The sequence below is a fragment of the Rhamphochromis sp. 'chilingali' genome (assembly GCF_963969265.1).
Source record: "Rhamphochromis sp. 'chilingali' genome assembly, chromosome: 8".
Taxonomy (NCBI): Eukaryota; Metazoa; Chordata; class Actinopteri; order Cichliformes; family Cichlidae; genus Rhamphochromis; species Rhamphochromis sp. 'chilingali'.
In genome coordinates, this window is record NC_137935.1 from 7,616,197 (window position 1) to 7,847,513 (window position 231,317).

General features: G+C 39.2%; 8 protein-coding genes across 15 annotated transcripts; 3 read left to right on the forward strand and 5 right to left on the reverse strand.

Annotated features, from left to right (window-relative positions):
- The first annotated feature begins 12,652 nt into the window (after nt 1–12,652).
- On the forward strand, nt 12,653–99,214 carry arhgap42b (Rho GTPase activating protein 42b). 4 transcript variants are annotated; one of them, XM_080888960.1, is made up of 25 exons: nt 12,653–12,937; nt 41,795–41,890; nt 46,264–46,325; nt 63,881–63,952; nt 75,980–76,081; nt 76,308–76,418; nt 77,782–77,886; nt 78,515–78,644; nt 79,000–79,100; nt 80,750–80,859; nt 81,348–81,404; nt 83,012–83,090; nt 83,428–83,467; nt 83,780–83,842; nt 84,027–84,101; nt 84,591–84,675; nt 84,872–84,930; nt 86,010–86,115; nt 86,314–86,473; nt 94,459–94,609; nt 94,837–95,232; nt 95,521–95,677; nt 96,441–96,503; nt 96,607–96,686; nt 97,501–99,214. In XM_080888960.1, exons 1-25 carry the CDS (start codon nt 12,784–12,786, stop codon nt 97,587–97,589), a joined length of 2,703 nt encoding a protein of 900 aa, XP_080745086.1. In that variant the 5' UTR covers nt 12,653–12,783; the 3' UTR covers nt 97,590–99,214. The 4 variants fall into 4 exon arrangements, with proteins under 4 accessions (XP_080745086.1, XP_080745085.1, XP_080745088.1 ...); XM_080888959.1 differs by having other exon boundaries at nt 94,825–95,232; nt 97,501–99,213; XM_080888962.1 differs by lacking the exon at nt 81,348–81,404 and having other exon boundaries at nt 97,501–99,212.
- A 321-nt stretch (nt 99,215–99,535) lies between these two features.
- Nucleotides 99,536–103,999, reverse strand: pgr (progesterone receptor; the record flags this gene model as incomplete). The annotated part of the gene is made up of 8 exons (XM_080889372.1): nt 99,536–99,890; nt 99,984–100,141; nt 100,762–100,892; nt 101,041–101,185; nt 101,460–101,765; nt 101,974–102,090; nt 102,822–102,931; nt 103,236–103,999. 8 exons carry the CDS (start codon nt 103,997–103,999, stop codon nt 99,735–99,737), a joined length of 1,887 nt encoding a protein of 628 aa, XP_080745498.1. The 3' UTR covers nt 99,536–99,734.
- Nucleotides 104,000–106,136: 2,137 nt separating this feature from the next.
- Nucleotides 106,137–112,103, reverse strand: trpc6b (transient receptor potential cation channel, subfamily C, member 6b). The gene is made up of 12 exons (XM_080889328.1): nt 112,001–112,103; nt 110,050–110,818; nt 109,759–109,944; nt 109,400–109,564; nt 108,889–109,105; nt 108,288–108,515; nt 107,699–107,963; nt 107,368–107,563; nt 107,034–107,240; nt 106,786–106,842; nt 106,406–106,481; nt 106,137–106,326 (listed from the first exon to the last, which is right to left on the reverse strand). The coding sequence occupies exons 1-12, from the start codon at nt 112,018–112,020 to the stop codon at nt 106,160–106,162; spliced, it is 2,553 nt and encodes an 850-aa protein (XP_080745454.1). The 5' UTR covers nt 112,021–112,103; the 3' UTR covers nt 106,137–106,159.
- Nucleotides 112,104–112,775: 672 nt separating this feature from the next.
- On the forward strand, nt 112,776–122,734 carry cep126 (centrosomal protein 126). 4 transcript variants are annotated; one of them, XM_080888777.1, is made up of 11 exons: nt 112,776–113,105; nt 113,327–113,446; nt 114,507–114,652; nt 114,922–115,033; nt 115,130–115,265; nt 116,010–117,951; nt 118,381–118,499; nt 118,901–118,970; nt 119,231–119,440; nt 119,560–119,624; nt 119,718–122,734. In XM_080888777.1, the coding sequence occupies exons 1-11, from the start codon at nt 113,071–113,073 to the stop codon at nt 119,799–119,801; spliced, it is 3,039 nt and encodes a 1,012-aa protein (XP_080744903.1). In that variant the 5' UTR covers nt 112,776–113,070; the 3' UTR covers nt 119,802–122,734. The 4 variants fall into 4 exon arrangements, with proteins under 4 accessions (XP_080744903.1, XP_080744904.1, XP_080744905.1 ...); XM_080888778.1 differs by having other exon boundaries at nt 115,133–115,265; XM_080888779.1 differs by lacking the exon at nt 119,560–119,624.
- An 807-nt stretch (nt 122,735–123,541) lies between these two features.
- yap1 (Yes1 associated transcriptional regulator) lies at nt 123,542–147,936 on the forward strand. Its single transcript, XM_080888982.1, has 8 exons — nt 123,542–124,242; nt 125,404–125,639; nt 135,023–135,141; nt 136,048–136,161; nt 140,788–140,951; nt 143,016–143,143; nt 144,158–144,270; nt 145,081–147,936. Exons 1-8 carry the CDS (start codon nt 124,042–124,044, stop codon nt 145,314–145,316), a joined length of 1,311 nt encoding a protein of 436 aa, XP_080745108.1. The 5' UTR covers nt 123,542–124,041; the 3' UTR covers nt 145,317–147,936.
- Nucleotides 147,937–150,677: 2,741 nt separating this feature from the next.
- On the reverse strand, nt 150,678–184,533 carry maml2 (mastermind like transcriptional coactivator 2). Its single transcript, XM_080888760.1, has 5 exons — nt 183,187–184,533; nt 157,384–158,553; nt 152,360–152,524; nt 152,164–152,272; nt 150,678–152,068 (listed from the first exon to the last, which is right to left on the reverse strand). Exons 1-5 carry the CDS (start codon nt 183,595–183,597, stop codon nt 151,236–151,238), a joined length of 2,688 nt encoding a protein of 895 aa, XP_080744886.1. The 5' UTR covers nt 183,598–184,533; the 3' UTR covers nt 150,678–151,235.
- Nucleotides 184,534–186,462: 1,929 nt separating this feature from the next.
- gab2 (GRB2-associated binding protein 2) lies at nt 186,463–221,488 on the reverse strand. Of its 2 annotated transcripts, none has more exons than XM_080889347.1 (10): nt 221,142–221,488; nt 206,695–206,995; nt 195,605–195,833; nt 192,063–192,589; nt 191,393–191,490; nt 190,936–191,212; nt 190,719–190,809; nt 190,513–190,615; nt 190,258–190,377; nt 186,463–190,181 (listed from the first exon to the last, which is right to left on the reverse strand). In XM_080889347.1, exons 1-10 carry the CDS (start codon nt 221,211–221,213, stop codon nt 190,038–190,040), a joined length of 1,962 nt encoding a protein of 653 aa, XP_080745473.1. In that variant the 5' UTR covers nt 221,214–221,488; the 3' UTR covers nt 186,463–190,037. The 2 variants fall into 2 exon arrangements, with proteins under 2 accessions (XP_080745473.1, XP_080745472.1); XM_080889346.1 differs by having other exon boundaries at nt 190,258–190,380.
- A 644-nt stretch (nt 221,489–222,132) lies between these two features.
- nars2 (asparaginyl-tRNA synthetase 2, mitochondrial) lies at nt 222,133–227,733 on the reverse strand. Its single transcript, XM_080889652.1, has 14 exons — nt 227,406–227,733; nt 226,377–226,486; nt 226,153–226,273; nt 225,914–226,054; nt 225,745–225,825; nt 225,534–225,628; nt 225,180–225,312; nt 224,560–224,658; nt 224,413–224,450; nt 224,249–224,315; nt 224,002–224,139; nt 223,784–223,881; nt 222,440–222,466; nt 222,133–222,351 (listed from the first exon to the last, which is right to left on the reverse strand). Exons 1-14 carry the CDS (start codon nt 227,565–227,567, stop codon nt 222,207–222,209), a joined length of 1,455 nt encoding a protein of 484 aa, XP_080745778.1. The 5' UTR covers nt 227,568–227,733; the 3' UTR covers nt 222,133–222,206.
- Between the last annotated feature and the right edge of the window lie 3,584 nt (nt 227,734–231,317).

A 231,317-nucleotide genomic window follows, 5' to 3' on the forward strand; every position in this document is an offset into this window, starting at 1 on the left:
TGAGTGACTGTTAATTTCATCTGGATATTTGAAAAATGAAAACCCACTACCCCTTGACTGCACCTAGAAATTCTGTCCATAAAAAAAATCAGAGTTGTGGCAGAGTTCAACACCCACCAGGAACCAGCCTGACTTGTTGTTGGAAATGTGAACTAGCATCTCGATGTTATATGGGGACTGCATAGCCCATAACAATAGCCCATACTCTGAAAGCAACTCCTCAGGACACAGGTCAAATGCCTCCTGCATTCAAGCTTGGACTCTCCAGGTGGACTCTCCTCGTCTGTTCCCTGGCATAGACCTTCACATGGAGGCTGAGGAGTGTGAACTGCTAGAAGTTGGAACACATCCACCAGTCCCCATTCTTAAGGTGAGAACCAATACCGTGGTCCAAATTTCCATGCAATGTTATAGAGGTGTGTCACAAAAAGAGGGCACATCATCCATCCCGTGGGCTCTGCCACCATGGAGTTCTTTAACTACCTCAGGGACTCTTCCCACATCCCCAGAGTCTGCTTCCTGAAAGTGTAAGTGGATTTGAGGAGAACCTCAAAATATTCTTTCTAATTCCTAACTTTCCTTTTAATTGCAGACAACAGCACATCATCCCAAATGAATATAGTGTGAGTACAGCATAGCTTCACCCTTCTGAATCACCTGACAGTTTCAGAGTCACTACTAGGCTAACCAAAAGTTTTGCTCCACGGCCTCAATGAACTGCTCCCACAACAACGTTTTCAGGTTTTGTTTTTTCCTGTTTGCAAGAGTGCTAACCACTCTGCCACACTTGGCCTGCAGGTACCCACTACCTGACTCTGAAATCCCACAAGCCAACCGATTAAAAAAAAAAAAAAAAGACTTCCTCTTCAGCTTAACAGCTCAATTTACTTCTGGTGGGTGTGTCCACCATCTAGTTATTGCCAGGCAGAAAAATTACAGTCACAGCTCAGTGCATCATCCTCAGCAACGGAGGTTCAGAACATGGTTCACTCAGACTGAACATCCACAGCCTCCCTCAGAGTGCTGTCCCTCAGATTTCTGCCAGAGGTTGAAGTTGAAGATATCTTGGACTGGAGTCTCTGCCAGACACTCTGAGTCTCACTGTATATGTGGGCACACCAGGTCTGTCCAGCATCCTCCCCCACCAGCTGATCCAACTCACCACCAGGTGAGTCAGCGCCTCTTTTCACCCGAGTGTCCAAGACAGAGAGTGAGAAAAATCATTTATTAGTTTAAAGTAGGTTTAAGTTCACACTTTCTATGCAGGACTTTTGTGATATCCCCCTCTGATAATTCTGCTTCCACCCAAATGAATTGGATGTTAATACATTTTGTTTGTGGTACTTGCAGTATTAAAAATCTCAGCATCGGTGCTTTAATGACAACAATGTCATGTGCTCTGGATATTTTACAGGTTTTTATGTGAAACAGTGTCTACTAAGAAAAGGGCACGCGGTCTAGTGGACCAGAGCTGGCCAGCCAAAGCAACAAATCTGACCCCACTTGATGGTTTTCCAAAGAGTGTTTTTTTTTTTGTCATAAAAATGAGCTGCTGTTTCTATTTTAATGATACCAGCTTTACTTCAAAGTAAACATCTAAATGTCCACAAGTTGAATAAATTTCAGTTCAATAAAGTAAAACACTATTGTTTACTTTCAGAGTACCCTACATGCGAATACTTGTGCTGTTGTAGATTCACTGTGATCTAAAATGTACATTTTTATCTGCAGGTAGTATCTGATCTTTATAGCAGCAAAAATTAAATTAAACTAATATAACTACAGCAGTGCGAGAGTTTATTTTAATTTAGTCTACTCTGCAGAATAAAATAGCTATTGACAATCGCTGGTCATTTTGGTGTATACTTCATATGGCCTGCAGGCAATCAACATCTAAAGGGTGGCTACAACAATGATACTTGTAGAATCAATACCTGGATCAATACTGTACATAGTGTCAATACGCTCAGGGCTTTAATCATTCATCTCTGATGTCTTGCACAAGGTTCTGTCAATGCGTCTTTCCGGTATAACAGCTTCACATCCTCAAAGCCCAACAGTAACCTGAGGTATAGTCCAACATGAGCGTTGGCATCCTCCTAGATTTTTGAGTGAAACCAGACATACACATATGCTACAGAATCAATATACAGGGAGTGCAGCTGTTGTAAGGCCATGATAAATGGGACAGACTTGAGGTGATTGAGCATGTCTGCTCCGATGGTGGTGCATTTAAATTGGGCTGTGCGTGTAAATGTTTTCCCTTAATTGGTAGCCAGAAGAGGTTTATCACCCGAGGTGAATACAGATTTGCATCATGGCAACTGAAAAGAAATTCAATTCAGATTTAATGAGCTTAAGACTGGATATCTAAGTTCACATTGATAGGCTGAGGAGAAAGAAACTTCTTGTTTTACTGACAGTTATATATATACCTTTTCTTCTTAGTTTTTTAACTGTGATTAATTTTCTAGGTTTGACCAATTGACTTTAAGCTGAAATGAAGAAATTGCTCTTTACCCTTCATCGTGCTACGTGTTTCCCTGTGTGGTAGGTTTAGCAGACTGATTTTATTTTCCCTTTCTTTAAAAAAAAGGGCCAAGTTTAATTCTAAAAATGTCCTAAAAGCAGCTGTGGTGGACCATAGATCACAGCAATCGCCGTTCAGGTGAACTAGACACAAAGTCTGTAGTGCTGAGGAGTTTTCTTGATTAACGTGTCCTCTCAGACAAATAGGTGCATTAGACAGCTTAGGGACTTTGGTGAGGGAAAAGAAAAATAAACTAAAGGAAACAGCTGCAGGAATCTAGAAAGACAAAGCAGAGACAAGAATTACAAGAAGCCATCAAATAATAGCGGGAGCTAAGATCTTTGCACATGGCAACAGGAAAACTTCTCACAGTAAATGATTTTTTAAAAATGGCCATGCACAGAATGTCGATACTGCTCATGAGAAGATATTGTTGAGAGAGCATTTGACAGTTTTAACAACTGAAAATTCTTGTCAAGATTAGAAAAACAATTTTACTGCTCAAAGAAAAACGATTCAAGGAATTTCTCGTTATGTTAGAAAAATCGAAATAATCTGATGCTGTGGTGAAATTATTGGGAAGGCACTGCATGGAAGCACCGACATCAAGCTCGTGTACTGATAGATGGCTGCAATAAAGTGCAGCTATCATTGCATTTTTCAGCCTATGTTGATGATTCTGGGGGTAATGGGTAAAAAGGAGATTTTACATGAATGTACTTGGTATCAAGAACGCCATTGATAGAAAAAACATCCACTGAAATCAATTGAGTCACTGATGTGTTTGCGGTAGTGCATACTGGCATCAAATCAATATAATATGGGCTTCAGAACATCCTGCTGGACGTCTTAACTGGTGCAATTGGTGGATAATCTTCTGAGATTTCCTCTGGGTTTCTGTTTCAGCAGCTGCACAGTTTGTTTTAAAGGGTTCAGTTTCGGGGTTTTCCATGCCACCAGAGCAACTGCGTGATTACTGTGTTTTCTTCAGAGGCTCCATGTATAGCCTCCTTGCCTGCTGGAGCTAATCTCAGTTTAGCATTTCCAAACAAAAGCTGCCTTTGTGGTTACTCAAACAATTGTAGACCACTAGAAGCCTCTGATCACGCCGTTTGTGAAAACAAAGACATGCAGTTTTCTGTTTGACTCTTTCTCAAATGGTAGTTTATACATGTAAGCCACATCTCCCACGTGGTCACCGGCTGGCCTGTCCCTAAGACCTAGGAACCTTTGGCATTAACACTTCTGTCTTTATGAGGCAAATGTCTCGCAGACATGCGTTAGAATATGCAAAAGAATGTAAAACTTTGAAGTGTTATTAGTGCATTTTAACAAAAACAACAACAAAATCTAAAGGAACATTTAATAAAATTCAAGCATACAGAAACTGTTCCCTGACCTCTCTGTCTCTGTCTTCATATTACTACTGGATCAGTCTGTCTGTCTCTTATGATATTATATATAAACATATTATGAAAGATTTTTCTTTTACATGTAGTCTGGTCTATCTACGAAAACCTAAACTGATTAAATATATTTTCACCAAAATTATATTCTAATATTACATACATCGTTACTAGAATTTATTTATAGATTTTAATAACATTTTAAATGTTTTATTTAAAATTATGAATAAAATATTTAACACATAAACTACAAGCTAATTTACCCATTCTCTGAGAAAGACAAAACGTAGAAGCCGCTTTTTAAAATTCTTTTTAAGGTTGTTTATGATGTCCTAAGAAGGTAAAAAATAATAATAATTTAGATCTAAATAACTTTATTGCTTTGTGACATTGAGCAATGTCACATCACAGCCTGTTTACAATCTGCAGATGTTTTATGACAGAGGGATTTGTTACAGCTGAGCATCCAAATATCAGATGTCCCTTTTCCCCTCCTTCCTATAATACCTTGCATTTAACAGGCAGAGATGTTTGGCAAATCACATTGCACATGAAAGCTATGGGTATAATCTGCTTTCAAGAAAAAAAGATAAGTGAGATTAAACCAGGCATACATGAGCTGAAAGTTTGGGCTGTGTTGATAGTGTGGTAACTCTGATGCCTTATCTGTGTGCAATATATATAAACATCCAAGTGTTGAAAACAGAAGTTATACCTACCCTTTCTTCTTCGGGGTAGCAATTTTTTTTTTTATCTTACTGTAAATAAATTTTCTTGTATAGAACTTGACACTATAACAGCAGAATACCTGAAGGCAACCATTTAGAATTAGAATAAATCTTTAAAGTGGAAGCTGTCACTCACTTGGTTTGACTGACATAACTTCTGATGTGAGGCAAACGGAAAGTGGTTAGATAAGCCTTTTGTCTTTGTCTGTTAAATGCCTCGACCTTGGATTATTGAGCTTCTGTCAGCTGCAGTCTCCAATCCATGTTGCTTATTTGCCACCATTGTGCTTGTGTAAGGACATTCTGCAGAGGAGATAGATGGCACTTTTAAAAGTGTCTTTACAGACACTCAAGACAGTCATTAGTTGTGACCTCACCTGGCACGCAGGCGTAGGCTGGGAGGCTTATTTTGTGATGTTTAGCGTTATGTTTGTGAGTGTGAAAATAATAACTTGACATTTGCAAGCAGCATCTGCTGCACAGTGAGTGCTGTGATGAAAAATGTGGGAATGTGGTCTTACTCATCCATTTTGGGAAAGTGTTTTGGACACATTGAGAAATGACTCAGTCCAAATGTCACTATGGGTAGTTTACTAAAGTTATGCCTGCTTGGATACCAAACTAATTTAACTAATGTACCAAAACATGACTGTGTGCTCATAAATCTGGGGATTGTTGCAGCAGCCTGTTGGTTTCCAAAGCTGTGGAAACAGTCCATAATCTCCAAATATTAAACACTTCATTTGCACATTGTTATAAATGGCACTACATGAAGTTTGTGTTTTAAATGTTCATTTAGATCATTTCTGCCTGGTAATGAGTGGGCAATTTCTGCTTACATATTAGGCATTTTATTGTGTTTTACAATTTTGTGTGCGTGCGTGTTTGCTTTTCATTGTGCGTTATAAAAAGATGATGTATATTAAGTAAAGTATATTAATCGCAATAACTCATTGTCAACTATTTTAGGTATGCCGTGTCCAACTCGCTGCCAGACAAAACCTTTCATCTTGAGTGACACGGGGCAATAACCCTTTGAATTAGCAGGGCATTAAGGCCAGACTGTTTAACTTTTGAGAATACACACATCCATTCAGTTTCCTAACTGCTCACCCAACTTAGCAGGACACACACATTACATTTGAATCAATAAGTAACAAAGCATTTTAGCTCAATTATGTGCACTTAGTAATTTGGCCACTGGTGGGTAAACAGAGCAGGCTTGACATAGACATTGCTTAGTTTGCTGCGTGTATTATTTGTGCTGCTGTTACACGGCATGCTTACTAATCCAGATTGTCTAATAATGACTTTTCAAAGCAACAGAATCTTTGCTATTCTTGTGTAATTAATTACCATATTTGGCCGGTATTACTGCTATTCTGTAAAGGTTACCTAATCTTTATCTTTATTTATTTTATTTTTATTTTCCATTTTTCGTTATGAGCATCTCAGTCTCATGTGGCCTTTGTGGCTGTACAGAATATGTTGATTTTGCATCAACACAAACATGTAATAATGGCAGACAAAAGTACAATTCCTTGAAAAGGAATTTCAGTTAGAAGCAGTATAAAGTAGTATAAGCCGTTGTTGTTGACTGCTTGGACAGCATATCTGTCTGCAATTATTTTTTTTCTTTCTGGGCCTCATAAAATGTCCGGAGAAGCTTGATTGAAAGGCGCAGCTGTGATGCAGCATGGCATATTGAATATGGTCTGTGAGGCATGAGTCTATGAGCCCTTGCTGAATTATATAATGGTTGATGAGGCTGGTACTGTTTTGGATGTGTTGTCTCTCATGTGTGCCAGTGCTCAGGATTTGGCTTTTCTCTGTGCTCTGTGGCAGCATTTAACCTGTCAAATGATATTCTATGCATCATGCTGATGGACTGTGAAAATCTTAACTTAATCTTAATCCATTATAACCATGGAAACGTGGGCTATACTGATATCGTTGCCGAACATAAAAACAGCAATGACTGAACCACTCAACCATACAGTGCTTTTAGTAGTGTGGGATCTTTTTAGGTATGACCCACATAAAGACCCTTTTTTCCCTTTTCAATTACCTGGCACAAAGCTTTAAGGATCCCAGAGAGAGCAAACAAAGCTTCTATCACTCAATCACTGTGTGCTTTTAAAATGGAAAGCCACGCAGTTATTAAGCCTTTCCTTCAAAACACATTCCTCTTCGAGAAAAGTGATTTCTTCTGAGAAAGCTTTCTTCAACTCACTGGTATTTTCCAAACATGAAATTGCCCCAATAACAGTTATTCAGCCTGAACTCTACAGATATTTTTGTTTCATCTCCAATAGACAAAGATTGCCTTTATGCCTTTATAGTGAATGTGACATACACTTAGAATGTGTTGTTCGCATTTATATAGAAAATGCCTGACAACTTGGACATCTTAAACAGTGTGTTTCTATGAGGTTACCGAAGTAGTTTATCTTATGGGGAAGAAAATAAATACTCAGCAGCTCAGTGACACTCAGTGTCACCAGTTGTAACTTCTCACTTATATTTACTCACTTATATACAGTATATTGGTTCACCAAAGAACATAATACTCCTTCTTTGCCTCTGGGATATTGCCATATCACAGTGAGGCAATTTAAAAATTTCAAAGAATTGTTTGTGTGATTTCTCCTTTATAATACGCTCTGGGAGTTAATCTCTTTGGCCACTTTCTCCGTGTCAGCAGAAGAAATATTGGCTAGATTGAATAGAGAAACTTCAGGTGACATCGGACTAATGGGCTTTAAATTTAACCATGAGAAGTGAAGATGATTGGAAAAGTTTTTGAAGGAGGTAAAATTATAATACAGCCTCCCTGAGGATGAGTCAAAAGCATCGGAAGACCTGTGTAATTCTCTCTCTGATGGCAACCCTTAATACTGATTTATCTGATCAAGAATGTCTCAACAGCTTTCTCAGTTCTGCTCATGGAATACTAATAAACCATTTAATGAAGGCTAAGTACAGCAAGAACTGAACACGACTGGGGCCTTACATACAGCTGTGACCTCTTTTCATTTTTTTCTCTGCTAAAAATGTGCTTATTTTGTAGTAACTTTAAGCCATAATTATTTCTATTAAAATAATACATACTGTGGGAAATGGTAATACCACCGCTCACATTGCAAACCTTACTTAAATTCCCTCAATCCACAAAACTTACTAAAGCCTGGTGTTTGATGAAAAACATATAAGCAGTGGCACCATTTCCAACCAAAGTGGCAATCAAACAGGATGTCTGGTCAAAAGCATTGGGTCCAGATGGAATAAGCTACAAAGAGAAAATTATCCAGTTTTACATGCAATCTGTTGTTTTCTGGTGGGACTAGAATATTGATGGGATCCTATGCTGTTTACTCCCAGATGGTTGAAACGAATTGTCTAATAAATTACACCAGTTAGTAGATATGTCTCAGAATTTAACCATAGTTCCTTGAAAGTGCCATTTTTTAAAAGTAATGAACAAGTATTTGTGATACGGGGTTTCATGTTTTGCTACAGAAAAAATGCAGTGGAAGAGTGTGTTTTCATATTGTACCATTATAAAAGCTTCCTCTCATTTTGACTTTAGATTTTTTCCTTCCTACAAATAGATTTGGAGTTTTCCTGGTCAAAGGGTACGTGATAAGAATATAAAGAGCAGCGGATCCTTCATTTTTCAGTGACATATTAGATGCGAACTATTCTTCTTTGAGCTAAAATAGAATCAAAGTCTTTTCTCAGATATGGAGGAAATCAAAAGCAGCTGCCAGCAGTTGAAGCTCTAACCTGCATATATCTGGTTTTAAAAATAAGAACAAAGGTTTCTCTTTAGTGTAGTAACACTAAAATCTTTTAAGTACTATTCTCTGCTCCAAAGTTTAGCCACAGATTTTCACATCCACAGTAGTGATTGTCGATGTACCAAAACATCTTCACAGTGTGGGGGCAAGATGAAAATTTTCAAAGGGTAGTTTATTTGGCTCGATGGAGGCATGCTGCGGCTGAGAGGCTTGTTTTTTTGAATATCTGCTGTTCCAAATTAAAGCCAAAGTCCCAGTGAAGCACACAAACTGTTTGCTTACAAAGCTGGTGGAGCAGCTCTTGTAATTTATCACCCAGACTTAAATTTGTGCCTGGGGTCTACCTGGACAAGTGTGACCTTATGAAGGTCAATGAGGTAAAAAATAAAACCGCTTTGCTCCCGAGAACAACCCTTCTTATGTATACTGAGAAGATTTGTAAGTCAAAAGCTACACATGCAGAGACACAAGGCAGCTTTCATGTGCGCTGGACTGTATTTACTCTTTGGATCTAACATTTTCCAGAAGATGTGTCCTTTACCTGACACCGGATTCAACTCATATGTGACCGTGGCATTTCAAAGTTTAAAAAAAAGAAAAAAAAGCTTACCATCCTAGTTTTCACTGTGCAGAGAAAAGCAATAAATTGAATCCCTGTGGACACTCCATGCTTTAGAGATGTCTCTTTCTGTAAAGAGGAGGTAATCACGCATAACTGCTCAAACATCATATGGACACAGGAGTCATAAATGAGAGAATGGCACTTGCCACTTTGGCAGATTGCATTGTCAGGAGGTAAACAATGGAAAGAATGAGGAAGGACTCATCTGATAGGAAATGTCAGAGCATGATTGGATTAAAAAAAACCTTCTAAATTAGGCTCATTAATCACGAGCTAGGAAAACAGTGACAGGTCTTGTTCTCAAAAGCTCTCCTCTGGAACTAAGCTGAGTGCCACCCGGAAATTGCGCAATTACCTTAATACCTGATTTAAATGAAGAGTATGCATGGTGGTGTCAATTGTTAATTGGGGAAAACAGCTCATATTATTTAGAGGTAATTGCCATCACAAGAAGTCTAGTTATCTAATCCTATCTTTTTTTGCATAATTAACAAGACAGCATTGCCTTGAATTCACTCAGATCTGATGGTTCCCTTTTGTGCAGGAATGTGACTGAATGCTTTCTATAGCATAGTCATAAATGTAAGCTGCATCCCGACCAGTAATACATGTCAAGTGTGACATCTTAAACTCTATCATCTCTGCACTTTCAGACGGAAAATTGAGAGCTGTGTATTGAGCAGATTTTTTTTTCATAGTCCTTCTCAGTTATCATATTTCACCCAATAACCCAGTTCAGTACTGCAGAGTGCACACAGCAATTAACTTGAAGCAACAGGGTTTCCACTAATGTATCACATCTCTCTGCTCACTGTGTCAATGTAACAAACTGCACCCCCGAGGGCTGCTGCTGCAGAATGATGGCACAAGAGCTGGAATTGACGGGAGCATGTTAGGACCCAAAAACACCCCCCACCTCTCCCACCACAATGAGACCAGACAACTTCTCACAGCAACTGACTATCCCGCTGTGCGATGCAGCAATATTAGAGGAAATCTAATCAGAAGACCCCTGACTTGTGCATAATTTATTGCAGAGCTAATTCACGCTTATTCTGCATGGATTAATGATATTTGTTGTGAAATCCAAGTCTTTTTTTTCCCCATTTGAGCTGCCCATTCTCAATCAGGCAACATCATTGTAGCCCTGTTTAATGCAGTGAGAAAAAGGATGAGGATGTGGGAAAAGAGTGTCTCACATATAAATTATTTCCCCACTTGTATGATAATGCGAAAGATGTCTCACTCACTAGTGTGTGCAACAAGCTTGTATTGCTCAAGCATGACTGGCTTGTATATGCGTGTGCAAATGCTCCAAGACTGTCCTTTAATGGGTCATAGTTGGTCTCCTTAGGTGAATTCACGGAAAACGATATGTGCACCGCCTCTCAATAGACTCATGTTGGCATGACTAATATGAATGTGCGAATGCCTTCATGAGTGAGGAGTACAGGGGCACAGTTCTCTATTGAGTCTCATCTTAATTAAACCAAATTTACCTCAAAGACTCTACAGGCGGCTATTTTAGATTGCAATTAGCCATGCTTCATACAGCTAACCACTCGTCCTCAAGTCTCCACTGGTGTGTTGTTAAGGCGGTATTTTTGACCACTTTTTTTTTGCAAGATTTCTACAAATGTAGCATATGGCTGGAAACCAGCACATATTTATCTTTATTTTTGTGGAATTACTTGTTCATTGAACCACTTGCTTTTCTACAACAATATACCAGAAAACATTATTATAGCTAATCACATATCCCCAGGGAAACTGGGCTCTCTAGACTTTTTTATCACATGCAAATGAAATATTTTAATGTTGGCCACAATGAGTGTTACACCTCTAAATGAATCCCTCCAGGATCCTGTTGAGTTTCATTCCCAGACTTGAGATTTCATCACCGTAAATGCACACGTGTAAGGACACACATGCGCCCACTGTTTTTGATTCCTCAGGTGCAGCCAGAGGCCAGTCCTTGTTCCGGTTCCACATGCTTGCAGCTGTTTGAGTGTAACTCACTTCTGCTATAAGTGAGGCATTTTCATCTGTGAGTTGCAGTCAGAGGAAAGTTAACTGTCAACCCTACAGATAATCACAGCTGAAAGAGTAACCCACAGAGGGTAATAGGGATGGATCTTTTTCAGGTGGTAAAAGCTTGAACTTATATCGCTCACCTATGGATTGCAGTGCATTGTGCACTTTAGTTTTATGGTTCTCAGTGAAAAACTTTTACATTGCTCACATCTCAGAAACACTCATATGTATCATTTTGATATTGAGATTAATTATTATTATTTTTTTATCTTACTGTATTTGAAAATATAGTTTGACTACAGACCTACTGGCCATTGCTGGAATCTGATGGTAACACACAGTAACAATTCAGCTGCAGTCACATGACTTTGCCTGTAAAGGTTATCTGTCTCTGCTGATTTACCTCACTGCTACCTAGAGTAAGATCAGGTTTGTTGTTAGGAACGGTTGCTAGTTAGTTACCAAGGCAGAAATGTACAAGGCCACAGGGTGAAACTTAGAAAAAGCTTGTCTCTACTTACAGAGCTCCAGTCTGCTCTTAATTTTGAAGCATTAGGTTGTTATTGCTTTTTCATTTGTGTGTTTTGATTATAGTCATTGCTGCAGTATCTGCATCTTCGTGTAGTTATTACTTTAATCTTTGCTCAGAGATAAAGCCTCTTTCTCTCCCTCTGGCACTGTAAAGCATCAAAGGTAAAAACAGTCATCCAAAGGATTTAGTGTGACTGGTGACAAAGCCTGTGCTTCACACCTACCAAGATATTTACCTGGAGTGTAAAATCATTACTAACCTTTAGCATGAAGAGAATGTGACAAATCCCTGCCTCCAACTAGGCTCTAGCTTAATTACTTCCATTTACCAAGGTATTAGTTTAGATCCCTCTTCTTAAGCTCTCGATGATGCCAGTGAGATGCCATGGACATCTGCAGAGTTTACAGTTCACAATATTAGAAAGCAGCACCACTGGCATAAATTGACCAAAAAACAGTATATTTGGTGCAGTAGACGCTTTAAGTGTGTGCTAAGATATCGTAAAATAACAAAAGTGAAAGAGGTCATTTAAGAAATAAATGGATTTTTTTTAATGCAAAAGATTTCTATAGCATTGCATACTGTGGTTGTATCTGAGGCAAAACAAAAATTAGTTCCAAAATCCTTGCAATTGGCAATTCTTGTTTGTATTTCCACAGAAACTGAATTCAAATTTTAATCTCTCTATATATTTTCTCTTTTCAGTCATTTGTAGTTGATATAGAGATAAGTAGGTTGATTTTTTTTTGTTTTTCGCTTCTTATTCTTCTTATTCATTATTATTATTATCATTATTATTATTAACGTAATTAGGAGGTTTAGTGTGAAACGCAGAAATCAGCTCAATTTTTCAAAATAACTTTTTTCGTTGCTTAAGTTAATGATGGACCTACCACATTTGTTGTAATCTGTCCAAAACTAACCAGCAGGAGTCATACGACCACTGTTTTTTAAGGTAGCCGACAAAAAAAGCGAAGAAAATCAAAGCGGAAGTGAGGAACTAAGCGGAGCAGGAAAAGTTTTTAGGGGGAACTTAGAAGTGGCTATTACATCGGAACTACGTGATGAAAAGTAAAAACCTTTGTATGCCTAGTTACAGAGTTTAAAAGCCAGCGTTGCCGTTGAGGGACAATGGGACTCCCCACTTTGGAGTTCAGTGACTCTTTCCTGGACAGTCCGGACTTCAGAGAGCGTCTGAAATGCCATGAAATAGAACTGGAGCGGACAAATAAATTCATCAAAGACCTCATTAAGGATGGGAATATGCTAATCACTGCGCTCAAGAGTAAGTAGCCCAGCGTGGCCTTTTTTTTTATTCTTTCAGTCCACAAATAAAACTACGTAAAACCTAGAGGCGACTTTCAATTAGCGGACACATTCATTATATTTATTTTAAGACTTTTGTGCTAGTGTTTGAATGGTCCAGTCTCTCTTTGAACTGAAGCCACCGGGAGCTGAATAATTGTTGTCCTACTGGGAAACATTTATATTACTAGGAAAAAGCTTAAATCTATACAAAAGCCACATAATTCATTATTAAGGTTGTTGCAATGCAAGGGATTTGTTTGCTTTGTGTCTGCTTCCCTGGCTTCAATGCATGCATGCAGAGGCTTGTCTAACAAATCCCAGTGTCAGAACTGTTAGTGTCATATAAGTGGGTTTCCTCTGCTTTAATATTCAATCATAAAGCCACTTTCTGACATATGGATAACAATACTGGGGGTTAATTCATTGATAGAAAACGTTTTTTCTCTGAAGAGTCACCGCTCAAAAGTAAGGAAAATACATATTGTGGGCTTTAATGTCTGCATGAGGATGTCAGTGAGGATGCCAGCATTCAATTTGAGAGGTCATTGTCCTCTCAAATTCCAAGTTAGGTCTCAGATTCCACCGTGCTGATTAAAGTCGACTTCCTGCTCTTTCCCTGTGGGGAAGGAGTTTGGTCTGTTAACGTCAGAAGTGTGTCTGTGAAATGGAGAAAGATTAGAAATATAGGTCTAATAAAAATGGAAAACAGCTGGGTTGAAATAGAATGGGAAGGGCACAGCATTGTGCCACACTGCGCACACTAACCCATCACTCACCACTGTATTTTTTTTTTCCACAGTTAAACTCAACATGGGTCTGTCAGACTTTGCTGTGAGACGGCATCATTCTTGTCACGCTCTTGCCTTTTTAATCACCATTCCTGTATGTTTTGCTTTTTGCTGCTCTTGTGCTTGAGGCAGCGAAGCTGAAATTGCTCCTTAAGCAGGGAGTAAGGTTGCAATATCCAACAATTTACACATTTAAGCGGATCTATTATGCAATTTAACAATTTTTTTGTGTATTTCTTCTTGGACTCTGTTAGAGTCCAAGTGTGATTCACAGTTCAGAGTTATCTTGTACTACTTGGTGCAGACCCCAAATTCATAGGGTTTTTTTGAGACAAGATTTTCACCCTTCCTTTTAGCAAACTTTCTTCTGACTGGGTGGCCCTGACAAGCCAAAGGTTTCAATGGCAAGTGAGCGGTGCTCCTGTGCTCACAGCCATTGACTGTTAATATACCATACCATGGGATAGTAAGTAAAACTAGGCTTGTGTCTGCTGTGTATTGAGCACTGAACTGAATTTTAATAAAGCACAGTCATGGCCTAAATTATAATAGTCCAAAACAAATTAATTTGATCTCACAAATGACACGTCTTGACTTAATTAACTCTTCTGGACTAATCAGCCAATTTGAAAAACAGGACACTGATGCTTATAATAACCACATCTTTGTTTTTTCAGTATCTAGTCTGGCAGAATGAGTTTAATGGAAATTTATATTGATAAATGAACACAAAGGCATACAGTGTTTAACAAAGTAACTTTTAAGTTTAAGCTCTTTGCGGTGTTGTGCTGTATTTCTTGCTTCTGGTTTCAGTTCCACATATTTGTACTAAGCGTACATCAGATCAACAAAAGTGAGGAGCACTTAGTATTTGTATCACCCTACCATACCGTTGTATTGCTGACTCTAGTATTTCTCAGGGCAGCTGAAGGCCAAACCTATTTCATACCTTTTTTGCAGGAAAACTGTTCCGTCAGTGGACAGGGCATCATAGGTGGACAGTAACACCCTTCTCAATGTTTTATTCACAACAGGGAGGATATGTCAAAGGCCTGCGCAAATTGTTTAATACCAAATAAGACATTAAGACTTCAAGATAGACTATGCAGTGGCAAGACAGTGGCAAGTGGTTTGAGACTTTGATTGCCTTTGATGGTTTTATTGATGTAGAAACACTGCATAGTTAAGGTTTTAATAGATCCCAACCTACACACCCCTCCATCTAGCTGATCTGTTGCTATATTGAAGTTTGAAATGAGAAATTCTTATTAACCAGTGTTTCGTGTTAGTGCGTCATCTTCCACAGTAAATAATCCTTAAACATGACCACAACATTACCAGTGTTTGAGCTACTTGGAAGGAATTTTCCATTGTGTTTGTCTTTCCTTTGTAGTCATGAGTGTCTCAGTCCTTTAACTGAATGCCCAGTTTCAGTCAGGAGTAGGGAGAGAGTGCAGGAAGTGAAGAGACGGAAGTAAATTATTGATGGTCTTTAACTTGGGACGCCGTAGAGGTTTATGACCCTTTATGACCTGTCATCAGCGGTGACATTACTGGAAGATATTTAATGGATCTTTTTTCCTGTTATCATCTCATGTTTCACAGCTGTAAAGTATCCTATAATGTATTTTTCTTTAAATGCTGTCTGAGTGAATGAGGTCTGTTGAGCCAGGTTGTTAATGTATTACCTGCAAAGTGGTTTGACATGTGCTGAAACTGCACTAACTGGCTCCATATAAAGTCAGGCATATGTTTGTTATGGGTAACTAAAGAGGGTGATTTTCTGGCTTTTAGAATTAGTAAAGAAATTTTGTGACTACCATTGTTGCAGTAGTGAAGGAAACACTTTCGTCTGGAGTCTGTGACGTTTTCACATTTTAGATGCACTCTATTAGTTGGGCCAAAGTTTAAGTCATTTTAAATGTTTAAATACTTACCTCACACAATATCTTTAACTTTCTGTCATCAGCTGAAAATTAATTCTGTAATCTGGTAACAACCCCAAACATCCAGCCAAAGTCGTAAAAAACGATTTCTAGTCATATGTAGAACAAGAAGACTAACAGATGGTATGGCCCCCTCAGAGCTCTGGTCTCAACACGGAGGTGGTCTGGGATTACATAAAGAAACAGAAAACAGTGAGACAGAAGGACTTTGACTAGTATTTAGTATTAGTATTTAGTATTTATTTATTTATTGTCATTGTCAAGAACAATGAAATTGCGTTTGGGGCTTCCATACAACCCAAAAAAAAAAAAAAAAAAAAAAGATACTTTAAAGAAAATACCAGCCAAATACCTTGAACTGCTCCACTTGCTACATCTTAATCTCTGTGATGACTGTTAAAATATACCTGTAATGTGCATATGAATGTGCAAATGTTTCCGTATGCTCACGAACCAGCCTTGATCGTGCAGTTACTTTATGCAAATACACAGATAAAAGAAACTGTAGCTTTTCATGAATCAATCACCATTTAGATATTACAAATCTCTGTACCTTTGGTACTTTATATAGGCTCAGTTTCATGAAGATTGGAAAGGCTGTCTAAGCTGAGGTCAGGAACAAACATGACACGTATATATTACGATCATTATGTTATGATATGCAAGATACAATCAAAAGGTTCTTTGACTGTGAATATACAACTCAAAGACCTTACCAATCATCTCTAACTAGTGACTTGTTGCAGGGATACACAGCTCCCAGCACTCCAGCCACTTTTGAAGCTATTCTTGAGGTCCTGTTCGTTAAGCTCATCAAGGACAATTCGTCATAAACCCTGGATCACTTCCAATCTGACAAAATGGCAATACTTCAGCATAAATGTTTTGGGGCAGTCGCTGAAATCTGATGGGATATAACTGCATTGTAGTAGTCAAAAGGTTGCCATCTCACCACAATTCAGATACCTTTAGGTAGAGCAGGGCGATATGACCAAAAATATTTATCACGATATACATTTGAAAATTTGTGATAACGATATAACTGACGATATAATTTACACTAGACAAAATACTTTACAACTCCACAACTTTATTAGTGCAAAAAAAACCCCATCAATGTATTTTCATTTAATAAACAAGCAGCTGTTTTTTTATGTGCATTAAAGTTATATAAAAATGTAACAGTTCAAATGCAAATTCCTTGCTGACAGTTTAACCAAAAGGCATTTCCAGTGGAAATTGGCCGACATATCCTCAGCATAACCATGTATAATATCCAACGACGGCCCGCTAGCATGCGCTACCAAAAGTAGTGCTTTGTTGTGTATCTGACGGACGAAAGCTAACCCAGTTCCACACTACTGAAGTTGCAGCATTTTTACAAACCAATTCTGGTTCATCCGTTTCATTCAACGATCCGCTTTCGCCGCCATGCTTTTTCCGACGTGTGCGTATGAAAACAAAGGCACTGCGCATGCGCGTTTTACCCATATTCTATCACGATATTTAATTTTTCCCAAAATTATACCGGTATTGCCGTGAACGGTATGATATGGCCCAGCTCTACCTTTAGGAGCCTGAGGACATTACAGTAAAACTTGCTATTGATAGTTTAACTTTGTAAAACCCTGCTAATGTCCAAGAAAACAGAGTAGATTCTCATCCTACTCCTAAGGTAATGTGCCTTCAGTTTTAGAGATTGTGACTTCGTCTATTTTTAAGCCCAACTCTCCTCACTAGGAATGATTCTTGACGTCAAGGTTGTCTGAGAATCCATGCTCTATTGTGAAAAATCTGTGTTACACAAGTGGTGACATTACATAGAATACATACTGACACATGTTGCTCGCATGTGTCAGTGCTATTCCCAATTTATCACTAAGAGAAAAAAATGTAAACTTCTTTGTCCCTCTTCATATTAATACTAATGATGAAGGTTGTGGTTTAAAGATTTCTGAAACACGCTGTTTAAACAGTGTTATGTATCAACAGTGATTTGGTCAGGCGGATGTAAGTTGCACGGTTTACACCTGTTGTAAATTACTAGTATTTATTATACCCTATACTTAACTGTATTAATTCACTAATTATCACTTTGGGAGAAGGGTGGGAGAACCACAGATACGAGGTAAATTATCATACATTTAACATGTGGTTGGCAAGTTTATTTTAAGAGTATAAGAGCAGAAAGCCACAGAATTGGAGGCTAGTGTCTCTTATATGAAATCTATTTGGTACCTTCTGTAACTTATGTGATGACAGTGTCTTTACTATGCAGCAAATTGTTTGATTAACATTACAGGTTCTACAACATCCTTTAAGAAATTTGGACACAGATACTCTTGCTGTATTTTCTATAGAATGAGTTAAACCATGCTGCAGTAACAGAAAAAAAGTGAATAGTTACAGTTACAGAGAATATACTCATGGTTGACAGGCTAGTGACATTTATAAATATGTATGAAGAACATGAAAAATGATGAGCCATAGCTGGTCTTACTTTGGCAAGGGGATCTCTAAAGACCTACGTAGACACACATTCTTTTGGGTGACAGCTTGTATCCGTCATACATAATTTGTACGTATTTGTAACACAGTGAACAAACAGTTTGTTCCTTGCACTTAGTGTCATCAGAATGTACTTTGGTTAATTGTGCATCACCACACATCCTCCAGATATCCACTGTTCTGGCCCGGAGCTTGGGGTTCCCAAAAAATTCAATCCAAAATTCCAGGTGTTCCAGATGCTGTCTAATGTTATCTTCCTGCAAGATAACAAGTTCTAATTGAAAGAAAAAAAGATTTCTAGATCTTAAGTATTAACTTTTGTGACATCTAATGCGTTTCAGTGAGTGGAGACAGATGAGCTTAGTATAAAGTGGAAGACATGGTTTTATTATGCTACCTGATAATATATCTCTGCCACCGCCCCATATCCATGCCTTTCAGCAGTGACGGAGTGATGCTTCCTCCTTAGGATATACAATAATGAATGGCTGACACGCACGGGGACTGTTATTAAAAGAAATCTGTATTTAAAAAATATGTAAACAGCAATTCTTCCAACTGTGCTTAAATAATTTAATGCTTTTATGTAACTCAATATAGTTATAATTAGTTGCTGCTATTTTATTAAATAAAAAGATGACTTGTAGGCTTTTGTCAAAAGTGATTTCACAATAGCTTTCAGCTTTGGGAACTCTAAGTGTTTGTTTGTCTGAGGACAGATGATGCTCCCAAGGCTCAGCCACAGGAAATGTCCTGTAAACATGCTTGTATAACCATCCCCCATCCGCCCTCAGATAGCATTTGGCCTGACATCATTCTGCTTTACTGTGTGGGTGTGTGTATCTGCTTTCTTAGTGTCTGTGTCTGTTGGACTGTGACTAAGGCAGACTGTGTGTTGCCGGATTATGCCATTTATAATATATTGGTGCTACTTTGACTACATTGATGAATTTTAACTCATGTAATGGAAATGAAATGTAGAGGTAAATTATGCGACTTGTTTAGCAATAAAGCTGAGAGAAGCGGTAAGCATAGCTGCTGGAGACGTGGATAATATGTGAACAGATTTTGATAAAAGGATTAGACGTTGTATTCCTAAAAGCTGCTTCCCTTCAGACTGTGCAAGAAAATGTGTTAGACTTCATATTGAGGTCTGTTCTGAAGCACTCTGTTGTTAGTCTGTCAGTCAAACTGATTGTCACAAAGAGTACACCGTTCTCAAGCTCACAGTTAGCTGACTTACACTGAATGCCAGGTATTGTGGTTCATATGTATTTCACCTCCATAACATTCAAAATTCAATAATTAATCATTCAATATTTTTTTGTGTGTGTCATCCTGAATACAAACTGAAATATATAAATGTATATATAATACTGTGTAAAATGTTTCCGAATCCCCAGGCAAGTTAAGATTTTGCTTGGAAAATTTGAAAGTAGGTGCAGTGATTTATTCAAATGTGTAATACATGGAAATACAGTATAATACAGTGAAAACGGAGTTTGTACAATTCTAGTGAGCTTGAAAGTCAATATTTGGTAGGGCAACCTTCCCTCCTCAACTCAGCCTGAACTCTCATAAACAAGGTTTCTAATAATTTCTTTAAGAGCATTCAGGAAGTGTTCTCAAGGATTCTTGAGGAAATTCAAAGCTTTTCTTTGGATGCTGGCTGCCTTTTGTTCCATTCTGTCAAGAAGGACCCACACTGCTTCCATAATTTTGTGGTTGGGGCTCTTAAAAGGCCAAGAGGCAGTCATGACTAAGTGTTCCATTGGATGGTTTTCCTATAGCAAGTGCTTTTAATGCATTAGAAGTGTGTTTGAGATCATTGTCACATTTGGTCATAATTTTGTCATTCACACTGTGTCAACTGAATAGCTGGTTTAGGGTTGAAATTAGAGCTGGGCGACAGAACGATAACGATATGTATCGCGATATAACTTTTACTCGATAGAGAAATTAAACTATCGCGTTAGACCTCGCCGCTCTTGTCCTCTTAAAGAAAAAAAAAAAAAAAAGCAGAGCCGAACCAATCACAGCCGCAGTGTCACGTCACGTGACTTGTTACGTACAGCACAAGTGCCAAGCCGCACATGTGTATTTGTTTGTGAAGCAGCCAGCGGGTAATGGAGGAAATGAGTGTGCCGACTAGAAAAATCAACCGAGCGTGACCGAAGGTTACCGAAGAGAAAACAGATGACGGTTCCAACGCCGGAGAGATTGTCGAACGGAAGAGCCATAGAAGTTCCGTAGTGTGAAGGTATTTCGGCTATTTCAAGTCTGACAAAAACAGAGTAGCGTGCACTGTAAATTGTGCCGAAAGCAAGTCTGGAAATACAATAAACTGGTGCATGCGTTACACTGTGCGCCACGTTATTGTTTCGGTGAAATGGATTTCTACAATACTGTTACTGTTAATTCTACTCTCTGCAGTGTTTAAATGCTTACATATACACACAGTTACTGTCCCTCCACACATACGACTGGGTTCTGCTTCTATGCCCCAGCTTTGTTTACTTTTTCCCACCGAGGCTTCTAGACTTCTGATTGGCCAACATTTCTGCACGGTTAGGAATCTAGCGCCACCTGCTGCTTTGGCATGTTCATAGCAGCGTTTTCCTTCATTTCTGCCTTTATGTGTGGACGGGATTATTTTTTAAAACGAAAACGGAAAATCTCCGTTTTCAAAAATACCCGTGTACATGTGGACGTAGCCTCAGTCTCTGACTGGAAGCGCTAATTCGTCATTCGGCTTTTGTCAGACTAAAGTAACTGTTAAAACTGTTTGAAAAGCTCAGCTATACAACAAGGAGAGATTGAGAATTTCCTTTTAGTTCTCAGTTTATTTGATATTGACAAAAGTTAGTCAGTTTTGTCTGTTCTTCTGTAAAACAAACTAAGATTTATTTTTAGAATTAATATTTTGTTTCTAAGTGGAATTGACAATTTAGTCGTCTGTTTCGTTTGTTCTATTTTGAAACTTAAACGCTTTAGCGGCTGCCTTTTGTGTAGTTTGCAATATTTGCCTTTATTTATCTGAAAAAGTCTCATGTTCCTTAAGTACATCTACCCTGTTGAACTTCATCCATCCATTCGCGTCCGCTTAATGGATGAACTTATTATGGGAAATAAATATTTAAATAAAAACAAGCTGCTGATTATTTCACATTTTACTTGTGAGCAACGGCACATTTAAATCTTACAAATATAGTTATTTGGCTTATATCGTGATAGATATCGTTATCGCCTGAAATGAAAAAAACATATTGTGATATGAAAAAATCTTATATCGCCCAGCTCTAGTTGAAATGCAGCCCTATTACAAAAACCACCATGATTTACAGATGGCTCTAGATACACACTGTGGTACCGCTTTTATTGGTGACATTTTGAACCAAAAATGTCATCACATCATAAGACATTTTGCCACGTATTGTCGTATGTAGTTTGGTATTCTTCAGCCTTTTACCTCTTCCTTTTCTTAAGACTGGGTTCTTGACCGCCACACTTCAAGTGAGGCTGCTTCTGGGGCTTTGGTGAACAGTAGATCAGCTGAAGAGAGGGGTACATCTCTTGGGGCCTGTGTCAGATATTTGCTGGGGGATTTTTTCTTAAGGATTTGACTTTCAGATACTGTTCATCTGTTGTAGATAGTTTTTTAGACCTGACATTTCATTTTCTGTCCTCTACTTGTCCAGTTTTCTCAAACTGTTTTGTCATGTTTTGAATGACTAACTGTTCACCGTGCTGAAATATGCCACTCTTTTGAAACCACCTTGTTGGTGGTCCTTTTCGTTGTCCTTTTTCATAGATTGAGCTAAACAAATGGGAACAAATTGTGTTTTTGGAATAGGCTGCATTTAACAATTTTTAAAAAAATATAATTTAAAATTGGTGCCTGTTGTGCGTTGACATAACACTGGTTCATCCTTGGAGTAAGGTGTCTTTTATCCGCTTGAATCGTTCATAGGTCAGTGTTTAGTGACAAGGCCTAAACTGTAAAAAAGCTAAAAGGCTAAAAAGCTAAATGTCCTTCGGAAAACTTGGAGGACAACTCAAGACCGCTTTAGAAAAATGACAAGAAAGTCTGACTCCTTGGAAGCAAAATGTAAAGAAATGATGGGTGGACTTTTTCACAGCAAATGTATACTAAATGTGTACCAGTATATACTGACTAAAAAGATTTGTCCTTTATATTTATCCTCAGTGGGTTGAAATAAAAAAAAAAAAGTGATATTTTTGCAAACTGAATTATCTTTCTTTAAAGTCTGTACCAGATGTGTTCTCGATGTGTCTTCTGAAAGAAAATCTCTCAACTCAGTCTAAAGGCAGTAGACCTGGTGATAAATGGTAGGTGCTGGCCTGTCTGCCTTTCTTTTTTTTTCAGTCCCGCAGAATTGCAGGGGTAATAACTCTGATCTTTTTCTTTCGCGCTAAAGAATAGGCTGTAGCATTGCATCAGCCTCACATCAAAGACTCAGTGTCAGTATCTTCCATCTTCTAAGTTGTTTTCAGCAATTTAGATAGCTGAAAATGATGTAGATGTGTATTCTGCATGAATATGTGGGGAAAGATGGTGTTTTTCCTCTTTCATTCTGTGAACTCTAACAAATTTGTTGAAAGAATTAATTAGCCAATACTTAATAGGCATAAAAGCAGATTTTTGGATATAAGTCATTGTAAATGACAAATTCACTTTAGTGCATAAAATAATTGAGACATACCTAGCTTCACAATAATGACGTGCAGTTCTTCTAAAAAATACTAAATTGCTGGATTAACTTTCTTTGTTTTGAAATGAGAAAACAACTGTTGTAATTGGAACATGGGGGACTACCACGTAGGATTTTAACTGTGAAGTATTTTGTAGATATGCTGTGGTTTCTAAACCCAAGATTTCAAACTGAATCTCTTCCATTAGTGCTTAATACATTCATATTAAGACCTCTCATGAGTTGCCAATTTATTATCCCATCTTAAACCACATTAGGGGGTTGAATCTGCTAAAAATACTAGAGTTACTGTGTGACTACTACAAATGCAAGTTACAGTCATTGCTATGTATCGCTGACAATGCCATTAATGGCACATGATGTCAACATTTGAGAGCTATGTTTTTCACCATTCACCAGTAACAACAGACTATCCATGAATCCCATTTATCTCTAATGAACACGTAAAAGTAAACAACAATCTGCTGGAAATTGTAATTACATAGCCATGTGTTTGTGGAAATCCTAAGCTCTCTATTAGTGTGGGGAGTTTTGTTACATAAATAAACTATTACATTTTGGTTACAAAGCTATATTGTTAGGCAGGGTTTATTCTAAGTAGGCTAAGATACAGCTGATTACCATGCCATGTTAATGACCTGATCCAAAAAGGCCTGAACAAAAACTAGTAGTAAACACTTTAACTGCCGAACTCCAGAATTGAGTAAAACTGCCTGTTAAAGGTGTTGCTTGATGCTACAGCTGGATATATTAGATGAGGCTTTGTTTCGAACAACAGCTTGCGGTGGGAAAGTTTCGGTATGCTCCGTGAGTGCAAAGGACTGTCTGCTGGCTCTGATGCACTATCTCCCCTGCTGGGTGACTGACAGGCAAACGTAATAGTAAGCAGGTGGAAGAGGCCTTACCTGAAGGGCCGCTCTTCCATTACAATCCCTCCAAATGGAATCAAAGTGGCACAATGCACCCCACTGTTGCATCAAATAGATCTCCCCATCTCTCATTAAGCTTGGTGTGCAAAAGCTTTCCCCTTTGAAGACCTTCTCATCTGAAATCAGCAGTGTCTCACTGACAAGATAAAGTAGCTACGGTGTTTCTCATTGCAATGTTGATATATAGGCAAAGAGTGAGCTGTCTCTACAAAAAAAGAACATTATTGCAGATTGCTTTTTTTTTGTATATGTGCCTCAAGGAAGGCAAAGATGTATAGCAAAGTCAAGGAATGTAGCTTGTAAATGTGACACAGAATATCTTAAACTCACTGTGAGTCATTTGGGGGAAGTGAAAACTTGTAGCTATTTAGCACAAACTGGAGACGAGTGCATAGTAAAGCTTTTTAATGGAACACATTTATTCCTGCGACTTAAGGTTTTAAAAGCTTTTCTGCATTAACACTAGGAGTCCCAGGCTTCTACCTTTCTACCTTTAAAACCCACCACCAGCCAAATGGCTGGTAGGCTTTTAGCTAGGCTTTAGCTTCAGCCAAGTGGAAGCTAAATTGGCTAGTCATTCATATGTAAATTAGGTTGTTAGCTGGGAATTCTGGAGGGAGGGGAGTGGGGGTGTGTGGATGAGGGGGTGGGGGAGCTGCTAAAAGCTGTGAACTTCCTTTTGTGTTTCATCTTGATGCATTCTCAATCATCCAGGGAAATAAATCTCCAAAAGTCACCAACTTGGAGTGTTTCAGTTTGCCATCTTAGGGAGAAATCAACACACATGGGTGTAGGTCCTTTGTTGCTGAGATTTATTGATAAAAACAGTACAAAAAACCAACCATTTGTACACATATTTACAAATAATAATAAAAAGTGAGTGAGTACATTTCAACATTTTCAGCAATCACTCACAATCCTGGCACTGCCATGGTATCTGTAGTCTGCATTTACCACATGTGTATCTGTAGCAGTGAACACATCGCACAGTGGCATGATTGTTCTTGCATTTGTGTTTGACCTGACACATGGCTCTTTTTCCAGGACTAGGTGTGGAGGGTTGTGTCCGAAGCAACTGTTCTTTTCTTGCCTTCTTCTCAGCTACATGAGAGTGAGCCAACTCTCTTGCAAGCTCCACCACATTTACATATGAATGACTAGCCAATCCACTAGTGGATTGAGGAATTTCCCTGCGAATCTTGTTGACTGTGCCGAGGATGGTGGTTTTCAGTCTAAGAAGTTTTTGCGCAAGTGAAAGCGATGTGAAAAAATTGTCCGTGGTAACATTTCTGCCCTTGTCTAGGAATGGTTCCATCAGCCTCATTACTACATTTTCAGAAAGTCTCTCCCCAGTGGGACGATTGGGGTCCTTGCCAAGATATGGGAAGACATTGCAAATGTACTTGGATTTTAGGTCGCAAGCCACCCAAAACTTGATCCCAAACTTGTCAGGTTTACTTGCAATATACTGCAGGAAACAGCACCGAGTCTTTGATGGGAAAAGCTGTTCATCAACGGTGATATATAGACCAGGGTTGTAGCACGTGATGCAGTTGGTGACCAATGATCCCCACACACTGGAAATTGCAGCGAACTTATCAGTCTTTGCTCGATTTGCTCCATTGTGGCATCAATCAGACCACTGGTATAATGTTGAAATGTACTCACTCACTTTTTATTATTATTTGTAAATATGTGTACAAATGGTTGGTTTTTTGTACTGTTTTTATCAATAAATCTCAGCAACAAAGGACCTACACCCATGTGTGTTGATTTCTCCCTAAGACGGCAAACTGAAACACTCCAAGTTGGTGACTTTTGGAGATTTATTTCCCTGGATGATTGAGAATGCATCAAGATGAAACACAAAAGGAAGTTCACAGCTTTTAGCAGCTCCCCCACCCCCTCATCCACACACCCCCACTCCCCTCCCTCCAGAATTCCCAGCTAACAACCTAATATACATATGAATGACTAGCCAATTTAGCTTCCACTTGGCTGAAGCTAAAGCTTAGCTAAAAGCCATTTGGCTGCTCTCCGGGTTTTAAAGGTAGAAAAAGCCAAATGGCAGTCCGTGGTGATGTAAGTGTTAATTTGTGTTAAGGTACTTCATTATAACCCCAAAGAATTATTTAGAGGAGTGAAAGCACAACAAGGATGCTGCTGTGTAATTAGTGTTATAATGAGTATGTCAGTCACATTGTACGGTGAACCGGGAGTGCTGCAGACAGATGTTGTAATATGCCTGAAATTTAGCAGGTCAATTGGATAGTTTCTAAGATTCTTTTGAGATATGTTTCTTGAGTTTGCAGGGATTTTTGTGTAGAGGAAGTCTGTCAACTTTAAAACTTATTTTGAACTTAGTGAGGGTTTCAGAAATGTAATTGTTTCATAACCACCATCTTTGCGACTTGGGTTTAAAAGCTTGACATACTAGGAGGAAGTTTCTTGTATTAAACTGAAGCCTGGATCAACTAGAAATTGCTTAATGGATTTTAACATAGTATCAGTGCGTTTTACAGAAAATGAAGTAATAATGTTTGATTTCCTGCTGGGGAAATTGTTTCTTTTTCATGCTTTGGATACTAAAACCCAGGAGGGTGTTAATTTGGTACCTTACATATAAAAGTACCATAATCATGATTATGTGGTTCAACCAGACATAGAAACTATATGTTTTATTGACTGAGATATAGTTGCCACCCCAAAACTAAAAATAACTGAATTGCTCTTGTAGAGTGTATGACTGCTATGACTATCCGTATTAGTCAAGTCCTAATAGTGAAATAAGTATGCAGTGTTTGCAGGAAGACTTTCAGGTTCAAATGTAGTGTTGTCTGTGCTTTGTCAGGCGCTGTCAGCAGATGGAATTTGGTAGTATGAGGTTGCCCTGGAGATGAGATAAAGGTTGTACCCAGGGGGTTTTGTTGTGCGATGACTGACAGCCATAGTCCTTTCTCATATCTCTCACACTGGGCACTAACTGGCGTAGCTTTTCCATCCAGTAACGTCTTGCCTGGGTGGTCAGACTTCTGCTCTTTGATTAAAACCTATACAGGAGGATGGTACACAATACTATTGTTCCTTCAGTTACCTCTTACTGCATTCTCACTCTGAGAAGAATCATTGCTGCAAGTTAAATACTCTAATAGGAAAATTCAGTGCAGTGCAGACTGAGCCAGCTCTGTTCTAGGATGCCCTCTGGACCCAGTGAAGGTGGTGAGTGACAGGAGAACGGCGGCTAAGCTGTCATCCCTGTTGGACAACATCTCCCACCCCATGCAGCAGACTGCGACAGCACTGAGCAGCTCCTTCAGTGGGAGACTGCGGCACCCACGGTGTGGGACGGAGAGATTTCGCAGGTCTTTCCTCCCCACTGCTGTCAGACTCCATAATAAAGACTTTAACTGATCAAGCACACACATCCATACATATGCAATAATACTAAGTGCAATAATCCTTTCTGTCATCGTTGTATTTTTACTCAGTTGTATATAGTATTTGTATTCTATTTTTATCTTATTGTATATTTATTTTATTTTATTCTACTGTATATAGTATTTCATTTTATTCTATTCTGTACAGTTGTGTACTGTATTTATTCTTATTGTATTCTAATTTTTGCCTCATAACTTTTGCACTGTCCACTTCCTGCTGTGACAAAACAAATTTCCCACGTGTGGGACTAATAAAGGTTATCTTATCTTATCTTATCTTATCTTAAAATGTGTGCTGAGTATATAATTAGACAACAATATTTTAAGGTGTTTAATGTAATGAGTAAAATCAGAAGTGGGTTGCTTCCTTTTTTCACCTCCCTTACTCAGGCATCAGTATTTTTTTCTTATACCAGTGTTTCACTTCATGTGGTAACATTTTCAGATTCACGCCTTATACGAGTTAGGCTTGTTCCTCTCATTACTTCTGTGAAAAACATAGCACCATTTCGCTACACAAATTGAAAGCAGAATGCACCAAATTCTTGTTCCTGACAGAATAGGTGTATAAGAATAAGATGAAATATTCAGGGAACCACAGAGACTATAGTTCCTATATACAATGTGTCCTTTGTTCCATATTTTCTTCCTTTCTTACAGAATGAACTACTGATGTTTGGTAACAGTGTTACATGTGATGCATATTATTATATTTTCTTGATATGACCAATACAGAAACTGAATTGCTTTTTGAAGTTGTGAAGACTTTGCATTTATTGTATTTAGTGACAGTCCATTATGCATTGGAGGCTACAACTGCCTTAATTATTCATAGCATACATTCAACAAAGTGCTGGTAGCATTCCTTAGAGTTTTTGATACTTATTGATATATGATAGCTTCACAAAATTGTTACAGATTTGTAACCAACACCTTCATGATGGATCTTGAAATATATGGTACATGGTTGCTTTTCTACTCTACCTGAGTACTCAAAGTACTTTTTACAACTTGTCTCATTCAGCCAAGCACTTCTTTCTGTGCTTTCTAGTACTTTCTATCTAACATTCACACACATTCATACTCAGAGAGCAGCTTGAGGTTAGTATTATGCCAAAGGCATGCAAAGTGGAGCAGCTGAGGATCGGACCACCAACCTTCTGATTAGTATATGACATGCCCTACCTCCTGAGCTACATTCACCCTAATCTAGTGACTGTGGAAGACATTTAAGTTGCAAACTCTGTTTAAGACTATATGAGTTATGTGACACAGCACATTATCCTGCTGAAAGTGCCCATTAGAACATAACAACACTGTAGGTATAAAGGGATGGACACAGTCAGCAACTGCCCAGTTAGGCTGCTGTGTGTAAATGATGTTCAAATTGGCCCAAGAGGCTTAAAGTGGACCAGAAAGCAGCCCTTGTCATTATACCACTAGGAGCAGCTCAAACTGTTCAAGGTACATGTTAGGAGAGATTCGTGCTTTCTACCTCCACCATATGAATGTTACAGCACAAATCAACACCGATGTCATTACCCATATTACAAATTAACATGTTTCCAATGTTCTAATACTATATATATATATATATATATATATATATATATTATATATATATATATTATATATATATATATAAAAAAACACCCAGCACGCCCCTGCGGGCGGTTTATCCTTCAAGCTCGGGTCCTCTACCAGAGGCCTGGGAGCTTGAGGGTCCTGCGCAGTATCTTAGCTGTTCCCAGGACTGCGCTCTTCTGGACAGAGATCTCCGATGTTGTTCCCGGGATCTGCTGGAGCCACTCGCCTAGCTTGGGAGTCACCGCACCTAGTGCTCCAATTACCACGGGGACCACCGTTACCTTCACCCTCCACATCCTCTCGAGCTCTTCTCTGAGCCCTTGGTATTTCTCCAGCTTCTCGTGTTCCTTCTTCCTGATATTGCTGTCATTCGGAACCGCTACATCGATCACTACGGCCGTCTTCTTCTGTTTGTCTACCACCACTATGTCCGGTTGGTTAGCCACCACCATTTTGTCCGTCTGTATCTGGAAATCCCACAGGATCTTAGCTCGGTCATTCTCCACCACCCTTGGGGGCATCTCCCATTTTGACCTCGGGACTTCCAGGTTATACTCGGCACAGATGTTCCTGTACACTATGCCGGCCACTTGGTTATGGCGTTCCATGTATGCCTTGCCTGCTAGCATCTTGCACCCTGCTGTTATGTGCTGGATTGTCTCTGGGGCATCTTTACACAGCCTGCACCTGGGGTCTTGCCTGGTGTGATAGACCCCAGCCTCTATGGATCTTGTGCTCAGAGCTTGTTCTTGTGCTGCCATGATTAGTGCCTCTGTGCTGTCTTTCAGTCCAGCTTTGTCCAGCCACTGGTAGGATTTCTGGATATCAGCCACCTCCTCTATCTGCCGGTGGTACATACCGTGCAGGGCTCTGTCCTTCCATGATGGTTCCTCGTCTCCCTCCTCTTTCTTGGGTTTCTGCTGCCTGAGGTATTCACTGAGCACTCGGTCAGTTGGGGCCATCTTCCCAATGTATTCTTGGATGTTCGTTGTCTCATCCTGGACTGTGGTGCTGACACTCACCAGTCCCCGGCCCCCTTCCTTCCGCTTAGCGTACAGCCTCAGGGTGCTGGACTTGGGGTGAAACCCTCCATGCATGGTAAGGAGCTTTCTTGTCTTTATGTCAGTGGCTTCTATCTCCTCCTTTGGCCAGCCTATTACCCCAGCAGGGTACCTGATCACGGGCAGGGCGTACGTGTTGATGGCCCGGATCTTGTTCTTACCATTCAGCTGACTCCTCAGGACTTGCCTGACCCTCTGCAGGTACTTGGTGGTTGCAGCCTTTCTAGCAGCCTCTTCATGGTTCCCATTCGCCTGCGGGATCCCCAAGTACTTGTAACTGTCCTCTATGTCTGCAATGTTTCCTTCTGGTAGTTCAATCCCCTCAGTTCTGACTACCTTCCCTCTCTTTGTTACCATCCGACTACACTTCTCCAGTCCGAACGACATTCCAATGTCATTGCTGTATAGCCTGGTAGTGTGGATCAGTGAATCGATGTCTCGTTCACTCTTGGCATACAGCTTGATGTCATCCATGTACAGGAGGTGGCTGACAACTGCTCCGTTCCGTAGTTGGTATCCGCAGCCAGTCTTGTTAATGATCTCACTGAGGGGGTTCAGGCCTATGCAGAACAGCAGTGGGGACAGAGCATCTCCTTGGTAGATCCCGCACTTGATGGTGACTTGTGCTATGGGCTTGGAGTTGGCCTCTAGTGTTGTACGCCACATCCCCATTGAGTTCCTGATGAAGGCTCTTAGCGTCCCATTGATGTTGTACAATTCTAGGCATTCCAGTATCCAGCTGTGGGGCATTGAGTCATAGGCCTTCTTGTAATCAATCCAGGCAGTGCACAGGTTGGTCAGTCTGGTCTTGCAGTCTCGGCTGACTGTTCTGTCTACCAGTAGCTGGTGTTTTGCGCCTCTGGTATTCTTGCCAATCCCTTTCTGTGTCCCGCTCATGTATTGACCCATGTGCCTGTTCATCTTAGCCGATATGATGCCTGACAGGAGCTTCCATGTAGTACTGAGGCAGGTTATTGGTCGGTAGTTGGAGGGGACCGGTCCCTTCTTGGGGTCCTTGGGGATCAGGACCGTCCGACCTTCGGTTAGCCATTCCGGGTGTCTCTCGTTAACTAGCAGCTGGTTCATTTGTGCTGCCAGACGCTCGTGGAGTGCAGTCAGCTTCTTTAGCCAGTAGGCGTGAACCATGTCGGGCCCTGGTGCTGTCCAACTCTTCATACTGGAGACCCTTTCTTGGATATCTGCCACTGTGATGGTTACTGGACCCTGTTCAGGGAGGTCGCTGTGGTCTGCCCTCAGATCCACTAGCCACTGAGCATTGCCGTTATGGGTTGCGTCCTTCTCCCATATGCCCTTCCAGTATTGCGCCGTCTCCAGCCTTGGTGGTGCTGTTCTCTTATTGTTCCCTTGCCACTGAGAGTACACCTTTGCTGGTTCATTCTCCTGCCTTCTATCTCTCTGGTGTACCTCCTCAAGCGGCTGGCCAAGGCTGTGAGTCTTTGCTTGGCAGTTTCCAAGGCCTCAGGTATGGACAGCTTGCTGTATTTCTTATGCACCTTCTTTGTCGCACCTTTCTGCAACTCCGTTAGTTGGCTAACCTCCCTCCGTGCTACTTTGATCTTGCCCTCTAGCCTCCTTCTCCATGGAGGGTACTGCCCCTTGTCGCTGTTCAACTTGTAGCCAGGCATCTCACTGATCACTGCTGCCGTATTGTAGATCAGCTTGTTAGTGTCGGTAATCGTGGTTGTAGGTATTGTCCGTAGTGCTGCATTAACATCATCTAGCAGACCTTCTGAGGGTACTTCACGTAATCTTGGTAACCGGCTACGGGGGATCCAGGTTTCAAGCTTGGCCATGATCCTATTTTTCAGGTCAATTCCTCTCGCACTCAACGGTCCTTCTCCTATCGCACTTGGGGCTACGTACCCAATCTCGGGTGGGGGTGATGAAATCGCCCCCCTGACCTGGCGTCCTGACTCCTCCTTGCCGTAGCATTTGTGTTGTACCTCGTCAATCTCTAGCTGTATATATATATATATATATATATATATATATATATATATATATATATATATATATATATATATATATATATATATATATATATCCTGGCCAAAATAGACTGTCTATTTACCAGAATGCCTTACCACTACCCAGTGGTACTACCCTGCCAATTTTGTGAGCCTGTGCCCACTGTAACCTCAATTTTTCTAATCTTAGGTGACAGCAGCCTATTGGGCACCAGTAGCAATGGAGTGTTCATGAAGTCTCTTGACTGGTCTTTTAATTCTTTAGCAGAGTAGATTTTCTTAGCCATGTCTGCATGCCAGATGCATTGAGTTTGCACAGGTGTAACAAATAAACTGTCCAGTGAGTCTGTGCATTTAGATGCAGATTTCCAACAGTAAACATTCATGTTCAAACCAATAAAGCCTGGAATATGTTATGCTGATTACACCTTTACTGTTTCCCTGGGGATAAAACAATTAAGCTGTTCATTTATCTTCCTTTATACTGATCCCCCTGCCATTTATCTTTGCTGCTGCTAGTTTCAGTGGGATGGTTTCTTTGTAAGTGGTTGTGCTATATTTTCTGGAATATACATAGTTATTTGTGCTAATTCCTGATCTTAGTAAATAATGCATTTAAATAGAAAATAAATACATAATTGTTGCGCTAGCTCTCGTTTAAACATTGCCCAAAGTAAAATGTGGTACATTTGTTTTCCCATTGAGGTATAGTTATAAGCAAATCTTACCAGAAAGACTCAAAAGACTCAAATCTTGTTCTTCTACTTCTTTGAGCTGCTTCCTTTAGCGGTTGCCACAGTGGATCAATTGCCTCCATCTCACCCTATGCCTATCATCCACCTCTGTCACACCAACCCTCTGCATGTTCTGCTTGTCTATATCCATGAACCTCCTCAGTGGTCTTCTTCTTTTCCTCCTGCCCGGCAGTTCCTTATTCTATATTCTTTGTTCAATATATCACAATTCCCTCCCCTGCACATGTCTAAACCATCTCAGCCTTGCCTCTCTCTTTGTCTCCAAACCACTCAACCTCAGCTGTCCTTCTGATATACTCATTTCTAACCCTGTCCGTTCTGGTCATTCCTAGTAAAAACCTTAACTTCTTCAAACCTGCTACCTCTCTGCTAGCTCAGCTTCCTGTCTTTTTGTTAGTGCTACTGAATCCAAACCATAAATCATAGCAGGCCTCACTACCATCTAGTAAGCCTTCCCTTTCACATGTGCTGCTATCCCTTAACCACAAATCACCCCTGACACTCATCTCCACCTTGCGCTCTCTTCTTCCATTCTCTTGTGCACTGTCCATCTCCACACCTTGTACCTTCATGGTTACAATTACTCATTCACACACACGTATGTATATTAAAATCTATTTTCACAAGCACATTTATACAAATATCTAATTTATTATAAGATCTAAAGTGTAAATCAATCAATCTTCAAATGAATGTTCATTATATGTGGGTATAAAAAACTGTCAGTCACCTCACCTATAAATATTATACTGAAATACACACAATCACACATATTACACTCTGGTTTCAAAAAGAGCAGTGAAATCAGGTTTATTATATAGACCTTATATTGTTTCCCTAGTCTTTACTTTCTTTGTGCCCACGTAATTCATAACACAGCTGCAGAAACTGAATTGCGAGTTTGACTGCTTTGCGAGTAATAACAATACACACTTTTTAGAGGATATTATTGGTTCACCAGTGGTTTCTTTTTCAGTACTAATTAGAGTGAGTGAGTGAGTAACGAACAAAAGTATTGTAATTTTTATTAGCTATTCAAGCTATTCAGGAAAAGCGCTAAAGTATTGACCAACTTCTGAACTAGTTTGTGCCCAACTACTATGCTTATTATGGGTAATCTAGTAGTTTGAAAAAGGTTGAAATGAAGGACATTTTTTTACCTTTAAGAAAAACCTTAAAAATTGGGAGCTGCTTTATTTATTTACATTGCTGCTCATTTGCTGAGGTATAGTTTTGAGGAGATGCATAACTTGAATGCTAATGCTGAAAATATCCCTTTTTGTTTCAGTTTCATAATTATATATTTTTTTCTACAAAGCTCATTCAAAACCCTTCTTTTTAAGAAGAGCACCCAATCTTTTTTAACAGTTTAATGTTTCCCATGAGCAGCCCATACCTCTGTGATTAAAGAATAGGAAATCAATACAAACTGACTCCATCACATTTACTTTTGATAATATAAAGATTTCAAGTCTGTGTCGACTCTTTCATTTGTTATTAAGCTGAAGTCTGTGAAGTCAGCTCAAGTCAATTTATTTGTACAGGCCAAAATTACATGCAATGGTTTACAGAGATATGAAACATAAAAACACATTAAAAACACGAAATGAAACAGAATCATCAACATGTCAAAGAGACAAAAATGAAAAGAGAAAAAAAATGAAGTACAATGAGCTAAATAAAACCCGTTAAACAGAGACACAGAGAACAAGAGAGAGAGATGGAATGAGAAAACATGCTTGCAAATAATAGTCACTGCAGCTGCATAATTAACATTTCTCTCCCCCATTATGAAACCATTGGACTGAGTAACTGAACATTACCTTTCTGAGCGACAGAAACGCCACCATTTCCTAAACCTTGAGCTCTTCTGAACCTATATTATTTGTAAATTCAGTTATTTTGAGGAGAGAGGAGATTTAGTATTGTTCAAATAAAAGTACATTTGTTCTATAACTATTAAGATTACTCAAGATGTGCCGTATAGTACTAAGGCATCAATCAATGTCAATTACCTGTGCAAATATTATTCAGCTATCAATATTAAGCAAAATGTTTAAAGAAGAACCTCTCTGAAAGTTTCTTGAAAGTATCCACTGACTTTGCTTCCTTAATATTTTGAGGTAGACTGAGTTTGGGGGCAGATTTAATGGATGTCTACAAATTTGGCAGTGGAATATCTAAGAGTGCAGATAAGGTGATATTTTGGTAATATTGCTGAGATGAAAGGCACACTTAATGCGCAGCTTTATGCTCAGTCACTCCTAAATAAGCATGACTCTTAACGTCTGGTTTTATCCTGTATGTTTACTTGCCAAATGAGCGCCTTCAATTTCATTGAGGTAAAATAATTTCCTTTTATCTTCATTAACTTTTATTTATTTATTTATTAATGCCAGTTAAATCCAGGGCTAGAGTTCAGCATATATAGTTGTGTGTCATTGCGTTACAGCAATGGCAACGTTATGGCAATGAATATCGCAGTAGCAGACCAACACACCTGAATTTTTCATCACCCCAAGAAGTGCCATTGGATTCCTGATCTCCACAGCTGAAAAAGAATTTCCTACTGGAGATATTTAATCCGATTCAGGAAATAGCATCATATTAGGAAAAACCTACAAGTAGTCATGATGGTGAATAAAGTAATCAAATTTGCCAAAAGCTAATCATAAATTAAAAACAGCCTTAGCATCATAGTTGGGTGTTAAATCTCTAATTATTATTTTGTTTTATTTATTTTTGTGTGAGGACAGGCTTGAATGCCTTCTGTTTAATGATTGTTGAGACAAAGAAAATAAATACAGTTAAAAAATATACTTTAACCTGGAGAGTGAAGGTTTGCGTTTTATTTCAGCCACACAATTATATTAAAAACAGGAGTGAAATTTGAGAATTGTCTTTAGTGCAGATGAAGAATGTGGTAGGTTAATTTTTTTTTTCTGATATACATATATATATATATATATATATATATATATATATATATATATATATATATATATATATATATATATATATATATATATTCCTCACATTTTCCAGAGGTGTGATGTTCCTCATCTCAAGAGAACAATAGTCTAGGGTTGCCTTCATTATCAGCAGTAATTTTTCAGAAATAATTTCCTCTGGCTTTTCTGACAGCTTTGTTATAAGATGCAACACTTTCTTTACAAGCTAGTAGATGGACTTCTAATTGAGTTTTTCTCCATCTCCTCTAAGCTACTCTGCAGACCCTTTTGAGCTCCTAGATAGCGGTGGTCAACCATGGGGATGATTTAACAGAGCACTTTTTTCCTACTTTGATTGGCATAATTAAATCTAGTAAATTAATTAAAGTGCTATTTCTTGTTAGTCATATCATCAACTGAAGAGTTAGTATTAATTTTGATGTCTGAGAAAATGAGTTCAGATATATTAAGTTCGGTGCTGCTATAAAAGACCCTTTACTTGATACTTTTATGGGTTTTTGACCACAAGGAAAAATAGCACCAAAACACTGTAGAGCAGTATCAGAGAGTGGAATGTTGTAGATATGTACAGCACATATTAAAAACAGAACTGTGTGACCAGGCTCATTAACCAAAATATCCCATGACGTTTTGGCCATTGCTGTTGCCATAGATATAAAGCAATATCAAAAATAATTTTGTCGAGGATTTAAATTCTATTATTTCAGAGTATTCTGATAAGCAGTGAGTAGCTTTTTGAATTGTGGTTTGTGGTTTATTAATTTTAGAAATGAGAACATTGGTTTTGCAAATGAACCAAGAGTAACAACATTGATGTTGAAGCTGAAGAATTAAGACAAAAGGCAAAGACCATATCCTGTAATACCAAAACTTTTGTTGTAATTTTAATGTTGCATTTTCCTGGGTTTTGATAAAGGCTGTTAGGAAACATTACATTCAGGTGACTGTAACATTGGTAGGTTTGGTAAAGGTTGGGTTAATCTGAGCATCAGAGTTAAAAGATCATCCATTATTGATGGTCCTGTGAGCACACCCAGACAACTGCAGCAGGGCATCGATCTGAAATCTGCATTTTTAGAGTCAAAGTGGGAACGATAGTAGCGCATCAATGGCACAATACATTTTCTGAGTTCCTCTCAGTGCTGTTCAGTGCAGCCTCTGCAATATTTACAAGTGGTCGGTCAAACTTAAAACAACATATTTTTATGAACACTTCAGTGTGTGGTCTATTCGAGAAGAGAAGCCTTGCAGTTGTCTTTCTTAAATAGATTGAAATTGAATGACTCAGTGCTGACTGTTAGGGTTAGAATAATATCAGACCTGTCAAGCAATTTCTGTTCCTGTGAAGTTTAGACCCTTTTAGTGAGGATACGCTATTTTGTTCTGGGTAGCCACTATATCTTTTATAAACTGTCAAGCATCCTCTTACAGGCAATTTGCAGCAGAAGATGAAACTCAAAGGTTTGCAACTTTGTAACTTGATGGTTGCTCTTAAACTTTTTTTATTGTATTAAAGATAATTTGGATCCTTCTTAACGAGCAAAATTCAAAGCTTTTTCAAGTATAAGAACAAACTGTATGCAAGCATGTAACCATAAACCTACGTGTGCCATTTACACTTGAGACCTGTAAAACCGCTGGTACTTAATAGTACTTAATGAGTCTTTTATATTTTTAATGAGTCTATTACATAAACACAGTTACTGTATCTGTGTCAAATTTATTTTTCTTTTAACTTTTGAGGGGTTTTTTTTAGGTAAAGACTGTTGAAGAGAGAATAATTAAGGTAAGAAGCAATTAGTGAGTCATTGTCAACAATAGATATGAGAACACTGCATACATTTGAACTGAGTGGGCTGGCAAATAAAAGGCAAAAGGCATTTTAGAATCTTTGCCTTGTTTTGTTTTTAATTATAAATCCAAAAGAAAGTTGAAATGTTGAAATATTCCCTCACGTGCCCGATCTTCACTCATTATTAAAATTTCACCTCAGCAGGCCCACACGTTAACCTTTACGTAACTGAGATATGAAACATATTAGCTTCAGTTGCACAATTAAAAACAGAGTAAAAATAACAACTGCAAGCAGGAATGAGGGAGCCAAGTACTTCCCAATAACAACTTCATGTGATCATGTCAAAAGTAAGGCTTTTTCAATTGGCTACATAATGCTTCTAAGGCTTAACCTGAAGATTATCAGGACTAGTTATGATGGCAAGTCAATTAGGCTGACATGACTAGTTGACATATCTTGACCTTGACACCCCCGCACTTTTACCAGATGCAAGCGCTACTAATTATAAGCAGAAATGTTGAACATTATTTAGCAATACCTTTTTCTTCTAAAATGTATAATATGATCACTTTCAATTTTCTTTGTGCTGTTTCTGCTGCTTGTTAATGTTGGTGACAGGGCTGCAGTTTACCGGATTTCCTTAAAAGCTTGACTTGTATGGTACTTGTTCTGGTGAGGAGCAGAGCCAAAGTTTAACAATATAATGGGTAAAGTAGATTAGATGAAAAGTTGTTGAAAAATGCAATAAACACTGCCACATATATACAGATATACGCAGCAGTGTTCATTGCCATATATGGCATACATGAGATTGCATCTAATTATAACATGACTGTGCAGTTTAGCACAGCTACCAGGTTCCTCCACAATCACTAATCCAACGACACGAGGGAGTGACTGAAGTCGTTCTTTACAGAGCATATTCCAATACAAAATATTGTATTCACGTCTTTTGATTTATTTGTTCCTGTTTCATTTAGGCATTCAGTCTGAGAATTTCTTCACTTTTTTCCTGCTTTTTATGGATGCACTTCCTTTTATTCTGTCTCCACTGCCTGTGTCAACCCGTCTGTAATTCCCTCCTCCACAGAAAGCGCAGAGTGGAGGAGTACTGGTAAATGAAAGATTTTTACCAGAAATACTTTTTATACTTAAAAGTCGACTGACTTGGGTCCACAGGAATTTCCTCAGTCTGAAGATCAGATGAATGATTATTAAGTAAACCACCGAACACACAGATAGAAGTTACTGAATTCATTGAAAAGTTAAGTTTGACGCATCGTGGCATGCTCAAGAAGTAGACATTAAAATGAAGTGACTGCCCCCAGTTGGTGTTCAGAGCTACAAACCAGTCAATTTGATTGGTTGGCATAGATTCTTACAGCAAAGAGACAAATAAGAAGATGGATAAGAACTCTTCTGGTGTCTATGCAGCTTCATTACTTGGCCCACAATTATAAGTGAGTCATGCGCTCGGTTAGCTTTATAGACGTCATCACTGTAGTTACTCTGACCCTTTCATTAAATGCAAAAAAACTGCTGCATTTCTTTCCTCCTTGTGATTTCAGTTGTAACTGTAATTAGATCTTCTCTTGAATCAACGCCCTGATTTCTACCATACATATCATTGGTTTATAGTGTACATCTGTGTGTAAGATGGAAACCAGATTTTAACTGAGTACTGTTTATTTTTGTTTCGTCCAACAGTTTAAAACTCCCTGGTGTAAATGTGAAGGTGTGTATGTCTTTTAATGTGTGAAAATATGGAGAATTTTTGTGTAGCTCTCATCCAAGCTGTTATTTGAGGGAGGAGAAAAATGAAACAATAGTAAGTTGCAAGTTGATGTAGCCTAATTGGGGAAATTAAGTACATTTTTTAATATCCCACATAAACTTTTGAAAACTGTTGACAAGGCAGGCAGAAAAATGTAGATATAAAAAAAACATTAATCAGCTATTAAATCGTTTCGTGCAACTTTTTTTAAGCAGCAACAGAAGTTAAACTCATGGTGAGGTGTCTGTCTGTTCCCATTTAGTTCTTTTCTTTATTCCATGGATCAAAGAGAAAGTGGGAGGTTTTATATAAGGCAGGTAGGGTTCAGGAAATGATAACCTAGTCTTTTTTTCCCATTGAGAGCATTAGATCAGAGACTGTTGAAGCACCTCTAATTCTTGACTGGACATGTTACACTCTGGTTGACTCATCAATCCAAACAAAGAGAAATTGCTCTTGGCTACTTCTGGCTCATTGCTATTAAGTCAAAGGTATAATACTTTGTATGAAGTAAACTTGTTCATAAACTTGTAGTTTTATGCATACAAATTTTAGAGACAAAGAGCTTACAACTGTGCTGCCTGCAGCTCTAACAATGATTGCAGGACGTCAGCCTTGTAACTTTCTGACCGCAGCTTGAATCAATTTTCTTTGTTATTGGATCATATTTGGACCAGTTCACGTGCTAAGCTGCGGTGTTTTGTTTCTCATTGCCACATTTGTAAATATGCCTCCAATCTTTATTGGACTTTAGCTTGCTTCTATTCATCAGCAGTTATTACTAAGGCTTATAGATACTGTTGTCATATAAAAAAATACTATGAAATTCTCCTGCTGTATTGTTAAATTCTTGTGGCTCATTTAAATATTTTAAAAAATTTCCACTGGCAGTCACACGCACTTGTGTTTTCATAGCTGGAAGGTTTTGGAGTACAAAAAATGACAGTACTCTCTGGAGGTTGTCAAAAAAGACATTTGATCAAGTTAAACTGTAGAATACAATAAAATCATAGATTTATACCTAGCAGTGGGGAGTATCCAAGGGTGGAATTGTTCTATTGATTTGTATTTTCTGTGTGGGCTTTATCATTTTTGAGACAAAGGTTAGGCAGTTCATCTGGGCTTATTTTTTCAGATCCAGGTATTATGATCAGGCACCAGTAAATATTGCAAATGTGTGACTGTCAGTGGGCGTGTACATGGACAGACAGCAGTTCATAAAAGTCCATTATTTGGTTATCTGCTGTTATGAATTGTCAAGCTTTATGCTATTGTCAGTTTATATCTGTAGAAGTAGTAGGGCTGCAGTGATTTATCGAATAACTTGAATAACTCAATTAAAAAATATCCTTGACGCAGAGTCCTTCCTTTGATGACTTGGAGACTTGCAGTAGAAATGAATTTAGAGGCCTTTTTTTGCATGCCAGTAAAAATGTACATGGGTCAGTAAAACTCTGAGCCACTGACCTGGGCTGTTAGGCTGGACACTGAATTATTATTATTAATATGTACAGTATGAGAACACCTCTTTTCAGTAACAGGAAACGTTGCATCAAAGCACAGGTCAATCCTCAGTTCTCAGAATGTTAAGATGCTCACTTTTCTTAATTGAAGGCACCACATGCTATTTTAAAGGCTTACAGACCACACTTACTCATTCACTAGCACACTTCAGCGTGCAGGCAAACACAAAGACACATACACATGAACAAACCATTGATCTATCTCATCCATACGATACTTTTAGAAGCATTTTTTGCCTCCTACTAATGTAAGAAAGCCTTTCAAAAAACTGAATAAAGGCTGTTTAATGAATGTTTTCATTTAGTTTGTGTTCAAAAGAGCAGTTGATTTTAAAAGACTTGACTTTTGTCTGTTTTGAATATTAATTGTTGCCCATTAATAAGATAAAAACTAGGCCTATTTATATGCTGATCTTTTATGATGCAGCTGTGGTGCCCGGGGAAATAATTCCTTGCAACTTTACAATAATTAAAGCAATGCTATTGGATGTGGTGGTTATCTTGATATGGTATAACCATATGAAATTTCTGTCATTTGACTATCCACACGTCAGTACAACTTATAGAACTTGTAGCTGTTGTCCTGGGTTCTGCTTTGTTTCCGCTTTGACAACAAGTTCTGGGAGCAAAATTTTGGCACCCTTTACCAGGTGTTGCAAAATCTATTTCCAGTTATTGTGTGGGAAGGGATGGGGCACACGGCTTTTGCTCATAATTGGCAAAAAGATCTGTTATATGAACTGAAATAAACAGCAGAATATGTTTTGCCCGAAGTGTGTCTTGTTTTCAGCAATATGCATCTGCTTGTTCCCATTTTGTGAAAGTGGAAAAGCAAAATAAAGTAAAATCTAGTGCAAAAGCAAAGTCTGCGAATTTTAAATGGTTATTGTGTATAGTCCAAGGAGGTTACATTAAATTTGCATTAAATTACATTACATTTTTCTTTATAATGTACAATAAAATTTGATTCATGTGTCTTCAGTGTGCTTTTCATCTGTGGTATGCCTCATCTGATGCTCAGCCCATCTGATTTTCCAGATCTTTCTGCTGCCGTCCAGAAGTTCTCCCAGTCTCTGCAGGAGTTCCAGTTTGAGTGCATAGGAGATGCAGAGACAGATGATGAGGTGAACATCGGTGAGTCCAGTTTAACAAGGCACAGAGTATTCATCTCCTGCTAAGGTTTCATCTCTTGCATCACATCAATCAGATTTTTTTTTATCTGATTTTTCTTTTATGTTTTAGTTTCTCGTGGGAAAACAGTTGCTGCGCCCCCACATGTATCATGCGGGCACTTGTCTTGTAAAGGTCACATGCTCAAACGATTCGTTTATAGTTAACCTGTATATTAGTAAAAGTAATTAACGAAGAAAGAAAATGCTGTAACACTAATGCTGTTCATTTTTTCAAATATAATCCAGCGTGATCTTAGAATGGGGTTTGGCTTTGTGTATGGATGTTAAGCTTGTCTGCTGTGCATGTATAATTAACACTTACATCACCACGGACTGCCATTTGGCTTTTTCTACCTTTAAAACCCGGAGAGCAGCCAAATGGCTTTTAGCTAAGCTTTAGCTTCAGCCAAGTGGAAGCTAAATTGGCCAGTCATTCATATGTAAATTAGGTTGTTAGCTGGGAATTCTGGAGGGAGGGGAGTGGGGGTGTGTGGATGAGGGGGTGGGGGAGCTGCTAAAAGCTGTGAACTTCCTTTTGTGTTTCATCTTGATGCATTCTCAATCATCCAGGGAAATAAATCTCCAAAAGTCACCAACTTGGAGTGTTTCAGTTTGCCGTCTTAGGGAGAAATCAACACACATGGGTGTAGGTCCTTTGTTGCTGAGATTTATTGATAAAAACAGTACAAAAAACCAACCATTTGTACACATATTTACAAATAATAATAAAAAGTGAGTGAGTACATTTCAACATTATACCAGTGGTCTGATTGATGCCACAATGGAGCAAATCGAGCAAAGACTGATAAGTTCGCTGCAATTTCCAGTGTGTGGGGATCATTGGTCACCAACTGCATCACGTGCTACAACCCTGGTCTACATATCACCGTTGATGAACAGCTTTTCCCATCAAAGACTCGGTGCTGTTTCCTGCAGTATATTGCAAGTAAACCTGACGAGTTTGGGATCAAGTTTTGGGTGGCTTGCGACCTAAAATCCAAGTACATTTGCAATGTCTTCCCATATCTTGGCAAGGACCCCAATCGTCCCACTGGGGAGAGACTTTCTGAAAATGTAGTAATGAGGCTGATGGAACCATTCCTAGACAAGGGCAGAAATGTTACCACGGACAATTTTTTCACATCGCTTTCACTTGCGCAAAAACTTCTTAGACTGAAAACCACCATCCTCGGCACAGTCAACAAGATTCGCAGGGAAATTCCTCAATCCACTAGTGGATTGGCTAGTCATTCATATGTAAATGTGGTGGAGCTTGCAAGAGAGTTGGCTCACTCTCATGTAGCTGAGAAGAAGGCAAGAAAAGAACAGTTGCTTCGGACACAACCCTCCACACCTAGTCCTGGAAAAAGAGCCATGTGTCAGGTCAAACACAAATGCAAGAACAATCATGCCACTGTGCGATGTGTTCACTGCTACAGATACACATGTGGTAAATGCAGACTACAGATACCATGGCAGTGCCAGGATTGTGAGTGATTGCTGAAAATGTTGAAATGTACTCACTCACTTTTTATTATTATTTGTAAATATGTGTACAAATGGTTGGTTTTTTGTACTGTTTTTATCAATAAATCTCAGCAACAAAGGACATACACCCATGTGTGTTGATTTCTCCCTAAGATGGCAAACTGAAACACTCCAAGTTGGTGACTTTTGGAGATTTATTTCCCTGGATGATTGAGAATGCATCAAGATGAAACACAAAAGGAAGTTCACAGCTTTTAGCAGCTCCCCCACCCCCTCATCCACACACCCCCACTCCCCTCCCTCCAGAATTCCCAGCTAACAACCTAATTTACATATGAATGACTAGCCAATTTAGCTTCCACTTGGCTGAAGCTAAAGCCTAGCTAAAAGCCTACCAGCCATTTGGCTGGTGGTGGGTTTTAAAGGTAGAAAGGTAGAAGCCTGGGACTCCTAGTGTTAATGCTATTGATTTGCTTATGATGCTTTTCCTGTATCTTTTCAAGCCTATATGAGATCAAAGGGACTAATTGTGATCAGTGTCAGAGATTAATGAAGGTGCAAACCTCCTAGCCTCCAAGAGGAATATGAAAGCAGCTGTGCAGAGGGCCTCGTTGGCTCTAATGGGCATGACTCCCAGTTTGGCCTCCTCTTCGTCTCCGTTTTTTGCACTGCTCATTATCCCCAGCTTGAGTCTTTCGCTCTGTGGAGCTGTAGACTGCTGAATTACTGTCCATCTGTGAGGGCTAGACTAGATATCGACCTCCTCTACAGGCTGTAATGTTCATCTGAATGCAAAATGAATAGTCCTTTTTTCCCCTCACAAAGCTGTTGTTACTGTGTGATGGCCATGGGTGCAGGAGACCAATTATATTTATTGGAAAAATCCACATCCAAATCTAAACCTCATTAGAATCAAGCACACTTTAATTAGAGACCCTTCCCTTGACTTCCCTTGTAATTAAGAATCTGATCATCTTAGACTCAACAATGGATGTTTTAGCAGCGCACCTGTAACTGAACCTTTTTGGCGATGCATGAAACTGGCACAGGAGAAATGGTTCTGATGACAGTTTCATGCCACGTGTTGGGAAGAATTTGTGTACTGTGTTATTTATAGACGTTGGCAAATTTGTTTGGGCAGCCTTTAATCAGGATCAAAGTAAAAATGAAAATGCAAAATAGTGTTTGTGTGATTTTGTGTCCACGTCTTCAGTATCCTTCCTGCAATACTACTCGGTTCATTCACCATGTCAGGGAGAAAAGGCCACGATTACTATTTGAGGAAAAAAACAGCCTGTTGAAATCAATCTAGTCATCAATGAAACTGAACTTTCTGACTGACATACCTAGACCCTTGTGTGAATGCCAGCCATGATCTTGATGCAGTATTGGTATAGTTCACTTTGATGCTCCTTACTTCCCCACATAACATTGGGATCCTGTATGTGCTGCCAGACAGGTTCATCTGACCTTCTATTGATTTCAGTCTATGACTTCCTGCAGTGACATTCACATTCCAAGCCAGAATGGGGCGAAAAGATTGATGTGGCTATAGAAATTTAAATCTTTAGAAAAGTTACAGCCCCAACTCATAGAAGGTCAATCCTTTAGTCGACAAGAACTGTTCAAATGTGGAATAAGTGAGATGAGCAAAAATCCAGCTCTGAAATGTTAAATATGGAACAGAAAAAGCATCATTTTAAGCACATAAAGTTGATTGTAAACATACAGCTCTTGTTGTTGTCTAGCTACAGTGTGCAGAAAAATGTACATTTAAAAAGCTTATCTTCCCAATTCATCCGTTCCTAAGGTACTAAACTTTATTTAATTTAGTGATTCATCGGGTTTATTGCCTTCCCTCCACTTAGCAGTGAATGATATGCAAGTTATAACCCCACTTTGACTCCCATTTCCTTTCTTCACAGTCTAATCTTGTCCCATCAGTGGCTCCAGCTGTGCCCTTTACCCCCTGAGAGGTTTTCACCGTTGATAGAGGAACTGGTAGCATTAATAGGAGGCCAGCCTGCCTGCAGGATCACTGGCACAAAATCATTGCTCCCCGGTCTTTAAAAGCTTTGGTGTGTAAATGGACCAAAGTGTCTAAGATGATGCATGGGTCCCTATGCCAGGCTGTCGGGGTTGATAATGATGTTACTGTGTTGGCAAGCAGAGCAGCTCGACCGCTGCTAAATGGCTAGACATAGGGTGACACAGGGGCTGACCAAGACAGGCCACGTTGTATCTGGCCTTCTATTTAATGAAGCTGTAAAGCTATCAAGGCACAGTTCTGTGTCAGATAAGCCTCGATGCATTGTATGCTGAATTCATCTGGCCCTGCAAAATGTAATATAAGCCACTGAAGTATAACCCTGATGGCAGGAACATATCTCTATCACATCAGTCTCTCCTGTATTGTGACACTATATTGCAAACCCTAGCTGTGGGAGAAAATAAAGGGAAGCAATCAGTGGGTTCAATTGAAGTATTGTTTTTTGTTGGTTTATTATTCCTTTCTTTTTACTGCTGGTCTTGGCTTAAATTGGACAGCTGCATGCTTTTATTAGGTTCTAAAATGTACTGCACTGAAAGGTCTGAAGCTGCAGTGCAAATAAACATTTTAGCATCACGCCTCTCCAGTGCTCGTAGGGTGCCAGGACCAGCTGACGTTTAACGGCTATGCTTTTTTTTCTGCTTACGTATTTTTTTAATCATGTGACTGTGTCAACAGCCCAGTTCACTGTGTGTACTCTCTCAGCTGTGAATATATTGTGAAATGGGGACTCATACATACTGATATATATATTGACCAAACATTTTAATATGCCGATATGTCTTATTCTGTTTCAGCCCAGTCATTCAAAGAGTTCTCGCAGCTGTTGAACACCGTTGAAGAGGAAAGAAGACGCTTGGTAAGAATCCAATTTTAGACACCAAACAAAACCATAATTAAGATTTCAAACAGAAGCGCTGCAGTCTTTATTGCATCCGGTGATTGACAGCGATTTTTATAACTTGATATACAACAATAAAACAAAATCACATTCACTAAAGCAAATATTGCCAATTATCTAGTTAATAGTTTCCTCTTATTTTATTTTGCGTGCTGAAAGTACGTTCACTTTTAATCTGTTTGCTTTGCTAAATCCAAACATTCGATTTTAAACATGGATTTTGTATCTGGAATTTATAGTAGTCAATCAAGACGATAGAAATATCAGTGAGTTTGTGGTTGCAGTGGGTGGTCATATAAAGTTTTGCCGCAATGCTAATGATTAGTTGATGTAGTTGCAGCTCACAAAAAGCAAAATGGAACAGTAGCTGTTTATTTTACCATAATGAAATCAATTTGATTTGTTACTTATACTGAGTACTTAGTAGATCTGCATTAACCTGTTGACCAGAGCATCACAGTCTCTAGTTACACAGCTTTACTTACTTAGTTTATAAGAACATAAGCTATTACTGAATTATAGGAACTGACATTCTTTAGAGGTTTTTATTCTTGGAAGAAACATTTTTCCTATGGGTTTCAGATGACTGGAAGTCAACAGAGCATAACATAATGATTGATACAGGTAGTAATATGAAAATACATTAAAACGGCAACGGAATGGAGAAACTTTGGCAAAACAATTTAAAGCCCCACATTTTCTTTGATGGATTTTTGAACTAAGATCGTTGGCTTTTTTTTTTTTTAGCATGGTACAAAAAGTGGCAGTTATGGCTCCGGATGGCTGGTCTAAAGGTCAGAAAAAAAGGCTTCCAACTCCGCTGAATGCCTGCAGACAAACCAGGCATGACATAAAGGGCAAGGGCATTGGAAGGGGCCAGAGGGAGGGGCTTATGCCCCACCTGGTGTGAGAATGTTGCAGAACTGAGCCCACACACATACACACACACACACCTCAACCAACAGTATGGCTTTTTTTTTCTTGGAGGATAAGCAGTTGACAGCAGACACGTTTTTTTGTGTGTTTGTCATAATTTAATTTTTTGGCTAATGACAGTATAGAGATATCTGTTGAAAGGAACAGAGTATTTGTCTGTGCACACCTCCACGTCATCTTATCCATGCATGGTTTTTCTAGTGTGGATTAGACGGTTAGAAAGCACAGTTGTAGAGTATAAACAGTACAGTGAAACATAAAATGCTTGGTAGTATTTTTGCTTTTACTTTATTTGTTTTAAAGTTGCACATCTTTAAAGTTTAAGTTTTACAACTTTGTTAGTTCCCCTGAGTCGATGTTTTCATGCAGAAAAAGAACATATCCCGTGTCTAGCATTTAAAGGTAAAAGTAGCTGTTTATGAAAGTGGCACTAAGAGATGTCTCAAGGCAGCAATTACATTAGTCTACATACTTCAGCTGTACATCTGATTTAAGAGGTCTGATATGCAAATGTGACCAGCTGTAGGTTAGCAGTTACAGGTTTTGCAATTACCTCAGACATTTTCATTAGAACTGTGTTCACCGTGACGGAGGAATCTACAAACTTTATACTGCCACGTTTTTTAGACTGCAGAGAGTAAATGTTTGATACCATAACTTTTATTTGAGATAGCTCGCTGAAGTTTAAGGTACAGATCTCACATAAGTTTGCATGTCTACAATATGTGGTTATTGTGGTTACATATATACAGCTATACTGACAAGCATTCACCCTCACATTCACACCCCACTTCTCACGCTAGGTAGCTGGGATGGGCTACAAGCTACCATATCAGATAAGTGTTAGACGATGGATGGATGGATGGATGGATGGACATGGCTATACTGTACCCATGCTTCTATGTTCTTGGATAGGCTTGCAATATATTTCTAAAATTATGTAGAGTTTCAGTGAATGTGAATGCGAATCTCACAGCTGACACTCAAAGCACAACTCAATTTTATGATGGAAAGAGTTGCACTTAAAGAAATGGGTCATCTCTCGTTAGACTACATACCTTTAAGGAATATTGTGTCATCCTAATCATTTTACAAGAATAAAGGTAACATTAATAAATGTATGTCACCTGTGAAACATGTTTCTTTTCTTTTTTTTCCAAAGCTCAGATGCTTACAAATGCATTAGATCATGCATCTTCTTCGCAGTTAGTCAATTATTGCCAATCTATTTCACTGGCATCGGAAATTTTAACCAAGGTTAACCTTTTGTTTAACCAGGAAGTGAGTTCTTGAGATAAATAAGCTGTTTTGCAAGCCTGTCCTGGGTTGATAATGGCAACATTAAGCTAGCATGTTTTTTTTGTTTGGCTTGTTTTTGGGGTGGTTTCACTAATCTGAGCTCCCAGAGAAAAACCTGCACAAGGGCTAAGGGCTTCTTGCTGTGAGTCATTAGCAAAGCAACAATTGATAAATCATTATTCCATGTGCTCTTTGGATGTTGCATTGATGCAACATCCAAAGAGCATTTTCTATACATAAACATAATTATCATCTAATAAAGAGCAGCAGGCCTTTCATTAGTGAGGTTGCCAGGCAGGCCCTGAGTCAGAAGGAGACTGTTTAAGAGCTTTGTATTTGAATAGTGATCGTGGAGATTTCGTCTGCTTTCACACCACATCAAAATTCTTACAAAGTTAATTTTCACTGTCTGGGCCCAGAATATGCTCATAGAAGTGATTCTTAATCTGGCGAGATTAGCTGCCTGGATAAATAAAACAAATAAGCTGCTGATTCTTTTCACATTTCTAAGTACTTTGTTAGATTTGGGGGAAAATGTGTTAAGAAACCCACATGCTGAAGAGGGATGCTTATCTAGTGCATTCAAATGTTGGGAGTGCCTGACTTTTCTCACTATTGCCTTAATTGGTGTGTCATGACCTTGTGCTTGAATAAGAGAAAGCAGCAGCTCTGACACCTGTGTTGCTCTGAGCTAGGAAGTAGTTCAGGAAGTGATGCAGAGCTTTCTAATTAAGACACCTGCATATACAGAGCATTAATGCAACGAAGAAAGTGCCAAAGTCTTCTGTATCTTAATTTAAATTCATATACCACGGGTAGTCATAATTGCTTGTTTGTGTGCCTGCAGCACCACTTCTAACAAACTTGATACTGAGTATGGGTGCATAGGTGGTAGCATGAAATACAGCAAAATGTGTGTGTACGGTATATTAACTTGTGGGTGTGAAACACCAGTGTAACCTTAGAAATGAAACTCTTGGGCTATGATGGAATCAGTGGTGGGCATAAATGCTTCTTGCATGATTAGTTAGAAATATCAAAGGAAATAAATGTGTTTTGGATGCACTGAGAGTCTAAGGTTTGTACAGGTTATATATACAGGTTTGTCCTCTCCTGAATAAGCATGCACTGTTGTTGTTTGTTTATTGCTTTTTGTATCTTTGTGTGTAATTCTCTTCCTCTGGGATGCTGGTGGTCATCTGGGGGCTGACAAAGAGGGTATAATTTATCTGTGCATTTATTAGGATTCAACACAAATACTAGGAAGCTGACACTAGTGCTACTGTAGACATAAAATTAAAAATTGACAGGACAGATACATATTAAAGCACGTTTGCATGTGCATTAATATGTAAATATTATGTAGTCGTGTCATTTCAAAATGGTGAAAAAAACAAAAACAAGTCAAAATGACAAGCAGAGACAAGCTGAACTGGATAAGAGAATTTAAATGACGGCACAGCTGAGAATCCAAAGTCATAGAAGTAAATTTAATAAATCAAAGCGGCTATGGCTAGGCAAAGAAGCTATGGGATGCAGCACTTCATTCATCTTTGATAGATTTAATAAGTAAAAACATATTCATAGCACGCACACACACACACACACACACACTTCCCCCCCTACTTGCTTGAAAAGTATCCTCTTTGCATCATCTTGCCTCTCTTCACCTAGCAGTCTTCTGTCTCCTCAGATCTCTGGAATATGCAAGAAACAGGGTTCTGATCTCTGCACTTTGAGCTGATTGTAATGTGATGCAGGAAGAAACGCTTTTTCTTATGGTTTTCTTTCTTTCTTGTTTTTTACCTGTGTGCATTCTAAATCTCTTGGGACACAGGTGCAATGTAACTAATGCCTTAGATAAACTTTGTATTTTTTAAATCCCCGTGGTGTGCAAAAGTGACTTTTTGGTATCATTTTCCAAGAAGATTATTCAAGGATTTTGTTTACTTTGAACTGAATGCTGCCTTATTTTTTTCTCCATTGCTCCTATATATGAAATGGAAACTTTAAATGACTCACATGACTTGGGGCATAAAACTGTGAATGATGCTCCTCAGTAAGCTACAACAAGTACTTTGCTCATTTTTATAGAGCCAAACTGGTTATACCAAGTTCACTGATTGATATATACGTCCTAGTTTCCACTACAATAGCGTCTTGATTTGATTTGAATGACCATTCAAATGCTTTCGGAAAGCTTTGATGAGTCCAAGAATGTCATATTTGTCTTTTAATCACTCTTTTTTTGTAGCAGATCAAATAAAAAACAAACTGCCCTCAAACTGTTAGCATACATCATTTTTGTACAGAGAAGGTCAAACATCCATAGATGACCACAAAACAAAAAATGAATGCTGTAGCACCCAGAATGTAAACACCTTTCAAGTCAAGTATAAAAGCTGATGAAAAAAGGTTAATGACACCACAGAGCTTATAGAGCTATTAAATTACTTGTTTTGCTATAAACAACATATTGGTGGCAACAAGCCAGTTATGTAGGAATAAAAGAAAAAGGGTTTAATATCAAACCCTTTAGATTATCTAAACTTGCAGTCAGTTTAGGTCTCAGCTAAAAATTAATAATGAATTCATTTTTATTTGAAATGATTAAATGAATATAAAATAAAGTCGAGTTTCTACCATGTTTTTATGCTGATATCACAGCTATATAATTTTCTTGTTAGTCTCGATATGACAACTCCACAGTATTTTTTTTTTAAACAGCTGGAGGGTTTTGTAAGGCTATACTCAAAAGACTGAAATAACCCATTTACATAAGCAGTCAGACCCTTCACTTCATACTTGGTTGATTCACCTTTGGCAGCAATCGCAAACTCTAGTCTTCCTTGGAATGAGCCACAAGCTTGGAACAGCTTTCTTCTGGTTTCTCCTATTCTTGGCAGAATTCTTTTAGCTTACCTAGTTTGATGGAAAGTGTTGGTGGATAACAACCTTGAGGCCTCTCCAGAGATTCTCCTGACTCTGGCTGAGATACTCCAGGACTTTTACAGAGTTTTCGAAAAGCTGGTCCTGTGATTTCTTCCTGGTATGCTTATTGTTGTCAAAATGTAAAACGTGTCTGACTTGCCAAACATTGGCACCGTTTTGATACTGCCTCTAAGACTATGCTTGACTATGGGGACGACTGCGAATTGCGGCCAGATTGTGAAATTATATTTTCAGCATATACGCGCTTTTCTTTTCATGGTCTGAGAGTTTGTCATGTGCCTTTTGGCAAACTTCCAGCACGCTGTCATGTGCCTTTTTGTGATGAATGGCTTCCGCCTGGCCATTATACCAGAAGGCCTGATTGATGGAGTGCTGCTCTAATGGTTGTCCTTCTGTAAGTTTCTCCCATTTTCCCAAAGGAAATTTTGATCTCATTTATAGCGACCATTCGGTTAATCTAGTCTGACCAAGGCCCTTTTTCCTCAGTTACTCAGTCTGGCTGCTGATCAGATCTAGTAAGTCCTTAGGTGCTTTCAAACTTCTAACATTTAAAAATAATGCGCCATGTTGTTCTTTGTAGCATTTATAGTCCTCTTGAATTTTCCCTATAGCCTTTTATGGATGTTCAGGGAGATTATATCCCTCTGTCTCATTGTTTGGCTTCCCCAGCTGTGAGACCTTAAATAAACAGTTACATGACTTTCCATTTAATTAAATTAGGTAAAAGTTGACCACAGTGAAAATCACCGATAGAAGCAGAATAAACCAGAGCCTAACTGCAATTCTAATAAAGTCTATTGTAGTCGAAGTCTAAATAGCAGACAGGTATCTCACACTGAACTACAAAGATGCAACAAAAAGTACTTCACAGCTTTTAATTCACAGTCAACTTTTCACTGTTACTGTGTGGCAATGCACAAAAAGGAAACTCCCTGAATCTCTTCCAGATCCACTGTCACAGTTTATGCATCTGACTGAGACAAACCAGGAGAAAAGTACAGATAACCAGAAAGTTTCATCTCAGTCTTTACAGCAGTTGGTCTTCAGAACTTAATTAGCACATCTCAAGCCAACACATGTTCACCAAATGTATGAAACATTTCCTAACAAGGAGACTATCCTATGCTCAAACCATGAAATATTGTGAGATATATCAGCTGAGACTTGACTCTCTGCTATTGTTAAACCACAATCACTGCCAGATGGTGTTTCTATTTTGCAGGTTTGTTTCCCCTAATAGATTACAGCAGACAGATGTGCTTGCAGCCACACATTAGTAAAAAGAATAGAAAAAAACTTGTCATGCTCAGACAGAGCAGTTGAAAACTTTCAGAAGCTGGCTGTGGGGGGAAAAAAGGAAGAACCCCTCCATCTAGTACCGTTTCACATCTGGACTGAATCTGTAAGAAAAGCACAGACTGATGAGAGTGACTAAAAATGTAGATATTTCAGACTGGATATAGAGGAAATATGCATGTCTCAAATCAAGGTCCCTGTCATTTCTGGAGTATTACCTAGCGTGCTTTAAATCTAAGTTGCCTCTGGTGCTTGGACAAAACTCTTACCAGTAGCACAATTTCTGCAGGGTTTGCCAAGCATGAAGCTTTATATTGTCTGTTGGCTCAGCAGGCAGCCAGGCCTAAAATCTTTTTGCTTTGTGGCTTGTGATTGGCTTGTCAACTACCCAAGTGTGTTATTCCTCTTAAAAACTTCCCAAATTCTATCCTGGTAAAAAGATTTTTGCTATTATTCCCCAGTTGATTCCCCTGAATTCCCCTCCAACCATCAGAGAAATAGTGAAAATGGTTAAAGTTCTGCATGGTTTGAGAAGGTTCAGCATTGTTGAGCATGGATGGCATTAAGGAGAAGAAGGGCAGTGCCCTGATGTTGGGGCTCTTGGAGTGATATCCATGTCCCCTGGGATAAGGCTGCGCTGAAAAACACATTGAGTTTTCATGGTGTTGTTGCTTCTTTTTTTATATTTTGGTTACCTTAAGAGCAGCATAATATATTTGGGGGTTGGGAACAACTGAATTGCAGTTACTTTAAAGAACAGGCATGCATAAACACATCAGTAGATAAATAGCCCAAATATTTTAGTCACCTTTTGCACAAATGTTCGCTTTGATTGCAGTTTGCCTTTATATTCGAAATGAAAACAGTAACTCAAGCAGCGCAGTAGCTCAGTGTCTGCTGTCACTGCTGTGTGGAGTTTCCATGTGCTTAAGTAGTTTTCCTTTGGAAGCCTGCGTTTCTTCCACTATCAAGAACTTCCAAGGTTTATTGTTCTGTCATTGTGCCCTTTATGAAGACACTAATCTGGAGATGGAAGAATAGCAGCCAACAGACATTCACAGAAGAAGACGGGTATGTTGTGGGCAGCATAATTGCCCAACTTCCCACTGCAAGACTGGAGCTGGAGTCTATTCTTAAATTTTCCAGACTGCAACTACTCCTCCACAGTTATTTAAAGGAGTATCACCCATATGGAAAAGATATATATAAATCTTATAAAGTTTGTATCTGTCTTGTGTGAAACTTGTATGAAAAGCATATAAGAGTGAAAACAGATATAAGATCCCTTGAAAAATTATATAATGAAACTTGTATGTTTTGGATACTTACTAAAACAATGTATGAAAGTAATGCGAAAGTGGCCACTTTCATGAGTAAATCATGTAAGCCTTATATGATTTACTCATGAAAGTGGCCACTTTCATGAGTAATCACATATAAGTTTTTACTATTTCTTTTCCGTATGGGTCAAGAGCATTAAAATGCAATGTATACAATGTCAATATATATATATTTGTGTGTGTGTGAGAGAGAGAGGGAAATACACTTCTCAAATTCATTTCCCCCTTTATTAAAGAAAAGCATTCCCTAATAGTCCCTCAGCTGCATGTGATGCATTTATTCCCCATATTGAATTTCCTTTGGTTTACAAGTCATTCACAGACATGCAATTATACATATTTTGTGTCTTTGCCTGACATTAAATGCAAAAAGTGTGTCTGTGGTGAGCAATATGCTGCTGCTGTTTTCCCAGGATTTAACAGTACAGTAATTCTGCTATGTGGGTAGCTTGTGTGCTGGCCTGTGAACTGAGGAATGTCCCGTTGACCCTGAAACAACACAGTGAAATAAAGGCAGTCATTGTTCTGAGGCACATTCATGGTGGCTTGTTTAATGAAAGTCTGAAAAGTATTTGGAGTGAACATCATCAAACCGTTGTGCTACACGCCCCAAAGCTAAAGTAAACCTCAGTTAGTATGAGCAAAAATTTCTCTGGTTATCACCCACTCTGGTTAATACATGCCGGCATGCTATGGCTATGTTATTTGTTTAAGAAATCCTCCACATGCAGTGTTTGACTGAAATTCTTTATTGCAATAGATAAATGTCATTTTAATTTTAGATGTTTTCCTTAAATCTACTGAGGTTTATATCAAGACTTTGTAATAATAATGGATTGCATTTTATATAGCGATTTTCGGGGCCCTCAAAGCGCTGTACAATTCCACTATTCATTCACTCACTGGTGGAGGCAAGCTACAGTTGTAGCCACAGCTGCCCTGGGGCAGACTGACAGAAGCGAGACTGCCATATCGCCCCTCTGGCCATCACCAGCAGGCGGTAGGTGAAGTGTCTTGCCCAAGGACACAACGACCAAGACTGTCCAAGCCGGGGCTCGAACCGGCAACCTTCCGGTTACAAGACGAACTGCCAACTCTTTAAGCCACGATCGCCCTACGAGTAGCCCAGATCCCCACTTTGGGATACTTTTAGGATATTTTCTTGGAAAAGAAAATATGTTCAAAGTAAAGAATCTGTCCTATTTCATGATTCATTTTCCTTCTTGTGACAGTTACTTTTTACTTCCAAATAATGTGCTAAGTAATGATAATGCTTTAACAGCATAGCCCCCCCCCCCTCCCAAAACCAATTTTCTCATCAAAGCAGGCCATGTTGATTGGTACTGGTGCATGGAAGTTGTGACTTCCGATCATGCAGTGAGTGATAGAAACCAGAGAAATAACCTGAAAGAGTTGAAGATTGTCACTGTTTTGAAACCAGTTCATAACACACTAGTGTGATTTCTTTCCTCTTCATTGCTCTTGTTATCTTTATGCTTTCTGCTTGTTACTGTATGTTACACTTGAGTAAAACAAGGTCACTGATTCATCTGATGGAGAGCATTTTCTCAGTGTCTGGAGACAGCTGCTTCTCCAAAAGTGTGGAAACTGAGGCAACCACCAGAAGAGCTGTTTACTGATATGATGTATTTTTCTGTTGCTGTTGTCTTTTAAGGAGACATTGAGCCTTAAATGCTTAAATGCTTCACCGTGGAAAGGAGTTTTGAGAGTGCAACATGCATGCAAGAGTTAATGCAGAATATGTTTAAAAGCTAAATGTCTGCATGTTATTTCATTAGAAGAGTGATTTCACTGGTAAAGTATGTAATAGACACGCCAGTCCAACGTGTCAGTTTGCCTCTCCAAAGCGTGAAATGGACACACATGCAGCACCAGCAGGGCGAGATAAGATATTAAAAGCCAAGAAGTCGGTAGTGAGCAAAAAAGTGGGAAGTACATTTCAGGCTCCTTAGTTGCCAGAAACGATTAAGCTAGGCAGCTAATATGTTTTTACATGAAAATATGTTAATAAGGTCTGTTTAAACACTTTCCTGTTGGCATGAAATAAAATATCTCCCTCTGCAGATTACTGCAACTTCTGCATGCGTGTACATTTCACACTTTGGAGAGACAAAGCGTGAAATGGCAAAGTGTGAAATGCACACGTGTCTGTTAAATGTTTTGCCGTGATACTGAGGCTACGTCCACACGTACACGGGTATTTTTGAAAACTGAGATTTTCCGTTTTCGTTTTAAAAAATAATCCCGTCCACACGTAAACGCAGAAATGAAGAAAAGCGCTGCTAGGAACATGCCAAAGCAACAGGTGGCGATATATTCCTAACCGTGTAGAAATGTTGGCCAATCAGAAGTCTAGAAGCCTCGGTGGGAAAAAGTAAACAAAGCTGGGGCATAGAAGCAGAACCCAGTGGTATGTGTGGAGGGACAGTAACTGTGTGTGTATATGTAAGCATTTAAACACTGCAGAGAGTACAAGTAACAGTACTGTAGAAATTAATTTCACCAAAACAATAACGTGGCGCACAGTGTGACGTCAAAAAAGGCGCACACCTTTGACGCTGCGCTTTCTCCGTTTTTCTCGTCCACACGTATATGCAAAAATGGAGTTTTTGAAAATATCCACCCTGGCAGGCGTTTTTAGAAATCTCAGTTTTCAGTGACTGAAAACGCCGTTTACGTGTGGACGAAAGGTGCAAACGCATAGAAAAATCTGCGTTTTCAAAAATACCTGGGTACGTGTGGACGTAGCCTAAAATTCATCGTCATCGTTTTAGAAAGTCTCCGTTTTGAAATGTCTGCGTTTTCAAAAGAGCGTTTTCAAACCGCTGCGTTTTTCCTTGAGGAAAACGCCGTCTCAGTGTGGACGGAAGGCCAAAACGGAGAGAAAACGATGCGCTTTCAAACGAAAACGCATTAGTGTGGACGTAGTCTGAGGCTACATCCCGGGTATTTTTGAAAACGCAGATTTTTCTATGTGTTTGCACCTTTCGTCCACACGTAAACGGCGTTTTTGGTCACTGAAAACACAGATTTTTAAAAACTCCTGCCAGGGTGGATATTTTTTGAAAACTCAGTTTTTGCGTTTACGTGTGGACGCAGCATCAAAGGTGTGCACATTTTTTGACGTCACACTGTGTGTCAGGTTATTGTTTCGGTGAATTGAATTTCTACAATGGCGGACGAAGACAAAATACTGTTACTGTTAATTTTACTTTCTGCAGTGTTTAAATGCTTACATATACACACACAGTTACTGTCCCTCCACACATAGGACTCAGTTCTGCTTCTATGCGCCATCTTTTTTTACTCTTTCCCACGCAGGCTGACTTCTGATTGGCCAACATTTCTACACAGATAGGAATATAGCGCCACCTGCTGCTTTGGCATGTTCCTAGCAGCGTTTTCCTTCGTTTTTGGCTTTTACGTGTGGACGGGATTTTTAAAAAAACGAAAACGGAAAATCTCCGTTTTCAAAAATACCCATGTACGTGTGGGAGTAGCCTGAGATGCTCACTCACTCATTGCCAGGTGTACTAACTTTTACGGTCTTTTAAGATTTAGTATGCTAGTTAGGCTTCGACACACGGTTATTATGACGAATAAATATTACTGCTTTTTAATTACCAAGTAGCAATTTCTAAATTAATTTACAATAATGTATAAATAACCTTGTAAGATTTGCCAAAGTGTTATAGATTTTATTATTGTTTTGAGTTCCAGGTATTGCTCATATTTTAAGGTACTGGTAAGGCCCAAATGTTACTCAGGAAAACTAGGTAAGAATATCTGTTTATCACCACTTTATAAAAATCTAAAAACCTTTTCCATTTTGTGGCTCTTTTAATATTGCAGCTCTTTACCTGCAGACTGTTTGATACATAGGGATAAATGTGTGCAGAGAGCAATCACAGCAGCCTCAAACTCTGGTAGCAAGAAAGGTCAAGCAGTCTCTAACTGTGCTTAAAACAAACAACAGAAAATCCTCATGGGACCCACAAACCAGCTACTATCTCCATTTCAGCAGTTTCTTTATATCCTTGCTTAACAGCTTACTCGCCAATCACATTTGTGTAGGGCAAACGTGTCACATCTATTCTCACACTGTTGTGTTACTTTGTCTGCAGTAGGTTTGCTTTTATTTCATAGCTCATAAAAGTTAGGGAAGAATAGCTTTGCAGCTTGCTGCAGGTGCCACTGCTGCACTAGATAAAGATTTAGCTCAACGAGATTGTTATCCCCCTGACACACACGCACACCTTCTCTGCAAAACAATCTGCAGAGAGAATGACAGACACGCATATCTATTGCAGTCCCTCTTCTAATAAAGGTTGTATCCCATTGTCAGCATGAAATAGAAAGTTTTATTTTGTCATGATGATACGGACGATAATGTTTATTATGCATTTAACGCACTGTATTAATTAGGTTTTGGGGGCTTTGCTTCCGCATCTTTAATAAGTTTGACTAATTCCTTTTTGGTTGCTGCTGCTATCACTGTGGTTATTGGTGTGGTGTTATTGTTGCTGATATTTTTATTTGATGCCACCGGGTGTTACTAGGTGTAATACAATTCAGGACAAAGAAGTACAGACGTCTAGCACGCAGTCTTTTTTCATGTAAGGCACACCCACTCATGTTATTGCATTTAAAGGCTGCGCCAGCAGTGCTTGTTAACATTCCTCAGATAGTCATCAGCAGTATTTCTCTACTGGTTTTTACGCTTAATAAATTTGCACAATTATACATTCAAATTAGCTTCATTTCAGCCCCAAAGGCTTTAGATGACCATTTATAACTGACAGCTAAACAAAGGTGGGAACCTAAATGGGAAAATTAAATCACCTCCAAGAACGAAAGCCACTGTAAGCATGCTTAGTTAAGCCAATAACTTAATATTTATCACCAGGAGACTTATTCGTGCTGCAAAGGAAGAAGGACTGCTATTCTAGCAGATAACTAGAATCTGCTAGAATATATAGTATCTATTTGTTATATTATAACAAATAGATACTGACCAAAATCTGCTGATTGATATGATTCTTTCTTATAATATATAATAAACAAATCAAACAGATTAAAATTAGGAAGTTTTTTGTATTTTTCTCGTTAGATGTTAACCATTCTGGAAAATTGTGACCTGTTTCTGTCACAGGATTTTACTAAATTGTCACAGTTGACAGATTTTCACTTGCAAGCACCCACCGATAAAACACCTTCTTGTCAGGGCCCAGTTGGCTTTTTACAGAACTGTTTTTTCCGCCTGGAGCCACATTTTCTTGGAAAGTGTGCGTGAGGGTGAAACTGCTACAACAACAACAAACAGAAATATGCTTTTTCATTTGAAAGATAGTGCAGCACGGTGGCCGAGCGGGCTTTTATGACGCCTCTTCAGCCAGAGAAAAATGGCAAGCCCGGTGTGTATGCATGTGGGTGAGTTTGTGTGTATTCAAAAACCAAGCGATTCAGTTGATTTGCAATGAAGAAGCACGGCTGTAGGTGTATTAAGTTGGAGTTTCATTGTGAGGACGCTGTCAAAACGGAACGGGCAAAAAGCCTATAAAAGTTATTTACTGCCCTGTTATAGACTTACATACTGAAACCGGTGAGACGGCACAATATACAGTTTAATGCTAGAGTGATTATAAACTGCAAGTGAAATGCACCAACACAACCAAGGAACCACGGCCACGAGATATGCACTTTAAGCCATTCTAGACGATCTGAAACATAATAAATAATATAAATATTTGCATAGAATATGAAATGGTTTTACCCAAAATGTGTTTTAGCAGCAGTTGTAAGTCATAGAGGTGAACATGAGAGGTGCTCTTCTAATAAAAGCTGGCCTAAGTAATGATTATTTACAGGCTTTCTCTGCAGTAAACATAGATTAAAGAGGAAACTTAAAAAAAGTCTGATATCCAGCAGAATATTTTTATTAAGGGAAAGATGAATGATACATGATGTTTCCAAAGGGTTTAAAGTTGATATTCACATTTAAATCGGTTCTAAAGATGTGTTTGAAAGGGGAAAATTTGAATTGGTACACTTCACAGTATTCAATTTGAGCTGGCCTTGGTGGCATTCTGGTCGGCCTCTGCAAATTAACCTCAGAGTAACACTTTTGATCTGCTTGATGTTTAGACTGGTAAAAGCAGGAGCATGGGAAAAACAGCACATTGACATTCCTCTCCCTATCTGATAATGAAATTGCTTAGCGCTATTGCATCCTTTCAAGCATCACACTGTGCTCGCTCATATGGATTTAATCCTGTTGAGAGAGGCTGTTGCTGAGGGCATTCGGCACAATGCCAGTTTGAAAGTAATCCATTGAGTCTTAAATAAGATGGCCTCTTTCAAGTTTAACTGTCTGAATCAGCTTATTGGAAGATAATAATCAAAAGTGATCGGAAATCTTGAACATTTTAAATGTATTTTCCATTGCTTTGAATGTAATATGCATTAACTGACACAAGAAGTAATCACGCTCCTATTATATCTAAATCCTGTCAGATTTCAGGTAGCAGTCGCCTTCAAGGACAATTAAACTCAACAGTCATCGACTCAGAAATCCAGAGAAGAACAAACTTGGTATTTTTATCTTGCTTTCAGTCGCTTTCAAATATTAGATCATAATCTCAAAAGCCTGGAGTGCTGTGTATTTAATTGTCCTGTCTATTTAGCTGAACATGAAAAAAGTGTCGTTCTTGCTGTTGAGACGGTAGATAACACAACGACTTCAATACGACTGAAGGATTCTAACAGCTAAGAGATTATTTTTTTATATAACAGATCTGATGACCATCAAATGTCCTCTGTGCTTCTGGTGGAGTACTACTTGTAACCAAAGAGACTTGATTTATCTTACAGAGCTCCATCATGCTTTTAAACCCCATCTGGTGATGAATCATTTTGCAGGTTGCGAGATGATATTTTATATGTAAAGCACTTCCTACTTCAAATTTCCATCAAGCACCTGATTTTAGATGAAGGTTAAAGACTAAATAATAGGTTAAAATGTTCAATTTTGTTTTAATATAACCTGAAATTATTTCAAATTCCCCCAAATGTTATTTGAGTCAAAAAGAGTAGTTAAAAAAACACACAAGCTCAAGATTACTGAACATTAGATTCTCAAGGTGCCCTGTGGTATCTGGCATGAAAACCTTTGCAGCAGAGACCTTAAATCTGGGCAGATGCTAGCTTGAGCCACCACAATCAGACTTATTACAGTACATCCCCCAACTCCCTTACCAGTTCATGGTTTGTCTTTCCTCCTATTTTTAGTTGTCTTGACAAAATAATTTGGCTTACCTACTCATCCTCATCTGTTCCCTTCATGTTTAATATATGAGAGAGGGACAAGCTGTTATTCATTTATGTTTGAGTAATCACAACATTTTGCTGGAATGCTGTATGTTGTATGAGTAATTGATTATAGTATTAAACAGTAGAAGTTTCGAGATGTTGTGGTTTTGAAGTTACTGTACTTTGCAAAAGTCTTGAGCTACTCCTCATTTGTTTTATATGTTATTGGTTTCTGATTTTATGTTTTGAAGTCTGTTCTGTTTTTGTTCTGTTTTTTAGTGTTGTTACTATTAGGGCTGTTCAATATAACCATATATATCAGATGACGATATAAAAACGTCTATCGTTGCATTTTACGCTATCGTTTGTTTCGTGGTGTCACAAAATGAACTGTTTATTGCAATATTTTTTCATTATTTTGATGGTCACTGTAGTGGCTATATTAATTTCTTAAAGTTCTCGCTCTCTCTTATATTTAATATAACCACACTACAGACAGATAAGCGCTTGTTTTTATGCGTTGTCGTTATTTCCACATAAACCTTTCACAATAAAGCTCAAGATCCTGTTGAGACTTTTCAAAATAAACTGAATCACGTGAAAGATCTAGAGTATTTACAGATGAGAAGCAAAAAAGAGCCGCCAGGTGCTAAAAAATAAACCTTAGACTCAAACAGAATAGGCTTTTCCCCGCAGCACGCCGTGTAATAAATACTCACAAAGAAAACGGCGGCTGTTACAACCTATGTCTAAAAATGTATAGTTTCATGCATCGGTTAAAACACTCGACTCCAGGTACACGACGCCCAGCTGGAAACACTTCACGCAAGACGAGCTGCCCGAGATTCACAGAATTTACAGAAAATGTTACATTTTTGTGATTTATATCGTTATCGGACGATAGATGTCTTAATATCGGGATATGAGATTTTGGTCATATCGCACAGCCCTAGTTACTGTCACCATCTTTGTTATTTAAGCCAAAGGGGGCTGTATTTTAACAAGAGTGCTAAGTTATCAGCTAATGCTGGCAAGCTAGGTTAGAAAGCTACATCCATAAACATATACAAAGAGAGATTTCTGCTAATTACTTGTAACACAATAACACGATAATTTCATTCAATTATTTTCAAATTAAAACACAGTTTTCTTCTCTCGTTTCTTGACATTTACTACAGGGGCTAACTTAAAAAAAAAAATCAGCTCTAAAGCTTAACATGGGTTTCATTTGAAGCCCTTTTGAACAGCTGCAAAATTTGTGACTGTAGTGTAATCATAGTGCATTATTACAACAAGTAAAAGTTACATATTTACTCTACAAGATTTTAACATCCACATCATAAAGGGAAAATGAAAACACTGCAGGCTAAAGAGATTGCATCTTCCTTTTCAAGTCACTCATTCTGGTTGGGTTTGGAGCTGACAGGGTTATTTTTAGACAGTGAAAATATGCTATGATTAATGGTTCAAAACAAAGACTCCATCTCGAGAAAGTCTGTGTTCAGAGGACTGTAGCTGGGAAGCTGATAGTCATTCTGAGCTGACACCACTAAATTAGTGCTGTTATCATAGATGTATCATAGAGCCCAGCCCTTAGTTTATCACTGGACAGAATAACACCTTAAATCAACCTTAGAGGCATGTCATTTATGGCAGTGCTTCCTGTGCTCCACCAGTGGTGGGTGAAAGCTCATACACAGAAAATTCAGAAGCACCTTAATGGCACCTTTTTGAACTGCTCACCTGCAGTTCAACATAGACAGTAATTGACACAGTGTATCTCAGCTTTTCAGTTTCTGTCTGGAATAAAAGCGGAGTGACTCCTCCAGAGACCTTTTTTCCGGTCACAGAAGAGGTCACCAGTATGTAGAGACATACTTCAAAAATTTAAATGCATTGCCAATTGAACTTGTAGAGCTGTGCTGCTGCACTGTGTTATAACTCACCAAGATTTGACAATACTGGTGCATCAAAGCTCATATAAAAAGGCTCCGTTTTTGTCTGCCTTGCAAGACTATTGTTGAGTGCTTTATCTCATAGATCTGCTGCACTCATTTCGGTTCCGTGCAGTCACACATTGTTCATTGTCGCTGGCTTAAGAAATATTATTAAATGTGATTGCTCCATCTTCCACGTGTATTTTCAACTGTGTTCGACTTAAGCTGAATGATTCCATAATTTCCTGTGGGGCACATTTGTAGACCAAGCTTATTGTTAAAAAAGTGAATGCCTGCCAGATTACATTTTTGTGATATTTTCTTTCTAATAATTCTTTTTGAAATAGTCTGAAGACTCGGGTTCTATCTTTCAGTCAAACTGACGTCTGTCTGTATCACTGCTTTCTTATGATTTTCATTTCAGATTCAGAATGCAGATGATGTGTTGATTACTCCTTTGGAAAAATTTCGTAAGGAGCAAATCGGCGCTGCGAAGGTAAGAGACCACCTACATGTGCAATTAGTAGCTGAACAGCGCAGGATATTTCATGTATTCTGACACGCTCACCTCCTCTCCTAAGCCCCTTCATTTTCACTACAGTATGTAAATCATTAATTAAAAGTAAAATGTGACACTACCAAGAGAAGTGCCCTGCCCCTAATTAATGAGGCTAGTAGGGGGTATAAACAAATGTGTTGCTCTGCAATTGTGATCTTAAATGGTATTAACTCTTTTTAGTTTTCTATAGTAGTTAGTTTATATTCATTAAAACAAGACATATTGGACATTTACTATTTCTGTATCCAACTATGTTAATTAACACAAACTACATTTGACAGATTCCCCGTTTTGAAAACCACATTAATAATACAATACTTTATCCCATGCCATATTTCACTTCATTTTAATATAAAAATAAACTTTTTTGTGCTGTGAAAAGGGCACTGCACGATAAAATTCTAGCTGCAAACTTTCAGCATCTAATATATTTCACCTTCACCCATTTTATAATCAGATTACTTTAAACCTGATACGTATAATGCAGTCCTCACTAACCTATTGCATACAGGCTTTTGATATCAGTAGGGGTGTTGCTTGAAGGCATCCTGGTTCCACAGTGGACATGTTGTTGAGGCTGAAGCTGACTGCAAAGAACAGTGTGGGTTTGTTGCCACAAGCCATGCTTTCATTCCTGGCCAACGCAAAGGCATAAAATGAAAGTACAGCAGCTTGTTTGTGGTTATTCCCTTGGTGAGATCACACATGAACACGCTTGTAGAATGCAAGCCTTTGCACTGCTCTCTCACACAGTTTGCAAGTTCATTCCTAACTTTATATTGAACTATGAATCATTTGCACATCTTTACACAACCCTGACCCCTGTGATGGTCAACCTAGCCTCAAAGTTAGACTCGCACATTTTGATTTATTTCACATGACTTGACAGCCACTGGTCTGTAAAAGCAGTCACCTTACTGTACGTCCAAAATAATGGAACAATCTCTCTTCACAGCGCTGAGGTGTGAACATAAATCATCTCCTTCTTCTGTCCAGGCCAAATAACCGATGTCACTTCATGTCTTAGGCATCACATGTATCTACCATAATGAAAAAGCACATTTTGCTTCCATTTCTTTCTCTCACTTCCCCATCACAGTGTTCAGTGCAATTGCATTGACTGACTATGTTTATAAAATAGTTCCTTAAAAGCCACAGCCCCTGTCACTCCCACTGCTGCTTATTTCCTCCGACCACTTTCTCCTAATGGCTCTCTCCTCCTACGGCCTATCCCCCGCTAAACATTAGCCCAACTAGAGTGAGATAAAAGGCTGACATCATGAGTGGCTGAGCAACTTTCCACTGTTCCGAGAATCTGGAGAGATCTGCAGGCTGTCTGACCCTTCCAGTTACTGCATTTCATGTCTGAGAACATAAGGTGGACAAATTGGGAACTCTTGCCTTATATGGGTGTGCTTCGAGTAATCCCAAAGAGGTTACGTACCACTGTATCAGCTTCTTAGGCACAAGCACAACACTTCCATAGCAGCAACTCACTAGCAGATTGACTGCAGCACTATAGGACATATTAGGCACGGTCTGCTTAGCACAAGGCTGATCCAAATGTTTGGAATGAACCCCCTCAAACTTCAGTGCAGTCTACTGTAAATACACATGCTTCCAGAACTCAAACAATCACATATTTTCACCGGAGCACCATATGCACTGGCTGCCAGACTGTGATGTAGAACTGAAATTGTTGTTACACTTCTTCTTTTTACTCTCAGGTATATGTTTCTGTTGCTTTCCCAGGTAACACAAACAATACTTTCAGAACTGAAATAAGAATCGAGAATGATCCTAGTTTCTGTTTATTTATACTGCTACAGTGACCACAGTTTACTTAATGGAGAGTAAATATGATGAACAGTTTGCTTTGTTCACCATGTTTAGTGTTCAACTTCTAAAACATCTGTAATATTCATTTGTGTTTAATGAATATTCATTAATATTTTATGATTTATTTATTTTTTCAAAAGTGGGCCTGAAGTGTCACATAGAGCTGATGTTAAATTAGTACTAGAAAGCTTTGTGCACATTTAGGGGGGCAATGTGTGTGTATTTAGTGGTTGTCAGACCTTGAAATTTAAATAGGCCCCAGGAACACTTTGTCAAGGAAATACCAGGGGGTGTCTGACTGTGGGTGGCATTCTTCCTGTCGGAAGTTTTGACACTATTATATTTCCTTCAAAGATCGTCTTCAACATTAGGGGCACTGTGGGGGTCCCACACTTACTGAGTGTGAGGAATTAGTGCAAATAGACCCAATTGGGATACAGATGGCCACCAATGATTTGCAAGGTCCTACTGTACAAAGCGTGGTTAGACATCAGATGATTCTTAACTAGATTAGATATGACTTTTCCATCTATGCTGCATAATCCTAAAATATGCTGCTGAGTCAAGGGATCAATTAAAGTGGCCTGGGGATACACCTGCCAGCTGTGGCCAAAACCTTTGCAATCACACAGATAGGAACAGTATATTTTTATACCTTCATTAACCTTGGAATTTTTCAATCAGTCACTAGATGTAGGTAAGTGCCTCTTTGCGTGCACATGACTGAGAACTTTTACTTGTATCCAATATACTTTAAATTGTATTAAAATACTGGAAAACAGGGCTGGCCCACAGACAGTATAAAAGATGATTATAGCTACAGTGATGTCAACTGCTGATTTCTAAAGTCCTGTTTTTGAGCCTGAAGATAAGCGTTTTCATCGTTAGCATCTCGGTTTCAAAGAACAGGATGTAACAAAGAGGAATGGACTGACTGTAAAGCTGCTTGCTCATTGGCTAATGACTCGTCAATCATAAGTAGTTAGCTAATCAGCATACCATAGACAAGTCTAAACATAGTGTGGCCAAGATTTACAAAGAAGTTCTACTGAGAGCATAAACTCATCAGATCAGTCTTCAGATCCCTTCTAGTGTAATGCAGTGTAGGATGACTTTGTGTAACGCCATAGAGTAGCCAATTATGAAGTGTTTTTTACACTAAAAAATAAATGACATTTCATTTAGAGAGTTTCAAAAAAGTTCAACTTATCCATAATTATATTAGGGATTTTTGAGCTATTTAAAAGCGAGAAATAACTAGATCCTTCCGTTAGCCATTGCTAGCAACAAGCCAACAATTAGCTTTCCGTAAAAGCATGGGTTATGGCAGTGGGAAAAGATGGTGAATTCTCCTGTCAGCTCATAGTTTTGGTCCTGTCTGCCTGATTTAATCTGGCTTGCTCACCTGGCACTGGATCCCAGAATTGACAATGGAATGTTCCATGCAGTACAATCCACGGAGGTGGACTTAACATGTTTTTATATTACAGACTAGACACTGTCTGGCCTTACAAGAGCCAAAGAAGACAAACTGCCTTTACTACCCTGCTCTTTTAGCTCTCATCGCAGCCCTGAAAATGTGAAGTGAGCATACCTCCCCCACCAGCAGAACTTTTGAAACACTTCATTTTGAAAAGAAAAAAAAACAAAAAACCCTGGGCAACATAGAGTTGTACACGTTTATGTGTCACTACTTCATTAACTATTCACAACAATCAATTAGTTGAAGCACAGACAAGCTGGTCGGGCGTCAGGAGCTGTCAAACACACAAACAGATTCACACTTTTACTGTGAAATAATTTGTTACGCAGCAGCTGTCTGATCAGACAAGTCTGAATATTTTTATGTTAAAAGTCTGATCCATTTATTAAAGTTAAAAATATTTGTTTCAGGTTCCCCCTTAAATTCAAAGTCAGTAACAGCAGTTGTGGTTATGTGGTTATATTATTGCACAGATGTTAACCATAAAAAGTGGGACCTCTCAGAATATTAGTACTTATAAAAACATGGGAGCAGGCAGTCTGATAATGAACTAGTTAGGGTGTTATTATTGTCTTGTTAAACTTCACAGAAGAGATGTTTCCTCTCAAACATATAGTGTTATCGTTCTATCTGATTTATTTCAAGGGCCAGTTAATCCAAATTACCAAAGCAGAGTTGACAAGCTTCAAATATCATCATCATATCATTTCCCTCCACAGCCCACAAGAATTGTTTTTAAGTATTCTTGTAAGCCATTGTTTACTGCTTAAGATTACACTGACCATGATAGAGAACAGACTATAGAAAAGAGTAGCAAACTAATATGAGATAAACTGGTGCCATGCGTTGGTTTTCCTTCTCTCCTTAATTTTTCTGAGCCACCAGGTGCCCTTGAACCAAAGTGTGATAAAATATTTTTTATCATTTTCCAAAATTCTCAGGATGTTGAAGATCCCCTCCAGACTCCTTTGTTGATATTCACTTTGAATATTAATTTATGTCTGATATACTTTTTTTTCAAATAAAAAAAAAAAAATAAGATATGCAGACTCAGGTTTCCACATAGTCCCCTGGCTCTGCAAGAGTTCCCAGATCTGAATATCAGATAAGCCTGCACTTTTGTTACAGCTTGCCTGGTAAGGAAGCACATTTTGTAGCGGTTTAACTAGCAAATTTAATAAAACGTATTAAACAAGATAACGTAATTTTAATAGATGACAAAAATATAAAAATGATTGAATGTGAAAGGCAGTAGAATCTTTTGTATTGGATGTATTTGAGAGTGGATATAGTTTGTCTGAGTTGCACAAAAACAACATGAAGGAGCTAAAAAGAAAGTGAGAGGGTAAATATAGGGCAGCCAGGCGAGCCGACTACCAGCACCGGTTTTATAGCCTGCCCACCTAGGTATCTAAAACACATGCCGAGGAAAGGAATGTTGAGAGTAAAAACTAGGGGTCATCACAGCCTCGCACTTGTCATACTAGGACTGGACTGCAAAAGAATTTTAATGGCAGAAAGTCCTGTTTACTGGCAGAGAATTTCAGCACATCTGAGTTTCCCATTGTCAATAGAAGATTTTAAAAAGGACTTTGGGTTTGACACAAAGTTAAACTCCAGATTCCAACCAAGTAGAGGTTGCTCTGTTCTGGGAAACTGCATAATTAAACACCCCGAACTTACTGATGAGTATACTTTTTAATATTTATTGAAAATGTATATTATGATAGGCCGGGTACATCAAAAGCAAGAAAACTTCAAATAACAGTGACTGCAACTGATTGTTAAAGTTATAGCCAATATATTAGTTGTTGACAGATTAATTAATTATGCTTTGACCTTTTCACTACATTGTGCTTATAGACTGTGGTTGTGTTTGTTCGCTATACGAGAACGACACATCCCAGCTGTATTAACATAAAAATCCATTGTATAATCAATGAAGGAAGTGCTGTCCTAGATACTATGCATTGCATAAAAAGGTTAGCAGCCTGTCAGTTATTAGTGTCGTAGTGATTTATCAAAAAATGCACAAGGCGATAAGGTAAGAAGAACAAAACGAGCTTTGAAAACATTTCTCCTAAGAACTTGAGATGACAGCACCGCAGATGATGCAGAGACTCAAACTTTGTGGTGCAAAAACAACAAAACGCATGAATAATGCGATGCAGATTGAATACATTTCTTTTTGTTATTCTCGTATCTGTTCCATCACTTCCCACTGTGCCCTACCCAATAAAGCAGAAACACTATTAAAACAATCTTTCTGAAAGTAATTACTTTTTCTCCTGATCATCAGAATTTCACAAGGCAGTAGACCTTGAGAGGTCGGTCTTTACCTGTTTTAAGGCAGCAGCCGTTCGCTGTAAATATATAAGATATTGCCTTTCGCAAAAGAAGTATATTAAATCAGATTATGCGCAAACAGTGAAATCATCCCGAAAAAGAAGAAGGATGCCTACAAGCATAAAGAAAAATTTAACATGAAAGATGGCGCTGAGTGCAGCTGCTGTGATAGCTTTGTCCCAGCTCATTGATAAGAAAGGCAGTAAGAGTTTGGTAATATTTTGCCCTGTTATCCTGAAATAGATCAAACCATCTGAGACGGTTGGCTTTGTGAAATCAACTATGTTCTTCAGTCTGAAATATTTGTAGGAGGTAACATTATATAAACTAGCAAGGCCAGGCCTGCAGTGCTTGTTTATTCTTCATTATATCATTTTATATAGTGTGACAGTAAACACAGCTGAAAGTGTTTGTTACATTAATAACTTCTTAAAATGCTAATTTGTCTAGTTTCTTCAGATTTCGATGAAACAACACCAAACAACAATCTATGGCAGAAAAAAACAGTTTGGCATCAGCAGAGAAGATTTTGCCGAAAAGAGACGTTTTTCTTCCCGTAACCCACTTACTCAACTCTGCTGCTCAACCCACAAATGCAATTTCCTTACACATTTGGCAGCATTTAGGGGGGGGAAAAAAGCTTCCAACAGTACCCTGCGATAATACATGATTCCCAACATTTCTTTCAACCGTTGCATTGAATAGGGGTATTGGGCTGTGAGGGCTGTGAATTTCTTTTTTTTTTTTCTTTCTTTTTTTTGCCTGTCCCGTTTGGCTCTTTTGCCATCAGAATTGTTGTCTAAAGGCAAAGAAAGATGCCCAACGGATTTACTTTACCAAATTGACCATCCCAGCCTTGCCGTAATGGTCCATTTGAGTCACCTTTTATTGTTTATTTTATTTTCACTTACTGAATATGGGACAGACTTGACTGGGGGAAAGAAGGGGAGAAAGAAAGAGGGAAAGAGAAACAGCTGAGAAGAGGGACGGGGGAGAAGGGCAAAAACCAAAAACCAACAGAATGAGCAGAAAAAGAAAAAAAAGAAGAAAAAAAGAAAAAAAATGCATATATCAATCACCTGGGTCACCTGCTGAGAAAGAAAAAAGAAAACAAGCAGAAGAGAACAAGAGTAATAGAATAAACAACATCACAATGATATATGGGAATATGACAGTAAATACTAAATATTAAACATTATTGTGCAGCACATAAGATCAACAGAACACAGTGTGCTTTGAGGTAGGAGCCAAAAAGGGTGTAGTTTGTGGGTGTGATCACCCGTGTGTACACCTGTGAGCATGGATGCGTTTGTTTTTTGTTTTTTAAAAGGTTCCTTCATGTAATGATCTGCTAGAGGGTGTGGGGGGGCCACAGCCCCGTCCTCCAGGGCATGAAGCAGGTATGGAGGAGATCAAAACTCCAGACATCCAGAGGCCCCCAGAACACAAGAGACCAAGGAAGACCAACAGAGGGGCAGCCGCGCCACTGTCCCAGAAAGAGCTGAGGAGAGTCCCAGATGAGGGCTCACTCAGCAGCCGCGGAGCAGAAGCCAGGGGGAGTTGCAGTGACGCGCCCGTGAGCTCCGCCGGCAGCCAGCCGTGCCTGAGTGACCGAGCCCCAGGCCGGGAGGCCGGGGGCACCCCACCTCCGAAGTGGCCCGAGCAAGCCCCAGGCTCCAGGCCCCGATAAGCGGCCGCCAAGGAGTGAGCCGGTGTGTACCTGGACGCCCATCCCCGGACACAAAGAACCACCAACGCACCGATGTCTGAGGGAGTCCGCCACTGGCAGGGGAAGTGGTGGTAGGGGGAGATAGGCCTCCAAACCTTGGAGGGCCTGAGATGTCCCCAGAGAGGTGGCGCCTGACACCCAACCTGACATATAGACACAGAAATACAGGCACACACATATACAAACATCCATCCCACCCTCATGCTCTCATATGCACTTACTCCACACTCAACCAACGTGGAGACAGACATAAAGAGACGCTGTACACACGATCACACTCCCCAAGCGTACTCTAAGCCCCGGGTCTAGGTACCCTTGCCCCTGGAGGGGGGGAACTGCACCCAGACCCAGGTGGTGTTACCCTTTTCCCTGCGGTGGGGGGAGGCAGACCGCCCCGACTCCGCAGCAGCAGGGAGGCCCCACACTCCAGACCGCAGTCGGACCGCCAACTCCTCCTCCTAGCCCCCCCGCTCCAGCAGGTCGCAGAGAATGGGGGTGAGAGAAGACTCCAAACCTCCCTCCACCCGCTCATTGTAGTGTTGATGCATGTGTGTTCTAAGGTGCATTTAAAACCCAGGAGGGCATGGAGCTACCTGCCAGAGAGCAGCAGGTAAGCGCATGGTCCCTCCTGCTGGCCCTCAATGTCTACGTGTATTTAACATTGAGAGGTGGGCAACGACGCCAGGGGTGAGGTGTACACCCTGATGGTACTTTGGATTCCGTGTATCGTGCCCACCCCCAAGATCCTATATGTATGTGTAATGGGAGCGTGAGTAATGTGAATGTCTAAGTTGTGGGATAAAATTGAGGCAGAGGCAGCCAGAAGGGGACAGGGGGGGGGCCTCCTCTGCACCCTGGTGACACACCCCTACTCCAAGGTCCTGCATGTGTGGGTGGTTGTGGTGGAGCGGGAAGAGGGAGGCAGCTGGAGATGGGGAGGGAAGGAAGGGAGGGGCAAGTGACCCCTCCCTGGGGCCAGCTCCCCCGCTGACCCCAGTAGGCACCCCCATACTCCGCGACCCACCAGGGAAAGGGGGCCCAGGCCAATCCTGGGCTGTGAATTTCTAATGGTACTGGTACCAACTGCTAAATTTCTGGAATCAACACAAAGCTGACTGGAATCAAATTTATAACATATCAATTTTAACTGTGATTTTTTTAAAATATTCATTACTTAGATGCAAAACCCTGCTAAAGATACTGAATAACTTGCTTGTTACCTTAAAAGTAATTTGCGTGGCCTGAGAGAACTTCTTAGTCACAGACTTAGTCATGAGCCAAGCTGACCTATGATATAATCCAAAACAAATAATCATCAAATCTGTCATCTTATTAGGAAGTTCCAAATGTCCAAATGATTCAAGTTGTTTTTCCCTATTTCTTATCTCTAGATTAGGTGGTAAGATGGTAAGAGGAAAGCTTCGCTTGACCTTGATGGGAGAGATGCCTAAGGGATCCTTACAATACAGACCTACTGCATATTCAAGGAAAGCTTGTCAAAAGATTTTCTTTTCCAGAGTATAATAAGAAAAAGCATATTTGGAGATATAAAGATACCAGCGTTTTTCTTGCTGCATCTTTATTCAGCCTTTAAAAGTTGGTCTGTGATATACCAAGAAAATCCCACTGTGAAATGGAAAGGCATGCATACTATATTGCGGACTCTTATCTTTATCACTTTAAAGCCAGAAAACAAAGGGACTGATGAATATTGTTTAGACTAAAGCTTTGCGTTTTGCCTCACACACGAAGGATATTTTCTCTGTTTTTTTTTAAACTGCAGAAGCAGATGTTGTAATTATTTCATACTAATTGGCCAACTTCTTGTCTTCTCAGCAGGTGGGATATCAGGTAAAGATGGAGACAATTATTTATTTATTTATTTATTTATTTATGTGGACCACATCCAGCTCCTGTGTGGTGAAATCACACATCAAAATAACCCAGCTATTGCTATTTAATCACCATTCTGGACCCCTGGTCCAATTAGCCGCCTCTAGTGAGCTCATAGAGATTTGTTTTAAAGTTTTCCCTTTCATGTCACTGCTCAGAGAATCCGTTTAAAATGAACAAGCGAAGAGATATCCCGCATGTGATTCCTCGCTAGACATTGATGTTTGTGTTCTTCTAGGATGGACAGAAATGAGGAAGTGTAGTGTGATAGCTGGGGTTCTTTCCTCTGCATACACGTGCACAGAAACGTTCGACCTCCCTTGCCGCTTGCATCTGTTACCATGGCGATGAGAGGCGTAGAAATGATGGCCCTGAGGCTCGTTAGGGCCACTGTCAAAACTAGCGATGTGCAGCTAGTGTCCAAATATTCCTCCTGCAGTCTTCATATCTGTTCTCAGCATCCTTTCTATAGCAAACTGAGAAGTCCTGATGACCAAAAAAAAAGCCGCCTGCAGTTTTTCCTCATCGCTTTCCTCCCTGCAATGTTACATTAGCAATTAGCAAAGTTACCCATACTACAGCTGCCATCAAAGCGCTCTTAACAGCAACATTAGACTTTTCTAGTTAGAAATTCCACTACAGAGCAATCTGCATCAGAATATTCTCTTCCTGCATCTGATTTATTCATGAGAGCGAACAAAGCAATCAGATCAGGAAATCTCCCAAGTGATAGGTTCATGTGTGTTTTGTGCACCACAGAGTGTCGGGAAGTGCTTTGACTTTATTCATTCCCAGCTAGATGATTACTCTCCAACGCTGGCATTAGTTTGTGTTAGAAACTCCCACTTTGCATGTGCTTGAGGGTATACATATATATATATATCCACCCCAATGTCTTATGTCCCCACATGTTGGGCTTCAAAGCCTTTTGCTTGCACTGCAACTACCTTCTCTTGAAGACTTTTTGCAATTTAAATGCTCATATTCCACTCTGATTGCACAGACATATCCAGGGGCTGGGGGGTATGATCAACACATGGACAAACCAAGAAACACCTGGTGTTCTGCTAGGGTATCATTATGGTAGCACCAGTTTATACACGTCCTGCTTGGATCAAAACAAAGCAGTGCACTTTGGTGACTTAATCAGGCTGGCTATGCCTCACATATTCACTGTAACTCTGAGTCACTGCCTGCACTTTGTAAGTGTGAAAGAGTTAGGCCAGACAGACAGAGAGAGGTTTGTTTTTGGGTGGGTTTTTTTTGTGAGGACTTTTCTGGTGTGCTCACACTGGTCAGCAGCGCTGGGAGATTCCTGCTGTGACTGTGGGGCTCAGCTAAACCTAAAGCTCTTAATTTAATGTGATCTCCAGTGTGTGTGTGTGCATGTGCGTCCGTGCGTTTGTGTGCATGTTTGTGTTTTCCCCAGGGCTTCTGCTGTATGCGTGCTCACAGAATAATGTCACATCACAGTGGCAGAGAAGACAGTCAGCTACCTTTTGTTCTCTAATAAAAAAAAAACCTTAAGGGAAATTTATTTCCTGTCAGCTGACATCATTTTTAATCATATATTTATTTTCTCATCCACCTGTGTATTTCTTTTTCTTTGTTTCAGGAAAGAGTGCTTATATACAACAGATTTTGTTTCCCCTCCCTCATTGCAGAAGAGATTATTTATGAGTAGACGTGATAAGAAAGATGAAAATGAGATGCTACTACATTAAATTATCTATTGATTTGATTTTATTCTTGTTGTATGTTGAAATGTTACCATGTCTTACTGTGAATTCCTCCACAGTTTTATTTCTGAGGTTTGCTGGGGCTGAACGCTGTTCTAGGTCATATCAGTAGCTAGCCGATTAGACTTGCTAAATTTCAGGGCCATGGGAATGAAAATAAACAAGAAGGATCTGGTTACAGTGGCCGTTTCCTCACACTTTCCCCAGCCCCCGCTTATTCTGCCTCTCCGCTCCTCTTTATGAATGTTTGCATTGCGAGATGAGCTTTAAGTAGGCAAAGCTTGGTTTAGAGGTCAGACTTGCAGATGAGGCATTTGAATGTCCTCACTGAGACAGGTTTTCACTGCTTGGGCATTTTGATTAAGTACTATAAAAAGGATCTTCTGGGGGGCAAAATGTTTAATTTCTTTGTTCGTGTACTTTACGGATCGGCATCTCACATGAAAAGCCCATTTCCTGCGCCTTCTTCAGAGTCTTCTGAAACATGCTGACTGAATTCTGGGACTTGTAACTGTTGAGACTGACTTGTGTCTGTCAGTGGATAGCAAAGCAGAACAAGAAAAGAGATGCTAACATCAACTGGTCAGCTATGTGACAGTGCCAGAAGCATTATGCTATGTGTGATTTACAGTGCTGTGGGTTTCACTGTGAAGTTATGTACCTGCCTGTGAATAACAGAATAACAGTGCATTATTCTCACATGACCCATCGATATGCCGACATTGTCTGCTCCTCTGTGCGTTTGTTATAAGCCACTTTCAAGACATGCAATAATCTAGTGTCAGAAATTTTTAATTACATGTGGCAAATGGCATGAGAAACTGTAGTTAGACCTCCACCTAGTGGCAATCCATTCCCACACCCCCAGATCGGGGAATAAGTGACACATTTCTGGTAATGTTTAAGCCTTTCATGTGTCTTGTGAACCTTTTTAGGAGGGGAAGAAAAAGTTCGATAAAGAAACAGAGAAATACTACTCTACACTTGAGAGACACCTCAGCTTGTCATCCAAAAAGAAGGAAGCATATCTGCAGGAGGTAAAAAGAAAAACAAATTTTCTCATCCTGCAAACGTGTCTTTGAATAATGCAGTTTTATGGTCAGCCGAGTGTCTTTGGAAAATAAGCTGTTTGTGTGCTTTGCTGTGCTCCTTACCCCTCTCTCTAACAACAGACTGTTTCCACGTGGTGATACAGACATTAACTCCTAGGTTGACGCTTGTCGTCGTTGTGGCACTAACCCTGGTTTGTTTGCTCGTTCTCAGGCTGACATGCAGATTGACAAGGAGAGACAACTCTTTTATGATGCGTCCCTTGAGTATGTCTTCAAAATACAAGAAGTGCAAGAAAAGAAGAAATTTGAGTTTGTCGAGCCAGTAAGTGAAGTGCCAGTTTTATATATTTCTCTGCTAAATTAGTTTTGCATTTTAAAGATGAAGGAGTACATTTTCATGCTTTGATATATTTTATTTGTAGTCAAAATACCACCAGATCTCTGTAACTACTACTACATTTCTTTTTTTTTTTAATGTCTATCATCCTGGAGTGAAGGCAGGTGCATTTATACAACACTCACAGGAACATAACCACACTTGTATATCCCACGCATTTGTCATCTTCATCACAAATTCTTTGTAATGTAGTTGATCCATTTGGGGAAGCTTGTGGGTAAAATTAGATGAAGTATCGGCTGTCAAACAAAAGAAGACAGAGTGCTAGTGCAAATCAAAGGCTTTATGAAAGCCCCTGCTTTATAGATATGTAGAGTCGATTTTAACATCTTTAGTGCAGATGCTACCAGGAAACATTAAATTTGCTTCCTATTAAATGTCTGGGAATGTGAGATGGGTGCAAAGTAGCTGTTTCAGACGTCCTACTCCCATTTGTTTACATCCACTGACAACTTACCCACAACCCTGGCCCAAAAATGTAAATCTCCGGGCCCCAGGTAGTGCTCAAAATATGACAAGGCTCAACCTTGTGTGTGATGAATCTGGGCAAAGAAAAGATGGTTCATCCTTGAACATTTGATATACCAAGCCTCAGCCCAGAAATCAAATCAGTGGTTGTGTCTGAAGGTTTTACTGAAAGCAACTCCATGTTTGTGGACCACACTTGTTCACGCAAGAGATGGCATCAGTTTGTTTCTCTGTAACAGTAGATCTTTATGCTTTATTTATGTGTGTATTTATTTATTAATATATTTAGATGTATCCACAATGGCCATGGATGTTTGTGTGTTCTACAAAAAACAAGATCAATATCTGTCTGCCATAAAAGCCGAAAACTTTTTTTAAATTTGGGGTTTTTTTCCACTAATATACTTTTTTCAGTTTTCTGCTTGTCAGTACAAAAATGTTCAATAAATTATCGATTTAAAATGAATGAGACTCAAATTCCTTCAACATGAGATTTAAAAGTGAACATCAACAATGTAACAAAAAATTCTGACAAAATGATTGGTAGAATAGAAAACAATGTACATATCATTGAGATGACATTATCATAATAAGTGCATCGTTATCAAATAATAATAACAATAGAAAAACGTCCGGATTACTTATATATTATAGGTAGGATATTCTATTATATGCTATTATAAATGTTTTCGGTGTGTTGAATGGATGTTCTGTTTTACAAGATGCCTTTAAAAAAACACTTGCCCATGTAAATAGGCAATCAAGTTCTTGTAATGTTTATTAACTCGATAATTCACCAATTAATATTGTTCCATTCCAGCTCCTGGCCTTTCTTCAGGGTTTGTTTACATTCTACCATGAAGGATATGAGCTGGCTCACGAATTTGAGCCGTATAAACAGCAGCTCCAGTTCAACCTACAAAACGTAAGTCTCAACACCTCAGGGGTTGTACACAAAGGCAACCAGCCACGTAATCAGATTCTGCAGCTTATCACACCCTGATATAACAAGCGGAGTTTTCACAAATGGATAGCTGTGTGATTAAATGAAATTCTTTGCTGCGCCGAGGATCGATATTTTCAGTGTTGCATTGCAGGCAGTAACTGTAGGCCATTTTATGGTGTGTCAAAAAAGACTTGGGAGTAAAAGTCTAGTTGCTGCAGTGCCGCCTTGTTCCATCACTATGTCCTCTCTACTTAGGTCCTGATGGTTCAAACATCTCTCTGACCCAATATGTCAGTTCTGTTGCCCTTACAGTTTCCACTCGGTAACCCTCTCTCGGATGCAAAGATTTCTGATGGTTACTGGATGAATGGAGGCTGCTTCACCACTCTCTGAGATATTAAATGGCCTGATATTGACCTTTATGACTCCAAATAAGAGGCTGACATCTTCAAGATCGTGTTCTAATTTTAAATGACCTAAAAAGTATTATTTAAAAAGTCTAATGATAGTTTTTATTTATTTGTTCTTTGAGAAAAAATAGATGTGTTTTTATTTTGAGAGATCAGAGATAACACAATGATAACATAACCCTAAATTTCCCACACAGACACGAAACAACTTTGTGAGCACCAAGCAGGAAGTGGAGAAGCTGATGAAGAGGATAAGGTCGGCAGATCAGGACTATAAACCACCCGGGCAGTGGACGATGGAAGGCTTCTTGTATGTCCAGGAGAAACGTGAGTCTTCCTAGCTGTGCTCCCAGCCATCCAGGCCATCTCACTCCCCTTCACTTTCAAGTGAATGGTTTTACATCCATCACCATAAACATGTCTCGAGTTCTCCCAGGCCTCTGCCGAAGAGATCCACTCACACAGAACTCATAATTCATCCTGTTTACGGATTCACTTTGATGTGCTCTCAAATGGGGGAGTTACCACAAATGGTAGATTATTATCAGCAGCAATAAACAACTTTTGATTTATCACACTAAAATTGCAAATTGATTTTCAGAAGTCTTTCCAGAAGCCTGTGATTCAGTGAAAAATTATTTTGCCTCAACTAGTGTTTTCTTCTGCATTTGTTCTGTCCTAGGTCCTCTGGGATGCACTTGGACACGTCACTACTGCACTTATGAGAAAAGCAGCAAAACATTCACCATGAGCAACACTGAAAACAAGTCAGCTGGGAAACAGGTACTTTACATTCACTTTATTTTGTTTAGTTTAACATTTGCACGATAAAAAGCTAAGAAAAGAAGGAGCAGAGTGTAATCTGTGTGAAAAAAAGAGGCTTAAAGGCATGGTTTGTCCCGGGAGGAGAAAACGGAAAATGCCAGATTGACAAAACTGCAAATTAGGCGTAGAAGACAAAAGACTCGTTACGTCAAGGCAAACAAACATGTTTTATTTTTAAATAACAAAATGAACAAACAACACCGCAGGGGAATTCAAGGAATGAAAATAGTCCGTTAAACTAAACAGTTATAGTATCTTGCTTTCTAAGTGATCTGATGAATGTTTACTTCCTTTGTAGGAATTTATCGCTATGACTTAATGACACTTCATGTAGATCAAATGATAACTGATAATTATTTCACATTTTATGTATTAGATGAAAAAAAGCTTCCAATCAATCCTTTTTTTGTATGTAGTAATTGGATGATGATATGGAGTAACTTCCACAGGGAATACTGCTTAGCGCTGCTGCGTCAGGTGCAAACCGACTGAAAATGTCAGCATGGTTTTGAAGTGTTTAGCTATCGCAGTTTAACCTTTTGTTATTTTTCACAAAAAAGTATTTGTAGAAATACAGGTTCCAGTGACGATAACAAAAAATATGTGCACTTCAGTGCCACACAGATTAAAAAATTATGAAAACATACTTTTAAAGAACTCCAGTAAACTTCAAGGGAGAAATTATATAAAAAAAATATCCACATAACTGTGGTTTCCATGCATTTTTCTGCACATGTTACAGATATGGCTACATTCTGATTTACTAATGATCTCGGTTTCTTTTTATTTTTAAATAAAATCGAATAAAACACAGAAACCCACACACAGATGGAGAGGGAGAATATAAAGCCCAAAGCCAATGCAGGTGCAGGCGTATTTTTATCCACATATCTGGTTTGTTGCAGTTGGCTACAGTCAGTCTTACTGGCGTGCACAGGGGAGGATGTGCTGTATGTGAGATATGGCTAATTCTCAGAAAGAAAGAACAAAACCCGTTCAGGAGGTAATTGAATTGATACTTTCAGCTGACACTGAAGGCCTCTAATGGGAAATGAAAAACAAGGTCAATGATATAATGTAATTTTAAAACTATATTTTCGCGTGTTTAAAATCAAGATAATTGAAATAAAAGCTCTGCTTCTTGATAAGTGGATGATATGAATGCGTGCAATCAAGTAGCTTTGTTTGGGCTGACAGCCCAAATCAATTTTTAGGCATATGAAGATTGCATTGAGCTTGAGTTTAGAAAGTCTGAACCACCAAAAAGAAAAAACTAGCCAAACAAAAAGAAGAAGAATTTTGCAAATCCAAACCACAATGGTAAATGTTCTGTTTTTGTTGTTGTCGATGATTACGTTTTTTTTTCATTCGTTTTTCTCTTTTTTCTGTATTTCCAATCATATTTTCACAAAAGCACTGGACGCTCCGGATACATAAATCTTCTGGTTTCAAAGTACCTTCTGTGTCTCTCACAACAAACACACAGCATACATATTAGTCATTTCAGACTTGCAGAGCATTTGCAATTGTAAATATATTCATTTTCATTCCATAATCATTTTTCATTGTATTTTTAACTAATTAATGACGAGTGTGTTTATTTTTAGAATGGTCTTGTCGTAAATCAGCCAGAGGTGTTCAAGCTCAAGTCCTGCATTCGGAGAAAAACGGACTCCATCGACAAGCGTTTCTGCTTTGATGTTGAAGTGGCAGAGAGGTCTGTGATGTGTATCCCTGAAAATGTCTAATAGCTTTCATAGGCTGAAAACACATGCATGTATTATGTATTGCCTTAATCACCACCGAGAGCCAAAAAGAAAAAAGAAAGTCATTGCACATCACCTGCTGAATACTCATATTAGTAAGATAGCAGTTGCACACACTTTTTTCTTGTTAAAACTAACTTAATATAAGAACGTCGAACTGCACGTGACATTTTGTGCTATGTTGAACTCACCAATACTGGAAATTAACCCAGATTCCCCCTGGAGTACACAACGTTTGAACATGCGAGAGCTGTTCAGGTTTGATTAACATCTTCAAAGACTCGGTTTAACAGTGTTAGACGTAATCAGCTCTGTTTGTGTCCTGCATGTTTCTCGAGTCCTCTCCCCCCGCTCCGTTTGCTGTATGTCTACATTATCATTATTTTTTTTTCTATTTTTGAACCCATCCCATCTTTTCTCTGTGTTCATGTCAATGTAGAAATGACATCTGTCGTGGAACTCTTTTCAGGCCGCTTCAGTTTTTCTGTAAAGTCCGGTATGTGAACTGACCAGTGCTGCCCTTTCAGTGCAGTTGCATGTGCTGCATGTGTCCTAATCATGTTGTTCACTCAATATTAAATCCAAACCTAATGAAATCCTGCTGCTTTCTTAGCACTTCACAAAATCTGACTTGGTCACTTGGTCAAGACACATTCTTAAATTATTTCTTCTTGTCTGCAATTACTCAAGTAACACACAATATTGAACTTAGAATTAATTCCTATTTTTTTCCCTTTCTTTTCAAAACCTTTGGCCATGTGGGAACATTCATAGTTGATTTGTTTTTAATGTTTCACGGGGAAATAGGATTACATATTGGGCAATGATCAGAAACCTTTAAGTAGCTGTCAGCTGATTAACACTGGCTCAATTGACCAAGCCATCCATTATGAATGCTTGATATCAGTTCTTTATAGTGATTTGTACCCCAGAATAGAGTTAGCACATCACTGTGTGTTAATGTTGCACTGCAGCAGCATTGCTCACGCTCGGTGAGTGTTGCTGAGCATGGACAATAACTGCAATTTATTTGCAGGACAACTCATTTATCATTAACTGCCCTGCCCCAAGGTGCGTGTTCTAACCACAAGGACAATGTGGGCCAAGCTCCAGTCAGCTTCAAGCTCATCCATTAATCCCCATTATAATAAACATGCTGTTGCCCAAGTTTAATCAGGCCAGCCATCTCGGAACCTCATTTTTAACGGGTTGATTCACCCGAATTAGTAAAGAGGTATCCAGCTATGCGGATACTTTTATTTGCCCAGATTCTGAGATAGCCATCTCTGAAACATCCTCTGCCAGCCCAATAAAAAGAATTTCATTTGAGCTGCTCGTAGCAATGAAAGAAGAGTTTCATTAAAAATTTACCAGCAACGTGTCTTTCATAAGGACTAAAATACATCCATTAAAAAAAATGATATGAGGTTGGATGAGGGTAGCAGAGATGCTGTTTTGGGAAAGAGATGTTGTTAAATGATTTGAGAGCAACACAAATATAAATATTTTCTTCTGCGTTCACCTGTACGGGTTTGGAGTCTTTAATATTGGACAACTTAAAAGCTGGTGAAATAAATGCTAAACTGTCTGCATGTCAAAATATCAGTAGGGGTGTTGTTAAAGGTGTAGCACTTTTTTTTGTATTTTGGTTGAAATGACCTTTAACACATGCAAGCTGACACAGCTCCATGCTAGTACTAACTGCCACTACTGGGTGGGGTGACGTTTTTTGTTTGCCGCCATCATCAGATAGTGTTCTATAATTGTGTTACAGCCAACTGAAGCAGTGCCACAAATCAAGGCATAATGCCCCAGATTCTCACTATGCTGCACACAGTAAGGTGAAAGCAGATAAAGCTGTATGCATGTTGGGTGCAAAAATGAATCACTCTAATATTAAGAACTTGTAGCTTTTAATTGGAAGGGTAATGTGAAGCACAAAGTGAACTGAGGGCATAGATTGAAGTCAAGCATTTGCACATGAGCTATTTTAGTTACACTAGTCCTTTTATAGTGGTCTCAGCCAATATAAACATGGTCTGTCCAGGGGCCCCAAGGAAAAGAGATCAGACTGAGACCAGCTTTTCTCTTAAATCTTTCCAGGCATGGCGTTATGACACTGCAGGCACTGTCAGAGTCCAACAGAAGACTGTGGCTCGAGGCCATGGATGGCAGGGAGCCGGTAAGGAACTCTGCCTGTTCTTCTTTGAAATATTCATTCGGTGCTGGCTGCAGTTGGTCAGGTTTTTTTAAAGTCCTTTGTTTGGCAAGAAGACAATGCCAAAAATGAATTATTTGTCACTGGCACCCTCTTCTGGTGGCTTTCTGTAAGGTTTTTTGTTGTTGTTTTTAGGAAACCATGACCTCACCATTTACTTGTGCTAATAATAGGACAGTCTACTCAAATTAGATTCAGTGGGAATAAGGTTTTGACATTATCCTTTTCTTTCAGCGATTTTTTTCAGTATTCAAACTAAGGTAACCTTTACATTATAATGATTTTTGTAAACTCTCTCTAGATTTACAACCTGCCGGCCATATTAAGCAAAAAAGAAGAGAGTGAGTATTGTTTTTATATCTTTCCAAACTCCTTCAGGATTAAAATGTTTGCCTTTCAAATTCTTAAAACGTAAGATAATGAGATCAACAACATACACATATGAAAGAAATACTCGTTACCTATGACTATGCCTTTTCATTAATACTATAATTTTACATATGCCCACTCAGCAGGCATAGCACAGCCTCACAGTACAGGGCTGTGCTATTAATTTGAGCAGCGGCATAAGGGAGAGCTTATTATCCCACATGACGGGCGGTTATCCCAGGCAGTAATTGTCCTTTCATTTCTGCTCTTGTTTTGTGTTACAGCATATCTTAATGAGGCAGGCTTCAACTTTGTAAGAAAATGCATTGACCTGGTCGAGATGAGAGGTGAGGCGCTTCAATCTCTCAGCTTTCGTGTGTCAAATGATTTGAATGCAACCTGGTTGTAATGATTAACAATGTGCTCGTTAGTGGACTTGACAACACGTTGCACTGGCACGAGTCCTAAATAAACACAAAGTCTTAGGTCCTTGTTCCAATTCATCCTTTTGCTTTTTTCACTGCCACACAGGGATAAACACAATGGGACTGTACAGAATTGGAGGCGTCAATTCTAAAGTGCAGAAGCTGATGACCACAGTCTTTTGTAAGTAACTAAAATCAAAAGTATTATCAGTGAACTAATGTACCAAGTTATTCTGTAATTCACAAGTGTCTGAATCTCCATGGTAATGTATGAATAGTTTTCTAACGTGATCTTTTCCAGCAGAGTGAGGAAAGAGGTCCTCCTTGTGGTAGGACAGTGTAACAGCAATTAGGCCTTATATTATGTTGTCATTATTTTATTGAATTACAAGGTAGTCTCGTCTGGATATATATATAACACATTTGTACAGGAAATGTCTGAATGAGTTTGTTAAATGTCTCTAAATCTTGACCCCCAGTGCTATTAGACACCACACACGTCACTATTTATTTTCAATTCTCCTTTGAGTCTCTTGACACAAGAAGAAAGTATTTTCGGTCCTCGGTTGAGCAGCTTGACAGGTCATGTCATGTTGTATTGGTTTCTTAAGACAATTTGCAGCTTAAACTTACCTAGTGGTCATATAACAATAAAACATCTTTCCAATAGCATCCAAAGCACCTGTGGATATGGACCTGGACCCAGACATGTGGGACAACAAAACTATCACCAGCGGCCTGAAGAATTACCTCAGGTCAGCTCGCCCCACCATCTACGTGCACTTAAATGTCAAGAGTCATCCTTGCCTCCATAGTGCCTCTTTGAAACCTCTCTGATGATAGTCATACATTAAGTGCTGCGACTGACTCACCAAGGATACCAGCTGCATTCACAGGACCTGTGTCACTCAGGAAATAAATTGAAACTGTTTCTTTTTTCTTTTCCATCAGGTGCCTGTCTGAGCCTCTAATGACTTTCAAGCTCCACAAAGATTTTATCATGGCTGTCAGTAAGTTACAGTTATAACATATTACATATTTTATCAAGTTCTCTATTATCCTTTCTTGTATAGAACAGATTAGGAAGATATTGGTACAATTCAAATCATATAGCACTAATGAATCGGGTGCATCTGATAACTAACTAATTATGTCAATTGCAAAGGTTAAGCAGGATTTATGTGAAGAGATATTGCATTAGAATTTTGAAAATCTTTATGAAACATTTTGAATTCATTTTAGAGATTTGAGCTTTGTGAGCACTACGTCTGGGTTATCAAAGCAGGGAAAGCAAATGAGTCAGGACTGATCTGATTAAATCATTTCTATCTGAGGAAATACTTGTATGGATCTCAGGTCATCTCAAACTGTGATGTCAGAGTGACTCGAGTGTGACTTTGTAATGAGAATAACTTTTTATTTTTTACCGTAAAAACCGTGAACTTAAACATTTAACATAACTTAAACATTGAGATAAATTTGCTGATATGTCCACTCCTGGGAAGATTAGCAGCTGTCCCAAATGCTTTGCAGTTTTTAATAATCTTTCTCACTTCGCAGAATGATGCTCATCAAATTGCAATTCTCACATAGATGGTCAGCAAAAGTTTCTTCTCGTCTTTCCTTCTTGGCACTGTTGCCAAAAATCTGAATGCTACAGACCTGCAAACTGCCAAAACGTTTATAGAGGTGGTCGCATTCGCTGATGATCAGTTAATCAACTGTGTTTGATTAGCAGCTCCTGGCTGCTGCTTACCGTGTTCATTTCAATGGAAGTAGTAATGGCGTAGTTAATTGTTTACACACTACTTGTGCATTTTGGCTTAGTTTTGGGGGTTAAGTGTCAGGGTTAGAATTAGGGTTATTTTTATTAAATAAATAATGACACAGTAATATGTGATGTATTGTTCATGTGAGGTTGTATTTACCTCATTTTAAGACCTGTTTAGGGCCAGAAGATAAAACCTTAGAATTAAAATGGGATGTACTTTCTTTTTCACACAATTACATCTGAAATACAATTATTCCATAAGTCAGTAGTGGCCAGCATTTCTACTCTTCCCTCATTTCTATTTATTTTCTTTCTCAGAGTCCGATGATCAGAACTACAGAGTGCGTGCTGTCCATGCTTTGGTTCATAAGATGCCTGAAAGAAACAAGGAAATGCTGGAGTTACTAATAAAGCATCTTGTCAGGTACATGTTCTTGTAATCAATCAATTAACTTGCAGACTTAACGTTACCTGAAACTAATTAAAGTTATCTGAGGCACTGCACCGCAATTGCAGGCATCTCGCCAACTCTCACTATCTCGTAGACCAAAAAATATCACCTCATGGTTAAACATGTGAATTCTTAGGACGCTTGTATGATGTGCTTGTCTTCTAAACGCAGAGTTTCTGCACAAAACCAGTCTAACCTGATGACAGTGTCAAACCTGGGCGTCATCTTCGGGCCTACATTGATGCGATCACAAGAGGAGACAGTTGCCGCCATGATGAACATTAAGTTCCAGAACATTGTGGTGGAAATACTCATTGAAAATTTCAACAAGGTGAGTCACAGTTTGACTTTGAATGGCCTGGTATGCTTTTAATTATATCTGCATCAATAAAAACATTCCTCGTGCAGCAGTTTTCTGAAGTAGAATATCCATATTTCCTTATTAGAACAGATTTATAGAAAGATCTCTTATGGTTTATAATCATTTTTCATGTTTCTCAAAAAACTACACCTAGACAGCAACAGATAGCAGAAGACACAGACGAGCGACAAGAATAATGCATTTTATAATGCTATATGAACTTTCATATTCCAATGTTTATGTTAAATTCAATTGACATTTAGTCATGCGAATACATTGTTGCCACTAGTAGTATCATACATAAAGCACAAGCTGAAACAAATGGCTGCATCAGCTGTGTGTATTTGTGTATGTGTGTATTTCTCTGTGTGACTGTTTGCGCGCGCACTTGCGTGCATGATTGTGTGCTCTGTGCCGTGTGCTAGAGGCACATACAGTCAAACAGTTAGCAGAGGAGAAAAAAAATAGCAGAAGCTGGCTCTGAGATGAAATGTAACAAGTGCACATATATTTGTTTCATTTTTTAATTTAATTCGTTGCTTTTAAGCCAAAAGCTGAAGGCACCCAGTGAGTGAAAATGATTGCATTGGCTCACAACATTTGATGTGGCGTGCCTCTTTAAATACAGGATCCATGGAGGAGGTTTATTTCTTACAAGTGATGATGGTTAAGTATAATTTCAATTCAGTATAGCATTGTCTTGCTGAAACATGCATGCCTTCCTGATAAAGACATCTGCATCGGAGCATAGGTGGCTCTAAAACCCATCTATATATACCTTTCAACATTGAAAGTGTCACTCCAAAAGTGCAAGGTACCAATTCTATAGGCACTAATGCAGTGCCATACTATGAAAGATGCAGACTTTTTAACTAAGTGCTTATAATATGTAATGGTTCCTCTCCTCTTTAGTCTAGTTGACACTGCAGCCGTGTTTTCCAGAAAGAATTTAGAATTTTGATTTGTCTGACCACAGTTTTCCACTTTGCCTCAGTCCATTTTCAATTACCATTGGCCCAGAGAAGACTGCAGCATTTGTGGAGCGTGTTCAGATATGGCATCTGCTTTGATCCATAGAGCTTTAAACTGCTTTGTGGATAGCAGAGTGAACTGTGTTAAACAATAATTTCTGGGAGTGTTACTGAGCCTGTGAAGTTACTCTTAAATAACAGAATCATCCCTGATTTTAACACAGTGCTGCCTGAGCGAGAGAGTAGTATTCCCCCAACTGTTTCTTTTTTTTACCTCTTACTTTTCCAGCCTTTTGTCTCTAGCCAAACTTTTTTTAGATGTGTTGCTGGCCTCAAACTCAAAATGAGCTCATATTGTAATTAAAAGGGTATATTTTTAAATGTTTTCTATGTTCTATTGTGAATAAAACACAATAGACATTTACAATTGACATTTACAAATCATGCCATTATTTTTTTATTTTGTTTGTTTGTTTGTTTTTACATTATACACAGCGTCCCAACTTTTTAAGAATTGAGTTTGCACAGACAGCCTGTTGAAGAGAAACATCTCGCTGCCCCATTAAAACTACGAGGTTAGAGTAAAAGGATCAACACTATCAGATGTTTATATCATATCAGTTAAGAGTTCAAGACTCCTTCTATGTCAACTACCACAATTTTCCTCTGAAAGTGGAAAATGGTTTGACTTCCCACTGTCCCCCTAAGAGCAGGTTTCATGGACCTAATTTCTCTCTCCCACACTACCCAAAATCAGGAGCATTTGGGGGATTAAAGTGAAGCTGGATTTGGGACTTTCAGGGATGGGTCATGGCTGCAAATGCATCTCTCAACTCCTTGCCTCTTCTTTAAAATTGCCACAGTTAGAAAGAAGCTCATGGGGCTCTTCTCTGCATGCAGTGAAATGTCTGTGGGACATAAGGAAACTGTCAGAATGGAACTGTAGGAGTTCAATATGAGAGTATCTGATGTTAATATTAAACATTATTCACCACAACATCCAAGTTTGATAGTTAAAGGCCTAAAACAGTCAGCGACTATGGACCAGAAGGTCAGTTTGCATAACCTCAATCTAGAAGAAGGTAAGTTAACTACATCCTTGTTGCTATCACAGTGATTTTTTTCTTGTCTCTGGGTAGCATATGTTTCTGCAAGGAAGACATTCATACCCCTGTTTTATCTTTGATGAATCAACCCCTCACTTCTGAAGGGAGGGTGGAGGTGTCAGCATTATGTCTTAAATTCGGTGTATGGGCTGTCTTGTGAGGTGAATAAGCAATGGACAGAATCAGCTGACTCATCAAGAGAAATTGTAATGACGACCCCAACCATGTGCTCATTGTGCTCATGCTCCCTTTGAGCTTTATTGAACTATTTCAGTAGGTGTTATGGAGAATGGATTGTTGGACCCAACAACAATGTGCAGTTAAAAGTTAGAAGTTTTAATTTATCCACAGGATAATGCTGCTCAACAAACATTATGATGTCAGAGGTGAATGCACAGTCATTTGAAAACTTTTTCCTAGGGCATGAAGCGGGAGAAAGTTGGAGGTTAACACATTTGACTTGTGGCATTTCTGTATGTGGTCTCTCTGTGCACAGTTTAAGCTTTGCTGGCTCCCCTTAAAATCAAGATGCGTGGCTGCACCCTGAGTCAACACACTGTCAGTCTGCCCCAGGGCAGCTGTGGCTACAACTGTCGCTTGCCTCCACCAGTGTGTGAATGTGAGAGTGAATGAATAGTGGAATTGTACAGTGCTTTGAGGGCCCCGAAAAGCGCTATATAAATGCAAACCATTATTGCATTTATTTATGCGTTCGTGGCTCAAGAGTTGGGAGTTCGCCTTGTAATCGAAAGGTTGTCGGTTCGAGCCCCGGCTTGGACAGTCTCGGTCGTTGTGTCCTTGGGCAAGACACTTCACCCGTTGCCTACTGGTGGTGGTCAGAGGGTCCGGCAGCCTCACCTCTGTCAGTGCGCCCCAGGGTGACTGTGGCTACAATGTAGCTTGCCATCACCTGTGTGTGAATGGGTGGATGACTGGATGTGTAAAGTACTTTGGGGTCCTTAGGGACTAGTAAAGCGCTATACAAATACAGGCCATTTACCATTATTATTATTATTACTATGCTCCATCATCTAAGACAGCATAGGCATCAAAGGTCCTAATCTTGTTTCTAAGTCTTATTTTAATTACCTTTAGTGTGACTTTAGATAATATAATCTGTGGGTTCAAGTGCATCACACTGGATATCTGGGTTCTCTTCATTATCCCTGGATGCTGACTTTTGCACCTAAAACAAACACCTGTTTTGCACCAGAGAATTGTGTGGAGCATGATACTGTAGTTGAATATGAGCCTGTATTGGGCCTGAGGCTGCTATATAAACTGCTGAGGTACACAGAAGTTTATATAGCAGCCACGGAGAATGTTACTGGAAAGGTAGGTAAAGGAGAACAAATAGAGTGAGGTTTCAGTAATAATGGGTGGAGGTCAAACTGCATATAATGCGGCCATGGCCTGCTGAACTGGTGGTAACTGAAAATATAGGCCATAGGTTGGCAAACTATGCTAAGCCCCTGCAGATACAGAGGGTTGGACTTGATAGGAACATACAAAGGAACAGATTGGTGGGATTTGGTCAGGAGGCAAATTATTTGGCCTTTAATGGGCACTTGAGGTGCTTGTAGAGCTGTAGATTGGCTTCTGGTATATAAGGAGAGAGAGGTTAGGTGTCAAAACTCACTTTGAAGGTGTATGAGAAGCCAATGTGGAGCCATAAGGCACACAAGGGGTAGAGACTAGATTAAATGGCACATAAGCTTTTGAGGCTCATGGTTCCTGAACCTGAGACTCCATTTGGGGGACTTCAGCAGGTCTTTTATGCTTATATGGTGCAACGGTACAGTACCTATGACTATGAACAGAACAGGTTTGAGCAAACTGGCAGGATTTTCCACTATCAAGAGTGGATATGGATTCAGGTAAATTTGGTTCAGATCGTATGTTCTCATAGTGAGCTTCACTACTATCATTACAGAGGCTGGTTTATTCTCTCTCTGCTATTTTCTGTCTTATTAAATCAGTCTCGACTCTCTGAAATGGGTTCTACACACTTTCTTGGTTGCTTTAGGGCAGGGGTCACTAACAGGCGGACCGGGGTCCGAGTCCGGACCCAGTCGCCATCCTATATGGACCCGGACCTATAGTTAACAAAATATTAAATTATATTTAATTTTGACGGGGCGATTCAATTTTAAGCAGTAACCTTACATTGTATTAGACCAGGGAACATACTAACCAATTGTGTGCGAGTTACGCCACCCACGTGACACTACTTAGCCAATCACATCTGCGCATTCAAGGCGATCGCAAGGCTGAGTGCAGACACAGACAGACAGAGGAAAGACATGGTGAGAGGTGAATGACAAGCGAGACGATTAACGATACAGTGAGACAAGACGTGAGCGGGAGTCACAAGAGGTAAAACAACTATGGCGCTTTCAAAAAAGAGAAAAGTAGACACCGAAAATAGAACTTTCAAGACTGAATGGACTGACGCATATATGTTCATTCTTCCGGCCGCAAGCAGCAAACCAGTGTGTCTCATATGTTCAGAAACCGTGGCACTGATTAAAAGTGGCAATGTCAAACGCCACTATGAGACAAAGCACAAAGCTTTTGAACAATCATACCCACCCAAGTCTGAACTCAGGTCCCAGAAAATTAGCAGTCTCAGAGCCCAATATGATCAGTCCACAAGGATCTTAACCAGTTCTTTCACCGCCCAACAACGTGCTCATGAATGTTCCCTCAGAGTTGCTTGGATTTTAGGTCAACACAAAAAGCCCTTTGCAGATGCAGGTGTTGTCAAAGAGTACATGAGTGCAGTAGCAGAAACATTACTTGAGGGTAAACAAAAAGAAGAGCTTCATGACAAAATAAAGCAAATACCTATGTCAGCATCAACAGCCACAAAGAGAAGTGAATTATTAGCTCAGGATGTGCTATCCCAGCTGGAAGAAGCTATTCATAAGACACCACGTGTAGGCTTGGCTGTAGATGAGTCCACTGATGTGTCTGACAATGCTCAGCTGTTAGTTTATGTAAGGTTCTTCAACAATGATAAGAAAGAGTTCTGTGAAGACCTGCTAGGTGTAACTTCCCTTCACAGCACTACAAGAGGAGAGGATATTTACCTGGCCATTAAGAAAATGTTAACAAAGCGAGGAATAGAGCCAAACCAAGTGGTTTCAATAACCACAGATGGAGCCCCTGCTATGATGGGGAGAGAGAAAGGAGCTGTAGCAAGAATGAAAGAGGACAATCCCGAGCTAATCTCTTATCATTGCATTATTCATCAGTCAGTGTTATGCTCCACCCTGTCAGACGAGTATGCTGAGGTGATGAAAACAATGATGAAAATGATTAATTTTCTCAGGGCATCTTCTTCTTGTCAGCATCGCATGCTCAGGGAATTTCTCAGAGAAGTTGATGCACACGCTGATGATCTTCTGCTTCACAACAATGTGAGATGGCTTAGCAAAGGCAGGGCATTGGAGCGATTTTGGTCCATCAGAAGTGAAGTAGCAGCTTTCTTGGAAGAGCTGGAAAGTCAAAAAGCAACAAACTTTTCTCTCTTTTTAAATGATGGGAAAAACATGGATATTGTGGCCTTTTTGGTTGATATCACTTCACACCTGAATGAACTGAATTTGAAGCTGCAGGGCAAGGACAATTCAATTTGTGAACTGATGACAGCTGTCCGCTGCTTTCAGAGGAAACTTGAAGTGTTCAAAGAAGACCTGCAAGGAGACTATGCACACTTCCCAACAGTGAAGGAACAGGTTCAGGGACAGAGAGATGTGTCCTCTTTTGTTGACTTTGTTGATAAGCTGATTGAAAACTTCAGCAAACGTTTTGATAGCTTCAGCTTTGGACAGCAGCTCACCATGTTCATAAAGAACCCATTTGCCATCACTGATGTCAGAGGGTTCTCAAAGGAAGTCACACAGCACTTCAAGTGGGCAAATGCTGGGCCTCTTCAAATGCAACTAATTGATCTCCAAGCAGATGTGGCCCTGAAAGAGCAGTTTGGAAGAACTGAACCTGCCATGTTTGGCTCCACATACAGCTGTGAGGCAGCTTTCTCCAAAATGAACATAATAAAAACTAAATATCGTTCCAGGATCACCAATGAGCACCTACACATGTGTATGAGAATGGCCCTGACACCATTCCAGCCCAGATTTAAAATCCTAGTAGAGCGAACTAAAGCTCAGTTCTCTCACTGAACAACAGAAAGTTGGGACGTGGAATATAAGGGGGAAAGAAAGAGAAACTGTAAAATTGTTAAAATGTTTTGAGGTTATCTGTTGAAAATGTATTGAGACTGTTTAGTCGAGATGTAAAATGTAAAGAAAAAGGGAAACTTTTTTTTTCTGAAATTAAGCACTTTGTTTTAAGATGCACAATTTAGCCATTTTATTTATTTTCTCTAATTCATTTTAAACAGCAGCCCTATTTCTAATGTAGGCCTACTGTGTGTTTCAGTGTTAACAATAAATTTTGTTGAAATGTTTTAACTTGTATTTTCATTGATTTGACAGTCTATTGTTCATACGTTCAGATATAAATAAAAATTTAAAAAAAAGGTTGCTTCTCTATCACAATCATAACGTAAGTTAGACATTATGATGTCCCGGACCTCTGCTTGAGAAGATTTTCTCCAACTGGACCTCCTCAAATTTTAGTTTAATACCCCTGCTTTAGGGGCTCGCCCTGAAGTTCTACTTTTTTAGTCTCAGAGATGCACTGAAGGCATCCATGCTGCTTCTCATGATCTTTTGGGGTTGCTTCTGAATCCTTTCCAGCTCAAATGATCAAGAAAAAAACTACAGAGATGTTTGTACTGGTTTACTGAACACCCAGTGTCATAGCCCAAAGGCTGTTTTAAAGGTGGACAATTAATGGCAGTTAGGTAGCTTGTTCAATAGACAAGCGATTGTTTTTTTACACTTGAGATATCAAATTAAAGACAAATAAATGCAATTGCAGATAAAGGGAAATTGGCAATCTTAGCAATCCTAGCAGCCACCATCTTTATATTCATTGCCTTTAAGGTAACACCGTAAAGGAATCTAATGTAACCCAAATAATACACACATTCAGATGATCCTGAAATATGATGTAAATCAAATAGATGAAAGACTAAACAGTCCCCTTACACTTAGAATATTCTCTTTGTTGTCTGTTTCATAATTACTTAGCCTCCTGGGTGTGTCCAACAGTTTGACAGTTATGATGTACTGTGACAGGTGTGGCATGGTCAGAAAAGGTGAGGTTTTTAAACTTGTGATTTTAACATTGTAATTGAAATTCCATCTCATCCTTTTATAAGTGTAACATCGGCAAACAGTTTTATAGAAAGGGCCAGTCACGCACATCCTGCTAGACCAGCTATCAATACACGCCGAAACACGGAGGTAATTCAACTTCCGTCGTTAATAACAGGATTTTTTTCTGGCTCTGAATGAGCCCCCGAGGGGTGGCATGAGAAGCACAATCACCCAATCTATCATGAAGGCAATGTGTCTGTCACCTTATTTAACATTTTCCTGTTTTTTTCTTACCACTTGATGAACAAAAAAAAAGAATTATTGACCAAATGAAACCTTGTTTAACAAAACTTTGTGCAAACTGAAAAATTCTTTATGTAGGATAAATATTTTACTATACTTTTACATAGCTGCTATAATTATCTTTACTTACAGAACCGTTAAACCAGAGATATAAAAAGCAAGATTTGCTAGATGTCTGGTGGTTAAGATTTGTTAGTTAGAGGTTAGTTCATCAAAATATATAAATGGGTACTGAGAGTGTTTGAAGAGTACTGATAAAAATCATGTTGAAATGTCAGACTGTATAGAAATACATAGTTTCTGTATTTGTATTGAGTAATCAGTGTTTCTTTCTGGACCTGTAGATCTTCCACCAGCCTCCAGATCCCAATGTGCCTCTGCCCCAGCCCCAGAGTCGACCTGGCTCTCGCAGGAGCAGGGCCATCTGTCTGTCCACCGGGCCCCGAAAACCCCGGAGCCTCTACACTCCCACACTGTGTCTTGCAGATGCAGATAGTGAGTACCAAGGAAGTGATGAGTGTCACAATTTGTTAAACCACGCCTTTAATATCTTTTAGGAATCTTTACACGCAGTCTCCTACATTTAGGCCAGCTCTCTAAAGCTAATGAATAATATAATATCTAAACATTTTTTGTCTAAATTGCAAAGAAGCTAAAATCTTTTACTTGCTAAGCAGGTTTTAATGAGGGCCTTGTGTGCCTCGTCTCTGGTCCCTGCATAGGTGACGCTTTGAGCAGCAGTCCAGACAGCACCCCCATGGGGAGTATGGAGTCTCTGTCTTCCCATTCCTCTGAGCAAAACACCTCCTCCAAAACAGCTTCCTCTAGACAGAGGACATGTCAGGACAAGTCACTCCTGGACCTCCGCCGGACACCTTCACAGCTTTCAAATGGCCCCCAGAGTGCCGTGTTTGTCAGCAGTCCCGACTCGAGCTCCAGGGAGGACACGGGACGCACAGATGGCGAGTCAGAGGATGCTCTTAGCTCGTCCTCAGTCAGCACAACACCAAGGCTGTCTCCTGCACCCAAGAAAGCCCCACACTGTCGTGCTGACCTCAGGCCAGAGCTGCTAAACCGCTCCACGGCACCCTCTCTCAAATCATTGCATATATCCGAAGGTACGATAATCGTGAAGCGATGCCATTTGAAACGTAATTTGCAGTTATTTTGACTTAAAATCAAGTCGATCAGAATCTCATGAAAGTGAAATTTCAGGACAGAATAGATAAACTGGGTAGTTTTCACTGTTATGATTTATCCTTCAAGGGTTTTCAAAAACTGACAGTAGCTCGAGAATATTTTGTTATTTCCTGATTTATTTGGTGCAGCGTGATAGCTGTTCCTTAGTGTCTGCCTTTTGTTTCTATGTGTCATTTACGAGTTATTATTTGTATGTCGCCCTTCAGGCCACAGGAGCTGCTCTGGATCTGTCCAAAGTTTATCAACACTGGAGTCCAAAGAGAGTTTAAAGCCTACTGAGCACCCAAACCTTCCACCAAAACAAGCGATCCGCCGCAGGATGGACACTTCAGTCAGCAATGGCTACCAAAGACCTGGCTCAGTGTAAAGAGCTTTAAAAAGCAAATCATTTTTCTCATCATAAGTTAGAGTTTTAACATGTCTCCACAAAATAAATACAAGGCAAACAGGCTTTTACATATATACTTGATTTTCTTTCTCCCTTCCTCTCTGTTTGCCCTCTGAGTTTTCTGCCTCCTTCATCTGTTTACAAGCATCGAGAGGTTTCTAAGGACAGATGAGTGCGTGTTGTGAGATTTATGTCTTTTCTGCTCTGGTGGGAGAGCTGGCCTTAATTACGTTCTGCCTGCTCTCGGGTTGCCGTGACCCAGCACCAGTCTGCACTGGATCTCTTGAGATGAATAGATAGTTTGACTTGTCTTGTCTAAGAAGCCAGTCACACTTGTCTTTCAATTAGTTTTCCCGTATAGCATCCAGCTAGCTTGCCCTAGTCTCTGTTGTCCCCATGACTCTGGGGTTATGTCCAGGGTCAAGTGCGGCCTCGTTATATAGTTTAACTCAGTTTAGCTTTGTGTTAAAGCTGAGTCTGCCAGGAGGAAGGAAACCTCCCATATTGTGTGGTTAAGCCTTTCATTTCATTCTCAACAATGAAAAATGCTGGCAAGAGCAAGTAAACTAAGACAGCACTGATACATTATAATAGATAACACACAGTTACACTGTTTCATTATTTTAAAATCATCTTAATTGTCACTCATGCTTGTCTTAAATGGCATAATTACAGCTTGACATACTTTACACAATGAAGTGCACTGAACTCTATTGTTTTTTTTCCAATTGTTTTCAGGGTGGCTGCCCGAGCATTGCTTTTTGAAAATGCCTCCACCCAACAGTCTGCTCCAGTTGGAAGGTGATAAAAAAATTACAACCCCAAACAAGAGTTTGACCTAATCGATCCCACGCTTATCTCCTTAAATCTGCGATTACAAAGCATATTTTTGTTGTCTTTACAGAGATGCCAAGGCAATGTATTCCTGTGAGGCAGAGCACAGTCATGAGCTCAGCTTCCCACAGGGGGCACACTTCTCAAACGGTGAGCAGAAAAAGCGCAAACACATAAGCACATTTAACTGTCTGCTTGTAAGCCGACTTTCGCTTTACAGCAAAAGTGTTCGGATTCAAGATTGCAAATGATTCGTTGAAAGGCTGATCGGAAGTGTAAATACTGTACACACAGAGGGGGTAATTTGCCTGACTTGTGCTGACAGCAAAGAGCAGGAACTTGGTGAATTTCCAGTGTTGAAATGGAAAGTTTTTGCTCTTAGCGCGACACTCCCATATACATTATGGACATCCAAACAGTGCCAAGATTTTTTTTATTGCCTCCTGCTTGTTTCCATTAAGAGATGACTTGGCCCACAAACAGTCTAGGCAGGTCACTGTAACCTAGTAATGAAAGGCACCAGTGCCGGTTTCCTCTTAGCACAGCCAGCAGAGCCAAATGCAAAAACGTCAACAAATGCTCCCCACAATTTACTAGCAGGCAGACTTTTATTGTTCTCCATTTTCTCTACATCTTAATTCAGCACATCTCTGCTAGATTGTATTTACCAGACATTTTACAGCTGTTTCCCTTTGTTTTGGTGAATCTCCGCAATAATTTAGTTTAGTTTTAATGGTTTAAACTGTTTGCGTTTCTTTCACGATGGCTAAAATTCAAATACTTCATGGGGACTGAATCTGAAGAGCAGACTAGCCCAGAGCCCTCCTCAATCTAATATTCAATAATTCTTGTAAATTATGCAGTCAAATATAGGCTCAGTGATTCAAATCAGCTTATTCCAGATCAGAAGTCTGAATCTGTTTTTTCACTGGCTCGGTATGTTTTTCTCTCTTCTGTCCTGTAGTCTACCCCTCTGTTGAACCAGGCTGGCTCCAAGCAACATACGAGGGAAAAACAGGTTTAATCCCAGAGAATTATGTTGTCTTCCTCTGACAGGTGGTAAACTTTGCATCTTTTCATGGTATCCATGGAAAACAAATCACACAATGTGCTTAAATCTCCCTATTATTATACTAATGCATATTATGCATTTTTAGCAGTTATCAAGCAGGTTAATAATTGCTTAAACAGTGCGACAAGTCCAAAGATATACCTCCCTTACTGTAATGACTATTGTGTGCTTCTGGAGAATGGACATTATTGTTAGATTTAACTATGTTGCCTGCTGGCTGCACTGAGTGACAGCGTTCACTTACAAAATCACCAAACAATATCATATCCCATTTCACACATTTTATTCTCAGAAAAATATCATATTTTAACTTCCCATTATATTAGCAAAACATATTCATCAAGAAGTTAATGAAAATCTGCTGTCTCATAAACATTTGTATTGACTGTAATTTAACAAGCTGTGATTTAAAATGAGAAGATCTATTTGAATCTAATAGAAAAAAAATGTATAATGGGTTTGCACCTTAATTTTCATGTTTTTGTACTCTGATCATTGCTCATCCACTGAATCTCCTCACTGCTGCAGTGCACTTTCTGGTTCAGTAGCTACACGGTACTGTAATGTACATTAAAGTTTGTAAGTCTTTTTCTCTGTAATTCCACATCAAAAGATATTTACTTCTAATGACATTATTATTTTTATTATTACTATACACTGCTCACAATGATATATATCACATGTTTGTTTTATAATGTTACAAATGAATGTTACGAGAAGTGTCCTTGATACACCGGTGTACTGGTAATGACAACTAGACAAGCATAGCGTTAACAAATAAAGTTCTATTTCTGTCACAGCATTTTTCTAAAGAAATGTTTCTAATTACATAAAAAGTTAACTTCATTGATACCGTTTAAGAAAAGCATAAAAGAAAAATTAACAACAAGGTCACTTTGAAGTAAAGGGTTCTCTGGCTAGCCAAATTGTTTCTGGGAGTGCATTTTTAGTTTCGCTGTTGCCAAGATCAGGATGTTCTTTTCTTTTCCTTTTACATGTTAGGAATGCAAAGCGGCCTTGAACAGCGATGCCGGACTTGTACTCCCTTAGAGTCTGAATTTGCAGGGGCAAGTTATATCATTGAAATGATATTCATATCCCAAATATGTAACATTTGGCATCCTTTTATATACTGGAAGTTTGATGCCTTGGAGACATCTACTGTATCCTGACAGTGCATAAACATGTCTATAAATAAACTTAAGCATGATAGACCAGTTGTCCAAATTTCTTTGCTATAGTTAGTGAGTGGAGATAAAGCTTTGTAGCAGTAAAGTTCTCCTCAAGTGTTCTTCCTATCCATAAAGACATGACAATAAATTTTATTTTATTTTTTACATTTGGACCCTTTAATCTTGTCAAGCCAGTAATGTTTTACTTCAAATTTGTCGCATTTCCTGGCCAAAGAACTCAGAAGTTGCGATAACTCAGGAGAAAATGTGGTTATTTTCCTGAATGGTCTGGATTTCTTAACAGTGCAACATTAATGGTAATAAACATGTTTGCAGTTGTCACTTGCATCGCATTAAGATCCCATTATTTACATGTACATTTATGTTGATGCAGATATGGATGTAAATTAAAGCTGGTGAGCTAAGTTTTGTTAAGAAAATATGGCTCATAGGTCACTTTTCGTTCTTATAAATATTTTAAACAAAGTTATTTTAAAGGTTTCACCTTCCTTAAGTAGGTATGGTGAGTTACTATGCTGGTATCCTGTATTGATTAGCCTAAGTCACAAATTTCAATTTATTCTGCACCTTTCCTTGAAAAATGTTAGCATTTTTGTATTTATTTTTTATTTGTTTTGAATACAAAAATATCTCTAATGGTTTTCTTAAAACCTACTATGTTCAAAGCAAGTTTTATACACAACTTGTAGGAATGGAAATGGTGGATACACCTGAATAAAACATAGGAACTTTATTGATTGATGCCTCTAAATGTATAATTTTCAAGATATGTCCCTGCTAAAAACATTTTAAGAAACCTGGTTTTCCTGTTTAACCTCAAGCAAATTAGAGGCATTTTGGCAAAATGAAGGCTCTGAAGAATCCAGTAACAATGGGATGAGTAATCCAGACACAAGCTGTCTTCACAGAGCTGCAGTATCTGTGTTGGCAATGTCATTTGCTGTGGAATAAGAGGGGCCTCACCATGCCAGCAAGGACCTTGGGAAGCTGGGAGGCAATGACCTCTGACATCATCTCTGGAAACTCCACTTTCATGGCATCTGCCTGGATGAAGGTACTCAAACAGAACAGGTTGATCTTCTTTACTATCTGTTAAAAAAGAAACATCAATTTGTGTCTTGGTAGTTGTTAAAGTGGCAAAAATATATATACGGTTATACTGAGCTCTGTGGGGGAGCCTACATCATGAATGGCATCCATGAGTTTGGTGAGGTGGTAGAATCGCTGGGAACTTGCCACGATGCCCTTCTCCTTCATTTGAATAGCCTTGGTCAGCTCCCGGATGTAGTTTTGTCTCATTTCATCAAATGCTGCCTGACTTTTTAATCCTTCAAGAGGCACTAAGTGCAGAGAAGATATTTGCATATTTAAAATTGCACTAAACATTTCAAAACGGTATTGTTAGAAGAAGTAAAGAAATACTGGGGAGATGTTATGCAAGTACCAGCCAGCAATGATTTTAAAGGTAAATGCCGTTAGTAAAACTAGGATTGATAGCAGTTGCTACATAAATCTTGTCAAGATGCACACTGCTTTTATAAAAATGTCTTTATTGTGCAGTGCAGCTGTAACTGATCATAGCTTAGTTTGTAAGTCTCCTTAACAGCGTAAAATAGGGCCGTGCGATATGACCAAAATCTCTGATTCAGTTTATTTTGAAAAGTCTCAACGGGATCTTGAGCTTTATTGTGAAAGTTTTAGGTCGAAATAACGACCGCATAAAAACAAGCGCTTGTCTGTCTGTAGTGTGGTTATATTAAATATAAGAGAAAGAGAGAACTTTAAGAAATTAATATAGCCACTACAGTGACCATCAAAATAATGAAAAAATATTGCCGTAAACAGTTTATTTTGTGACACCACGAAACAAACGATAGCGTAAAATGCAACGATAGACGTTTTTATATCGTCATTCCGATATATATGGTTATATCGAACAGCCCTAGCATAACAGTCTTACCTGTGTTGAGCAATATTATGGCTTTCATGCAAAGAAACTCTTCGCGTGTAACTTGAAGATTTGCAAACTCCTGAGGAATAAACTGTATCGCTAGACAGAGGTCGTAAATTGGAGATCTCCTCATTTGCTCCCTAATGGACAAAAGCACAAAATGGTTTACGTCTCTGGATAACCAGTAGACTCTTTCTCTACTGAAATCACTAACTTATGGATAAAAGAGTTCATGAATCATCACCAACCGAAAGCCATCTTCAATTGCCGATGACTGTGGTTACTTACTGGCTAAGAACCAGATCAGGTGCAAAGTACAAATGTTCACCGGTGACATTCTGAAAGGAGCGCCACCCAAGAGAGAACACCATCATGTTCATCCACGAGTACTGGATGAGTGTCATCTGATCATTGATGTGTAGATTACGAAAACCTAAAAAAAAGAAAAAGAAGAACATTTCATTCATAACATTTCTTCTCGTATATATATGGTTTTCCAGTAACAGTAACATTTTTGTCTCAGTAGGTGTTTACAGTCATGTTAAACTATATTAAAATTTCCTGTCAAACACTTGACTCGGTGACAATATTCAAGGCATTACAAAGTCTTCTATCTTGGCGTTTAGGACTTTAGACTTCCAACAAGGCCCGCCACTAGATCCCCATGACAACAACTGTGATGGCCCTGAGATGCAGAAAGCTGTTACCTGGGAGAGATTTTGACCACTTCACAATCCACATCAGCTGTTTCTCACACAGCCTGTTGAGACTGGTGAGCAGAAGATGGGGAGCATCAGCCTGGGAGCTGTCATGACCAGAGTACACCACCTCTGGTTCGATGTTTTCAAGGATGTTGAGCATTTGTTGGGAGACTTGTAGCTCATGAATGCCTGGTATGTAAGACATGGGAGTCAAGGCTTGGCTGTCACCGGGCATGGTCATGTGGGACCGGAACATCAGGGATGGGGTCAAACCTGTGTCTTTCAAGGCCCCAAAGCGCTTCAGTTTCCTCCCTGTGACGTGAACATAAGTTCTGGTTTGATCTAATGGGAAACCACTAAATTCGTGCCAATAAGACATTTGAAAGAGTAAAATATCCTGAGGGGTTTTTTGTTGTTTTTTTGAGTCATGATTTTCTTTTTAATCTAAACATGCAGAATATTCTCTTTGGTTTTAATCATGGTTTCTTGGGACTACATGATAAATAAAACCAAATGATACCTCCAAGCATCATTCCTGCTTGATAGCACTTTCGAAGGCGACACGCAGGGCAATTTTTTCTCCGAATTTTGTCCACAATGCAGTCATTCCGCCCAGCACAGAGATAGCTGTGATGGCCTGTTGAATGAATAGGTACAGACAATGCAAAACATTTTTAGCAGTTCTCCATTCCAAATATGTAGGAAACGGGAGAGGTCTTTAATAAGAAGAGAATGTGTTGAAGAGTTCTTGACTATTAGCATGAATACTCTACTCCACGCTGAGGCAGCACTCTGGCAGAAAATTAGATAGAGGCAAGGCTGTGAGGACAGAGTGACATGGCCACGGTGAGACATAGTGGCTCTAATATATCTCACATTGAAAGATAACAGGAGAAAAAAAAAACTCCAAGTGGAAGAACAGGATGTACACTAGTAACTGTGATACTGTTGCTAATAACCTTTAACAACTACCACAAAAGGTCATTATTATTCTTTTAACTTGGTTTTAGGAAAAATTTATAAAGATTAACATAGAAAATACATGTCTAAGCACTAAGAGAGATTTTTCATTTGTCTAAATATCGCAGTATTACGTTAGTAGTACATTGTGCAGCATTTTAAATGAGGGACATGAGGACAGAATCAAAAGAAAGAAAAAGACAGTAAGGAGTAAAGCAGTGAAAATATATATATATATATATATATATATATATATATATATATATATATATATATATATATATATATATATATATATATATATATATATATATATGATTCATACACACACACAAACACACGCACACACATATACACACACACACACTGTGGTTATTTTGACATTTGTTAAAGATTTTCTTTGCTCACCTTCAACCGCTCTTTTAAAAAATACTTTACAGCTCCCACACGTTAAGACTCCATAGTGGCAGCCAGATGCCTCATCACTACAGATCATACACAGTCTCTGGGGTGGCATACTGGGGGGGAAAGTAAATATATGTGAAGAGAAAAAATATTCAGACAAAGACTACTGAGCGCTGTGGACTCCGCACTAGATAAAATATTTTTTGTTACATTCAGAAATACCTAGAAAACCGTTAGTCGTTGTAAAATGATAAAGTATGTGTTGACAGTTGTGTAATTAATTAGGCTACTCTTTGATCCTCGAGTTACACGTGCCAACATTCACACCTATCCAAACTGTGTTAAAAGTTTTGCGACACTGTTATGATTAATATAATTAAGATTCTGTCGGCAGTTATCACGCTGAGTAGTAGTTACCCGGGGAATGTGGAGAAAGGAGCTGGGTTCCTCTGAGGAAGAGTCTGGGTCTGGTTCTGCATCACATTGTAGCCACTAGTTCTGAACGGGTCCTCGTTTACCCCCGCCGACTGTCCCCAATACTGGGTCTCACCTGGAGATGCTTGCATCTGCCAACGAGGAACATCAGTCTTATATATCGACAATTGCCCAGCTGTTTGCGCGTTGGGATCGAAACTTGTCGATTCACCTTTGCTAAGCCCTAAGTGCTGCTTCCTGTCGGTGTCAGAACAGGTATCGAGAGCGGAAATCTCGAGTGATGGATCAAAGTTGTGACAGGGGATGTCCATAATCACAGAAGGCTCCTTTTCATCTTTGATGAACTTGCAAGCCCCGGAGGTAGAGGGGAGACCTGCGCCTGGTAAACTTTCGGATGCGGCCACGTTTGTCCTCTGAAGTTTAACAAAATCCTCCCACGGAACACCATCACATTTAAGATAGTCTCTGTTACGGTCATAAAAATGTTTTGCTCCAAGTGAAGGATCGACTGTGTTACAGTCTTTAAAAACTGCGCAGTCAGGGCTTGAATTAAGACCTTGGATCAGTGTGTTAACGTTTCCAAAATTACGCACAGAGGACATGCAATTTAGAAACCGTGAATCGGCCGGCAATTTTGTATTCGACCTACTGTATCCAGCTTCAATCACGTCACTTAGGCTTGTTTCGGTGGAATCAGCGACCGAAGTACTGTTGGTGCCCATCTTCCCGTTTGTTTTATTCTCCATTTTGTGAACCTCTAAGCGCACAACAGAGAGTGGAGGGCGCTCGGAGGTTGGAAGGTGTATGATAAGCTGTGATTTGGTAACCTTCCTGTAGTCCTCCTCCCCGTGGAAAAAGGCAGTCACTTGTCTTTCTTTCACACAAGGTCTATTCCATTAATATATATCTATATTTTTTCACTTCACAAATAAAATGAAGTTTTGGCCAATGTTGATGAGAGCGCAACTACGACCCCCAGTCGATAATCTCGGCAGATTTATAAGCATAACCTTGTGCTGGTAGTAGTCATCTTTAAAAGTCACATCGATTGTTTTTATTCTTGTTTCACATATTCGTAGTATTCCTCATTCTGACTATAACGGTCCTCCAAAGGTTGCCAGGGGAAGAATCCAAGACAAGACATCTATGTGGTTGCACTGCGCTCACACCAGACTTAAACAATAGACCAAAGAGGAGAATCAACAGTGCATCACTTCAATGCCAATGGTCTTTTGTCTCCGCCCTACAGTTCATGAATCAAGTAAAATATGGGGAAGGCATTATTACCAAAGGAGAAAGTACTATAAACTCTTATCGCCATCGGAAAGACGAAGATAAACCCCAGTAACTCGCAAAATGGATAATCATTTTCAACATCACCCTTGTGATTTCTGCTAAATCACAAACTTTTGTCTGTTTTATAAGTTTTCTTCAAAGGAATATTTTTTATAACTTTAATTGACTGTTTCCTTTTTCATATTTAATAGATTTCATAGTGCTCGGAAACTAACCCTGCGTTTAAGCATCATCATTTTACTGTAGACAGATGAATATATAAAAAGACTTTGATAAAGTGAAGACTATCACCCATGTGGCCATCTAATGGCTACTGTTTATAAAATTGCCCTTTACCTTGAATTACTTTTTTGTTTTATCTTTAGCCTCAACCTTGTTAGATATTATAGAGGGTTTTATTTTTAAAGGAAATGTGAATGTTGCTGATGCATGTCGTTATTATTCGCACAACGACCTTGGCCCCTATCTCCTGCGTCATGTTTTTGACAACATCAGAAACAATTCTCATGCTGTAATTGTTCTTCATATCTCCATAATGTGTTCTTTAATGTGCTGCAATGGCCTAGTTTTCTCACAAGTTTTTAAACTTTAAATATAGCTCCCATTGACCACCAACAGGCTTCGAAAAATCCTCTCATTTAATCAAATTTTGAATATTTCAGACACATGGGTAAATTTCCTCGGGATGTTAATGTTATAGATTCTTCTGGTGGTAATTGTATCAGTTTCGCTGTTTTATAACAGCCATGTTATAAAACTTGGTGTAAATGCTTCACAGCTGCATTATTCACAGGCTTGGCAGTTAAAGCCTGTTTGTAGCTTTTAGTCTTTCTGCCTCACTATATGGAGGCGAGCTGGATGTCTACATGACAGGTCACACTGTTCTCAGATATTTTGCCTAACACCAAGCACGAGAGAGCACAACAGCATGTGGTGCAATGATTTTAAAAACGCATAATCTCTCATGGGATGAAGATAACCCGCAGTAACTTTAATAACATTAAATAAACATTATACTCGGGTAATTAATATTTTGACAAAGAACAACATTTAAGAAAAAAGTTTTATAGAGTTTTGAACATCAAGCCTGGAGTTGTATTGATTAACTGAAGTTACATTAAAGAAAAAGTAACTACTTTCCTCCAGCTACACTGAGCGCAGTTATCAGAAAGAAGCTTAATTGAGTGTTGCGACTGAGACAATCAAACATATCTTTCTGTTTTATCTGAACCGCTTTCTGGTTTTCAGCACCAGGTGAATTACCTCCAAAACAAATCATGCAGATGACAGCAGTCAACTCAGAACTGTAGCCTAGTCAAAGCAACAGGAAAAGTTACATTACAGTTCCTTTATTGTAGCAATAAGCAAACTGTTCAGACACAGGCACGGAAAAAAAATCAAAAGACAAACAAATTAATAAGTTTACACAATGGAGAAAATGGAGGAATTTTTTTTATAATGAATACAAAATATGTAGTTTTATCAGCTAAGTTGTGTCTGAAAGTTGTGTGTTAAGTCTGTGTCACAGAAACATTCGGCCTTGACTGAATCCCTCATTAATGAGAACGATGGAGTGTGTCCAGTAAATACATTTCTAATCTTTATTGTTTTTAAGAAACCATATCCAGTGTATGCTTCTGCTCTTCTTTCTGCTTCGCATGCATTACTTCTTCCAGCTGCCTCATGAGCTCTGTTAGTGTCTTCTTATCGTGCTTCTCCCTTTCCAGGAGCTCAAAGCGAAGACTGGAGATGTCATGTTTGATCTCTTTCAGTTCACCTGAGGAACAGCAAGTGAAAAGGATAAAATTGTGTTTTTTATGTGATCCTAGCATGAAAAGTAGCTCAGAAGAACTTACCTTCATTCACTTCATTGTTATCTTTATCCCTCTGTGCTTTTAAGATGTATCTTTTAATGAGACAATTCATTATTTTCTGTAATAAAGTAACAAAGTCATGATTATAGTTTTATTCTGCTCTGTTAATTATTTCCCTCACACAAGACACAATTTGGACTATTTGGACTGACATGTTATGGGTCCTTATGTGTATATACAGCAAATTTATTTTATGCCTTATACTGTTTCATAGGTATGATTCCATAGATGACACCAAAATAAATGACAAACTTTGCACTTTTTATGTGCACTTGTTTATGTATGCAAAACCTTAATCAGGAAAGACAATTTACTGAAAGCTCCTTTATTAAGCAGTTATTGGAGATTTTAAAAAGCTTTACTTGATGACGGGTTGGACAAAGAGATGTTTCCCCAGCCAGATCGTCCTGTCGTCTTAACTAAGCCAAAAACAACCAAAAGAAGAAGGTGTTAACATAGGTACTTACAACCCCAAGCTGTACCTATTAATGTGACAAAAGAAGCCCTGAGGCCCGCTGAGATGATATATATTCCAACTAGTACATTCAACAAAATTGAAAATTCCTTGATTAAAATGTTGTTTCATCAAACGACACTGGTGGTGCCTCACATTGTTAAGCTCCATCTCATTGCGTGATTTTTTTGTGTGTCTGCCGGGAGGTACATTCCAGATGAAATCCTTTATACTCAGCAATAGACAAGATACTGATTTTGGGCAGGGCACAAGATTGAAGGGCACAGGCAGTGTGCCACTATGGTCAAAGTAAGAGAACCAGAGTTTAGCTCTTGCAAATTTCCACTCGACATCTGCATCATCCTGCAGCAAAAAAAACAAAAACAAAAAAGATGGAAATTTAAAACGCTGATAAATTTGGCAATCGGGCTTAAGATATAGTACCAGTCAAATCAGTTCTAAATTAGAAATATCAGTGATGAAGTTGTACCTCAATTTCTTGGAAAGAGCTGTTAAACATAGCAATGAGCATATTCAGCAAGACGACCACCATGATGATGTTGTACACCCCGTACAGAACGTAGCCTACATTCTCAATGAACTTATGGTTGATGTCAATCACCACTGATTTCACTTCTGACAGCCCAAAGATGGCCCAAAATAATGTTTTAAAACTCTCTTCAAGCCTGGAGTAATACAGAAATCAGAATTTAGTATAGTTCAACCATTGTGCCATATTTATTAGACACGTTTTGTGTGTAAAGGAAACATTTGATCATATTTTTCTAAAAACGGCGTTTTTGAAGTCGTTTGACACTTACGTTGTAAAGGCATCGTTGTGTTTGGCTCCAAGGTAGTATGAGTACAGATTGAACATTCCTACCATGAAAGCCACAAACACTGTTACGAACACCACCATGAATTTAAATATGTCTTTCACCGTCCTTCCCAGAGAGATCTGCAAAGGCCCGAAGCGCTCGTTGGCGGGCAGGATGTACGCAATGCGGGAGAAACTAAGCACAACAGCAATTGCGTAAAGGCCTTCGGAAATAAGCTGCGGGTCTGAGGGCATCCAGTGGATTCGAGCTAGGAAAAAAGAGAGAGAGAGAGATGCTGCATGTAAGAACAGGTTTTATGATCTAAACTTTGTGTCTGTTAATATTATTACTTGTGTTAAGATTTATAAATCAAATACCAATAAAGATCATTTTTCATTTTAATGATGAATTTTAAAAAATTAATTGGGCTATGAAGATAACACCTAAAAGTTTGTTTGTCTCTTTGTCCAGTGCAACATTAGAACAAAATTAAAATCTAAGACCAGCAACCTTTTATTTTAACAATGTAAACAAATATTGAATCCTTACCCATAATACCAATAACACTTGAATTTTTTTGGTCTACACTTACCAAGCTGGAAATACTGTATTTCAAAGGGCAACGTCATGTTGGACAGGCTAGTATGGTGCTTGTCAATATAACACTGGGCTGAATATGCATGCCAAAAAGCCATTAATCTGGCAGTGAAAGACGTCATAAAAATGGTGAGGATGCTAAAGTCTAGAAGGTTCCAGGGTTCTGATATGTACTCCCGGATGTCCTGGGACCAAATGTTGTTACATTCTTCCCAGATCTTCCCTGTGGAGAAAAAAAAAAGTGATTGGCAGTCCCATTTTTGCTCTCTTATATGAAATAGTGTAATAAAATCTTATCATGTACAAACAGTATTACTAAGATTTGGATAGTATTTACATCACATAGGAATTTTTATTGCTGTTACTGGTAAATCATGTTTGACATGGCTTCAAAGTCTGGTCTGTAGTTTGAGATTTTCTTGGTGAATGTGGGCAATTTGTATCATAGCAGATGTGTGAAGATTAATAAATCTTGAATGATTTTGATGTTTTTACCCTGACATGCACAGCAGTGTAATATTATGAGGACCCTGACTAAAATAATGAGAAATCCATAAGTATATTGGTGAGGGACAAAGTGTGTTTACGCTTATGACCTATGACCCAAGATATGATGAGAATTTCCATCCAGGTGAAGGGCGTGGTCTTCATACGAAAAAGCTGTGAAGGGTAATCATGGATGGTCATGTTGGGCAGCAGTGAAGTTCCCTCAAAGCGGTCTGCTGCATTCAGGACCAGTAGGCAAAGAAATATCATGAAGGAAGCTGCATGCGCCACAAACTTCAGGAAAGGGCTGCCCATAAGTTTTCCAAACTGAAGCGAGAGACAACAAACAGAACAAAACCTAAAATCACATTTTTTTTTACATATTTCAGTGATATATTTTATACATCAAAAGATACATGGCAGTGCTTAAGCCAGTCATAAAAACTGAAACATTGATGATGAGAAAAACTTCACAGGAAACTAAAAAAGTCAGCGCAATCCTACATTACAGCTTTGTTAACTTAGTGTTACCAGAATTTGGCAATTTAAAGTTCAGCAGGCATAATGCAACATTTGTATGGCAGGTTATTAGGTTATGTGCAACTTTTTTTGTAAACTAACCTTACTTGATGGTGCTATCCAGTAAATAAAAGCCAGTATAGGCAACCCAAGAGCTACACCGAGAACAAGAAGAATCTTAACTGCTGTTGTTTGCTGGTGGAGTCGAGATAGGTTTTCATACCAGATGGAAAGGAGTTGCTGTTGGCAGTTTGGATGTGCCACAAACTGCCTCATTTGAGTTTAAAGGTATGTGTTTTTTGCGTGTGTGCATGTGTGTGTTCATGCAAGACAAAGACAGACAGACAGAGACAGGAAGAGAAAAGGATTACTTTACACACTTTACATATTCAAACATGAGGTTGATGAAGGATGCAAGATTGATTAAAAAAAAAAAAGTTAAAGAGTGCTCATGTGCTTACCTTCTTAACCTCATATTTTATTGCAAGTTTTAACCTAATCAGGTTTTGTCTGTTCGTGGTGTCTGAGCTACGATATGATTCTTTGTCCCCATTTAAAATAGCCTCCACTTCCTCTGTGTTTCGACACAAATCCAGGAGCCCCACCACAAAGTCTTTACACTGCATTGACAGGTTCTTATAATCATTCTGTAACAGAGAACAGCAGCATATGCACTGTGAATGAGTGAAGCACATAAACAGACTGGCAAAAACATCAATATGCATCCTGAGTGAACACTGTAATTACTGTACCTTGAACTCTTTCTCGGTGTTGGCCAGAACTGCAAGCTCATTGCTCAGTTCCAGCGCTGCCATCACAGGATCTTCACTGGAGAGACAGAGATATGCCGGGCTGGCTAGACCTTTATATGCATTGATGCGGGACTGTGAATGGCTGAAAGAGTCATGCCTCCGCTGCTCACTACAGGTCTTGCACTGACAGTAGTAGTCATGGGGTCTTTCTATCCTGGCTCCCTTAAGAAGAAGTATATGCACTATTTCATACTCTTGGCACTGGCAAGCCAGAATGATGGGAGTGATGTCATGAGAGAACCGTGTCCCATCCTCATCATAGGAGAAAAAGTCATCATGCATCTCTGCCTGGCTGGGGCTGTTAGTCAGCCTTTGACTGTCTGCAAAAGCCTCGTGGTTCAGTATGGCCTCTACTATGCGAATGTAACCTTTACTGATGGCTAACAGCAAAGCATCTCCTATTCTGGCGAGGTCTTTCTTCTTTAGAAGAAGTCTGGTAAGTTCTAGATGCTCATTGGCAACAGCCAGCTGCAGTGCATTCTGTCCCATGTAGTTGACACAGTTAACATTGAGCTCTGGCAGCTCTTCCAACATCCGCCTCACTTCAGGGATATTGCCATATTCTGCAGCTTCTAAAAAAACTTCCTCCTTCATAGAAAGGCAAGAGGAAGAGTGAGGATGAAATGGGTAACCGGCCCCCCAAAAAGCTTGTCTCCGGGGTTTGACCACAATTTGTCTTAGCATCGTGGCTTTCTCTTCATTGCTCCATCTAAAAACAGGTAAGTGTATTTAGTCATATGATCTTTAACACAGGGTTACAATCACATTTTAGGTTTGTAAAATTATTTCTGTAAGACAAAATAGAACTACCTTTTCAGCTGGTAATCCCTCCTTTGCTAAGGTAAGATTAATAATTTCTCTCGAGGAAGATAAACAAATATTCTATTGCTTTAAAGGATAATTTTTACCTTATATCACAAAAAGGGCTGGACAATGAGACAGCAGTGATCCAACCAGTGACTGAACAACAGTGTGCACAGTGGGTCTCTGCTGATTTATAACTCACACTAAATGTGTGACACCACCCACAGATTCATCATCTGCTCTCCTTCATTTCATGGGAGGACACTGACCATTCAGCCTCTGCTGGATTCACATGTCTTTTTAATTTAGTTACTGTTGAATAATCCAAAATAGACTATACATAACACCACTTGCTGATCATGGAAAACTTAGAACGTGTTACGTCTTAACCACAGACATTAAGCTGAGGTCATACCTGATGACAGTGACTATTTTTATTGCTAATTAAATCGCCATTTTTAAAAGAGAAAATCAACTTTCTGCTCACTAATTACATTTGAATAACAAGGTTATCTGAGGAGCCAATTGCTTCAGCACAAATAACCACCATGATGACAGAAGTTGACGATGTCCAGTGTATTCAGTCATAATTAGTGACATTAGTAACAAGATTTTAAGTAACTGAGCAATCCGTTAAATGCATGCAATACATGCAGAATTTGTTCTGATAGAGGGGCAGATCGTTTATATTTGCGAATACAATATAAACTGAATATGTATCCTGCTGTTAGGCCAGGGAAGGTGAAAAAATCCTTATTTAAACCGAAGTGGTTTAAATAAGGATTTAATAAGTGAAGATCAAAATAATATTTGAAACATATTTTCTGGTGAACTTTGTTTCCCTTCCTATATCATCTAAAGAGCTAGATGGAGAAAACAAATGAAATGAAAGATTTCTGTAGCATCGTAAAAGTAGCAATAACATCGATATTATGGAAATATAACAATATCATTATCTGTCATATATATATATATATATATATATATATATATATATATATATATATATATATATATATATATATATATATATATATATGTAGAGAGAGAGAGATTTAAAGGGAAAAAAAACACGCGCTTCACTAACCTTGGGAAATACTGCTCCATCAGATGATTTATTAATTGTTTAATCTTTATGACCCAAATCTGCTTCGGTCATCGAGCTCATCCTGTAGCCTCTGGACCTTCTGTCAGAGTGGCTCTAACCCTGCGTCCAGTGTTGACTCTTGAAGCTTACAGTGCTGCATTTGCACGCCCAAAGGGCGTTTTTCCTTTAGAATTTCCTTTGAAATATGGGTATTGGTGTGGGTATTATATTTATCTATTATTTACTTTATTTTCAATCAATCTTCCCGTAAGCCCCCTAAAGCAAGATATTAAAGCACTTTGACAAACTGGGACTTTGGATCAGCAGAATCGCTCCAGCATAACAGGTTATGACTTAAACTGTAGCCGAGGGCAAAGGGATTATATGTAATTACCCGAGTGCAGGATAGCAGCAATATCATCACTATACCCATATACAGTGTTTGACAAAGTAAGAGATAAAGCAGCGGCCCACTCATCCATAAAATGGCATACACAATCTGGAAAAAGCAGATTTTCAATAATCCTCTTAACTTCTGTTTTTATTAAAGATAAAAAGTAATACCAGCCCATCCTCGTATTTTACAAGCCCTCCTCTAAGAGTAGATATAAAAGCTGAGTAAAAACATTTTAACTATCCCACAGAAAGTTTTTAACATTAAAATGTGGATACCTTTAATTTCCAAATGTGCCTGAAGGCGACATGCACGTCTGGAGGAGTCCTGCGCCCTCTGCTGGACATAAGAAAAACAATCACCTCTCTTGGTTGCCAAGGAGTCGCGTCCTCGGTCGCTATCATGGAGCAAGCGTACACAAACACGGCTGTGGACGTATCAACTTATTCGGATTTTTGTTCTCACTCTTTTACACAAGACAATGAGGCTGTTACTGGTCAGGGGAGGTCGCAACGATGTGGACATTTACGCTACAAGTTTCACTTCGCCCTGAAAATGGTTGAGTGACTTAATCCGGCGTATTGCCGACGTTAGCTAAAAAGGACAAGTTAGCAGCTGCTAGCCGATTGAACCTGTACGTCTGCTCGGTGTCAGCGAAGATCAGCAGCCTCAGAGGATGCAAGTTCCACAAGATCACTTCTTCTACCATTCGTATCCTACATGCATGAAGTTATTTGTGTTATAGAAATGTGTGTCGTGCACCCACGCTCGTTTTAAAACAAATGTAGAGTTCGGTAATGACCCAACTTGAAACTTTATTCGACCTGCTTGTATAATTCACGAGAACTTAATCATTACTGATTATTACTTTTACGCGACACATATCCTCTGACTACCATCAACAACTGCTCTCCTCAGCTGATGACTACCAGATATTCGAGGTTGAGAGATCATGCAAGTCTCGAGAAGGAGAGACGGCTTTTGGTTGAAGAGCAGAAGATATGCAAATCCCGAGCACGCAAATTCTCCCTGGAAACCAACCGACGCAGAAAGTCAGTTGTCAAATGAATATATATTATTTTTATTGTTGGACTAACAGCAAAGTTTCATCTAAACAACACACTTCTGTCCGATTTCTATAACCTATAACCTATAACGCTCCCATACCCATTTAGAGAAATATGTGCAGCCCATTTAATTTTGCTGGTGTTCAGAATGGGCCTCTGGTTCTGTCCTTGACTTTGATACTTTATAGGATCAACTGTGCAGACAGGATTTCACAATGTAGACCTGGAAATAGATCTATGTTTCCAGAGAGGTGATTAAAGCTTGACTTCTTTGAATGCTTAAAGCTGCAAAGTTTATCCCGATGAGGTTCAGATCCCTTGCACCTTCTAAATATGTGTTTCCATAATTGGGACCTGACGCTGAGAGGTCCTGTTTTTAAACCTAGTGCACTAAAAGCATGTTATAGCAAGGATGGCTGTAGGCAATGGTCAGGCTTATTGCGTAACATCAGAACAAGGCGTAACCCAAGAACAAGAGGAACCCCACAAATTAGATTTGTTCCTTTAATGGAGGGGCAAATTAAACTGTGGATAAGCTTACCCATAAACATTACATAGATTGCATGAAATACTATATCTTCACTTACAGTAATACATTTCAGTTTTATTTTTAGACAGCAGAATTGCAATCTTTAACATGATTTTTCACACGTAAAAAAGGCAGCATAATTAGGCACAATGTTGCACATTTAAAGGACAGGTGTAACTCCAGTTCATGTATAGTTTAATGACACATTTTCAAAAATGAATTTTCAGCTACTATAAGCCTTTGTAAATACAGTAGATAGAGGTACTTCTCATGGCTATTTAATACACTACTGCTTCTGACATTTTAAAAAGAAAACAAAGTGGAATTTTATTTACACTATTACTGTTGTTACTGGCTTCACCAGTGAACCCAGGAGTGAATGGTGTCTTTAATTTATTAATGGCTCTGCTGAAAACATATCTCTAGGCAGGGACTCAGGTTTCTGTTTAGCCCAGACTAGATTTAATAAATTAAAATGTGCCCTAGGTTCATTCTCTTCCCTTTTTCATGGCTCAGGGCTTTGGATGAAAGACGGAAGCAGTGGGATGTGCAGGAGCAATGCCTAAGAGACCGCATCCTCCAGCAACGCAGACTGCAAGTACAGGACGCAACTGAGCGTTTCCAAAGAGCACATTTACCCCCTTCTGAGAGGCGCCGACAATGTTAGTAGATTATACAGTTAGCTCCATATATATTTGGACACTGACACAAGATTTGTTCTTTACCTGTTTACTGAAAAATATTCCAGTTATAGTTGTATAATGGACATGGACGGAATGCGTAGACTCTCAGCTTTCATTTGAGGGTATTCACATTCAAGTTGGATGAAGGGTTTGGGAGTTTCAGCTCCTTAACACGTACCACCCTCTATTTCACTCAACAGTCTTGACATATTTTGGTTTATTTGTATGTTTTCCTTTGTGTCTCATAGCTTTTAAAAGAAATGTTGCAAATATTGAAGATGCACTCCATCAAATTCAAGGCACCTTGAATTCGCACACTCGGCAGTCCTCTTTCTTGTCCAGCAATATAAATGTTAATGGGTAAAAAAGAAGCAGATTTAAACTTCAACCATTATCTTACTGCATACCAAAAATAGCCAGTCACTGCTTATTTATATTCTCCTTTCTCTTTTAAAGAAGCTGCTCCCCATCTCCTAAGCCACCCACAGTTTCTAAATCCTCCCACCGCCAAGCGCTTTCTGCTGTGGAGGCCTACACAAAACTCCTCCTGGAACAGAGCAGAATAGAGAGCGAGCACGATCACAGTCCACAGGTATTTTGTTTTTGTTTGTTTTGTTTTTTTTTCATTTCAATGTGCAGGAAACAAAACTTTAGTGTGACAGCCCTTCTGCTTTTTTCGAGGCCACAGTTTCTTTCAGTTGGCGCTTAATTGCTGTGGAAGCTCTGAGGCTGTACTTACTGCTTGTACTGCTTCTACATTTTGGCTATATTTTTAGTAATTAAATAAAGACAGAGTGTAATATGCCATGTGTTGTAATGCCGTATTTAAATAATTGTAGAACCTGGTAAGGACCAGATTTATGATGATTTTGTTTTTCATTTTTCATTTTTTTATATATATATATACTAGCACGACTGAACGAATAATGGGCTGTTTATAATATTGGGGAAACCTACCTCAGTCACCTGAGACTGAAGAAGTCACTTGGATGAGTGTTGAAACGTTTCTCCCACTGAAAACGTCCAGATGAACAGAATCAATCTTGGGGGGATTCCACTAGGTGGCAGCATTGTAACAAACCTTTTCCTGCAGTAACAGTCCCTGTGGATGCTACAAACTGTAGCACCCTCTAGTGCAATGTGTGTATATTAATAGCTGTTTCAGAATGTATATTATTTATAACAGTCTTCATTTTCATTTTGTGAAAAAAAAAAAGATCAGTGGCAAGGACGCAGGGGAGGTCCTTGTAAGCACTGATAAGCAACAGGCATGCCTGTACAGTTGTAAAATATATTATTTTCCACTTATCAACTCCTCTCTGCTTCCATTTTCCAGGGTAGCCACCTGTCTGATTCTTGTCTTTCTGAGAGCCTTTCAAGTAAGGATAGTTTGGAAAATGAGGATTTCAACCACCTCACAAAACCTCTGCAGAGTTCCTATTCATCACTCTTGCTTGGCACAGAGAGGACCCATCAAGACCTAAGAAAGCAAAATGACTTGTGTCATCAAACATCAGACTTCTCAGCGATGATGCTTCTCGGTGATAACTTAGTCCAAGCAAATAAGCGGCATGAACCAAACCAGAAAAAACTAGATGAATCTGGATGGTGTAATAATAAGATAAATGTTTCTAAAGCCTCGTGGGAATTCACATCTATTGAACAAAGACTTAAGACAGAGATCCAGCCTGCTCTGAACAACTGTAATTTATCAGCTCATAGTGAAAATGTTAGTGCTGACCTAGAGCCCTATGAGATGAAAACTCGACAGAACAGCCCCGGTGGCAACATCATTATTGCAAATATAGCTGCTCTTGGCAACGCAGCACTCGATTCTTCCTATCCTAAACAAGAGGGCCTCTTGGCTCACAAACAGGAGAGGATCCAAGATGACAGACAATTAAAATATCCAACTACAGAAATTCCTTTGCTTGCCAAAAATAGCAACAGCAAAGACATTTTGTTTGGGGATCCCCCAAAGCCAAATATTTTCTTGTACAACAGTACAACAGACAATTTGTCAAGAGAAAGCGCTCTTCAGCAAACAGGAAAAGAAAACAGCGCTCTGTCATCTCACAAAGAATGCAGTGCTTCTACAAACAATCTCAATAAGGTTACAAACTCAGACTCCAATACTAAGAAGCCAATAAATACAAAACCCATGGAGCATACCTGCTTGTCTAATATTCAGTCAGATACGTACAAGTGTCTTGAATGTCCTGAGAAGGAAGTCGAGAAAATACCTTTGTCAATAGAGACGTCTGATTCGGTATGTGAGGTCAGATATAGTAAGGGAATTCTTAAAAAGCAGTCCAAATACATGGATTCCACTTGTGTGTACGGCTCAGGGAATTTGATTTTTGCAAAACAAGTAGCTTTAGCGATCAGGGATAGTGTTGAATTAGCACGGAGAAAAACAAGGGACCTGGGGGGCAATAACACTGTCAAAAAGAAGCTGCGTTGGTTTGATGAAGTGCATGTGGAAAAAGAGAAAGATAAACAGAACAAAATGAAAGGCAAATCCTTCAATCTCTGTCAACCAAAAAACAACTCGAACGACCACCAGCTAAGCCTTAGTGCGTTCTCAGGGACTCCCAAGACTGGACCCGGCATGACCCCTGCAGCCTCCACTGGTTATCAGTTTACAAAAGAAGCTTGGGCAGATGTTCAAGTCAACTTGCCCCAGCAACAAACCGATGAGGTCAAGGTACACCGCAACAGCATCAGAGCCAGTGCCCCCAAGGTCCCTCGGAAAGAGCACTTTGGCAGAGCGGGTCCTGTTTCCTCACGAACAAGAAAGGGCACGGTCATACGACCTCAGTCTGCCACCGAGGTTAGTCAGATTGCCAAAACCCAAGGGAAGGTCATGGTGCCACGTCCACCTCCTCGGATGGAATCTGCGGAGGAAAAGACGCCGTGCATCACCAAAATTCCATATGGCAGGGATCACGCGAGCGCCATCAACAAACGGGCCATGGCTGTTGAGCAGGTCCTGAACAAGAATGACTCAGAGGGCCATTGCTCAGCTAAAACGCATAAAGAAAGAACAACAGAAAATACTGTTTTAGACACACCACTGCCACCGTCATACGCCTCCCCACTTTCAGAGGGCATTGTGACGAGCATGCCCAGTTCAAGTCATCAGGACACTCACCACTACAGAAGAAGGGGGGGGAATGCATGTAATGAAAAAGACTTCTGTTTAGATTGTACTCCCACAGATGAAGAAATTTCACAGCTCTGGCATGGCGTCCGCAGTGCCTTAACCACAAAGGATGGTAATGTATATTTTAGCTGACAGCACTACACACGGCTTAGGGTTAATTTGAGTGCCTCCAGAAATTTTAGTTGGTTTTTTTTCTACCTGTTCAAGTTCATATTTTACATTTTATAATGTAAGTAGTAGCTACAGTACTTTGAGCGTGAAGAGGAACAATCTTTAATGCTAATCCAGTCCCAGGATGCTGTTTGACTGTGTTCAATAGTACAAGTATGCAGAAAATAATCTGCATGACATTTGTGAGTTTTTATGACTATTTTTAATCATTATTCCACTTTTTTATTATTTGTAGTAATAGGCTGTGCTTCAAAACATCCAACTGCTTTTTTAAACTTTAAAAACAAATTTTACATGGTGTTCCAGACAGCACAGTCTGGAATATGCTTGTTCTTGTAGTTATGATACCGGTGCATATGTTTTCTTTCAGCAAAACTGATACTGAAAGCACCAGCCCTGGAGAGAGGGCGAGTCTTAAGGAAGCCCTGTACAGAGAAAGGCAGACAGGCTCCTGGCTCAGAGAATAGAAGACTTCATCAGATCTCTCAGGTACATGCGTGCAGTTGCGTAGTTGCCCTGTGGGAGGTGTGAGAGTAGTTGGTAAAGATCAGTAAGTGGGTGTGTTTGAACTTGTTTTGCTGTTCCTTTTATGCTGTCCAAAGTGTTAATTTAATAATTAATGGTGCCAAAGACAAGCGTTAGGGATAGACATGAGTTAACGATACATTTTTTTTGTCATCACAAATAAAATAAGACTTAATTCATCTCTGGCCTGCATAAAAATTAAGGTTAATTGTAGGTCAGACTAACAGAATAAAATAGAATAGAAATCTTTGTCTTAAGCTTCCCAGACAAAGGGAACAATAACAACGAGCAGTTAGTAAAAAGCTAATAACTGATGTTGACTTAGTGACAGTTCATGTGTTGTGAGTGTGTGTTGTTTTTTGCAGCAAACAAAGCAAACAGCAAAGCTGCTCAGAACATTACCAAGCACTTACAACTCAGCCTTTCCAAATGAAGGTATTATGTTCTCTGTTTGTGTTTACATTTATTTTATAATTCAAGCAAATGTTGAATGTATTAGTTTAAAAAAAAGTTACTCTTCTGTCATGTCTTATGCTTTATAAGAGCTTTCTTAACATTTTCTTTTTTGTTTTCTAGTTTTAGGAAATATATATAATGTAACTTAAAAAACAGGGATATAGGAATTTAGAAATCTGATAGGACAGCTGCATCATGCATTAATAAGGTGAGAGTGTCTGCCTTTAATGTAATCTCAGATTTTGAGAGTGCAGCCCAGTTACACCTCGCTGAAGTGCATGCCAAAGGCCATCTGGAAGAAAAGGGTATAGTGGCTGCCATGGAGACAGTCCAAACACAGAGATCTGGAACAGTAGACCAGTACAGCCAACAGCAGGAGCTCACCAGCATTTCCTTGGAGGAGAAGAAAATTCTGCTTTGTCTGGATCGACTCAACCACCAGCTTCAATGTAAGCACTTTGTGAAGGCCGTTAAAATCAGGCCAGAATTTTTCTGACCTGTGTATAACAGAAGAGTATCAACATGATGTCGGTGCAGCGTAACCACGCCAACCTGTTACTATTTGCAGGTGTGCAGGAGCGTGTTGGGGGCAATACTAGCATGCATGGTCTTGTACTTAGTGATGCACCCTATGTAAGTGTTTAGCAGGGATTTATTTCTTTCCTCAACAGAAAGGGTGACTTTGTTGAAGATAATTCATTTCTTAACTTCTGTCTCCATTTTCAGACAAGAGAAGTGAAAGCATCAAACCATAACAAACACTGTGGATCCTCGGCTAACAATCACTCTCGATACCACCAGAAGTCCTGACTTGAAGCTTGTGTTCGCCACAGCAGTCTTGAGCCCTCGTCGGTGCACTTTATGCTGAAGCATGTTGTTGAAACAAGCACTTATTACAAAACAAGGAATTGTGTCTTTTTAAGTAACTAAGGATCTGAAATATAAACAGCCTTGAATTGCAAAGACAAAAAAAGACATATCAGCAGCCTTAGAGCACACTTAAGCTACTGACTATCAAGCAATCGAAGTCTGAAGTGCCTATTTAAATGAGAAAGGCTTTAATCTGTTTTTATGTTACAAAATGCAAAGATGCTCTTGTTTCAATCAATACATGACCAGCCCTGACTGCAAAATATACAAACACTATCAAATTGTATATGTTAAATGTTTAAAGGTGTACCATTCTGTATTTATTTTGCATAGTAACACTATGACTTGGTGGACTGTTTTGCAGCAGTTCAGCAGTGAACTGAATAAATGTTGTTGACAGTTTGCTGATAAACTCTGTGTTTGGCAGTGTTATAATCAGTGAATTGACCAAGGCCTGGAAATGGTTTATGAAAAGTTTTGCAGCGTTGAAGGTGTGTTTGTCTTTCTTTTATGGCTGTGGAAAAGATGATTATGGCTACTGGACTCAACCTACTGGCTTAACAAGCCGAGCCTCTACAGCGAGGTTTCTGCAGGTTTCTCTTCAGATTGCACCTATGCTGAATTTTATTTTTGCTTTAAGGCTTAATTTATTTAATATTGCCCTCAATCTATAGTAACATCAAAAGACAAAGCATGCTATTATTTGATACTAGTTGTTGTTTAAAGTGTATTTAATTAAAAACTTCTCTGTCTTCCTTGGCAAACAATAGGTTCATTGGGGGAAGACGCTGTAGGGATTATTGATGTGAGCTGCCCCTCCTTCTCTGGCGTGTCTGGGTTTGTCCCTCTGTCAGCCTGCTAGGACTTGTTCCAAGAGCTGAAGGAAGCCCAAGCTCATCTGAACAATGATGGGACTTTTTTTATAGTTTAACTGCAGGTTTCTTTGGTGCTCCAAGAAGGAGCTATAAACGGTAATGTGACAATGGTGTCTCATTGCCACACCGAGTCGTGCATCACCTCCTTGTTAGCTTACACCAAAACTGAGAACAGCAACAGAGGGAAACAATGTATTCATTTTTAGCATATGATTATGCCCACAACAGCAGATGCACTTTGACTCGTTACATTTGAAGAGATTCTCCAGTGAAACATACAAACTGTCCAATGTGGTTAATTGACAATGAGCGTCAGTGTTATTTCTACCCAGTGTGCATGAGACGATTATAAAGAGAAGAAAACTACTTTTATCTGAACTGATGCTGATATTTAACATATTTGAGTCCTACCTATTAACAAGAAACTCTCTAGTAATGATACTTAGACTGCCCCAATAAAAAAGGAAAAAAAAACAACATAAGCGTGCACACAAATAAACACAATCATGTAGAATAAGTGTTCGTGTTCAGATAAATCACTGAAATTCTGAATATTCTGCTGTAGGTTTGCCCTGAAATCAGTTCCGTTTGGCCTGGCACCATTATTGTTCACAGCCATTATGCTATACAATGGTGAGTGTAATGAGCTTTAAGCCTTAACCAGCACAACACCCAGAAACTGAACAAGAAAAGGCAAGAGTGCTGAAAATAAGGGGAGACATTTTCACAGATGCAAGTTCAAGCTTGTGCTTTGGTCTGTTGTGAAGCTTAAGCTGTCAAGTATTTTGTCTTCTTTTGTTACAGTCCATTTAACACGCAATGAATGAGTGTCTGGAAAAGCAATATTGCATGCAACAAAAAATGACCGAAACAAACCTTGACTTTAAAAAAAATCTGAATATCTTTTGTAATAAGACAATATGCACATGGATGGAAGGTTGGAAATTGTGTTTTACGTGTTTAGATCAAATTTGTAATGATAACAATGGTTTTAATGCTCAGAAAATGAGTGATAGCTAAGATTTATGCATAAAGCTGAAAGATTGTAGGCAATAACATAGTTGTACGTGGTTTGTTCATGTTTAAAGGAAGCCAGAAAGGAAGGGATAGACACTGCAATAGTTTGTTTATTGGGATAAATACCGATTGTACACTGCAGGGGGCGTGCGAGCCTTCCACTCACTTGACTGTAGCAACAGTGTGTCAACATATCTGTAATAGCCAAACAGAAGAGCAAAGCGCTTTACACAAAGTGGACTCATACAGCTACACTTTCGATCACAGGTTGATTCCGCTTTATAGCGGCCATATAATCGTTTCTAGTAATATCCAATCGAGAGCAGTGAGGAGGATGGAAGGCTTACAAAAAGTGACCAAACTCGGCGTGGTGGGTGGTCCTCTTGGCGCTGCCGGGACACTGCAGTCCATCTCTTTAATGTGTCTGACTGCGTTACAATGATGTGAAAATGGCCACTTTCATTGAAACAATGGACATTTTTTGACTGGCAGCATGTGTGCAAAGACTGTTTCCTTCATTCATCAAATTAGAGCAACTTTTAAAACAATAATCAAGTATTTCACAAATATTAAAAGTTCTCTCACTGTCAGCATTTTACTAATCATTTATTAGACACATCAAAGTTTAGCAGGACAAACATGAATTCCTACCAGTATGGTGGATTACAGCGATGTTAAATGTTTCTAAGATTTTGAAGGTGCAGCATTGTTAAAAAGTATTATCTGTCCAAAAGCATGTGGGTTGAGTGTGACTCTCAGTCTGTTAAGGAGGTTTACAGTGTCTGTGGATATTTAATAGATCTTCATAATGATGCATTCATGGATGTATGGGAAAAGCTGAAACAGAGCCTCTATATCCAAAGAGGGTGGATCTTGACAAAATGATTTCTCAATGGGAGAGGGGCTTCATTAGCATAACAATTGTGGGAACTGCATGGGTCTACTTTTCATGAGCACTGTAACAAAAAAAGAGAGTGAGAGAGAGACAAAACTGTACTATTACACATAGTGATGATATTTTTTTTTTCTTATCTTTGCTCAGATTCTTGGGAAAGTGTTTATCTATATTTTGTCATAATGTTATAAATAAATCCTGCAAAGAAAAATGTGATCTGCCAGTGTTACTTTAGTCAGATTTTCCGTTTGCAAATGCACTTTATTGTAAGTTTTTATGAGCTTTAGTTCAATATGAATTTGATTTTCGTTTTCTTTTTGGTCCTTTATTTTCTTGTTTTTACACTAGAAAAACTTTGGTAACTTAAAAAAAACATGTACAAACTTGTACAAGAAAATGTCACTTTATAGCATCAAATTTGAGTTTAATTTGGTTACCCCGTGTTCATCTGTGTGTATATATTTTCAGTGCATCTGCAAGTTAGTTTAATGAAACTTCCCATGTAGTAGTGTTTTTTTCTACAAGGCATCCAGATTTGGGCTAGCAAATGGGCCATAAATGGAGACCATAACTCATAAGGTCTTGCCCAGATTGTCCGGTCGAAGATTACATAAACTGTAAAGGATATTACAATTCCATTTGCTGTCGAAATAAGTAGATGTTAACGTTAAAAAGTTGTGACATGTCTTATCAAAAATGTATCTTTTGGTACATAATCTTTTACTTTTAATTTCACACTATGTTTAATTGGGGAAGGTGCCCGCTAATAAAGGGCTTGGCTTTTCCAGTCTACCTTTAAACGCTCTTGTCCCAATCGGAGCCGTAAGTCCCGCCCTATTGGTGATTACGTCACTGGCGTCATAAAGTTTGATGTCCTCTCCAAAGTTTAGATCCGACTGGGGCTAAACTTTTTTTTTTTTTCTAGAAAGTGAGCTGCGGAGATTTGTACCGCTCACTATGAGCCTTGCTTAAAAGAATATCAACAACAGCTTGGACTTGGCCCGACACTCAGAAAAAGTTGGACTCTTTCACTCAACCGTTTGTGGTGTTTTTTCGTCTTTTGTGGTTGCATCTGCGTTTTTTGGGGGGACGAGAGCATAAATTCCAATGTGGAGTTTATGCGCTTTGTTACGTTAACAAGTATGCCAGCAGGAAAAAACAGGAAAAGGCTGTCTTTCATTGCAGATTTCGACAGCTAACACACTTTGGAAGAATATCAAGTGCTCGACTTGTAAAGTTTAGAATGACTCCGAATAACTTTTACTGAGTGTCGTCGAGATTTTCAGATTTCTCCCGGCGTGGAAAAAAAGTTTGGGATTGGCTCACGTTTATTTTTTAACTTCCGAAGCCTAACTTTTTTGGGACATAAAGTTCGAAGACTGTTTTTGGGACAATGGATCCGAGCCAGCACAACCCTCCTGCCGGACACCAAATCGTCCATGTACGGGGCGACTCTGAGACTGACCTAGAGGCGCTTTTTAACGCTGTGATGAACCCGAAAGTCAATACCGTGCCCCACTCTGTGCCCATGAGGATGAGGAAACTGCCAGACTCCTTCTTCAAACCCCCAGAACCAAAGTCTCATTCCAGACAAGTAAGCCCGCCCTGGTTTTTACTGTGCCCGTACTCAGAAATCACAACTAAAAAGCAGGGCCCATCTTGTCGAGTTTCGGCCTTCAGGAGCTACGTGACTGGCACTTAGTTAATAGTTACTTCATCCTTCTCTGGTGCCATTTTTAGCCTTCAGCGTTATTGTTTTATTGGTCAGTCATCTTTGAACACACTTATTATTTTTTTAAGTCTTTAAGATATAATAACTTTATTCAGGCGGACTTGTATTGACCTGCTTAAATGAGTGTGCATTTCCATTGATGGGTTGTTTCCCCCCCTCAAACTGCATTTAATTTCCATTTAACACATTTCACAGCAAAAAAACAAAACAAAAGAGAAAAAAAACCAAACATTAAAACAGCAAAGGCCGTGAGGGCTTTATTAAACGGCGGAAACATTCTCTTGCAGTCTTTGGCCGTAAGTAACCAAGAAAACCGATGAATATTGCTTAGCTTAGAATAAATTGTGATTAGATGAGTGACAATGTAAAAATAATAAGGGATGGTTTGGTTAATAATTCATGTATAGCTATTTGCAGCAGACGGATAACCGTCATGTTCGTATCATCTTAAATTTCCAATCCGACTTTTTTATGTAAACAACTTGATTTGCTGACAGGAAATCATATGATGGTTAAATTATCCTATATTCACCCACAGCCCCTCCCCGATCCCTTCTTCCATTTTCAGCTCTTCCAAGTTCCCGGTCGCTCCCCATAACTCTGAGGACTTTTTGTAATTAGTGCGCATGCGTGTTGGTGGCAAGCCCTGGATACCTCCCACACCCGAATAAGTCAAAAACATGCCTTCACATGCACATGAATAGAATTTATATACACTTTAAAGTGATTACAAATTATAAGGAGTGACTCAAATATTAAATGGGTAGAAATTATGTAGACTAGTACACACTGTCAATAAATTAAGACTGTGTTCTGTTTTTCATCCTCAATCCATTATTGCACTTGTATTTGAAACAAACAAAGCCTCATGTTTTTTTTATTCTTTCATAAATGTTTGATTTGTCTTTACATTTGCATATGGCCTTTTTTAATTATTACATGATAATTGATGTTTTTAAGTGAGGGTTTTCACTCAAACTCCCCAAAGAAAACTAACTGTGTTGTCTCTCAACCCCAACACAGGCCAGCACTGATGCTGGGAGTGCCGGAGTCCTCATCCCTCACCATGTCCGTGCACACTCATCCCCTGCTTCCTTGCAGTTAGGAGCTGTTTCTGGTGGCTCACTGTCTGGCATGGGCTCAACAGGGGCCTCTCCTCAACATCTTCGTCAGTCTTCTTATGAGATTCCTGATGACATGCCCCTACCAGATGGGTGGGAGATGGCCAAGACAGCCTCTGGCCAGAGATACTTCCTCAAGTATGTATGCTGCCATGAAGTGCATCATACAGTTTGTAAAAGTCTCTGAATGCTTGCAACCTGAAATGTTTTGAAAAATCGGTGATATTCATCTATCTTAACTTTTTATACTTATTTTATACTTATACTTAAGGGCGATCGTGGCTCAAGAGTTGGCAGTTCGTCTTGTAATCGGAAGGTTGCCGGTTCGAGCCCCGACTCAGACAGTCTCAGTCGTTGTGTCCTTGGGCAAGACATTTCACTCGTTGCCTACTGGTGGTGGTCAGAGGGCCCGGTGGCGCCAGTGTCTCGCCTCTGTCAGTGCGCCCCGGGGCTGCTGTGGCTACAATGTAGCTTGCCATCACCAGTGTGTGAATGGGTGGATGACTGAATGTAGTCTAAAGTGCTTTGGGGTCCATAGGGACTAAGTAAAGCGAATACAGGCCATTTACCATTTATTTAACATTATTACATCAGATGTCAGAAAATCCCCAAAATGGAAAATTTTGTCTAATTTTATGAGAACATTTTATATTTGTGCAAGTTCTAAAAAATGTGTTTAAAATCTTTGATTGCAATTTTATACATACATATTGTTGGAATAATCTTACTGATATTTACAATATGTATATCCCTGCTTATAAAGCAGTACAATCACTGGTTCAAACTTTTTTTTTTTTGTTGTGACAATGAAAGTTACCAAAGAATTGGTCTTGTGACAGGTCTCTATAGAGACCTCTGTACTACAAAGCAGGATTTAATCTTATCTGGGTAACTTCTGGATTAGCTCTGAAGTTTAACCCTTAACCTTAACCTGCTCCGGAACAGGTTAGGTTCCTGATTAGAGATCAGCAGGTATGAAATCACCACCTACTGACCAGGCAGTTCTTCAGAAACTGGCATCACCCTGCCTGAACAATCCCTCTGTGGGTAGAGTAGGTGGCTCTAGTTTTTCAGTAGTGTCTAAAGTCTTTGTGTTAGCTGATGAGCATCGGTGATAAATCTTGATTCATTCCCATATTTGTCAGCAACAATTTTACTCTTTGATAAGTGTTAGTCAGTAATATACGATCCTAAAACAGGACACCTATACTGCACTTTCTAACCTCATTTCAAATTTGTACATAGACTAAGCCTATATTTGAATTCTGTTGTTGTATTTAAACTTACTCTTAAATCCTTAAAAGACACAGATTGTAGCTGAGAGAATGAAAACTATAACTGTCTTATGCAAATTTGATGGGAATAGTTGATAACAGCTCATCAGATTCTCCAATATCTTAATGGGATATTTTTATCTGTTAACTCAGACAAGTGGCTACACTTTAATAATAGCTTTCTAACTAAAGTGGATACAAATACTTACATCATTTATGTAACCTCTTCATATTTTTCTCATTTTAAAGTTTACTCTTTCTTTGTAAAATCAGCTACTAGTACACTAATCAATGTGATCAGATATTACCAGCACCACCTCTTTCATGTGAACTCACGTGTACCTCGATTGGGAAGTCCTGGGCTAACTTAGTGAGTTAATAACCAGCTTAGTGTGACCACTTACCCGAACGCCAGTGTTAGGGTGAGTAAATCTGGATAACGAAGGATACCCTGGGTATGCTGAACTCGCTTCGTAGTACAGGGCCCAGCTCTCAATACTACATCTCTATTCAGCATACATTATGCTGACAATGATTTTCAAATCTGTTACACAATAGTTGCCACTGTGTCCAGAAAGAGACAATTGCAATAGTTAAATTGTAGGTTATTAAATTTGGTGGGCTCAGCAAACAAGAGAAGTCTTTTGAGCAATGATTGCTGTATCTAGTGCTCCTTTTCTTGGTCTCAGGTTTCAGTAGAGACAATGGAGCACTGTAGCTACCCCAGACAGCAAAGAACAGTTCTGCAAAGCTCCTCTGCTACTCAGTAGATCTTCTTCGCATTAATCATCCATAGTAATGTAGATTTCTTGTTTGCAGGTACTGTAGAGACCTTTAGGCTTGTCACAGGATGTATCGATTACTTCTCGGGTTTTGAGGGCTTTGGTTCTTTAATACTTTTTTGTGCATTTGTTACCCTTTTTATTTCCACTGTCTGTAGCTCTGGGCAAAGATGGGTTGAATTATTCATAAAAGTGGCGTGCTTGTCAACAATTTATGTTAATGTAATCTGCTCATTGTGAAGCCTTCTAAAGTTTATGAACTCTTCAGCAGCTCTTGTTTAAAAAAAGGCTTGACACTCAAAGTCCTCATTCTTTACTCAAAGGCAAAATGTTGTCAGTTCTAGGAAATGTTACTCTCTGACGCAGAGTCTGGACAAACATGATAGCTTCAAACTTACTTGGATCCCAAAAAAAAAGAGAGCTTTCATTACCACATGTTTTAAGGTTGCACATCTGGAGAACATCTGGCCCATTTTGTGGAGGCCAAAAAAATAATGGACAGGGAATAGAGGAATCAAAACAGTACTCTGAAAGACTCGAGATCTTTATGGTTCTTTAGAGTATTTTATCCTAAAATACTGATAAAGGCAGAATAAAATATAACGTGTATAAAATTGGCAGTATAAAAGCCATAAGTTCACAAGTCAGGTGTGTTAACCGAGAGTCTTTCTGTGTATAAAAACAGTCATTTGATCTCACTGGTCGGTAATTTTTTTTTTTTTTAAATGCTAAACTATCCAATTATTCATAGATGATATAATATATACCTGTTTATATAGCGTATACCTGAGGGCCTCTTCCTTTCAACTCACATAGAGTTTGATGTTAACGGGATGTGAAACACATTTCTTTGCAGAGACTTAACTGTTTTTCCAACTGGCATGTTATACAACCAGAGTGAGTATAGTACACTGTGTTTGTGTTTGAGTACGGAAAACGCGAGGAGACATCTTCCACACAGATCAAAGAGCAGATATTTGATCTGGAATAAAAGCAGGCTTGCCAGAGCTGCTGGAAAAGACACTCCCCTATTTATAAACAGGGGCTGTCTGACCAAGATGTGTTGCAGAGAGAGTGAAGCAGAGCAAGAGTGTGCGTGTGTGTGTGTGTGCGCGCTAGCTATGGACTAGTGGGGGTGGGGAGTTGGTCACCAGCTAGGAAAGCAGAGAGTTGGGGGTTCACATTTCACTCTGGTTGCTTGCTGTTGTCCTTAGAGATAAATGAACCCAGGGTTGAAGTATTTTTTTTTTTAAGATACTATTTGTTTATTACTGTACTGCAGGATTATGCGTAACAATAACTGGCCTCTGAGTCAGTGAGTCTCTAGATTTCGATGCCTCACTCCTTCAGGAGTCATGCTCTGTTTTGGTATGAATGGAGCTGTGACTCTGTGATGGTGCCTCTCTGTGTCAATGAAGTTAAATGGCAGCCATGTGGAGATCACTAGAAGAGGGGGCCAAAAGAAACTGTGCCCTCCCCCTTTGTCCCAGCAGCGAAACAGTGATCTTTATTCAGACGACGGGCCTGTTGAGACTCATGTGAGCCTTCCCGAAATAGACAAATGGCTGACATGAAGTTTAAAGATGGGGGTGAGAGAGTGGTGGCTTTGTTAAGACTTTAACCTTCTTCACACCTGAAGTTCTGATATTTTTTTAAAAATTTAGTTTAATTTTGGTGTAAATACTAACCAGTGATGATAAGTGACAGATTTAGCACTTTTTTTTCTCCTTTAGAGTAGCAAATGGTGTTGAAGCGATATAAATATCATTTGATAAAAGTGATGCACCTTTTAAACCAAATTTTAAAAAATGAGACATTTTGTTATAACTGTTGGTGGTGATCAATAGTCGCAGCCCTAATGGTAATCAGAGTCAAATAGGATGCCGTCTTTTTTTGTTGTTTTGGCTGTTACATAAAAACAAATACTTGGAGAACGTCAACAAAGTCTGTTGACCTTTCGTCTTTTTCACAGCAGTTTGCTGCGGCCTTTGATTTATGACAGCCAGGGCACAGAGGTTGGGTCACCTTGGTTGTTGGTGGGACGGGGGCAGGGATGGTCTCCAGGGGTGGGTCATAAACTAATGAAGGTTTCTAATTTAGACACACCGGTGAACTAGGAGGGGTAATCACTGTTTCCGGGCGCTTATTAAATGCAGCTTTGAAAGAGCTTTCAGTTCGTGGGAAGTCAGCTCAAAGCAGAGTAAAGCTCTGGAGGGGGGGAGGCTATTATCTGCCCTGAGGGGCAGGTAGATCTACGTGTTGATGGACACTTTTGTCTTTTCTCGACTGGGTTTTTTAAATGTTTTGATGAGCTTGGTTTCACATGAAAAGAGCAGACTATGTGTCTCTCTTAAGGTTTAACTCTGCAGTGGCTAAAGATGATTCATGATTAGATATGCAAGGAGATGATTATCCACTGTGAAGAACTTTAATAAATCCTTTCTTTAGTGTTATGTTTTTAAAAAACAAATTATTTTCTCAGACTTACACTGCTGCAGAGTCCCGGGTAAATCGGCTAATAATCAGCTTTTACTATACTCTGTCTGTGATTTCCTGAACATCTGTTGCTCTAAATACAAGTCAGAGATTGCCTGTTTGCACAGGAAAGATGTTTATTTAGGCCTTATGCTCTTGCTGTAGTACATTATAATAACTCTGTTATGCTGATTTTAAACTATAAGATTATATTGATAAATCAATTCCAGCAGATAACATGGTAATATTTACTGCATTTAAAACAAAAATGGCCTAGTCAAGCTTTAGGCTCTCCAACTGTCGCCATGAATTGAGCAAATAAAGCTGCAATTGCAGTGTTATGTTGTCTTTTAAACCATAGTCAGACTTTAACTACTTGACAGTTTTTCATCTAGTCATTAATACTGTAGTGATGTAATAAATTAAATAAAAACAATATCAATTCATTTTTAAATTCACTAACAAGTTTTACCTTTATAGCTTGGCTAACACTGATCTTATAGTAAATGAAATAAATGGTATATATAATTGTTTTGCGATGAGTTTAAAGTGATAAATATGCAAATTGGTTTTCATTCTAAGACGTTGTAAACTAAGACCACTTGGTCAGTCACAAATGGTGCTGGGAAGACTGGGCTGTAAGCTTGTGCAAAGCCCTCATTTGGAGCAACTTTGTGTTTGACAAACTTTTGGTTTATTGACCACACACAGACAAGAACCTTCCTGTTCAACTTTGGCCTGTCAGCTCAGTACACAAACTGGACTGTGAGAAAGTCAGACTAATGTTTACCGAAGGTTTGATGTAACACCTCTGTTTCAGACATCAATGCCTCCACTGTCACTAAGGGCATCTCCACAGAGAAGTAGTCTCTGAGAGGTGGACCTCTCAGGTGGGATTTAGAGATTTCGAAATACTCGGATAACCTTATTTTAATATTGATATATTATTTGACTAAAAGTATGCACCTATTAATAAGTTTGCAATGTTACTTGGTAAATGATTAAGAGAAGTGCTTATGCGGAGTACTTTGTCAGGCAAGTTTTGCTTAAAAAAAAAAACCCCACCTATTAATCTTTAATTACGACAATCCCTAAAATTACATTCAATCTTGAAATTACTCTTAAAAAATAAACAGTGGAAAAACCGAGGAACATTCAGTCCTGGTACTTCATGAACTAGTTTCCTCATTAATACAAACCACCCTTCAAAGGGAAACTTAAAGCCACAATAGGGTCACAAAGGTTGCCCCAATAATCTCTCTTGATGATGTCCTGCTGATAGAGAGGCAGCCAGGCATCTCCAGTCAACGAGAGTGGAGGTGGTCACCCTCAACTTAGAGGCCTGATTACATCTGGCCTCCCCCAGTGCACTCTTAAGTCATTGGCTTCAACCAACTTCCAAGCACATACTCCCAGGGTGGAGCTCCTGTGGTCTGACGATCCCATTTTTAACATTTGACAACTCAGCTGTGGGAGTGCTTCATCACTGCTGCACTTCTCATAGCTTCACTCCCCTGTATTACACCAGCGAAATGCAGCACTTGACATCTGGATTTGAAGATGTGCAATTTCAGTGGAATAAACAGTCAGCCTGGACTGAAATCGAGCTTTGATCTGGTGTTTTGAAGGTGGCAGAGGTTATTTGGAGACTTTATGTTTTTTGAGTAGTAAATTCTCTACAAAGCCAGATGCAAACGGCCATAGTTTTCATGAGCATAAACAGGCAGGCTGTGTGTTTGTCATACTAGTTTATAATACTACAGTAATTCACTGCAGCTTTTGAAAAATCAAGTGGGGGAATTCAGACTTTTGCACGTAAGGGATCGTGAACCCTTTATAGCACACTCCGGAAACCTGAATCTCTTAAATCTCAGATTTTTCAGTCAGTCCTTAACGATTAGCACTTTGCATTGTATTTTTACTCCAGTTAGTCCTGAGCAGGAAACTTATAAGTCATCCCATATATCATTTCAGCAAAGTAGAGTTTTGCCTTCATGCCTCAGCAAGACATGGTCAAACATGACAACTTGAGCAAAAGATGGAAAGTAATGGATCGCATTTGAAAGACATTGTTCTTCTTGGCTGCAGTACCTGGTCATTTGCAGAAGAAATGATGTGTTATAGTTTGTCTGTGATGATTCCCAGACAAACATGAGACTTTTTTTTTTTCCCCACCACCTTGTCCCGTCATCTAAACTAGGATTTGGGGTTGGAACACCAAAAGATGTTTGTGTTAACAAAAAAAAATCCCCCTTAAGGGACTTAATTTGGGGGAGGAGGATGTTGTTGTTTATGTAAACCATGTGACAGAAATAGAATCTAGCTGCTAGTTCATTGTTTATGGATTGAAACGTGTCTATACAGGTTACATTTTTTTGTGGCATGTAGACTTATTTTATTCTGTCCATTCATGTGCTTAGTGTGTAATCACACAGCAGCAGTTTGTGTGTAAAGAGTCAAAAGACGCCATTTATTTTAAGCATTCTCTTAATGTTTGGGTCGCAGCTTGAATGAGAGTTTTGAGAGCACAGTTTTACAGCTTACTTAAAAAAAATTGTAAACTTTTTTTGCACTTGTATGGATCAGGACCAACCCCAAAAATATCTTGCCCATCCCCGGGTATGCAGTAGGGGGCAGGGTACAAAGGCTGCCTTGCTGTGCTCGTTGTGGTGTCAGAAACATGTAAAGAAAACACCGAGCAGTTGTGACCGTGGGGTTGCAGATCATCAGCAATTCCTAACAGCAACTGGTGGCCTCCAGCCGTCCCAACAGTTGCCATGACATTGTTTTGTTTTATGTTTCACCTACAGGAAGCCGTGCAGCTGACCATATATGGTTGGTGGCAGGTTCAGTGAATAGATTATCTTTTAGTTTTAAAACCTGGTGATGAATTACTGACTCTTGGTAACTCATTTACCGGTTTTCTCAGTTTCTTTTCAATATTCTTTTCAGCACTATTGAACAGAAAGTCGATTTCATCACAGGCTTTTAGATCATTATTGCCTGTATTTTGAACTAAGGCTTTGTTTACAGTTGTTGTGGTTGATTTGATCAACGGAAGTTGGCAGTTCTAACTAGTCTTTGATAGAAAATTCAATATACCTTTTATCTGTGCATAACTTCAAGAATCTGATTTTAAGGTTTTAAAGTTTTATGTTCCTTTTTTTTCTTTTTTTCCCCACTTTTAGCAGTTTTTTTTTTTTGCCATTGACGTGCAAGGATGTGCAGGCCTCTCATTTACAATAAACCCTCCCTTCCCTTTTACCCTAGTGCCCGTCTCCCTGCCTCCTCCCCTGTTCTCCCCCCACCCCTCCCCACCCCCCACCCCCACCCCCCCCCATAACAAATGTCATAGTTTCCAGAGTGGGGAAAAAGGCAGGAAATGGGGCAGGGCGGGCACTCAGACTGTAACAGAACCACAGCAACTCACACAGCCAATGGAATTCAGGGGATTTGCTTCTGTAGATTTTTTTTTTTTTTAACTTTCACTTGTTTTTTTTCTTTTCTCCAGTTATATGCCCCTCCTCTCCCTGACCTTTCTTTCTCAAGGCCCCCCCAGTCTGAGCAGTTCCAACTATTTTGCTTGGTTTGCGGTGCTTGTGTGGGTGTGTGTGTGTATATGTGTGTGCGTGTGAGGGCTGGGGGAGGGTTCGGTAGGGGATTTGGCAGCTCCTTTGATCAATAAAGCATAAACAAGAGGGGGCTTCAAAATGGGCTGCATTGTATCGGGGGAGGAGTGCTGAGTCAGGTCCTCTCGCTCTCTGGCCTGGGATCGAGAGCAGACAGGCAGGCTGGGATTACCGCAGAGGCCAAGAGAAACTCTCTGAATCTCTCATTTCACCCAGCTGTTCCAAAATCTGTGCTAATGGCGTTTAGGGATCAAATTAACAGTGAGTTGTAAAGAAACGCAGTGGGTGGAAGGACACCATTAGAACCTGGGGTATAATGGATAGCTGTGGGTAACATTTAGGTGCATGACAAACAAACTATTTTTGCCATGTGTGTTGAAATAACTCAGTCAAGTTACATTATAAATGCAAGATTTGTGGTGATGTATGAAACAAAAACACTTGAATTTCATGCCTTTTGTATGAGATTAGTTTTTGTTTCTTTTTCAAAAAAATGGGATAGTTTAAAAAAAAAAAAAAAGAGAGAAAACAAGTGAATAGTGGGGTTTTAGGTCGTAGCTCAGTCTGTGCCTTTGTCAAGCAGGTGAAAGCTTTGTAAATGTGGCGCCAGATTGTTAAAGCCCCTGACACTCTGTAGTGTCCGAGCCGCTTCCAGGAAAAAAGGACCCCCTGCATTGAGCCCTGGGACTGACCCTCCCTCAATAGAGAGGGTCCTGCTCGGGAGAGGAGGGCTTCCTGTATTAGCTTTCCATCTTAATCAAGCAACAAGTACCAACAAAGCACTAATTATCAATGCCTTCACAGAATGAAACACAATGCCTCCTCCCCCAAGCCTCAGTCCTGTTCCAGCAAAGATGAGCCAGAAAATAGATGGAGCAACATTGTTTGATGTTACAATGGGTGTTTTAAAACCAATCATAGGCCGCTACACATTTTCAAGAAGCTTTCAGCCTGACTTGACTTATTTTCATTTTTTGCAGTGTGCTGCTTTTGTTTTGTCTTATTTCAAATATAATTTAATGGGTTTTTTTTCTTTTTTCCATTGTTATTCAATACACATAGATTCAAATCATGAATGAATGAGTAGTGTAAATCTAGACTGAATCCAGGCTGGAACACACACAGTCAACATTGAGTTTCGCTTCCAGTAACAGTCATCATTTACAGAATGGGGGGAGGGGGGGGGGGGGGGGGGGTAGATTCAGTGTTTTTGTCCATGAGGTTGATGAAATGGGTCTGAGTCAACATTTATGTGTTGTATTGACATAGCCCTAGTTTGGCCTTACTGCTTATTAGTTGTAGGAAATCATAGATGGTCATTTCTGTGACTTATTTTTATTGGCTGTCCTATCTCCTTACAGCCACATTGATCAGACCACCACTTGGCAGGATCCGCGCAAGGCCTTGCTCCAGATGAACCAGCCTGCCCCTCCCAGTTCTGTGCCAGTCCAGCCGCAACCTATCATGAACCCAGCCAGTGGTGTGTATCTGTTGATTTTGTCAAATTTAGTTTTTATATCAGCGGCAGTGCATGAAATGCATTGTGTAATTTTCAGCAGTGAATGGCAATTATTTCAGTTCTTCCTTTGCACAACGTTCATAGTGTATTTTTTTCAACATGCATTTTTTGTGTGTTCACATATGTAAAGCAAAACAATAAAAAAAAAAGAAGAAAAAAATTATACCGAACAAGTCAGGTACAGTCTGGTTCTTACCTGTTACTACTTGGTGTACCTCAGGTCTGTCCATACAGTTGGAATTTGCCCTAGGTGAGGGAAGACTGAGGCAGAACGTTACGCGTCCTGTTTGACATGTTTGGGAACTCTGATTCAATAGCTACTTTTGCACATGCACACACTGTGTGATGTCCTTTAAAGCCATGTGAGAATATAGCAGGGAATCGGTCCACTGAAATCACAGCAAGCGAGTCCTTCCTCTCGCATGCTGTACCTGGCCGCCACCCCTCATCTAAACAAACAGCGTTTCCAGTATTAGAATGCATCTGAAGTGAATCATCTCCAATATGGAGCTACATGTCAGAAAGGCCAGTTTTGGACAAAGGCCAGATCAGAAACTGGGTAAAGATTAAAGATTACCGATCTGGTAACCCATTGTTAGTCATCTGTCAACTGTTGACAGACAGGATTGTTTGATTTCAGTGGCTGATGGCAATGATTAATTCAGAGATGAAAGATTACGACCATCTCTAATTCTTCTGTCTATTTATTCCTTTTGCTTTCTATATGGGAAGTTTTTGCTTTGTTTTGGTCTCTTTGTCAGCTGACTGTAAGAAGTTTAAAAAATTCTGCCAGTCAATTAAAGCATAGATTGAACCTGTAGGATCTCTTAGACTTTGTTTTTGTTTTTTTTTGCATCGTCCCTTTAGGATCCCTCCCTGACGGCTGGGAACAGGCTATTACAGCAGAGGGAGAAATTTACTACATCAATCACAAGAACAAGACCACATCCTGGCTGGACCCACGACTTGAGCCACGTTATGGTGAGTTTGCCTTGGACTGAGATTGTTAGTGTTAAAGTGTGTTGTATTGATTAAATATAGGAAAGTCATTGTTAGACACCTGAAAATATAATTAAATGTTCACACTTGAGGGAGGTGTTCCTTCTCCACTTTTGGTTCAAAGTTAATGTAACCACACCAGAGTGCTTTGGGCTATCTAGACATAGCATTGGTGGTTGAAGGCAGATTTTGTTAAAAACCCCACCCTCAAAATTCACACCTACACTTGTCAGCCGTTTTAGTTATGGCACAACAGCTGAGTTTGCCATTAATCCCTCGGGCCAAACTAAAGTTAGCTCCGAGTGTGTGGTGGTCAGGGTTGGTGAATTAGTGACAGAGCCAGGTACATGTGTTCGGACTACTCTGTGGCCATGGGAATAAGCTAATCCTCCCGTGTGCCAAAAAGACTTCCTGAGATGAGGGCTTATGTCACTCTGACTCATTTATTCTTCAGGTGACATGCTTTTCATCACTGAAGTGTTCCCCAGGGAACTTTACCCTGGTTCACAAAGGCAACATGTGTGAATCAGCGTGCGGCCCGCTTAAATTTAGTGTTAGTTTTTTACCGAGCATGGCCACTTAAAGGGCAATTTTTATGTAAGCAATTGTGTGTCCCTGTTCTGAAAGCAGACAGGAAAGTTCAAAACAGAGTTGTAAGGGGAGTGGGGCAGCTGGGGAGAGATGGAGGCTTTAATCGGCAAAGCTCTTTGAAGGTTTATAAGTCTTGAACACACAAGGCTGCTGGGCCCCTGAAAGCGAGAGAGGGGGAGAAAGAGTGAAAGAGACAGGCTCTTAACTCATTATGTGCCATAAACATGATTTTGTTCCTCATGGTATAACTTTTTTTTTTTAATAATAATTGTTAAAACGTCACATTTATACTGCTTGTATTTCTCATTTGCGGCAGTTTGTACCTTCTTAGGTTTACAAAAAATTGTAAAACTTATGAATTTTGAACTGTTTTTTTAATTCCAGTAGTTTTGTTTGTTATCATTTTTTTGTATGCATTTGCACTTTTGTACTATTTAAGTAAGCTCCTGTGCGTCAGAAACCCCTATACTGCTGCTATGTAGGTCTTCAATCATAAGCCAACTGCTTTGATAATGGAGGCTAATTTGAGCTTTGAGAAGAAAAGCAGCAGAGTGCCTTTAACTGAGGGTTGTTGCCGGCTGCCTTCCCACTGTGTGAGGCCCAGTGCAGGCACAGCCCCATTCTGCTGTAGCTCCAGACAGACTTGAATCTTTGCCAGGCCTCTTTATTCTGTGTTCCAACTCTTAATCTGTTCCAGACCTTTTCAGTCAAAGAACTCTAAAGAGGGGAGGGCATGGGAGTGGTGGAGGGGGGCAAGGCGAAAGGGGAGGAAAGAAAAACTGAGGAATAGAGAGAAAATGACGATGGGATAAACATGCATCCTGTTTAAGATCCAAAAAGGTGGTGAGCAAGCTGCGAGTCCACGGTGACGTGGGAGTTCAAAAGGGGACTGGCTAATGTGGATGTCATATCCTATATGTGTTGCTGTGGGCACATACAGGAAATGACAGCAGAAAGACCAAAAAATTCCCCTGGGACTTCAATGTTTTCATCTGAAGACTTGGCGTAATACTGTTTGAGTACTGTCAGAGTACTAAACCAGAAAAGCTGGAACCTTGTTGAAAATGTCGCTGTCATAGGGTAGTTTGGCATTTGTGATACAAACAGAATTAAGAAATGTCATGTGGAAAAAGTCAGGAGCAGCTTCTTAACTCTCAAACAGCATCCCGTGGATGGATAGTTTATGTTTGAGTTTTGCCAAACTTTGCCAAAATATTCTATGCTTTTTTTTTTGCTTTTTTTTTTTATTGGTGACCATTAAATGGAATTGAGTGTACGCATTAATAGATTTCTATTAGAAGTGTCAGATACAGCTGTATTATAACCTGTTAGCCTACACTCTTGATTTTCGCCTGACTTATTTTTTTCATGCCTCTCAGAGCCAAGTCGGCACAGGCTGGTTTTAGCTTACTGAGTACAAGATGATAAAACTTTGTTTGCATCACATCCAGTCTGTTTTGCCGCTTTACTTATCTTGATGCTAGAAATACAACACCTTCCCAAGATGCCTTTTTTTTTTTTTTTTTTTTTTGTTAAACTTGTTAAATCGAAAGCAGGTAAATATTTACTAAGTCTTAAAAGGTGCTGAGGCCTGGTCATATAGAGAGCTTCCCACAGCTGGCACACCCTCAACTTTACCTGCCCCAGGTGATCTTGTGGTGTAATATGCCTGCCAGTGTGATTGACTGATAAGGGGTTGTGTCGCTGGCTCGTTGTCTTGCAGGAGTGCGTGAAGAAGACAAAAGGCAGACAGCATTAACTTGTCTCTTATCTGACTGGCTCACCGGCAATCACTACCTCTATGTGCTGCTTACTCAAACCACCTCTCCAAAAGTACACACACACTCTCACACACAGTCTTCTTTGCCTTGAGTGGCCTCCTTTTAAAATATCAGTCTGGCCCTGAAATGAACCTATCCTTGGCAACTATCTCGCCCACAGATGTAATTCCCTTCTTTGATATCTGCATTGCTTGTGCATAGTTCATCCAGTAACATTGGTTATTGTTGCTATTTGGTCTGCAAAAAGAGTCCTTGACTTGGTTTTGCAGCAGGAACTTTGCTCCCCTGAAGGAAACCGTTGACTTTGACTAATCACATAGTTTTGTTGAGCATAATTTACTTGGCAGAGAACTAACAAGGTTAGCAAATCTTCTGATTTTTGTAGTTTTTTGTAAAATTAGGCGAAACTACGCGATCGTTCTGCAGAATTTTTTCACCTTGTTCTGCAAATTGGCTGGAGGAGGAGGTGATTGGAAGCTGACTTCCCTTTGGCACTGTTCGTATGAATAAAAGGTTACTGTCATAAATAGAAACTGGGGTCAAAATAAAGACCCAGGTTTTGACATTAAAACTTCTCCTTTATCTTTTGGCTTTGTGTATCAGTGGATCTCTCCATATGTGTCCCATCGCTTTTACGCAACTCGTCTTCAAAGCTAAGGCCTTAACAGATCTGCAGCTGCTGACATGGCCCATGCGTAGAGACTCCATCATGAGAACAGTTAATGGTGCCCCGATGGCGGAGCGCTCCAGCCACAAAAGGCTTCAGTATCTGCCAAAGATAAGAAGTAGGGAGAAGTAACAGTCTCCCACGGATTCTCTTGACGTGTGTGTGGGGGAAGCTGCCTACATGAGTCTGTGTGTGTGCGCGCGCTTGGGGTGGGGCTGCTGGGGAGACATTGCGGTCAGAGAGGGGAGGGGACGGTGGAAGGCAAGGCAAGGTGGGGCCTCCAAAGCTTCCCAGGGAGAGCCCTCAGCTATGGTTCATTCAGCCCCTGCAATAGTGTAAACAGACAGTGATTGAATGGTGATGAGAAAGGTGCCGGGGCGGGCAGGACAGAACAGAGAGGGCCAGACCCGCATGAAAGTTGCGCCCCCGCCCCATTAAAGCTTTGTTGTGATTGGCGCTTCAAGCACATAAGCAAACAGCACACCTCGTTGGCTCCTTTATTGTTGGTGCAACACATTCACGTTTACTCCACTGCAAATGTGTGACCTACTTTGCATGCATAGATTGCAGCATCGCATTGTGCTTTACACTTATGTTTATTAGACCCACCCCCACTACACTGAAGAATAACAAAGATTTCATTGGGGAACAGCTGTGTTTTCAGTACAAACACATTTGTTCTGATATTGTAAACATGTAGTTGGCTTACAAATGCTTAATGCAGTAACATTTGTTGTGTAAAAGAGCCTTTAACGTAAATTTAGAAGTGGTACTGTGTTTGCATTACCTTAGGTAGGCCTGCACTATATTAATGGGCACAGAGCAATCATATTGCATGCGTTAAATCAGCTTAAGTGGACACATCAAGCCAGGGTAAGAAGGCAGTCAGTCTCGAGGGATAAGCGGCGATTTGTTTAGAAGGAAACAAAACGCACAATGAAAGGATAAGTCATGACTGATGCAATGTACAAAACTAACAAAGCTCGTCTTAGTCAGCGAGTGGGAGGAGATCAGGTCTTACAGGAATAGTGATTGTTTTAGATACTAGGTGGACAACTTGTGCTGGGACTTCCCTTGTCCTACACAACCTGCTGCACTGGATCCTCTTTTGCAATTTCACTATGTGGACAAATGCACAAGTTGTTGGTCTTGTTATGTAGTATTTAAATGCAGCGATCCATTAAAGAGGTGAGGTAGCAGGAAGTTTCTGAAGAGAGATGGGAAGATACTAGTCTATCTAGTCTGCTAACTAGAAATCATGTATGTTAGTTTTATTGCCAGCTTCTGAGAGCTGACATTGTTAAATTTGCATATATCTCAATATAGTAAAGTCCAAAGGATAAAGGTGTCTCATAAGCACAGCACTTAAGTTTTGCTGTCAGGTCTGAATATTCCCCCGCTTTGCCTAAAAAATATTTTGAAAGTATAATGATTGTCCTCAGTATTTCCTTTACAACAAAGCAGTTAGCAACCATTTTTTGCAAAGTTTATCCTTGTCGTTACAGCATTTGGGGTCTTTGTATTATGTGCATTTGACTGATATGTAAACAACTTTTATTTTATTTGTAGCTCTGAACCAGCAGAGAATTTCCCAGAGTGCTCCAGTGAAACAGGCCGGGCAGCTGCCTCCCAGCATCAGTGGAGTTATGGGAAGCAACAACCAGATGAGACTTCAGATGGAGAAGGAAAGACTGAGACAGAAGCAACAGGAGCTGCTTCGGCAGAGACCACAGGTCAGGAATCGGAGTTAAAGCAGCTCAAAATATTTTTAAGGCCTTTTGGAAGTGACAGGGCCTCATGGAAGAACAAATGCTTTTCAGTATGTTTCCACCACGATACTGAACCTCAAACTGTTCATTTGCTGAATGAGTGCAGCAGCAAAATGTTTACACTTTAAAATGTACAGCTTTAAAATCTTGGCAGGGATAGTGGTGGATCCTAAGCCTCTTTGATCAGTCTTTATTGTTACACCACACTGCAGTGAAGTCTTGTGAGTCATCGTCCTTAATAATTATCACTTCCTAAGGTTGATGTGTCACAGTGGTGCCACCCACGCAGGGTGGAGCGGTAGTTTACTCAAGGCTGTGTCATAGTACCAGATTTGGAGCTTTATGATTATGAATGAGAGTGCTGGTGACTTTGTTTACCATGCCTCAGGTTCAGATGGGTTGTTTAAAGTTCACTGTAGGACGTGACCCGTGTGTATGCAGGCACTGGGTTATAAAGGGAAAATTATTGGAACTGTCCTTTTTAAGAGAATATGCTCTGCATGCTTATGTAGCCTGGTTACTGTTGGCTTTTAAAGAAGGAGATTATGAGAGTATGATGAGCACAAACACTTTCTTTCAGATACTTTGGACTATTAGCTATTTTAAAAGCCTTAAAATCAGAATTATGAGTTTATTTACAATTTTTGTTTTTGTTACGTGCATGACAAGTGCCCGCGAGCAAAAGTGGGACCAGACTATTTCAGTGAAGCTGCCTGATTTCACTTAGTGTCTTGTGTAGACAAACACAATTAAAATGATGGATAGAAATTCATCAGTTATGTAAAGAAACATGAGCAACTGAATTATCCAAGGCTCAGACATCCACGGCCACCAGTTAAAATGGAAAATAAAATGTGGAAAGGCACTGCAGACCAGGCAAAGATATAAAGAGGGGTTCTGTCTAGCCGCTAGATTCCAATAAACCCGAAACCCCTGTAACTCTGCTTTGTTTGGATTATGGTGGCTATCATTTATTTACAAATCTTGTAGTGCGTGTCAGGAGTACATTGCATAACGTTAGGCGTGTATGGGGAGTTCAATTTTGGAGCAAAACTTGACACAAATGGAAATGTATGCACTTATGCAGTTATGTAATGAAGAATAGGTGAGTGGCTAACTTAAAACCCTTTGTAAGGTAATTAATACTACAGGAAATAAAATGAATTATTGATGTTGCATTGACTATGACTAGCTTATAGTTAGTCCTTCACTTATGCATGGCAACATAAATGTGAAAAACCGTAGAATTGCCGCAACACAATGGAGATTGCTGCAACTTCAAATGCAGATGAGCCATCAGACATGCCTTGCCGGGCGTGTGCTGCTCAGACAGCCGGTTTAGCTAGCTTTATTTTTACGTGGTTTTGATAGTGTCAGCAGGTCATTTATCACACAACTGCAACTTTTGGTTCAGCTGAAACTGTTCCAAACTTCACTGCAACAGCTGTGTGTTTGAAGAGGTAAATTTACTTTATGCACTTATTGAAAGCGTAGGCTGCCTCACTTTTGTTTCAAGGAATGCACAGATGGCAGATATCAGCAACCTATACTGCACTACATGCTGCAGTGTCACTGAGCCAAGGTTGAAACGTAATCTTATTACTGACTACTTATACTTGATTTATTTTACTTGCTGATACCAAATACTAAGTAGAAAAAAAAAGTATAATTAGTGCATTTCCAATAGTGTCTTTGTAGAATTTTAATGAGAGCTGAAAATGGTGACTATGGTCAGCTCTGTTCACATCCCCTTAGAAGGAAGGGGGTGAAAAAGAAAAGCATGACTTCATATCCTCAACCTTATCTGATTCCTCATGTGTAGAAAACAATTGTCTACAACTGTGGCCGGCCCCTCATGTAATATGACACCGTGCAAGGAGAGAAATGGAGACCAACATGTCTGACAGCAGACCAGTGAGGCTGTAAAAAAACGCCTCCATGAAGCTCTAGCTGTGTATAATTAGCTTTGGATGTTAGGGGTGGTGTTGACAGTGTTGCTCATGAGTTTTTGTGTCTTATTATCCGCAGGAGCTGGCTCTAAGGAACCAGCTGCCTACCAGTATGGATCAAGATGGCAGCACAAACCCTGTGTCCTCCCCTATGGCTCAAGATGCCCGGACCATGACGGCCAACAGCTCTGATCCATTCCTCAACAGGTTCGGTTTACACATAAGCCAGGCGTGTTCGGTGTGGAACAAAATAAGGAGACAATCAACCGCTACAGTCTGATTGGCACCAGCTGACTTTTGGTTCAGCCCATCAGACTTTATCCTGTTTTAGGGATCTGTGTGCAAAACTTTTTGAGCTGTGGTAGTAAAAACAGAAGGCCAAACTCTGGGCCTTAACCCTCTTCACATGGTAATGACTCATTCAGAGCAGCAGATCTGTGCCTGGAGTTCAGTGATGACCTCTGGTGTACAACTGCTGCAGTAAAGTCAGTCAGAGCTTAAATGGCGACGCAAGTTATGAAATAATACAAGACCACTCTTTTATTTTAAGAGTGAGACAGCCCCCCCACCCCCTCCAAAAAAAATAAATAAAGTGAAAATCTGCTGGTCTGAGGCTGTACAGATTTGAACAACAAAGGTACAGGAAGCTTTTTATTGTGTGAATGCTGCCCCACGGTATGCTGGGAAATAATTTCTAGTAGTTCAAGCTCTAGTTCTTCTGTGTGCACACAAAGTGAGGAAAAGAGCTGAATAGCAAGCAGGCCATGAGAACATGTGGTCCAGTCAGTAGACAGGCCAACCTAATCTCCCCTCCTCCCCCTGTTCCCTGCACTCCTCTGCGCTCACAATGGCCTCATTCATCGTGCCTCTGCCATACTCTGCCTACATATTTTTCTGCTAAATAGTATAGGCTTGTCAAATGTCCTCTCTCTCATTTTGTCTCAGTTGCCCCTTTCATTGCTGCTCTTTGCCTATGTACTGCAATATAGTGTAGATTAAAAAGGGGGAAAAAAAGTGAAGCTCACTTTCAATGGTGTCACTGCAGATTAGTCATCACGTAGCGTTTCTAGAGGGTTGAACCATTTAAATGTGCATGTATGTAAAGGGAGTTAAGGCCGCTGATTTCAACAGTTCACTTTTAAAGTAAACTATAGGCCATTAGAGTTCATTGGTAACAGAGCAGCATTTCTAACCAACATTTCATCATTTCTGCATTTCCAGCGGGACCTACCACTCCAGGGATGAGAGCACAGACAGCGGCTTGAGTATGAGCAGCTACAGTGTCCCTCGCACTCCAGATGACTTCCTGAACAGTGTGGATGAGATGGATACAGGTGAGCCACAGAGACTAATATTTTTGACCCAAGTGGAATAAAAGTGCTCAGTCAAAATAAACAGGCTGGAACCATCTCCTGCCGAGGGGTGCTTAAACATTTTCATTAACCAGTCAGATAAAGGTTTTTCAATATGAACAATTTAGCCGGATTCCTTTCTTGCCGTTTGCTTCCTGCAAATTTAGACTTGAGTCTTTTAAAAAATTGCAGCTTTTAATCTGAAAGGCTACATTTTGAATGTAAGAACAAAAAAGATGTTTATTGTCCTGAAAACAGAATGTAGCCCTATTAGGGAAACGGATCATACAAAGGCCTAAGAGATGAGGAGGTGGACATAATGACATTTGTATCTGTTTCACACGTCATACTGTTCTGATTAAATGCGTCGATGCATGTGCACATCAAAACATATGAAATGCTTGCATCTGACTTGAATTCTTGACTCTTGATTCATTTCTGTCTGAATGGGATGGACCGCACTTCTTCTGTCGGTTTGGCTTAATGATTTGCTCACGGCTGCTGATTATTATTGTACATATTTCTGCATTCCCTTCATAACCGAATGCCTTTTTGTTCACAAGTCATTACTGAAATGATTTAAAGTGAACTATTTTAATACATTATCATAAGATATGCCAATTCATTTTGGTTAACTTACATCTAATCATACCTTCTTTTTAAACTAGCTGAAGTTGAGGTTAAAAGTTACTGGTACTGAACTGCTGTAGCCTTGAGAAACTTTTTCACACCTGTTCTGGAGCAAGTAACATCAAACAGTATCAACATTTTTTTTTCTTCCCTCTTCATCAGGGGACCCACTTGCACCCTCCATGGCAACACAGCCCAGTCGTTTCCCTGACTACCTGGATACCATTCCTGGAACAGACGTAGATCTGGGCACCCTGGAGGGGGAGAGCATGGCGGTGGAAGGTGAGGAGCTGATGCCCAGCCTGCAGGAGGCGCTGAGCTCAGACATCCTCAATGACATGGAGTCTGTGCTGGCAGCTACCAAGCTCGACAAGGAGAGTTTCCTCACATGGTTATAGAAAAGCCGAGCTGGCCACTCCTTCCTCGCTCCTCTACCTACACTCTGAACTTCTGCCTGCTCTAATCTGTGAAGGAATCATAGATGATTTTATCAGACATTTCAGCAAGCCTCTCGGGACTTCTGTGTCTGTGTCAGCATGTAAGGCCAACCTCTTTTTTTTTTTTTTTTCCTGGCAGTATTGTTCTGTTCTCTTCACTGGTTGTGTTATCTCTGTATTTTGTCTGTGTCTTCAAGGCTGGCCTATGAACAGACAATTATGCAAGGGTCCCCAAATCTTTCACAGGCCTGTCAGTGAATCTAGGGCATATTTACCCACTGGGCAGGTGCTTCCACTCTTCTGCCCTGATCAGTTATCCCCTGGAGTCTCTGGAGCCTCTTTCTTGCAAAATAGCGTGACGCATCACTACTTAACTGTATTTGGGACTTTTGCATCTAGCTAGTAGCTTTATATTTGGCCTCATGTTTTTATTCTTTTTGTTGTTGTTGTTTTGTTTTTTTCAACAAGCCTGAAAAACCAAAAATGATGTATTTGGAGCATAAAGAACAATACTGATTTGGAGTAAAGGTAACGTGAGGCCCATGTTGCTTGGGGTGGGGGTGGGAGGGGTTCGAACCTGCGGATTGACTGCACCGCTGCTTGGCTGTGCCAGCAAGTCTAAGTTAAACCTTTGATAGATCAAGTGCCTTCAGTTGTATTTTTTTTTTTTTTTTTATTTTGAGATGCGAGCGACACGAATAAATACCCACATTTCTATAATTCAGCGACAAGCACACTGCTGTTCCCGTAAACGGCAGGCATACTTCCCTCTAATGTTCAATGATCAAAATTGTATGTTTGGGGTTCCCAGCCTGATTCACAATCCATTCGTCGTTTTATCTTTTTTAGTGTTCTATTTTTAGATAACTATATATGTATGATAGTTTAGATCAAATGGCATTTTACTTTCTTTTTTTTCCTTCTTTCATACATGGATTGAATCATTTTATTTTATTTTTTTTAGACGGGGTCGTCTGTTATATCGCAGCACGACACTTCAATGAGATCAAACCAGCCAGGACTTAATCTTGGTGGTCTGATTCTGTTTGGACTCTTTTTAAACCCATTTATCTGATTCTCTCGTCTCTGCTTTACTGTATCCACTTTAATGTTATTGTATTTTTGATATTCACATGCAGCTTTTTTTTTCACTGTCTTTCCTGAACATTAACCAAAAAGGCAGGTCTCTTGGCTCAGAACAAAGTATAGCTCTTTGATCAATGAAACCTTATGACCACATACAGTATACAACAGTTACAATGTTGGAACCCCCCCGCCCCTCCCGTCTATGCGACGCTGTGTTGAGTGTTTTAAATGAAAGGTTTATAGACTGCAGCCAGGACAAGTTTTAGCAGGTTTAAGAGTCATGTCAAGGGGTAGAGTAGAGGATCAGTGTGTGACTGATGGTGGTGAGTTTTTCCTTTTGCCTGTGTTTTGTTTTGTTTTTTTGTTTTGTTTTGGGTTTTTTTGGGGGGGGGGGTGGCATAATAAAGAAACAATCAGATATCTCAGTCAGGAATTGTTGATGCAGATTCCAAAGATGTTTTTGTAATGACACTAAAAACTTGTATTTTGCTTCTATCTTTAGAGACCAGAAACGGTATGATTTGTAAATCAGCCTGTGTTTGAACAAACTGTATAAGCTAATAATGAGAACATGTTTTAAGTGTTAATGGGCACGTCTAGCTGAGAGAGTTTTTTTTCCCTCCCCTTCTGTTTGGGATGGTTGTTTCGAGTGACTAACCTTGAGATTTTTAAGGATGAGGTTTCAGAGCGGAGAAAAGAGCGATTCTTCTACAAGCACTCACATGTTTACATACTCGGCCGCAGTTGAGACAACACACTGACAATTCTCACATAATCACGTTATTTTTTGATGTTTACACAATGACTACATATTTGCAGTACTGCAGTAACCTTTGAATAATCAGCCTGCTGCGTGTGCCCCTGGTTTAGGCTTTGCAGGATGTCACACTGATTCTGTTGCCAACCAATACTAAATGGGTAGCATTAACTTGATGGAATATATATATATATATATATATATATATATATATATATATATATATATATATATATATATATATATATATATATATATATATTTATTTTTTTTTTAAATTCATGAGAAACCTCTTTTTAGTTTTGATTTTACTGAATATTAAGTCACGTGCTGATGGATTTTTAAGATGGATGAACAGTGTTGGTGAGAACAATGCAACTAAAATGAGTGGTACACCACAGTGCTTGTATTGCACGGCTAGTTTTCGTTTTAATGCATCAATGCATTTTGTCACACAGACCTGATTTTATGCTTAGTGTGTAATTGTCAGAGCATATTAGCTATTGACTCTCATTGTAGCAGTAGAACTAATCACAAGTTAAAGGATTTTGTATTTAGAGTTTTCTAAATGCACATGAAATGAATTTATATTCAGTAATGATCTGTTCTTTTTTTTTTTTTTTTTTTTTTTTTGATAGAAATGTGCATGTGTTTTAGAACAAATTCTGTTACAATATATCTTTCTTCATATGATACTTTGAAATTGGCCTAAAATAAAGTATATACTTTGTGGTAATATTTCCCTGTGTCATATTCTGTTTTTTATAGTTTGTTTTAAGCATGAATTCTAATTGTATTGGACAGCAAACATTTTTCTAAAATGTTTGGTTTCAAACTAATTATTAAAGGCTCTAATTGTTAGCCCTCTAGTGGTGGAACTGTGGAACTGTTGAGAAGCGATACATCCGGTGAATGTCAAAATAAAAGTCATTGTTCATACCAGTTTAGCACCGGACTATGCACTGTGTATTTCGATTAATGAATTTGGTTTACATTATTCTACCAACTAACTTTTTTATGCAATTTACTTGACGCTTCATACCCATTTTGCTGAATCCAGTTATACATAGTGTTGCCAATTTCAAACCAATTCTTCGAAGGTGGATACTCTGAAATATATATAGAAATGCATTACTACTCCAGCTAGTGAGTTATACACACTTTAAAATAATTATTACATTTTATGTAAACCTATTATTATTATTATTATTATTATTAAAATGATTCAAACTACTACTGAAATTACTGAAAACTAAATGTTAACATTTTCAGCAACAAACAATAAATTTAACTGAAACAAGCAATTTTATCTTAGCATTCACCAGAAACTTTTTTGGGGGGCCTTTTTTATCTTATGGCTTCATTTTCGATAGGGACAGTGAAGACTGACAGAAAAGCGGAGGAAGAAGAGGGAAAGGCATGCGTCACAGGTCACGTCACGCAAACTAAACAGCGCGTTAAACCGACGCCCACCTAAAGGTTTTTGAAACTTTCAGCCTCAAATTAAAAGCCTTGGAATTGAAAGGTTAACTTGAACAGAAGGATATGTTGATTCCCTCTTGTGTTCACAGTAGGTAACTACAACGAACACCATCAACCTCAAAACACGACAGAGCCCTGACTGCCCACGTTTAGCTCCGCCTCCAGCGGCATTATGCTGTCAGGGGTATTTGGGGGGAAAACACTAGCATTGTTACCAGGTTTAAATAAATGCTCTTATTTAAGTAACCAAATTTCCCCTTGTGGGACAATTATAGGATTATTCTATTCTATTCTATTCTATTCTTATGCTGATATGTTGTTGAACCTGTGTACTGCACACATCTGTTTTCTATATTTTATTGTATTTATAAATGTCTATATATGAAATTTTATGCAAAGATTTATAATTTTATTTTTAATATTTTATTGTATTTTTTTCACCAAATTAATAGTTTAGCTACTGAAATTCTGGAAAGATAACTCTGAAAATAGCAAGACAATGGCAAAAAAACAACAACAACAAAAAATCAAAAACAAAGAATAGACTGGACCCAAAACATTAAAATATAAAGAACACAAACAATTCCTCCTAGGGAATTTGAATTAACTTTTCATTGTTGATGGTCACACGTCTTTCAAAGCAATCGGTAAAGTATACTTGGCTTACCTGACCGAGAGGCTGTGCCAGATACTGAACAGGACAGTTACATGCCAGTGCATTATCGTATCATAATACATCCAATTTGGGTCTTACATCAGGCCAAAGAGTTTAGATTAATGCATGAACCTTACACTACCTCCAATGCAAAACATCTGCGTAAACTCAAAAAAAACCCAAAATCATATGACCCCCTTGGGGGCAGTGAGAAGGAAAAACTCTCTTTTAACAGGAAGAAACTTCCGGCAGCACCAGGCTCAGAAAGGGGTGGTCATCTGCCGCAACCGGTTGGGGTGAGACTTACTTTCTGTAAGTTGTTCATTTTGAAACATTTTTTAATCATTATAATTGTTTGTGCCTTTACTTCAGACAAGACATACTGTAAACAAATTTCCAGGCTTCTCGTTTTATTTTTTAATCATGAGCGTTATTAGCTAAAATACATAACCAATATAATATCTGCTTTGTAGGGTTCAATGACATTTTGTGCAAATCATCATTACATAACAATATTACAGTCCCTCAGCAACACTCATCCGCAGGTGTAATTATCTAGAATAATGGTTGTTTCAGTTCAGGCAGTGCTGAACATTTTGTTTTAAAAGCTGATGTTTGGGGGAAAAAAATCATACAGCAATCATCACTCGCTTTCTTTTCAGTATCGCACACTTTCGCCTCACTTCTCTCAGTGTGGTACTGAGACACCTTAATAAAAAATAGTCCAGAGTAGAAGGACTATGTGTATGTATGCAGTATTTTTTCCTTTCACTCTTAGATAGGATGTTCCTAATTTTGACAATTCTTAAGATGAAAGAAGGCTGTCCTCGTTTGATTTATATATGACTTCCAGAATATCTTGTCTGTTTTGGGGACAAAATGAATATGCATAATACCATTTTTGTCAGCCTGAAGAAAACAGTTTAGGTTTTGTTTGTGTGTTTGATTTTGTTTCTTTGGTATTCATTCACTCTGCTGACTTGTTTCCATCCAACTTTCACTTTTGCTTTTACTTGCTGGTTAGCTTTAGGTACCAAAAGCTGCATGGACAGATTTGGGGTAGTTACAAACAAAGAAAAAGCTTCATTAGTGCCTTAAATATTTTAAGGCACTAAAAAGTATTTTGTTAAGTTTAAGCACTGTACACTACTTGTTTATTTTTATGAAAAGGTTGCCATTTGGGTTAAAGTGTGTCATTTCAACACACTAACCCTGTAAAGTGGGACATAACATCAAAGCATCCTTTAATTAAGAGTATCTACATGCGCTGATTTGGAAGTATGAGATGTAGTAAACCAAACTATTCATTATTAAATAAAGTCAACAAAAGCACAACTTGAGTCAAATAAATTTTATTAATTACATGTAATATAATGTCTACTTACTATTCCAATAATTATTAAATATAACATGAAAAAAAATAATGGTTACATAATTTAAACTGTAACTACCACAGATGAAACAGTTTGAACAAGAAGGAAGTAAAGGGGAAAAAATGCTTTTGCAAGCTTGCTTGTGTCTGGCAGCAAAACACTGGAAAGCTCATACCACGTGATGCTAGACTTTGAAACACAAACCAGGATGAAAAGGAAAATAATGGCAATATTTTCTTTTCACAGTGTGAATTTTGTACTTTACTCTATAAGACAGCACAGAGCACAGACCACAAAAACAGTGACTGCATAGAAAAGCAATTTCTTGGCCAATACACCAGGAAGAAATACGCAGAGTACATAGAACACAATTGATTTTCACAGTAAATACAATACAAAGCAATTCAGTATATCTGGGTAATAATAAGTCTATAAAAGTCCATTTTAATATTACTTACAAATGTAATCCTTTACACCTCTACAAGCTCTGAGCTGTGGGTCCATTTTTAGTCATTTGTGACCCAAATTCACGAGTGGCTACCAAGAATCTCATCCAAATTGATATCTTTCATCCAGTCATCATTTCCAGAGCCCGATTTGAGCAGGGAATCTATGAAGTCTGAGTCTGCATTGATTCCCGGAACTGTGTTGTCCCCCTCTGGGAGGAAGTCAAAGGTCAGACGGTTAGTTCTGTTATTATGGTAGCTGCTAGAGCTGGGACTGGGCTCTGTAAAGTTCCCTGCTGGTATCCTCGGTTCAGGTGAGGCCTGGTTAAGGTTTCCCACGGCTGAGGGAGAACCCATCATTGCCTGACTTACTCTCTGGCCTATGTCTCTTAGTGGAGGGTTTAGAGTGTGCATGCTGATGTCTGGTGCTACCTGGTTGGGAGGGGCAATGTGTCTCTGTTGGAATGGATGGTTCGGCAAGTCCTGCACACCCTGGGACTGTAGTGGGTTGGGTAGCTGCCTAATACAGAGTCCAGGTGTCACTTGCTTGTTGGCTGAACCCCAGCCCATGTTGACATTTGTCACCAACCCTCCTACACCCTGTCCTGGCACAGAGGAACGCAAGTGAGATGTCAATCTCTGGTGCTGTACACCTGCCACACTGTTTATCCCAAAAGACTTTCCTTGTGTGTTTGGGCCCTGGAACCTGGGTTTACTCGGATTCAGTCGAATTTGACTGTGACTGTTTTGCTGCTGGCATTGGCTGACACAAGAACTGGGGTGACAATCTGTCCCAATAGAAAATCTACGGTCTGATGGTGAAGCACTCATCTTTGAAGCAGAACCAACTGCAAGGTGACAAGACTGTAGGGTCTTCTCAGGGCCACTGTTAGGACACTGGGAGGAGTTTCGACCTGCAGAAACATCAAACAAAGAAAAAAAAGTTTTTTTTATTAAGATTGTTTGTTAGCATGTAAAGCATTCCTTAATCACTAGAAATTTAAAGTACCTGGGAAGATGTTTCCCTGCTGAACTCCAGCTATACTTCTTGACTGCTTGTAATCTGGCGGTGGTCTTGTCAGGTGACGACTAAACTGATCATGTGTGTTGTCTTTGTCCTTGAAAGTAAAAACAGTATATTCATATGATTGATCAAAACAGTCTTAATTAATCAGTGAAAACGGTATGATGTAAATGCAGCTTACTGAATTGCCGATGGTGTGCTGGGGTTGGTTGAGCTGTCTTTGCATGGCCTGTGTTTTTGGAGGCCCTTTCTGCTGGTTGTTTGGGACCGGGGGTCGTGGCTGTGGCTGGGCTGACATGACTCCTAAGCTTCCATTAGTGGGAAGCCTTGGACCAGCAGGAAGACCCTTTGAAAAAGAGACAATAGGATGGTCTTACATTACTCTCAGTGAAAGCACAAAATCAAAACATTGCAACAACACAGGCGTGCCAGTAGGGGGCGAAACTCTACAAGACATCATACATCTGTTTCAAAGATGCTATTCAACCTCCAGAATGTGGTCAAGGCTACTCCCTCTGCAGATGAAAAAGGGAAAAATGGAGGGGGCTTTTTTTTCTGTTCTTTTTTTTTTGTTGGGGGAGGTGCGGGGGGTTCAAGTCATCCTCAAGGCCTGCCTCTCCCCTGATAATTGTGTCTAAAGAGAGTGGAAAGAATCCCTGAGACAGCAGGAAATGTGTGCCGATGGGAAGTTAAGCGCCAGCACCATGACTACCTCCATTTAATAAGATCTCCCTTACTGATCACTGTGTTGTTTTTGGCAAGGAGGCATTCCATCCTCTAGAAACCCATTTGGCTCCTGACACTATCACTGATTAAAATGTTGTAAATGGTAAATGGCCTGTATTTATATAGCGCTTTTCTAGTCCCTAAGGACCCCAAAGCGCTTTACATATCCAGTCATCCACCCATTCACACACACATTCACACACTGGTGATGGTAAGCTACATTGTAGCCACAGCCACCCTGGGGCGCACTGACAGAGGCGAGGCTGCCGGACACTGGCGCCACCAGGCCCTCTGACCACCACCAGTAGGCAACAGGTGAAGTGTCTTGCCCAAGGACACAACGACCGAGACTGTCCAAGCTGGGGCTCGAACCGGCAACCTTCCGATTACAAGGCGAACTCCCAACTCTTGAGCCACGATCGCCCCAGTTGTAGTCTGCGGCGCAGGAATTGAGAGATCCAAACTAGCTTTTTGTTTAAAGTTTTGTGCTCAGTGTATGCTTTTTTTGTTGTTGTTGCAGATAATCTTTCACCATGTGAATACCATGGTGCTTAAGATGTTACAGTCCTTCCATTTCATATTTTCTTTAGCTTTTTTAGACAGCTGTGACGACCATCCAAGCGCTCCAAATAAAACTAGCCTTTCATGTGGACACCCTCACAACACACAAGCTTGCATCAAGTGCGAACATTTGTCATGAAGGAGGTTAATGTGCACCAAATCCAAGTCAACACATACTGTGTATACAGTGTCAGTCATTGTGTTGACTTAAAATGTTTCCCAGGGTAAAATGGATTAGAAATCCAACAGTGCATTTACCAGAAGCTACTACTTAAGGACAGAGTCTTTGCAGAGAATGAATATCTACAGGGTAGTAGCGTTCTGATTTTCTGAAGAAAAAAAGGAAGAATATGTGTGTGCGTGTGTGTCTACTAGTCTTAGTGAATGATAATGAATGGACTGAAATTTGGAGAAGTAACGAGACAGGATTAGAGACTAAGGGAAGCCGAAACTCATCAGGAGTCACAAGCCACTTCACGTAAGCTAATATTCGCCTTCTCTGCCCGAGTTCAACCCACACAGCAAACCAAGCATGGCAATGAGGTTACACAGGGACTGAAACATCAAAACAGTGGTTTCTCCTCTTACAGTAGAAAGCAGAGTCACTGGTTTTGATTTACTTTATCCATTTACTGAGTCTATAAGAAAACGTGACCTTCAAAGACTTGTTCCCCACAGAGGTAAACTGAAGAGAGCTTGATCCATCTTTGTTGTAAGAAAAGACCCAATGAGGGGTGTTTTAGCGTGTACAACTGAGTAATCCTCTGTCATCCTGATGTGTCATAAAGCTGTTTTCCATGTTTTCCCCCCTTCCATTCTTCACAAGTTTTTTGTAAATGAATACCACATGTGGCTCGGGCTTGAGAGAAGGAGCGGAGTGATTTAGTCTCCCATCCTGCGGCAGCGCAGGCAGCTGACAGTGATCCAGGCCCAGCCTCGCCGGCTCTCACACTGCACTTCCTCCAGTCTGGTCTCAGGATGCTGTCCCTGGGGAGCGCCTCGGCATCTGGACTTGGCCGCAGCTCCCTTTCCCAGGAAACAAGTACTCCCTTCACAGCACTGCTGGAGTGACCTGGTAGGCTCAACCCCTACGGCCCCGCTCTTATCCTAACTGAAGGATCTGGTGCCACAAGATCGACAACAAAAGTTGAGGAGTCCTTATTTACTTTGAGTAAACCTTTATTTTTAGATGTTGCCTTAGTTTTGAGTTCTACTCAATGTTTGCCGTTACTAGACAGTTGTGTAGTAGTAGTGATAAAACAGAAAGGAAATGTGTTAGACGGGTTATGACATCCAGCTCAGGTCTGCAGCCAGATTATGTGGCATGCACTGTGAGCATTCGGCTACTTTGGCGACTGGGTTCATGCATTTCAATAAGGACAGTATTCTCCAGAAAGTTTGTGTGTCGTATTAAAATAGGAATTGGTATGGGATGATGAAATCGCTGTCAAATGTCTTCATTTGATCTGATGCAGAGAAAATACGGATGTCGCTTTGGATAAGACTGTCTGACAAATATTTGTAATGCATGTGTACACAACTGAATTTGAAATAAAAAAAAATGTAAACATAGGTCATTATATTGCTATAAAGATATTTAATATGGAAAAATATTCAGTAACTATTTGACTTGAGTCATTAAGGAACTAAAAAGCTTAACTTTCACTAACATAGTTTGTGCTAGAAAACCATTTTTCTTTGTTTCCCTGAAAGGTCTTTCTGGAAGCGAAAACTCCATACAGAGCTTTTTTCTTTTTATTGAAGCAGTACTTTTTCCACTGCTGCAATATTTCAGAAATTAAAAATAATAAACACCGGGATTGCCTCATTCTTTATTAGCACTCATATTACACCCCAAAGTATTTTTTCTTTAGCCAAAACACACAAGACAGCTACACAACTGGTGAAACTAGCAACACAAAATTTTGTCCTTGAGACAGCATTGCCACCAACCACAGTAACTCAGGTTTCATAATGCATTAGTGTCCTCTAGTGCATGCTGCTCCAGAATGTACTCGTATGAGTACTTTAAGTGGGTGAAGCGAATATTGTGCAACCTCAGAGGTTTACACAGTGGTGGATTTGAATTTCGTCAGGTTTGATTCAGAAACTGATTATTAGTAAGAAGCTTCAAACATGTTTGGACGTGCATGCTTTAATAACGGTCTCCAGCTTCAGGCAGTGGAAGGAAGCCCACTGCTAGTTACACAGGGGATCAGGGCACTCTTTCAGGACCTTTATTTCTCTGGCATTACTAATTCAGTTCACTGTGGGAAGAGACTCCACTCTTTTTCTCCTCTCTATAAGCTGTCCCTCTCTCATTAGCTGGACTTTTAACCCTGTACATGCTGGCTAAAATTTACAAACACCATTATCAGCACTTTTTAGCTCAGCTTGAAATTATAAATAGTGTCCATAAATTATAAAGGTCTTTTTTGTAATCCTCAATTCTAACCCTATCATATTCATAGCTACGTGCTGGTTATTTGGTCACATTAAAAAAAAGAATCTCTTTGGGAAAGCTGTCTCACCAAGCCCTTAACCCCTCACAAACTTTTAAAAAGAGGTTTTACTTTAAGGAGCTCTGAAATAATGTTTAATAATTCAACAAATTCACAAGTCTTTTTCATTATTTGATATCCAGCTCTGTTAAGTGTCTTCCCCTTTTCTCTCACTGCAATCCTTTTTAAATTAGATACCACATCTTACATATTTTAAAAAAAATGCTTATTATCGCTAATGCAACACTAATACTACTGTCACTATTACGGCAGCCAGTACATTTGCTTGAAATGATCCATTGTGTTTATGAAAAAAGATTTGAAATATTGTGAAATGGGGTCAATCTGAGCCCAGAAAATGCTTTTTTTCTTTGTCTATTTAAATCATCTACCAATCTTTAAGCCCGTGTATTTCTGCCTCAAACATTTATGTAAGGCTTCTGATATCAGGAATATTTGTCAAGTAGTTTCAAGGTAACCATGAACAGCCACTGTTTAAAGTGTAAATAGCTCTAGCAGTGGTAAAACTGGTCCCGTTTTGATGTGTTGATGTAACTGTCATGATCCTACCTGGTTTACTTCCATGTCTGCATAACTCCCTCCCTCTCTCCTTCTTCCCACCCTCTCCCAGTCACCCAAGCACTTCCCTTGATCTGTAGAGGTTACGAGAGCTCTGTTGCGGGGCTCGCATTATCGTTTCACACAAAGGCAGCTACAGATATTGTTGGTGCAAAAAATGAAAGAGGGGAGGGTCTAAATCTCTCCAATCATAACAAATCAGTGATTCAACCTCCGGCACTAGGCTAAGCAGATTACTGTCATTTTCCACCACTTGTCCCTTGTAGCTAACAACCTCCAATTAGCAAATCCCGCTGTGCATATCTGTGCCCTGACAGGGAGCCACCATGACAAGCAGAGAAATTAGAAGTCCTGCATGATAATCTACCATGCTCTGACAATCTGTGTCATCGTCAAACGCACACACACAGACATTAGCAAGAACAATAAAGTCGCAGAATAAACAGAGCTGCATTGTAGCTGTTTTAGACAGCAGCTTGGCTGCTGCAAGCAAACTGAAGATGCCAGCAGGACAACTAAATCAGTACGTTTGATTGTGCTTTGGATTATGTTACTAGACTTTCTACAGAAAAAAAGGCAGTCGGTGCTGTTATTGACTTTGTTCATAAAGTGCAGTAAAATAGAAAAATGAAACATTCTGTGGATCAAACAGAATGTTAAGTAGCCATACTGGTCTCAGTATTTTATGGCACTAGCTATGCTTGATATGCCGCTATGGGCACATGTTATATCAAATCTCTTAATTGTGGAAGCCGTCCTGCTGTAGAGCTGAAAAGTTAAAATAGTGTTTTCACATAAGGGCAATCGTGTGTAAAGGAATTTTGGACAGAGACCTTACCTGCCGCTGCTGTGACGGTCTGAAAGGCAGCCCTCCGTGAGCAGTCTTGGTTTGCAGACAAAGGGCTCCTGATGTGGGGATTTGTTGGTTCTGGAAATGAAGACCTGAATGTGGCTGATGTGGGCCCGGTGAAGGTGACTGTTGCTGCTGTTCTGTCTTGTTCACTGGGTTTGTCATGATAGACATGGGCTGGCTGGCAGAATGGGGTACTTTGGGGCTGAAATGCAATGTAGGCTTGGTGCTGAGAACCTTCATGTCCAAATGATTGGAGCCATTGTGGCTGGTTGATTTGAAGAGACAGTTGTTGATCCCTTTATTGTGAGAGCCAATCCTCTGCTGGTTGAGTGGGAGTGGGCTAGAGACATTGTCTTGAGGGAAGGTGCTGGTGGAGGAGTGGGTGCTCATGGAAGGAGCCCAGCTGGTCAGGGCCACAGGTGCGGTTTGGTGGTGGTGATGGAGAAGAGAATTCGGTTGCTGCTGGTTTGCTGCCATCTGCTTTAGCTGCTCTGCGTGAGATATTTCAGGCCAACAGGGCATCCTTGGGTGTCCTGCCTGAGTGTTTGCTTTTTGCGATGTGGTGGTTGAAGACGTGCTGGTCAATGTGAAAGTGGGCCCTGCAGAAGCGGGTCGAAGCTGTGGTGAGCCACAATGAGCCTGCCCAAAATCAGGTGAGTGCTCTGTCTTTATCGGCTTCTCCAGTGGAGAGCACAGACTGGCAGCTGCTCCCGCCGAGCTTGGCCGTCCTAGATCCAAGCCAAATGTATCATCCTGCTTTAGCATCTTTTCAAACTCCAGGTCATTCAGTGTAGGCACCGTCTTTGTCAGTTCATCAAAGAGATCCTGGAGTTCTGGATCAATCTGACCTTCATCTTTGAAGTCAAACATCATCTCTGCATTTGACTGGTCACAAGACTGGATCTCAGAGGGCTCTTTCTTCATTTCTTTCAGGGTCATGTTGAATATGTCTGACCCCAGTGCATGAGGCATCATGTAATTCTTCCTCTGCATGCTCATGGCTGAGGTGCCTTGCAGAGAATGGGACTGGGCTAAGTTGTGGTCCACACGGACCCGCTTAAAGTCTGATCCAGGGAAACCACAGGAGAGGCCATTTTGCTTTGATATTTGTCCTGGGGCATGCCCCTCAATCTTCCTTCGCAAAGATCCATGAATCTGCAAAAAACAACATATAGAAGTTAAACCCAGAAAAAAAATATCAAAGGCTTTTAACATTTACCTTTTTATCACCAGGTAAGCAACCCCCTCCCCTCAAAAATAACCCCAGCAGGTATGCAGTTCAGATAAACCCAGAGTTCAATTATTGTACTTAATGGAAAATATGTCATGTGAGAGAATGTAAAGCAGTTCTGAAAATGAATACACTACACAGACGTGAAGTGACACCATGTATTCAAGACTAATTTCACACATATTAATTAACAAATGCTAATCTTAAAGTTAAAAAAAGCAGTGATTTCTCAAACGGTTCATTCTGGCATCAATCACAAATTAGGGTAAGACTATGCACGTTCAGATTGGGCAAAATTTGAATACACAGTTTTATTTAAACTCTTCCAATACAGCAAGAAGGAACTGGAAAAATGTTTTGATATAATGTAGCCTGAGCGCATTGAATGGGATGAGAAGATAGTTAGGAATCTGATATAGTCGACAGACTGCAGAGAGAAGAATAAGCTCTTTGTCTGTTTCCCTCATTTGCATACATTATATTTTCATCCATTGTGCTTCGTTAGATATACAGAGTTTCTCCTTTGTGGCTGAGATTCTGCTTAACATGCTGGTGCAGATATCTGATTTCCTTTTGTCCTCTACCCATGTCTTCATTTAAGGTAATAAGAACAGAGGTGGAACTAACTAAGCACACAGCAACACTCTTAACATCCTAACTGTGAATTTTACTATTCCAAAAATGAGTCATATTTTTAGGAGAAGATATCATCATGTCAACAAAACAATACAATCTCCAATATGAGTCTTTAACAACAGTGAGGAAGGCTGTCTATTAAGAAGCGATCTGTTGTGTAAATGCATTCATACAAATGGCTGATTATCTGACCATATTTTAATGCGACTCCTGCATGGAAACAAAATGGTTTTAATTGTACACCAGCCTGATCATAGGAGGAGTATCAGTGTGTTGCATATTTCACTGTGGAACAAATTTGACTCATTTCCACTAGCTGGCATTAAGATGATTCATAGCTTGAGGCTTTGGAGCGAATCCTGCAGTTCACTACATTTCTACTCTGTTCATGTCATATTATTTCTACTAATGCTCTTAACAACAGTTCATGTTAATCAAGGTACAAATATCTCTGACTCACCAAGCCTGTAAATGCTAATACATGTCCATGCGTGCTTCGACACAGTAACTGGATGATGACAATAATGCCGATGCACTTAAAAGCAGAGGGACATTGTTTTGTTTAATCACACTGACTTTGCATTTAACTTTATCTCGCTAATACAAACCATATTTTTTAAACCACAACTGCAAAACAAAGATATCCAGGAGAAAATTCAACATGCAAGCAGCAGACCCTTACTTTTGCTCCATTTTATGATGAGTATGAATCCACTCAAAAAAAAAAAAAAAAACTACGGTCAGTTTTCATTCTCTTGGATGTTTGCCTCCTATTGTGCAAAATAATGTATGTTGAGAATTTGCACTTTCAAGGTGCTTATAAAAATCTGTTTTTTTTCTTAATCTAAGCTCATCCAACAGCCCCAACAGGGCTTGCATGTGCAACATTTGCCACATTATCTTGAAATCTGCATTAAGGATTGTTTCAATAGTAGAAAAAGAGAGTAGTATTTAAAAAATGTTCTCGACAGGGACAAATAAGTAAACAAAGTAGGCTGGTAAGTGAAACGTAATGTACGTTTTATTGGTTTGCATCTAAAACCAAAACAAATAATAATAAATAATAATAATAATAATAATAATAATAATAATAATTACATAATAATAGTAATTAAGATAATAATTAAAAAAGTAATGAAACAAAATAAAATGCAACCCAATACCAAACAAAAAGAGAGGCAATAATTTAAACATGCTTTGCTAGATAAAGTAACCTCAGCAGACAGTTTCTTAGAGTCTAGAGAAGAAAAAAACCTCTTATCTTAATGGCAGTCTGGCTGCTTGATTCCTGCTTAATACAGGGAACTCTGGAGTTGCATATAATTTTACACTGGAAATGCTCCATGAGTTAATCAGCCATATGAACTTTTTCCATCTTCAATGAGAGCCGCATAATCTACGACATGTGATTTTCTCCAAAACCAGATGAGAACAGGCTTTTTTTTTAGTGTGTGCACCTCAGGTACATGTTCTCTCATTCCACAGGGCTCTTTCTGGAAAAGACAGACAGGAGTACTCCTCATGGTTCAAGGCACTGTCAGTGAAAACACATCATGAATAATGGAAAGGACAGTGCATGTGTTGCAAAAAGCCACTGTGAGAGAGGGTTGCCTCATTTCTGTTTCTGTGCCATTTAAAAAAAAAAAAAAAAAAAAATAGCCAGGAGTAGTGTTCAGTTCAAACTTCAAGGATGAAGTGTCTCAAGACTTTGCAGTTGAGATTTTCTCATGCTTCAGTCACTCATATGTGTCACGATACTGGCTTCAATTGGGACAAATCCCAACGTCAAGCGCAAACACTTCACAGCAAAAAAAGGACCATCCTGCTCACTCAACTCTCAGTACTCGGATGCAGTGGCCTCACAGCTGACCTGAAATCCTCATGACTGATCTCCTAGTGATCTCAAAATAGATTTTTTGATTAACATTTAATGAGCTCAGATGCTCTGAATCACTTTGAAAGAGATTCCTTCTGCATGAGCGGCTTAAACCTATATATTATATACTGATCATCTAAGAGAGGCACGCGCAACTGCGCCGTTGATTTTCTGTGTTGAGAAAACGTTCAGCCACTGTCAGGCCCAAGGTTTAGCACAGTGTGTACACCAGGATTTTATTTTTTTTCAAAAATGGATTAGTACAAGCTGGAAAATCAAATTAAAAGTTCTCACAGATATAGTAAACCGAAAAAGAACCCAATACGGCACAGTGCAGAGCCGCTGATCCAAGCTTGGAGACAATTTTCCAAAAAATGATTTTCCTGAGGAAATTAAGAACGATAAGTTCAGTTTTGAACATATTCCGGTTCACGTTTGTTGATGATCTTTGACTGTGTCAGTGAGGAACCTGACCTTGGCCATGTCAACAGAGCCTATCTGTTCATGTGAGCTGGAAGGCTGTTGGCTTGTGTGTCAAGCTGAGCACTGCAGTGATGCTGAGCAGTGTGGATGGGGCTCCGGGTGAGCCATCACAACGGCGCAACACCAAGCCTCATGGTACCATCTGTCAGTCCAGTGGCACAGCCCTCTGAGCCATACATGCTTTAAGGGTATAGGTTTTAGAGTGTTTGCAGGTTTTGTGTCTGCGCATGTGTGAGTAAGAGAGTGTGGCTCAATGAGAGATTGAGCTTGCCAGCCTTTAATCTATTCACCAGAGCCTTGAAACATGTTGCAATCTGCTCCTGAGAGAGCTAGAGACCTCCCTCTCGGCATTTGACATGGAAAAAAACAGTCCCAAAATAAAGGAATAAATACGACTATTGTGTTCCTAGGGAGACATAATATTTATGCAGTTCAGCAGGTTGCATACTGTTGCAAGAGGGGATTTCAGCTCATTTATTGCCAGATAAGAAATAAGAACCTTCAGACCAGTGCCAATGATCAGCTGTCACACAAAATTCATCTGCAGGCCCAAATGTGGAAGGTTCCGTCGAATTATAAAATTTGAACTAGCTGAAGGAAGCTGCAAGCTATGATAGTGTAGCCAAAAAACATCCATGATAACTTGAACATTTTCATTATTTTAAGGCTCAGACTTGGTATTTATATTCACAAGGCAGTATATAGGCAAATCATACTGTGTGTGTGTGTGTGTGTGTGTGTGTGTGTGTGTGTGTGTGTGTGTGTGTGTGTGTGTGTGTGTGTGTGGGGTCATCGAAGCGGTGGGGGGGATCCTTGTTTGTTTTACTCAGCACATTTCAGTGAGTAGCGAGGTAAGCAGAGTGTATTTGATACTATTCAACAAAACAGAAAGAAAAAAAATCTCCAGGATAACAGTGATGTCATAGCAACCACTAGAAAACATACTCAATCACTACTGACAATTTTGCACTTCAATTTAAATTTAAAGAGCCATCTTTGGCTTTCACACAATACAAACATTTCATTGAACAATAGGATTTGCATAGAAGTAAGAATAAGAGGAATTTAACTTTAGTAGATGCAATAATAAGTCTTTTTATTATAATTCAGGTATTCTGCTTTTGTTAGATAGTTACATTGAATTGAATTCATATACCGTAAGGTTACACAGGAATGTGAGCACAGGTTCATGGTGTGCCTCCCTAATCAGGCTGGTGTGTGTTGGGACGAAGCAGCACACTGCAGAGGTGGGCTACTTTTGGCTCCTCAGCACTTTGCATCCCCATACTTCCTGACACAGTTGTATTAGATTGAGGATGCCCTCCAGAGAGCAGGCAGGAGAGAAGGATGAGCAGCGGCAGCAGCAGGAGGAATAAAAGAGGCAGCTTTGTGGCAGCCTCTGGGAAATGGGAAGAGATGATAAGAGCTCCTTTGAAGAGAAATCATCCATTATGTTTACTGAGGGCAAACTTTTTTTTTTTAAACAGTTACTGTATCTCAGTTCCAGCATTCCGTAGAGAAACTTGCTATTTTAATCAAAAGCAGCTTGAACACTAAAAATCCTGTTAGACATTTACCTTCCAAAGAAGAGCTCCCCACTGTCCAAATCTGAAGATTACAGGGAAAGATTATAGCTAGTCCTTGCTTTGGCATGTTCACAATCCAGAAATATTTAATGCGATATCACCAAAGTTAAAGGACAGGAGAACATTCTCCAAAAACATGCAAGGACATCATAAGAACTCATATAAGCCAAGCAATGCAGCTCTCTTTTCTATTACCAGGCACCCTATGTAATGAAATGCAAAACTCTGGATGACAATATATAAAAAGGTCTTTTAGTAAATCTACCATTTGTATTGATCTAAAAATACTAATTATTCTTCCCCAGGGCAGTAGTTTCAATGGCCTATATTCAATATATATATTCTGTCAGATACAATGACAGAGTCTAAGTGCTGCGACTAAGGCATTACCGCAACACCAGCTAGGCCGTGCCACTGCAGACGTACCACAGGTCACCGACATCGCAGTGACAAGCCGTCACATCACATCACCCATGGCCATGTGGCTCTCAGAGCTCCTGACACTGCTGTCGCCTCTCATCTATATGTCATTCTTAACCACAGAGACATTTACTGAGGAGGACTGAGGGCTCCCCAGATTCAGGAACAATCCTATGCATCGCATCCGACTCTATTTTCCAGTAAAAGGTATCTGTGCGATAAATTTGTGCAAAGCAAGAAATTCTAGATTCAACTGTTCTGATCTTAAAGTTTGTTCACAGTAAATTTTAAAACACCATTAAACCTCCTTCTGTGCAGCACAGCATCCATCCATTTAACAAACGCAGAGCTGGTCACCAGACACTGAGCTTTCCTATCAACTTGGCTAATTGCTAAGGTCCTTCTTCAGCTTAAAGTCTCATTGGTACAATACCAAGTGCTGTAAGTGTGTAATTTACCTTACCTTTATCTTCTTTCAATAGACGTACTGCACTGTTTCTGCTTAAGGGCAGAAAGTGAGAAACAACTTTCACTCTGAGAAACAGCTTGAGGGTGTGGGTGGGTCGACATACTTTAAATCAGAACATAAAAGAAATCGTAACAGCCAAGGTTTAAACCTGCAATAAGTTTTATACAATTCACCCCACCTGGGCTCAGCAGAAACAAAACGTAACCTTGTTACTTTTCTGCAAATTGGCAGATTAGTCGACTACCAAAATAATCTCTAGTTGCTGCCCTACCATTCATATTCCTCTACTTGTGTTTTTGATCTAAACTGGACTCTTTAGCTTGTTATGTAGTTGCCATCTGTGACTCTCCATCATTGGTGCTGTGAGAGTAGTGTACAATGGGTTTTGAGAGGTTTTCTTTTTTTTGTTTAGAACACCTATGACATCCATGACATTATGTGAATAGTTAACATCAGTAAATTTGTCATCTTTAAATTATCATACTATCACATTGTTTTAATAGGGTCATGTCACACATTGTTGATGTAAACACTCAATTTAAGGGTAGCAATATTTGCAGTAGCTCATTTTGATGTACAGCTTGTTACCACAGAAGAAGTAAACCAGGACTGTGAAGCACAAAAACATAGATCTTTAAGCAGGACTGTAGTATGTATGTGTATATATATATATATATAACTGATTAAAACAGCTTCCATGCATTGTTTTGGTTTAGCTGTAACGGTACACAAGAATGTAACTACTGCGGAGGTGGAAATTTGGACACATGACACAGTAGATAATAAGATGTTTTTAGTTTTTCTGGGAAAAAAAAAATCTGTCTCTGAACAAGTTAAAGGCTCTTCTAGTTTGTGCTGTAACACTTGTACCCGTTAAAGGCCATTACCAAACAATTTCAAGTACCTTTTCCCCAGCAAACGCCAAACACAAGGCCTGCCTCCGGTCATGCCACAGGAAAAGGCACATAAGCAGGGAACAAGTTCCCTTCCTGTTTTCAAAGATGATTCCTATGGCATGCAGAACCGCTTCCTGCACACTAGGCTCATTTCACCATCTAAAACATCTGGCTGCTCTTTAGCATGCAGCTGCAGCACAGTGAGAGCCAACACTGCCAGTACTGAGTTGAGCAACACACTCCTGTGCCATTCCAGTCATATCTCTGGCCACTACAAAGAAAACCCATTATGTAGCTTCACTGGCTATTGTGCTAACTGTGTATATTATTCAGGACCTGCACTAAGTTTTGACGAGATAATCTTTAATTGCACCATATTTTTTGCCCTGCTTATGCCATATCACTCATCTATTATGATTATGAATTCCTCAATGCTCCCTTTCAAGTGCATTGATTGCAATTCCCAATCAGGAAATAACATTTGTCAATATCTGGTGTGGCTACAGCAAAGTGCTCTTCGGCAGCATTGGTATGGCGATTTCCTAGTGAAACAAGGATCCATTTTATATCCCGTGGGAAACCTGGGCTGAGTGGTTAATGCTGTACTAATGCTGCTTCACTCAGCCAGGCCTTGATAAGCCTCATGCTTTTAGAGAGGAGAAAACACATTTAGTGTTTTAAACCGCTTCAATGGAGAAAGCTTTGAAAAATCCACTAGTTGAAAAGGGTATACTTGTTGAGTTTTGCCATCTCTCTCAGCTTTCGCTTAAATTACACACACATGCATTTGGATAGGCGAGCAGTCACACTAATCTGCACTCATGCTACGAAACAATCCTCTGCTGATTCGGTTTGAAAAGGGACTTAAAAGTAAGAGGAAAAAATAAATGAGTGGGAAGCTTTGTTTCACTCCCACTCCTATCAGTTCTGTTCTGACATTCCAAATAAGGTCTGTGTAGCCCTGCGCTGGTGGAGACGGACACAGAAAACACTGCAGAGCTCACTGACTCCAACCAAGGAAAATGTGTGTGTTTTTGGGAAGACTGGAGGTGGGCGGGGAGGCATTAGGGGATCATGGTGCAGAAAATATGTGACCGTTGCATAAATCTATCATCAGACATCTGACATTTCCCAGAACAACAAAAACAAACCATTACTTAATACCAATATGAGACATATTAGGCTTATACCTTAAAAAAATAAAAAATCTGTCCAATTCCAAACTGTTTTACTTGATTCATGATAACTGTGGCCATAAAAAGAGGGGGAGGGGTTTTTTTTTATATGTAAAAAAACAAATAAAAGCATAAAAACTGATTATTTGAAAGGACTTTCCCACAATAAATAAATACATAACTTATCTGAAATCAGCTGTAAACAACTCAAATGCAAAGCTGCAAATGTTGTTGTGAGCTCTATGATCAACTCAACCACACAGACAAAAAAAAAAAAGACAGAATTTGATAAATGTCAACACTAGTTAGAAAAACTATTTTAGTCTGCGAGATAACTACTGCAATGCACTGCAAACACAGGAAACAGTGAACGGCAATGAAGGAATGAAGTCGAGGCTGAAAATGAGCTAAAATGCACTTTTCTTTTGTTTGCTGAAACTTTCAGATCTTAATCCAGATATTCACTCTTAAACCTGCAGAGATTCAGTGTTCCTGCGTTTCCCATAGACAGTGGTTTTCAAGAAACAAGCTCTGATATACCTTTCTAACACCAAAATATCAGACAAATTAAGGAACAAAAGTGAATGAGGTAGAAGTGAATGTTTAAAAGACAGACAGCCTCAGATCTCCGTTTGAGCATTTCAGGACTTTTTTTTCCTAAGGTAAACAGGAAATTGTCCTCTGTTGCTGTCCCAACTTGTAATTTAGACTAACAGTGTGCAAAATAAAACATTTCGTTGAAAGGCTGCCCAAACTGCCTTCCTACAGAGCCCTGCAGGTACTACCACTGTCTTGTGTGGTGGCTGTCACTGTGGAAGGGAGAGTTCAAGATTGCAGCAAAGCCTAGATCTCTGCGCAAGTTTCTGCATGCATGCTGCTCTTGTGTGTGTGCAGTCACAGGACTGGTTTAGTAGGCCTTCTATACCAGCGCTTTAGGTCTTGTTACATGTCAGCGCTGGTGAGAGACAGTCTAAGGTAATCTGTCCAAGTGGGAAAAAAAGTACTTTCCCATGATGTGATGGCAGAGGTTCATTCAAAAGGCAACCGTTTTGATTTTAGGCTGATTAGGCAGATTTATGCTGATTGTGACAATTGTGGGAAGCTAAAAACACCTCTGGGCATCCTATCAATCTATTGTCAAAACAGTTCTTAGAAGTAAAATGTCTAAATCCGACTACAACTGTATACAGTACATGTTTACACAAACACAGGAGCCTGGAGACTTTCTCTTAGCCCAACTATAAATACCACTTGTCAAGCCTAATTCTAACCTTGCAACGCTCTGTCCTCATCATACAACTCAATTATTTACATTATTAGGGGTTGCTTTATGTCCCAATAAGTAATAGCTGCAACACTTCCAGATCCTAAAAACATGAGTAATACCTGCACCACACACACAAGCTGCACCCTACAATTTTTATCTCAACGACACAGTCCAATTTCACTGTCTTAAATTGCAGGTAACTGCAGCAGTACTTGTTCTGCTTGCTGGGAGATATGTTACATATAGAGTATATACAAGATGGACAAGGACACTGTGCTACCATTTGTTAGTTAAACCTCAACATGAGGATTTTGGTTATTGCTATCTTTTTGTTTTGAAACTGGATGCGACTGACAAAGTAAGGAACATTGTGTTCTCACAGTATAGACTGATCAGTCACAAGGTAGTCTCACCTCACAACAAACCATTCCTTATCACTCATAGAACTGGGACAATAATTTACAAAATGAGCACTGTGCTGTATTCATTAAAACCAATAAACTTGTGACGTGTGGCGTTCTTCCCTTCTGGCCATTAGAAAGAATGCAGGTGTAAAGCATTTGCCCACTGCCTTCATTCGTTTTCATTTTCCACACGCTGAAGCTACATCTGTCACTGTCTGTGACTGGGAGTTGGAGAATCAATCCAACCAGTTCCTGCAGCAAGTGTAGAACTGGTCCGTGTGCTGCCACACCAAGCTTATAAGGGCGTCAAGATCTCTATCATGTGATAACAGACATGAGCCCATGCTAGTGACACCTGAGTCTTTCTGCCAGACATGAGATTAAATAATGAAAAGCACTGAGGACTGCTGTAGCAGCGATCTGCCAAATTATTTTGTAAGCAGGAGACGGCTTGGTGGAGCAGACAAAATTTCCAAAAGCAGCAGAAATTTGAATACTGAGCCTCTAGCCTCAAGTTAAAGTTGGCTTTGGTAACAAGGCAACCACATGCACAGGTAATCATGTGATCACATGTGTTTGACTAAATCAGTGGGGAGAACTGATGAGTGTTGCAAATTAGATTTAGGAAAGAACATCTCGTAAAACCTACAGTTTAACTGCTACTGAAGTGGAGTTCATCAAGAGCAAACTGCTTTAAATGTTCAAGTAATATCAACTAAATCGACTGAACAATAAAAAAGAAAACACCTCCAGCAAGGGATCCATGTGGCATTTGATAAAAAGAGCTGAACAGAATCTGCTCCCTATGCCAACTCATAGGCAATATCATAGCAGAAGCTATCACGTGGCAGATAAACTAGTAAATCATAATAATGCCCTGCTACCATAAAGTTGACAGTAGAAACATGTTTTGCATTGTTTCTCCTCACACAGTTATGTAAATATGTGACAATGCTGCCTATATACCTTTATATACTGCAGGTGGAAAGTGACATTCAAACAAAAGGCAATACCTACCAAGCACCAGTGTGATGAGATTTAGGATATCTCACCGTACCTTATGCTGCTGTCACATGAAATTACACCTTGATAGGTCAAGGTTGTGTGCATTGAATGATTCAAATTGCCATCACAGGATATAATATTTGGTCTGGGTGAAAGAGATTATCCTGCTTACTTGTGGATTTCACAGGCGTCTCTTCACTGACTAGACAGCTGTTTTTTTCCTCTTCACTTTGACTACTTCAGGCAAAACAGATGAGCCTGTTGGTACAAACTAAGCCAAGGCAGCACAATTGTTTGGGAAATTCCTTCTTGGCAGGGGAATTAATTCAATGGGAATGACAATGGGATAAACGCAAACAGACATGTGTGTCAGTATTTTAATCAGAGCTTTGAAAGATTGTTCCGAGATAATGTACTACTAACAAGAGCATTAGGAAATGCAGTAATAGATCAGTCTATATAATAGCATATCAGTGTATCGGTGTATATTCTGCAAGTCAGCAGTCCACCATGAGGGTTGCTTTTTTACATTAAAAATCTGTGGTAAACACAGACTGTATTGCGAGCAACATTTACTGTAATACGGACAAAGTATTGCATTGGTGTCATTTTATCATCCTTCAGATGTAGCTCTGCAGCTTGAGTAGAGATACATCTGAAGTTACATCTATCAGGAGGAGGAAAAAGTAGCTCAACAGCACGGCCATTATGTACGAGAACATCGGGCACACAACGAACAAGAAGTCCAGCAGAAGACCCCATGGACCCCAAATCCCAAAATCACATCAGAGGTCTGGGATTATGTGAAAAGATTGAAGATCCTGAGACAAACTAAATCTAGAGATGAATTGTGGCAAGGACTCCAAGACACTTAAATGACCTACCAGTGAAATAATCTGAAAAACTATGTGTAATTGTTCATTTACTTTCTATTTGCTGCCTTGTTTTTTTATTTTGTGGTTGATGCCAAAACCGATTTTAAGGCAAAACAAATTCAGGTCAATATATCAGTCGATATACATATATCTTAGGATTCTATTGAGAAAGGAAAATTATGGGGTTGTTTTCTATACTGAACAGCATACACCCAGATTCCACTATCTATATCGGCCCACAATCTGACCAATACAGTAATTCATTTATTTCATAAACCCCCTTTTAATACCATAAATTTGTACTGTAGCACTGTACAAGTCACATGATAGTGATTACAGAATACATTCTGCAGTAGTCGACAAACTCTTCTCTAAGAGTCAAAGTCAACCTTGCAAGGCTACCTAAGCAGTCTGGAGTTAAAGTTAGGAAACAGTGGTTTATTTAAAGTCAATGAATTTATTACATTTGACCATGCCCGTGTATAACTGAACCGCAGAACACCATGCTGTTAGATTATGGCATAAAAAAGGTCGGCTTTGTTGCCGGATGTGGGAAAAACATCCAATAGACTCTAAAAAAAGCACAGGAAGGAAACTGGGGGTGGGGTGGCAGCGAGTAGCGATGGGGGTGTGGTGGTAGAGAGTGGGAGTGAGAAAGGAATGTTCTCTTCACTCTCTCTTTCTCCTCCTTGTTATCGTGCATGCGCACACATAATAACCCCACTTTCTCACTATCAGCTATGAAAAGAATGCAGCATCACGGTTTTTCTCTGCAAGCAGGAGGGCAGGAGAAAGAGCCTTTACTTGCTAAATGATCACTTGCCATGTTCATTTACAAGAACAATCAACCTGCCCACCGCACAAAAGATAGAAAATGAGAGAGAACTCATTCTAGTAATATTCTACTAAGTGAAGTATTTCATGTTTTGATTTTTTAACTGTATTTTGATCATATTCTTTCATCTTATTAGAATTTCGTTTGGTATGCTCTTAATACGTTGTACTAATAGCATGTAAAACTGATCCAAAAGTTTAATAATTGATTGATTAATTATCATTCTTAGGCAGCACCTGACCTAACTTTCTGGTACCAAATGCAGTCAGAAATATTTAAGAACTTTTTAAATTGCCACGTGTGCCACATAGAGATGTTTTGCTTTATTTGGATCTACTCAAAGTTAATCATATGGACTTACAGGATAAACTTTTTCCTAATTGCAATCTCATCTTCTGGAAGCAACATTCACCATATGGCTTTACCAGATTAAATACACTTTGTATTTTTTAGAGTGAGAACGATAGGATTCAAAATAAAATTTTATTTGTCACACACATAATCGTACACAATACGACATGTAGTGAAATGCTTATTGCTGTACAATGCCTGACCATTAAACTACACAACAGAAATTAAATAGTTATACAAACTTCACAAATTTAAAAATTTAGAAATTTGCAGTACAATTTTTTTTTAATCCGCAGTTAAATAAAAAATTTTGAAATTTACAGTTAAATTAAAAAAAAAGGCTAACAGATGTAAACAATAAATTAAGAATTTAACCTAAGAAATAGAGACTAAACTAAGAGTTAAAGGTCAATTATAAAGATAAAAATAGAATGTGCATATAAACAATTTAAGAAAGAAATTATGAGAAGTGTGCAGATAAACAGAGTGTGTGAGAGTCCAGTCATGTCCTACACCTGCTTCAGGACCCGAATAGCCTGGGGCAAGAAGCTCCTCCTCATTGTCTCTGTTTTGGTCTTAAGGGAGCGGACGCGCTTCACAGACCTCAACAGTGAGAAGAGTCCATTTTTGGGATGGGAGAGGTCCATCATAATCTTCCTGGCTTCGGTCTTGCACCGTTTGGTATAGATGGACAGCAGGTCAGGAAGCTCTGATCGAATGATGCGTTTGGCCGAGCGCACCACCAGCAGATCTCGTCTGTCCTGCTTGGTGCTGTTCCCAAACCAGGTGCAGATGTTTCCCGTCAGGACGCTCTCGATGGTGCAGGAGTAGAAGTTCTTAAGCACCCTCAGTGGCAGATGGAAGTCTCTGAGTCTTCTGAGGAAGAAGAGACGCTGGCGGACTTTCTTGACCAGAGTGTTGATATTACATGACCATGATAGTTCCTGAGTGATGAGGACACCCAGGTATCGGAAGCTGTCCACTCTCCACTGGTGCACCACTGATGATCAGGGGCTTGTAATTCCTTGTCTGCTTTGTACTGAAGTCCACGATTAGCTCTTTAGTCTTGATGACATTTAGCAGGAGGTTGTTCTCCTAGCACCTGGATAAAAGTTTTATAGGCAAATGCAGCAATACTGGACCGTAGCAAGTATCCTTATGGAGAAGAAAATGAAAATACTTGCTTAGACAGCAGGAATCCCCTTCCCGAACTTCCCCTTTTTTATTCCTTTTCATATTTCTTTAAGCAGTAAATACACCAAACTGCTGTCATATTATATATTTTGTGGAAATCAAGGCAATGGCCACAGTTATCCTACATGACTTGAGCAATTTGGCTGACATTAAGCAAAGTCCTACACAAAAATTGAAGTTTAAAGCAGATGTCCTCCAATTCATCATCAAAGTAAGGCTCTTTTATGGCCTGAGTGTCCATTTTAGCGCGAGATTCCATGTCTCTGTTCATAATCCTTCCTGTAGTCCTTTAGTGGAAAGAAAACAGAATTCACTCACTAGTTCTGCAAACAGCAGATATAAGAGTCTCTTTGGAAAACATATTATACATTTAATCCATTTTTAGAATCATCTGCCTCTGGACTAATTTTTTGCAATAGACCTAAAGATAAAGCAAAGTGTTAAGAAGTGTTTAAGGTATGTTAAAACAATACCGTGGAGGATTCAACAGGGCAGGGCAGAGGGAAATCAGAGATCCTCCCCTGGTTTCACATCTCGTCTGTGCGCCTCTAGGCAAGGTGGAGAGCATGCAGGCGCCAAAGCATAGCTCAGCACCGTGACACCTCACCACAGCAGAGCAATAAGGCAAACATTCCAGCTGCCACTTCTCAGCTTTATTGGTGGAGCAGAGGCAAGAAACAAGGCCATCTATGTTCCTCCTCTAAACCTCTATCTGACGCGCTAGTCAAGCTGGTCTAGCAGTCTGAGACGTGGGAAAGTCAAACATGTGATGGGTGTTAACAACAGAAATTTTGGTCTTATACGTTTGTCTTTGAAATAACTGGGTAAATTTATAGGGACTAGTTTGAACTGCAGTTAGACTTTCTTTTAGCAGTTTATGTTCCCAAACCACATCCAAACAAAGTGTTCTAAACAATGAATAATATCCAGGGAACTTTAACGTTAATGGTCATGTTTTAAAGTTCCCACAGTAATTATACCGTTTTATCTAGCTGGTAGCTCCATAACACAGGGCGAAGTAATATTGCTAAACATAAAAATCCTCAAATAAAATCCTGCAATACCACACTGGAATGACTTAACAAGCCAACTATCCTTTATTTCAATGCTAAAATTTAAACCATATGTATGTTTTGCTACATAACTATGATCTAAAAGAGTGTGATACTAGAGAAAAGTAAGTAACTGGTGTAACTAAAAAATAAAATGTAGCTTTCCCTTGTTAAATTTGTTAAATATTTTTATTAAAACTACTGAGAAAAGAAAATTCACATTTTTGATTAAAATAAGGAGATAAAAATGCAATGTGCTGTTTTTTGCATGTGCCAAATTTGCTTTTAATTCTTGATATTAATATCTAAACACAATGCTAACAACATCATCTAAGTTGTTGACTTTCACTTCTCTTGTATTTCACATGTATAATATTCCCCAAAGGACAGCCATAGCAAAGAACAGAACATTAGCACAATGCAAATTGAGTTGAACTATGACTTAGACCCCAGAGCACAGGAGAGTGAGGGATTGAAGAATAAGTGAACGCTTGTGCCTCTTTTCAGCACTCTGCAACTCTGGAGCCTGGGAACTTCAGCAGCTTGGCCGGGCTCTGAGAAATATCCTGAGCTGTAATGTAAACATGCCTGAACTCTGATCTAGCATGGCCCTTCCCCCTCCCAGTTTAACCCAGCATTCTGTGTAAGGGCTTTGCCAGTGACATCAGGAGCCCACTTACTCAGTTCCATAAGAGGGTAATGACCCTGGTGAGAATAGACTCTTGCTGAAAATATAGCTGTTTTGCTATATAAGCAACTGTTGCTTAGCAAACGAGTGAGTTTCGTTCTTTTAGTTCAGCTTCAAATGATTCCATCCAATAAACAGACTTCGTTTTAAACCTATCAAGTATTTTAAGGTTAGACTAAAGAGTTTCAGCAAGGTGAAGAAGAACATATTGTGTTAAGCTGATAACATAAATGGACTTCCACACCCAGTTCACTCATAGCAGCTGAGATAATCAGATCTGTTTACAACAGAAGCTAGAACAAGTCCAGGAAACTCTGACATATCAGGTGGCTGATTGTCAGATAAGTGTGAGAACAGTTGTAGATAAGCTCCTGTTTATCCAAACACACAAGTGTCGACAACAAAAGCATCACACTTGTTAAAGTTTGCTCATAATGTAACTTCCAAAAACAAATGCTAATATTGCTAGGTTAAAGAATACTCTTTTATTTCTAAGCCTTGTTCTTCTGTAAACAAGGTAACAAACTACTGCTTGTGTTTCGCTTTGAATGCAATTCCTCCCCTCAATTCACTTTCAGTGCACTGCACATGAAATACACCTGAACAAGCTTGTTCCCACAGGGTTCCAGTTTCAGCACTGGGTAGCAAAGTATTGGTGGAAAGACACTCAGAGGCATTACCCCCAACCCCCTCTCCCCCCCACTCACACAATCCTACCCTCCCTTCAATTAAGTCAAGCAGGAAAAACTTGACAAACCTCAAAGAGCTCTCTCAGCAGAAGAAATCACATCAGGCATGAACGGATACCTCTACAAGGCCCCTCTGAAGATACAAAAGCACATAAACATGGTCCTTGCCTGCTAAGTGATTGCCCTAAGCTGGATACTTACTCTTATGTCTAGATTCTAGATGATGAAAAGCTATGAAATATTTGTTTTCATGTGGATTTAATAGCTACAACGGAGCACTAATATATTAGTCCTTCTAAAATTCCCCAATGACTTCAACAGCATAGATGAGATTTTTTGTATCCCGAGGTCGGCATAATGCTTGAAATTTAAACAATGTGTTGGTAACAACTGGGAGCATGCTGAAAGCAGAACTCAACAACAAAGGGATACAGTGGGGACTCTCTAATCCAAACCCTTTGGGAATGGAGGTATTTCGACGCAGTGAAATGTTCACTTGCATGAACATAGTCAGTACCGCGGTAATTTATATTCAGAACATGGAACGAGTATCTACACAAATTCACAAGGGTCTATTGCAGAGTCTAATTTGCTGTTGACATATCAACAAGAAAAATTAAAACAACTATCAAAATGAGATCCGAAAATAGGGCAAAGTGCAGTTTATGTGAATGCATTATATTGCAAGTTATATTTTTGAATAAATATAAACATAAAAGCTGCACCAGGGCTGGGGTTAAAAGGGTGGCTCATGGTGGCTCCGTTATATGCAGGGAAAGATATTGGTTTGATTACAGAAGGAAAACAGCAAGTTTGGAGGTTTTGAAAGATGAACAGTGTTTTGCACCACTGCCACTGTTCAACTTCTTTGCTTTACAAACTGCCAACAAAGGATATGTGAGATACTGGTATTTACTTCTGTGACTAAGCAAAATTAAACATATTTACTGTTGTAATCAGACTGTATTTTATTAGTTCCATTATCTTGCTGTTAAATCTTGCATGGCTACACTATTATTATGGGGAGCTGAGTCTTCTAATGCATGTTTATTGACATAGGAGGTCTGTACACTAAGATTATTATAACAATCTGATTTTTTTTCTTCATGTGCATTTATTTAGCTTTGATAGCTAATAAAATTTACTGATTTCAACTGTTGGACCCCCCCCCCCCCCAAAAAAAAAAAAAAAAAAAAAAAAAAATTCCTAGAAACCCCCCTTTGGTGCACCAAACTGTGAATGCTGCAGAAAATATCCATTTAATAGTAAGATGAGACTGTGGGGGAAATGTGTCTGTTCTGAAACTTATGGGAAAACGCTGACAATTTCTGCTTAATAGATTATTTAAGCACATATGACAAAAATTACCATGGATTAGTTTTCTCTTAAATAAAATGTTCTAATTGAGTGAGATCCACACGTGACGTCACAGCCATTTCTGTAATGTGAAATTAAGCAATAGTAAACACTTATACTGACTTATTATTCATTACTACTCTAAAGATAAATTAGTAGATTCAACACAACAAAATATATGCCACCAAGGAGCTGATTTTGCAAGGGTGATGCTTATTATATATATATATAAAATTTCTACACTGTTTGGATGGTGACTGAAGGTAAAGATGTTACCTTGCAAGCTCTTCTTGACACCAGGGGCCACTTCCAAGGACAGGAAGCACATGTCTATGGAGGAAAGGCTTTTAACCAGCAATGGTTCCATTACAAATAAAGGAAACATTTATCCTAAAAGGTCAGACATTTATGAACCTCGAACAGCAACCTGGCCTACCTGGACTTTGAATGGAGCATGTTCTTCTGAGCATGTACACACTTACATTGAATCAACCATTGAAAAGGATGAGATGGATTTAGTACATGATTTCTGCAGCACTCTTCAAAGACAGGCACTGCCTTCCATAGGCTGCTGAATAAAACATAAGGACGCGTGCGGCAGAGTGGGTTTTGTTTGTGTGTGTATTTGTGTGTCAGTGAGTGTGAGTGGAAGTATGTAGGAGAAGGGGAGTGGGATGAGATAGCGAGAGTGAAGTTCGCTTAAGACACTGCTCCTAGAGATGCCGCATAACCCATGAGCCATAAATTTCTTTGATCTGACACACATCCTGGCTGCCCCGCTAGGTATTTGGAAACTTCTGTCTTTCTTTATCGATAATGATTTTTTGTTTTTCTTATTATTATTTTTATCTTCTGTGTGCCCTCTGGTAGCATGGAACTGGATAACAAAGTATAAATTAGTCCAGAAAAGAATAAAAGTGTGCTCGTTTAAAGAGTAGAAGGCGCTGCAAATGTTGCCAGGTACAGAGATGTCCCAGATTTACATGCAACTATTTCCAGCACGTTGCTGCTGCATGATACCAAGGTTTGGTGAGCCCTCTCTTGTTTTTAAATCTAATTCTACTTGATTTTTTCCCCTGTTTTAACACATCATCTATTCAATGGGAAGCATAAAGAAATTTGCAGTTACTCATTTATGGTAATAGCCAGGTCATGGTAACAAAAACAAGTTGAATTCTGACCACACTCTGAAAACCTCTTAAAAATTACAAGTTTTTACCTTTCTCTCACACTAAAGGAAGTAGGAAAGGGATCTGATACATATGCCAAACACGAAAGTCTCTTTTTGTTTGTTCCTCATAACTTCCCATCTTTACCATTACAAATATCACCCTTTTCTCTATATCTGCACTGAACAACTTAAAGTGATTTGGTTGAAATGTTCACTGCTCTTCACAATTATCTGATACACTAGCAACTTACACTCAGCTCACTCAGCTTTTACTGCATCTGTTGTCATAAAAACCTGAGTGTCTCATAGGGCCTTTCTGGGAAAAATCCACTGCTGCACAGGAAGTGATGCATGTTTTCTGGCATTAACAAGATTGTTTGAAGCTGGGTAGTCAGCAGCAGCTACCATGGCTCAACACACCAGATAGAGCAAGCAAAAAACCAAAAACAAAATACTACTAGATCTCCTGGAGGCAGTGACAAATCCACTACAAAAACTGCTTAGCACTTAACACAAAATTGGATGTCTTGGACATCCACTTAAAATTTAATTTGACATATCCAGACATCATCATGCTAGAACTAGGGATGTGCTGAATATCTTGACATCATGACACTGTAAGATATTAAAATCTGCATTTTCAATAAATACACTCACAAAATCAAAGGGATTAATAAGTAAAGCTCCTCTGAGAAATGACACTCATCTGTGAACTTTCTTTGTGCCACTTAGAAATCCGGTGTCTACATAGTCTGTTAGAAAAGGAACTTGTTGACGCTTGTATCCCGCTCTCCCTTGAGGACACAGCAATCACGATCACAAAATGTATAAGTTGTTTAGAATGTTTATAAGCTGATGTTATCCTAAAATATTACCGCAGACTTTAATCTCATGCACAATTTAACCAAAAGATGATACAGTAGCTAATAACTACAAATATAACTACAAATGTCCTAGATTAATACCACCACCCCCCCAAATGAGAAGCCACAACATTAGCCTTGTTTGACATTAACATACCACATCCCACTTCCTTGAGGACAAGATGTGCCTAAGTACCTCTACTTAGTGCTGAAAATTTATGAACGGTGCTCTGGAGTGTCCAGAACATAGTGTTACATGTCTCAACTTTTATTGCATAAGACAGTAAATCTGACTGTTTGACTGTAAAAAGGCTGTTTTAATGTTTTTCTATGCAAAAATGTGGGGATCTCTTCTGTACAAGAAGAAACAGGACATAAACCTATATATGAATAGGTCATACATTTGAAAAGACATTACTGCCTTGATTAATCGGGAAACATTTGAGCATATCAAACTCAGTAATACAAGTATATATCACTTTCAACTCATTCTTTCTTTGTTAGATTAAGCTTTTACATCAACCCAAAATCTTTGAATTCCAAAACCTTTCAATCCTCCAAGTTTTTTAGCATTTGAACAATAAAAAGGTACGTTACTAATTTGTTAAATAAATAATATAACTACTCAGTAAGCACCCCACTGACTAAACTGCTTTGTCTATCTTTTAAGAGCATGATGACAATTCTAAAGATATGTCTTTCTTGTAGCAACAAAAAAAAAGTAATAATAGAACATTTTTAATATATTTATTATTATTACCCATAAGTAGAATTGAACCACAAGTTGGACGGATGACTAATCCCAAATAGAAAGAGGAGATTAACAGATGGCTTTACTACAGTATATGGAGGCCTATCTTAATGTCTTTTAATCAGAGCACTATGAGATGCTCAACTCATCTAGCAGCTAACGGTCTGCACAATGAGACAAGCGTAATCACATCAGGCTTAAAGTGTAGCCATGCTGTCAATAAACAGCACCCACAGAATTTCCATTCTGCTCTGCAGGGGACTTAAAGTAATTCACCATTCAGACCAACTGGCAGCAAGCTATTTCTAAAAGAAGACTGTAACCTATCCATGACAACATGGAAGTGATCTGTGGGATGAACACGGATCCCTTTCTGCATCCACAGAGTTGGGTAGAGCTATGGGCTTCACAGTGGGTGGCCCCCATGGACCTGGGCTAATTGTTTCACATCACTGCCGAGCCAGGCTGAGATCAGACCACCGGCATCTGATTCAGGCTGTTCAACAGCCAAACAGGGTATGCCAGGAAACACAGCACACACCCCACCCCACATTCACACACATGCACACACTATCCACTCCATCATACATGACCACGAATAAGTGCAAGGTATTCCTTTTCTGTGGGATTTTTTTTTAGCAAGCTGTCAATCTGCTTACTGTCAATCTGCTTACCCAGAAGTTGTAGTCTTGTGACAATATTTAAGCTTTCGAAACTCAATAAATTATAAATTCATAAATTTTAATTCTGACCCATGTAGTAGTGCACTAGTAAATAGGCGAGAAACAATTTCGCTGCAAAACCTTCAATTGGCATTAGTGATATCCTAGATGATGCACTAAGTCAAAAGCGCAGTGTTACACAAGCATTTGCGCAAAAGCTACATTAGTTCAAAGCCTAAGAGACCAAACAAAATTTTGATTAGTATTTTTTCTCCTTTCCTGTCCTATTAATCACTCTGCAATCCTTCAGCATCTTTGAGGGGGTGATGATCTTCAAGTTAAGAACATCATGAAAAGTGCAAACAACCAGTCTTTCCAACCTCTACCCAGCATTCCAATAATCCCTCATGTTTGCCATTTTCATAGTAAAAAGGGTTTCCCTGAGAGCGGAAATTAGCTTCCTTTCCAAGCTTTAAAAATGTCCAAATGACATGGTTTCTCATACCCTCTTTATCTTGTAAAATAAATGTCATACATTTAAAAGTCCAAACACCTACAACTGCCAATTTTTATTCAGTTTGCCAAGGCAATTGTGCCAAATTAGCACACAAAGCCAAAATAATATTTTGGGAATTTGCCTTTATTACAGGACTCACAGTACACAGTCACGGAAAATTGATAGATAACCAGAAGTCATTGGCTAGAGCTGGCTGTGGTTACATGATTTATGTTTCAAACCACTAACTGACCAGTATGACTAAGGCTACAGTTTTTACAAAAAACCTGTATGGCAGACAAACAAGGTCACAAGTGCTTAAAATAATAGGAAAACAGCTCAGCATATGAGCACTTTGTGTGCATGCTGCTCTATGAGTATACTTCCCAGATCTGTCACTACAAGACTGAGTAATAACAAAATCCTCCCTGTGCACATAGCACTGTTAATCACCAGGCATCCTTCGCCTACTGCATTTTCAAGGCCTGTTTGACTTAAAGTAAACACATGCAGGAAATGTATTCAGTGGCTCTAAACATTTATATGGGGACCTTGTGGTTCAAACAGTTTCATGGCCGGCAAATCTATCAAGAAGGTGCTTAGTGAGCCATCTGTTAAACACATGATAATATAACATGGCATTACATGGCATGCTAGTATGCTTCGAGGCTGTATGGTTGTTTGTTAAGCCTTTCATTTTTGTGCTCACTATCTGTATCGTTGACAGACAATGTAAGATGATTGTTGGATCCTGATCTGATGAAACTGAATGTCTGTTCATTGTAATATGGGGCTAATGTTTTGTAAGCTCTACTGTGTGACCTATTTCTGTGCTGAATACATTTTCTGATACAGGTATGAAGGGAACAATTGGAAAACTGGCCATGAAAAGAAACAATCTAAAATATGAATATCCAAAAGCTTTCAATGAGTTCATCCACGCATTAAGGAAAACGATTTTCCGAGTCGATAAGTATGCTCTCGTCTCTTCCTTCAAATTTCTCCAATTTCATCTAAAAGAATATCCTTTGTTAATCTGGTCTCAATGAGCACTGTTGTTAAGTGCTGCTGCTCACTCTGCACTCCCAAGCAGTCATAATCCATTGTGTTGTTTGCCCCTAACTCAGTATACATTTCCACTGCAAATTCCAATGTGAACACTCAATAACATGCACAGATGTGGTCATTTGAGATGTCTTACTTTTTAATTCTGAAGAATGAATTATGGTGAACTCTGCAGAACCCCCATACATATTTGAAGCAGCTTTCAGTTATTATAGCCAAAGATGATAATAGATTTAAAAAAATAAATAAATTGGTGGCAAGAGTTATAAGGATATATATAGACTGTATACATGCAACATACTGGCATTAAACAGGATTTCTGCAAGAGCGGCTGTTGTGCTTCACCCGATCATTATACGTTGCGAAAACATTAACCTCAGGGTTGATATAAACATGTACGCCAGGACTTCATTTCCTCCTCACTATCTTGCTGCACTCATCAGTTTTAAATAGAACATGTTACTCCAGAGTCAAGATCAGTAAAAATGAAACGGTACATGATAATGATGTACCCTGACCTCTTTTAGACAGCCAGTATAATCCATGAAGTTGTGTCTTGTCTCTCATCGTGTTCCACTGCCATGGCTCTACCGATCAGCATGAAAATGTAAAAGCTGAGAGGTAAACTGCATTTTAAACTAACTCTATAAACCACAGAGAATCTGCTTTTCTTGTACGTGAAACATTAATGCATTTTATATTTTTGTTGGTAAAAAATAAAATATATGTATGAAATATTGTTTATTTCACCACATCTAGAAAAAGAATGTCTGCAAGCTTTCAACCTTTGACATTATTGCTTGGGAAGTAATAGGCTAGACGCTAAACTCCCCCATGCCCAGTGAAAGAAAACAACTAAATAAATCTCACATCTCAGTGACTGCTCCCTTAACAGATGCCATACAGGAAGTCAGTCCTATCAGCACTACCAGGCACACAGAAAGCACAGTTAAGTTTTCCTATCCTGCCTACCTATGTCCTATGTGAAGCTTTGCTGTTAGGGGAGAAAACACTGTCCTGTACTCTCAGTGGCACACAAGGTCATGCAACTACTCAGTTCTCAATCTCAACAGAATAACTCAGAAACAAAAACAATTTTAAAAAATGACATAACAGTGCATATTAAATGGGTTAAACAAACCACAAAATGCATCCGCATCCCTCTGTTTGGATCAGCTGCATGGTTGTTATGTTGTCAAGGTTTGCAGTAAATGCAAAACATCCCCATGGCCCAATGACCCCAAAACCATTTCCTCAAAATGGATTGCTTTGCAAACAAGCGTAACGCTTCTGTATCATGCCATCTACCTTAAGGGCCCCCTTAATCAGGAACTTAGAGTTTTAGAACATTTCCTGACTGTTTTTGACATGCATTTGGCTGCCATCTAAGTTTGGAAAAAGCTTGGACTTTTTGTTCATGGATAGTGACAGCAGCGTTATCAATGTAGAAACATTTATTGATCCATTATCGCCAAGGAAAGCTCCCAGCTGATTTTTCACATAGCATAAAAAAAAAAAAATCTCAGTCTCAATGTTGTGGTCCTTGAGAATGGCCATAACTTTAGGCGTTTCACCCCCATTACAACATACTGGTACCCTCATCATTGTTATCAATTTTGTCATCGCTGCCACAAGCTTGATTGTAATAGTCCTAATTATTTATGTTAAAAAACAAACAACACAACAATATCGGCAGTCTAAGGAGCCTGGAAAGAAAAGCGTCTGGACTTCTTTAGGTTTTCTTAAAGAGGTGTTTCTGGATGCTGAGGATGCCAATGTTCACATTTTGGACAGAGAAGACAGACGGTTTGAAAGAGGAGTGAAAGAAGCCACTGTGAACGGCCATCTTTGAATGTAGGCGCTGGCTTACCACACCAACCGTCTGCCATCTATAATCCAGTTTTGAGATCCCTTCCCAGACGCCTTAATGCCCACTCACATCCTGGGCCATTTGACCTCAGTAAATCACATGATAGGGTGGGGCTAGGTTTCACATTGGGTTCACCGGAAACATTGGCTGATTGTGGCCCACACCCGTTTTCACACCTTGGCTTGTGTGATTAGGTAGAAGATCAATAGGCGCTCCATGACCCTCTTGGGGACACTCCCGTAGGGCTTAAAATCTGGGACAATCCACCAGTTGCTCTTAGAACTGATGAAGCTTCTCGGATGAGAGGTGAATCGTCTTCAAAGAAACTTAAAGAAGTCCAGATGCTATTCTTTCCAAGCTCCATAGACTACGATGACCTGGATAACTGAGAACCTTGACAGACAACATTAACAGCAACTCACCGCTATGCGTGTGGGGATCTTCTGCTCGCCATCTGACCCCTTTTGCTCTCCGTTAGCCCTGCTGTAGTCTGGGGGTTGCTGGTTCGATCCCCGGCTACCTTTTGCTTTACGGTTCCCAGGACCTTGGTGGACTATGCTAAGCAGCTGAAGCGTACTCTCGTGCTCCCGGTCTGTGCTCTCGGCCTGACCTCGCTGATAGCGGTCCGCGCAGGTAGAATGGTGCCTCCTGCACGTCTCTAACCGGGCGCGTAAACGCTCAACTATGGCGTTGTGCAGCTGTGGCACTGTGGAGCCCCTTGAGCTGGCCACCACCGGCCCGTTGCTGACCCCACCGGGCATAGCTCCTAAACCAACACCCAACATGGGTACGTATGTCCCTGCAGCAGACTGAGCGGGGGTCGCTTCTCCCATGCCCGCAGGTCCCTGATAAGTTTATAGACTGAGGTCCACTGTGCTTACAGTGGACCACAGAACGGGCATGGAAGAAAACAAGAAAACGTACTGAAGACTTCCAATGATCCCATGTGAAAAAGAAAAATACTTGGCTGTAGTCTCTGGAGAGGAGTCACTATGGCCTATGATATGTGTTGAAATGTGAGCCAATTATCTTGTCAAACTGGGACTATGATATTATATGATATAAAAGATTAAAGATTAAGATACGCTCCATGTAAAATCATGCTATGCTCCACGTGGATTAAAAACATGCATTAAAAGTCTCAAAGTTACAGAATTGTAGTAGTTTTTCCTCGGGGGATAGGCTCTGTCAGCTTATAATTAAACGTGAAATGATTTACAAACATGAAAGGCTCCGCAGCTGGAATGAATCCGCTCTTGCTTAACGACTGGAGCTCTGCTCACAGATAAATAGGTTATATTCAATATGAATCCCTTAGATAATTCAAACCCACGGCACGCACAACTTCGGTTTCACTGGTGGTACATTCCGAGTAGCTACATTTTCAGCCTACTTTATCTAAATATTGTACCACTCTCGTTAACGCCAAGTCCAAGAGTACACTATCGACTATAAATTGAGTGAGAGCGACCGGCTGCAAAAATAGAAGAACCAACAAACACACGAAATCCACTAAACTTCAAGACTCACGGCATTTTTTTGTTTGTTTCGAAATGAGTCCTTTTCTTTGTTGCTTTCCTTTCAATCCGGATAGGAATCTGGTTGCAAACAAGTAAAAAAAAAAAAACCAAAAAACCCAGACCCCCTAAACGCAGGCAGTCGTCGCAGAAGCCGACTGAAATCCGTCTCAAATAGTCCATTGACAATCGTTTGTCCGTGTGGTACACGAAGGCAATAGCGGAGCTACTTACACAGACCCTTATTGTACGAACATTCTGCTTTTGACATGAACTCGTATGGTTAAAAAAAGGGGGGTCCAGTGGCACACTCTAGTGGAGAAAAGCCTGAACTTGTCTTGCAAGGCGTGAACGGTGACACGGAGGGAATCTTATAATGTATTTTAAAAATTTGAACACTGTTGTCTAACCGAAGGAGCAGTGAAGGGTCAACCTGGCACCGCTGTTCTGTCTGCCACCTGGTCAAGCTAATCAACTAACACATGTTATCGAACATTTACTCATCCTGTATTTAAAGACACAAATGAAAAACATATTTAGATAATTAACTAAAGCATGAAAAGAATAGTTAAATCCAGAAGTATTCTTTGATCTTTTTTTGAGTTAACACGCAGAGTAACTAACCAAGCGAGCCTACAGAACCGCTCAAATGAGCTGATTGGCTGCTGACATGTTCCTATACTGTTGTCTTATGTGTCTAGCCCGCTATGCCTCAAATCTTTGGTAACTTTCAGCTTTCTGTAAATCTTAAAAGTTGGGTAAATGTACTCAGTAGCTTTCAAATATAACAATCACAAAAGTGCATTCGACTATATTTGTTTTGATTTTACACCTTCTCAAAGCAATTTATTGCCCTTTCATTCATTAACCGGCTGTTGTTTGAAGTTAATCGTATCTGGTTCAGGGGAACGAGATATAGGAGATTAAGATACAGCCACAGAATCACGCAGAAACTCGCTCACACAGGATGCATGTTTCTGTAAAGCAGAAGGAAGCTGCTTGAGCACCCAGAGGAAAACCACACAAATATGGGGAGATCGTGCGAAGTCCACACAGAGTTCAAGAAGAAATCAATTCCGTTCAACACTGAAGCCTTTTCCAAGTGTAATTAGTATAATAAATTAACTATTTGTCTTTGGGGCTGCTTTGATAGCGGCAGACTGTAAGACTAGCGGCCACCAACTTGTTAACCCATACGCATATGATTAAAACCTAAAACGCTCTCACGAATCTGCCAACCCACACTCTCCCCTCCCTTTTAGGCCCTTCTTTATGATGGATATTTCATTACCTATATGTATAGATGCCTCCCTCAGTCATTCAGTTAACTAATCTTCATCAGGGTCTTGGCTGACTAAGAAATGTTTTGCTTATTAATCATTTTTATTCTCTTTATGGGAAATGGCATGGCCACCCAGTGGTCATTACTGGAAAATGATCCTGAAGCATAATAACAGTCATTATTTAAGAAGTAGCAGGCTTATTAAAGACGAGGAATCCTGTAGAAACCCTTTAAAAAAATATCTGTATTTCAGTACGATAATCTGCATTTTCCAATTTGGTTCTAAATGCATCTTTGGGCATAACCCAAAGGAGCTTGTCATCTAATGTTTTATTAGTACTTGAGTGCAGCTGCTTTCTTTAACAACAGAGGGCAGCATACATTTAACGTCTGTATATTCTGTTTTGGAAGATGTTCTAAGGTATTTTATTTTGGTATTACTAGCAATTCAAGATGCTAGTGAGTTCTGCTGTGATCTATGGTTTGGAGATAGTGGCACACACAAAAGGAGGTAAAGCTGGAGGTGTGAGAGTTGAAGATGCTAATTTCATTGGGAGTGACCAAGCTGGACTGGACTTTTACAGTGAAAGGATAGTGGACATATTGGACAAAGGACATTGAAGATGGAGCTGCCAGGGGGGAGGAAACAAGGAAGAGGACAGAGGTGGTTCAGGGAAGCAGTGAAAGTGGACATGCAGGCGGTTGGTGTGATAGCAGAGATAAGCTGAGATGGAGACAGATGATCTGCTGTGGTGACCTCCTAAAGGGAGCAGCCACAGTTTACTGTGTGTGGACAGTAAGATCTCCACCACTGTGTTCAGTTTACAACTAAAGGAGAAAGTGTGGTTGAAAGATGAGGTTTACATTTAAAGAACTTTAACACCAAACTTTCACTTCTTGCTTTATTCTACGTCCACATTGTAAGCCTACCATTATACAGGAATAACAAAGTATTGTATTTTTGTGTATTCCAATTTAACTGTACCACAATACCACTGTCATTGTTTTTCTCATATTGCTTCAAAATCAAGACAGTTTGTATACATCAGTGTTAGTAGAGAGAAGATTCCTTGTTTGATGGTTGTTGTTGTTTTCTTTCTTTCTTTCCTTCTTTCTTTTTTTACTATTATCAACTAAAAAAAAAAACCACACACACACATACAATAAATTAATAAATTAACACAAGCAATCTGCCTTACAGTAGTAGTAATAATAGTGGTTAAAAAAATCTTTACAAGTACAGTACGTCAACTCAGTGACAGCCTGACAGTAGATCTGAACAGTGTTTTCAACCCAGTCAGGCTGTCATTTAACATACTACAGCTTACAATCTACCACAACACATACACAACTCTTCTGCTTACACATGATCTCTCTAGATAATAAATTACACATCCATTTCATTAAAAAAAACCCCAAACAAACAGACAGGGAGACAGGCTTTTCTTCACTCTTACCTTTCCTCTCTTGCTCTTTGTGAATCACAATTCACCTGGGATTTGCCAGTCCAACTTACACTGGCAGCCTTTGCCTTTTTATGATTAGATCATACAAAAATGAAATTTGGTAATTTAAAAAAAGAATAATACACTAAACAAACGTAGTTTACTTTAGCCTGTTCCTGTCATAATGCATAACACTTGCTTACATGTATCAGTAAAAAATAATGATTAAAAAGAATATAAAAAAGCTGTAAAAATGGTAGAAAAACATTAAGAAGTAAATCTTAATGAAATAATCCATACCATCTAGCACTCCATGGCCACGCTATTCTTATTAAGGTCAAAAATGGATTCTGTGGTTCCAGCCCACAATGAAATACTGAACTTGAGTTGAACTAGAAACTGATCATTCAGTTGTCCTTACTATAATATGATTCTTCCTGTTTATTCTAAGAATATTGTGAAAATTTCTTCAAGGCAAAATGTACGGTCTAAACCGAAATGAAAATATAAGGCAAATTGATCAACAAAAGAAATTTAGTAAACAATATTTCACGACTGTTTTATAGTGACTACGATCACTGGCAAATATCCACTGTGGTAGATTTCCTTTGCATTTAAAGCACTATGTTACATTATTGTAGTGCTCTTTATGCCTTGTACAAGTGTATCAAATTTCTAACAGTCAAAAAGATGCACTGCAATATGTATATCTATTAATAATTTACATACAGGAACAAAAGTACTCCTCAGGGACAAAGCTGTAGTGTGTGGCATTTCAAAGCCCAAAGAGAGAAATCAGTGAATGGAGAGTTCTGGAAAACAGAAATATGCTACTCTTTATCTACTAGACTTTTGTTAATGGTCTCTAGAGAGACAGAGTACGTGCAAACTACACCTCTTGTCTTATTTCTATTTTTTAATCAGCACAACACAATAATTTTGGGGGTTTTTTTTTTTTCAGTGCACGTTTACATTGCAAATCCATTTGAATCTTAACTCAAGTGAAATGACCACTGAAATCAAACGTAACGAGGTTTTGTCATCTTGCCTTTCCCATCTTCTTCATGTCGTAGATTTGGATGTAACCAACTTTGTTCCTGCATTGAAATAATTGGCCTGCCATCATGCCTGACAGCTTTTAAATATAGTTTGGGCTCATATTTAATAGAAACCCAGGCAACAGTCATGTATGGTTATCATTAGGGGTTCTGACACAAGCCTTTGCATATTTGTATGGCTATATTTTTTTCCTCTCCTCTTACCAGACATGCACTGCTAAGCTGAAATGATTGCCCGCAGTGAAAATAATCTCTTCACTGCTTCTGCAAGACTCAGCACAAATGATAGATTAAAGTGAAAAGAGAAAGTCAGCCTGCATGCCAAAATTGAAGTGCATCTTGGCATTCCTGAGACCAGCAAGCATACTCTTACAGTATATTAATATGGTTATTGACCAGTTAGCCTCTGTTGCTCTTAAATGGCAAAGACAAAATAAACTGCCAACTAGATGCAAACAAAATTAACTTCTGCAGAGGGTTGAATGGAACAGTGATCAAACAGTGCATTTATAAATAACAGTTTGACAGTAAGGATGATATTATTAATTATCTATTCACTGTTCTAACAGTCTGTGTGAGGAGCTTTGGCAGGGAACTTCACCTGTATGGCCTGATATTCTGCATGCTTGCAGTACACTCTAGTAATAATCATCACAAAGAACAGGCATAAATTAGTTATGGCTTTAGGCCCAAATATTTTAGTTTTAAGCAAGCTCATCCAGTATCCATGGTAATGGTGGCAGAAACTTGACACTGGAGATGGCTGACCTAAAGTGCCCCTATTATGCTTTAAGTTTTTCCTCAACTCTCTAATCTGTTACGCAGCCTTTTGTTCATGTAAGAGGTCTGGAAACTTTCAAAGGCCAAACTTTCACGTGTGGCCAAATGAAAGCAAAATCTCTGCTGCTGTAATGTCTCAAATACATTCTTTACACTCCAGGCTTTTTTCTGTATTGCTACTTAGTTATGTCACTGTGACACAATGTCATGAAGTTTATGCAGTCGGTTGGTTTGACATGCTCACTAACAAAGAATGAGGAGCAGCCTTAATTCAATTTAGATGTAGTCAGTTGCTTTATTTTCAATTAAAGTCACTTCTACGAACTCTATAATTCCTTTGCTGTGAGGAACACACACCTAATGCTCTGCTGTCGAGTCTTCGGGCACTCCCTGGATCTGAGGAAGTGACCAAGTAAAGTACTTTTAGTTTTCCATAGCAATGTCCCCACAACAATAGGAATATCCTTAAATCTTTAGTGTTAGCATTATGCTAATGTGGCTAACTTCACCATCTGTTAGCTTCCCTCCTATAAAAGGAGCAGCTGCAGCAGAATTATGTGAATGTGTGGTGTCTTTCTAACATGTCTAATGCTTTATGCTTGCAATCTGCAGCCCTTTGAATAAAATGCTACAACTGGGTTAAAGGCTAGCCAAAAACACCAAACACCCAAAACCAAAAAAACCCAGCCCAATATCCAGACATGGTATTCAGAGGTGGACAGTGGGTGCTGGAGAGCGTTACAGTATGTTTTGGGTGTGTATATATATATATATGAGTGGCAGTTTCCTAGGATTTCTGCATAAATAAATGATTTAATATAAAATAACATTTTTTAAATTTATTGTTAATTCAATTATTTCATGCAAAGATATGTAGCAAACCAGTGGGCAAAATAATTAAACTCTTTAAGGTTCTCAATTCAGCAGGAAAACCTGGTAACACTATCTTGGAGGACTACGATTATACATCTGTGATCAAGGATGTCTCCCTTTTGCAACGCTATTGTCAACTTTTTGGGGAAATGCTGTAATGGAACCTGTTAGAGGGTGAAAAGAAGTGTCACCGCAATGAGAATAAGAAAACCGCTCGTTGTACTAGAGTTTAATCTATTTTAATTGACTCCCTGAATAAAATGATAAACCTGCATAATAGGGACACTTTAAGGCTTGTTTTTGATGTATAGGTCAGTGTCAGGACTTGACCCCCTTGGCAGGTTCAGTAGACTGTCGCACATCAGTCCATTCCTGCATTGTGTTTTGCAGAGCTTGAGTCTTTTCCTTGTCGACTTGGACATAATCCACCTTCTCGTCCGATGTCACAGAGGACGTAGAGGGCTGTGGAACAATAAATAAAGTTTAATTGCACATGAAATGAGAAAAGTTAATTTAGTCTATAAAATCCTCTGCTTACTTTTCTGTGTGGGTTGGGTGTCCCAGGCTGGAATTCCAGTGCTAGGTAGTCCACATTGCCACACTTCCTAGGGGCTGGGCTGCTGGTGCCACTCACGGCTGGGGAGGTAGACGCTGGGTTCTGCTAATGTAATAGGAGGGAGGTTTCACTCACACAGTATGCAGTGAGTTAGCAGTGCATACAAATAAGTGGATCGTTAAAACAAAGAACACAATGTACTCTCCCCAGTCTCCCCGTCCAGCTCCCTGGACCTACCATAGCCACATAATTCTCTTCACTGTCTGCAGAGTCGGTGCTGGTGATGCTTTGTGTAGAGATGGGTCTACAGTGCTGGGAGGATGTGCAGTTCATAGCAGGCCTAAAGAAACATAAGGGGGGGAAAAAATCTGTAACATCTGTACTGCCTGCTATGTAATGATTCTTGACTGTGTGTGTGTGGAATGCACTGATATAAGACTCACATGGGTCGTGTCCAGGACATAGTGACTGGACTCTTAAATGGCAGCTCATCAATGATCCCGTTGTTCTTCAAATCAAGAGGTGTTGGCTTTGCTGCAGAAAAACAAGAACAGATGTTATTAACAAATATCATGGTCTTCAACAATTTACACCAGAGTTTAGAGCTGATTTGAAGCATGCTCTTAGTGAGAAGTGAGAAGCTAAGTGTCAAAATCTCACATTTTCTGTCAGGTTTGAGGTCGCGATAGATAGGCGGTGGTGTAACATCACTGAGACGACTGGGCCTGTGGCACAAGGAGGCACTGCTCGCCTTACGGGCAGGTAAAGTTGCAGAGAATCCTGGGAAATCAAAGTGATGTGGCCCTGGGCTCATAGGAATGTAGATATTCTTAGGACTGTCAGCCTGGCAAGCGCTGAGTGGTGAGGAGCCAGGATTCATGGGCACGTAGTTGTCATCTGAATTGCCGCTGTCTGAGCGAGTAAGTGGTGTCTGTCTCTGCCATCAAAAGAGACATGGGGCAAATGACTCTCACAATCTCCCTGGACTTGCAGGAAAACTGTAGCACTCAGTTGGAATAAATATAGAAGTATTTCCTTTTCTATCTCTGCAGTTTATGATTGACTGCTGACAGGATCTATCTGAGGAGACAGTGCAGTTCAAGGGAGAGTTACTCACCAGGTAAGAGCTGAATCCATCATTGACTGACTCCATAGACTGGCCTGAGTGGTTGAAATGGATGAAACGATGTTGATTGTTAGTTTCAAAGGAGGATCCTGTGGAGAAGGGTGAAGGAAATGATCAATATTTACCACTGTCAGAAATTTTGAAAGGGAAAATGCTGCCCAAGTGTAAAAGTAACATTCCATGCCTACATGACTTAAATACTGTATGACAATCCCTGCTATAGAGATCAATTTATATGTAGGAAGGACCTTTTTAACATTTAAAAAAAGTGGTCCCACATTAGCTCTTGTTTCTACCTATATGATGGCTAAGGATGGACTTTGCAAAGTAATAACCACAGCAAGCTAAGAAACCATGCATTGTGTTTACAGAAGCTTTTTTCACATGGCAGAAAAAAGCCTGGAATGAAAAATTCTGGAGCAGGCTGTATGGCTTGAATTTCATTAGCATCTCAACAGGACAGAGTTTGCCAGACTGGGACACTTGTTTCTGCTTAGTTGCTAACTTTAAATCACCAAAGTGAAAAGCAGAAGAATATAGAAAGAGTCAGTGAAAGAGAAGCAGGTGAGTGATGCAAAAAGTGTTTGCTATTTGTCAAAAACAGAGAAGAAGTGAAAACGTATTAGCAAAGCAGTCATAGCAATAATTATTTCCTGCGTACCTCTGTGCAGTCTGATGTTCTCGACAGCAGGGAGAGTATTTCTGCGTGGGATGACTGACACTGCAGACATTACCTCTTCATTCTGGCTCCCTACTGACTGAGGACTCCCCCACTGACCCTCAGACCCTTGACTGGGTTTAGGGGGTCTGGGAGGAGGATTATATGAGGATTCAGAGCTAGAGGGTGTCAAGGCGTTGTGATTTTTATCAAATGTCCTGGGGATCTGATAGAAGGAGCCAGGTGGTGTAGGCAGATCATAGTTATCAGGCAAGCGTTCATTGCTGTGCATTGTGGCAAGGGCATTGCAAGGCGTTTTGAAAGTGTAGACCTCCTCATTCTCAAGCTCAGGATCACCTAGACCACTGTGAGCTGGCGCCTCCGAGCTGTAACCCCTTGGAAGAACGTAGCAGGCCTCCTGGGTCGAGTCATCGTGCACTGGCAACTGGTGTTTTCCTGGCTTGGGAAGGCTGTAAAAGCCATGCAGCTGCGCACTCTTGCTTCGTGTGGACTGGGAGAAACTGGCACTTCTGCAGCACAGAGAGGATACACACAAACACACAAACTTTTATTCTGGAAACCTTCTTGCTGCTTTTCTTTTATCTACCTTTATTTTTCTCATGCCGTGAATTAAGTACTGCGCCAGCCTATCTAAACAAAAATGAACCATCATCTCTTCTATTACAGTGTTTACTGTCACTTTAGCGTAATCACCAAAATAGCCACTAGATGGTACCATGGCACTACAGAGGGAACTTTACCTTGATAAGCATTAAGCACACAATTAAAGAACAATATACTTGATATCCAGTTAATGATACCTATGGAGCTAAAATACCTTATTTAGTGATTTAGTTATTTTTTAGATGGCTCAATGAACAATACAAGTATTGTATCCAATGCCACAGGCAACGTTTTTGCCTCTAATGCCTGGGGGACTGGCTTTTTTGAATTCGGTATTTTTAATCATTCTTTGAAAAGCTTCTTTATTTTTATGTTTTCAGCATTGACAAAAGAGGGTTTCCCTGTCAAGGGAGGGGGAGGGGGAACTCTATGACTTTCCCAGAGTTTCTCAGTCTTGGTCAGGCACCCTAGGGACATGCCTCATTTAGTCTGGCTCCTTTGAAGGGCTTGACCTTGAGAGAAAACCAAAGCAACGCTGCTCCTTAGAAATTTTGGTCTAGTTAGTGGAGCAATGCAACTGAAAGTTATCCTCAGTTAGTTGTTTCTCTATGTAAGCTGAGGAGGCTGTGTGCAAATATGCAATTTAAATTGCAGGCTTCTAATGGTTACATGAACTCTTTATTGTAATAAGAGATAATGCATTAATGCCACACCATTAATATTGACATAACATTTTGCTCTCTCTAATCTAATTTCTTTTTCATGTCAAATAACACACTTTGTTCCATCAATTCTTCTTCTTCTGTCTCCTGTGGATTTTCATCATCAATCAATAATTTTGCTCATTGCTCTGTATTCCATCATTGTGGCTGATTTGTGGGCTTTTTACGCAGATTAATTCTAGTCAGACCCACGGAGTTTCATTCTGACATGAATCATACCCTGCCACCAGATGCCTGTCTTAATTAGCACAATTGTGAAACAGAAGCTAGCAACATAAATATCTGCATAAAGCTGATGAGATGGATTGTGAGGTTTGATTTCCTGGGTTTTGCAGAGGTCCAATGCAGCAGATTTATGTGCAAATCGTGTGGCTGAGAGGGCAGTTCTTCCCTGGGTGAGTTTAAACCTATAGGAGTGATGAATTGCTGCCTCAACCTCATTGATCATCTACTGTGCCGGCTATCTGCCGAATGGCATCATTATTAAAGCTGACTTTTGATTCTTAAAAAACAGGCACGAAGGCGGTAGAAAGCAAGGTGCATGCTGATGCAAAACACAGGAGCGCATTTAATATAAATGCCTGGTCCCTTTTATTCTCCTGCTCAGCATATAGCTGACACAAGCATTTATGTACCTACTTCTAGTTACCCCACATGTATTCACACCTCTGCATTTGTTCACATTTTGCTTTACAACTACAAAGCTAGGGCATTATCACATGTTACAAAGTCATATAAAGTCTAGCACGCTGTGGTATTTTTTAGATACACATGTACTGAATTTAATTTAAGGCAAGCAACATGTTTCAAAAAAGGTTGAAATAGAGCAACAAGAGACTGTAAATGCATAACGTGGAAAAAAATACTCCTAGTGGAACAACTACTTTGTTTAATTAATAACAGGACATCCTAGAGTGGCTGAGACTTACGCAAGTGCAGATGGTGAGGGTCTGCTCCTATAAGAAAGGCCTTATGGGCAAATCGCTCAGCATTTTAAAAATAATGGTTCTTAATTTAATGTTGTCAAAAATGTGGAGATCAGGATCTATGATGCATATTATTAAAAAGGATTCAGAGAATTATGACAAATGTCTATTAGACACACATTAATCTGTAATGGAAATCCCTGAATAGCACTTTGCAAGAGGATTTTAAGTGAATGCATTTTATCACTACATTTGCAAGTATATGTTAAACCATGAAAAGAAAAAATAAATCGATACGACAATACAACCAACAGCAGGCTCTGGTTGCAAAAAATGGCCTGCCTGCAGTCCAGACCTGCAAACCCACTGAAACATTTGGCACATCATGAAATGAAAAAAATGCAACAAAGAAAGCTGAAATCTGTTGAGCAGCTGAATCCTCTATCAGCCTAGAGTCTGAACATTTTCTGCTTTCAAAAACTGCAGCAATTGTTCTCTTCAGTGTTTACAGACAGTTAAAAGAAAAGATGATGCAGTACTCTGGCAAATATATCCATGTACCAATTTTTTTTAGATGTGGTGCATGCAATGAAATTAAAATTCGGCAAAGATCAAAAAGAAATTCAAATGTATCACTTTCAACATTTGGCAATTTGTCTTTGTAGTACTTTCAATGAAACACTTGATTAAAGAAATTTGCAACTCATTGCATTCAATGTTTGTCATTTTTCAAATGACTGATTAAGATAATTAAACACAAGTTGGGTCATGGCTGGATCTTGTTTAGAGCCTTTTTGCATTAATCTGACAAAATACTTTCATTTTTATAGTATTTGCTACACCGAATAAACAAAAAGATCCAACATCTGATTGTTTATTCTAATAATTATCAGCACAGCAAACCAAATGTTCATACCATGTTACAAAATGCAATCCATTATACCTTACCTTACATTTTCAAATTGGATCTAATTTCAGTGAATAATGAAAACCTTCTTTGTTTATACTTTCCACAATGCTTCATCATATGCGCTTCCACAGCACATGCGGCACTCACACTGACACACACACACACACACACACACACACACACACACACACACACACACACACACACACACACACACGGTGACATCACAATTCTCAACCCTAAAACGTTACTTCTAACCCTCAGAGGCTTCTAAGCTGAGGAAACGCTGTAAACCTGTACGTTGACCTGCATTAACGGAAAACAGGAAACTGACACAGGACGCCTGAAGGTCATGACCTTTACCGTGCACTTTCTGTCTTCCTGCTAATGCACTGGTGGAGGAGGAGGTAGTCCTGGGGCGCACTGTTGGACATGGAGTTATGGTGTGTGTGGCGCACAGGCACATCAAATGTGAAGAGCACTGGCTGGCTGGAATGGACGGGGGCAGAGGACTTGCGTTCTCCGGTCAAAGGAGCCATTGAGCCGGTGACATCTGCTCCAACAGAACGGGGCATATGGTGTAACCTGCCATCTGCAGAGAGGAGACATTGGGATAATTGATTATTTCACTTAGGTTAGTTTTCTGTAGAAGTGATATGTTACATAGTATTATGCTTTAGAAATTATGAGCTTAGTAATCATCCCTTACACATTTCACTTCTGCTGTCAAAGTCTTTGTACTAAAAGGTGAAAGGGTTCTAGGTCTTCAGATGACCTAGTCTTGTAGTTAGGTGCAATCAGTCTACACTCAAATCAATAGAGAACAGGGATTTATCTCCAGGGAAGACAGAAAATCGTATCCTCTTGCTTTTTGGGATGCAGTTGAACAGCACATGATCCAAGTTATCCTTTTTGGCCAAGGTCAATGTGCCTGTTTTTTATTTTTATGGAGCCACCTACTGTTTTGCACAGTGGGACTATGTGAACAACATGATCTCACAATCTTATTGCTTCTGTGTGACATTCCTGATATTTTCCACTGAAAGACTATAAAGAAAAGACAAATCTGAGATGGGGATGCTGGAAATAGACTGGGCAGAAAGCCAAAATGAGGAGGTGCACACTGAGCAGAAGGAGTAGTGAGTAGGCAGCCCACTGAAACATCGACCTATGGTGCATTGTGCAACACTAGCTGATAGGCGAAAGAGAAAAAAAATCTCAGCTACTGCTGACAGTAATCTCTTTCTTTCACTGTACAGTAAATGAAAGATTTTGCATAAGCAAGAATCTTTGAAGCTTAAAAAAAGAAAATACTATCTGACAACAGTCTTGAACCAAAACATATAAACGAGGACAAAAAGAAAACCTTTCCCTTTTTAGAAGCAGGAGGGAGTGTAAAATCAACTCTTCCGTCAGACAAATGACTAGTATTGCTTTTCACTTTTTCGTTGAATTTGTCTGTCCACTGTGACTCTCCTCAATCTTTATCAGGCCTTTACAAAGCAAGCTATGGGTCAAACTGCCCTTTAAGAAGAAGGCAATGTTCTGTGAGTCATAATATGTGCTGAGAAACAGATACAAATGTGGTGTGTGAGCATGTGTGTATGCATGTTGGACAGTTGGAGGGTGGGGGTTTTCTGGAGTCCAATTTGCTGAATGAGGTCACATCCATGCCTGAGGGGAAAAAAGGGCTATGCTATGAGGACTCCAAGCTAGTGGACACAAGCGAGATGCCCAGGCCCACAGCAACACAGGCGGGGACTCTCCCCAGTGATCCTCAATTACACCATTGTTCTGAGCAATTCCATTCTCCCTAGGCTGGTTAGGCATCATCTCCTTTCTCCACAAAAAGCTTTGTAAAAGCTTTCATCCAGTGCGGTGAGTACTAGGCCCATGAATATGGGTAGATATATTGATCTGTTGTCGAAAAATAGCCCCCGCCCCCCGCACCAGAGTGGACAGATGCAATGAAAAAAACAGAAGAAGGCTTGATGACTTTGATCCTGCGGAGAGAACAAAACTTCAACTAAAGAGTAACATGAGACAGCTGCACAAGATAATGTTTTTCTCTATGTTCTAAAAGATTTTTGATTAACTGCACATATCACTGTCAGAATCAGAACAACATGAAGGATGACTGCTTCAGTGTGCTGATGGAACAGCCTATATGGCTCATCACTGACACTAATGGACCTAATGATGTATGTTGCCACTGGAAAGCAATTCCAGCAACACAGAACAAAGCCGCAAAACAGAAACAGAGAGAAGAGCAGAAAATAAAAACACTCATATGTCCCCACAGATGCTACAAATTTTCGCTACACTAGTTAATGTACTGGGACGCTCAAAGTAAGGTGGAAAAATGCTTATTATTTACCGTTATTATCGTATAAATAACAATACCACAGCTTAAAAAGTAAGCCAATAAAACTAAGAGGAAGGAGTCAAATAAAATAAGAGGTTAGTAGTGATTTTTGTTTCTTTTTTTCTTCGGTTTTTAGTTTTGAGGCTGATTTCATTACCCAAAACGGTTTCTTTTCACTAAATTCAAACTGAAGCACCAACATCAAAGGCAGTTTAAAAAGACAAAGAGTTCTTTCCATGCTTGAAACAAATATCAGACCATCAACAGCAATGCATTGAAGGACCCTTTTGGTCGGTGAATGACACATTGCTTTGCTGGGTCAAAGAGCTCCTAAGTTCATGAGCAATTTTCCAATTATGTTCTATAATACATCACCTACTGTCTCATTGAGTCTGTGGCCATAATCTAATATAAGCTGGCTGCTGCTCAGAGGGCCAAAATTAGAACCATGCTGGATCACTCATGACAAGAAGGTCTTTGTAGAGTGCTCATTTCCTCCCAGTCCAACCAGAATAAGACATAGACATATGATAATTTAATATGAAATTAGAAATAAAAATAGAAAGTACCACTGACCTATTGAATTGAAATATACAGGAAGCAGCTGAATTTTTCATCAGCATTGCAAGTGAAACCCTTAAATACTGCATAAAAGATAATGATTTAAGGTACACTCTAAACACATGCCTTGAATGTAAGTACTTCAAAACCATTATTTCCTTAATGGTTTTTGTCAGAGATTGCACTTAACAATACTATCTTGTGGCTCAAACAGCTGCAGTAAGTACTGCACATTAACCTCAGATACATCAAGAGTGTACACAAAGGCCTGGCAGTGGTCTTGGTTTTGGTGGTGGTGCTGATGATTTTGGGGGTTGTTGTGTGTGTCTGAGTGCGAGACACAATAAGGTGACACAATATGTCTGACGTCTGCGTGCCCTTGAAAAGGAGACCACTACTTTTGGACGTTCATCTGAAAATGTATTCATTACATGAGCACTAAACTGTTTCTACAGTGCTGAACATAGCTACATTATTTGTTGTCCAAATCTGCTTGGCAGTCTATAAAAAAAGCACTGTGTCCCAGTGGGCTACATACTGGGTCCATTTGGATGTGTGGTTGCTGAGGGTATGGGACGTTTCCATGACAGTGATATAAATGGATGAAGAAGAAACTAGGCTGCTGCTGACATGGGTAACATCAGCAGTGAAGAGAGATGTTTGCATGGCATTCTTACTCTGCTAGAGCAAGGTTTCCCTTGAAAAGAGTTCACAAGAGTATTATGCAGACTAAACACGCAGGAGCTGATCACGTTACCCCCCGTGCCCACTCAATACCATGTGAGCGTCACCATCTGACCCCACAGTAACATCAGTTTCCCCTCAAAACACTGCACTCATCAATCAATTAAATGGCTTGTGCTATTCTGGGCCTCTGTATCATAGCGTCTGGCTAAATTATAAAACTTAAAATAATTTTAAATTTCATGATCCACTTCTATAAGGTGATGGATTGATATAAAAAGAAATAAATAGATATAAATAGACTGTAAATAAAAGATAGACATGACCACTGGGATTTTGGATTCCTCTTTCAAAACCTTGAGTTTGGCATTTTAATTGTTAACATTTCTTTTTAAACCAAACACCAAAGGAGGGCTATGGATCTAGGTGAGCCATGGAGGGCACTGCATACAGCAGTATCTTATAAATCACAAGGTAGCAAAGCTCTAATTTATATCCTACCATATTCAATTTTACCTTAAAAATATAAAATATTAACATCATGCCGCATCAATTAAGACATAAGACAGGCAAACTGAGATGAGCAGGCGGGTTACTTTTTCATAGACTTCTATGGAACTGAATTTCTTTTTACAACCATAAGGAGTCGCCCCAAAGCTTTTAACATAAATGCACATTTAGGGGTCCAACTTATAAAGAGTGCGTACATTACCCCTGTCCCTAGTCATCTTAAAAACTTAGTACATATATACTTGTTAAAAATGGATGTAACATGTACTGTTAGATCTAATAATTCTTGCTTTACAGCATAGAAAATGGATACACTTGGAAATATCATTTTTTCCATGAGGTCTCCATTTGTACTGTCCACAAGTTTCTCTAAAATTAAACTTGTAAATCAACAGTCACATGGTGCTAATGAAGAATTGCAAGGTAGAAGGGGCAAAAGGAAATGGTCAGACACTAATACAGGATGAACATAACTTGTTCTGATTTTCTGCTTAAAAAAAACATATACCTAATAAATGCGTGTGTCACTTTTTCCTAATTGCTGTTTAGAAAAAGTGTAGGCATGAGAGTTATGCAGCTTCTAAGCAAGGTTTGAGCAGAATATCAGTGCAGCAAAGATTGCACTGTGGCTCATGTGATTACTCTGATTCATCTATGCATTTGAATTAATTTGTAAAATGATACTCCTTTAGTAGTAGCTTGCCGCCACTGTTTCTATAAACGCGCACATCATCCCTTCTGTTTTATTTGAACGTATTTTGAGTTTATAAGGACAAGAAAATGCAAAGATTATCTTGGTTTCATAACTTTCACTACGGCTTTCAGTTTGCTGCAATAAGTTAAATTCCTGTCTTGAAAGGGAGCTTGACGTCTTGCCATTTCCTCCCACAGCATAACTGACTTTTCACGTTTTTTTTTTTTCTTGCACGGTCAATGTGCAAGAAAAAAAAAAAAAACAATGACCAATTTTTTAAAAAAATCTTTATATCTTTAAGCAGGTTCCTAGTACAAAATCTGTTCCTTTATTTATGAATGATCAAATGGGGAAGTTTCGAGTAGATCACAATATTCCCTCGACAGTAACAGTTCCATGATTTTTTTCAAAACTGGCCACATCCCTCCATTCATCCATTTTAATGCCTCTACAATTCAGGCTGCTGCATTTACAGTTATAAATAGATTTTTTTCATTTCATGGCTGCTAACATGATCCATCAAAAAACAAAACAATGGGTCCTATCATGTAAAAGATGGACCAAAGAAAGAAAAAGAAAAAAAAAAAATCACCCCTAACTGGAGATTATCCTTGTCTCTGAGTTCAAACAGCCAGCCCAGAGCAGAACAAAGCCCATGATTGACGAGACGATGTTCCATTCATTAGATTGTGCTCGGGGGTGGGTCTCCCCGGGTGCAGGCACACGCCACACACCCAGCCATCAGCATCTGATAACAACAACACTCATCAACAGATTCTAAGAACAAGAAAAACATACAATTTGGGATGTGTCTATGTAAGGAAATCGGTTTCAAAATTACTTTTTAGTAATCCTCACTTTTGTCTAGTTAACAACAAATTGGTGTTGGACATCAATACTTGTTCAAAATGAAAATATTAACTGTAACATGCTTGCAAATGAAAACAACCACTAAAAGTGAACATGATTCTTTCTTTATGCATCTTTGAACATCCTAAAGCTGCTGAAATTCTTTATTTTACAAACAGAAAAGTCAACCCCTCTTCTATAACAATTTTGATGACGAGTGTGTACAATACATTCTCAAGTCTCTGGTTTTCAGAAATGCTGCCACTGATATTGTGGTTTGCATGGCATTGGCAGCAACAGAAACCTGTCCTCAGACTGCTCTTTGGCAGCAGAAACCTGACCTTCCAGAGCCATGGAGTCTCATTGTTTCAACAAAAATCAATGCAGATGAAGGGCACTTTGGGAGGGGAGAAGGCAGAAATGCATTTAGAGATTGTAAGACATGAAACAGGGACTGTGAAATATGGTTTGCATAATATATATATACATATACATATATATATATATATATATATATATATATACATATATATATACATATACATATATATATATATATATATATACATATATACATATACACATATATATATATACATATACATGTGTGTGTGTGTGTGTGTGTGTGTGTGTGTGTGTGTGTGTGTGTGTGTGTGTGTGTGTGTGTGTATATATATATATATATATATATATATATATATATATATATATATATATATATATATATATATATATATATATATATATATATATATATATATATATATATATATATACACACACACACATATATATATATATATATATATATATATATATATATATATATATATATATATATATATATGTGTGTGTGTGTATATATATATATATATATATATATATATATATATATATATATATATATATATATATATATATATATAGAGAGAGAGAGAGAGAGAGAGAGAGAGAGAGAGAGAGAGAGAGAGAGAGAGAGAGAGAGAGAGAGAGAGAGAGAGCAGTAGAGCAGTCTGCTCTTAGAGTAACAAAACTTTAAGGATATTACATAACTGACAAATATATTTGCACACTAGGTCCTCTAAAGAAGAACAATACTAAGAGTATTAGCACAAGTAATGTGCCAAATGCCATACTGGAACTGACTGGAAAATGTATGAATGCAAGTGTGAGAAAGTGTGCATATGAAAAGGGAAACAGAAAAGCAATGAGTCACATTACAAGATAGCGAGACAACAAGAGGGTTGTGTAACAATGAACTGTTAAGTGCTACAATTGGCCATCCTTCCTAATAGTTTTGACTTGAGCTGCAGCTTACCTCTTACTTCTAAGTTGATAAAGCCAACTTTGACTGACAAAAGGTAACTTCAGATCAAGGTGCTGATATAAGAGATCCTGCCAAAAATTCACACTGACAGTGTAGCAAGAACAAGAAGTGTGACACTTTGCACAATCTGTAATATTGAGTTCTTGCTGTTACTGGACTGCAACAGTTGTTGAAAAACTAAAATATGGAAGCTGATTTAATCAAGTCTCTGTATGACACGAAACACGATATCTGCATAATTTAGTATTTGTGTTTGTATGTCTCTGTCACATTATGCAATTTCCATAAGAGGAAGCAACTTCTTATTTGTTTTCCAGCCTAGCTTGTTTTCTTTCAAAGAGGGAATTCCCAGTCTGTTAGATGACACACTCACGTCATTGCTGCAGCTGCCTGCTAAGAGAAGAACCCATAAAATATCTTTACAGGTAAAGGATGTTTATCATATTTGATTTTCTATTAGCTTCAGTGAGCATCCACATATGCTAGCACCTTCATGAAAATATAATCACAAAACACACAAATGAAAGATTGAGCAACCGATCAGATTTCAGCAATTAACAACAGTTGATTTGTTGCATGGTTAAATGGCTCACCCCCCACGAGTGCTATGTGTTCATGGCACGATTGAGATCAGAGAGGTTGGAGGAAGAATACTGATGCAGGCACAAGGTCACAAGGTTGCATCGTTACTGCACGCCTCCTCGTCCCCTCCACTTCTCTTACTAACAAACATTTGCTCAGTGACCTCAAGGCAGTTTCTTCCAGCTGGAATGTGATAAAAAAAATAATAAAAGATCTACCACAAGGCAGGAACGTGTTGTCAGAACGGTACTGAAAGATTTCAACAGCAGTTTTGGTTATTAGCTAAAATATAATCCAGAGTACTTACATCCTTTTTTGACCATAATTACTGGCACTTCTGTTGGCAGTCAATTATCTGTGGTTGACAAAAGCCCAGCTGGGGTCACTAATGGCAAAGATACTTCCGGCTGCTCCTTTATTCACATAAAGAAGCCATAGGGCCAAGCTCCTAAAGTTTTTAAGAGGTATTATATAAAAAAATATTCTGCTTTACACTACTTACTACATTACTTTTGTATTAAAGCAAAAATGTTCAGTTTCATGTATTATTAACTTGAATTAAGGTTTGCAACTGTTTTAGAAAAAGGTTCATATTTTCCCCACTTAAAGAGAATTTCACAAAAAATGTTGTGGTGACGGTGGTTATGCTGTTGAAATACAAGCCATTTCCTCTTCAGATGCTACGAGACACAATGTGGTGACAGCACTGGTGAGTTTTTCTGATATTCTGGACTGGGTGCAGTTTGTACTTTGCTGTTAAATTTTTATCAGAGCAAAAAATTCAAAATAATGTGCCTATCTGAACTCTTCTAAAGCACTAGGCCATACTACTATTCTTGACTCTTCATCTACTACGCGACCTGAAGTCAGGCAATTGTTCAAGGATTTATGAGTCAGCACATTTGATGATTTTTGCATTAAAAAAACCCACATGATTACTGACTTTACAAATAGTAATAAAATAGTAATTAAAAAAAGCACATTACTATAATGTGATGTCAATAATGCAATACTGTTTTGTAATGCACACAAAAAATTCAAATGTAATCTTTAAACAAATAAAAACTCTGGATATAGGGTTTGTAGAGCTTTTAAAGCCCTTTAAGGTAAACTTTAGATTTTGCTCTGTATAAATGAAGGACTTTACAGGGTACATTACTGGATCTTGGAGTAACAGTTTTTTTTTCCACATTGAGTCCGAATTCTTTACTAATTGTATCAACATGCCCTTGCTTTTTCAACAGGACAGCAGTACTGAAAGGCAAAATGTGCAACACTAGCTAACTGCACAGTGGGCGAGTGTTGATAGATGCAGTTGAAGATGTGATCATTTATTTTCACTGAGACACTGAGAACAAGCTGATAGCAAACAAGGCACCAGGCAGGCGGTACTACCAGTAAAAGGAAGGATGGATCTGCATGAAAGTCAACAACTTACTCCCTGGAAAATTCTGACCTGTGCACAAAACTCTTGTGTAAAGCTAGTTTTACAAGGAAGTTAAATGTGGACTGATCTTGAGATGTGTGTGGTGATAAATTTTTGCATCTAGTAACAGATGGGAAAGAGACCAGGATGAAGAGGCAATGCTTTTTAATTAAAAAAAAAAAAAAAACACACACACACACACACACACACACACACACACACACACACACACACACGCACACACACACAAAAAACAATAGCTTTAGCTTGTCTGGGTGGGGGAGGAGTGATACACAAAATATTTTAATCTTCAAAAAAAGACTCCTTTTATATCACACATAGCTACAACACCTATTCTATTGTTATGCTCAATTTTAGCCCCTGTTTGCCCCTCCCAGCACATCAGCACGCATGATAATTAGCCAATATCAGTTATTTATGTAACCACGGTAACTCTTTGAGGTACTGTTGACTGCGAGCCATCAGTGTAGCTGCTAAGAATACCCTGTAGCCACAGGTGGCTACTAATATTTAGAGTGGTTATTTTGCATTTAAATATTGCAAAAATAAGGTATTGTGCTAAGCTTTAACTCATGTAAATGGTTATTTTTGTTGTCATAAAATCTTCACTTCAGTGGTTTACATTAGTGTAAATGGGCAGCTTTTATTTCACTACTTTAGGCCCCTATAGTAATTTTGTCATCTCCACCAGTACTGCTGTGAAAACAAGCCAGAAGCATGACTGTATTAAGTCCCGTGACCATTTTTTTCATGGTAATCAAATTTTGCTCGCTGTTGTCAATTATCACCCCATCCAATCATACACTGAACATGACTTCCACATAGCTAGCCAAACCAAATATGGTCACTTTCAGTTCAGAAACAATACCAAACGCCAGGACAGCAATGGCCGAAATGCCAAATGCAAAGCTTAAAAATAGTAGCCGACAAACGGTACTGTCATGAAGGGGAACCATGGGAGCACAAGAATTTTTAAGAAAGATGAATCGGATAAAATCCCCCGAAAAAACATTTTCATGCCCATCTCCAGCATTAAAACACTTGAAGTACTTATTAGTTCTAGTTTGCCGTGCTAATTAAAATCAGAGTTTATCTGAAGACGAAAACCCTCAAGCACAAACAATACCAGGAATCGAGATTCCTTCAAGTGGCTTTTCAGAGAATTCACTTAGACAAAAAAGGATGTTAAATTACAATTTATCATCTAATAGTATAAAAATAGAACCTGACTGTCACTGACTAAATAGTTCTGTGAATACAACGAAATAGTTACTTCCCTGTGAAAAGGCTGATGTGGTGCGCACACTAAAGAGGCTGTACTCACTACAGCAGTTGTCATGACATACACACTTTCCAAACCCACTCACTTAGCCTTACTCTGCTGGCCATAGTTGATACAATTTCAAATTCATCACAGGACTTTCATAATTATTGAACGTGAACCAAAGAGCTCTCCTCATCATGTGAGGATTATTACACTCTTCCTAGTTGTTTTTAATTCCACACCTGGTCATATTGCATGTTACACATGATCAACCATGTGCACAAAGACTAACGTCCACCAGCTGCCAGATGGCGGGAAAACAACAGCAAGAATATAATCTGGATAAGTTGGAATAAAAATAATAAAAATGCAGAGCATCATGAGCTATAGTAACTGTAGCTATATATATTTATATTTACTGTAACTATGGAGATATTTTTACACACACCAAAAATCTTGATCTATGGATTGTCATCTATAAAAGCAATCCATTCACATGTACAATGGATCGTAACTTAAGCGGTACCAAAATCTATAACAAAAACAAACTTCTAAAATATCTCATAACCAGAAAAAAAACATTCTGGATATAAAAAAAGTAGAGGGATGACCATTTCTTTAAAAATAAAAAAAATATTGGAAAAATCTATATCAGTCTCAGACAATGTGTCTATTTATTTGACAGAAATGTTGCCATTGACATTATGTGGTTAAATCTCTGTTCAAAGTTCAAATAACATGCAAAAGTACAACAGAGGATTCATAAAAGACAGATGACTATATTCTGCTTTATAAAACTGTATTAAACTGTATACATTGTTATATGATTATTTTTGGAGTGTTTATTTATTAAAAGCATTAGGTGATGTTTTTAAGCTTTCCTGAAAAGCAGAAAAGAAGCAATGCATCCCTTTAACATCTTAAGTGAGTTGTTTTTTGGTTATTTTGGTCTGTAAAAGATTTTTTGAAAATTTGAATTCAAGGCAGACTAAATCACAGATCAACAGCAAATTAATTGTCTCGGCTAGCCCAAGAGATAATACATGGCAATACAAAGTAAAATTCTCAGAGATTTATTTTAGTGAATTAAAGATTTTAAAAAAGAGGATAGAAGGAAAGACAAACAGAAACCGAGGCTGATAGATGAGCAACTGTGTTTCTGTTCCCTACCGTGGCTGTCGTCCGACTGGTTGAAACCACACAGGTGGCAGATGGAGCGGACCCACTTGTTCATCTCTTCCTCAGTCTCAGCTACAAGATAGAAAGTGCGGTCTACAGTCTTGATGTCAAATACATAGCTGTCCTGGAACTCCTTCCTCTTAAAGGTCAGGCCTGCATCGACCTGCTCACAGCACTGCAGGTCGATCACCCGAATGGGCTTCTTAGAGTGATCATTCTTGTAGTACTCCAGAACGTCAGGGTCACCACTCATGCGGCCACTGCGAAGTATAAACCAGCGTTTCTTCCATGCCTGGAAATGAGATTGAAAATGTAAGAACGTGAATGCAGAACAAAACAAAGCAAAACGAAACACAAATACCAAATTATACAAAAGTTTTATTTAAAAAAATATATATATACAGACATATATACAAAAATATATACATTGTCATATATACATATATATATGTTTATATAAACACACACAATATATAGTTGGACTGTAAGCGTTGCGCAAAAAGACAAAAGCTATTTCTGCACATACGCTTATGTGTGGTTTGTATGTGTGTTAGACACTGTGGGGTGAGGGGGCAGCAGGTGTTTGCTCTCTCCCAACGTATTTCCTGTGCCGATATCCCTCCTTAGGCTGAGACTAGCAGCGCTCCTCTAACACAGCTTCAGACTGCAGCCTCCTGCCACCTTAAAAACTGGTAATTCACACTTCTTCGGTCCAATCAAAATCATGCCACATCTGCAAATCAATGTCAATTTTTGTCTGAGAGTAAATAAGCATTGTGCATCGTAACCACACGAAAAGCAGCAAAAGGTTCATATTTGATCATGTAAACAGCTATAATAACAAGAGAACTACAATGTCACACATTTCACACCATTAACATTGTTGTATGTATCAAATGGAAACGAGTAAAGGAAGAACGATGGCTTTCAATACAACAGTTGAATGTAGTTTTCCAGTGGCTGTCTAAAGGGACTCTGTGTTCTCTATGTTCAGAAACAAAAGAGGAAGATAGACCAGGAAGGCAAAGGAGGAGTAAAGGAGGGTTGGGGAGAGTAGGGGGAGACTTTTGGACATTTGCCATGATGCACTGCACTTCTGCAAGGCAATGTCTCACGTTCAGGCTGCTGACACACAGGATTCTGCAAGCACTCTCTCTCTTTCCATCAACACAGACACTGCTACAAGGCTAACACCTCCCCCCAAACAGACACACACACACGGCAGAAAAATGGATTGTACTGATGTCTCTAGTGCCTTTCAGAAAGATTCCTAACCTCCTTGGAAAATAAGTATGCTAAATGTTTTATTTAGTTAGACCATTACTTCTGTGATGCAGAGGTCAGATTAATGGATGAAATAGCTTTGATATCTTTACCCTGCCCATGAAAACAAGCCTCAAATGAAATGAAGTAGTTAAGCATTTTGGTGATGTGAGAAATAAAGAGAGAAAAAAAGAATACATGTATGGATAGCAACAGGGACCCATAAAGAGATTAGACCTGTTAGTTTTATGAAAAGGTGGTTGCCGCTGAAAAGTAAAACTTAGGAGAGAGCTGCTGCAATGCCGGCCTACATGCCTGGTCCAACAAAACGACCTAGACTGAATACTACTAAGACGAACAATCAATCACAGGCCCTTTGAGAGACCTGGAAAAAATCCAACATGATATTCCTTCTCGACTTCTCTAAGAGGCGTTAAAGCAGGCTGCATGTTCTTGATGCCATTTAGCACCTTTAGCCAAAAAGCTTAGATGCTGAAAAACCAGAAGCACGCCCACAAAGTAGGAAAAAAAAAAAACCTTCAAAAGGCACAACCAAAACTACATGTAGAAAATAGCAACTAGTGCAGCTGTTCCAATACCTCCACCCCAACTCACTGAAAGTAAGACACAGTCAGGTATTGAAGTACTTTGTGTTTGAGGAAAATGGCCATGGGGTGATGCCTGACTTGCAAAAGGTAACCAATGTTATCAAGCTTTTGAGACCAAGAGAGAAAGTACTACTAATTTAGCAAAGCACCAAAAACACCAGGACCCAGATCTGCTCGAACAGTTCAAGGTGGATGAGTTTCAGTAACAACAACTAAAGTATTATCCTACTTTGACATTACCACCGTGAAATGAAGTATGTCCCATAGGCTAAAATGTTTGCAAAAGCAAAATGCTTAACCTTATGCAATGTAACTAATATCACACCTTGTAGTAACATTAGTAGGCCAATATTTCATTCTGTGCCCTGTCAACAAAGTATAATGTTAACACTTTAAATAAATACATTTTTAAGCACATGGGATAATAATAATTTTGTTGTGGTATCAAAATGAGTATTGAGAACTGTATAATTCTACGCGTATTGGTTCCACCTAATATATGTTTGTGTCATGATCTTCCTAGAGCATAATACTACCTTTCTTTGATCAGATGCACAACTGACACCTTCAAATTTATTTCAAAGATATATCTTTCTAAAGAGGTTTAACCAAATGCATCCCTTAGATTTGCTATTTTATGAATTTGCTGCGAGCTGTTCCCATTTTTTTTACTTTCTAAAATGTTTCACAAAATAATGTGTTAAACAGTGGTGTTTAATTACGATAAAGTACATTTCTGAGACAAATGTCATCATACCAATGGTTATTTTGACATTCTTTCTTGAACACATACTCTTTTCTGTTTTTTTCCAGGAAGTGCAGATTGTTATCTTATATTCGGCGTCTAACTGAAGTTCTCCTGAGGTACTAGTTTGCAATACTGTCTGTTTATTTTCTTTCAGACTGATAAACTGATAAAAGCTGTAGGCAGTATCATCTTAATAGTCTTGATAGTACAGCTGTGCTGCTGTACCACTAACCCCATATTCAGGAAGTAGAAAGAAGTGTGAACAAGATAATCAGCAGCATCTTCATGAAATGTAATACTGTGAAACATGTATTAGGTCATTTCTTGCTATGAGATGTTTTTTTTAATGTTTACTGATACTGATAATAACAACAAAGGTTGTGTGGAAACTGTCAGCAGTGATACTCCTCAAATTTGCACCTAAATGCTTCTGCTGGCGTATGAACTTATTTCACAGAAATAGAAACACAGGGGAGTTATCACACTCCTCCAAAAGAACCAAGCAGAGCACCATTTAAAGAAAAAAGAAAAACCACAAACAAAAACAAAGTTCCACAAAGCTCTTTGATTCAATGCTATTACAATGCATTTAAAAAAATCTCCATAACTCTTGCGAACCCCATTTAAATATTTTTGCCTTTTCTGGAAAGACAGAGCATCACTTAATTGAGACCTGGAGAACTGCCCAGTTTCAAAAGGTCAGTGCAACCCAGTTGGGTTATTCCTGGTATCCCTCGGTTGCAACCAGCACATTAAAACAGGACAGCTCTCAACAACAGAGTGAAGAAAATTTATCTAGAAATCTTTATGCTAATCAGAACATTACTCAGTTGTTGGAAAATGAAGCTGTTGCTTACGAACAAATCACAACTCGCATAAAATAAAGGGGAAGACTAAAAACAACAGTTACACATCATGTTAAGCTTCCCACGAAATGCAATATTATCTTAATAATGCAAATGGCACTGTAGCCTCTTTCCCAGTGAACTGAATCATAAGGGAGTAAGACACAAGGAAACGAGCATACTCACCCCACTGCCTGTACTACAGAGCATGTCTAAGCACATCAATCACACTGTAAGTAGTGGGAAACAAGGGCTGAAGCTGTAAAATAGTCTGTATTCTCCCATATCTCTAAGCTGGATGAGGGATGTGTTTAAGCTGCATCAGTGTTTAGCAAAAAAAAAAAAAAAAGGGCGGGTGGTGTCTCAGCACAGAAATAATGCCATAAATAACGCCCTTGTTAACAACTAGACCGGGTAGTTCATGGGACCAGTGAGAGAGCTCTAGGCCAGGCCACTGATCACACTCAAAACTAATATGGTGACAGAGAGCTGCACCATTGTCTGAGCAATGTACTGCAAACTATACAGGACATGTGGCATCTCCCATGTACTAGTATTATTTCATCAAGTCAAAGTCTAATAAAGAAGAAGCAGAAAACAGGACAACAGTCCTGTGTAAAGCACAACACAAAAATGTTAATGCTAGTGAAAGCACAACAGCCAAAGTTTACCCCCCCTGCATGAGCACTTTAAGGCTTCCAAGAATTCAATTCGATCATCCAATAAAAGCTTGATATTACCTTGTTTCAGCAGTGTCGTTTGTCCTGTGCTGATGGCAGCTGGCTACAGATACAGAAACAGCAGCGGCATACAAAAGACAATGTGTGCATGTACTGTAGATGGATAGGAAGGAAAACACTCAATACCAAAACCATACAAAACAATTCTATGACTGTGGTTGCATCTAAAAATAGGACTAAAACTAGCTAATATTGCTGGCTCCTTTTGTTATTTAGGATGTTTTTTTTGGCAGACTTTGAAACCAATTGTGTAGGAAAACAAACCAACTCAGAAATAAGCTCCCGCTTCACAGAAATAGGAGGACGCAGTTATCTGGTATGTGTTTTATATCAAACTTAGCATCATAAATACAGTGTCATCCAAAAATGTATTGTACTGGCTCGTCTACTGTAAAACACAGTAAAAACAGGCTCTGTCTGATGTACGCGAACAAATAGAGCCTCGCAGTGCCAATCACACCGTCTAATGAACTTGGAGATGGCCGTGGCCTAAACAATTATCTAAGGTGTGCCTTTTACAACACTACGGATATACATAGTGTGTGGTTAGTAGTAGGCTGTGTCAACAGGCTGGATGGCGTACATCAGTCAACATGTTTTTAAATGTGCATGAGCAAACAGTCATGACTATGCTATCCAAGCTAGGGGTTAGAATAGTCTTGTTTACATCTGGTACTATTAAAGGAGTGAAAGAAGAGACAACAGGTTGTGTTTCTTTGACTGTACCTCCTCTGGTTTACCGGATGCTGTAGTATACACACACACACACACACACACACACACACACTACACAGCTGCACAAACACTGGCACTGTAGAGCTGTAGCAGACCCTCTGTAATCACCCTGCGTGTCTTTGTGTACATTTTCTAATCTACTACCAGCTTTTATTATGGTCATATTGTGGAAAAGGGAATTACATCATGTCATCTTTACTTGGTTTAAGCTGAATTGGACACCTCGGCCGGCGTGCCCTTGTTTAATAGCGCTCACACACTAAAAACACCTGAGAGACGGCACGAAAACAAACAGGTGCTTGCTCATTGCCAGTGAAGTAAAGTAAAAAGTGATAAACAGGATTCGCTGGTCACTTTTACCTCCCATGAAATCTTATTTGTGAAATTCATTAATAATAGTAGACAACAAGGAGTGCTCATACAGTGTTAGCATGATGTAGCTTTTCATTCCACTCATCCTAAGCAACTGTCAATTATAGTAGCCCTCCTACAAAAAAAACCCCCCATATTTATCCTATAACAGTGAAATGAAGGAGGAATATTTAATACACAATACTTTAATTTTTGTGCCTGTCACATGCTGCTTGATTATGGTTTAAAAGAAAAATCTTTCAACAAAAGAACAACAGTGAGGATGACTTTGCAACATGTGAATTAGGAAGGACAATGGTTAAAATGACCGTGACTCTGTGAGTAAATGCCTAAACACTTGTGATTCCAGTTTATGCGAGAGGAGACAAAGCTGGATACACAATGACAACAGAGCCCTGATTATCCAGTCCCAATCAATAGCAGGTCACACATAACAACACATTGTAGGAGCAGGCTGGAGTTTGAGCAAGTGAGGGAATGTGATCGAGATTAAGCTGAAGAATAGCACACGGCCATCTACACAGCACAAAAACACAGCGTAATCTGAATTATTCTCGAAAACTCCTAGAAAACAAAACAATGAGGTACTCAATCTGCAAGAGAGGAGAATGATAATCCACTAAAAGTAAGTTTGTCTTGTCTGTGCTTAAAAGGTACCATTCATCTGTATTTATCTATACGACATCCATTTATATAATCTTACATAAGCCACAAATGGTTCTTTGGAAGCTGTAGAGTTCACATGGGTTCTGAGTAAGATGCTAAGCAGACAAAGTTTATAAAAGACATTCTGGAGCACTTGCAATAAATTTAGGTTACAAACAAAATGTGCCAACAGTATGCATCGTTAGCCGCTACATTTACTGAGTGGAGAAGAGTGGGACGCAGCTTTGTCCCAGCCTTGTGCCCAGTAAGGTAAACATGAAAAAACGTTAAACAGAAGAGTTTCTGTGAGTATAAACTACTGGGGAATATAGCAAATGCATTAGAGCACTCCTGCAATTTAAATCAAACCACTCATGTTTCCCAATAGTCAAAACACTAGCCTTGGAAGGACAGCAGCTGGAATACATAACACATAAAGATAAGGCCTAAACATGCCCATAAATTCTCGTAAGTTAATAAAAGGTCAGAGGTGAGCTAGAGACTGCAAATACAGACTAGGTCCTCTGAACACAACTTCATATGCAGAGTAGAGCCTCGTACCTTTGAGCTTTCATAACATTTTAGCAAATAGGATTCCAAATACCACGCCATCACATCACTATGACAGACAGCCTCATCGCACAGGTGTGACGATGATCAAGAGGGATGCAACATTTGGTACCTACTGCTCTCATTCACTCGCTTTACGGGGGCGATGATCTGCAAAATCTGCAACACAGCCTTTGAAAAACAACCTCTAAAAAGCTCTCTGTAGATATAATCAGCCTCAATTGATGGTTGAACAGTTGCATCATTATGAAAATGAGTAATCGCTCGCCATGTCTCCGTATCAGAAAAAGGCTGGGCTTATTTAGATGAGCCCACCCTGACAGTTTAACTAACGAGAAGCATTATCTTTAATCAGAACTCTTTGTGTTGCTTCCTCTGCCATCTGCGTCAGCTTGTACACGTCTACGCGAATGTGCTGCGAACATCTCCTGATCTTTCTAATTCCTTGCAAGGTGGTTTTATATATCTTATATATAGTGAATTAGACGTCTCTGGAATGGAAGTGGTCCTGTGAGCAGAAACATTTCCATACAAGGAGAAAATCTGACCACAGTGAGGTTTTTGTTGGAGAATCACTCAAATGGATTTGCAAGCTACATGTCTATGAGGTCATGTGCATCACTGAAGTCAGCCACCGACATTTTTGTCAAGGTCTTACTGAAAGTTTTGTGCAACACAATATAGATGTATTTTTTTGTTTGTTTTGTTTGAGAATAAGATGATCAAAAAAATTAGCATTTTAATTTCATGATGCTGCTTTTTAATGACCAACAATTTTTCTTTTTTTTCTTTTTTTACAAGTTTTACAAGTTCTTCTATTATTTTTATGTGCTCAGTTTTCATGGTCCTTGTGCCTTAATGGTAAGAATTTCTTTTTTGTATGAATCAAAAATATACAGCCACTTTGCCGTGTTGCTATAATTCGTGGTGTGAAATAGCGTTTGTATTTTTAAATTTGGGAGAAATAACCTTTAAGACTGGACAAAACCTGAATATGAACTTTACTTAAGGCAGCAGACAGATGATTTGCAAAATACTATTAATTAAGCTATAATTTAAAAAGACACCAATGTAGTACATTTAATAAGTGGCGCATTTAATGACCATTTTACAACTTAAAATGAATAAATGTAGTTGTTAAATTAGATTTACAAGGCACTAATTCCCAACATCCCGGTTAACTTTACATTAAAACTTTACATCCCCAATATTACACAGAGAAAATCAACGAGTCCCTCTGAGCAAGCACAACATGACTGTGGGGAGAAAAGTTTCCTCTCACATGAAGAGACCTCCAGCAGAGCCAGACCCAGAGAGGTGGCCCTCTGCCTGGACCAGTTGGGAAAGTGAAGAAAGAAAAGAAAAGCACAGAGAGATGAAAACAGACAAAAATAAAATAAACACTTGGCAGGTTTCTGGGTCCAGCAACAGCAAATCAGGGACAGACCTGATCCAGAGCTATCAATGACTGTATTAAAAGACATATATTATTTAAAGATAGGTGCTAAATACTTAACATTTGCTTTATCATCTTGACTTTTTTTGTGCCAGAAATAATCATGGTGAAGATCCCTAAAGAAATCATGTGGTTACAGTTGCTCCAGTAACAGACTGAACAGAATTACATAATACAACATATTAAAAAGTCACAAAAATAATAATAATAATAAATAACAATAATATTCAAGAAATTAAATATACATATAGAAAACTGTAAAACTGTTATTTTCACTGTAGATGATGTGCAAAAGGGTGTAACTATTGCACTGTGCACTGTGCATTAGATGGAGACGTTGTACAGGGAGATAGCTACTGGCAGGAATGATTTCCTGTGTCGTTTAGTGGTGCATTTAGGTAATCTCAGCCTCTCACTGAACATGCTCCTGTGACTGGACAGCACGTCATAGAGTCGTAATGGACGTCATATCATTATCCACGTTGTCTTTTGCCTAAGCATGAACAAGAAACGGAACCCGTGGGAACCAAAAACGTGTTTTCAGCAACACTGACATAACAAATACATACAATTTCTGAATTTTTCAACAAAATGCCCAAGTAAAGATACTAAGAGGAGATATTCAGAATTAACTGCCCCATCAAAAACAAAACAGAACAAGCTCAGGGAGGGGGTATCGACCAAGCCTCCAGATTCCAAGATCTCAATCCAGTCGAGCGTCAGCTAATGCACCTGAACAGGCCCAAACTGTGGAAGCCCCAAAACATAACCAGCAGTCAATGTCCCTGCGCCAGACACCACAGGGTATTCCCAGGAGACACATGTCCATGTCTCAACTGATTAAAGCTCTTTTGGCAGCATGAAGGAGAGCTAGAAAATATTAGGCATCAGGTTTTAATGTTAGCTCTGTGGTGTAGTGTCCTAGAAGTCTATGTTTATACACTGGTTACAAACATTGCTCATTAGTTTATTCTTATCTAAACTCAGTTGTTGGAAATTTCAGTTCCTATAACTAGCATGCAATGACTCATCCATGTCTAGATGTTCGTATGACAGAAATGCCTAAGTGAGGTGCGAATGTAGCGATGATGAAGTAAAAGCTTGGATTAGAAAAAGCTTAAGCTTAATTGATTTATTCAAATATTAATATTTTGTCTTTCTGTCTTTAACTCTTTTAGCATGTGACTTAGAATGATGTGAAAATCATCTATTATTAAAAAAGCATTGTTATCAATAAAACGTGTTAAACTCCCCCATACAAGTAGCCAGAATTAGAACACGTGATCTTATCATAAATATTAGACAAAACACTTGTTTTTTTCCAGTGTATTACAATGTCCTCAAGAAAAATATTTACCAATGCCATATACAGAAACATATGCGTGCTTGTCACTGTTTTCATTATGACTGCCACAACCACCTGCACCACAACCTCAACCAAAAGTCACTTTGTTTTTCAAACTCCTACAAAGTACTGCCCAAAGGCAATGAGATTCAAATAAAACAGAGACACAACAGCCTGTGTTTTGGCATATTTAAAGCATTTACTACACTTATATTTCATAGTATAAACACATTAACAACCCCTACAAAACTTTCTTAACTGGTAAAAGTTTGGCCAGTGCCCTCCCACCTGTTTTTTCCACACATGGGTGCATTCCTCGAAGCTCATTCGAACTATCAACCACACTAATTTCTCGAAGATATTTAATATTGAAATTTCAGTGAACGACACCTTTAAGATCCCACAGTTTGATGAACATCCAAAGAAGTGTGACAATATGAAAAACAAGCTGCTGTTATTAAAAAAAAAACAAAAAAACAACCACCTACTTATTTGCTTGCTGACTCAAATGTATGCTAGAAATACACATTTTCCCATCCTACCTTAATCTCAGTGTGTGGTATTGATAATCAGATCATTTCACTGAATGTTAAAAATATGCTAACTTGTGGGCGTAACTTGAATTATACTTAGATGTATGCCTCCGTTTGCAGGTGACAACAGCATGACAGCTCACTTGCTTCAGGAGGACGATCTAATGATAGTCATATGACATCTAAGTTTGAACTAAACGTGTGATTTGTGTCAATTATTCTACATTTGGATTTAATCAGTACAGAAACTAGATTCCTCTAAATGGAGAAAAAACTCCACACGTGGGTGAACATGAAACTAACCAGCATAAAGTTTATGCATGCACAACTTGCAGATGACGTCAGTGCATTTTTTTCCTAGACTGCTTTTACCACTTGGGTCAAAAATGAAAACAGAATAACCACGAGAGTTGTTTCGGTCAACTGTTTATAATCAAAGTTGTTGTAGTCTGACTCATTTTTATTTGAACCATTATATTAAACCATGTGCGCTTTCTTAAATGTCATCAAAAAAGCATAAACGATCTCACTGTTAGTCCAAATCACAAAAGAAAAAAGAAAAAAATCAATAGGTTCCAATTTCCTTCAGAAGGACACTATTTTGAGCTCGGCTCTTAAGGCTTTCATAAATGGAAACGCATTTATGTACGACTCACCAATTTAATTACTATTCCTGTCATGGGACTTTTTGCAATACTTCCTGTAGGTACCATCCAAAGGAAGTCTGGCATCTGCTATTGGTAGAATTACATTCTACGAGTTCATGGCAAAGCAGAGTATGGCATAAGAAAGTTTCAAATCAGACCATGAAAATATAAATATATATTTATAATCTGCATTCACTTCATTTAATGGACTGCCAATGAAAGAACACCAGACAAAATATATAATAGAACAATCAGTATAACCCACCAAGCAAAACTAAAAATAATGAACAGATTATAAAGCAACAACAAAACAAAACAAAAATCACAGGTCAAACACAAGAATTCTTTTAAGTGAACATATCTAATGATTTTAGCAAAAAAAAAAAAAAAAATCATTAGATATCAATAGTGTCACTTAAAGCCACCCCAGTGTTGTGGGGGAAAAGGCCCACAGATGAGATGGAACAAGGAAAATGTCTGGAGTGCTGGTTGTCTGTCAAAGCAGGAACTGGGAGGTGTTTGGAGTTGACCTCTAAGGGCAAGGACTTCCCAAAGCCCCTCTGCAAAACAACAGCAGACCCGGCAGCTGACAGTGGGACACAGGCTGCTGCTCTGCTATGCCTGCCTTTAAACCTCACCGACTCCCCTCATCTCTCTTCCTCTCTTCTGCAGCGTGCCATCCACAAGGGAAAAAGTGCACAGCCTTTTAAAAGGGCAAGCGGGAGAAAGAAGACGCAAAAGATATCACCTTGCCGATATGATCTGTCTGGAATGTAGCAGCGCTTTACTGTATTTGAACAAACACGTCTGTGATGTCAGATACAACAACGGACAGATGGGGAGAGTTTAGCAAACAGCAGCTTGATCAGCCAGAGAGCAAGAAAGACAGTTTTTAATGTATGCAGTGTGAGTCACACTGTGCGTGATTAATATAGACAACTTATCACGACACATGTCAATACTGAAAGTATCTATTTAGGAAGAAATAGATTTTCTCTTCTTAAATCTTTTTATGACTTGTAATCTTATGTGCAGCACTTTGTGATTCTGTCTTGAAAGGTGCTATATAAATAAAAATGTATTTATTTATTTATTTAAGAAACTAATGAGGAAGAAGCCAAAGAAGATTTTTTTTCCTTCTTTACAACAAGCCAAGAAAAACTAGTGCAAACTTTAGTGTTATTATTTGCAATGTATTGATTTTGTAATGGGAAGATTGTTTAGTACACAGCAGCGGCACGTAGAAGATTGTTTGCAGCTTCATACAGCAGACATGATTAAGCTCGCTGTCTGACCACGAGTGATGAGTAAAAATTACCTCAGCCGAACTATGCAAGAGGAACTGGGAACACACTGGATTCGTCAGTTGTTTTCATGTTCTTTCTGCTTATTCTGGACGTTGTTCAAAAAAAGCAGCTGGGCCACTCCCACCCCCAGCATTAAAACACTGCCCACCTCTGGAACCTCAATCAGCGCCAAAGAGGAGATAAACTCCAACCAAGTGATTTACATTTAGACCATGACTTTTTTTGGTGGGAAAGAAGTGAAAATTAACCACACGTCTGCAAAGCCACTGTCACATGTTTGAGAGGGGCTGCATTTGTGAAGTGAGGAGCTGTTGTACAGTAAGTAAGTCTTACTGTAGTGATTCACATATACAATTAGAAAACCTTAAACTATGACTAGTCATTACATTGCATAAACATGCTGTCTCCTGTCTTCTCCACTAGTTGCATCCATGCTTTAACTGGCAGTGTTTTGCTTTGCACATGATTTGCATGTTGGGCCTGCAGTGGTAGTACCAGTTTTTACTCTCGCCCTACACTCGAGCAGATTCTACCCTGCACTAAATGAGCTATGTGGCATATTTTCAGAAATCATCTGTGGAAGGTCGCGGGAGACGATAAATACAATGACCAACTATTTCATCAGCTAACTACTGATTAACAAACACGGGCCTCAGCTGGTTTGGGAAGGGCACGGTGGTACAAATGGTTGAATATTGACAGGGAAGTTGTTATTAAGGATTAAGATATATTTTCATAAATAATCCCCTCTGATTGGCACGACTGAACTGAACATTTTAACATAAAACATGGCAGTTACAGCTCCAAAACAACACATTCCTTTCACCTCTTCTACTGACCGATCAAAGTTGCTACCACGTTCTCAAGCACAGCACACCTCCAGGAATGTCTGGAGTATTGTATCTGAAAATATCCCGCTACATTCACGTAATTGCATCAGATGACAGCAATACTGGTAAATAAATGGCCCTGATTGTCCATATAGCCTGACTTTAAGTGGAAGGAATGTCAGATGGACAGATGATCGCATTCACAAGTCTGCCTGTTCTGGACACTCCATCTCATGACTCTGTTTTCTGGCTGAAACAGTGTTTGTGTAGTTGTTTATAGGTTATTTTTCAGGGTGAGAAGCAGTGTGAGAAGGGCTCCGAGGCTGCTCCCTGCGTTCTTGCTTGCAGTCCATTATGTGGGCTCTATCTTGCCTTGAGAGGTTTTTTTTCTCTCTCTCTCTGGTTGTTTATATAGTACTGTAACCAAGCAAATTTTTTCCTCTGTAGTATTGCAGCTGCCTTTCCATACTGTCCATGGTGGTCTCTGTGTAAACATTAGCCAGCTTTAAGTGGAAGACAATGACTAAATGACCGGACAGCATCTGAAGACATTCAAGGATGGATTTCCAGATGAAACAGAGAGATGACATCATGGCAAAATCAGCTAGCAGGAACACGGAGAGGCCTGGTAACGCTACACCATACAAAAACAGTGGACAGCTGTATTTATAGGAGATTGTCTCATGGCTCTATCTGCCTTCATAAATCCTATTATCTGATTTGTAGCCATTCCCCTGCCTAGCATCCAGCAAGAGACCAGCAGCTTTGGCTTATATAGACTTATCAAAGCACTCAAGTGTTGTGACATTAGTTGACTTGGCTAGGATGAAAACTGGTCACATCAGTTGTTGATTAGACATTACCTCATCATATTTGGATAAAACCAAACGACAGTTTGCGTGCATCTCAGCTCTTTAGACAAAATTATAGACAGCTGTCATCTATTGCACAGGCTTACCTCCATGTTATTATCATACATCCCAGCGGGTGGCCTTTCATGTAAAATCTGCTGTCATTTCATGTTTTTAGTGGACTCCACATCAAAATTAGGACTATAAGACTAAAGCACAATTTCTAACACCATTTTTTACTAAATGATGTTAGTTTTCTAAAATATTGCAAATTGTCTGCTGTTTACAATACAGAAGCAGTTAAGTGAGGGTTTAATATCAAGTGGACCTTGATGGGCTGGTTCAATAAATCCTGCATATAATCAATAATGTAGTGCTCAGTATCCTCTTGTTTTAGTTTGTCTATAGATGCGCGTGCACACACACACACACACACACACACACACACACACACACACACACACACACACACACAACTGTACAGTCAGAAAGAGTGAAAAGATCACAGGAAACACAGAATACTGTCTCATCTGTGGGACATGAAGGTTTTAAAACTTTGCCCCTTTACACGCTCTGTATTCACTGTTCTGCCTTCAAGATCAGTAATCATTACAAACATTAGTTTGTTCACTGTGCAATCGGATTAAACCCAGGGACCTTTGAAAACCTTTTTGTATTTATTATCATGTTTTGTTGTTTTATATTAGTCGTTTCTTTTATTATGAGGGCGTGATGCTGTAAACTGTCTTCATGAGATCTTTACGAGTTAGAAAAAGGATGCACCGGCTACAAGTAAACTATACGAGTTTGACAGCAGTTAATATCAAATGACATGAACACAAAGAGTCACTTTGGCAGAGTGAGAAAGCAGACAAATCGGGTAACTTCTGTACCGATCAAACTTCTAAACGTAGACAAACTAAACGGAAGTGCATTCACTTACATATCTTCTGAGTTTTTTCTCCGGTGGTGATTTTCTCAGCCAGCCTTGGAAGATGATTTCTCCGCCGCTCATGTTTGTCAGTGTCTGCTGCTTCTTCTCGCTCTGAAACTGCGGTTTGCCACTAGTACATGATGGCTCCTTAGGGCTTGCCTGTTCAAAGTGCTGTCGGGGTTTGGCTCTCCCTGCTGCTGTCTGCTCCCCCCATTTGATAAAAATCAAAGTAGTGATGGTCGCAGATTTAGACAGTCGCTCCCAATGGTACCGTGTAAAACAAGAGGCGTGCAAAACGGTGCGATTCTGCTTTTAGGCAATTACGCACGACTGGCTGACGAAGAGCCGCCGCCAAACTCAACTGATGCAGGGTGAGGAAGTATCATAGGGTGTCTGCAGTTTGTTTTCCTTAGATACCACGCCCACCGTGAATAGAGGGATGGGCTGCACTGGGATGAACAGGATGGGGGAAGATCTGCTACTAAACAGCTCCCCAAGCGACTCCGGATAAAACAATATCAATTTGTCTCTAACACAACGAGCAGATCTAGAAGCGATTTTCTGTTATTTCAAACCCCGTACATTATTTTTCTCTAAATAATTAAAAATAAAAAAAGTTGTATGAGCCCATAATGTGATCCAAGTATAGTTCGATATTATGAAAGACAGAAGGCAGTTTCTTAACTTTCTGCGTTTTGGAAAAACAGATAATATGGATTCAGGTAACAAATTTAACTTGGCAAAAAAAATTGGCATTTTCACACTAGTTGAAATGGGAAAAGGCACCATCTGGTGGGAAGTTAACATCTTGCTCTTAAAACCAACCTTGTTGGAAAAGTGAACCAGAAAATTAAAAGTAACCAGGTAATGCTTCCCTAGGAAGTATTGCTCATGTCATCAAGTATTCCTTGAAAACTAAAATGTATCAATTCAAATTCTGGCAATGAGCAATTCCCATTATAGAGGCAAACACAGAAATAAAAAAAAAATTAAAACAATCCTGAATATTACATTTATTTAATGTTTTCAAGACATACATAACTTTAACACATCCAAAATGCTTGAATTGTTTTTTCACAGAAGACAAGAATGAGAAAATCTTGGGAAAGGAACGACATCTTTTATGTTGTCGACACCAAGAATGCATTGCAAATATCGCTCAAATCCCAGTCCAAAGCCGCCATGAGGGACAGAGCCAAAACGCCTCAAGTCCAGATACCTGCAAAATTCACAAGTGTTTTTAGACTTCTTTTAATGTCCATTAAAATATCATAAATATACAGACGTTTTTACTATTATTACTTTACCAGCTATAGACGTCTTCTAATCCAGCCCTGGAAAAAAGTGCAATAATTGACATGAGATCAAGTTCTACAATAAATGCATGATTTCAATGGTTTTGTCCACTGCTGCATGAAAGTGCCACACAAATGCTCCGTATTTTGCACAGTACAATATATTCTTTTTTGTTTACAAACATCTAAATTCCTTTATATAAATTACAAGAGATGTGATTAAAAAGTTACAAGACTCCACCCATAAAAATAGAAAAACAATCATTTATGTAAAGCTGTCTGAACTCACCCATCAAGGTCACCTTCTTGTTAAACTCTGGACCACTTGCAGCACTGCTTCTAATTTCATATTGCTCCCTAGATGGCCTGTTCTGACCACCTGCGCACCCGAATTTCCAACATGAACCTTAAACTTGTGCAAACATCAACTTCCGTGACACAACATCTATGTCAAGGATCCTCATTTGTAATGGTAGCTAGATCTCTGGGTAAGACCCAGCGACCCACAGGAGATTTTAGTGGATGTGCATGCAGTGTCGATGTCTGAAGATGATCTATTAGGTCAGGAGTGCGAGAGCAGGCAAGGTGTTTTTTGATTTATTCCTTTATTTTAATTCATGTGCGAGCTGAATTCCTCCCCCAGGGTCAGAATAGCAATGCAGAGTTCTACAGTAACATCCTGAGATATCTGAGAGAGGAAATCCAGCTAAAATTACTTCAACTTCAATGCCATAATGTACCTTCACATAGTGCAATGAAACATTTTGTTTGGCCACAGAAACGCAGGTGCAGCGATATTCTTGCCAGATTTGCCCCTCTGCAACTTTGTTCTCTTCCCAAAAATGAAATTCAAGTTAAAAGGTCACCATTTTACCATATCAGAGGAGATCCAGCATGCATAAGTATAAAGGGACTGAACACAGACACAACCTTGGACAGGAGATCAATCAGATTTAGATCAGGTATGGTATCTTGATTTTTATGGGCAGAGTCATATAACTTTATGATCAAACTTCAGAAATAGCATCCCTTAAAAGTTTCCTTTCAGTGTAATATCTTTAATGGGCAGTGAGGTAAAACACTAAGCCATGCAAAATAGATGCTAACCCATCTAGTCTGATACAACAAGATGTGTCAGAGACAAGGGAGGGGGGGGGGGTACAGAGCATTTTCTTTATTTTAATCAGCCTCCGCAAGACTTAAACTGCACCAGCTGGCCCGGAGTCTCACAGGCAGGATTATGACTGCTCTGAATGCATTCAGGAAAAATTCTAAAGCAATTGAGGATAAATTGAAAAATGTAGTCGAAATCTTTTGGCATAAGCCTTCCTATACTCGTGGAGTATGAATTCTTACTCTTCCAGCCGAGCACTCAGCAGATTCAGCCTCTCCTCTCTTAGGGAGCCCCCACAGAGCTCTCCAACTCCTGGCACAAGAAGGTCCACTGCAGCTGCCTGCACAACAGTCAAAATCAGCTCAGATATGCAAATTACTGAAATACCCTAACTGACAAAGAAGGAAATGAGAGGTTAGATCATTCATTCACCCTGTTATACAGTATAACTGACTCTTACTGTACGCTCAGGATGATCCTGGTTGTCTCTTGCATAAAAAGGCTTCAGATCATAAGGATAATCAGTGACAAAGACTGGAATGTTGCCACAGTGTTTCACCAGGTACTTCTCGTGTTCTGTCTTAAGGTCACAGCCCCACTGTAGAAAAGAAGAGCCGTGTGGAATAAACTTGTTGTTAGCAAGCAGAGTGTAGAGGAAGAGATCTAGTTTGCAATATCAACATAAAAATGTAATCATTGCCACTCACATCTGTTGGGAAGGCAAATCTCTCTGAACTGCGGCGCAGGATGTCTATAGCTTCTCTGTAGGTAATCCTTAGAAAAGACACCAAATATTCCTTCAACTTTTGTCTCCATATTATTTATGTCATCCACTTTTTAAATGTGATATACAGAAAAGGAATAGACTTACACAGGAAAGCTATTCTTTATCATAGCATCTACAGTGTCCTTGAGATATATGAATGCAAGAGGAAACACATAAGTTGAGCTAATAATGAAGTCAGACAGAGTAATGGCTGGAGCCAGGTTATGTCCCCAAGTGTCCTTCAGGACTTACCCTGTGCCCAGGAGTCACATGCTTGTGAAACAAATCCACATCCTCCACACAGTGAGCCAATACATGCTCTGTGGCAAATCTGAACATGTCCTCCATAACCTAAGGAGCAGGCCAAGTTTAATAATTAAAGCTTTCCCAGGCAACTGTGCACAAGGGCAACTTTAAAAGTCACATGGGGAATTTGCAAAATTTGAAGTTCAGTACACAGAAATTATATGATGACATCAGTTCAGTTTATTTTAGATGCTTTTCTAATCTTACTGATCACACAGAACACTTAATACTACAAGCCACAATTAACCACACATGCATACAGCGGTTTATTTTGTACCATTTCAACACTTTATTTACCTCAAATTACAACCACTAACCTAGCAAGCATGGCTTTAGACTTTGGCCTAATATAGGACGCAAACTTTCAAACAAAAACTGACAAACAGAACAGCAGACATCTGTGAATTTGAAAGAAGGGAAGCCGAATTAATCTATAACCAGTACAGAAATATGTAGTATAGAATAAAAAGTTAACAGGCTTAAACATGTTATTCAATGTCCTGTTTGACTGACAAATAGCATTTTGTATCTGAGGTCGAATACAGATCAAATATGACATAGCTAACCTTAGTGAGATCCTCTAAGGACTGTGTGAAGGAGATCTCTGCCTCTACCATGTAAAACTCAGCCAGGTGGCGTCTGCTTTGGGAGTTCTCTGCACGGAAAGTTGGCCCAAATGTATAGACTTTAGAAAAAGCCCTAGAAGAGTATGAGTTATAAGTAGAAACATACTTTAGTGTACATAGCTGAATACAACTGATATGAATATGTAAGCTTTAGAATGTGCAGAAATTGATAAAGTAAAATGAAAGTAAAAAAAACAATACGATTAAGCACTTAACATCCAATAGTTATCTGACAACAACGTAAAGTAAGTTGATTTCTCCTGTAATTTGTCAACTTTCTGTAGTTTACCTCACCCTGACACCACTTCCAAATGAAGTTGTCCAGACACGGTCAAGTAGGCTGGTACAGAGAAAAAGTTCTCTCCATCTGCATAATCTGGGCCTGATGGCTGTGTTAAAAGCGGGGATTTCAAGTTTTCAAACAGTGTCATAAATCTGCTCAGACTAAAGCACGGGGCTTTAACTTAAAAAAAAAACAGAGCTGTTAGTGTGTTTAGATGCTCACCTCCACCTGAAAGAGCTCCCCTGCCCCTTCGCAGTCATTTGAGGTGATGATTGGAGTGTTAATCTCTACAAAGCCATTGTCCTGGAGGAAAAAAAGGTAAACAATAAAAAAAATTAAAAAAAACTCTTGCTCCTCATTTTTTATGAAACTCCTCCACTGATGTTCTCACCTTGAAATATGAGTGAATTGCTGCAGTGGCCTCACTTCGTATCCTCAACAGGGAGCTAAAAGCATTTGTTCTGCACCTGAGATGAGGAAATTGGCGAATATACTCAAGGCCATGTCGCTCTTTGATTTTAAAGGGAAAGTCCTTAAAAAGAAGAATATAAAACAAAATACAATAAAACTGTGATTCCTATAGCAACCATATAAACAGTTACAAAATGTGTATGAGAAATTTGTTCTTACCACAGGGTTGCATTCTCCAACTACATTGATTTGCTTAGCATCAAGTTCAACTGGTTGTTTTTGGTGTGGACTTTTCTTAAGAATGCCCGTGACTTCAACAGCACTACCAAATGTGAGCAACCTAAATTTGTGAGAAAAACAAAGAATATTCTAAGCATGCACTTTTCATGTCAGAAACTCTGTGGCAAAGGATTGTCTATAGGGAGTAATGCCAAAATGCTTACGGATCACTCAGCTCTGAACTTGCGACAACTTGCAATGACTGCAAGGAGCTCCCATCATTCACATGGAGAAAGACATTGGCTTTCTGAGCTCTAACCGAGCGAACCCATCCCTAAAACAAAGACACAGAACAAACTACACTCAGCTATTCCATCTGGTAAAACAAAATGTGCACATTTTGCATACATAATCAGGATGTTGGTCATTTGAGAACTCACTGCTTGTTCTTTCTCAACATGGCACATAAATGCATAGAATGTGGTACGATATTATTTGAAAGTAAGTGAGAAAGTGCAGCATTAGGCATTAGGGTATGGGTGTTGTGATGTACTGGTACTAACAATAACCATGATCATTTCAAATGGAATTCTGAGATTATCAAATTGAATAATGAATTAATAATATTGCACTTAAGCAGATTATTTGTGGATTTTGTTTACATCCGATATTTGGAAGTGACCTTGGGCAACATATTGTAAAAAGAAAACCCTCTATGAATGTGTGAGTGGTCAATAAAACTAGAAAGATGCTACAAAAACGCAGCTCGTTTATGTTTATACAGTTATTTTTATGGACTCTTTCTCTCCACCTAATAATACACTTGTTTTGAGTGTAACTTAGAGGCAAAACAAGATGTTTTACTACAGTCGCATAGCGGCATAGTGAAAATATGATAATGTGGTGATGTAACAGATTTTCAGCTAGTGATGGCTGGGAGTCAGCAAAAAAATATTTAGGGTTAGCAGTGGTTAACTTTCACAAATACCAGTTTTGTTTGTCGCTACTTAACTTCCACGCATGCACCCAGGCAAATTAGCATAAAGTGGTTTTTACAAAAATTGTTATTTATTTACTACCTACAAGTTTCAGCAGAATTTGCATAAGGGTGAAGTTTGTTTAGCAGATTCTTAGCAATCACATATAACAAGCCACCATTGTTGTGAGTTAAATGAGCTTGAGTTCCTGCGGCAGGGTTGATCGCACAAATAAGCGCAGTTACCAGAAAATACTAACCAATAAACATAACTTACCTGAACTTTGATGTTAGATCCCAATTCTGCCCCAGACAGCGCTTGGGACACTCTTAGTTTAGTTGGTGTATTCTTACAATAATGTCTAATACCTGCCGCTATTCCCCGAGATACTGAGGTGGCTGATGCAAAAGAAAGGACTTTAGCTGCCGACTGCAACATTGTGACAAATGCTGTTGTTTCAGATGCAGAACCTGCTAAAAGCACAACATGCTACTATCACAATCTGAAGACTCAGAAGACAATATATTTAACAGGTGTATTAGATGCACCGCATTTTGTCTGGAGTTGACTTTCAGATTTCACGCTGTCTGAGACTGAATGCAACGCTTCCTGTTTAGGTCATTCGCCATTCGTCCAATCCAGTCACGTGGTTTATTAAACTCCAATCACGTTTCTGTTTCTTGCTGCAGGGAGTTGTAGTGTTATTTAAAGACGAACGTATAAAAAAATTACTCAGGAGGGTTGGAATTATTATTTTTCCACAGACATTGTATTAACATTGGATTATTTTAAATTAACAGTATAATCTACATTGTTTAGTCGTATTTATTTATTTATTTATTTTCTAACAGGGGGAACCATAAAACATGAAAATACTATACACTGTTCAAAGCTTTGTAAGAAGCTTTGCTGCAATGCCCCTCTTACTCCCCATATGAGTAATGACAGTGCGTAGATGGATTTTGTGATCTTGGATGTATTAACGTGTCAAATCTCCCATTACCAGTAAAAATAAAAAGAAGGGAAAAAAATCTCTCTTCAGGTAGATTGGTAGAAGATTTCACGCAAAGGTCAGTCAACCCCGCTAACTTCCAAAATTTCCAAAACATTTTCGGCTGTGAAGCGAACACATGTGGAGTGAGTCAGGAGTGTAATGAAGCAAGCCGAACAGCTATCACAGCCACGTGGAAATGTTCTTTAATCTTTCGTGATGTATCTGCCGTCAGTGTGGGGTTCATTTGCGCGTAAACCTCGTTAATTCAATACCCACAACGACACTGGGTCTCTTCCCACCATTTGCTGCTGGAGTAAATCAGATCACGCCAGCAATATAATAAGATGCCATGGACTATTATTCACCTGGTCTCGCCTGTCAGCTTTGGAGCCCCTGACCAGAGCCGGGTGTCTCCACCTCCGGCTGCTTATGACACATCATCATTAAAGTCAACATGATGCATTTGAAACGTTAGCAAGGTCATTGATATTAATTATCTCCAGCCTGGATGGAGCAGTTATGTCCATGGCCTTATTTTAACAGGAAGCAGAACAATTCTATTTTTTGATTAATTGACAAAAAACATAAAATGCTTCCTTTTTCTGTCATTTTTGGCATCTGGGTTTGAAAACCCGCCACTTTCAATACACCAAAATGAACTGTATGTATCCTCCTGTCAGAATAATGAACTGGTCTCCGTTTAGTTTAATGTCGCGCAATATCTTACTCTACCACAAGGTAGTGCTGTAGCTCTATGATATTTCTTCTCCCTTTAAAAATCCCCACCTAGTGTAGATTTATTCATTTACCCCCGAGTTGCTTCCAATATATTATTCATTTGAAGCTCCGAGGCCTACTGAAATGAAAGCAAGCTGGCATTGTTATGTTCTCTCTGCAGTTCTACCAACCACAATGCAAAGGACCTGCTGGCTTTGGTTGGCAGCGGATAGTCCAGCGCACAGTCAGTTCACGTTGCATCCAAAACTGTTTTCTCCGCATCAACAGGAACAGCGAGGTTGCAGTGCCCACAGTGCATAGCTCTGATTGATTTGAATTTTTTTCCGTGACAACTTGCACGTGGGAGAGATACTTGATGGGGTGTCGCATTTTTTATTTCCACAGATTCTCATCCTCCCACAAGAACCACAAAACAATATATGCACGAAACTAGGTAAACACAGTAGGGGTATGACTTTAAAACTGTTGCATAACTACGGGAAAAAAAATAAGAAGAAAAGGGGAGAAAAAAAGCAAAGTAAAACGCTATTCCTTCTATAACAAGAAAAGAATTAAATAGTTCTCCCTGTTAGAACTGTAGCTCCCTCTTCTTTTAGCCTCTACAGGTAGGAGAGTTGTTTGGCAGCGGTCTGACAACTGCAATAGAGCTTAACAACTTGTTAAAATCAATACAAGATTAGTCAGCAAAACAAAGGATTTTGCTGTAAAAGCTTTGATCTCAGGAGGATCACTGAACTTGGAGGGCAAGTGCATCCCTATTGACAGCCTCCCCATGCCCCCTTTCACCAGCCTTCAGCTGCCCCTCCAAATATTCTGCATTCTCAAAAGGAAGGATGCATTGATTTTATGTAACATGGGTTGTTAAGTGCTGATTAGACCATTATAGTGATGTGATTTCAGGGAATGGGTTTTGGTGACAGGCAGCCAAACACAAATCAAAAGGAACTAACAACCCTTACTAAAAGAGATTTGGGCTGCTGCACTGCTTTACCTATGACTTACTACTACAATACTCTGTTTGTGTGGGTTTATATGTAATGTGCCAGTTTGAGCAATCTCCAACTGAGCGAAAATGCCGAAGTAAACTGCTCAAGATATTCAATCTGAAAATGATACTAACCATCACAGATAGATCATTTTTTCTTTGTAAAATAAAAATGGTGTATTTGTCCTTGTGCTTAGATAGTCCATCGATTATTCCTTTAAAACAAAAAATTCGGACAAACTCTTTATACTATTTTATAAAGCAAAAATGCAATGGCTGCTGGTTCTCAATGCTCAATATTTTTGCAAATATTGTATATATTTTGATAGAAATATACACTATTAACAATATTATTTACACTGTTTAAGATTTTCCATCTAATTTGCTTGTAAAGTAACATTTATGAGCATCTTTTGAAACCTGTGTCTAGAAAATTCTGCAAAGAAAAGGAAACATAAAGACTATCTGACATCATGTTAGGCTTTCCCTCTCAAAGTGGAATAAATTAATCATTGTAGGAAAAATAACTGCAATTGTTACTGTGGGGTTGTCCCCTGTCAGACCAACCACGATGATTACATTCATCCTTTTCTGTTTTTACTCAGTGTGTACTTTGTGTTAAATGTGTTCCATACAGGGTCTGTTTTTTTTCTCGCGAGCTACATCAAAGACAACTTTAATGGCAATCACCTTGTGAACACTGTGTTTTATAAAGTTCTTGCTAACTTATTTAAAAAAAAAAAACGCTCTTCTGGGTCAAATTTGACAGGTTCCTGTGGAGCTACGCATCTTGCCCTGCTCAGAAGTCTCCTTATAATTCACTCCCTGGCTCAAGGTTGGCAAGGAAGAGCAATAAAGTTGCTTCTCTGATTGCACTATTTTTCTCATACTGTGCCTCACAATGTGTCACAGGATTTCTGCATTGCTTTTTATGATATATTGTAGCAGAGAACCATCAAGTCAGTTCATGGTCAATAAGTTTACTTTTTGGAAGCAACAATCCTATGGATAAGAGGGTGGTGACTACTGTGTGCCAAGTTTCTAAATGTGGCTTCAAAATTTACATATATTCTAATATAGAATGTTTTAATTTTGAAGTGAGAGGAAATCCCCCCTCGTGTACAGAGGAGACAGTATCACAGACAAAAAAGTTGGACCATTTACAATACAGCTTTAAACTTAAACAGTGTCTTTAACAATTTGTCATTTCAACCCTTTCTTTTCTTTCACTGGAAGCAGTCAAAGACCAGGCACTCTTGAGATAGTTAAGAATAGATGATGAAAAATAGAAAAGCAGAGGGGTAATATCACAGTATTGTTACATATTACACATAGGCCACAGTCAAATGAAACAATTCATTCTCATCCGCTTCACAGCAGCATCACATGTCGGTTTTGGCTTTATGAGGACATAGTGTGGGCTCTGCTTCATTTCCCCAGGTTCCTTAATTTAACTTTGCAAGAGCTGGAC

Bases quoted from the DNA above. Each gene is read 5' to 3' on its own strand.
- trpc6b (XM_080889328.1), bottom strand. From the start codon at position 112,020: ATGGAGCAGTATTTCCCAAG. The intron at 109,106-109,399 runs GTTAGTTTACAA...CTCTCGCTTCAG, and splicing joins GGATAGCACCATCAAGTAAG to TTTGGAAAACTTATGGGCAG. The intron at 107,241-107,367 runs GTACAACTTCAT...TTTTTGCTGCAG, and splicing joins GCTCTTTCCAAGAAATTGAG to GATGATGCAGATGTCGAGTG.
- yap1 (XM_080888982.1), top strand. From the start codon at position 124,042: ATGGATCCGAGCCAGCACAACCCTCCTGCCGGACACCAAATCGTCCAT. The intron at 140,952-143,015 runs GTCAGGAATCGG...TATTATCCGCAG, and splicing joins TGCTTCGGCAGAGACCACAG to GAGCTGGCTCTAAGGAACCA. The intron at 144,271-145,080 runs GTGAGCCACAGA...CCTCTTCATCAG, and splicing joins TGTGGATGAGATGGATACAG to GGGACCCACTTGCACCCTCC.
- maml2 (XM_080888760.1), bottom strand. From the start codon at position 183,597: ATGGGAGAAGCGACCCCCGCTCAGTCTGCTGCAGGGACATACGTACCC. The intron at 158,554-183,186 runs GTGAGTTGCTGT...TGTTTTTTGCAG, and splicing joins AGATCCCCACACGCATAGCG to ATTCATGGATCTTTGCGAAG. The intron at 152,525-157,383 runs GTAAGGTCTCTG...TCTTTTTCAAAG, and splicing joins GACCGTCACAGCAGCGGCAG to GGTCTTCCTGCTGGTCCAAG.
- arhgap42b (XM_080888959.1), top strand. From the start codon at position 12,784: ATGGGACTCCCCACTTTGGAGTTCAGTGACTCTTTCCTGGACAGTCCG. The intron at 81,405-83,011 runs GTATGTGAACTG...AAATCTTTCCAG, and splicing joins CAGTTTTTCTGTAAAGTCCG to GCATGGCGTTATGACACTGC. The intron at 86,474-94,458 runs GTGAGTCACAGT...CTGGACCTGTAG, and splicing joins TCATTGAAAATTTCAACAAG to ATCTTCCACCAGCCTCCAGA.
- cep126 (XM_080888777.1), top strand. From the start codon at position 113,071: ATGCAAGTTCCACAAGATCACTTCTTCTACCATTC. The intron at 113,106-113,326 runs GTATCCTACATG...GATGACTACCAG, and splicing joins GATCACTTCTTCTACCATTC to ATATTCGAGGTTGAGAGATC. The intron at 119,441-119,559 runs GTAAGCACTTTG...TACTATTTGCAG, and splicing joins ACTCAACCACCAGCTTCAAT to GTGTGCAGGAGCGTGTTGGG.
- nars2 (XM_080889652.1), bottom strand. From the start codon at position 227,567: ATGTTGCAGTCGGCAGCTAAAGTCCTTTCTTTTGCATCAGCCACCTCA. The intron at 226,055-226,152 runs GTAAGAACAAAT...CTTCTTTTTAAG, and splicing joins TTGGAGAATGCAACCCTGTG to GACTTTCCCTTTAAAATCAA. The intron at 222,352-222,439 runs GTAAAGTAATAA...TGAATTTTGCAG, and splicing joins TTAGAAGACGTCTATAGCTG to GTATCTGGACTTGAGGCGTT.
- gab2 (XM_080889346.1), bottom strand. From the start codon at position 221,213: ATGAGCGGCGGAGAAATCATCTTCCAAGGCTGGCTGAGAAAATCACCA. The intron at 206,996-221,141 runs GTAAGTGAATGC...TCTCATTTCCAG, and splicing joins AGAAAAAACTCAGAAGATAT to GCATGGAAGAAACGCTGGTT. The intron at 190,381-190,512 runs GTAGGTCCAGGG...CTATTACATTAG, and splicing joins AAGAGAATTATGTGGCTATG to CAGAACCCAGCGTCTACCTC.